This window comes from Giraffa tippelskirchi, chromosome Y, assembly GCF_054371585.1.
Source record: "Giraffa tippelskirchi isolate mGirTip1 chromosome Y, T2T-mGirTip1v1.2.pri, whole genome shotgun sequence".
Taxonomy (NCBI): domain Eukaryota; kingdom Metazoa; phylum Chordata; class Mammalia; order Artiodactyla; family Giraffidae; genus Giraffa; species Giraffa tippelskirchi.
In genome coordinates, this window is record NC_137290.1 from 6,612,850 (window position 1) to 6,901,207 (window position 288,358).

The 288,358-nt window shown below is 38.2% G+C and overlaps 2 protein-coding genes and 1 long non-coding RNA gene across 40 annotated transcripts; all 3 read left to right on the forward strand.

Moving 5' to 3' along the window:
* The first annotated feature begins 5,460 nt into the window (after positions 1-5,460).
* Positions 5,461-196,787, forward strand: LOC145537620 (lysine-specific demethylase 6A-like). 37 transcript variants are annotated; one of them, XM_081568325.1, is made up of 30 exons: positions 5,461-5,938; positions 6,132-6,195; positions 32,701-32,809; positions 53,056-53,105; positions 74,114-74,172; positions 79,103-79,223; positions 97,870-97,924; positions 100,556-100,590; positions 116,960-117,053; positions 118,705-118,831; positions 122,099-122,197; positions 122,322-122,541; positions 123,055-123,189; positions 123,648-123,801; positions 124,354-124,451; positions 125,385-125,480; positions 126,097-126,480; positions 136,079-136,839; positions 141,271-141,400; positions 143,099-143,204; positions 143,704-143,909; positions 151,114-151,178; positions 151,254-151,328; positions 152,075-152,223; positions 157,364-157,478; positions 158,851-159,038; positions 162,854-162,995; positions 180,003-180,129; positions 189,178-189,348; positions 190,352-196,787. In XM_081568325.1, the coding sequence occupies exons 1-30, from the start codon at positions 5,787-5,789 to the stop codon at positions 190,379-190,381; spliced, it is 4,317 nt and encodes a 1,438-aa protein (XP_081424451.1). In that variant the 5' UTR covers positions 5,461-5,786; the 3' UTR covers positions 190,382-196,787. The 37 variants fall into 37 exon arrangements, with proteins under 37 accessions (XP_081424451.1, XP_081424465.1, XP_081424459.1 ...); XM_081568339.1 differs by having other exon boundaries at positions 126,391-126,480; XM_081568333.1 differs by lacking the exon at positions 123,648-123,801 and adding an exon at positions 123,604-123,608 and having other exon boundaries at positions 124,361-124,451; positions 189,178-189,365; positions 190,352-191,164.
* LOC145537623 (uncharacterized) lies at positions 55,767-72,030 on the forward strand. Its single transcript, XR_014076403.1, has 2 exons — positions 55,767-62,867; positions 68,488-72,030. It is a non-coding gene; the product is annotated as an uncharacterized LOC145537623 (long non-coding RNA).
* A 32,022-nt stretch (positions 196,788-228,809) lies between the features above and the next one.
* LOC145537624 (U2 small nuclear ribonucleoprotein auxiliary factor 35 kDa subunit-related protein 1-like) lies at positions 228,810-265,686 on the forward strand. Of its 2 annotated transcripts, XM_081568364.1 has the most exons (11): positions 228,810-228,868; positions 229,204-229,283; positions 244,473-244,551; positions 247,243-247,351; positions 247,574-247,660; positions 251,510-251,548; positions 252,139-252,257; positions 258,247-258,460; positions 261,327-261,382; positions 262,072-262,181; positions 265,213-265,686. In XM_081568364.1, exons 1-11 carry the CDS (start codon positions 228,849-228,851, stop codon positions 265,638-265,640), a joined length of 1,341 nt encoding a protein of 446 aa, XP_081424490.1. In that variant the 5' UTR covers positions 228,810-228,848; the 3' UTR covers positions 265,641-265,686. The 2 variants fall into 2 exon arrangements, with proteins under 2 accessions (XP_081424490.1, XP_081424491.1); XM_081568365.1 differs by lacking the exons at positions 261,327-261,382; positions 262,072-262,181.
* Positions 265,687-288,358: the final 22,672 nt, after the last annotated feature.

The window sequence follows — 288,358 nt, forward strand, 5'->3', positions numbered from 1 at the left end:
GACCGTGACTCTGGGAAAGATTGAGGGCAGGAGGAGATGCGTATGACAGAGGATGAGATGGTTGGAGACATCATTAAGTTAATCGACATGGGTTTGAGCAAACTCTGAGAGATGTTGAAAGACTGGGAAGCCTGGCATACTTCAGTCCACAGGGTTGCAAAGAGTTGGACGTGACTGAGTGACTGAACAACAACTGCCTGCAACACATACCCAATCCCACATCTATTGCCTCTCCATTTCTGCTTTTGCCAAACCCTTCCCAGGTTCTTTTAGGCACCTAGGAAAGGTGCCACAGAGACCTCTTCTGCAAGCTCTGTATAAATTTCAATATATTCCATAGCAGTCATCACTGTGTATTGCAGAATTTACTTATACAGCTTCCCAAGGATGGGTCACATGCGGGCAGAGTGGTCTTTCAGTAAAAGTTCATTATATCATGGAATTAAATAGTAAATCTTTCTAAAGCACTTTTAAAATTATTATCCATTTATCCTTAACGTTTCCTCTTTTACTGCTTCTGTATATGGGGTGTGTGTGTCTGTGTGTGTGTGTGTGCCCAACTCTTTGCAACCCCATGGACTATAGCCCATCAGGTTCCTCTGTCCATGGGATTCTCTAGGCAAGAACATTGGAGTGTCCATAAACCCACACCTCAGAAGATTCTAGCTTAGAAGAAAAAGCAAATTGGTTTTACAACTGAAGATTTCAAGCTGAAAGTCTGCTCACTCTGGTTTCTTATCAATTGTCAATGACAAATCACTATTCAGTTCTCTCATCAATGCTTATTGATGCCAATTACACAATCTTCATGACACCAGTAGGAATGGGGAATAGTGATTAAAATTAAGTTTGCTGGTAAGAGGTTTTGGTGCTAATATAAGGAACAACCTTAAGATCTTCTTATACAACTAGATAAATCATGATTTTGTTATATAATTTTACATATCGGTATAAATTATGATCTATAAATTCTTTAATACCTATATTTCTGCTTATGGATGTTTGTACAAATAGCAAAAATTTCTCATTCTTAAGGGTCATCTTATTAATTCACTTTATGTTTATAAAATAATATATATACTTAATTTACTATAGGTATTTTATGTTTATAAAATAATATATATACCTAATTTACTCTAGGTATTTAATTGCACCTGCTAGTAAGGTTGTACTCAAAATCCTTCAAGCTAGGCTTCAGCAGTATGTCAACCGAGATTTTCCAGATGTACATCTTAGGGTTAGAGAAGGCAGAGGAACCAGAAATCAAATTGCCAACATCGTTGGATCATAGAGAAAGCAAGGGAATTCCAGAAAAACATATACTTCTGCTACATTTACTACACTAAAGCCTTTGACTGTTGTGAATCACAAGCAACAGTAGAAAATTCTTAAAACAGAGGGGAATACCAGACCAATTACCTGTCTCCTAAGAAATCTCTATGCAGGTCAAGAAAAAAACTAGAAGCTTATGTGGAACAAATGACTGGTTCAAAACTGGGAAAGGAGTATGTCAAGGCTGTATATTGTCACAGTGCTTATTTAACTTATATGCAGGGTTCAGTTCAGTTCAGTCGCTCAGTTGTGTCCGACTCTTTGCGACCCCATGAATTGCAGCACGCCAGGTCTCCCTGTCCATTACCAACTTCCGGAGTCCACCCAAACCCATGTCCATTGAGTCGGTGATGCCATCCAACCATCTCATCCTCTGTTGTCCCCTTCTCCTCCTGCCCTTAAACTTTCCCAGCATCAGAGTCTTCTCAAATGAGCCAGCTCTTCACATCAGGTGGCCAAAGTATTGGAGTTTCAGCTTCAACATCAGTCCTTCCAATGAACACACAGGACTGATTTCCTTTAGGATGGACTGGTTGGATCTCCTTTCAGTCCAAGGGACTCTCAAGAGTCTTCTCCAACACCACAGTTCAAAAGCATCAATTCTTCGGTGCTCAGCTTTCTTCACCATCCAACTCTCACATCCATACATGACCACTGGAAAAACCATAGCCTTGACTAGACGGACTTTTGTTGGCAAAGTAATATCTCTGCTTTTTAATATGCTGTCTAGGTTGGTCATAGCTTTCCTTCCAAGGAGTAAGCATCTTTTAATTTCATGGCTGCAATAACCATCTGAGGTTATTTTGGAGTCCCCTGAAATAAAGTCTGACACTGTTTCCATTGTTTCCCCATCTATTTGCCATGAACTGATGGGACCAGATGCCATGATAGTTTTCTGAATGTTGAGCTTTAACCCAACTTTTTCACTCTCCTCTTTCACTTTCATCAAGAGGTTCTTTAGTTCTTCTTCACTTTCTGCCATAAGGGTGGTGTCATCTGCATATATGAGGTTATTGACATTTCTCCCGGCAATGTTGATTCCAGCTTGGGCTTCCTCCACCCCAGCATTTCTCATGAGGTACTCTGCATAGAAGTTAAATAAGCAAGGTGAAAATATACAGCCTTGACAGACCCCTTTTCCTATTTGGAACCAGTCTGTTGTTCCATGTCCAGTTCTAACTGCTGCTTCCTGACCTACATACAGGTTTCTCAAGAGGCAGGTCAGGTGGTCTGGTATTCCCATTCTCTTTCAGAGTTTTCCACAGTTCATTGTGATCCACACAGTCAAAGGCTTTGGCATAGTCAGTAAAGCAGAAATAGATGTTTTTCTGGAACTCTTTTGCTTTTTTGGTGATCCAGTGGATGTTGGCAATTTGATCTCTGGTTCCTCTGGGTTTTCTAAAACCAGCTTGAATATCTGGAAGTTCATGGTTCACGTATTGCTAAAGCCTACATCATGTAAATACCTGGCTGGATGACTCACAAGCTGGACTCATGATTGCTGGGAAAAATATCAACAACCTCAGATTTGTAGATGATACCATTATACTGACAGAAATAAAGAGCAACTAAATAGTCTCTTGGGTGAAAGAGGAAAGTGAAAAAATTGGCTTAAAAGTCACCAGTCAAAAAATGAAGATCATGGCATCTAGTAGCATCACTTCATGTCAAGTAGAGGGGAAGAAATGGAAGCAGTTACAGATTTTCTTTCCTTGGGCTCAAAAATCACTGAAGATGGTGACTGCAGCCACAAAAATAAGACAGTGGATCCTTGGAAGGAAAGCTATGATAAACCTAGACAGGGTATTAAAAAGCAAAGGCATCACTTTCCCAAAAAAGGTCCATGTAGTCAAAGGTTTGTTCTTTTCAGTAGTTTTGAATGAATGTGAGAGTTGGACTATAAAGAACGCTGAATGCTGAAGAACTGATGCTTTTGAATTGTGGTATTGGAGAAGAATCTTGAGAGTCCTTTGGAGTGCAAGGCAATCAAACAAGTCCTAAAGGAAATCAACCCTGAGTATTTTCTGAAAGTACTGATGCTGAAGCTGAAACTCCAGTACTTTGGCCACCTGATGGGAAGAGCTGATTTATTGGAAGACCCTGATCCTGAGAAAGAATGAGGCAAAGGGAGAAGGGGGTGGCAGAGGATGAGATAGATAATGTCACTGACTCAATGAACATGAATCTGAACAAACTCTGGGAGATAGTGAAGGATAGGGAGCCTGGTGTGCTGCACTCCATGGCATTGCAGAGTCAGACATGACTTAGCAACAGAAGAACAACGATAAAGGTATGAAAATTTCTGAGGAATATATAATCATTCAAATAAAGCATAATAAGGGAAAATCAGTAGAAACATATCAGAGAAAACTAAACACCTACCGTAAACTATAGAATTAGTTAGTATAGTCAGTACTTGTCAAATAATACTTTGCATTATGTCCAAAACAGGTTTCCAGAGTTCCTCACTAAATGTGTTATAATGTATTAATTGGGCTACCTGTAAATTATCCTAAAATGTTAAGTCAAAATTTAAATGTTATCTACTTTATGATTTTTTAAAAAATTAATTCATTTTGGTTGTGCTGTGTCTTCATTGCTACATCATGCTTTCCTTAGTCACACTACTATTCTTCCTTGTGGTGCATGCACTTCTCATTGGGTAGCTTCTCTTGTTGCTGACTACAGGCTCTAGGTGCATAGGCTTCAGTAGTTGTGGCATGCCAGCTCAGTAGCTGTGCCTCATGAGCCCAAAAGCAGAGGCTCAATAGTTGTGACACATTGGCTTTAGCTGCTCAGAGGCCTGTGGAATCGTCCCCAACCAAGGATGCAACCACTGCCCCAGCATTGGCAGGCAGATTCATATTTTCCCATGTGCCACAAGAGAAATCCTAGCTTGTCTATTTTAGACCAAGGGATATTTATTACCCCAAACAAAGTCAGGTTTCTTAAATGGATGAAGTCGCTCAATCCTGTCCCCTCTTTGTGACCCCATGGGCTGTAGCCTGTCAGGCTCCTCTGGGATCTTCCCAACCCAGGGGTCGAACCCAGGTCTCCCACATTGCAGGCAGACGCTTTACCGTCTAAGCCACCAGGGAAGCCCCAGGTTTCTTAAGATGCTTGTTAAAAATCGGCATTTTTCTACCATTCATGAGTGGATTCATGTCCATTCATGAGTGTACAGCTGTCAAAAATCTGTCACATGAAATACTATGAAACTAGCCTTTTCAAAAAAGTAGTTTTATAAGTCGTTTTTCTTATAATTTCTCACTGATTTATTCACAACGAAGAGAAAATAAAAATAAAGTTCTGTTACATTTTGTTTTTAAAGGCTGACGTCATCTTGAAACTGTAATGACCTTAACAATTCCTTCGCCTAAGGTTGGTCATAAGCAGCTGTGATTACTGCTCCACTTTGAGATTCTTGGCAGCACATCAAGTATTTATGTGTAGAGCTCCCCCTGGTCGGCGAAGCAGACCGCGTGTAAGACTATTCACTCAGTCTGGGTTAGTGAGTGGGCTGAGGGTCTTACAGTCCTCATCTCTTTTTCTTAGCACGAGGCTGAGAGGCAACAGGGCAGGGAGAGTTCCGGGGGCAGGGAGAGTTCAGGGCGCAGAGTATGATTTTCCAGAAATCCTAAAAGTTTCTGAGTCTGCGAGTTCAGTGCCCTGTAGTTGTTACAGATAATGTCAACCAGCGAGGTCCGAGAATATAAAGCCTCGCGCTGCGGAGCAGGTAAAGAAGTTGTGTATACCCTTTAGGCGTACCGACCTCGTCCGCAGTATTTTCCTGATCTCACCTTTCCCCCCATTGCCTCCTTTGGTTATTATGTGTGCTCCCAAAGTAATGAGGCGCGCACCTTCCCTTTTGCTACAAGGGTGTATGTAATTCGCACAACCAAACTTTTTGCTGTATCTGGTGGCTACCGTTTCCCCGACTGACGAGTCTATTAACCAATTACTAGCGGGACTTTCCGCCCCTTCCTGTCCCTGGTTGGGGTCGGCCTCCGGTATTCAGCAAGTTCAGTGGAGCCGCAACTGACGTAAGTCAACAAAGGTCACGTGAGAAGAACAGTTCACTTCAATTGGCGGCGCGCGGCTTAGGGGGTACGGGCGTCACGGCCACTTGGGGTTCGCCCTGTGACACGATTACAACAACTTTGTGCTGGTGGCTGGTGAAGTTTGCGATTCTAAGAAATTCTTCCATTACAGCGAAGTTCCACCTTTTCTGTTGTCTCTGCAAACCGGTGATGTGATTCCGGTAGCTGAACTCCATATCCGCGTGTCCGCTGCTTTCAGTAACCTTGGGGTTTTTCGTCTCTGTGAGTAGAGTTGGAGAAGGCAGCGGCGATAAAGTTGGTTTGCCAGTTTCTCACATCTAGTGCGTCTTTTCCAGCGCTGGACTGGGAGTTGGTAGGTTTCAGCTTTGGGAGTTTTGCGTTGGTTGCATTTACATGAAATCCTGCGGAGTGTCGCTCGCAGCAGCCGCCCCTGCTTTCAGTGATGAGGAAAAGAAAATGGCGGCGGGAAAACCGAGCGGCAAGACTAAGGAAGGGACCTTAAGCTTGACAGCCGAAGAGAGGGAGGAGCTCAGCGGATTGGACAGGTAAGGACCGCCGTCATTCTCCCAACTGCCTCGTCACGGACTAGAGCCGGTCTTTGAGGACAACGGACTTCGGGGTGCCTGCGGTGGCGGCTCCCCGGAAGCAATGGCTGCTATTGAAGCCTCGGGATCTGGAACGGACAGACCGGGTAGCTTTACTCCAGCTTTAACAACTGTCCTGTATTTCTTCCCATAGCCGCCTTTTTGGGTTCCTGAACCTTCACGAAGATGGCGCCAAGACTGAGACCCTGTTGCTCAAGGTAAGGCAATCATGAGTGAACTTGACCGTCACTAGATCGATAATATGTACAGTTTTAAAATTTTCAGGTATATACCACTTGGACTTTTTTTTTTTTTGGCAGTTATTTCTCTGGCGTCTAATTTTAACTTCGTTTTAAGCTTCCTTATATCTAATTCTCGGAAACTGAGACTTGGGGGTACCTAGATAAAACTAGGTATTTCATCGGTATACAGATCCTTATGGATTTGAAGTTACGTTATTTACTTCTTTGGGTCTAGCCATTAAGAAATATTACCGTAAATGTCATTTTATGATCGTGTTGTTTCTGGAACTTAATTTCTTGTGTGAAGGTGACCAGGGAGCTTTGGCTGTTTGCGCGAAAAGTTGTTGGCACTGTCATTTAGTTAATGGCTGCCCCTGTCGGCCAAGATGGCGGGAAATGGTGCAGAAATCACTCTGCGAGCTTCGAGAGAGGCTGTAGATATAAACTGAGAAATACTAGCAAGGAGTATGCCTGTGTCTCAGCTCCTGTAGCTTGATAGTGCTGAACAAAAATTAAGCATTATTATCTAAAAGTATAGTTCTTTTATCGTTATCAAGCTTCACAGCAGCGTTCATAAACATGCTTATCAACCCTAACCACATTAAATGAACCTTATTCATCTAATTTTATGATTGTACAAAGGCCCTGTAGTTTTAAAGCCTGTCATTTTCTGTCTCCTGAGCAAAATCTGGTTAAAATATATTCTGTCTGGAAGCTGAACATTTTGGGCAAATCTTGCTTCCATTAGTTTCTTTTTTCAGATGAAATTGGTCATTGTGAATTTCTCTGTAATGCAGTTGAGAGGGAAATGTTATGTGATTTTTATTTTTAAAGTGTTTTTCCTGACGTGATTCTCATCTTTAGTTTGAGTTTGTGTAGTTGAGTTTCGAATCTCCCTTTTATCTTTGTCTCCTTGGCAGAGAGTGACCACCAACTGAACTGTAATAATTTTTTCACTAAGTCCAATTGACTTGCTAAAACTTAAACTTTTATCATGTATGTGAAAATTGCTGCATTAAAATTATCACTAGCAAATTAATAGTGACTAGAACTAATAAGATGTAAGCGACCATGATTGTTGTTCTTAGTTTAAAGAAATTGAATACTTTCAAAGTTATCCCAATAAAGTGAAAAACTTTTGACTTTAAGAGAATGTTATATTGTAGAGTTGATCTTTTAACTTGGGTCAGTGAGGTTGAGAATGTGCTGTGCTGTGATGAAGTTGAGCATAGTGATGGTAATTTGAAAAAGAATGAGCAAATCTATTACTCGAGTTATGATAATTAAAAAGATACTGTACTTGATTTTTCCATCTCTTATTTGTTCATAACTTTAAATATGCAAATACATGAATTCAGATAAATTCTCAGTTGATAGTATTCAGTGTTGGAGATTTGATATTAACTGTTTACAATATGATGCAGTATCGGGTTTAAATTTTAAGGAACTCTCTTCAGTTGTTAATTATGAAGGTGAGCTTGTCTCTCAAATTACAGTAATTTTCTAATAATGAGAAGGCTTGAATTTTTATAATGTAGAATTGTAGCTTTGTAGAACACAGAGTAATGTTATTCTGTTGACTGTTATAAATGTTTTCAGTGAAATGGGAATAAATTAACTTGATTAACATTTAGCTTTGAGACTTGTGAATTCCTCTCTCCTAGGTCAAGACTCATTAACCTTAATATTAAAGTCACTTAAGTGCAGTGAAATATTCTGGGTTGTGTTAGCAACCTCATGGATTCACCTCTCCCTACTTTTCCAAGCTTTATTGAATTATATTTGGCATAAAGTAAAACTGCTAGGATTTAACATGAACAAGTTGGACATCATATTTCCTTCAAGCCTATGTTTGAAGTCTCTTCTCATCAGGGGTGCTTTCTCTCAATGGTTAGTTTCTCTGTCTCTGAAAAAAAATTTTTTATGTATACTGTTGTTACGTGTCACGAATCTCTGTCCATAGTTCATCAGGCACTCTGTCTAACAGATCTAGTCCCTTAAATCTATTTGTCACTTCCACTGTATAATCATAAGGAATTTGATTTAGGTCATACCTGAATGGTCTGGTGGTTTTCCCTACTTTCTTCAATTTAAGTCTGAATTTGGCAATAAGGAATTTCATGCTCTGAGCCACAGTCTGCTCCCAGTCTTGTTTTTGCTGACTGTATAGAGCTTCTCCATCTTTGGCTGCAAAGAATATAATCAGTCTGATTTCGGTGTTGACCATCTGGTGATGTCCATGTGTAGAGTCTTCTCTTGTGTTGTTGGAAGAGGGTGTTTGCTATTACCAGTGTGTTCTCTTGGCAAAACGCTATTAGCCTTTGCCCCACTTCATTCTGTACTCCAAGGCCAAATTGGCCTGTTAGGCCAGGTGTTTCCTGACTTCCTACTTTTGCATTCCAGTCCCCTATAATGAAAAGGACATCTTTTTTGGGTGTTAGTTCTAATAGGTCTTGTAGGTCTTCATAGAACCGTTCAAGTTCAGCTTCTTCAGCGTTATTGGTCAGGGCATAGACTTGGATTACCATGATATTGAATGGTTTTCCTTGGAAACGAGCAGAGATCATTCTGTCGTTTTTGAGATTGCATCCAAGTACTGCATTTTGGACTCTTTTGTTGACCATGATGGCTACTCCATTTCTTCTAAGGGATTCCTGCCATAGATATAATGGTCATCTGAGTTAAATTCACCCATTCCAGTCCATTTTAGTTAGCTGATTCCTAGAATGTCTACGTTCACTCTAGCCATCTCCTGTTTGACCACTTCCAATTTGCCTTCATTCGTGAACCTAACATTCCAGATTCCTATGCAATATTGCTATTTACAACATCAGACTTTAATTCCATCACCAGTCACATCCACAGCTGGGTATTGTTTTTGCTTTGGCTCCATCCCATCATTCTTTCTAGAGTTATTTCTCCACTGATCCTCCAGTAGCATGTTGGGCACCTACCAACCTGGGGAGTTCATCTTTCAGTGTCCTATCTTTTTGCCTTTTCATACTGTTCATAGGGTTCTCAAAGCAAGAATACTGAAGTGGTTTGCCATGCCCTTCTCCAGTAGACCACATTCTGTCAGACCTCTCCACCATGACCCATCCGTCTTGGGTGGCCCCACACAGCATGGCTTAGTTTCATTGAGATAGACAAGGCTGTGGTCCATGTGACCAGATTAGCTAGATTTCTGTGATTATACTTTCAGTATGTCTGCCCTCTGATGCCCTCTTGCAACACATACCATCTTACTTGGGTTTCTCTTACCTTGGATGTGGGGTATCTCTTCACAGCTGCTCCAGCAAAGCGCAGCTGTTGCTCCTTACCTTGGACAAGGGGTATCTACGCACGACGGCCCCTCCTGAACTTGAATGTGGAGTAACTCCTCTCAGTCCTCCTGTGCCCACGCAGCTGCCGCTTCTTGGACCTGGGGTAACTCCTCTTGGCTGCTGCCCCCGGCCTCAGGCTGCGGGGTAGCTCCTCCCGCCGCTACCCCCTAAACCCCCAGCCACCGGCCCAGGCTAGCTCCTCTCGGCCACTGCCCCCGGCCTCGGCGGTGGGGTAGCTCCTCTCAGCCACGCTTCTGCGCAGACTGTTGCAGCCGCCACACTTCTGCTATTTCCCTTACAAATAGCTGGGAAAAAGAAGAGAAGCAAAACTCAAAGGAGAAAAGGAAAGATATTCCCATCTGATTGCAGAGTTCCAAAGAATAGCAAGGCGAGATAAGAAAGCCTTCCTCAGCGATCAATGCAAAGAAATAGAGGAAAACAACAGAATGGGAAGGACTAGAGATCTCTTCAAGAAAATTAGAGATACCAAGGGAACATTTCATGCAAAGATGGGCTCGATAAAGGACAGAAATGGTATGGACCTAACAGAAGCAGAAGATATTAAGAAGAGGTGGCAAGAATACACAGAAGAACTGTACAAGAAAGATCTTCACAACCCAGATAATCATGATGGTGTGATCACTCACCTAGAGCCAGACATCCTGGAATGTGAAGTCAAGTGGGCCTTAGAAAGCATCACTATGAACAAAGCTAGTGGAGGTGATGGAATTCCAGTTGAGCTATTTCAAATCCTCAAAGATGGTGCTGTGAAAGTACTGCACTCAATATGCACTCAATATACCAGCAAATCTGGAAAACTCAGCAGTGGCCACAGGACTCGAAAAGGTCAGTTTTCATTCCAATCCCAAACAAAGGCAATGCCAAAGAATGCTTGAACTGCCGCACAATTGCACTCATCTCACACGCTAGTAAAGTAATGCTCAAAATTCTCCAAGCCAGGCTTCAGCAATACATGAACCGTGAACTTCCAGATGTTCAAGCTTGTTTTAGAAAAGGCAGAGGAACCAGAGATCAAATTGCCAACATCTTCTGGATCATCGAAAAAGCAAGAGAGTTCCAGAAATAAATCTATTTCTGCTTTATTGACTATGCCAAAGCCTTTGACTGTGTGGATCACAATAAACTGTGGAAAATTCTGAAAGAGATGGGAATACAAGACCATCTGACCTGACTCTTGAGAAACCTGTATGCAGGTCAGGAAGCAACAGGTAGAACTGGACATGGAACAACAGACTGGTTCCAAATAGGGAAAGGAGTCCGTCAAGGCTGTATATTGTCACCCTGCTTATTTAACTTATATGCAGAGTACATCATGAGAAACGCTGGGCTGGAAGAAATACAAGCTGGAATCAAGATTGCTGGGAGAAATAATCAGTAACCTCAGATATGCAGATGACACCACCCTTATGGCAGAAAGTGAACAAGAACTAAAGGGCCTCTTGATGAAAGTGAAAGAGGAGAGTGAAAAAGTTGGCTTAAAGCTCAACATTCAGAAAACTAAGATCATGGCATCTGGTCCCATGACTTCATGGCAAATAGATGGGGAAACAGTGGAAACAATGTCAGACTTTATTTTTGGGGGCTCCAAAATCACTGCTGATGGTGTTGCAGCCATGAAATTAAAAGACACTTACTCCTTGGAAGGAAGGTTATGACCAACCTAGATAGCATATTTAAAAGCAGAGACATTACTTTGCCAACAAAGGTCCATCTAGTCAAGGCTATGGTTTTTCTGGTGGTCATGTATGGATGTGAGAGTTGGACGGTGAAGAAAGCTGAGTGCCAAAGAATTGATGTTTTTTAACTGTTGTGTTGGAGAAGACTCTTGAGAGTCCCTTGGACTGCAAGGAGATCCAACCGGTCCATCCTAAAGGAGATCAGTCCTGGGTGTTCATTGGAAGGACTGATGTTGAAACTGAAACTCCAGTACTTTGGCTACCTCATGCGAAGAGTTGACTCATCGGAAAAGACCCTAATGCTGGGAAGGATTGGGTGCAGGAGGAGAAGGGGACGACAGCGGTTGATATGGTTGGTTGTCATCACCGACTCAGTGAACATGGGTTTGGGTGGACTCCGAGAGTTGGTGATGGACAGGGAGGCCTAGCGTGCTGCGATTCATGGGGTCGCAAAGAGTTGGAGACGACTGAGCAACTGAACTGAACTGAACTGTTACATGGCATTTGAATTGTTATAGTTGTAGGCTCTTAAAACTGTCTAATAAAAGAACTTTTGAAGGATCGCCATATAATATACAGTGTTGGAAATTTTAAAGTGAAGTGAAGTTGCTCAGTCATGTCTGACTCTCTGCAACCCCATGGCCTGTAGCCCACCAGGCTCCTCTGTCCATGGAATTCTTCAGGCAAGAAAACTTGGAATGTGATGCCATTTCCTTCTCCAGAGGATCTTTCCATGTCAGGGATGAAACCTGGGTCTACAGCATTGATGGTACATCTGAGTTAGATCAAAAATAAGCTGTAAACAGTTAGTTGTTACCTAATCAGATTATTAAACTGTCTCATGACCTCAGCTTGGTTCATTTCAGTCGCTCAGTTGTGTCCGACTCTTTGCAACCCCATGAATTGCAGCTCGCCAGGCCTCTCTGGCCATCACCAACTCCCGGAGTCTACCCAAACCCATGTCCATCGAGTCGGTGATGCCATCCAACCATCTCATCCTCTGTCGTCCCCTCCTCCTCCCGCCCCCAATCCTACCCAGCATTAGGGTCTTTTCCAATGAGTCAACCCTTCACATGAGGTGGCCAAAGTATTGGAGTTTCAGCTTCAACATCTGACCTTCCAATGAACACTCAGGATTGATCTCTTTTAGGATGGATTGATTGGATCTCCTTGCAGTCCAAGGGACTCTCAACTTGGTTACCGGTTTTTAAAAAATAATTAATTCATTAGGCTGCTGTGAGTCTTAGTTGCTCTAGCTGATCTAGTTCACTGACAAGGGAGGGAACCCTGGCCCAGTGCCCTGTTGAGTTCTGGTATTAGCCACTGAATGACCAGAGAAGTCCCTCAACTTTTTTTTTAATTGGAGTGTATTTTAACTGATTAAGGAGGCCTTTTAACAGAAGTTATCAGCGGTGATTTTCCTTGCAGCTCAGAAAATGTTTTGGATTGGTTTTTTTTGTTAGGTAAGAATAGACTTGAAATAGAATTGGTCACTGAAATAAAAAGAACAGAACATGAGATCTGTGAGTTTCATGTTTGTTCAGGGAGTTACTGAAGACTGCAGCCTGGGGAACAGCCTCTCAGATTGTTCTGAGGAGCTCCTCTGCCTAGGTAAGAGGTAAGTCAGTGTATGAACTTGGTAGGTTTATTGCTATTAACCAGCATGCATGCATTCTGGATTGCTTCTGTCCTGTCTTGACTCCTTGCTACCCCATGGACTGTTGCCCACCAGACTTCTCTGTCCATGGGATTCTCCAGACAGGAGTACTGGAGTGGGTCGCCATTCCCTTTTTCAGGGAATGGTTATCTTAATGATTTTAGTGCTTTTTAAAGTATGGGAACACGCAGGAACTTGCATCTTTATAAAATGTTTTTCCCAAAAGTATGTTAACTGTCTGAAAACATGGTCAGTTAGTTATTCCTGAGCAGAGTACCTCTTTCTTTTTCTCCACCCTGAGCTCCTTTGAGGATGTGTTAAGGTCAATAGCTGCCATGGCTAGTGACTCCGTCTTTGTAGAGCCAGATGACAAGTGATATTTTTAGTTGATAGATTATAACTAATATGGTAGTTATAATCTTTAAAATAATGCTGGAGGTCTGGGAGTGTATTGCTACTGTTTATTTAGAGGTATCTTTGTAAATATTTAGTCTTATCTACAAAGTATTATCAAAATTTTGGGTTTTTGGGTGATTTTTGGGTAATTACCCGGGTCAAGAACATCCCCTGGAGAAGGAAATGGCAACCCACTCCAGTATTCTTGCTGGGAAATTCCATAGAGAGAGGAGCCTGGTAGGCTGTAGTCCATAGGGTCCCAAAGAGCTGGACACGATTTAACAACTGAACAACATCAATCATTAAACAGGTTAGGGAAGTTGTAGTTTGTCTACTGTTCAACGATGTGTACTTTTTGCCTTCAGGGATATTTTTAGAACAGTTATTATTTACATGTTTTTGAGAAATGAAAATAGTTTAGAATTGATTAAAACATACATTTTTCTAGATTTGATCTGCTTTTATGTAGTTGACGACAGACAGGGAGGCCTGGCCTGTTGCAGTCCATGGGGTCACAGAGAGTCGGGACATGACTGACTGAACGGAATTGATCTGGAGAAAAATTTATTAATATGATTTCAGAAATGGTGTTTTCGTACTGTAATCTTTCAGTGGTGATATTTAAAGTATCCTTATATAGATTTTCTATTTGCTGACATTTAAGCATATATTCATTTCCTTTTTTTTTTTTTTGGCTGAGCCTCATGGTTTGAGAAACCTTAGCTCCCTATGGGGATTGAATCCAGTTAGCACTCAGCTAACCACTGGACTGCCAGTGTCAATGTATTCATTTCCCATTTTAGAAAGGTGGTTGTTTGAGTTAAAAAAGTAACAGTAGAAATAATGTCATTTTCTGTTATTTAGAAATTGTGTTTAATCTGAGGCACTAGAAACTTTTCTTGTTAGGAAAATTGCCTTTTTTTTTTCTTTTTTAAGTTGCCTTTTAAACAATTATGGTTTGAGTTTTTACCTGTTAGAAAGTCTTAGGAAGGCTTTATGTAAGAATGTTAATAATAAAATTTTGGTATAACACCAGTCATAAAGCTTAGAAGAGATTACAGAAAGTATTTTCATATTGGTGCACAATTCAGAATTGCCAGCTTATAAATGGAAACTTTCTTAGATTTGAAAGACTTCCTTTTTAGAAAGTGAAATAGCTCTTTTAAAAATCTAATTAAGTGAGAAACATTTGATAGTCATTATTAAGTTATGAATAAAACTTCTGTTTGATAGGAATTGTGACTTGAGTGATAAAACTTAGGAGGCATCAGTCAGTAAATCAAAATGAAGTTTTAGCACTTGGCCAATTATGGAGTCTTTCCTATTTGGAACCAGTCTGTCGTTCCGTGTCTAGTTCTAACTGTTGCTTCCTGACCTGCATACAGATTTCTCAAGAGGCAGGTCAGGTGGTCTGGTATTCCCATCTCTTTCAGAATTTTCCACAGTTTATTGTGATCCACACAGTCAAAGGCTTTGGCGTAATCAGTAAAGCAGAAATAGATGTTTTTCTGGAACTCTCTTGTTTTTCTGATAATCCAGTGGATGTTGGCAATTTGATCTCTGGTTCCTCTGCCTCTTCTAAAACCAGCTTGAACATCTGGAAGTTCATGGTTCATGTATTGCTGAAGCCTGGCTTGGAGAATTTTGAGCAATATTTTACTAGTGTGTGATATGAGTGCAGTTGTGCAGTAGTTTGAGCATTCTTTGGCATTATCTTTCATAGGGATTGGAGTGAAAACTGACCTTTTCCAGTCCTGTGGCTACTGCTGAGTTTTTGAGGGGGCTTCAGAATCACTGCAGATGGTGACTGCCATCATGAAATTAAAAAACGCTTACTCTTGAAAGAAAAGTTATGACCAAGCTAGACAACATATTAAAAAGACTCTATGGGAGAGGGCAAGGGCAGGATGACTTGGGAGAATGGCATTGAAGCATGTAAATTATCATATGTGAAACGAATCACAAGTCCAGGTTCGATGCATGAGACAGGGTGCTTGGGGCTGGTGCACCGGGATGACCCAGAGGGATGGGATGGGGAGGGAGGTGGAAGTGAGGTTCTAGAAGGGGAACACATGTACACCCATGGTAGATTCATGTTAACGTATGGCAAAACCAATACAATATTGTAAAGTAAAAAAAAAAAAAAAGCTGAGACATTACTTTGCCAATAAAGGTCCATCTAGTCAAGGCTATAGTTTTCCCAGTAGTCATGTATGGATTTGAGAGTTGGACTATAAAGAAAGCTGAGCACCGAAGAATTGATGCTTTTGAACTGTGGTGTTGGTGAAGACTCTTGAGAAACCCTTGCATTGCAAGGGGATCCAACCAGTCCATCCTAAATGAAATCAGTCCTGGGTGTTCATTGGAAGGACTCATGTTGAAGCTGAAACTCCAGTACTTTGGCCACCTCATGTGAAGAGTTGATTCATTGGAAAAGACCCTGATGCTGGGAAGAATTGGGGGCAGGAGAAGAAGGGGATGACAGAGGATGAGGTGGTTGAATGGCATCACCGACTCGATGGACATGGGTTTGAGTAAGCTCCTGGAGTTGATGATGGACAGGGAGGCCTGGCGAGCTGTGGTCCATGGGGTTGCAAAGAGTTGGACACCATCAATGTAGACTTTTTTATTATGATTTTATTTTTTTAAATTTATTTTTGGCTGCACTGGGTCTCTGTTGCTGGTTAAGAGCTTTCTCTAGTTGCAGAAAGCAGAGGCTGCTCTCTAGTTGTGTTGCTCAGGCTTCTCACTGCAATGGCTTCTTGTTATGAAGCCCAGACTCTAGGCTCATAGGCTTTAGTAGTTGCAGCATATGGGCTAAGTAGTTGTGGTACAGGAGTTTAGTTGCTCTGCAGCAGGTGAATCTAATGGACCCATGTTCCCTGCACTGGCAGGGTGGATTCTTCTCCACAATACCACCAGGGAAGTCCCTGTTACATGATTTTTTATTTTTTTGCATTGCAGCTGATAATTCTTGGAGCTGTTTGAACTCATGCTAAAATGATCCTAATGTTTTTGAAATCAGATATCCAGAAAACGAATTTATGTTAAGAAAACCATTAACATTGAGTTGAAATTAACACCTATCTGCCCATGTTTTTAGATGGTGTCTTTGTTTTTTTGGACAATCCTCTGGGCTTTCAAGATCTCAGTTTCTCCGAACAGGGATTGAACTCAGGCAAGGTAGTTCTAACCACTGGACCACCAGGAAATTCCCTGTAGATTGTTGTTAGGGTAGGCTAATGATTGTTCTATTTGAATGTGCACTGAATTTTCAAAGGATTGGCTTATAAATTGAGATAATAAATCAGAGTGATAAAAACTTGACTGTGGTAAGTGCAAGATTTTTTTAATGTGTAGAAATGGCACAGATATTTCTGCCTGCTGTACAGGAGGAAAAATTCATTTCTGCTCTCCCCTTCTAGTTTTTTGGCTGAAACCCCTCTGCGATAAAATAAATTTACAGAAGAGAAACGGAATTTAATAACATGTATACCTGCTGTATCTGATCTTAGAGAGGCAACAGTGAGCGGTGGCGAGATTTTAATCCCCTGCCCAGGAATTGAACCTGGGTAGCTTGGAGAAGGCAGTGGCAACCCACTCCAGTACTCTTGCCTGGAAAATCCCATGGACAGAGGAGCCTGGTAGGCTGCAGTCCATGGGGTAGCGAAGAGTTGGACACGACTGAGTGACTTCACTTTCACTTTTCACTTTCATGCATTGGAGAAGGCAATGGCATACCACTCCAGTGTTCTTGCCTGGAGAATCCCAGGGACGGCGGAGCCTGGTGGGCTGCCATCTTTGGGGTTGCACAGAGTCGGGCACGACTGAAGCGACTTAGCAGCAGCAGCAGCAGCTTGGATAAAATCTAGAAATCCTGGTCACCAAGGGGCTAGAGGCTAGAAGCTAATTTTCCCCGTTCGCTGCTCCCAGTGAAAAGTGCATTTATCATGGAGGCAGAAACTGTAAATGTAGGTACAAAGTTTATTATTAGAGACATAGCACAACAACAAGTGGGAGATCACCTAAAGGAATTGTTTGGTTGAGAGCAAGACTGAGATGCACAACCTAAGGGAAAGGGTGTGGGCGTCCCCGTTAGTGAGGATGTGCACACTGAAGGGACAGTAAGTCATTTATATAAGGCAGTTGTGCTGGGTCTTTGTCTTCCGTCAGGCCAGTTACCTGGTTTCTTTTTCCACACCTGACTTACCGTGGGACCCTCCCCTGGGGTGTGCATGCATCCCTGAGCCAAGATGGATTTCCCAAGATGGGCTCTCCCAAGATGGGAGGAGCAAGACCCTTTATGGCATGGAGTTATCCATTGACTTTTGACTCCCAAGAACCCTTTCTGCGCATGTGTTAGTGTCTCCCTTATCTTGTACTTCAAAGGGCCTTTGCTTCTCTTTGGCTTTGCCATACTTTTGAAGTGTTCAAAAGAGACAAAGATTGCTATCTACCCTGTTTGTTTTGTTATTGCTATTTCCAAGAGAAAATGGGGGTCTGGTTGTAAATTTCTCAGTTGGCAACCTACCTGTCTCTTATCTCAGGAAATGCAAAGAGCAGGCTGGCTGATTATAAATGTGGAGTCTCTCTTATGTCCTGCCTCATAGCCATGAGACATAGCTTGGAAAGTTGAATAGCTCTTCAAAATGGGCCAAGCATAAATACCATTTACTGCTTAAGGCATATGAGATGTTGGGGGTGGGAGGCAAGTTAACAGTTAAAAGGCATAACTGAGGTTAAGGTTGTTATGCACATTTAATTCTGGGTTTCTCTCCATCTCTGATACCTTCTTGTGATTGAGAGCCCTCCATTTTTCTGATATCAAAAGGGAGATCTTCTAAGAAAGTTTTGCTTTGTAACTATCCCTTACATTTACAGCTGACAACTTATATCCCATTTACAGAAGTACTCTTGTCTATGGCTTCTCTAGAGTTTCATTTCTGAATAATCCTGTCTTTGCCAAAGTGCCATTTTCTGCTACCTTGGAGAAGGTAATGGCAACCCACTTCAGTATTCTTGCCAGGACAATCCTTTGGATGGAGTAGCCTGGCAGGTTGCAGTCCTTGGGGGTCGCAAAGAGTTGGATGTGACTGAGTGCACACATTCTGCATTTTGAGCTTGTCTCAGAGAGTCAGACACGACTAAGCGACTTCACTTTCACTTTTCACTTTCGTGCATTGGAGAAGGAAATGGCAACCCACTCCAGTGTTCTTGCCTGGAGAATCCCAGGGACGGGGGAGCCTAGTAGGCTGCCGTCTATGGGGTCGCGTAGAGTCGGACACGACTGAAGTGACTTAGCAGCAGCAGCAGCAGTAGCAGCAGCCAGAATGTCAGTGAAGAAGGAAACTAAAGTGCTTTTAAAGTTTACAGTAAAGATCAACTTAACAAATTAAAGTTTGAGTAGTTTTTTCTTAGTAAGATAGTGTTTCTGGGGGATTATTTTCTTGATTAGAGCATGGTGATGCAGTTTTTAATACTAATTTTAAAAGCATGATTTAAAATTAAGATTTTAGCTCTTAGAAACATAAGAGATAGTTTATTCTAGACTCTGGTCTAGACTCTTGGTCTTATTTTGTAGTAATATTTACCATAGTTTCTTAACTTGCATTTTTTAAATGAGCACTCATTGGTCAGTTTAAGAAATTCTCTGACAAAGAGTTTTGGAAAAGATACTCAGAAATATCTACTAATGGTCATCTTGGACTTATATTCCAGGGCTGTTTTTATGATTCTACATCTGCACCCCATTTTATTCTTGACGTGGGCATATATAACTTTAAAAATGCATATTTAAATACTGTGTTAGTGGGTTCACAGGAGTACAGATTTTATACCTAGAAATGGCTCTTCCGAGTTTTCTGAGTTTAAATCTTGAGGAATTATTTCCCGTCTCCTTCCCACCCTTACCGCCTTTTAAGATTGTTTAAAAAAAGTCACCTTTCAGTTCAGTTCAGTTCATTTCAGTTGCTCAGTCGTGTGGGACTCTTTGCGACCCCGTGAATCGCAGCACGCCAGGCCTCCTTGTCCATCACCAACTCCTGGAGTTTACCCAAACCCATGTCCATCGAATCAGTGATGCCATCCAACCATCTCATCCTCTGTCGTCCCCTTCTCCTCCTGCCCCCAATCCTTCCCAGCATTAGGGTCTTTTCCAGTGAGTCAGCTCTTCGCACGAGGTGACCAAAGTATTGGAGTTTCAGCTTCAACATGAGTCCTTCCAGTGAACACCCAGAATGGATCTCCTTTAGGATGGACTGGTTGGATCTCCTTGCAGTCCAAGGGACTCTCAAGAGTCTTCTCCAACACCACAATTCAAAAGCATCAATTCTTTGGCGCTCAGCTTTCTTCACCATCCAACTCTCACAGCTTTGGTCAAGTTTAATTCTTTATCATATCCTTAACAAGTTTTGGTGTATATTCTGTCAGTGAAATTGAAATTTTGGGATTTCTTGTTGTTTCTTACTGAGTTAAATTTTCCTTTGAGTTCTTTTAACTTTGCCATCACATATTTTAGGACTTGCGTATACATTCAGAACAGTTAGATTTTTGTGAGCATTGATCATTTTATCTTGAAAGCCACCTCTTTGTCTTTATATATATTTATTTTGCCTGGAATTAATATAGCCACTTGACTCTTGTATAGTTTCTGTTTGCATAGCTTTGTCCTTCACAACCATTTGCTTGGGTTCAACGTGTGTCTTTTAAAAGACAACCTGTAGTTGGCTCTTTAGCAAATCGAGCCTAGCACCTGTGACGTTTGTTTGGAATGTATGTACTGTTCACATTTACTCCCAACTTAAGAATGCCTACTCCTTTATTTGATTTCTGCATCTCATTTTTAATATTTATTCTTTGACTCACTTTTTGTATAAAGTCCTTATTACTTATTGTATGCTGTTTAATTCCTGTTGTTTTCTTTCTTTTCTTAGCTATAGCTTTTAAATATTATTGAGATAAAATTCACATACTATAAAATTTGCTGCTTTAATCTTTTAAAACTGCACAGTGCAGCGCTATTTGTACATTCAAAATGTGTGATTATACTAATATCTGATTTTTGGTATTTTCATCATCTCTAACCAAAAACACCCCAGGAATTGCTCCCTGGGACCATTTTCTGCGTATTGCTTAAAAAACATACAACGTGTGGTCTTTTGTATCTGATTTCTTTCAATGATAAGGTTTTCAAAGTTTATTCATGTCGTATCACCTATCAGTATTTTATTCCTGTCTGTGCCTGAGTCATTATTCTACTTCCTGTGAAAAGCCAAATGTGGGTATACTATATTTTGGTTATTCATTCATTCTTTGATGGATATTCAGTTATTTCCAGGTTTTTGCCTGATATAAATAATTGGTCTCCTTTATCCCTGGTTTTGCTTCTCTGGTCCCAGTTATCCCCCTCTCCCTATCATGTGATCCAGAAGAATTAACTGGGAAATATATAGAAATAAACAGTTAAGTTATGTGCTGTTTTGAGTAGCATGATGAAATCTCTCACCCTTCTTCTACTGCCTGCTGAGAACATGAACACCCTTGTCCAGCATGTCCATGCTGTATATTTCTGCCTGCCCCTTAGTCCTTGGTGATGTTCTCACCAGATTGACAGTCCTAATAATTTTGTTCCAATTACCCTTGTTTTACTAAATAATGGCCACAAAGTAGAAGAGTAGTGATGTCAGCAGTTTATAAGTCAGGCACACTAAGAAAATATCTAAACTGAAATGAATGTTTTGTACATATTGGAAAAAAAGTGAAACAACTAGATAAAGTGAAAGATAATCATATAGTCCTGTTATTTTTAAACATGACTGCTCATTAGAAACACATCTGGAGCTTTGGAGGAAAAAAAGCAATATCTGGACATTTGTATTTTTTGAAATATTCTAAAATAATTCTGATAGGCATCTGGATTTTGAAAAGGCATTATAGGCTTTTGATTACATGGACTCCTGTAATTTGAATGTTAGTGCATTTGATATTGTTCCGGAGGTCTCTGAGACCTTCCTTGATTCTTATCATTCTTTTTTCTTTATTCTGCTCCTTGACAGTTATTTCTGTCATTCTGTCTTCTAGCTCACTTATCCATTCTTCTGCCTCAGTTTTTCTGCTGTTGATTTTTTTGTGGAGTATTTTTAATTTCGCTGACTGTTTATTCGTTATTTCGTACACATCCTTGTTAAATGTATTAGATGTTTCTTATATTTTTTCCATTCAATTTTTGATCTATTGAAACTTCTTTATTACTATCATTCTAAATTCTTTTTCAAATACGTTGCCTATTGCCTCTTCTTTTATTTGGTCTTGTAAGTTTTTTGTCTTGCTCTTTTCATCTGTAACTTTATTTTTTTGGATAGATGGTACTGTGTTCCTGTCTTACCAGTTGTTTGGCCTGAGGTTCCCTGCAATGGAGTTTGTGGAGTTGGGTCTTGGTGTTGAAATGTATACCTCTGGGAGATGTCACTGATTAATATCCTTGGGGCCTGAGATTCTGTTACTCCAGCATTTCAGACTCAGCGCTCATGCCTCAGGGGCTCAGATCTGGTCTGTGAAGCTGGATTCTAACAGCTGTAGGGCGCAGAAAACGGGGGAAAAAAAGAAGAAAAGAAAAATAGATAGGAAAAAGAAAAAGCAGAATAACTTACAAAGAATAAAGGATAACAACTCCTGAAGGGTAAAGCCAGACTCAGTAGCAAGAGAGAGAAGAAAAAAAATAAAAAATATATAAATAAAAATGAGGGAGCAGAATAATAATGAACATTAAAAAATAATAGAATAATTCTAGAAAATTAACAAATATTAGAAAAAAAAAGAATATGCATGAAACAACTACTGGAAGGTAAAATTGAACTCCACTAGTAAATAGTAAAAACACTGAAAAAACCCAAAACACCAAAGGCAGATAAAACTTAGGCTGTGAAGAGAGGCTTGAGTGGGGAATGGCTTAGGTGGTACAGGTGTTTATGTGGGAGTGGGGTTCTGACCCAGTACCCAAGCCTTCAGAGAAGACCCTGGCTTGGGGTAGGGGCCCAGGCCCCACCTACCAAGAGGGCCTCTGCAGTGCCCTGGCTTTGGGGTATGAGAATAAGACCAGGCCCCCAGAAGGCTCCCCAGGCCCCGGATGGGGGAACACCAGTAGAATTCTTCTCTACAGCTGGAGGAACCCCTCCATGGGCAGCCTTGCTCTGTCTCCGTTCCCTTCTGCACCTGCAGGACCTCTGTGGATTGAAGGTGCCCTTGGAGATGACTCTGGGGGACAGAATGGGGGGGGGTGCTGAAGGGTGGAGGGGGTCCCTGGAAGGACGAGAGAACTGAAAGGTAGAGGGGGCTCCTGAATGGCAGAGAGCCAAGTCTAGAGATCAGACAGAGCCCATGGAAGGAGGCACATGTAGGATAGGGTCTTTGGAGTCAAGAGGAAATGAGAGAGTGGAGGGGGACCCTGGAGGGTAGGAGGGGGCTCCAGGATGGCAGAGGCCTCGACCTGGAGGGAGGAGTGGAGGGGTTCCCCTGGATAGGTTCCCCCTGGAGAGTTCCCTGGAGGGGGGCCTTGGAGGGTGAAGAGGGCCCAAAAGGTGGAAGTGGTCCTGAAGGTGAAGGGCAGAGGGCTTGGCCTAAGCACCTTAGGAGGTTCCCCAGGGCCAAGTGGGGATAGGAAGGGGACAGTAGGCAGTGCTTTGTTCCTAAAAGCCTGCAGGTGCCTTCCAAAGCCCAGCCATCCTTTTTCTTTTCCATCAGGAGCCTTCCTTCCCTCTCTCATTCACAGGATATACTCAGATAGTGGGATCCCTGAAGAGTGTAGAGTACCCCAGAGGGAAGAGGGCTCCATCAGAGGATGGAGAGGCCCCGGAGGGCAGAGGTCCAGGCCAGGATCAAGTGAAAGCAGAACCCCAGAGGGTTCCTCAGTGGATCTTTCTATATCCTCAGATATCCCTTCCCTTCCTGATGGAGCAAATACTGCTACTCTCAGCACAAAGGCTTTCAAACCGCTCTCCTCTTCCAGCAGAGCCTCAGGTGATGGTCCCCAGGCCTTGAGCTTTCTCCACACTCCTCTGTCGGGTACCTGGTTTTCTCTGGGACTCCTCCCATCATCCTGTCCTCAGGAGGTCCCTGACCAGCAACTGGAAGGCATCCTAGGCATGGGGAGACATGGACTCTATGTCTTCCTTCCGTATCATCTTGGCTATGCCCTCCAGCAATAATCTTCTGATGTTCAGACTACCTTCATCTTGCTGCAAACTTCTATATAAATTGCTTGCTCCCCTTGCTTCTTGGAAATAATAGTTCCCTCAGGGTTACTTGAGATGCTTTTTAAAAATTCCTACCAAATATAACTCAGCTTTTAGTTGTGACTGTTTTCTTTAGGTTGACAGTTTTGGCACCCATCATGAAGGGACCCAGAGGAAATTTCTCTCCTCTGCCTGAACTCTATGAGTAACCAGAGCCTTGGTACCAGTATATCCCCCTTGTGCCCATCCACCTCCTCAGGGAGTCCAAGTGGATTTGAGTGAGTCTTTCCTGGTTCTCAGATCTCCCATATTGGTAGATAATCCTAAATTTATTTGGTGGAGGGAAAATGTTACCTTGAAACTTGTTTCAAGAAGACGTTCGTAGATTGCCCACTTTTAATACTCAGTGGGTTAATCTCTGTCGAAGGACTGGCAACGTTCTGCTTGAGCAGCCCCTCAGTGTAAAGGCACTGGGAAGACTGAGTTTGGAAACTAGGTGGTTAGCCTCATATAGAGACTGGGAAGACTTTGCATACTAAAACAGTGAGTAAAATGATATTGAATTGTTAAGGGGATGCATTGGCTGTTGTTTTTCCTTGAATTGGATACGTTACTCAGTCCAGTTCAGTTCAGTTCAGTTGCTCAGTTGTGTTCGACTCTTTGAGACCCTGTGGACTGCAGCACACTAGACCTCCCTGTCCATCATCAACTCCCAAAGTTAACCCAAACTCATGTCCATTGAGTCAGTGATGCCATCCAACCATCTCATCCTCTGTTGTCCACTTCTCCTCTCGCCTTCAATCTTTCCCAGCATCAGGGTCCTTTCAAAAGAGTCATTCTTCACATCAGGTGGCCAAAGGATTAGAGTTTCAGCTTCAGCATCAGTCCTTCAGCTTCAGCATCAGTCCTTCACCTTCATCATCAGATAGTAAGCCTTAGTTATTTGAGCAAGCAACTTTAATATATTCCAACTGTTTGTAAACTAAGTTTATTTTGCAATACCTGGTTCGTATCTGATTTTTTAGTAAAGCCATAGGATCTCTAGTTTGCCTGGATATGTCTATGTGCACATTATACATCTGAGGTAACTCTACCTCTAAAAGAAAGGGTTGACTACACACTCCAGTATTCTTGGGCTTCCTTGGTAGCTCAGATGGTAAAGAATCTGCCCTGCAGTGCAGGAGACCTGGGTTTGATCCCTGGGTTGGGAAGATTGCCTGGGGAAGGGAAAGGCTACCCACTTCAGAATTCTGACCTGTGAAATTCAGAGTTGGACACGACTTAGTGACTTTCAGTTTCACTTTCTACTTCTAAAAAGTATTGTCTAAATTTATAAAGAGTTCTATTTAATGTTAGTAAAAAAGTACTTAACATTTAAAATAGACTGTTCAAGATGACTTTCAGGCTCACATTAACTGGGAAACAGTCAATATTAAGTTGATTCCTGGTACTAATCAGGAATTAATTTTGTTTAGTTTTGTATTTTTTAAAAGATTGTTGATCTGATTGATATAACATGTTAAGGTTAATGTATCCATGTTTAATTAATAAGACCTTCTAACTATCTTGCAAGAAAGATAACTCAATATGATGAAACTTTTAAGATGCAAATGAAATAAGAACTTAGATAAAATCTTTAAAGTAGTTATATTTTAGGAATGTCTACTTAAAATGATATTTCCAGATATTTGGTAACTTAAAGCTCTAGAGCTGCATTACTGTAAGTGATGGAAGGTTTATTAAATAGATGAAAGAGACTGAAACATCAGTTATCAATCCAAACACCTAGAAGTATTTGTGACTATTAATGAAAATGTTTGATGTTATCCTGAGATGATCTCTGTAAGAAATTAAATGATTTTATAGATAATCACTGGTGTTTATTTTCATCCGTCTATAGAATGCCAATGTAAAGATAGTTCATAATTCTTAGCTTTGCTAAAAATTAAGGTTTTAAGAATTGAGGATTCTAACTTAAATATTTAATAAAGCTATCAGGAATAATACAGTAATGTTGCAGCACACAGAAATAGAATGTGTGTTTTCAGTAAAGAAGGTATGAGAAATGAAATTACATTTTACTGGGGAAGAAAGAAAAAAGTGAGCTGGTTGATTTTATTTGAAAGGAAAATGGGAGGCAGGCTGGATACAGAAAGTGATAAGAAATTGTGGAAAGAAGCCCTGAGGAAAAGGTTTTTTGGATAGTCAGGATTAAATAAATTTAGATTCAAGTTAACTAAATGGATTTTGTAATGTGAGCTAGTGCATGACTGGAATTTGATTTCTCTCTGTTAGAAGTGCTCCTTTTTGATAACAAATTGTGTGTTTCTGCACCATTAAACGATGTATATTTGTTTTCTTTTTTTTTTTATGACTTTGGTTAAATAAGTGTTTCAGTTGCCTATGATCCTATTATGTTTTAAACTCTTTTGCTATTTCTAACAGACTTCTCCAATACCAGAATCTAACCAAAGCTAAGAACGATACTGCATAGGAACCTGGAATGTTAGGTCCATGAATCAAAGTAAATTGGAAATGGTCAAACAGGAGATGGCAAGAGTGAACATCAACATTTTAGTTATTAGTGAACTAAAATGGACTGGAATGGGCAAATTTAGTTCAGGTGACTGCCTATATCTACTACTGTAGGTAAGAACCCCTTAGTAGAAATGGAGTAGCCCTTGTAGTCAATAAGAGTCCAAAATGCAGTTCTTGGGTGCAGTCTCAAAAACAGCAGAATGATTTCTGTTCATTTCCAAGGCAAATCACTCAATATCACAGTAATCCAAGTCTATGTCCCGACCAGTAATGCTGAAGAAACTGAGTTGAACAGTTCTATAAAGACCTGCAAGACCTTCTAGAACTAACACCAAAACGGATGTCCTTTTCATCATAAGGGACTGGAATGCAAAAGTAGGAACTCAAGAGATACCTGGAGTAACAGGCAAGTTTGGCCTTGGGGTACAAAATGAAGCGGGTCAGAGGCTAACAGAGTTTTGCCAAAAGAATGCACTGGTCATAGCAAACACCCTCTATAATGCAAGAGATGACTCTACACATGGACATTACCAGATGGTCAATACCAAAATCAGACTGATTATATTCTTTACAGCCAAAGATGGAGAAGCTCTATACAGTCAGCAAAAAACAAGCCCAGGAGCAGACAGTGGTTCAGATCATGAATTCCTTATTGCCAAATACAGACTTAAATTCGAAAAAGTAGGGAAAACCACTAGACCATTCAGGTATGACCTAAATCAAACTCCTTATGATTATACAGTGGAAGTGACAGATAGATTCAAGGGATTAGATATGATAGAGTGCCTGAAGAACTATGGACCAAGGTTTGTGACATTGTACAGGAGGCAGTGATCAAGACCATCCCCAAGAAAAAGAAATGCAAAAAGGCAAAATGGTTGTCCGAGGAGGACTTACAAATAGCTGAGAAAAGAAGAGAAGCTAAAGGCAACGGAGAAAAAGAAAGATATATCCATTCGAATGCAGAGTTCCAAAGCCTAGCAAGGAGACATAAGAAAGCCTTAATTCAATGATCAAGGCAAAGAAATAGAGGAAAACAATAGAATAGGAAAGACTAGAGCAGAGATCTCTTCAAGAAAATCAGAGATACTAAGAGAACATTTCATGCAAAGATAGGCACAATGAAGGACAAAAACGGGATGGACCTCACAGAAGCAGAAGGTATTAAGAAGAGGTAGCAAGAATACACAGAAGAACTATACCAAAAGATCTTCATGACCCAGATAACCATGATGGTGTGATCATTCACCTAGAGCCAGACATCCTGAAATGTGAAGTCAAGTGGGCCTTAGGAAGCATCACTGCAAGCAAAGCTAGTGGAGATGATGGAATTCCAGTTGAGCTATTTCAAATCCTCAAAGATGATGCTGTGAAAGTGCTGCACTCAATATGCCAGAAAATTTGGAAAATTCAGCAGTGGCCACAGGACTGGGAAAGGTCAGTTTTCATTCCAATCCCAAAGAATGTTCAAAATACTGCACAATTGCACTCATCTCACATGCTAGCAAAGAAATGCTCAAAATTCTCCAAGCCAGGCTTCAATTCTCAACAGAACTCCAAGCCAGTTCTTCAGCTGAGAACTTGCAGATTTTCAAGCTGAATTTAGAAAAGACAGAAGAACCAGGGATCAAATTGCCAGCCTCCCCTGGATCATTGAAAAATGATCATTGAAAAAGCAAGAGCAAGAAAAAGCAAGGAAAACAGCTATTTCTGCTTTATTGACTATGCCAAAGCCTTTGACTGTGTGGATCACAACAAACTGTGGAAAATTCTTAAAGAGATGGGAATACCAGACTACCTGACCTGCCTCTTGAGAAATCTGTATGCAGATCAAGAAGCAACAGTTAGAACTGGACATGAAACAGAGCACTGGTTCAGAATTGGGAAAGGAGTATATTAAGGATGTATATTGATGTCCTCGTTGTATAACTTTTATGCAGAATACATCATGTGAAATTCCTGCCTAGATGAAGCCCAAGCTGGAATCAAGATTGCTGGGAGAAATGTCAATAATTTTAAATAGGCAGATGAGACCACCCTTATGGCAGAAAGCAAAGAAGAGCTCAAGAGCCTCTTGATGAAAGAGAAAGAGGAGAGTGAAAAAGTTGGCTTAAAATCAGCATTTAGAAAACTAAGATCATGGCATCTGGTCCCATCACTTCATGGCAAACCGATGGGGAAACAATGGAGACAGTGACAGGCTTTATTTTTTGGACTCCAGAATCACTGTAGGTGGTGACTGCAGCAATGAAATTAAAAGACACTTGCTCCTTGGAAGAAGTGTTATAACAAACCTAGACAGCATGTTAAAAAGTAGAGACATTGTGTTGCCAACAAAGGTCCATCTAGTCAAAGCTATGGTTTTTCCAGTAGTCATGTATGCATGTGAGAGTTGGACTATAAAGAAAGCTGCTGCTGCTGCTAAGTTGCTTCAGTTGTGTCCGACTCTGTGCGACCCCATAGACCGCAGCCCACCAGGCTCCCCCGTTCCTAGGATTCTCCAGACAAGAACACTGGAGTGGGTTGCCATTGTCTTCTCCAGTGTGTGAAAGTGAAAAGTGAAAGTGAAGTCACTCAGTCGTGTCCGACTCTTGGCGACCCCGCTGACTGCAGCCTACCAGGCTCTTCCGTCCATGGGATTTTCCAGGCCAGAGTACTACAGTGGGTTGCCATTGCCTTCTCCCAAAGCAAGTTGAGTGCCAAAGAATTGCTACTTTCAAAGTCGAGTGTTGGAGAAGACTGTTGACAGTCCCTTGGACTGCAAGGAGATCCAACCAGTCAGTGCTAAAGGAAATCAGTCCTGAATACTTTGGCCACCAGATGGAAAGAACTGACTCCTTTGAAAAGACCCTGATGCTGGGAAAGATTGAAGGCAGGAGGAGGAGGGGATGACAGAGAATGAGATGGTTGGATGGCATCACTGACTGGATGGACATGAGTTTGAGCAAACTGCAATAATTGGTGGTGGACAGGGAAGACTGGCATGCCACATTCCATGTGGTCCCAAAGAGTCTTAGACAACTGAGCAACTGAAATGAATTCTGGGATGGATGCTTCAAAGAAACATCTGTGAGACATCTTAGATATATTAAGCTATGTTTTTGGTATTTTAAGTTTGGAAACATTGTCAGGATTAGAGAGGTAAATTTTAGATTGTTTAGTAATACCGTTAATATATTAATAGATACCCCCAAATTTTACATGAAATCCGTACTATGTGATATATCATGAAATAATGTTATAAAGTTATCAGTCATAACTTTATCAAACTTTATCAATAATATCAATCATAATGTTATAAAGTTATCATAATTCAAGTTATCATGCTGAAATATTATGTTATAGAAATAATCAGTTTCCTAGTTGCATTGTCCTCAAATCTTTAGCCTATAATTTTAAGTTTTGTCCTTTATAGATTATTGTAATTTTACATTGCCTTTACAAAATGATTTTCAAAAAGACTATAAAAAGAATTTTTAAACGTGTGTTTCCAATAGCCTTTAGGTAATGCCACTGATCTCGGTAACAGTGACAATCTATTAATGAAAAATCCTGATTACTTCATGTGGGTCAATAGAAATCCATTACATGGTACTGAATTAACTGATAAATATGATGTAACTTTGACTTTTGAAAACCGACAGTTAAAGCTATTTTTCAGTTGTTTTTTCTGTTACGATATGACCTACAATAAGTTGATAAAATATGCCTTTGTAAACAAAAATGAAACATTTCCCTATTTTTCTGCTTCATCTTGCCAAAATTTGACTTATCCAGCCAACTTTCCTTTGGACTTGATGGTTTACTAGACTTGGATTCCGACTAGTTATACTAATTTTAACTTGTTTTACTAGTTTTTTTTTTGTAACTAGTTTATTTGTATACTAGTTTTAGCTTGACCTTTTTTCCAAATTGTTTTTGTCTTTTTCTCTCTGCTGCTCTATAACTTTGTCAGTGTTATGAGCTACTTCATCTTATAAGATTGTTGTCTCTTGTCTCTTAAGATTGTTGGAGGTGTAACCCCACCTCCAACAAATGTATTGGTGACCAGGTGACTTAAAGTTATTTATCAGAGATATGGTTCTGTATACAATTAATAATTATTTAGTTGATTCCATGTTTGATAAGAAGCAAAAATGAAAATATCTCCCGGATCTTAATAGGTTAGAAGATGCCGGATCCAGAGAATCTTTGATTACTTACAATGGGCCTAATCCAGAAATTAATACCTGGAGTGACATAGAAATAGAACTTTTTATTTGTCTGATCTGGGAAGAACCTCCCAGTGCCATGGAACAAAAACTGGTTATGAAATGTCTCCTAAATTGGCTGAATTTTTGATCACAGGGAGGGACTATGGTAAGTACAAATCAGTACACATGGATATCACAACCATTAGAGATTCTGATCCTCCAAATGTTAATTTCTAAGCCTAGGAAGAACAATGTGTGCTATTCAGCAGCCAGCCATGGGCTGCCGTCACTCCCTACATGAACAAGGAACTAAGGATGTAGATAATCAAATCGAAGGTTGCTAGTCAGTGATTGATTTTAGTAAGCCTAGACTCTTGCTTCTTCCCATACATAGAAAAGGGCTAAATTCTTTAACTTCGGACAGCTGGTTTTCCTTAGTTAAGGATAATCTTTTGATGTTCAGACTACCTGCCCCTTGTTGCAAACTTCTATTTAACCTGACTCCTCTCCCTGCCTCTTCAGAACAATTTTCTCAGGGTTTCTTGAGATGCTGTCTCCTGGACTTGAAGTCTTAAAATTCCCACAAAATAAAACAGAACTCTCAACATCTAGGTTTTGACAATTTTTTAAGTTGACAGAAGCTTGAAATTTTGTATTTTCACTTTATAGTGATTTCTGGGACCTAAGAAAAGATTCAGATTTTTAATTGTTTTAGTGATTTGAGGTCCTGAAAGCCAAGTGGTATGGCCAAAAAGAAAAAGGAAAAAAAGAAGATATAGGGTAGTCATTCTGGTTTATACAGTTTGGCCTAAACTTTATGTAAACTAAAATACAATAAGGGAATCTTGTCTTGCGAGTGTTACCATGAACACTATAGGAAGGGAGTTGTTTATTGCTATCTTTAAACTTGACGTTCTTTATGTTAATGATTAAAGCAGATGTGATATGTGTGTTTGATAGTCATAGGTCAAGTTGCTTAATTCCCAGCCAGGGATTGGCCCTGAGTAATGCCAGTGAAAGTGTGGAAACCTAACCTCTGGATCATTTTGGAACTCCCTCTCCATCCCCTGTATCTTAATATATGAATAAATTTTCCCACCATTCGTGACAACTCTGCAGAACATTGTTCTTTCTGCAGATACTCCAGAATACTGTTCTTTCTGATGTTTTAATAAAATATTAATTTCTTCTATCTGCTGACTTCTGAAAGTTTTTTTTTTAAGAGATTCTTTAAGTGTTATCTTTTTCTCTAATAAAAGCATGAGGGATGTCTGTGGTAGGGGATGGGGTAATATTTGAGTTAGTATGTTTGAAATACGTGAGGAGCTTTAGTAAGAAAATCTGTGATGTATTTGCCTGAAAAACTACACTAAGTTGTGTATGGTGCTCTAAAATGTAACATTTCTTTGCAAAAATAGCTGAATAGTAGCTACTGTTGAGCAGCTTTATCCAATAGAAATGTGGTAAAGCTGCTGCTGCTGCTGCTAAGTCGCTTCAGTCGTGTCCGACTCTGCGACCCCATAGACGGCAGCCCACCAGGCTCCCCCGTCCCTGGGATTCTCCAGGCAAGAACACTGGAGTGGGTTGAGAGAATTGTAATTCCTTGTATGATTTTTAAATTTAATAACTATTAACTAGTAAAGAGAAATATGAAATTGAATAATATATTTAACTTAATGGTCAACATAAAATTATTAGTAAATGTATCAGTCTTTTGTATGCAGTCTTTGTAATCTGTTGTATAGTTTACAGTTATAGCACATCTCAAGTTGGACTTGCCACATTTCAAATGTGGTTAATGGCTCCTGAAATTTCAGGGAAGTTCTTTCTGCTTGTGTTTATTTGGTAGTTCAGTTATGTGAACAAGGATTGAAGTTATAATTTGATTGGAAACTAACAGAGTCATTAAAGGAACTTCCAAATTATTTTATTTGGCAGGTCTTTTTCTCCTTTTTTTTTTATGGGAAAGCATAATTAAAACTTGAATCATAAGTGATATGACTGCTCTGCTAAGTAATTAGAAAGCTATTTCTTCTAATTTCTTGTTCTACACTATTATATATTTATTTGGCTGCATTGGGTCTTAGTTGTGGCATGCAGGAGCTTTTGTTGAGAAGCACATGCTTCTCTCTAGCTGTGGCACACAGACCAGTAGTTGCAGGGCATGGTGTTAGTTGCTCCATGGCATGTGGAATCTTAGTTTCCCTACTAGAGATTCAATCCTGTCTCCAAGAATTGGCAGGTGGATTTTTAACGACTGGGACCATCAGGAAAGGCACACTTTCTTCTAATTTCTGGAAATTTTGAATTCTGAGTCTTGATGGAAAAAACACTGACTGTTTGATTTCTTGAGTACTCTCATATAGTATATATCTATTTTCTCAGAAAGCATGCTGTTAGGATTTTGTCTTTTTCTTAATACTTATTATTATTATTTTTTATTTCTAGGCTGTTTGCTGCTATGAATCTCTAATCTTAAAAGCTGAAGGAAAAGTGGAGTCTGAATTCTTTTGTCAGTTAGGTCACTTCAACCTCTTATTGGAAGATTATCCAAAAGGTAATCTTTTTCATTTTTAAAATTTCTGCTTCATTTGCAACATAGAAAAATGGAATTGTTTTTACTTTTTATCAACATACTTTAAACTGTCTTAGTTTCTTCTGAGCTCATAAAGGGGCTTCCAAGGTGGTGCTAGTGCTAAACAACCTGCTTGCCAGTACACATCTCCTAGATGTTAGAGAGAGAGGCAAGTTTGATCCCTGGGTAGGAAATCAAACCTTGACCCCCCTGGTGAAGGAAATGGCAATCTACTCCTGTATTTTTTGCCTGGACAGTCCCGTGGACAGAGGAGCTTTGCAGGCTATAGTCCATAGGGTTTCAAGGAGTCAGACAAGACTAAAGTGACTTAGCTTGCACACATGCAAGCTCATAAACAAAACAAGCATTGAGAAAAAAAGTAGAGTAGATGGAAATGTCAAGATTTTATGTAATTTCATTTAAACATTCAATGAATTTGATCACTCTGCAAAACCCATAACATACATGTGCATTGCTGCTTTCCTTGCCCTTGTGAAAATGTGGTGTTTAAAACTTCATCACATTAGAAAAAGATGCTGTTTGATATTTTCATCTATACACAATGGGAAACTTAATGAAAGAGTTACTCTGAAGTGTTTTCCAACACTATCAAAAATTTTTCCAGTTCTCAGTATTGTCCTATAAATTTTACTCAAATTTTGACACTGTTTACTTAGAGATAGCATAGATCCCACAGGATAAAGATTTAGTCCCCTAAGACTGCCCCTCTTCAGAAATGAGTTGTGTTTAGGTTGTCATGTATCTTCCTGATCATCCAGCTATTAGACAGTTTCCCAAACCCCCTTCTTGAGTTTGATTAATTTTTAGAATGACTCACAAAGCTTGGGGAAATATTAATCAATTTAGTATAAGGAATGTTGTAAAGGATGCAAATGAAAAGGAAAATGAAGAGGTACAGAGATGAGCTCTGGTAGTTTTCTAAGCTCAGGAACTTCTGTCCCTAAGGAATTGTGTTGAAATAATCAACTCTCACTTTTCAGGAATTTATTGTAGCACTTTTTCTACATCCTTTCTCCTCCCTACCGAGCCTCATCCTGAGACTTCCTAGGGTTTCCTTATAGGTCCTTCTCATTAGCATTAAGTGAACCAAAGGGAGCACTTAAGAAAATAAAAACACTTCACTCAGGGCTTTCCAAGTATTTTTGGAGCTCTCTGTCACAAACAGACCTTACACGAAATATATTTATTATTTTACAAACAAAAAGAGCATTTCTCATTTTTGTTCTTGATTTTTAAAGTTTTCTGCTTAAGTTAGAAAATATTTGAAAATCTGACATTATCTATGACATTGTATGGTAATAATAGATCCCTTATCCCTGCGTAAGGGATAAAACCCACTCCAGTTTTCTTGGGCTTCCCTTGTGTCTCAGCTGGTAAGAACCTGCCTGCAATACAGGAGGATAATAATCTCTTAAGTTCTGACTGGTACTGAAAAAAAAGTACAACCTGAAAGTGTAGAGTTGTGTTTTATTTGGTGGACAAAACTGAGGACTGAGGCCCAGGACACAGCATGTCAGATAACTCTAAGGGATTGTTGCACAGAGATAAGGCAGGGCCAGGTTATATAGAAATTTTTACAACAAAGACCAGGTATTGAGAATATCAAAAGATTAATGGTATGATATTACCTTCTCTTTCTGATTTATTTTGTTCAATATGATGGTCTGTCAGTCCACGCATATTGCTGCAAATGACATTTCATTCTTTTTTATGGCTGGATAATATTCCATTCCACATATATATGTATATGCACATCTTTATGTGTTGATCTGTCAGTGGACAGTTAGGGTAATTCCGCATCCTGGCCTGGCTGTTGTAAATAGTGCTGCATTGAACATTGGGATACGTGTGTCTTTTTGGCCTGTAGTTTTTGTCTTCTCAGTATATATGCCTAGGATTGGTATTGCTGGATCATAAGATGACTCTAGTTTTCTAGGGAAACACCATACTGTTTTCTATAGTGGCTGCAACATCTTACATTCCCACCAACAGTGTAGAAGGCTTCCCTTTTCTCTATATCCTCTCCATCATTTATTGTTTGTAAACTTGATGAAGGCCACTCTGGCTGGTGTGAGGTGATATCTTACTGTCGTTTTGATTTCATTTCTGTGAAATGCTCATTAGTGATGATGAGCATCTTTTTATGTGTTTTTTGACTAAAATGATTACTGTTAATTAAAGAAATCCAAAAATTTCAAAGAATTCAATATTTTTCTGTTTGGAAAGATGCGAAATCTGGGCTCATTGAAATCATATGCAGTTTTCATATGCCCTTCCGCTATCTGGGGCTAGTTACAGTGCTTGTCATCATTAGTCCCCTCAGGATGCCCTCTGGGGAGAGGAGTGGCCACAGTAGTTGACTAGTTAAATCCTGCCTTATCCAAAGTTCTCTCAGGGCTGAGCATCAAAGCAGCTGTAATGTGATGACTTCATGATGTCAACATCCCTTGTGTGCTGCTTTGGTAGGTAGCATTTTTAGCTCACAGCACCTTAAGTAAAACATGGTTTGTAATGTTTCATAATGTTAAGTAAAACACTGGTTTGTAATATTTTTCTTCTCAGAAATAGGTGAAGATAAATAACCTGAGGGAATCTTTTTATGTTTAAGATGACTGCCATCTTCTAAGTTGTGTGCATACTTCCCTGTTGCTCAAGACAATTAGTCATTTAGTAAGTTAAAAGCACCTTCTTCAGCATTACTGGTCGGGACATAGACTTGGATTACCGTGATACTGAATGGTTTGCCTTGGAAACGAACAGAGATCATTCTATCGTTTTTGAGATTGCATCCGAGTAGCGCATTTCAGATTCTTTTGTTGACCATGATGGCTACTCCATTTCTTCTAAGGGATTCCTGCCCACAGTAGTAGATATAATGGTCATCTGAGTTAAATTCACCCATTCCAGTCCATGTTAGTTCGCTGATTCCTAGAATGTCGGCGTTCACTCTTGCCATCTCCTGTTTGACCACTTCCAATTTGCCTTGATTCATGGACCTAACATTCCAGGTTCCTATGCAGTGTTGCTCTTTACAGCATCAGACCTTGCTTCTATCACCAGTCACATCCACAACTGGGTGTTGTTTTTGCTTTGGCTCCATCCCTTCATTCTTTCTGGAGTTATTACTCCACTGATCTCCAGTAGCATATTGGGCACCTACTGACCTGGGGAGTTCATCGTTCAGTGTCCTATCTTTTTGCCTTTTCATACTGTTCATGGGATTCTCAAGGCAAGAATACTGAAGTGGTTTGTCATGCACTTCTCCCGTGGACCACATTCTGTCAGACCTTTCCACCACGACCCATCCATCTTGGGTGGCCCCACATAGCATGGCTTAGTGTCATTGAGTTAGACAAGCTGTGATCCGTGTGATTAGATTGACTAGTGGTCTGTGGTTATGGTTTCACTCTGTGCCCTCTGATGCCCTCTCTCAGTGCCTACTATCTTACTTGGGTTTCTAGAACTATACAAAAAATATCTTCATGACCCAGATAATCATGATGGTGTCATCACTCACCTAGAGCCAGACATCCTGGAATGTGAAGTCAAGTGCAACTTAGGAAGCATCACTACTGACAAAGCTAGTGGAAGTGATGGGATTCCAGTTGAGCTATTTCAAATCCTAAAAAATGATGCTGTGAAAGTGCTACACTCAATATGCCAGAAAATTTTGAAAACTCAGCAGTGGCCACAGGACTGGAAAAGGTCAGTTTTCATTCCAATCCCAAAGAAAGGTAATGCCAAAGAATGCTCAAACTACCACACAATTGCAATCATCTCACACACTAGTAAAGTAATGCTCAAAATTCTCCAAGCCAGGCTTCAGCAATACGTGAACTGTGAACTTCCAGATGTTCAAGCTGGTTTTAGAAGAAGCAGAGGAAGCAGAGATCAAATTGCCAACATCTTCTGGATCATCGAAAAAGCAAGAGAGTTCCAGAAAAACATCTATTTCTGCTTTATTGACTATGCCAAAGCCTTTGACTGTGTGGATCACAATAAACTGTGGAAAATTCTGAGAGGATGGGAATACCAGACCACCTGACATGCCTCTTGAGAAACCTGTATGCAGGTCAGGAACTAACAGTTAGAACTGGACATGGAACAACGGACTGGTTCCAAATAGGAAAAGGAGTATGTCATTGTATATTGTCACCCTGCTTATTTAACTTTTATGCAGAGTACATCATGAGAAACACTGCGCTGGAAGAAACACAAGTTGGAATCAAGATTGCCAGGAGAGATATCAATAACCTCAGATATGCAGATGACACCACCCTTATGGCAGAAAGTGAACAAGAACTAAAGAGCCTCTTGATGAAAGTGAAAGAGAAAAGTGAAAAAGTTGGCTTAAAACTCAATGTTCAGAAAACTAAGATCATGGCATCCGGTCCCATCACTTCATGGCAAATAGATGGGAAACAGTGGAAACAATGGCTGACTTTATTTTGGGGGGCTCCAAAGTCACCTCAGATGGTGTTTGCAGTCATGAAATTAAAAGACCCTTATTCCTTGGAAGCAAAGTTGTGACCAACCTAAACAGCATATTAAAAAGCAGAGACATTATTTTGTCAACAATGGTCCATCTAGTCAAGGTTATGTTTTTCCAGTGATCATTTATGGATGTGAGAGTTGGACTGTAAAGAAAGCTGAGTGCAGAAGAATTGATGCTTTTGAATTGTGGTGTTGGAGAAGACTCTTGAGAGTCCCTTGGACTGAAAGGAGATCCAACCAGTCCATCCTAAAGGAAATCAGTCCTGGGTGTTCATTGGAAGGACTGATGTTGAAGCTGAAACTCCACTATTTTGGCCACCTGGTGGGAAGAGCTGACTCATTTGAAAAGACCCTGATGTTTGGAAAGATTGAAGGGGAGAAGGAGACAACAGAGAATGAGATGGTTAGATGGCATCACCAACTCAATGGACATGAGTTTGAGTAAACTCTGGGAGCTGTGATGGACAGGGAGGCCTGGCATACTGCGGTTCATGGGGTCGGAAACAGAGACGACTGAGCAACTGAACTTAACTGAAAAGCACCTTGAAAAATGCTTTGCCCTTCCTAAAAGCAACAACAGCAAATGCGTGTACCAAATAAGAACTTTCTTACGCAAGAATATGTTAACCTTTTGATAGTCATAAACATTTTGATAGATAGACATTTTATGATTGTCAGCAAATGTGTTTAGTGGAAATAACAACTAGCAGAAGTTAAGCTGTTAGTAATATACATTTGTGCTTTCAGTTCAGTTCAGTTGCTCAGTCATGTCCGACTCCGTGCGACCCCATGGACTGCAGCACGCCAGGCTTCCCTGTCCATCACCATCTTCCAGAGCTTGCTCAAACTCATGTCCATCAAGTCGGTGATGCCATCCCACCATCTCATCCTCTAATGTCCCCTTCTCCTCCTCCCCTCAATATTTCCCAGCCTCGCGGTCTTTTCCAGTGAGTCAGTTCTTCCCATCAGGTGGCCAAAGTATTGGCGTTTCACCTTTAGCATCTGTCCTCCCAATAATTATTCAGGACTGATTTCCTTTATGATGGAGTGGTTGGATCTCCTTGCAATCTAAGGGACTCTCAAGAGTCCTCTCCAACACCACAGTTCAAATTGTCAATTCTTTGGCACTCAGCTTTCTTTATATTCAACTCTCACATCCATACATGACTACTGGGAAAAGCATAGCTTTGACTACATGGGCCTTTTTCAGCAAAGTAATGTGCCTGCTTTTTAATATACTGTCTAGGTTGGTCATAGCTTTTCTTCCAAGAAGCAAGTGTCTTTTAATTCCATTGCTGCAGTCACCACCTGCAGTGATTTTGGAATCTAAGAAAATAAAACCTGTCACTGTTCCCATTGTTTCCCATCTATTTGCCATGAAGTGATGGGACTGGATGCCATGATCATAGTTTTTTGAACGTTGAGTTGTAGCCAGCTTTTTCACTCTCCTCTTTCACATTCATTCAGTTCAGTTCAGTTCAGTCACTCAGTCGTGTCCGACTCTTTGTGACCCCATGAATTGCAGCATGCCAGGCCTCCCTGTCCATCACCAACTCCCGCAGTCCACCCAAACCCATGTCCATCGACTCAGTGATGCCATCCAACCATCTCATCCTCTGTCATCCCCTTCTCCTCCTGCCTCCAATCCTACCCAGCATTAGGGTGTTTTCCAGTGAGTCAACTCTTCGCATGAGGTGGCCATAGTATTGGAGTTTCAGCTTCAACATCAGTCCTTCCACTGAACACCCAGGATTGATCTTTAGGATGGACCGGTTGGATCTCCTTGCAGTCCAAGGGACTCTCAAGAGTCTTCTCCAACACCACAGTTCAACAGCATCAATTCTGCGGCACTCAGCTTTCTTCACCGTCCAACTCTCACAGCCACACATGATCACTGGAAAAACCATAGCCTTGAGTTGATGGACTTTTGTTGGCAAAGTAATGTCTCTGCTTTTAAATATTCTATCTAGGTTGGTCATAACCTTCCTTCCAAGGAGTAAGCGTGTTTTAATTTCATGGCTGCAGTCACCATCAGCAGTGATTTTGGAGCTGAAAAAATAAAGTCTGACACTGTTTCCACTGTTTCCCCATCTACTTGCCATGAACTGATGGGACCAGATGCCATGATCTTAGTTTTCTGAACATTGAGCTTTAAGCCAAGTTTTTCACTCTCCTCTTTCACTTTCATCAAGAGGCTCTTTAGTTCTTGTTCACTTTCTGCCATAAGGGTGGTGTCATCCGCATATCTGAGGTTATTGATATTTCTCCCGGCAATCTTGATTCCAGCTTGTGTTTCTTCCAGCCCAGTGTTTCTCATGATGCACTCTGTATAGAAGTTAAATAAGCAGGGTGACAATATACAGCCTTGACAGACTCCTTCTCCTATGTGGAACCAGTCTGTTGTTCCACGTCCAGTTCTAACTGTTGCTTCCTGACCTGCATACAGGTTTTTCAAGAGACAAGTCAGATGGTCTGGTATTCCCATCTCTTTCAGAATTTTCCACACTTCATTGTGATCCACACAGTCAAAGGCTTTGTCATTCATTAGAGGCCCTCTAGTCCTTCTTCGTTTTCTGCCATAAGTGGGGGTGTCATCTATGTCTTTAAGGTTATTGACATTTCTCCCAGCAATCTTGATTCCAGCTTGTGCTTCATCCAGCTGTGAATTTTGCATTATGTACTCTGCATAATAGTTAAATAAGCAGGGTAACAATATACATTCTTGACCTACTCCTTTCCTAGTTTCCAACCAGTCCATTGTCTGGTTCTAACTGTTGCTTCTGAGCTGTATACAGATTTCTCAGGAGGCAGGCCAGGTCGTCTGGTATTCCCACATCTTGAAGAATTTTTCATAGTTTGATGTGATCCACACAGTCAAAGGCCTTGGCATAGTCAATAAAGTAGAAATAGATATTTTCCTGGAACTCTCTTGCTTTTTCAATGATCCAGCGGAGGCTGGCAGTTTGATCCCTGGTTCCTCTGCCTTTTCTAAATCCAGCTTGAAAATCTGCAAGTTCTCAGCTGAAGAACTGGCTTGGAGTTCTGTTGAGAACTGTTGAAATCTGGCTTGGAGAATTTTGAGCATTTCTTTGCTGTCATGTGAGATGAGTGCAATTGTGTGGTAGTTTGAGCATTCTTTGGCATTGCCTTTGGGATTGCAATGAAAACTGACCTTTTCCAGTCCTGGGGCCGCTGCTAAGTTTTCCAAATTTGCTGGCATATTGAGTGCAGCACTTTCACAGCATCATCTTTGAGGATTTGAAATAGCTCAACTGGAATTCCATCACCTCCACTAGCTTTGTTCGTAGTGATGCTTCCTAAGGCCCACTTGACTTCACATTCCAGGATGTCTGGGTCTAGGTGAGTGGTCACACCATCGTGTTTATCTGGGTATGAAGATCTTTTTGGTATAGCTCTTCTGTATTCTTGCCATCTCTACTTAGTATCTTCTGCTTCTGTTATGTCCATATTGTTTGCATGGAATGTTCCATTAGTTTCTGTGATTTACTTGAAAAGGTCTCTAGTCTTTCCCATTCTACTGTTTTCCTCTATTTCTTTGCCTTGATCACTGAATTAGGCTTTCTTATATCTCCTTGCTGTTGTTTGGAACTCTGCATTTAGATGGGATAGCTTTCTTTTTCTCCTTTGCCTTTAGATTCTCTTCTTTTCTCAGCTATTTGTAAACCTCCTCAGACAACCGTTTTGTCTTTTTGCATTTCCTTTTCTTGGGGATAGTCTTGATCACTGCCTCCAGTACAATGTCACAAACCTTGGTCCATAGTTCCTCAGGCAGTCTGTCACATCTAATCCCTTGAATCTATTTGTCACTTCCACTGTATAATCGTAAGGGATCTGATTTAGGTCATACCTGAATGGCTTAGTGGTTATCCCTAATTTCTTCAATTTAAGTCTGAATTAGTCAATAAGTAGTTCATGATCTTATCCCTAGTCACCTTCCAGTCTTATTTTTGCTGACTGTGTAGAAATTCTCCATCTTTGGCTGCAAAGAATATAATCGATCTGATTTTGGTATTGACCATCTGTTGATATCCATGTGTAGAATCTTCTCTTGTGTTGTTGGAAGAGGGTGTTTGCTATGATCAGTGCATTCTCTTGGAAAACTCTGTTAAGCCTCTGCTCTGCTTCATTTTTTACTCCAAGACCAAACTTGCCTGTTACTCCAGGTATATCTTGTTTCCTACTTATGTATTCCAGTCCCCTGTGATAAAAAGGGCATCTTTTTTGGTGTTACTTCTAGAAGGTCTTGTAGCATAAAATTAATTTGTTTAGTCAATGCTTTACCCACAAATTTTAATTGTGTGCTATGCTTTTTGTCAAATGTAGGGAGGAAAAATATTTTCCCTTCTATCTGTGTGAGTTCCTGCTTCTGACCTCTCAGTAGAAGACAGAATAAGAGCAGAAGAATAAACAAAAGTTTTTAACCATGTGTTTTTCATATGTACATCAAAGGAACTAAGCCAACTGAATAACTCAGATATAGAGTAAGTCATGAGTGATGGAAGTGTAAGAAATCCACCTACCAGAGTAGGAGACATAAGAAATGCAAGTTTGAATCCTGGGTCAGGAAGAGTCCCTGGAGGAGAAGTGACAGCCCACTCCAGTATTCTTCCCTGGAAGTTCCAATGGAGTGAGAAATCTGGCAGGCCAGAGTCCACAAGTTCACAGAGTTGAACACAACTTTGTCACTAAACAAGAAGGAAGCTCCAGCTTCAGGGTCTCATACTTGTTGAACTGAGCTGTGAGAATCAAGTTAGGAATCCTCAAGGATTCATCTCTTCAGACCATGTGGCCCATCATCTTCCTTGAATCTTTGTTGTGAGATTGCATAAAACTGGCACAAATGGAATTTGATATACAGGATATGATTTCTGTACGTTTTAAAATTTTGATTTCTTGTGAACATCTGTTTACCATCTTTTTTTCTCTAGGAGCCTTTACAAGTTCTTCCCTAAAAATTTGCTCCGTTTTCCCCTCTCCCCTCACACTATCCATACAGTGTCAGAATGGCAGTTGGAGCATGCATTTCCAATCTCAGATCAGTTAATAGATGGAAGTAGATTTTGTGTTCACTGAAAGTGTAACTTTCAGCTTCTAGTATTTTCACAGCTCTTTTTCCAGCTTGTGTGCTGTTTCTAAGAAATAATCATGTAAAAATAATCCTTATGCCAAATAGACATATTTTGAGGTGGCATATTTTGTGTTTCATAAATTAAACCCACGTGCGGGCTAAGTTGCTTCAGTTGTGTCTGACTCCTTGCAACCCTATGGACTGTAGCTTCCAGGCTTCTCTATGGGATTTTCCAGGTAAAAATACTGGAGTTGTTTGCCATTGCTTCTTCCAGGGGAAATTCCTAACCCAGGCGTCAAACCCACATCTCTTATGTTTCCTGCATTGGCAGGAAGGTTCTTTACCAATGTCGCCACCTGGGAAGCCCCCAGATTAAGCCTCTATTTCACTAAAAGATCAGTTTTCATTCTGGTCCCAAAGAAGGGCAGTCCAAAGACTGTTCAAACTACAGTACATATGTGCGTGCTGTTGCTTCAGTCATGTCGAACTCTTTGCAGCCCTGTTGGCTGTAGCCTGCCAGACTCCTCTGTCCATGGGATTCTCCAGGAAGGAATAGTAGAGTGGGTTGCCATGCCCTTCTCCAACAAATTACTGTACAGTTTTCCTCATTTCACATGCTAGCCAGGTAATGCTCAAAAGCCTTCAAGCTAGGCCCAGCAGTGTGTGAACCAAAACATCCAAATATACAAGCTGTGTTTAGAAAAGGTAGAGAAACCAAAGATCAAATTGCAGCAGTCCTTGCATCAAAGAGAAATCAAGGGAGTTCCAGAGAAACATCTACTTCTGCTTCACTGACTACGCTAAATCCTTTAACTGTGTGGATCACAACAAACTATGGGAAATTCTTAGTTGGAATGCCAAATTACCTTACCTGTTTCCTGAGAAATTTGTATGGAGGACAAGAAGCAACAGAACTGGATGTGGAACAAAAGACTGGTTGGAATATTGGAAAAGAAATATATCGAGTCTATATATTGTCACTCTCAACTGCTATGCAGAGTATAAGATTTGATGCTTTTGAACTGTGGTGTTGGAGAAGACTCTTGAGAGTCCCTTGGACTGCAAGGAGCTTAACCAATTAATCCTAAAGGAAATCAGTCCTGAATATTTATTGGAAGGACTGATGCTGAAGCTGAAGCTCCAATACTTTGACTACCTGATATGAAGAGGTATCTCATTAGAAAGACCCTGATGCTGGGCAGGATTTGGGCAGGAGGAGAAAGGGACGACAGAGGATGAGATGGCTGGATGGCATCACTGACTCAACAGACATGGGTTTGAGCAGACTCCCAAGAGTTGGTGATGGACAGGGAAGCCTGGCATGCTGCAGTCCATGGGTTCGCAAAGAGTCGGACATGACTGAATGGCTAAACTGAACTGAACTGATGCAGAGTACATGTGAAATATTTGGCTTGATGAATCGCAAGTGGGATCAAGATTGCCAGGAGAAGTATCAACAAACTCAGCTATGCGGCCAGTGCCACTCTAATGGCGTGAATTGAAAGGGAACTAAAGAGCCTCTTGATAAAGGTTAAAGGGGAGAGTGAACTGCTACTGCTGCTAAGTCGCTTCAGTCGTGTCCGACTCTGTGCGACCCCACAGACGGCAGCCCACCAGGCTCCGCTGTCCCTGGGATTCTCCAGGCAGGAATACTGGAGTGGGTTGCCATTTCCTTCTTCAGGGGAGAGTGAAAAAGCTGGCTAAAAGCTCAACATTCAAAAAACGAAGATTATGGCATCTAGTCCCATCACTTCATAGCAAATAGAAGGGGAAAAAGTGGAAGTAGTGACAGATTTTACTTTCTTGGATTCCAAAATCACTGTGGGTGTTGTTTACAGCTGTGAAATTATTCTTATGTCTTGGAAGAAAAATTATGACATACCTAGACAGCAAATTAAAGCAGAAGCATCACCTTCCTCAAAAAGATTCATATAGTCAAAGCTATGGTTTTTCCAGGGTCATGTGATAGTTGGACTGTAAAGAAGACTGAGCATGGAAGAATTGATTCTTTCAAGTTGTACTGGAGAAGAGTCATCAGAGTCCCATGGATTGCAGGGAGATCATACCAGTCAATTCTAAATCAGGAAATCAACTCTGATAATTCACTGGAAGCATTGATGCTGAAGCTGAAGTTCCAGTACTTCGGTCACCTGATATGCAGAGCCGACAGATTGGAAAAGACCTTGCTTGGAAAGATTAAAGGCCAAAGGAGAAGCAGGCCACAGAGGATGAGATGGTTAGATAGCATCACTGACTCAATGGACAACAGTTTCAGCAAGCTCTGTGGGATGGTGGAGGACAAAGGAGCTTAATGTGCTGTAGCCCGTGGGGTTGCTAAGAGTTGGACACGACTTGGTCAACTTGAACAACACATCTGTAAGTGACTTTTCATGATTGCCTTCTTTCACTCAACTGTGTGTTTTCAAGAACCGTTTATGTTGCCCCATGAACTGGTACTTTATTCCTTCTGAGTTAATAATATTACATTGTACGCAGGTAGCAGTTTTGGTTTAGCTATTCAGGTGGGTGATTGGCTTGTTTCTACTTTTTGCTACTGTGAGTATATTGTGGACATTGGTATACAAACGTCTCTTTGAATCCCTGATTTTAATCCTGTTTGATGTATACCTTGGAGTAGAATTGCTGGACCATCTAATGATTGTATTTTTATTTCTTTGCGATGCCACCAAATTGTTTTTTACAGTGGTTCCAACGTTGTACTGTCTCACCAACAGTAGGTGAAGGTTAAAGATTTTGCGTGCTTTCACCAACACTCTCTCTTTACCCTGTTCCTATAGCCATCATGCTAGATGTGAAGTGGTGTCTCATGGTTTTAATTTTGGATTTCTTTGATGGCTGAATGTAAACATCTTCTCACAGATACAGTCCTTTTCTTCATATTTACAGAAATATCTTTTTAAGTCCTTTGTACATTTTTTCTTTTGCTCTTTGTATTTTGTATTGGAGTATAGCCAGTTAACAGTGTTGTGATAGTTTCAGGTGGGCAGCGAAGGGACTCAGTCATACATATACATGTATCCATTCTCCCCCAAACACCCCTCTTATCCACACTGCCTCATGACATTGAGCAGAATTCTGTCTTGCTGTACAGCACGTCCTTGTTGGTCATCCTTACAGTATCCTAAGTTAGTTGGTTATCCTCTTTAGCATTCTAGGTTAGCAGTTCTTTTCTTTCAACATGTAAAGTGTTTTATGCCTGTTCTGTCTATAATTTCAAATGGGAAATCATTTGTTTTCTTTTTTCATGGAAAATCGTTTCTTATTTGAATTTTTTTTTTTTTTTTGGCTGTGCTGTGCCCCACGCAGGATCTTAGTTCCCCGACCAGGGATGGAACCTGCTACCTTTGCTGTGGAAACGAGGAATCTTAACCACTGGACCACCAGGGAAGCCCCTTGAATTGTTTTTCCAATTTAGTAGATGTACTTTTTCTCTAGCATGTTTAAAGATCATCATTTTGTGTGTGTGTGTGTGTGTGTGTGTTTTTTAATTAGTTTATTTTCTATTTTTTAACTTTACAATATTATATTTGTTTTGCCATATATTGACATGAATCCACCATGGGTGTACATGTTTTCCCCTTCTAGAACCCCCCTTCCACCTCCCTCCCCATCCCATCCCTCCAGGTCATCCCAGTGCACCAGCCCCAAGCACCCTGTATCATGCATCGAATCTGGAGTGGCGATTTGTTTCACATATGACAATTTACATGCTTCCATGCCATTTTCCCATATCATCCCGCCCTCGCCCTCTCCCGTAGAGTCCATAATACTGTTCTGTTTATCTGTGTCTCTTTTGATGTCTCGCATACAGGATTATCTTTACCGATTGACTAAAGACCATATATATGTGTTAGTATACTGTATTGGTGTTTTTTTTTCTGGCTTACTTCACTGTGTATAATAGGCTCCAGTTTCATCCACCTCATTAGAACTGATTTGAATGTATTCTTTTTAATGGCTGAGTAATATTCTATTGTGTATATGTACCACAGCTTCCTTATCCATTCGTCTGCTGATGGACATTTAGGCTGCTTTCATGTCCTGTGTGTGTTTCATGATGAGACTTGAGAGTAATGTTTTATTTTTATTGTTTTGTGTATCTCGTTTGGTTTACTCACTTCCTTTAATTTGTAGATATGTCTGTTGACAAATTTATAGAAGTTTAAAACATTTTTTTGTTTGTTTCAGCTGTATCTCCATTCCTTTCAGGTGTAGAACACAAATTTTATATTCTTATTACTTACTGTAAGTCCTTAAGGATTTTTTTTACATTTTTATGTCTTTTTTTTCCCTCTGTTGTTTTGATTTGATAATTTCTCATGTTCTGTGCCTTAGTTGAGTGATTCTTAATTATACTTGTATTGTACCTTTGAAGACATCAGCTGAGTTCTTTACTTTGGTAATTGTGTATATCAGTTTTAGACTTTACATTTTGTTGTTGTGCTGTTGCTAAGTAGTGTCCACCGACTCTTTGTGACCCCGTGGACTGTAGCACACCAGTCTTCCCTGTCCTTCAATATATCCTGGAGTTTGTTCAAATTCATGACCATTAATGGTTAGATAGGTGATGCTATCCAACCATCTCATTGTCTGCTGCCCGCTTCTCCTACCCTCAGTCTTTCCCAGCGTCAGAATTTTTCCCAACAGGTCAGTTCTTCACATCAGGTGGCCAAAGTATATTGGTGCTTCAGTTTGAGCATAAGTCCTTCCAGTGAATATTCGGGGTTGATTTCCTTTAGGATGGACTAGTTTGATCTCTTTGCTCTGCAATGGACTCTACAGAATCTTCTCCAGCACCACAGTTCAAAGGCATCAATTTTTCAGTGCTCAGTCTTCTCTGTGGTCCAGTCGTGAACATCTGTACATGACTACTGGAAAAACCATAGCTTCGACTAGACGGACCTCTGTTGGTAGGGTGTGATGTCTCTGCTGTTTAATATGCTGTCTAGATTTGTCATAGCTGTTATTCCAAGGAGCAAGCGTCTTTTAGTTTCTAGGCTGCTGTCAGTATCTGCAGTGGTTTTGGAGCCCAACAAAATAAAATCTATCTTGCTTACCCTTTTCCCTCTTGTACTTGTCATGAAGTGATGGGACCATGATCTTAGTTTTTTTAATGTTGAATTTCAAGCCAACTTTTTCAGAGTTATTCTTTCACCCTCATTAAGAGGCTGTTTTGCTTTTCTTTGCTTTCTGCCATTAGACTAGTATTGTCGGCATAGGTGAGGTTACTGATATTTCTCCCTGCAGTCTTGATTGCAATTTGGGATTCATCCATCCCATTTGAGGAGATTTGTACTTTCCCTTCACTGTTTCTGTAAGGGTTATTTAAGGTAACACTTTTTCTTTGGAGTTTCACTGCAGTTCAGCAGTTTTTATGTAAATGCTTTCTGTCTTGCTTCTTTCCTTTTTATCTGAGTCCTTTATTTAGGGGAGAATGTCCTTTGGGAGTGCTTATCAAGTGGTAAAGAATCCACCTGCAATGCCAGAGACCCGGATTCAGTCCCTGCATTGGGAAGATCCCCTGGAGAAGGAAATGGCAATCTACTGCAGCTTTCTTTCCTGGGAAATCCCATGGACAGAGGAGCCTTGAGGGCTAACAGTCCATTGACTGTTTAAGTCCACAAAGGGTTGAACATGACTGAGCTACTGCAGGAGTGGGTGTGTGTGTTTGTGTGTGTGTTCTTCCCTGCCTATTGGATTTCCCATGTTGCTGCCTTCTTTTGCTCTAAATCTGGGCTATAAGAAGTAAAGAGAATACACTAAACACACTGCAGCATTCCTCAGGCTTCTATGCCTTTGTCTGTTGTTTTCTTCTTATATTGTATGTATATTTATTCTGCTACTGCTAAGTCACTTTAGTCATGTGTGACTTTTTGAGATGTCATGGAATGTATCCCACCCGGCTCTTCTGTCCATGGCATTCTCCAGGCAAGAAAACCAGAGTGGATTGACATTTCCTTCTCCAGAGGATCTTTCCAACACAGGGATTGAGCTCACGTCTCTTACCTCTCCTGCACTGGCAGGCAGATTCTTTATCACTTGCACCACCTGCAAAGCCTCTGAACCCACAAAGCTATCTACAAAAGCAGGCTCCTGCTCAGGACACTCTTGACTACAGAACCAGACAGACATCCAGGCATGCCAGCTCTGCCTACATCTCCAAGGCCATACGTGTGCCGGTGCATGATCCCAGTTCTGTGGGGTACTGGCCTGACCAGCCCTCATGGGCAGACCTGGAGAACATTTTAAGAGGGGTTTCTCCTAGGGAGAGAGCATAGATCTTGGCTCCCAGAGCTGCCTCCCCGAAGCTGGGAGTCCCTCTGAGTGCCCCATCTGCTATGTCCACCTGCTCCCTCAGCAGACACCAGACCTGGGTCTCCAACAAGTCTTGATACAAACAGCCACTTAGGATGATGAGATGGGAACCCTCCTGTAGTTGGGCATGCACACTTGTGTACTTAATAGTATGCCACATTTCTTTTATGCTCTACTTATTTTTCTTTCTTTTCTTCGTCATTTTGATGATATCATTTCTTATGCCTTTTTTACTTTTGTCAGTTCAGATCTGCTGTTGCAGTGTGTTTCTCCCTCCATGTTGTTTTTTTGATACTAAAATTTTCTTCTCTTTTCAAAATTCTTCCCTTGCAAAATTAATGATCAGACATTGTGTTCTTAATTTTTTTCCCTTTGAAACGATGATTTCCTTCTTATTTTGGATATTATCTGTTTTCAAATCCTTTGTTTGTCACTCCATTTTCTCTCCATGCCAGTTTCCATTTTTTGGTTTTGGATTTCCACTTTTGTTTTGTCTTCCATTTTATGAGAGACAGTTTCCCATGGAAATCTGTACACGTTCAGTTCACTTCAGTCACTCAGTTGTGTCCAACTCTTTGCAACCCCATGAACTGTAGCCTACCAGATTCCTCTGTCCATGGAATTCTCCAGGCACGAATATTGGGAAGAGATGCCATGTCCTCCATTAGGGGATCTTCCCAACTTTGGGACTAAACCTGCATCTCCTTCATTGGCAGGTGGGTTCTTTTTTTTTTTTAATTAATTAATTTTAATTGGAGGCTAATGACTTTATAGTATTGTGGTGAATTTTGGCATACATCAACATGAATCTGCCATGGGTGCACATGGCATCCTGAACCCCCTCTCCCACCTCCCTCCCCATCCCATCCTTCTGGGTTGTCCCAGAGCACCAGCTTTGAGTGCCCTGCTTCACGCATCAGACTTGCACTGGTGAATTATTTCACATATGGTAATATACATGTTTCAATGCTATTCTCTTAAATCATCCCACCCTCACCTTCTCTCACTGAGTCCAGAAGTCTCTTCTTTACATCTGTGTCTGTTTTGGGCAGGTGGTTTCTTTACCATCTGACTCACGAGGAAAGCAAGGCCAACCTGGACCTCACTCAATACTTGTCAGCCGTCAGTTGATATTTAATCATGAAAGATTAAAATTGTCTTAAAAAGGGGTTGGATATCAGTTATCAGAGCACTATGATTTCAAGGATCCTTTCAGTATTAGAGTTAGATTTCTCTGTCATAAATTTTCCAATATCATCAAAAACCTCATCAACAGTTTTTGAAGCATCTTGTTTTCTTGACTTTTCCCTTTTCTTTATATGCATCAATAATTGTCTCTGGTGACTGAAGATAGGTTTGAATTATGTTTTCCAAATTCTTTCTGTTGTCATCATTCCTGTTGCTACTCTTTCCCCTCTCAAGAGATCAGTCAATACAGATACTGTTATTACAGTAAAAGATCAGATCAAAAGATATAACAGCCTTCTTATCCATGGTTTTTTTATCTTAAAGCTTTCATTTTCTGCAGTTTGAAAATAATATATGTCAATGTTGTTTTTTGCTGTGGACATTTTACATGCTTGATATTCTTTATGCTTCCTGGATCTATGGCCTATTGCCTTATATTAATTTGGGGGAGATTCTCATTCATTTTCCAAATAATTCCTGTGCTCTTTTTATCATTTGATAATATCATATTTCTTTATCTTTTGTTAGTAACACAGTTACACCTTTTCTAATTGTCCCACAGCCCTGTGTATTTCTTTCTTTTTTCTCCCCATTGTTCCCTGTTTTTTGTTTTTTGATAAGTCCTCTATGTCAGATATTGTTTCCTCAGCAGTATACAACCACCTACTAATCTCATAATCTTTTTCACAGTGTTTCTGATATTTAACATTTCTGCTTGAAAGTGTTGTCCTTCCTGTTCTCTACTTAGATTGTTTCAGCATTCTACTACATTGTCCACTTGATATATTCTTTAGATTTCCTCGCATATTAGTTATAATTGCTTTAAATTCCCTGATCTGATCATTTCAGCATCATTGCCACATCTGGTTCTGACCTTTGCTGTGCCTCTTCCTGCTCCTCCTCCCTCTCCTTCCTTCTCTTCCGCTTTGGTGTGGGTTGTGTGTGCCTTGTAATATTTTCTTGATATCTGAACTTGGTATACCAGGTATAAAGAAGCTCTGTAAGTAGGCCTTAACTAATGGTGTACGGAATGTTGGCATAGAGGGAAGTGTCTTCAGTCTCAGTCTTTTTAGTTACTCTATGCTTTTGCAAAGTGAACTACATAAAAATTTCTTGGTTGTTTTCTTTCCTCTAGAATAGATAGGATGATTGGAGTGGGCTGGAGTTGAATATCTACTTTAAATTTCCCAGTTATTAAGAACAGAATGCTCTTGGATATTTAAAAATTGTTCCTTTTTCATAATCAGCAAGGACCTATGATATAGTGCAGGGAATTAACTCTGCACAGTGAACTCTGCTCAATACTCTAATAACCTTATGGTTCCCAGGGGGGAAGGATGGGGGAAGGGATAGTTAGGGAGTTTGGGATGGACATGGACACACTGCCGTATTTAGCATAGAGAACCAACAAGGACCTGCTGGTGAGCACAGGGAACTCGGCTCAATGTCATATGGCATCCTGAATGGAAGGAGAGATTGGGGGAGAATGGATACCTATGTATGATGGTGAGTCCCTTCACTGTTCACCTGAAAGGAACACATCATTTTTGTAAATCTGCTATCAGTTCAGTTCAGTTCAGTCACTCAGTCGTGTCTGACTCTTTGTGAACCCATGAACAGCAGCACGCCAGACCTCCCTGTCCATCACCAACTCCCGGAGTCCACCCAAACCGATGTCCTTCGAGTCAATGATGCCATCCAGCCATCTCATCCTCTGTCGTCCCCTTCTCATCCTGCCCCCAGTCCTTCCCAGCATCAAGGTCTTTTCTAATGAGTCAGCTCTTCACATCAGGTGGCCCCTAGTACAAAATAAAAAGTTTTAAAAAACTGATCCTTTTTCCATTATTTTCTCAGAAGCTTGTGGAGATTTTTCTCAGACAAACATTATGGGAATCTGATTGGGCCCCTATAAGAGAGTCTCACAGTGTTGTGTGGCACAATGTTGTGGGGCTACTCTGGGAGCCCAGGAATATTTTAAATTTCAAGCATACTACAGTGAAGTTTTGTAACCTGACCCTTGTTTCTAGGGTAATTTTTGTCAGTGAATGACTGCTCTTGGACCCTGTGTTCGCTTTACTCTTAAATTCTTGTTGTAAAAACAAATATTTTAAGTAATTTTGTTCTTAGACTTAAAATGGAAGTGTAGTGTATGAGATGATTGTCATAAATAGTAGTGTCTTTTAAACATATATTTGGTTATTTTGAAATTCCAATTATTGTAACTTTATGATAGTATTTGAAAAAGCAAGTTTCCTTCATTAGGTTTTTTCCCCGTAAGTCTATGTAGTTATTTTCATGAAAGGATACTCAATAATGTTTCTGAGACTGGAAGGAAGATAACTGAAGTTCATAAAAATGTTTATCCAAAATATGAAAATTCTCAGTGGTACAGTACCCATATAAAATCTGTTTTTCTTTTTGTTACTTCAGTATTCTCATTTTACTTTGACTTTAATGCAGTTTTCATTCCTAAGTGTATTTTATTCTAGACGTTCTCCCTTTGGAACTTAAATAAATCAAAGACATTTTTATTTCCCTGGAGTGATATGGAGTTTCCTATTTTTAGTTTTAAAAAATTGTCCCCACTAACTCTAATATGCTTATGTGACTTCATATTGACCTTTTTACCTGCTATAAGGCCTTTTTTAGGCAGACGTAAGAGCCTTTTTTATGTCATTCCAGCCGTTTAATGCCTTTAGATGATTTAAAGAGCATGGGAATAGCCATCTTGGAATGCAATTGAAGCTAGTAGCTCAAGACAATGTTGATTCTTGGAAGGGAAGTACCAGAAACAAGAGTTTGTTAGAGCTGTGGGTTTATTTTTTTAAAGAGGTGGAGCTTCAAAACGTAGATTTTTACATTTAAGTGCAAGGATCTGGTTTGATGATTGTTTATATACCTGATCTCCTGTAAGTTATTTTTTCTATTATAATTTATTTCCATAGATGATTAATTTGGTAGGGCATAAACTTGAAAGATGTACTGTGTTTAATAATCCCTGTTTTGCTGAGAGGCAGGACTGATGGGGAGTTTATATTAAAATATTAACACATTTTTGAATAGGATGTAATTTGACTAATACCTCTTTTTCCTTTTTCAGCATTATCTGCATATCAGAGATACTACAGTTTGCAATCTGACTACTGGAAGGTTTGTACACATTTGAATGCCAACTGTATTTTCTTATTTTGGGGCAAATTATTAACTACACTAATTTTAAGTAGGAAATGTGGTAAGAGATAAAAGTATTATTTTGTGCCAGCTTTTTTGTGTGAAGGTAGTGTTCTTAGTACATTTTTGACTAATTAAAAAGACATTCTACCTGATACTTTAATAAACAAAACTTAAAGTATCAAGCTTAAAAAAAGAAACCTTTTTAAGTTTGTAACTGGAAATAATTGAAGGGTTGATGGTGGTGATTCTAAAAATTGCTGAATCAGGCTGTGAAAGCGAAGAATAATTTGCTTGTATAGTTTCTCTATGATTAGATCTCTGAGCGGAATTAAAACCATCCATTTTAGAAAATCTAAGTGAGAATTGTGTGTAAGAATGAAATATCCATTATGTTATCTTAAACAGTAAAGTCAAACTAGTTAGCAGATTAATCTTTGAATGCATGTGTACTTTCCAAAGTGACACTGATAGCTGATAGATTGCTCTTCAGCAATATGTGTCATTATTCTGTGTCACAAAGCAAATATATCTTGTAATAGGTTATAACCTATAATATCAGTTCTGGATATAATTACAATGGGGATTAAGTAGTGTTTTCTTGCCTGGAAAGGAAATTTTAGATTACCCAAAGATTTTGAAAACTCATGTCCTAAGTGTAAGTAAAAGTGTTGCTGGCTTTTAGGAAGTACTTGCAGTAGAAAGAAACAGTTAAATATGAAGGTTTATTTAATCTGAAAACATTTATATAAGTTTATTTAGATTCACTATTATTCTATTTTTGGTAATAGTATTAAAGAAGTAGGATTCATCTACTGTAAAACACCTGTGTGAAGGGTACAATTTAATGATTTTTAATATATACACAAAGTTTGTGTATCCTTTACCACAATGAATTTTAAAATGTTTAAAATATTTTTAGCATACAAAAATGAGACCATTTATTCTCTCTCCCAAACCCCATGATCCTTGTCCAAAGAAATTGTTCATTTACTTTGTATTCTATATGTTCGTCTAGTCTGGAATGACTTTAAAAAAAAGATGTTTTCAAGGTTTACCTCTGTGGTTGCACGTGTCATTAGTATTTCATTCCTTTTTAGGACTATGACTTAAAGTTTATTGATGCTCATTTTGTTTATTCCATTATCTGTTGATGGCCATCGGCTATCTTTCCTCCTAGGTTATAATGAATCACACTGCTGTGAACATTAATATCCATTTCTTTGTTTGAAGACATATTTTCATCTTTTGGAGATATACCTCAGAATTGAATTAGCTGTGCTTTTAACTTTTTGTTGATATGTTGACTTAAGAGTGATTATACCATGTTACATTCTGACAGTCAGTGTAGAAAGAACTCATTTTCTTCTTATTCTTGCCAGTACTTGTTCTGTCTTTTCTAAATTCCACCATCCTAACGCAATTCTGGAAAACTCAGCAGTGGCCGCAGGGCTGGAAAAGGTCAGTTTTCATTCCAATCTCAAAGAAAAGCAATGCCAAAGAATGCTCAAACTACCGCACAATCGCATTCATCTCTCACGCTAGTAAAGTAATGCTCAAAATTCTCCAAGCCAGGCTTTAGCAATACGTGAACCGTGAAATTCCAGATGTTCAGGCTTGTTTTAGAAAAGCCAGAGGAACCAGAGATCAAACTGCCAACATCCGCTGGGTCATCGATAAAGCAAGAGAGTTCCAGAAAAGCATCTATTTCTGCTTTATTGACTGTGCCAAAGCCTTTGACTGTGTGGATCGCAATAAACTGTGGAAAATTCTGAAAGAGATGGGACTACCAGACCATCTGACCTGTCTCTTGAGAAACCTGTATGCAGGTCAGGAAGCAACAGTTAGAACTGGACATGGAACAACAGACTGGTTCCAAATAGGAAAAGGAGTACGTCAAGGCTGTATATTGTCACCCTGCTTATTTAACTTATATGCAGAGTACATCATGAGAAATGCTGGGCTGGAGGAAGCACAAGCTGGAATCAAGATTGCCGGGAGAAATATCAATAACCTCAGATATGCGGATGACACCACCCTTATGGCAGAAAGTGAAGAAGAACTAAAGAGCCTCTTGATGAAAGTGAAAGTAGAGAGTGAAAAAGTTGGCTTAAAGCTCAACGTTCAGAAAACTAAGATCATGGCATCTGGTCCGATCACTTCATGGGAAATAGATGGGGAAACAATGGAAACAGTGTCAGACTTTATTTTTTTGAGCTCCAAAATCACTGCTGATGGTGACTGCAGCCATGAAATTAAAAGACGCTTACTCCTTGGAAGGAAGGTTATGACTAACCTAGATAGCATATTTAAAAACAGAGACATTACTTTGCCAACAAAGGTCCATCTAGTCAAGGCTATGGTTTTTCCAGTCATGTATGGATGTGAGAGTTGGACGGTGAAGAAAGCTGAGCACCACAGAATTGATGCTTTTGAACTGTGGTGTTGGAATAGACTCTTGAGAGTCCCTTGGACTGCAAGGAGATCCAATCAATCCATCCTAAAGGAGATCAGTCCTGGGTGTTCATTGGAAGAACTGATGTTGAAGCTGCAACTCCAATAGTTTGGCCACCTGATGCGAAGAGTTGACTCATTGGAAAAGACCGTAATGCTGGGAAGAATTAGGGGCAGGAGGAGAAGGGGACGACAGAGGATGAGATGGTTGGATGGCATCACCTACTCGATGGACATGGGTTTGGGTGGACTCCAGGAGCTGGTGATGGACAGGGAGGCCTGCCGTGCTGTGATTCATGGGGTAGCAAAGAGTTGAACACGACTGAGCGACTGAACTGAACTGAACTGATGTATATGTATAGTGTGATGATAACCAAAATAAATTTGGTTAACATTCATTACCTCATATAGCTACAGTTTTTTCTATAAGAAAATTAAAAATATAATTTCTCAGTGATACTCAAGTATATGGCACAGTATTGATTACAGGCATTACATCCCTATGATTTACTTATTACTAGAATTTTTAACTTCTTGTTTACCTTCATTCAATTTCCTTCACTCTCCTCTTGCAAACACCAATTTGTTCTGTGAGTTTGCTTTTTTAAGGATTCCACATGTAAGTGAGATAACATATTATGTGTCTATTTCTGAATTGTTTCGCTTACCATAATACCCTCAAGATCATTCATGTTGTAGCAAATTGGAGAGTTTTCTTCTTTTCTCTAGCCAAGTAGTATTATGTTTAGCTGTGTGTATGTACCACATTATGTTCATCCATCCATGGGTGCTTAGGTTGTTTCCATGCCTTAGGTATTATAAATAATGGTATGTAATGAAATCTTGTGAGGAAGATATTTTCTCAGCTAATGACTTTGGTTTTTATTTAACTATATACCCAAAACTGAAATGCTGGTCATGTAGTAGTTGTATTTTTAATTTTTTTCAGGATCTTCCATGCTATTTACCATAATGATAATACAAATTTATATCCTCAGTAACTGTACAGCTCAGTTCAGTTCAGTCGTTCAGTCATGTCCGACTCTTTGTGTTGTAACCCCATGGACTGCCGCACGCACTGCCTCCCTGTCCATCACCAACTCCCGGATCTTACTCAAACTCACATCCATTGAGTTGGTGATGCCATCCAACCATCTCATCCTCTTGTCATCCCTTTCTGCCAACTTCAATCATTCCCAGCATCAGGCTCTTTTCAAATGAGTCAGCTCTTTGCAACAGTTGGCCAAAGTATTGGAGTTTCAGCTTCAACATCAGTCCTTCCAATGAATATTCAGGACTCATTTCCTTTAGGATGGACTGGTTGGATCTCCGTGCAGTCCAAGGGACTCTCAAGAGTCTTCTCCAACACCACAGTTCAAAAGCATCAATTCTTTGGCACTCAGCTGTCTTTATAGTCGGAGAAGGCAATAGCACCGCACTGCAGTACTCTTGCCTAGAAAATCCCATGAACGGAGGAGCCCGGTAGGCTGCAGTCCATGTGGTCTCACATCCATACATGACTCCTGGAAAAACCATAGCTTTAACTGAATGGACTTTTGTTGGTAAAGGAAATTCTCTCCATTTTAATATGCCATCTAGGTTGGTCATAGCTTTTTTTCTAAGGAGCAGGCGTCTTTTAATTTCATGACTGCAGACACCATCTGCAGTGCTTTTGGAGCCCCCAAAGATAAAGTCTGTCACTGCTTCCATTGTTTCCCCATCTGTTTGCCATGAAATAATGGAACCAGATGCCATGATCTTAGTTTTCTGAATGTTGAGTTTTAAGCCAACTTTTTCACTCTTCTCTTTATTGCTGTTTCACCCAGCAATCTTGATTCCAGCTTGCCCTTCATCCACCTGGGAATTTCACATGATGTACTCTGCATGTAAGGTAAATAAACAAGGTAACTATATACAGCCTTGATGGACTCCTTTGCAGATTTGGAACCAATCATTTTTCCATGTCCAGTTCTAACTGTTGCTTCTTGACCTGCATACAGATTTCTCAGGAGGTAGATCAGGTGGTCTGGTATTCCCATCTCTTGAAGAATTTTCCACAGTTTGTTGTGACCCATACAGTCAAAGGTTTTGGCGTAGTCAATAAAAAAGAAGTAGATGTTTTTCTGGAACTCGCTTGCTTTTTCTATGATCCAGCAGAGGTTGACAATTTGATCCCTGATTCCTCTGCCTTTTCTAAATCCAGCTTGAATATCTGGAAGTTCATGGTTGATGTATTGCTGAAGCCTGGTTTGGACAATTTTGAGCATTGTGTGAAATGAGTGCAGTTGTGTGGTGGATTGAACATTCTTTGGCTTTGTCTTTCTTTGGGATTGGAATGAAAACTGACCTTTTCCAGTCCTGTGGCCACTGCTGAGTTTTCCATATTTTCTGGCATATTGAGTGCAGCACTTTAACAGTGTCATCTTTCAGGATTTCAAATAGCTCAACTGGAGTTCTGTCACCTCCACTAGCTTTGTTCGTAGTGATGCTTCCTAAGGCCCACTTGATTTCACATTCCAGGATGTCTGGCTCTAGGTGAGTGATCACACCATCGTGATTATCTGGGTCATGAGGATCTTTTTCATACAGTGCTTCTGTGTATTGCTACCTTTTCTTAATATCTTCTGCTTCTGTTAGGTCCATACCGTTTCTGTCCTTTATTGTGCCCATCTTTTCATGAAATGTTCGCTGGTATCACTAATTTTCTTGAAGAGATTGCTAGTCTTTCCCATTCTATTGTTTTCCTCTATTTCTTTGCATTGATCGCTGCTGAGGAAGGCTTTCTTATCTCTCCTTGCTATTCTTTGAAACTCTGTATTCAAATGGTCATACCTGCTCTTTTCTCCTTTGCCTTTTGCTTCTTTTCACAGCTACTTGTAAGGCCTCCTCAGACAACCATTTTACCTTTTTGCATTTGTTTTTTGGGGGAAGGTCTTGATCTCTGTCTCCTGTACAATGTCATGAACTTCCATCCATAATTTATCAGGCACTCTATCAGATCTAGTCCCTTAAATCTATTTCTCACTTCCACTGTATAACCATAAGAGGTTTGATTTAGGTCATACCTGAATGACCTAGTGGTTTTCCCTACTTTCTTCAATTTAAGTCTGAATTTGGCAATAAGGAGTTCATGATCTGAGCCACAGTCACCTCCAGGTCTTGTTTTTGCTGACTGTATAGAGCTTCTTCTGCATCTTTGGCTGCAAAGAATATAATTAGTCTGATTTTGGTATTGACCTGCTGATGTCAATGTGTCGAGTCTTCTCTCATGTTGTTGGAAGAAGTTGTTTGGTCTGACCAGTGTGTTCTCTTGGCAAAACTGTTAGCTTCTGCCCTGCTTTGTTTTGTACTCCAAGGCTAAACTTGCCACTTACTCCAAATTCCAGTCACCTGTAATGAAAAGGACAATTTTTTTGGTGTTAGTTCTAGAAGATCTTGTAGGTCTTCATAGAATCGTTCAATTTCAGCTTCTTCTGCATTACTGGTTGGGGCATAGACTTGGATCATTGTGATATTGAATGATTTGCCTTGGAAACTAACAGAGATGATTCTGTCATTTTGGGATTGCATCCAAGTACTGTCTTTCGGATTCTTGTTGACTATGAGGGCTACTCCATTTCTTCTAAAGGGTTCTTGCCCACAGTGATAGATACAATGGTCATCTGAATTAAATTCACCCATTCCATTCCATTTTAGTTCACTGATTCCTAAAATGTCAATGTTCACTCTTGCCATGTCCCGTTTGACCACTTGCCTTGGTTCATGGGCCTAACATTCCAGATTTCTATGCAATATTACTCTTTACAGCATTGGTCTTTACTTCCATCACCAGTCACATCCACAACTGGGTTCAAGAGTTCCTTTTTATCCATGTGTTTGCCAGTACTTAAGTCTTTTGTTTTTTTATAATAGTCATTGCTCCAGGTTAGAAGTGTTATCTCAAGTCCTCTCAATTGGAAGATGGATTCTTAAACTGCTAGACCAACAGGAAAATTCTTGGGAGTAGTATATTTGGTTTTCTTTCAGTGTTTATATTATCCCTTTCTTTTCTTATCTGCCAAGGTTTTGATGCTTATAGTCTTGTGTAAGATGCGTCACTTTTCTCATGGTGCTTTCAAAATTCTTGTTATATTTGACTTTAACAATTATAACATGTTGGTGTGATTCTTTTGAGGTAACCTAATTAAAGTACTTTATCCCTGTCGGTCAGTTTTGTCTGTCTCTTTGTGACCACATGAACTGTAGTCCTCCAGGCTCCTGTGTCCATGAAATTCTCCAGGTAAGAATTCGGGAGTTGGTAGCCATTGTTTTCTCTAGCATATCTTCTCAAACCAGGGTCTCCTGCATTGTAGGTGGTTTCTTTATCATCTAACCCCCCAGGGAAGCCTTTTGGGACTTAGCAATTCATTTCTTTCCCAAGATATGGAAGGTCTTCAGCCATTTTTCTTTTACATGTACTTTTCTCTTCCTTTGTCTTCCATTTCTGGGATTCACAAAAAGTATGTATAGTTTCCTTTTGATGATGTCTATTAAGTCCTATTGGTTTTATTTTGTTTACCTTTTTTTTTTTGCTCCTGTAGCCTAATAATTTCAAATGACTCTCTTCTGGTTAACTGATTCTCTGTTCTGCTTGGTTGTGTCTGATCTTGAAATTCTCTATTTAATTCTTTATTTCATTCATTGACTTCTTCACTAAAAGAAGTCTTCTCACCCTTAAAATAATTTGTACTTTTTTTGAAGAATTATACATTTATTGTATAAATTGTGAAGAATATTTTATGTCATCTGAAACTAATCAAAGTGGATTGTTAAGGGAAAAAAGAGTGATTAAACAATATGTTAATTACACTCTGTTTTGAATTTTCAAATTACCTATGAAAGCTTGAAATTAATTTTTTCTGTGCTCATATGATCCTTTATTATTATTTTCAAAAATTGATGTTTTCAAGTAGAGTATAATTGCTTTACAGTATTGCGTTGGTTTCTGCCATTGCTCAACATGACTCAGCTATAGGTGTACATATGTCTGTTTCTTTGTTGAGTTTTTCATTTTGTTCTTTATTGTTTTCTGTGTTTCATTTAGTTGTCTTCCTGTGTGTTTCAGTTTAATAAAAGTTTCTTCTATAAGAAACTTCTAATCTTTGTCATACAGTTGACAGTCTGTTTTTCTGTGGTCAATTATTGAAGTTTAAATAGTCTTCTTTGGTGATGTGTGTTTTATCTGATTTTTCATAGTCGCTCTACCTTGCTAGTGATATTTGCATATTTAAATGGTGATCTCCTTTTTCAGACTTCTCAGGTTTTCTTGGGCAGAGACAGCCCTTCACGTATTACCTCAACTTGGGTTTAATATGGGTCAGTTTATAGTCTTCTTGGGCAAGTGAGACTTGCCATGAGTCAGTGAGGGTTGGTTTTTTTCTTCCTGTTGAGCTGTTATGTACCTCTGAGACCAGGAGGTCAGTCACTGTCTGAATAGGAATTAGTTAGGAGTGCTCACTTGGTTTTCTGTATATGATTGGCTTTAGAGTTTGCACCTTAGTTCCATTGATTCTCTTGCAGGCTTACTAATAGCATGGAACATGTTCCTATACTCAGTTTTTGGTTGGGCCTGGAATTTGCTTCCTTGCCTGATCAGGGTTTTAGAATGGTTTTCTTGGTTGTTGGGTCTTGATGCTTGGGCACTCTAACATGACAGAGTTGCTTACCAATTTCTTGGTCAGATAGGACTGCTGTGTTGGTTACCTCATGGCCTTGCTGGGGGCTCTGTGCTTAGGTGCCATTGTAAGTGGGCCTGTAGGACCCTAGATATTGTGTTCAGACTTCCTGATTAGATGAAACTAGAGTTGTACAGAAGAGTATGTGGTGCTTATGAGTCTACTTACTTGCTCAAACTGCACTTGTATGCCTCGCTGGCAAAGGACTTAAATGTGATGGAACTTTGCACTAAGTTCCCTGGTCAGTTGGGGCCAACAGCTGCCCTTTCTAGTATTGCTCAGTCAGTCTTTGCACAAGTGCTGTTGTAAGTACTGTTGTTGGATGGACTGTGGAGCTTCCCAGATTCTGTGGTTGGGTTTGCTGATTGGTTTGTGCTACAGGATGGAGAAGCCATTCAGTGAACTAACCATGGGTTGCCAGTATAGAAAATAAAAAGGCTTCAAAGCTGATAAGGGTAATTGTTTGGGGTCCAGTATCAGGCAGAACTGTGCACTGAGTTCATTCTTCAGATGTGGCCATTGCAGTGGCTCTGCAGAATCACAGAGTCACTGTCTGAGCTCTCTACTTGCCACCTCTGCAAGGGAAACTTGGTCTACCATAATGGGAGCGCTAGTAGACCCTACCCCTCAGTTACATTATAATCCCAGTGGTTAAGCAGTGCGTCTTCTTTCTGCAGTCCCCATAGAACTTCACTGGGTTGCTGTGAGTGTCGCTGAAAAGGCTGGGGAAGCTGGATATCCATTTTGGACTCTCCTTTGCCCACTATAGAAACCGTAGACCCAGTAGATCCTTCTTGGTATGTTGGTGTGCTTGCTTGGGAGATGGACAGTATAATCTGAATAAAAGCGTCCCTCTTAGCCTTCTTACGCATTCTCTTATGTTTCAGTTCCAAGAATGCTCTTCAGTCTTAGCCCCACATTCTGGGATTTTTACAGGGTTGTCTTGTCTAGGTTATTTGCTAGCTGGGACTGAAGTTGAGAAAAACTTGTGTTGACATCATGCTAATATCTCCTCAGCACCATTTACTATTATTCTGAGTGACCTGCTACCAGTTTTAGCTTCCTTTCCCCATGACTTTATGCTTTCCTTGGAAAGAGATGAGGTGTTAGTTTCAGAAGGAGGATTGCTTTCACTCATAGACACATCATCAGTGATTACATTAAACTGAAAGTTGAGTGCTTCCTTGTAATTTGGACACATGATATACATCACAGTGAATCAGCAGACAAAGGAGTTTCTCTTCTGGCTTTGCTGATTCATTCTGACAAGCAGGAAGGGGAAATTGAAATACTATTTCATAATGGCCACAAAGTAGAGGATGGCATAATGTCCATACAAGAAATTCTGGCGATATCTCTTAGTACAACTGTGCCTTGTAATTTTAGGACACTGAAACACTGAAACAACCCAGTCCAGACAAAAGTATACTAGTAATGGGCCAGATCCTTAAGGAGTGAAGGTTTGTATCACTATGTAAAGAAATATGACCAGTTGAAGTACTCACTGATCAGTTAGTTTACAATCCCTCACCCTAACCCTACTGAGAAAGACTGAAGGCAAAAAGAGAAGGAGGTGGCACAGGATGAGATGGTTGGATGGCCTCACTGACTCGATGGACAAAAATTTGAGGAGGTAGGGACAGGGAAGCCTGTGGTGCCACAGTCCATGGGGTTGCAAAGAATGACGCCTGAGTGACTAAACAGCGACCTCCACCTGCTACCCCTGGAGTTCTGCTTAGTCCTCGCACATACTGTATGAGGTTCTGCTTTTCTGGATATCCTTTAACTGTAACATTATGTTACCCTTGCAAATGAAGTGTGCAAATCTTATTCCAATATATATTATTTTAGTCTTTTAAAAGAATGTATTTTCATTGTAACTACATTTCAGCAGATATTTGATAAGATTCACTTGTCACCATTATATGTATTTGAAAGAATTGAAGTTCAAGAGTTGTTGATTATGGAGTTTGGCCAACGTTTCTACTGGACCTGATAATAAATTTTAACTTTAATTAGCTATACTTGTTTCTGCCATGGACTTTTTTTTTTATAAATAAGTTTGTAAAACTATAAAACTATTGTTAGCCCTGCAACCATATATACAAAAACTCCAACTATGATTACAAAGTACAGTTTGAATACTGCAGCATCCAGTATATCTATTCACAAGTGCATGATTGTTTTTCCTTTTCTTTGAGAAGTTAACAAATAACCATGGCATTGTTCTCTTTTTCCTTAAGAAATATGCTGCTTGATCTTTTATTTTTTTACATTTAATTTAATATTGAGTATAGTCGATTAACAATGTTGTGATGGTTTTAGATGTAAAACAAAATAATATACCTTTATCAATTCTTTTTCAGATTTTTTTCCCATTTAGGTTATTATTAAATATTGAGCAGTGTTATGTGTGCTGTACAGTAGGAACTTGTTGGTTATTCCTTTTATTTTTTCTTTTACCAACTAAAAAAGTAGTTTTTTCAGTTCAGTTCACTTTAGTCACTCAGTCGTGTCTGACTCTTTGCAACCCCAGGAACCACAACACGCCAGGCCTCCCTGTCCATCACCAACTGCCAGAGTCCATCCAAACCCATGTCCATTGAGTTGGTGATGCCATCCAACATCAGGGTCTTGCCAGTGAGTCAGCTCTTCCCATCAGGTGGCCAAAGTACTGGAGTTTCAGTTTCAACATCAGTCCTTCCTGTGAATACCCAGGACTGATCTCCTTTAGGATGGACTGATTGGATCTCCTTGCTGTCCAAGGGACTCTCAAGAGTCTTCTCTAACACCACAGTTCAAAAGCATCAATTCTTCAGTGCTCAGCTTTCTTTACCATCCAACTCGCACATCCATACATGACCACTGGAAAAACCATAGCCTTGACTAGACAGACTTTTGTTGACAAAGTGATGTCTCTGCTTTTTAATATGCTGTCTAGGTTGGTCATAACGTTCCTTCCAAGATGTAAACGTCTTTTATTTCATGGCTGCAATCACCATCTGAGGTCATTTTGGAGCCCAGAAAAATAAAGTCAGCCACTATTTCCACCGTTTCCCCATTTGTTTGCCATGAAGTGATGGGACCAGATGCCATGATCTTAGTTTTCTGAATGTTGAGTTTTAAGCCAATTTTTTCATTCTCCTCTTTCACTTTCATCAAGAGGCTCTTTAGTTCTTCACTTTCTGCCATAAGGGTGGTGTCATCTGCATATCTGAGGTTATTGATATTTCACCTGGCAATCTTGATTCCAGCTTGGGCTTCCTCCACCCCAGCGTTTCTCATGATGTACTCTGCATATAAGTTAAATAAGCAGGGTGACAATATACAGCCTTGACGTACTCCTTTTCCTATTTGGACCCAGTCTGTTGTTCCATGTCCAGTTCTAACTGTTGCCTCCTGGCCTGCATAACAGGTTTCTCAAGAGGCAGGTCAGGTAGTCTGGTATTCCCATCTCTTTCAGAATTTTGCACAGTTTATTGTGATCCACACAGTCAAAGGCTTCGGCATAGTCAGTAAACAGAAATAGATATTTTTCTGGAACTCTTTTGCTTTTTCTATGATCCAGTGAATGTTGGCAATTTGATTTCTGCTTCCTCTGGCTTTTCTAAAACCAGCTTGAATATCTGGAAGTCGTGGTTCATGTATTGCTGAAGCCTGGCTTGGAGAATTTTGAGCATTACTTTACTAGCGTGTGAAAAGAGTGCAATTGTGTGGTAGTTAGAGCACTCTTTGGCATTGCCTTTCTTTAGGATTGGAATGAAAACTGACCTTTTCCAGTACTGTGGCCACTGCTGAGTTTTCCAAATTTGCTGACTTATTGAGTGTAGCACTTTCACAGCATCATCTTTCAGGATTTGAAATAGCTCAACTGGAATTCCATCACCTCCCCTAGCTTTGTTCGTAGTGATGCTTCCTAAGGCCCACTTGACTTCACATTCTAGGATGTCTGACTCTAGGTGAGTGACCACACCATCATGATTATCTGGGTCGTGAAGATTTTTCTGTATGATAATTCCGTGTATTCTTGCCACCTCTTCTTAATATCTTCTGCTTCTGTTAAGTCCCTACCATTTCTGTTCTTTATTGAGCCCATCTTTGCATGAAATGTTCCCTTGGTATCTCTGATTTTCTCAAAGAGATCTCTAGTCTTTCCCATTCTGTTGTTTTCCTTATTTCTTTGCATTGATCGCTGAGGAAGGCTTTCTTATCTCTCCTTGCTATTCTTTGGAACTCTGGATTCACGTGGGTATATCTTTCCTTTTCTCCTTTGCTTTTCGCTTCTCTTCTCTTCCCAGCTATCTGTAAGGCCTCCTCAGACAACCATTTGCCTTTTTGCATTTCTTTTTTTTGGGGATGGTGTTGATTCCTGTCTCCTGTACAATGTCACGAACCTCTGTCCATAGTTCATCAGGCACTTTATCAGATCTAGTCCCTTAAATCTATTTCTCACTTCTGCTGTGTAGTCATAAGGAATTTGATTTAGGTCATACTTGAATGGTCTAGTGGTTTTCCCCACTTTCTTCAATTTAAGTCTGAATTTGGCAATAAAAAGTTAATGATGTGAGCCACAGTCAGCTCCTGGTCTTGTTTTTGCTGACTGTATAGAGCTTCTCCATCTTTGGCTGCAAAGAATATGATCAGTCTGATTTCGGTGTTGACCATCTGGTGATGTCCACATGTAGAGTCTTCTCTTGTGTTGTTGGAAGAGGGTGTTTGCTGTTACCAGTTTGTTCTCTTGGCAAAACTCTATTAGCCTTTGTGCTGCTTCATTGTGTACTCCAAGTAACTAGCTTTATTGATTCACTCATTTTTAATTTATTAATTAAGTAGGCTTATTGTGTCTTTGTTGGGGTATGTGGAATCATTCTTACATTGTTTAGATTTATCACGGTGGCATGTGGGCCTAGTCGCAAGTGGTGCTCAGGTTTAAATGCTGTCCATTTTAAATACAGCAGTGTGTCCATATCAGTTCCAAACACCCCATCCTTCCCTCATGATAAGCATAAGTTCCTTCTCTGTGAGACTGTGTCTTGTAAATAAGTTCATTTGTATCATTCCCTTCCCCACCCCATCCCCTGAATTCCCCACATAAGCCATATTTATGGTATTTCTTTTTCTGTCTGAGTGTTCTGTTTGACTTACTTCACTCAGTATGACACTCACTAGGTCCATCTATGTTGCTGCAAATGGTATTATTGCATTCTTTTTTATGGCTGATATTTATGCCACATCTTATTTATACATTCCTCTGTTGGTGGATGTTTAGGTTGTTTCCATTGTTTGACTATTGTGAACAGTGTTGCAGTCAACATTGGGGTGTATGTATCCTTTGGACCATGTTTTGCTCTGGATAAACTCCTAGGAGTTGAATTGCAGGGTCATATGGTGGCTCTAGTTTTAGTTTTTTAAGGAACTGCCATACTGTTCCCCATAGGCTTTACCAGTTGCCATTCCTACCAGTAGTGTAGAAGGATTCTGTTTTTTCCACACACTCTCCACCATTTGTTATTTTTGATGCTGTCCATTTGACAAATGTGAAGTGGTATTTCCTTGTACTTTTAATTTGCATTTTTCTAATGACAGAAATGGCAAGGACCTAACAGAAGCAGAAGAAATTAAGAAGATGTGGCAAAAATATGCAGAAGTGTACCAAAAGGTCTTAATGATCTGGATAACCATGATGTAGTACTCACTCATCTAGAGCCAGACATCCTGGAGTGTGCAGTCACTTGGGCCTTAGAAAGTCAAGTGGGCCTTAGGAGGAAAACGGGGCAACAGAGGGTGAGATGGTTGGGTGGCATCACTGCCTCAGTGGACCTGAGGTTGAGCAAACTCCGGGAAATGGTGAAAGACAGAGAATCCTGGCATGGTGCAGTTCATGGGGTCACAAAGAGTTGGACATAACTTAGCAACTCAATGACAACAACAACATAGTTAGTGATTGGGTTTTTATGTGTTTCTTAGTCTTCCATGTGCCTTCTTTGGAGAACATCTGTTTAGATCTTCCCATATTTTGATTGAGTTGCTTGTTTTGATGATATGCTTTTCAATTTTGGAGATCAGTCCCTTGTTGGTCAGAAGTGTTTTTACAAATATTTTCTCCTGTGGGTTATGTTTTCATTTTGTTTTTTCCTGTACAAAAGCATTTAATTTGATTCCATTTGCTTGTTTTTGTTTTAAATTCCATTACTCTGGGAGACAGATTGAAAAGGGTTTGCTGTGATTTTTGTCAGCATTCTGCCTGTGTTTTTCTGTAAGAATTTTGTAATATCCAGTTTCACATTTAGGTCTTTAATCTGTTTTGAGTTGTTTTTGTGAATGGTGTTAAAGAGTGTTCTAATTTCATTTTCATTTTAATCTAAAGGGAAGTCCTGGATTTTTGTGCTTTCGTTTTCAGTTATCCTCAGGTAGTTTTTAAGTTTTTTAGTAATCCATTTGTTGTTTAGTATCATATGGTGTTTTGTTGTTGTTGTTTTAAGATTTTTTTCCCTATAGTTTATTTCTAATGTTAAAGAGTTGTGGTTGAAAAAGATGTTTGATATGAATTGGGGTTTCTTAAGTTTATAAAAGATTGCTTTGTGTCCCAGTATGTGGTCAATCCTGGAGAATGTGCCATGTGCACTTGAAAAGACTGTTGGATTTTGGATGGAATGCTGTATAAGTGACAATCACGTCCATCTATCTAATGGGTCTTTTCAGGATTGTATTTCCTTACTTATTTTCTGTCTCAGTGATCTGTTGATTGTCACTTTTTTTCCTTTTTGTCTTTTAACATTTAGCTTGTATATTGAGGTGCTTCTATGCTGACTGCATATATGTTTACAGTGGTTCTATATTCTTCTTGGATTGAGAAGATCCCTTGATAATTATGTAATGTCCTTTTTTGTCTCCTGTAACAGTCTTTACGTTCTTTTTTGTCTGATATGAGAATTGCTGCTCCTGCTTTCTTTTGATTTCATTTGCATAGACTACTTTCTCCCACCATCTCATTTTCAGTCTGTATTTGTCCTTAAGTCTGTAGTGGATCTCTTTAAGGCAGCATAGTCCATCCTAAAGGAGATCAGTCCTGGGTGTTCACTGGAAGGATTGATGTTGAAGCTGAAACTCCAATACTTTGGCCACCTCATGCGAAGAGTTGACTCATTGGAAAAGACCCTAATGCTGGGAAGAATTGGGAGCAGGAGGAGAAGGGGATGACAGAGGATGAGATTGTTGGATGGCATTACTGACTTGATGGACATGGGTTTGTATAAACTCCGGGAGTTGGTGGTGGACAAGGAGGCCTGGTGAGCTGCGATTCATGGGGTTGCAAAGAGTTGGACACAACTGAGCTACTGAACTGAACTGATATATAGATTTTGTTTCTGCAGCCATTCAGGTAGTGTTTGTGTTTTGAATGGAGGATTTAATACATCACATTTAAGATAATTATTGACATGTATGTTCCTACGACCATTTTCTGACTTGCTTTGTTTTTGTTGGTCTTTTTCTTGCTTTCCTCTTTTGTCTCTTACCTTTTCATGGTTTTTTTTGTGTGTTTGCATTGCTCTTGCTGTGTATGTGTATGTAAATATGGTAGTTTTGGGGTTTGCTGTTTGTTTCCATAAGGTTTTGGTAAAGTCATATGTATATGTATATGGTTGTTTTAAGTTGCTGCTCTCTTTCGCCTACAGGAGTTTTTTTTAACGTTTGTTTCAAGGCTGGTCTGGTAGTGCTATATTCTCATAGCTTGTCTGTGAAGCTTTTATTTTTTCCATCAGATCTGGATGAGAGTCTTGTTCGATACGATATCCTTGGTTGTAGGTTCTTCATTTTCATCACTTAAAATATATTGTGCCATTCCCTTTTGGGCTGAGAAGTCAACTGATAACCTGTGGGAGTTCCCTGGTATGTTATTTGTTGTTTTTCCCTTGTTAATTTTAATATTTTTTCCTTTGTCTTTAAGCATTGGTAATTTGATTACTGTGTGTCTTGGTGTGTTTATCCTTAGGTTTATCCTGCCTGGGACTTTGCACTTCCTGAACTTTGTTCACTGTTTCCTTTCTCTTCTTCTGGAACCCATATCATGTGAATGTTAGTGCTTCATATGTTGTTTTAGAAGTTTCTTAGAATATTATTATTTATTTCCATTCTTTTTTCTTTATTCTGTTCCATGGCAGAGATTTCAACTATTGTCTTCCAGGTCACTTTTGTGTTCTACCTAAGTTATTCTGCTTCTGACTCCTGCTCCTGTTTTTTTCATTTCTTAAAATATTTCTTAAATCTTCTCAACCCTTGCCTCAAGGCTTTTTCTGAGATCTTGTTATTACTCTGAATTCACTCTGGTAATAGAGCTGTGCTCAGTGTAACTTTAATCCATTTATCTGCTGATAGGTGGGGCTGGGACTCTGTCCCCTCCTCCTTGGTTATTTGGCTTGAAGTGATCCAGCACTGGATCCTACAGATTATTTGGTGAGGTAATGGAGGCCTTTAGGAGGACTCTTGTCAATGAGTGCTTCCCAGAAGTGCTGCTGCTAAGTGTCTTTGTTCTCTAGTGAGACATAGCATATCATCTTTGAGGATTTGAAATAGCTCAACTGGAATTCATCACCTCTGCTAGCTTCCTTCATAGTTATTCTTCCTAAAGCCCACTTGACTTCATACTCCAAGATATCTGGCTCTAGGTGACTGATCACACCATCGTGGTATTCTTGCCACCTCTTAATATCTTCTGCTTCTGTTTGGTCCGTACTCTTTCTGTCCTTTATTGAGCCCATCTTTGCATGAAGTGTTCCCTTGGTATCTCCAATTTTCTGGAAGAGATCTCTAGTCTTTCCCATTCTGTTGTTTTCCTCTATCTTTTTGCATTGACCACTGAGGAAGGCATCTTCTCTCTCCTTGCTCTTCTTTGGAACTCTGCATTAGACAGATTTATCTGCCCTTTTCTCCTTTGCCTTTCATTTCTCTTCTTTAGTCAGCTATTTGTAAGGGCTCTTCAGACAACCATTTTGCCGTTTTGCATTTCTTTTTCTTGAGAATGGTTTTGATCATTGCTTCCTCTGTCTGTAGTTCTTCAGGCACTCTGTCTATCATATCTAATCCCTTGAATCTATTTGTCACTTTCACTGTGTAATCATAAGGGATTTGATTTAGGTCATACCTGAGTGGACTGGTGGTTTTCACAACTTTTTTTCAAGTCTGAATTTTGCAATAAGGAGTTCATGATCTGAGCCACAGTCAGCTCCTGTTTTTTTTCCTGACTGTATAGAACTTTTCCATCTTTGGCTGCAAAGAATATAATCAAACTGATTTCGGTATTGACCATCTGGTGATGTCATGTGTAGAGTCGACTTTTGTGTTGTTGAAAGAGGGTCTTTGCTATGACTGTGTTCTCTTGGCAAAACTCTGTTAGCTTTTTCCCTGCTTCATTTTGTACTCCTAGCTCAAACTTGCCTGTTACTCCAAGTGTCTCTTGAGTTCCTGCTTCTGCATCCAGTCTCCTGTGATGATAAGGACATCTTTTTTTGGTGTTAGTTCTAGAAGGTCTTATAGGTCTTTATAGAACTGTTCAACTTCAGCTTCTTTGACAACAATGGTTGGGCAATGACTTAGATTACTGTGATATTGATGGTTTGTCTTGCAAGTGAACTGAGAGCATTCTGTCATCTTTAAGATTGCACCCAAGTACTGCATTTCGGACTCTTGTTTACTATGAAGGCTGCTCCATTTCTTACAACCGGTTGTTGCTCACAGGAGTAAACATAATGGTTATCTGAATTAAATTCACCCATTCCAGTCCTTTTTAATTCACCGATTCCTAAAATGTTTATGTTCACTCTTGCCATCTCCTGTTTAACAACTTCCAGTTTACCTTGATTCATGGACCTAATATTCCAGGTTCGTATGCAATATTGTTTTTTACAGCATCGGGCTTTACTTTCACCACTAGGCACATACACAACTGGCCATTGTTTTTGCTTTGGCTCAGTCTCTTCTTTCCTTCTGAAGCTATTTCTCAACTCTTCTCCAGGAGTATATTGGGCACCTACCTACCTGGAAAGTTCATCTTTCAGTGTCCTATCTTTTTGCCATTTCATACTGATTCTGAAGTTCACAAGACAAGAATGCTGAAGTGGTTTGCCATTCCCTTCTCCAGTGGACCATGTTTTGTTAGATCTCTCCGCTGTGACTCATCCATCGTGGATGGCCCTACACGGCATGACTCAGTTTTGTTGCGTTACACAAGGCTATTATCCAAGTAATGAGTTTGGTTAGTTTTCTGTGATTCTGGTTTTCATTTTGTCTGCCGTCTCATGGATGAGGATAAAAACCAGACCACTACAGTCAATCAAATATTGCAGTAAAGTGAGTGATACTAGTTTTTTTAAATTTTTAGTGCTTAAAAAATGTTATATTTACACTGTGCTATAGTTTTATTAAGTGTGCAGTAACATGTCTTGAAAAAAAAAATGTACAAGGATGTCCCTGGAGGTCCAGTGATTAAAAGTCTGCCTACCAACGCAGGGAACATGAGTTTGATCCCTAGTCCAGGAAGATCCCACATGTAGAGGGTCAGCTAAGCTTGTGTGCCACAACTATTGGGCCCCTGCTCTCTGGAGCCCATGTTCTGCAGCAAGAGTAGCCACAGCAATGAGAAGCCCTTCCACTGCACCTGGAGTAGCCCTGACTGGGCATAACTGGAGAAAGCCCATGTAGCAAGAGACTTAGTACAGTCAAAAATAAATTAAGAAAAAGTACATATCTTTATTTAAAAATACTAATATTGTAAATCAAGTATACTTCAATAAAATTCTTAGAAACAAGTAAATTCTACAACACAGCAAAAAATAAAACTCAAGTCAGTTCAGTTCAGTCGCTCAATCGTGTCCGACTCTTTGCGACCCCATGGACTACAGCATGCTAGGCCTCCCTGTCCATCACCAACTCCTGGAGTTTACCCAAACTCATGTCCATTGAGTTGGTGATACCATCCAACCATCTCATCCTCTGTCATCCCCTTCTCCTCCTGCCTTCAATCTTTCCCAACATCAGGGTCTTTTGAAATGAGTCAGCTGTTCGCATGAGGTGCCCAAAATATTGGAGCTTCAGCTTCAACATCAGTCCTCCCAATGAACACCCAGGATTGATCTCCTTTAGGATGGACTACTTGGATCTCCTTGCAGTCCAGGGGACTCTCAGGAGTCTTCTTCAACACCACAGTTCAAAAGCATCAAGTAAAAGTTAAAAAAATTAGTAAAGATATTTAGTTGCTAAAAAATGTTATATTTTGAGCCTTCAGTGACTGATAATCTTTTTGTTGGTGGAACGTGTTTTCCTGATATTGATGTCTCCTAACTCATCAGTATGAAGGTTACTGAAGATTAGGATTGGTGTGGCTGTTTCTTAATTCCACAGTGAAGTTTGCAGCATTGATTGACTCATTTCACAAATAGTTTTTCAGTAGTATGAATGGTGTTTGATAGCATTGTCTTACCCACACTAGAAATTTCAAAATTTTAGTCAGTTTGCTACTCAAACTGACTCTGCTTCTGCTTTATCTATTAGCTATATCTTTATATCTTTATCTATAGGTATATCTTTATCTGTTAGAATATCTGTAGTATTCTAAATCCTTTTTTATTATTTCAGTAGTCTTAAGAGCATTTTCATCAGGAGTATATTCCATCTCAAAAAAGAGCTTCCTCTGTTCATCTGTAAAGAGCAACTTCTCATCTGTTAAAGTTTTATCATAAATTACAATGATTCAGTACCTCTTCAGCCTCCACTTCTATTTCTTTTGCTATTTCCATCTCATTGGCTGTTGTTTCCTGAACTTCTCAAAGTCATCTGTAACGGTTGACATCAGTTTCTTGTAATGTTTATATTTTAAGCTCTTTCCATGAATCTTGAATGTTACAACATTTCAAAAATTTCTTCCATTCTGTAGACTTTATGTTTTTAATTGTTTCTTTTGGTAGAAGTTTTCATGTTAGTTTTTTATTTTGCTCTTGTGCTATGTACAAGAATTTGATTAGACCCAAGTTGGGGAACTTCTTTGTTATATTTTCTTCAAGGAAGGTTTATGGTATAAGCCTTTGTGTGTTAAGTCTTAATCCATTTTGAGTTACTTTTTTGTGAGTAGTTTTTGTTAGCCTCTCAGCTATGTCCAACTCTTTGCAATGCCACAGACTGTAGCCCACCAGGGTCCTCTGTCCATGGAATTCTACAGCAAGAATATTGGAGTGTATTCCCTTCTCTTAAGTATAAGAAAAGAGTTCACTTTTAGTAGTTTGCATGGGTTCATCCATTTTTCCTAACATCATTTTTAAAGAGATAAAGAGTCTATCCCTTTGCAGTTAGGTATTCTTTGCTTCCGTGTGAAAATTAGTTGACCATAATGTGTGGATTTCATTCTGTGTTCTTTATTTTGTTCTTTCAGTCTTTGTGCTATTATTTTTATAGCACCTATTACCATACTGTTGTTAATTAGTACAGCATCATAGTGTAGTTTGAAATCAGGAAATGTGATTCCTTCAGCTTTGCCTTCATTCTCTGGATTGCTGTGACTATTTGGAACAAATTTCTGGTTTCACAGGTGTTTTTAGGAGTTGAAAAAATTGTTTTCACTGTGAGCTTAGTGAAAAGAAACAAAATGCTTCTTCAAGTTTTTTGGTTTCTGCATTACCTGTTGGTTCATGAATTCATTGTTTTTTTCTCATTATTCTGTAATATAGGATAGAATTTTTAGAACTGATGAGAATCTTATGTTCTGTATTTCTTTTTAATAACATGAACAGTAAACATAAAAGCTTTTAAATGAATTTTTTTTTTTAACAGAATGCTGAGTTTTTATATGGCCTTGGTTTGGTTTACTTCTATTACAACGCATTTCACTGGTAAGTTGACTTACATCAGATCTTTTCCCTCTGTGTGTATATGTATGCACGTATAAATGATGAGCACATTAAATATTTTACTGTCAGTAAACTCTCATCTCATTAGTATCATATTTTCCTTTGTAGATTCAAATCAAGTTTAGCCATCATTCCCTTCAGTCGGCGTATTTGCTAACTTGATTATAAATTATCCATGTTCCTCAGTAGGAATAATGATACCTCTTCAGTGTTGAGGATTAACTGTGATAGTAATATGTAAAATTTTATAACTGCAAACAATAGGAAGCTTTTTTGGTTTTGTCCTTTTTGAATTTTTGTTTAAGTGCTATAAGAACTTCCTGTATATGAGTATACAACTAGTGTTTGCAACCATGTCCTGTAGGTCATTCTGAATATTTAATAGAGTTGTTAAATATACATTAAGCAGTATTTGATATGGTTTCACAAAGGTGAAGAAACATTCAGCTTTTAGTTGTATGACTTGTTTACATAATACTTTGCTTCTTTGCTTCTTTGGTGAATTAATTTTTTCATGTTCTGATGTTTGCTGCATAAACTTCTGGATAATATGTAGATGTTACAGCACTTTTTAAAATGAACTATATTTCTTACCTAAGAATATGTCTCTTAAAAAAGATCTCTTAAGACGGATGTTAAATATAATTCACTTATCTTTTATTTTGAATCCTATTTGAAGTTAACTGTGAATTGGGACAATTTTAAGGTCTGTAAATTGCCTGAAAATCCTTTTCACACAACTTAAAAATCTAAACTTTAGAAGTAGAAAAGATCTTAGAGATCATTTAAATTTTAAAATTTGATTGACGAGGGAAATAAAATGTGTTCATTTTTATTTAGGTTTTCTTAATCGTTTATTTAGTATTGGAAGGAGGCTTCATGTTCAAAACTATAATAGTTTAAAACATATTCCATACTTAAGCAAAAACAAAAAGGTTTTCTTTTGTCCCCTCCCTCTTTTCTTCCTTCCTTTCTGCCTCCCTCCCTTTCTTCCTTTCTTTTAACAAAACTGTTACTGGCATTGGATTCATGAACTTATGGTCAGTTACAAATGGGGAGAGGATAGATGGTTATGGAAGTTAGCAGTAAGACTTACAAGGTTTTTAGTAAGATGTGTTTAGAAATAAGTTACACCAGATGGAATAATTTACTGTACTTATGAAGATGGAAAAATGGATATTTTAAAATCATCCTTTGCAGTTGTGCTGCTGCTGCTAAGTCACTTCAGTCGTGTCCGACTCTGTGCGACCCCATAGACGGCAGCCCACCAGGCTACACCGTCCCTGGGATTTTCCAGGCAAGAATACTGGAGTGGGTTGCCATTTCCTTCTCCAGTGCATGAAAGTGAAAAGGGAAAGTGAAGTCGCTCAGTCGTGTCTGACTCTTAGCGACCCCACGGACTGTGGCCTACCAGGCTCCTCCATCCATGGGATTTTCCAGGCAAGAGTACTGGAGTGGGGTGCCATTGCCTTCTCCTGCAGTTGTGCACATATAGTCATTTTAGCTAGTCAGAACAAATGTAGGTGAAATCCAGTATAAGACTTAGAAGAAAGAACTGTAAGTGTTCAAAATAGAGAAGTGTGACTCACAGTGAATAATTTTCAAGTACCTATGATAACTCATGAACTCTGTTAGATTGAAGATAAGAATGTAAAATCAGGAGAGATAAATCTGTAGATTCAAAATGCTCATTACTTGATATGTGTGTGACAGGGTTAAGTCAGTGTGAAAGATGATTATGGATTATAACAACTCATTTTTATATGATGTCTGTATATTTCCCAGAGAAAATCTTCTTTTTGAAATACTTGTTTTTGCAGTAAATGTATATATACCACAGAATTTGAGAAGTGGGATTTTGACTGTAACAAAACTTACTGAAGACATGTGGTAAATTGCTTAATCCTAAACTGTGATATGACTGCTATAGACTTTTTTTGTATAATATACAGAGGACTGACTTTGGAAACATTTACAATCCTAATAGTGACTTTAGAGGTTTTGAGAGAATAGAATAATTGAGATTCAAAATAGGCTCTTTGTGTCTCCTGTCATACTCATTTTTGGAGAAATAATAATTCACATATTCCAGGTACTTATAAAAACATTTCCAACATATCTAGATTTTCTGCATTAATAATAAAGACCTGTTAAAATGACAACGTAGTCAAGGCAGAATAGAAATAGAGCACGATAGACAAAAGAAGATTGAAGTGGATTACAGAAGTTAGAAACAGTTTCATAAACATGGATCCTTGACTTATGATAGTGGTAGCACTCCATTGCTGTGAGGGCAAGAGTATTTTTTCCATAGATCATTTGGTACAGTAGGAATCCCATATTGCAAAAAAAAATACTAGTCCCTTTCTGAGTCATACTGTATTTAAACTAGGTTCCAAGCAGAATGTTAAGTGTGATAGGTAAAAAGGTAAGCCTTCTAAATCAAATCAAATCCAAAATCATATCCTTGACGATTATACAGTGGAAGTGAGAAATAGATTCAAGGGATTAGATATGATAGACAGAGTACCTGAAGAACTATGGACAGAGGTTTTGGACATTGTACAGATGGTACTAATCAAGACCATTCCCAAGAAAAAGAAATGCAAAAAGGCAAAATGGTTGTCTGAGGAGGACTTATTTTATACACACACACACACACACACACACACACACACAAACACACACAATATATATAGCAGAGAAACGAAGAGAAGCAAAAGGCAAAGGAGAAAATGAAGGATATACCCATTTGAACGTACAGTTCCCAAGAGTAGCAAGGAGAGATTCAGTGATCAATGCAAAGAAATAGAAGAAAACAATAGAACGGGAAAGACTAGAAATCTCTTCAAGAATATTAGAGATACCAAGGGGAACATTTCATGCAAAGATGGGCACAATAAAGGACAGAAATGATATGGACCAAACAGAAGCAGAAGATACTAAGGAGAGGTGGCAAGAATACCCAGAAGCACTATACAAAAAAACATCTTCACGACCCAGATAATCACGATGGTGTGATCACTCACCTACAATGTGAATCCAGGATCACTCATCCTGGAATATGAAGTCAAGTGAACCTTAGCAAGTATCACTACGAACAAAGCCAGTGGAGATGATAGAATTCCAGTTGAGCTATTTCAAATCCTGAAAGATGATGCTGTGAAAGTGCTGCACTCAATAAGTCAGCAAATTTGGAAAACTCAGCAGTGGCCACAGGACTGGAAAAGGTCAGTTTTCATTCCAGTTTCAAGGAGGGGCAATGCCAAAGAATGTTCAAACTGCTACACAACTGCACTCATTTCACACGATAACAAAGTAATGCTCAAAGTTCTCCTAACCAGGCTTCAACAGTACATGAACCGAGAACTTCCAGATGTTCAAGCTGGTTTTAGAAAAGGCAGAGGAACCAGAGATCAAATTGCTAACATCCATTGGATCATAGAAAAAGCAAGTTCAGTTCATTTCAGCCACTCAGTCATGTCCAAATCTTTGCGACCCCATGAATTGCAGCATGCCAGGCCTCCCTGTCTATCACCACCTCCCGGAGTCTACCCAAACCTGTGTCCATCGAGTCGATGATGCCAAGTTCCAGAAAAACACCTACTTCTTTTTTATTGACTATACCAAAAGCCTTTGACTGGGTGGATCACAACAGTCTATGGAAAATTCTTAAAGAGATGGGAACTGTATGTTGTCACCCTGCTTGTTGAACTTATATGGAGACTACATCATGAGAATCCCTGGGCTGGATGAAGCACAAGCTGGAATCAGAATTGCTGGAAGAAATATCAATCACCTCAGATATGCAGATGACACCACCCTTATAGCAGAAAGTAAAGAACTAAAGAGCCTCTTGATGAAAATGAAAGAGGAGAATGAAAAGGATGGCTTAAATCTCAGCATTCAGAAAACTTAAGATCATGGCATCCGGTCCCATCACTTCATGGCAAATCAGTGGGGAAACAGTGGGGAAACAGTGGAAATAGTGACAGACTATTTTTTTGGGCTCCAAAATTGCTGCAGATGGTGACTGCAGCCATGAAATTAAAAGACCCTTGTTCCTTGGAAGAAAAGTTATGATCAACCTAGATAGAATGTTAAAAAAGCAGAGACAACACTTTGCCAACAAAGGTCCATCTAGTCAAAGCTGTGGTTTTTCCAGTAGTCAGGTATGGATATGAGAGTTGGACTATAAAGACAGCTGAGCACTGAAGAATTAATGCTTTTGGACTGTTGTGTTGGAGAAGACTCTTGAGAGTCCCTTAGACAGCAAGGAGATCCAACCAGTACATCCTAAAGGAAATCAGTCTCAAATATTCATTGGAAGAACTGATGCTGAAGCTGAACCTGTAGTACTTTGGCCACCTGATTCAAAGAACTGACTCATTGGAAAAAACCTTTATGCTGGGAAAGATTGAAGGCAGGAGGAGAAGGGGACAACAGAGGATGAGATAGTTGGAATGCATCACCAACTCAATGGACATGAGTTTGAGTAAACTCCAGAAGTTGGTGATGGACAGTGAGGCCTGCTGTGCTTCATTCCATGGAGTTGCACAGCCGGACATGACTGAGCGACTGAACTGAACTGAAGCCTTCTAAAAGTAGACTTACATGGATCAGTACAGAACAAATTAATCTTCTTACCTTCATGTCATTCTCATATTGTCTTCTCTGAGTTGTTTCAGAGAATTTTAACTGGTTATTTACACAGAAAAGTTAATAAATCTATTTTGCAATTTAGCCAAATGATGTGAGGAGTTTGAGGAGTTTTCTAATATTGTACTATTCGTTCACAGTGTTTTAAAGTTGGCATTTCTTTTAAAATTGTATAATCATTGTATTTTCTGTACTCCTAAGGCAAATATACTTAATAATAATCCCATACTTTCTTCCATTTGTATTCTTCAAGGGCAATTAAAGCATTTCAAGAGGTGCTTTATGTTGAGCCCAGCTTTTGTCGAGCAAAGGAGATTCATTTACGACTTGGGCTTATGTTCAAAGTGAACACAGACTATGAATCTAGTTTAAAGGTAGGTGGTTGGGGCTTTTCCTAGATATGCACTGCTTCCTAATATTTATGTGTGTGTGTGTGTGTTTTTAAACGTTAAAAAATGTTGAGAAATGTTAGAATTTATATTCTGCTATTAGAAAATGAGTGAATTTAGAATATGAACTTGAAGGGGAAAAAGAGTTGGATTTCAAGGTACAAAGTAGACAAAGTGCTAATATTTACAGGAACACTTTTTAGTGCTTTAACCTTTTGTATACTTTAACAAAAGATGACCTTTATTTCATCTGAGTATATGTAAAACAGTTTCCAGTATATGACTAGCCACTATAGAGATGAAGAGTTGGCTAGCGATGCTGTCTTGGGATTGAATTATTGACTGTTATTTTATGTATCTGATTAGAAATCTGCCTGATTAGAAATCTGCCTGTTTTTCATAGCATGACATGTGTCATCACGAAAGTATTTAATAGATGTGTTTATCTGTTAACATTTGTGGACTGCTACTTGGTAAATATGAACATCATTTGAAAAAAAGTATGTAATTGTTAAATGTTTTTTATTTTAATAGAAATTTTTCACTACTTAATGTTTTTTTTGGAATTTCTGGGTTTGTGCTGTCATTTTATGCTTTCCAAGGTTTTAATGGGAATGAGATTTACCTGTGTGTCAGCATTGCTCTTTGAAAGAATTCAGGTTTCTACAAAAAGCATGTAGTTTTGAGAATTTATGATTTTCTAGAATGTTTGGTTCCCCCCATTAAGATGTATTCCAGACTATCCTAATTACAGAGCTGGTGTGCATATGTTCATCTGACTTAGAGCCGACCTCAGTAACAAGGAAAATGTGAAATAAAGGCTACCTAATGACTAACATGATTGAAGGTCTCCCTTTCTACTAACCTCAAGGTTAGTGGTTTGGCAGAAGTGGGTGACTCAGAAAACAGTTCATGGTTATGGTTTATTAGAGTGAAAATACAGATGAAAAATTTCAAAGGAAAAAGATGACAAAGACAGTCAAGAGTGCCAAAGTCCACTGTCCTATCATGTGGATAGCACTTTATTCCCCCTGAAATGATGTTTAGTTTCATAGAAGGAGTATTGCCAGCCGGAGAAGTTCACCAAGCATTTCCAGGGTTTAGATCTTTTCCATGCAGTGTATATATGTGTAGAATATTGAACTTTGGTATAGATAGAGCCATCTGACTGGCCTTAGTTTTAGTGACTCAACCAGCTGTTTCAGGCATTGAACTGACATTAGGTCTCCATAATGTATAATATTGCTAAAATAAGCTATCTTGATCACTCAAGGCCCTTTGTATTCAAAAGTATACTTGTAAGGCAGGATATTCTAAAGGCTTAAGAGACTCTCAGAAGTTTCTTAACGCTAGAGCTTTCTTTTGTATATGCAAGTGCAGACCAGCTGAGTAAATTCCTTACTGCACTCCATACTCATTTAATTCCTTATTTCCTTCAGGTTTTAAAATACTAATTCCTCAGCGTGTGTTGGCAGTTTATGGGTTTATATAGGAGTGATTCTGAGGGCATACAGAAATTCAGCCAAGAACATTGCAAGTAGACTGGAAAGAATTTAGGTCAAACACAGGGCAGATACAAATGTAGCTGAGGAATAAGCCCAGGATTAAACACACTTGGTTCAGAGAATGGGATTGGGTTTACCAGTAATTTTCTATTAAGATTAGAATACAGTTATTAAACTGTATGCTATAGGGAGTCAGTACTCTTGCCTGGAAAATCCCATGGATGGAGGAGCCTGGTAGGCTGCAGTCCATGGGGTTGCTGAGAGTCGGACAGGACTGAGCGACTTCACTTTCACTTTTCATTTTCATGCATTGGAGAAGGAAATGGCAACCCACTCCAGTACTCTTGCCTGGAGAATTCCAGGGATGGCGGAGCCTGCTGGGCTGCCAGCTATGGGGTCGCACAGAGTTGGACACGACTGAGGTGACTTAGCAGTAGCAGTATAGGGAGTCAGTGGATTTAAAATGTAAAGTAACTACAGCTATCGCACCTTCTATACTTTAATGAGTCCTTTTATTTATATACTCAAAGTGTTTACATTAACCTATCAAAAATGCTTACATGTTGCACAGAAGAAAATAAGTTAAATACTGTGTAAGTTTTTCATAACATATTTGTTATCATACAGCATTTTATGTGTTTTCTGAAAATATATTGGAGAGCAAAAGAAAATTGGCACTATGTAAACTGTCCTTTACTTGGGCAGAGCAACGTTAGATAGTGTTCACTGCCTAAAGTGTTTTTTGCTTTCTCATGTATAGCAGAACTAGCTTTATATGCCCTTTTGTTTGTTATGTCCAATTCTGCAATGCCGTTGACTCCTCTGTCTGTGGCAAGAATACTGGAGTGCTTGCCATTCCTGTCTCCAGTGGGTGTTTCCGACCCAGGGATATGACCTGGGTCTTCTGAACTGCGGGTGGATTCTTTTACTGTCTGAGCCACTAGGAAAGGTCATTTAGGTAAAGAGTAACGGACCTTCAAAGGATGCTGATTTTAGCAAAAAAAATTGGGAGGTATGCAATTTTTCCTTCCTGTGCCAATTTTTCCCTATTTTAAACTTCTAACAACTTCCTAATTTCATTTGTATGAAAACAGAATGTTAGGATACTTTCAGTAGTTTTAGGTGTATACTACAGTGTTACAGCATTTTTATAGGTTATACTCCATTAAAAGTTATTGGAAGATAATGGCTATAAATGTATCCTTGTTGCTTATCTCTTGAAAGCATCCCTCTGATGTGCTCAAATCCACCTACTCCTCTCCCCTTTGGTAACCACTGGTTTGTTTCCTGTAAAAATGAGCCTTCTTCCGTTTTACTGTATATTTGCTTATGAAAAGTGAAAGTGAAGTTGCTCAGTCGTGTCTTGTCACCGTCTTCTTAGACCGGGACCTGGGGACTGGAGTTGACGAGAAGAAGGATGCAGGGGACCCGAGTCTTGAGTGAAACAAGGGTACTTTATTTCCAGAAACGCATGCTTATATATCTTCAGTAAAATGATTACTCAGCCATTAAAAAGAACGAAATTCCACCAGTGGCAACAAAAGGGATAGTCCTAAAAGGTCACTGCAGGGAAACCAAGCAGATGCTCTTTCCCACGATCTCAGTCCTGAGAACTGTGTGCAGCTCCGCTCGTTCCTGTTTTCCAGGAACTGATAAGGAACAGAGAGTCCTCGAGAAACGACAGACAAAGGGAGAAAACAACATATTGGATCCCTTAAAGTGGAACGTCCCCTAACATCCCCCCCTTTTTTATTTTTTCATAATTGGAAGTGATACTTTTGTGAAAAAGGCGCTGACCAACTGAGTTTGTTTAGTTTGAACAATTTTAGTTGAAAGGCGGAGAAGGCAATGGCCCCCCACTCCAGTACTCTTGCCTGGAAAATCCTACGGACGGAGGAGCCTGGTGGGCTGCGGTCCATGGGATCGCTGAGAGTCGGACACAACTGAGCGACTTCACTTTCCCCTTTCACTTTCATGCACTGGAGAAGGAAATGGCAACCCACTCCAGTGTTCTTGCCTGGAGAATCCCAGGGATGGGGGAGCCTGGTGGGCTTCCGTCTATGGGGTCGCACAGAGTCGGCCACAACTGAAGCGACTTAGCAGCAGGAGTGGCAGCAGCTGCAGTTGAAAGGCATCGGTATACTACAAATATAATCACCAGAATAATTATCAGCGTTATAGTTCCAGATCCAATACTGTGTGTAATGTTTTGAAACCATCCTTGAGGTTCTGCTCCAGATAATTGATCAACTAGCTGTTCAGTTAAGGTTTCCAAATTGTTGGAAGAGGGTAGACTCTTAGAGAAGGCTTCAAAGATTTCCTTTTGCAACAATTGTACATTTAAGGGAGTCTTGCAAATGAAATTTGATTTGTTCCCATTTGTAAGCACTATGGTTGAACCAGAGTGATACAAAATTGAGTAGAATTCCAATCACAATTTAATAATACTTGTTTTTGTAAATCTATTAATTGATCTCCAACCTATTGGATGGCTGTTTTTAATTCCTGAATTTTATCCTGAACTTTTTCATCTATCTGAACCTGAGTGACCCATACAGTATGAGCATCTTTAGTCTAATTTTGAATAAAGTTTTGTGTTTGAATTGAAGTTTATAAAGCAGTGCCTGTGACAGCAGCAGTGGTGCAAATGGCTGTTAACCCCAAAATGCCAAGAATCAACCATCCAGTGAATCGCTTAGATCATTGAAGTAATTCAGTGAGTAACTGGGAGGCAAGTCCTGCCATGGGACCCTCTTTCCAGGGTCATTGGAGATCTGCTGGCAACCACAGACTATGTCAAGATCGAAGAATCAAAAAGGATTTGTTTTTTAGAGAACTAGAGGAATTAAGACAAGTATACAAATTGCAATCTATACAAGTCACAGAACATAAAGTCTTATTAAATTTTAAGTTTCCTAAGGCTATAACAAAAGTAAGGGGAACACAAGCTTGTGGAAAATATGAATGATTATAATGGAAGGAATAGTTACTATGACTATGACTGGTCACTGTGAAATATCCAGTCCCAATTCCAAGTTTTTCAGTACTTGAAGCAAGTTTCCAGATGTCCCATTGTTTAGGCCCAGTCCGTTTATTGGGGACAGTTTGAGGGCAAGGAGGTGCCATTCTGCCATCAAGCCAGCCAAGGAGTCCTTTATCATGGAAGTGTTCCATTGAACTGTTGGTAATCTTCCTTGTTACTTGAGTAACATAATCATACATAGTACTGTTAATGCCGTCTGAGCAGTTAGATAGCCACATACTGTGGGGTCCCCAATCAGCAATGGTGGAATTGGCCACAAACATTAATTTCCCTGATTTAGCTTGACATCTATACCAATAAACAGGAGTATATTTAAAGTCCTTATAAGTAAATCCATTACATTCCAGTTTTTGTCCTTTTCCTAGAGTTTTGGTAATATTGACATGGTTCTCATAAAAGGACAGCGCAATAAACAGTCCAGGCGGTGTGCGGAAGTTCTTTTTTGGAGGCAAGACGAAAGCCCATGTTTGTCGACTAGCATTAACACATAATTCTGCTGGGCCCATGCATAAAGGAAGGATTTTATAGCCTAGAGAAATGTTAATTAGTCTTCCTTCTTCCTCAGGATGAGAGGGCCCCTCCAAGCTCCAAGGAGGAGGCATATGTACTGAGTCATTAGTGGATACGATTGTTCTTACATCTGCAATAAATGGCTGTTAGGTATGTAAGCCCAATAAGTATGATTAATCACGTCACCCTGAGCAGGGGAAGCAAAAGCAAGCAAAGCAAGCATAGTGACAAAAATATTTTCAGGATTCCGAGGCATTCCCTGTTGAGAAACCAAATTTTCAGCTTGATTAGTAAGGGTTTTTATCTGTCCCCAAGTAGGGAGATCATAAGGTTGATGATGTTGAGTGCGGCATTTCTTGGAAACTTTTAAAGCCACTATGGCTTGTACTAAAATGTCCTCCTCCTGGAGATTTCACCATTTCTTCTCTATCTTGAACTCTGGTGGCTCCCCTGGGATGGATCTTCCAAAGAGGGAGCCAGCTGATTTCATTGGATCCATCTGGAGAAATACAAGCATACCCCTTTCCCTGTAATATTAATTTTCCAGATTTCCATTGTTTATACCGTCTTGATACCAAATGGGCAGAGGAAGGGAGGTATCCTTCAATGCCTGGAAATGTTTTTCTGCTTTTGTCAAAATATCTCCTTGCGGTAAGTTTAAAAAATTTAAAACAAATAAAGCTATATTAACAATAGTTATAGGATTAAAGAATATATTGCAGTGGAATCTAGTAAAGTCTGCTCTGGATATGGAAGATAGAAGTGTTCCTGTGTATTGTCCCTTTTTAAATTTTTATATTTGTAGTTTCAGTGTGTGATATGCTCGTTCAACTATGTCCTATGCTTGTGGATTATAAGGAATGCCTGTAGTACATTTAATAGAGAATGAGTGTAAAAATTTTTTTTACACTAGAAAATACAGGCAGGGCCATTGTCTGTTTTTATAGAACTGTGTGTCCCATTACTGCAAAGCAAACTGACAGGTGGGTTATAACGTGTTGTGTAGTTTCACCTTGGAGAGGTGTGGCCCATATAAAAGAAGAATTTTTATCGATTGAGACATGTAAGAAGGAAGAAGGAGAAAGTTCAGGGCAATGAATTACATCCACTTGCCATAGTTCATTGAGTTGTAATCCTCGAGGACTGATACCTTGTGCACTGTGTCAAAGATATAGGGGCCTACAAGTAGAGCAATTATTAATGATTTCCTTAACATATCGGTATGGAATTTTCCAAATTTGATGTAATGAGCCAGCATTATTGTGTCATAGAGCATGTTGCTCTTCAAGAGTAGCAAAAGAGACAAGTTTATCAGCTTGTTCATTGCTATGAGCCATAGGGCCAGGAAGACAAGAATGTGCTCGAATATGGGTAATATAAATGGGAGAAGTGCGGTTCCTAACAATAGATTGTAGTTCAAGAAATAGTTGTTGGATAATAGATTGATTAGAATTTATGGTAGATTTCTTACTACAAAAAATAAATATAAGGAGTCAAACTATATTAATAGGATAAGAATGTAGGTGAATAACCTGAATGAGAGCATATAATTCATTTTGTTGAGCAGAGTGAAATTTAGTGTAAAAGACTTTATATTTGAGAGACCAGAATGAGGCTTTGGTGTTTTTAGTCCCATCTATATAGAAAACATCAGCTTGAGGTATATAGGTTGTGATGTGACAATGTGAGAGATAATAAATTCAGTATTTTTAAGAAATTCCGAAGTTTGTTAGGATAATGAAATGAGATTTCTCCAAAATATTCCAGAAAGGCTATTTAGAAATTGGTAGAAGTTTGTAATGTGTTCTCGAATTGAGATTTATTAATAGGTACTACAATTTTATCAGGATTGGAGCCAATTAGAGTCCTAGCTCTATTTCTCTTATTGATAATGATTAGAGCGATCAAATCAAGATAGAGTGTAAGTGACCTTGTCCCTCTAAAATGGGTATAGATCCATTCTATTGGGTATTCTTGTTGGGTAAGAAGTCCTGTGGGAGAATGGAAAGAGGGGAATATAAATAACTCTAGAGGTAAGTCAGGTCTGATACGAGCAAGGAAACTGCTTTTGCAATTTATTTTGTACTAAACAGAGTTCTTCTCATGCCTCTTGTGAAAGTGAACGAGGGTTATTTAAATCGGGATCTCTTTTTAAAGTGTTAAATAAATTAGTTAGTTGATAATTTGCAATGTCTAAAGAGGGTCTAATCCAATTTATATTGCCTAAAAGTTTTTGAAAATCATTCAAGGTTGATAATTTATTAACAAGAATCTGTGTTAGTTGGGGAGTAATATGTTGTCTATTAACAACAAATCCTAAGTAATAGTAAGGTGTAGATGTTTGAATCTCTTCAGGGGCAATGATTAATCCAGAAGCTTTTAAGCATTGTTGAGCTATGTCAGACATCTGTTGAGTTTCTAAAACAGATGGAGCTGAAAACAATATATCATCCATATAATGAATAACAAGAAAATTAGGAAATTGTTTTCTCATAGGTTCAAGGGCTTTGGCTACATAATATTGACACATTTTTTGAGGCAACACAGTCCATTGATACCGTTTATGAGGCCCAATATGATTAGGATAAGGAAAAGAGAAAGCAAATTCTCTCGGTCTAAAGCATGTAAATGTATAGTAAAAAAGCAATCTTGTAAATCTATCATAATAATAATATGTCATTTTTGAGGAATAGTGGTAGGGGATGGAATTTCTGGTTGTAATGTACCCGTAGGTTTCATAGATGAATTAACTTTTTGAAGATCTGTTAAGAGACACCATTTGCCAGATTTCTTTTTTATTACAAAAACAGGAGAATTCCAAGAGGAACAAGATTTCTCAATATGTTTTAATTTCAATTGTGTATTTATAAGTTCTTAGTAGCCTCTGATTTCTCTTTTGTAAGGGGCCACTTCTCTGTCTAAATAGGCTCGTCATTTTTCCAAGTTATTTTAATAATTGAATTGTTTATTAAATGAGCAGTGGCCCCTAGGAAAAATGTCGAATGTATATTTGAGTTTGTCATTGTATAAGTAAATCTATAAGGATTGCTTTTGATCTGTGTTACCAAATCCACCTGTCTGTATATCATTAGAGGAGTTAACAGAAATGTAAGGTAAAAGAAGTAACTGGGCAATTTTGTCCCTCTTTTTGAATTGCCACAGTATCTGAGACAATAATAGTTTGAATTTTTTCAGTTATTTGAATTACTTCAATTATTTCGATAATTTGAATTTTTTCCTTATAATCTGAATCAGTTATTTCAGAATGAACAGTAATTTCTTTAGAAGTCAGAGTAGATCAGCGAAGTATAAGGTCGAAGGTTTGTGAGGGTAGGGGTCCATAAAGTCCGGTAGGTATGCTAGAAGGGACTGCTTGAGGAAAAAGAAGAAAATCATCTAGGGATGGTGTATCGACAGTAGTATTGTCGGATGTTGAGGGTTTGAGGGAAAAGATGGAGTTTGTCCCCGGTTTTTGTTGGTGGGGACCTGGGGAGTCTCCATCTTTGAGTTTTCCGAAATAGGATTTTCTTCAGTATCACATTTTTTAGCCCAGTGTATCCCCTTACAACAACGAGGGCAGACTCCTGGAGATTTTTTAATAGTTTTAATTTTTTGTGTGTGTTTTAGGGCAATCCTTTTTTAAATGGCTCTTATTCCCATAAACAAAATATCTTTCATTTCCCTTTTTAAAAATAGCAGCCATTGCTTCAGCTAACATTTGCATTTTCTGAGTTTTTGATCCTAAGTTGCGACAAGTCTTTAAATAATAGCATTTCCGGTCTCACGAATGGGAGCGATGGCTCTCTGACATTCCTGATTGGCATTTTCATGTGTAAGCAGTTTTTCTAATTGCACTCTGGCTTCCTCTCCAACATTACTGGAGATAGCAACTCCCAGTCTAGCTAAAAAATCAGCATCGGCTTCATTAGGCCTTGTAATATCTTTATGTAGCCATCTTTCGGTTCTCCTTGAGGAGTAATTCGATCCCAAGCTTCAAGGGCAGCTTCTTTCAATTGCTCATGCAACAAAGGAGGGCATTGTATCCGAGCTTCCACCGAATCAAATTGCCCCGAACTGGTTAACATTTTAAAAGTAATTTGGTTTGGGGGAGTGCCAGCTTGAGCATTAAAATTGGCACAATCTTGGGCCATATCATGAAACTGTATTATCTACTGAAGATATTTTCCTGGTTTAAGAAGAGCTTTTATCAAAATTTGCCAATCATAAGGAATAAAATTTTTAATAGAAGATGTTATAGCGTTTAGTTCTTTAGTAAAAGGCAAATGAGGGCCGTACATAGTTATAGCCTTTTTCATTTGTTGCATGTGAGAAAAATCAGTGTCTTCGTATTGAGGGATTAGCTGTCCTTGAGCATTAACATTTCTTAACACAGGAAAGGCAAAAAGGTCGACTTGTAAAGGCAGTAAATCAGAAAGCCTTTGTTGTGAAGGAGAATGAGTGGATCATCTGTTTTCATAAATACGAGTGCGTGTTAGGGGCTTATCATTGTCATCAAAAAAGGTATTGTTGGCTTTAGTGTCAAAGAGAATATCGGAAGAATCATCATCAGATTCATCTTGTCCTAGAATCAAGTGGACCTTCGGTTTTGTGCCTGTTACAAGAGTAGGAGAAGCGCTTGGGACAGCTGGAGCAGGGATGGTGGGAAAGTTCTGAGACATTCTATGTCTCAGGCTCTAATTGGGCCTTTTGTAAAGTCTCATCATCTAATTAATATTTGTATAATGAGCATTCCGCTTGTTGACGAATATCGGGGGGCTACAATTGCCTTGAAATGGCAAGATCACGGCTTTAATGAGGGCCCACAGGGGCCAGAAATCTACTGAAATGTTTTCTCCCCGTCCTGTGGCTTGTTCAACATTTTTTTTTTAAGCTGGTTCCAAATTTTTAAATCAAAACTGTCTTCATCAGGGATCCAGGGATTATATTCAGCCACTGTTTGTAGAGAAGCCTCTATCCGTTGACGCAAAATCGAAAGTCCTTGAACCTTAAGTAAATGATGAGGTAAAGTAGAAAAGTGATGGGGCTTTCCAGCCATTTGTCCCATAACCCAACACTTTCTAAGCAGTTACTAAATATACTTTTCTTTAGTAATATATATGTATTTTTAAATAGGTTTATCTTGCCTCTGGTAGCACAGTAAGGATATGTATTTAGTTTTTCAGAATGGATGAAAATGAAAGCAGAATTCAAAGTGTTAAATATTGGATATTCCTGAGTAAAAAATGTTTTTCCTGTTTTGGATTTTATTTTTAACTTAAAAATTTCAGATGATAGTAAATTATCATACAATTAAAAAAATACAAGTAAGGTCACAGAAGTAGATGACAAACCAATGGTTTCAGGCACGGGGTGGGAATTTACATTGGGAGGTTGGGGTTGACATTTACACGCTACTATGTATAAAATGTGCTATATGAAGCACAAACTGGAATCAAGATTGCTGGTCGAAATATCAATAACCTCAGATGTGCAGATGACACCACCCTTATGGCAGAAAGTGAAGAAGAACTAAAGAGCCTCTTGATGAAAGTGAAAGAGGAGAGTGAAGCTTTGGCTTAAAGCTCAACATTCAGAAAACTAAGATCATGGCATCTCGTCCTATCACTTCATGGCAAATAGATGGGGAAACAGTGACAGGCTTTATTTTTGGGGGCTCCAAAATCATTGCAGGTGGTGATTGAAGCCATGAAATTGAAAGACATGTACTCCTTGGAAGAAAAGTTATGACCAACAGCGTATTTAAAAAGCAGAGACATTACTTTGCCAACAACAGTCCGTCTAATCAAGGCTGTGGTTTTTCCAGTAGCCATGTATGCATGTGAGAGTTGGACTATAAACAAAGCTGGGCGCCAAAGAATGGATGCTTTTGAACTGTGGTGTTGGAGAAGACTCTTGAGAGTCCCTTGGACTGCAAGATGATCCAACCGGTCCATCCTAAAGGAGATCAGTCCTGGGTGTTCATTGGAATGACTAATGGTGAAACTCCAATACTTTGGCCACCTGATGCAAAGAGCTGACTGTTTGGAAAGACCCTGATGCTGGGAAAGATTGGGGGCGGGAGGAGAAGGGGGTGATGGGATGAGATGATTGGACGGCATCATTGAGTCAATGGACATGAGTTTGAGTAAACTGGGGAGCTGGTGATGGACAAGGAGGCCTGGCGTGCTGCAGTCCATGGGGTTGCAAAGAGTTGGACATGACTGAATGACTGAACTGAACTGATATATAAAATAGGAAATTAACAAGGACCTACTAAGTAGCAAAGGAAACTGTGCTGAATAGTTTCTAATGACATATAGAAGAAAAGAATCTAAAAAAGAATGAATGTGTGTATAGGTATAACTGAGTCACTTTGCTACACATTTAAAACTAACACAATATTGTAAAGCAGCTACCATAAAAATATTTGAATTTAAAAAATGGTACAGAGAGTTGACATATACCCATCAAATGATTTTATTGAGAGGTAATATCTTACATAACTATATCTTATCACAGCCAAGATTGGGCATTGATTAAGGTCAAAACTTTTGTTTCTTGTAGTGTTGTATCCTCTGCATTGTTCTGTACACTTGACTATGTTTATAGAAGAAATATGGAGAGGGAAATGAAAGCCCACTGCAGTATTCCTGCCTGAAGAGTCCCACAGACAGATGAGCCTGGCAGGCTACAGTCCATTGGGTCACAAAGAGTCGGACACAATTGAGCAACTGAGCTTAGAAGAAATAATACAATTACTATATAAGGGCCACATGCATCTTAATAAATTAATCCATTTCAGAATATGTTTTAAATAACTTTTAAAAATATACTACATACAAGCTAGCCTTAATTTTTTTCTAGTATTGTTTTTAAATTATTTTATTGTGCTAAAATATTTTATGTGTTTAACAACACATTGAACGATCTCATTTTATTATTTTACTTTTGGCTGTGCTGGGTCTTCGTTGGTACATAGGCATTTCTCTGGTTACATTGAGCAGTGGCCACTCTATGGTTGCTGCACAAGGTTTTCACTGTGGCAGCTTGTCTTGTGGAAATCGGGCTATAGGGGACACAAGCTTTAGTAGTTGCAGTTCCTGGGCTATAGAGCAAAGGCTCAGTAGCTGTGATGCATGACTTTAGTTGCTTCACTGCATATGCAGTCGTCCACAGATGGAACCAGCATCTCCTACACTGGCACACAGGTGCTTTACCTGACAAGCCATCAACTTCATTTCAAACGTACAATTTAGTGAGAGTAACCTATGTTTACAGTGTTGTATAACCTTCAGTTCAGTTCGGTCGCTCAGTCGTGTCCGACTCTTTGTGAACCCATGAATTGCAGCGTGCCAGGCCTCTCTGGCCATCACCAACTCCCGGAGTCTACCCAAACCCAAGTCCATTGAGTCGGTGATGCCATCCAACCATCTCATCCTCTGTCATCCTCTTCTCCTCCCGCCCCCAATCCTACCCAGCATTAGGGTCTTTTCCAATGAGTCAACCTTTCGCATGAAGTGGCCAAAGTATTGGAGTTTCAGCTTCAACATCAGATCTTCCAATGAACAACCAGGATTGATCTCTTTTAGGATGGATTGACTGGATCTTCTTGCAGTCCAAGGGACTCTCAAGAATCTTCTCCAACACCATAGTACAAAAGCATCAATTCCGCAGCGCTCAGCTTTCTTCACCGTCTGACTCTCACATCCATACATGATGCCTGGAAAAACCATACCTTGACTAGACGGACTTTTGCTGGCAAAGTAATGTCTCTGCTTTTAAATATGCTATCTAGGTTGGCCATAACCTTCCTTCCAAGGAGTAAGCATCTTTTAATTTCATGGCTGCAGTCACCATCAGCAGTGATTCTGGAGCCCCAAAAAATAAAGTCTGACACTGTTTCCACTGTTTCCCCATCTATTTCCGATGAAGTGATGGGACCAGATGCCATGATCTTAGTTTTCTGAACGTTGAGCTTTAAGCCAACTTTTTCACTCTCCTCTTTCACTTTCATCAAGAGGCTCTTTAGTTCTTCTTCACTTTCTGCCATAAGGGTGGTGTCATCTGCATATCTGAGATTATTGGTATTTCTCCCAGCAATTTTGATTCTACCTTGTGTTTCTTCCAGCCCAGCATTTCTCATGATGAACTCTGCATAAAAGTTAAATAAGCAGGGTGGCAGTATACAGCCTTGACGTACTCCTATTCCTATTTGGAACCAGTCTGTTCTTCCATGTCCAGTTCTACTTGTTGCTTCCTGACCTACATACAGGTTCCTCAAGAGTCAGGTCAGATGGTCTGGTATTCCATCTCTTTCAGAATTTTCCACAGTTTATTGTGATCCACACAGTCAAAGGCTTTGGCATAGTCAATAAAGCAGAAATAGATGTTTTTCTGGAACTCTTGCTTTTTCGATGATCCAGCAGATATTGGCAATTTGATCTCTGGTTCCTCTGCCTTTTCTAAAACCAGCTTGAACATCTGGAAGTTCACGGTTCATGTATCGCTGAAGCCTGGCTTGGAGAATTTTGAGCATTACTTTACTAGCATGTGAGGTGAGTGCAATGGTGCGATACTTTGAGCATTCTTTGGCATCGCCTTTCTTTGGGATTGGAACGAAAACTGACCTTTTCCAGTCCTGTGGCCACTGCTGAGTTTTCCAAATTCGCTGGCATATCGAGTGCAGCACTTTCATAGCATCATCATTCAGGATTTGAACTAGCTCAACTGGAATTCCATCACCTCCACTAGCTTTGTTCGTAGTGATGCTTTCTAAGGCCCACTTGACTTCACATTCCAGGATGTCTGGCTCTAGGTGAGTGATCACACCATCGTGATTATCTGGGTCGTGAAGATCTTTTTTGTACAGTTCTTCTGTGTATTCTTGCCACCTCTTCTTAATACCTTCTGCTTCTGTTAGGTCCATACCATGTCTCTCCTTTATCGAGCCCATCTTTGCATGAAATGTTCCCTTGGTATCTCTAATTTTCTTGAAGAGATCTCTAGTCTTTCCCAATCTGTTGTTTTCCTCTATTTCTTTGCACTGATCGCTGAGGAAGGCTTTCTTACCTCTCCTTGCTATTCTTTGGAACTCTGCATTCAGATGGGAATATCTTTCCTTTTCTCCTTTGCTTTTCGCTTCTCTTCTCTTCCCAGCTATCTGTTAGGCCTCCTCAGACAGCCATTTTGCTTTTTTGCATTTCTTTTCCATGGGGATTTTCTTGATCCCTGTCTCCTGTACAATGTCACGAACCTCTGTCCATAGTTCATCAGGCACTCTGTCTATCAGGTCTAGTCCCTTAAATCTATTTGTCACTTCTACTGTATACTCCTAAGGGATTTGATCTAGGTCATACCTGAAAGGACTAGTGGTTTTCCCTACTTTCTTCAATTTAAGTCTGAATTTGGCAATAAGCAGTTCATGATCTGAGCCACAGTCTGCTCTCGGTCTTGTTTTTGCTGAGTATATAGAGCTTCTCCATCTTTGGCTGCAAAGAATATAATCAGTCTGATTTCGGTGTTGACCATCTGGTGATGTCCACATGTAGAGTCTTCTCTTGTGTTGTTGGAATAGGGTGTTTGCTATTACCAGTGCGTTCTCGCGGCAAAACTCTATTAGCCATTGCCCTTCTTCATTCTGTACTCCAAGGCCAAATTTGCCTGTTACGCCAGGTGTTTCTTGACTTCCGACTTTTGCATTCCAGTCCCCTATAATGAAAAGGGCATCTCTTTTGGATGTTAGTTCTAAAAGGTCTTGTAGGTCTTCATAGAACTGTTCAAGTTCAGCTTCTTCAGCGTTACTGGTCAGGGCATAGACTTGGATTACCGTGATATTGAATGGTTTTCCTTGGAAATGAACAGAGATCATTCTGTCGTTTTTGAGATTGCATCCAAGTACTGCATTTCAGACTCTTTTGTTGACCATGATGGCTACTCCATTTCTTCTAAGGGATTCCTGCCGTAGATATTATGGTCATCTGAGTTAAATTCACCCGTTCCAGTCCATTTTAGTTTGCTGATTTCTAGAATGTCAACATTCACTCTTGCCATCTCCTGTTTGACCACTTCCAATTTGCCTTGATTCATGGACCTAACATTCCAGGTTCCTATGCAATATTGCTCTTTACAGCATTGGACTTTGCATCTATCACCAGTCACCTCCACAGCTGGGTATCGTTTTAGCTTTGGCTTCATCCCATCATGCTTTCTGGAGTTATTTCCCCACTGATCTCCAGTAGCATATTGGGCACCTACTGACCTGGGGAGTTCATCTTTCAGTTTCCTATCTTTTTGCCTTTTCATACTGTTCATGGGGTTCTCAAGGCAAGAATAGTGAAGTGGTTTGCCATGCCCTTCTCCAGTGGACCACATTCTGTCAGACCTCTTCACCATGACCCATCCGTCTTGGGTGGCCCCACACAGCATGGCTTAGTTTTACTGAGATAGACACGGCTGTGGTCCGTGCAAGTAGATTAGCTAGTTTTCTGTAATTTTAGTTTCAGTGTGTCTGCCCTCTGGTGCCCTCTTGCAACACTTACCGTGTTACTTGGGTTTCTATTACCTTAGACGTGGGGTATTTCTTCTCGGCTGCTCCAGCAAAGTGCAGCCGTTGCTCCTTACTTTGGACAAGGGGTATCTACTCATGACAGCCCCTCCTGACCTTGAATGTGGAGTAACTCCTCTCCGCCCTCCTGTGCCCACGCAGCCCCTGCTCCTTTGGCCTTGGGTAACTCCTCTCGCCACTGCCCCCTGCCCGCGCCCAGCCTAGGCCCTGTCGTCCGCCGCCCTGGCATTTCCCAAAATTCTTAGTGTCCCTTCTAGAAACTTCTATACATGTTAAATAATAATTTCCTTTCCCCTCAGCTTCTGATTCTCTTCTAGTCTGCTTTCTAACTCTATGAACTTTAAGTTTTGGTTACCTGATATAAGTGGAATCAGACGGTATTATGTCTGGCTCATTTCAGTAAGCTTAATGTTGCTAGGGTTCATTCATGTTCTTGAATGTATAGAACGTCTTTTTTATGGCAAGTAGTGTTCTGTTTCATGTGTGTATCACAGGGTTTTCATCCATTCATCTGTTGATGGCCCTTTCGGTTTTTCCATTTTTTGGAAAGTTGTGAATAATGTTACTGTGAATTTTTGCGCAAAAGTGTGTTTGACTCTTTTTTCAGTTCTTTTAAAAAGGGCTCTAATTAGGAGTCTAATTTCTCAATTGTGTATTTAACTTTGTGAGGATTTTTATACTTTTCACACTGACTGCACATTTTACATTCTCATCAGCTGTGCACTGGGGTCGTAGAATCTCTCTACATCTTGCTCAAGCCTCTTTTCCATTATTTATAAAGATAATAGCCATCCTCGTGGAAATGAATTAATCTTATCTTTGGTTTTTCTAATTTGGATCTTTCCTTCTGCAATTGACCATTTGCCTTCTTTTGAGAAATGTACACCAAAGTCCTTTGCCCAGGTTTGAATTGCATTCTTTGATTTTTCTTGTTGAGTTGGTGTCTTTATGTAATCTGGTGTCTTTATGTAATCTGGGTATTAATCCCTTATAAAAGCTATGATTTCAGATGTTTTCTCCCAGTAATAGTTTTCTTTGATGTACAAAAGTTTTTAATTTTTAAGAATCCTAGTCTGTTTTTCTTGTTGCCTGTGCCTTTGGGATTCACTAGAACCATTTTCACGCTTCTCAGAGCTTTATAGTTTTAGTTCTTCATGTTTACCTATATCACTCTGCTTTCATTCTTTTCCATGTAACAATTTCAAAACTACCATTTGTTGAAAAAGTTGTGCTATTAAAGGTGTATGAGCATAACAGGCTGCTTGTACCACCTACAGTGTTCTTTTTATAACCAATCTTCTGACAGTATCAGGTAACAAACAATTTTGTTGTTAATTATAGCTTGCTGAGGAAGCTTAGCTATGTACTTTTTGATGATTCCACCTTGATACTCCAAAGAAATGTGATTCTTAAAACTTACTGAAGAAGAAGCATTTTCACAAACAAGATGCTCTTAGATTACATGTTCATTTTGGTGTTTAAAACTTTAGTATGCCTATCACAGTTTTAGATGTACAAATTATATAAAGGAAAGGCATTTATGTAGTTGACTTTTTTTTTAATAAATTTATTTATTTTAGTTGGGGGTTAATTACTTTACAATATTGTAGTGGTTTTTGCCATACATTGACATGAATCAGCCATGGGTTTACATGTGTTCCCCATCCTGAACCCCCCTCCCATCTCCCTCCCCATCCCATCCCTCTGGGTCATCCCATTGCCCCAGCCCTGAGCATTTGTCTCATGCATCGAACCTGGAATGGTGTTCTGTTTCACATATAATATACATGTTTCAATGCTGTTCTCTCAGAACGTCCCACCCCCACCTTCTCCTTCAGAGTCCATAAGACTGTTCTGTGCATCTGTGTCTCTTATTCTGTCTCACATATATATAGTTGACTTTTTAAATAATTTATCCTTTGGTTACTTAATTTTATTACAGTTGATTATTGAAAAATTAATGAAGGCTCTGAAAATTGTGCATTTCTGAGAATATTTTGTAGAATGGTTGATAGAGGTCTAGTCTTTCTCGTTTAATTTAAAAAAAGTTCAATTGCCTATAGTATTTTAAGTATTTGACATTTATATTGATAATTAATAGAGGTGATTAGTTACTCTGTGTTTTAATCACAGCTAGTATTTTCATGTTTTAATGTTATCTGTGTTTTAAGCCATAACTCTGTAGAAAAATACATGTGAATTGTATATATGTATTTGACATATAAAATATTATATATTATGTTTTGCATTTACTATCATATTAATTAATTAGTACTAGTTAGTAATTATTTTTTTGTAATGTTTCTTTTATGTACCTGTTCTGCTTTAAACATATTAATATACATCTTAATATGACTCTCTATAGATATTATTTGTTTGCACTGTACATAGACTTTTGATAAGAAGTAGAGTGTTTTAATGTTTCATGAATGATCCCATATGCTTTACACTGCTTACATACCTTTTTAAAGGACAACTGTATTTTCCAGATGAATTTCAGTGTGGATTATAGTTTTCTAATGTCTTGAAATACAGTGATAGTGAAGAGTGAATAAAAGCCTGTATGATTTATTCTTTAAGAGATTTCTAATAGTATTTTTTCATTTCTAAAGTCCACATTTCATTTTAAGGTAATCATTGATATTTTAAAAGGTACTGATGGATTTCATAGTTTTTTAGTATAGTAACCTGAAGCAAATATCATTTAAATATTTCTGTAACTGAATTTTTGTCATTACTTTATACTGAAATTTCTTTGTTTTGTATAATAAAAATAGATACAAGATACATTGGTAAAGACACTTTTCCCCCAGAAGAACTTCCCATAGAAATAACTTGAAAACACTTTGTTTCCCCAATAGATTTTGAGAAATAGTTTTTGTTCGCTATTATATTTTAATTATATAACATGATTTCACGCTACATGTCACAATGATAAAGCCTAAATATAAATGTTGACTTTATGCATCTCTAAATTTAGTTCACTAATATCTTCACTTTTTCTTACAGCATTTTCAGTTAGCTTTGATTGACTCTAATCCCTGTACTTTATCAAGTGTTGAAAGTAAGTATTTCCACGTATATTAGTTTTTTTGTCTTTTTGAGGAACAGAATATCCATGAGACATTTCATATTATATGAATTTGAATACCTTTTCAAATATTCTTTGTTTCTTTTGGTTATTGAGAACAAGAATGGGAGAGCACAAACCTGATTCAGATACTTTAAGATAGTTGATCAGCATAATTTTTGATAAGTATAAAAATGTTCTGTGAGTATAAAAACAGTCACTGTTCTATTTTCATACTCAGAGACGACTAATACTCACAGAACAGTAATATACAGTGAGTACTTACTTCGTGCTCAGTATAATGGCTGATATTATTTAAATGCTTAGTATAACAAGGCATTATTATCTTATAGTGTCTGTTTTTAAGCCATAAATTATTTGTCTTTTCTTTTAATGTCTTTGAGACTTCATGTATTCCACAGGCCATTACTATTCTTTGACGCTTTTAGCCTGTGCTTATGCAATTAGAATGATCAGAGCATTCAGAGTAAAGTTTTAAAAAACAAACTAGCAGTTGTGTTTTTGTTCATGAATAAAGTACAGATGTATAATTTCATTAACATTAATACATACTGTGTTTCAAGCTGGAAAGATGCATGTATCCAGTTAATATTTTTGAGAACAATTAGGTGATATAAAACTTTCATTAGATTATTATCATTCAGGGTAATATATATTCTTAATATTTTGAAAATAATTCTTGTAATAAAGTTTAAATTTTAAGACTTTTTGGCAATGTTGTCAGTGTTTTAGTGTATGTATTAGAAAATTTCCATGTAGTGTATTTTCCTGGTTAAGTATTTATACTGCTCTTCCAAATTATGTTTAAGAATGAAGTGAGAGATTTTTCCCTTGTTGTAAGATGACACTAGCACCTTATGGGATTATGAGGCCAGATACATAGGACCTGAGACTCAATTGGTAGGATGTTCATAAGGGTTTACTGTTGCAGTTAGAAGATCTTTTCTTTTTTGTTATCTTATTCGATAGATATGAAGATGAGGAAAATGGGATATAGATTCCCTATCTCTCCTTACTTTTACCTATAAACTACTTTCCCTCAAATAATGGAGTGAGATGAAATTTTTATTAACTGGATTTGACCTTACGTTGGGAAATGACAGTGAGAACAAAGAAAGTTACTTAACCTATTAAGTAAATAAAGGTTATTTTTCTATGTGAGACTTCTAAAATTTTGTAAATTGTATTTTGTTGTTTATTTAGTTATTGTGATAGTATTTTCTTCTCTAAACATATTTTCATTCTTTCTTATGGATGTTTTGTTACCTTAGAATAACGTGTAACCACTTACGTAGATCAGTGACTTTGTATTCATAAGTTACTTGATTTTAGAGTTAATTAGAATATTTTAAGATAATTTTTCTGTTCTATATAGGAAATTATGGATATTGAATGTAGTATTCAATAATCTGGATGTGGAAAAGTTTTTTGAAAGCTAGGGAATTTATTAAGGATTAAGACAGTTTTCCAAGCCTTCATACGTCAGTCTCACTGAATCAGAATTTTCAAGTGCTGAAGTTAAGAATTGGTGAGGTTTTTTTAATGTTTCCTAAATTGGTGAGGTTTTTTTTAATGTTTCCTAAAGAGAATATAATCTTCCTGCTGTTGACTGAGAGAAAGTGATAGAGAAAGTTGGGTTGGGAAGAGAAGGGAAGAAGGGAAGAAACATTTTGATACTTAATGAGAGTTTCATGAATGCTGGAAGCTTTTTCTTGAAAGCAATCCATATTTATGTTCTCTATAAAATTGTGAAAGTTTCTTCTACTTACAGCATAGCAAGAAAGATTTGTTACTGACAAATAAACCTGGTAAAATTCAAATAGCTGGAATTTAGCTGTAATTCTAATTTTGTTTTTGTTGATACTTTTGGTCTTCATTGAATCTGTTATGTTCTGATAATTGCAAATGGAGCATCAGAAACAGCTTAAAGCAGATGTGTTCTATCATTATAAAATTTTTTCAGACATACATACTTTATAAATTTGCTTTTTAGGTGGTAAGGCTTTTTTTTTTCTTCTTTAAATAAAAACTCATCTAATTCTGAAGATTTCACAAAAAAGGAATTTCTTGTATGTTTCTGTCTACTAATACTGTTGTAATCTTTGGCTTAAAAAAAAAGGTTTAAATAGATTATAAAGAAAGAAAACTATAAAGGAAAAAACTATGAAGAAAAACTATAAAGGAAGAAAAACTTGAGTAGTTAAAAAAGTGTTAAGTAATTACTGTGTTTTTAATGTGAACATTTTTTAATATGTTTTAGGATATATATATTTTTAAAGGTTATATTTTTTGAAAAACTTATATCTACTTATTATTGCTGATTTAATTTTAGTATACTTATTAACTGTTGATGGTCTTTGCATATTTGATACATTTTCATAGAATTAAAAATAAATTGATTAATAATTTTTTATTTAATGACTTTTAATTATATTTTCTTAGCATGCTCATGATTTTTTGCATATTAAAAACAAAACTTACACTTCCAAGTTGCAATCTATTTTTTTAACATTTTTAATATTTCAAATCTTATAATATCTGTTTTCTTTCATTACTGTAAATTCAGTTGTATTGTAATTAATCCTTTTCCATGATCCTTTGTAGTTCAGTTTCATATTGCCCACTTGTATGAAACCCAGGTAAGTGTTTTAATTTATCAAAAACAAAAACAAAATCCTAATCTATGCTTTAAGTGACATGAGTTATATAAAAGAATTTTGTATTTTACGTTTTCTTCTTTAAATGAAATAAATGGCAGTTAATTTAATTCAGTTTTGGGTATATGCTCCTGAATATATTTAATATTTTAAATATATTCATGCTGCTGCTGCTAAGTCACTTCAGTCATGTCTGACTCTTTGCGACCCCATGCACTGCAGCCTACCAGGCTCCTCCATCCATGGAATTTTCCAGGCAAGAGTACTGGAGTGGAGTGCCATTGCCTTCTCTGAATATATTCATACATATATTCATATACTCATTAAATGTGTTTGAAATTTTGCTTAGTGATAAAACCAAACAAGAAGCATGAAGGAATTAAAGGTTTGTATTCAATATGTTTCTAGGTTTTGTAACAACTTTCAACTCACTGTGATTTAAGAATTTGCAAAACATTCTTTTGCTTTCACTGCAAACTGTCATTTAATGTGATTTGCCACTAAACTTCAGTCATCTGCATAATTTGAAATGACTTAAGAAGTGGACTGCTATCGTAATGTTAATATGTTTATTTTTCTAGAATATTTTTGAATGTTTGAAATAAGTTTTTGTCTTAGAATAATTGCTTCTGTTTTTCTGTAGTACTGAAGTGTCTTTGAAACATTGTACTTTTTAACAGGAAGTATGAAAAAAATGAAAGTGTTAGTTATTTAGTTGTGTCCAACTGTTTGTGACTCTGTGGACTGTCACCTGCCAGGCTCCCCTGTCCATGGGGTTCTCTAGGCAAGAATCTTGGAATGCATGGTCATTTCCTTCTCCAGGGGATCTTCCCCACCCAGGGGTCGATCCCAGGTCTATTCATTGCAGGCAGATTCTTTACCACTGAGCCACTGGGGAAGCCCAATACAAAGTATAGTCACCCTTTAATGTTAGTATCATTTCTTCACTATAGGCTTTAAAAATTGTTTCAGGTTAACTTTATAATATTTTGTATGTGACATATTTTGTTAGCTTGTTCAGTTAATAACAATAGTACCATATAAATTTATAGTCTGTGATCTGAAAGCAGAAAGTTACTAGGAGACTACTACTCAATAGTATATGTAGTAAAACATTTTAGATTTGATTTCAGGTGTGAATTTCAGTATAAAGTTTTAACAGCTATTCTGGGAGGGAAAACACTTGATATACTGTGAACATTTGTGAGGTTCTTTTGTTTCTAGTTCAAATGTAAAATAATGGGGTGAGAGTAGGTACTGTACAAATTTATACCAATCAAGGAAAGCTGCTTACATCTTTTTTTAATGCATATTGTAAATGAATGTAGTAAGATAATTTCACATCATTTAAGTGTCATGTTCCTAAACCCTGCTTATGTAGTAGCCATTATGGAATCTTTAAAAAGCTGGCATCAGATTACCCCATACATATTACTTCAGCCCTTAAAAGCATACCCTAAGTTTCCATATTTTCTGAATTAGAATTGATAAACCCTCAAGGTTGAATACCCTTCTAATCTGATAACTTCTATTTTATAATACACATATTAAGGAACAGAGCCTTCTTTTATCTGTTTCAGATAAACCTTCCAATCTAAGTATTTGTTTACTTTATAGCTTTTGTTATTATTATTACTTTTTTCTCCCTTAATTCTTTGATGTAGGGGAAGTGATTTTAGTTAAATTCAATCTATGGTTGACCCAACAAATCTACAAGTTTCTTACCACAAGACCTGAGGATGCTCATGGCCAACTCTACTAGACTATTTTATATAAGGTATCTTGAGCATCTGTGCATTTTGGTGTCTTCCACAAAACCATAGTATTACGACTGTTGGGCACTACTAGATATTAAATTTATCTTAGTTGCATTGCAGTTTTCGGTGAAGGGAGAGGTACAAATTTTAAGCCCCAGTGATCACTGTATTTGTTAAACTCCCCATTTGAGTCTTTTTTTAAAGTTTAATTAGTCAGAATTAATTAAATGGAAGGTTAAAATTAGTCAGTTTTCCTTGTTTCATCTGAAGACTATTGGCTTAAATTGGCCTGTAATATTTCCTTACAAACTGTCAAGATCTGTAGTGAACACCTGCTGTTTTTTATTGATTGGTCTTGGCAAGGTCTGTCAAATATAATTATCCTTTATATGCATTTATTATATGATTGCTTTATGTTTTGTTAATTACTGTTCCTGTTCCTTTCTTTGGATTTAATTTAGTCAGTGTTATCTTTTATTAACTTTTTTTTAAATTAACTTTTAACATACATTTGATTTCTAGTTTGAAAAACAATGTGACTTATTTTTTTTTCTCCAGACATGATTTGATGTTTTCCTAGAAGTTTACAGTGTTATTCACTTGTTATTTCAGAATATTTTCTAATTTCATTTGTGATTTGTTGATTTCTTTGACATATGGTTACATAATATGTTGACTAATGTATACAAGAGTGAATTTTCAAATTATACTTTGTATGTTGATCTCCATCTTAAATTTGTTCTTTCAGTTCAGTTCAGTCGCTCAGTCGTGTCCAACTGTTTGCAACCCCATGAATTGCAGCACGCCAGGCCTCTCTGTCCATCACCAACTCCCGGAGTCTACCCAAATCCATGTCCATCGAGTTGGTGATGCCATCCAACCATCTCATCCTCTGCCGTCCCCTTCTCCTCCCACCCCCAGTCCTACCCAGCAGTAGGGTCTTTTCCAATGAGTCAACCCTTCGCATGAGGTGGCCAAAGTATTGCAGTTTCACCTTCAACATCAGTCCCTCCAATGAACACCCAGGATTGATCTCTTTTAGGATGGATTGATTGGATCTCTGCAGTCCAAGGGACTCTCAAGAGTCTTGTCCAACACCACAGTTCAAAAGCATCAATTCTGCAGTGCTCAGCTTTCTTCACCGTCCAACTCTCACATCCATACATGACGACTGGAAAAACCATACCTTGACTAGACGGACTTTTGTTGGCAAAGTAATGTCTCTGCTTTTAAATATGCTATCTAGGTTAGCCATAACCTTCCTTCCAAGGAGTAAGCGTCTTTTAATTTCATGCCTTCAGTCACCATCAGCAGTGATTCTGGAGCCCCAAAAAATAAAGTCTGACACTATTTCCACTCTTTGCCCATCTATTTTCCATGAAGTGATGGGACCAGATGCCATGATCTTAGTTTTCTGAATATTGAGCTTTAAGCCAACCTTTTCACTCTCCTCTTTCACCTTCATCAAGAGGCTCTTTAGTTCTTCTTCACTTTCTGCCATAAGGGTGGTGTCATCCGCATATCTGAGGTTATTGATATTTCTCCCGGCAATCTTGATTCCAGCTTTTGTTTCTTCCAGCCCAGTGTTTCTCATGATGTACTCTGCATATGTTAAATAAGCAGGGTGACAACATACAGCCTTGACGTACTCCTTTTCCTATTTGGAACCAGTCTGTTGTTCCATGTCCAGTTCTAACTGTTGCTTCCTGACCTGCATACAGGTTTCTCAAGAGACGGGTCAGATGGTCTGGTATTCCCATCTCTCTCAGAATTTTCCACAGTTTATTGTGATCCACACGGTCAAAGGCTTTGGCATAGTCAATAAAGCAGAAATAGATGTTTTTCTGGAACTCTCTTGCTTTTTCGATGATCCAGCAGATATTGGCAATTTGATCTCTGGTTCCTCTGCCTTTTCTAAAACCAGCTTGAACATCTGGAAGTTCACGGTTTCACGTATTGCTGAAGCCTGGCTTGGAGAATTTTGAGCATTACTTTACTAGCATGTGAGATGAGTGCAATTGTGCAGTAGTTTGAGCATTCTTTGGCATTGCCTTTCTTTGGGATTGGAACAAAAACTGACCTTTTCCAGTCCTGTGGCCACTGCTGAGTTTTCCAGATTTGCTGGCATATCGAGTGCAGCACTTTCACAGCATCACCTTTGAGGATTTGAAATAGCTCAACTGGAATTCCATCACCTCCACTAGCTTTGTTCGTAGTGATGCTTTCTAAGGCCCACTTGACTTCACATTCCAGGATGTCTGGCTGTAGGTGAATGATCACACCATCGTGATTATCTGGGCCGTGAAGATCTTTTTTGTACAGTTCTTCTGTGTATTCTTGCCACCTCTTCTTTACACCTTTATTATTTATTTCAGTTGGAATTTTTTAAATTAGCTTTTATACTATCATATCATCAGTCTTAGTTAATGATCCATGTTTTTGTTAGAAATGTGTTTTTTGTTCTTGGGCATACTGTGATTAAGTTATGAAGACTTGGTTACTTTAGATTTTCCTATATTTCTTTTAAAATTTTAATTTAAATTTATTTTAATTTAAAAAGTTCATTAAACCAGTTCTTAAAGAAGTATGAGTAACAGTACTAGATGTGATTTTGTATGTTTGTGTGCCTGATTTTCAATGATGAATCTTTTTTATTTATCTTTTGATGAATGTTTTCAATGAGTATAGAATTGATTTTTTTTCCCACTTTGAAATTTATGTTCCATTGTTGTCAGCATTTATTTTTTCTTCAGGTTGCATGATTACATTGTTGATTCTTAAAAGATTATATGCACCTTTACCTTGGTTTTTAGTTGTTGCTTTTTTCCTCTTTTTTTTTTTTTTTTGCTGAGTACTTTAAAATTTTGTTTCCTGCAATTTTGGTACCATGATCATCTACTGCCTTATCACTAGGTGAAAATTATCATTTTCTGTTTGTGAATTTTTATATTTCTTGAATCTGTACTTTGTTGTCCTTTAATGTTATACTTGGAGATCACTTCTAAAAATACTTTTATTCAGTTGTCTTTCATCCTTTAAGCACCTAGTATTCACATTGTAAATTTGAAAACTTGGAAAACAGCAAATTTGGAAAACTCAGCAGTGGCCACAGGACTGGAAAAGGTCAGTTTTTGTTCCAATCCCAAAGAAAGGCAATGCCAAAGAATGCTCAAACTACTGCACAATTGCACTCATCTCACATACTAGTAAAGTAATGCTCAAAATTCTCCAAGCCAGGCTTCAGCAATACGTGAAACCGTGAACTTCAGATGTTCAAGCTGGTTTTAGAAAAGGCAGAGGAACCAGAGATCAAATTGCCAATATCCACGGGATCATCGAAAAAGCAAGAGAGTTCCAGAAAAACATCTATTTCTGCTTCATTGACTATGCCAAAGCCTTTGACTGTGTGGATCACAATAAACTGTGGAAAATTCTGAGAGAGATGGGAATACCAGACCATCTGACCCGTCTCTTGAGAAACCTGTATGCAGGTCAGGAAGCAACAGTTAGAACTGGACATGGAACAACAGACTGGTTCCAAATAGGAAAAGGAGTACGTCAAGGCTGTATGTTGTCACCCTGCTTATTTAACATATGCAGAGTACATCATGAGAAACGCTGGGCTGGAAGAAACAAAAGCTGGAATCAAGATTGCCGGGAGAAATATCAATAACCTCAGATATGCGGATGACACCACCCTTATGGCAGAAAGTGAAGAAGAACTAAAGAGCCTCTTGATGAAGGTGAAAGAGGAGAGTGAAAAAGTTGGCTTAAAGCTCAATATTCAGAAAACTAAGATCATGGCATCTGGTCCCATCACTTCATGGGAAATAGATGGGGAAACAGTGGAAACAGTGTCAGACTTTATATTTTGGGGCTCCAGAATCACTGCTGATGGTGACTGCAGGCATGAAATTAAAAGACGCTTACTCCTTGGAAGGAAGGTTATGGCCAACCTAGATAGCATATTTAAAAGCAGAGACATTACTTTGCCAACAAAAGTCCGTCTAGTCAAGGTATGGTTTTTCCGGTCGTCATGTATGGATGTGAGAGTTGGATGGTGAAGAAAGCTGAGCTCCACGGAATTGATGCTTTTGAACTGTGGTGTTGGAGAAGACTCTTGAGAGTCCCTTGGACTGCAGAGATCCAATCAATCCATCCTAAAAGAGATCAATCCTGGGTGTTCATTGGAGGGACTGATGTTGAAGGTGAAACTGCAATACTTTGGCCACCTCATGCGAAGGGTTGACTCATTGGAAAAGACCCTAATGCTGGGTAGGATTGGAGGCAGGAGGAGAAGGGGACGACAGAGGATGAGATGGTTGGATGGCATCACTCACTCGATGGACATGGATTTGGGTAGACTCCGGGAGTTGGTGATGGACAGAGAGGCCTGGTGTGCTGCAACTCATGGGGTCACAGAGAGTCAGACACAACTGAGCGACTGAACTGAACTGGTTCACATTGTATGAATTATCATTGCCTTTTCTGTTTTTCTCTGTATTTTCTACCGTTTTGTCCTCTCCCATGTTTTTTCCTGATTTATTTTTCAGACCATTAATCTTCTCATTATGTGTATCAGATCTGTAGTTAAACTACCACTGAGTTCTTAACTTTTATTATCCCCCTTTTTTCTTTAAATTTCTGACGAATTTTCGCATGGTTACTGATTGTGGGCTAAAGTTATCCATCATTTATTTTCATGAACATATTAAATCCTAGTTATGTACAAGTCAGTGTTTGGTACTTCTGATATCTGAAATTTATGTTGCTTTTGTTTTTGCTTAATTTTTCTCTCCTTTATTTTTACTTAATTCTTTCCAATTTGCTTTGAATTATTTACTGAATGCCAGGTTACATGTATGAAAACTTACAGAGATCATTTTAACTTGGGCGCTTATTTCAGTTTCTTATCGCTGGCACATTCTTAGATTGAGAACAGATAATCATAAATGAGGCAGTGGTGATCTATAGGCTTCCCTAGTAGTTCAACTGTGAAAGAATCTGCCTGCAATGTAGGCGAACCCAGAGAGAGGATAGGCTACCTACTCCAGTATTCAGGCTTCCCTGGTGGCTTAGATGGAAAAGAATCCACATGCAATGCAGAAGACCTGGGTTCAGTTTCTGTGTTGGGAGGATCTTCTGGAGTGAGGGCACAGCTATCGACTCCTGAGGAATCACCATGGACAGAGGCATCTGGCAGGTTATACAGTCCATGATGTTGAAAAGAGTCGGACATGACTGTGCACACACGGCCTTGTTTGATTTTGTTGTTGTTTAGTCGCTAAGTTGTGTCCTGCTCTTTAAGATACCCTGTAGTCCACCAGGCTCCTCTGGCCATGGGATTATTTCCCAGGCAAGAAGGCTGGAGTGGGTTGCCATTTCCTTCTCCAGGGGGTCTTCCCCACCCACGGATTGAACCTGCATCTCCTACATTCACAGGTGACTTCTTTACCACCTGGGAGCCACCTGGGAAGCCCAGTTCACCCTTTATCAAGATTATAGTAATTTTTGTGATTTACCCACATACTTGAGATGTATTTGATGGAATATCTATTTCTATGACAGTAGCAATGTTGTGTTTCACCAGTGCACAAAAGGGAAAGGTGGGTACTTTGTTATACTCTTCTTTGTTGGGTTTCTCTCTCCCTTTGTTGAATAAGTAGCCTTGGAAGGAAGTTGGAGTACATTTCCTTAAATTTATGGTTACATTTTGGGGTATATTAGTATTTTTAAAAGGGGTAAATTTTTTAAATTCCTGTTTTATGTTCTTAACTGTGTATTCATTAATTTATCTAATTTGTCACTTTTGATATATGTCAGTAGTTCTAGGCCAGCTATAAAAATAGAAACATATTTTCTTGTGGGAAAGGTGACAATAAGCATGCAATGTGATGTATATTATGCAGAAAATAAAACAAGTCAATGAGATCAAGTACTTAGAGATATCAAAATAACTCAGGTGTCTAGCACCTAGAAAGAAGTTGAACAAAATACGGTACATTTTGTACTATCTAGTGCAATCCATTTGTATGTTAATGGAATGAAAAGTATTTATTTCTGTGTATTCTTTGGGAAAATATCATACATACTCTTAAGTGAATAGAGGAAGAGGAAGCAACATAGAATATGCTGTAATTTAGTTGAGTATATGTCTGTTCTCAGATGAAAAAGCTCAAAGAAATCATTAGACATCTTAACAAATGTTTATTCACATGAAGATGATGGAAGTAGTATGTTTAAATAGAAATTAATACAGTTTGCCTCTCTAAACTTAGAATCTGTTACATGCTGGACTGAGTCTTATCAGTAACAACTCTTGTGGTTGGACTTACCTTCTTGTACTTACTATGATCACAGATTTCTCTTAAAGGCACACAGTGAGACCATAAGAAGATAGAAAAAACCTGAGCAGTTTACTTCTATTGGAATTAATGAAAAATTTCAAGAATTCATTTTGTATTGGTACATTTTAATTGTATCACCACAAAATTAAAGCTCAGGAAGAGAAAAACAAGTGACCCAAAAGATAAATTGTCTAAATCAACTATAATCTCTACTACAGTAGTTGGGTGTAGGACATGTCATACTGTCTCGCTCTGTATTTACTCATACAGTTGGCAAGGTATTTATTCAGATTAGCTAGCAATACTGTGGCTATTTCACACTAGCTGACGCTCACATCAGGCACATGTATTATAAAAAAGGAAAACCAGCTGTAAGGTCTTATAGTTGTGTAGGTTTTAGAACCCATGGTTCTAAAGGAAATTTTTAAAAATGTTAACGTTAGTAGTAAAGTTACAGAAACACCATTTGTGGTTATTTCATGTGAAAAAGAAAACTGAAGTCCACTGTTTTCTTCTGTGAACTGGTTTAAGAAGAGGGAACAATGGAGAAATCTTCAAATGCATAAAGGACAGGATTAAAAACTTAGATTGTTCAGTAGTTTATTAAGACTTTAAGTGGGAGTGGGGGGTTGAAGGGAAACAAAGGCAATTCTGTAAATTAGAAGATATTTAAGGGACACAATCAGTTTCAATGGTTAGATATTGTTTGGCTCCTGAATTAAGTCATCCATAAAATGCAGCTTGCAGAAAGTTGTGTGAATTTTGATATATAGTGGAAATTTAATAGTAAGTAATTATTGTAATTTTTATAGGGTAATATATTCTGGTTTTAGAAAACAGTTATGTAAATTATGAGATACTATACTATATATATATATAAGAATGTATAGTATAACAATGTATATAACAATGTATAACAATGGTAGTATCTAAGATTTGCTTCAAAATGATCTAATGTGGGGGGTTGAAATGATTTGATACTTTTAAGGAGGTGGTGGTATGTAGAACTTTATTATAATGTTTTCTCTTTGGTATATGTTTAAAGTACAGTATTAAAGTATTTACAATACTAAAGTAATGGAGTACATGGACATCTTTTTGTTCAGTAAGGTTAGTTATGGGTTCCCTAAACAATAGTGGTTTGAGTTATGGTTAGAATGAAGATATGGAGCAGTTGGGAGGATGGAGTGTATTTCAGTGTGTGTGAGTATGTGGGTATAGTTGTGTTCGCAAATAAAACCACTTTTGATATGATACATAGCTTGAAACTTCAAAGATTAAAAGAAAGCCAAGATAGATACAATGTTGGACAGCCTTCTCCCCAATTTTGTGAAATTTATTTCCTATTAATGGTTATTAGTCTTGCTAACAAATTTGTTTGTTATTTGTAAAATTGACTCTTAAGGATATATACAGTCATACCTCCTAATAATGATAATATTTTTCTTGCCTACTTAAGATTCACATCAATGTCTTTTTCATTATGTTAGTGATGTAAGCAGAATTTTTGGTATTACCTCTTTTGGTTTTTCCAATGAGTCAACTCTTTGCATGAGGTGGCCAAAGTATTGGAGTTTTGGCAGGCGGAGAAGGGGACGAGGAGAAGAGGATGAGATGGCTGGATGGCATCACCGACTCAATGGACATGGGTTTGGGTAAACTCCGGGAGTTGGTGATGGACAGGGAGGCCTGGCGTGCTGCGGTTCATGGGGTCGCAGAGTCAGACATGACTGAGCGACTGAACTGAACTGAACTTTTGGTTTTGATTACATTGTCTCTTATAAGTGAGAAGATCTCATTATTCCTGTTTCGCTCAGTCCTATTATGTTTTTCTTTTTATGTGCTACCATTAATGAGCTTGATAATTCTTTAATTATAGGCTAATGAAACAAAACCCTGATTTTTCAAAAAATTAAATTTCTTTGTGGTCCAGTGGTCTACTTTGGCTGCAGAGGTCACAGTTTTGATGGCCTGGGCAAGTAAATAAGATACCACAGCCATGTAGTGCTGCCAAAAAATTGGAAAAATTATTGAATTTTTTCATATGCATATTTAAAGAGGGAGAAGTGCAAAAGTGTACAAAAGTAGGATAATGGATATACTGTTCAAAAAGTATTTTAGCAAAAGAAATGGTTGCATAAAATTATACCAAAGAAGTTTGAAGATACAGATGAAATAATTCCCTTTCAAACTATAAATTACCCTTGTTTTATTCAAACAGTTAACACTTGACGAAGTGAGTTACTATCCCAGTATTGCTCATGGAGAAAACTTAAGAAATACAAAACATTTTATGAAAGCCACATGGATTAGAAGGTCACATTACTGGATAATTCTAAGTAGTCTCTAAAGACTTTAAAAAACATAAAAATTTTTGAATTTTTTACGTTTCTACGATAGCTTGTTTTTGATTAGTTTTACTATAGAAGAAAAAGACATGAAAGTGTACTCTGTAAAGTTCCTTTCTTGTGTCCTAAGCTACCAGTTCCTCTTACAGTCACATACCAGTGCATATAATTCTGCGTGTTCTTGCAAGAGAATACTTTTCAGCTGTTGTTATTGACAGCAGTTGCTGTCATGTCAGACTCTTCATGGCCTCATGGACTTAGCACACCAGACTCCCCTGTCCTTCACCATCTCTTGGAGCTTGCTCAGACTTGGCGTCCATTGAGTCAGTGATACTAGCCATACAGCCATCTCATCCTCTGTGGTCCCCTTCTCCTGCATTCAATATCTGCCAGCATCAGGGTCTTGTATCTGTACCTAGGCTGTGTCTTTTCTGAACAGTGTACTGGAATTGGCTATTCTGCATTTTGCCAACTGATGTTGATTGCACAATTAATATATTTAAGGTAATTACTCTGATAATGAACTACTTACCTCTATCCTTTTGTTGTTTTTTTCTCATATTATATAGAGCAGTATTTCCTAACCTTTTTGACACCAGAAATTTCATGGAAGACAAATTTTCCACAGACAGATGGCTTGCGGGTGTGGTGGGGTTTCATGATGATTCAAATGTGTTCTGTGTGTGGAGTTCTTCAAGCAGGAGGCAGATGGGAGTGATGGAAAACAGCTGGAATTATAGTGGGAGCTTAGCTTACTTGCCCACTACTCAACCTGGATCTTAACAGATGGTGAACCAAAGTGATACATGGCCTGGGTGTTGAGGACACTTGTCTTTGAGTTCTTATTTTCCTCGTTTCCTTAGGCTTTATTTAACATGCTAAATTTTTAGCAGTCTAGTTAGAGTTGACAAAAACATGGCTTCAGTAGCATACAAATATTTTTCTTCTCAATTGATTTGTTCTCTACGTCTGTCACTGTCATTTTTGTTACTGTCACAAATAACGTCTTTAGACTCTATACCTATGAAGACCCAGCACAGAGAAAAAACAACAAACAAAACATAAAGGAGACCTGATTTCTTTTAAAGGGGGCTTCCAACTTGCACTATTGGTCAAGAACCTGCTCGCTAATGCAGGAGACAAAAGAGATGTGGGTTCGATCCCTGGGTCGGGAAGATCCCCTGGAGGAGGATCTTCAGTACTCTTCACTCCAGTACTCTTGCCTGGAGAATACCATGGACAGAGGAGCCTAGTGGGCTACAGTCCATGGGGTCACAGAGAGTTGCCACAATGGAGGTGGCTTAACGTGCATGCACCATGCATGCACACACCCATTGACAAACATGTATACTTATTTTGTTGGTACTTTACTTGATGTAGAAACCAGAAGATTACTTGTAAATCAAAAATACACTAGTACTAACTCTTTTAAATGTACCTGGAAGGTTAATTATATCAGTTTGTTCTATTTCTTGATATGACTTCTGATTACTGTCTTTTTCTTTTAGTCTGAATGACTCCTTTTATCAATTTATTATAGGGTAGATCTTTCAGTGAATATTTTCTTGAGTAATTGTGCTTATTTTTCTTCATAGTATCATTTTCAGTAAGCTTACAGGTTTTGAAGTAGACTACTGAAAACAAAAGTCTTCCTAGTCAGACTTACCTTTTAGTTCTGAAGCCAGTAACCCCAAAAGAACACTCATATTAACATCCGTGAATCTTTTAAAAATTCCTTGATTTGCATGTTGAAGATAATATATTCATACTTAAAACTTGTCTCTGGAAAGAATCATGCTATATTAGCTATAAGTCTTGGTGAAATATTCATACTTCTGAAGTTTACTTTTTAAGTGTAGAGTTCACTGTATTTGCACTCTTGTATAATTCAGTGTTGCATTATTCAGAATCTTTCATCACTCCAGGTGGAAAATGTTTCACCATTAAGCAGTAGCCTCTCAGTCTCCTCTAACCCAATCTCTGGTAGCCTCTGTTCTGCTTTCTGTCTCTGTATATGTGTCCTGTGGATACTTCATATGAATAGGCTCGTATAGCTTTGTCTTTTTGTCTTACTTATTTCACTTAGCATAGTATCATCTAGGTTCTTCCATGTTGTAACATGTATCAGAAGTTTATTTTAAAGCTGATTAATCTTGCCCTGTTTATGCAGTCAGCCCTCAGTGTTTGTGTGTTCTGCATATTTGCATTTAGCCAACCTCAGATCAAAAATACCTTAGAAAAATAATTTCAGAAAGTTTGAAAAAGCAAAACTTGAACTCATTACATTCTTGGTACTATTTATGAGCATTGAACTAAGTATTATGTATTATGAGTAATTTAGAGATGAATAAAACAAGTGGGAGGATGTGCATAGGTTATATGCAAATAATAGCTCCATTTTATATAAGGGATTTGGGCATCCAGAAGGGGTCTTGGAACTAATTCCTACAGATACCAGAAATAAGTATTATACTAATTATATGTATTATATTAATATATGTATGCCACATTTTGTTTCTGTTATTTGTGAGAAAATATTTGAATTATTTCTGAAATTTTGTAATGATGAATGAAAATATAAAGATATAGTCTGTGATGAAAAAAACTATAGCTTTTAATCCAAGATATATTAAGTTATTATATTTTTGTTTATTTTTACTTCCCTAATTGTTCGAGGCCTTTTGAAATTCCATCCATATGAACTTTAGGGTGATTTTTTAAATTTCTGCAAATTACAGCAGGGTTTTGATAGGGATTATATTGAATCCTTAAATTTCTTCAGGAAGTGTTGTTATCTTAGTATAGTAACACCTTAGAAATGTCGTTTCAATTTCAGACCAGTGCAAACAAGCAAATATTGCACCAAAGCAAGTTGCATGGATTTTTTGGTTTCCCAGTGCATATGAAGGTTATGTTTACCCTATATTATCATATATTAAAAGTGCATTATGTCTTTAAAAATGTTTATACTTTAGATAAGACATATCTACATGCTGTTATCAAAAAACATAAGAAAACAAGTGTGGTTAAGAATATGAAGTTACTTCCCATACTATTGGTGGGAAGGCAGAATGGTACAGCAGGTACAAAAAAACAATACGAAGAGTCCTCAATAATTAAAAATAGTATCATAGAATCCAATATTTGAAAAAAAGTATCATAGGATCCTGTATGCATACTTCTGAGTGTTTGTTAAAAACAAGTTTGAGTTCAAGATTTCAAAGAGATATTAGTGTTCCTGTGTTCATTGCACCAGTACTAACAATAGCTAGTATGTGAAAACAATCATAACAGATGAATGGATAAAGAAAATGAAATCTTTTACATATTTGGCCAGTTTTAAGTTGATTTTCTTCTTTGTGGTACAGTAAGTTCACTTGTTACCTTAATTTCCTTTTTGAATTATTGTCTGTTAATATATCAAAATACAGTTGCTTTTTTTCTCCAGTATTATTTATATATAATTGGCTTATAACATTGTACTAGTTTAAGGTATACAACATAATTAGTATATATTGTAGAATCATTGCCATGTGTAATTTAGTTAGCATCATAGTTTGTTAAACTGTTTTTTCTGCATATTAGTTAATATTTCAAAAATACATTAGAAACATTTTTATTACATACATCAAAAAACTTATTCAGGCACTCACTAAAGTCTTTCTCAAAATTGTTACTATTTTTCGATTGGCACAGATTAATGTGTCCGTGTGTAACAGTAACATCAAATAAAACTATTATTGCAAGACTGGAACTTTTTTAAAAACTTTTTAATTGATAAATTAAATGATTTTTATTGAAGTAAAAGATGAATGTCCTAGTAAGTTTATTTGGAGAGGGAAATGGCAGCCCACTCCAGTATTCATGCCTGGAGAATCCCCATGGATAGAGGAGCCTGGCAGGCTACACTCCTTGGAGTCACAAGAGTCAGATATGACTTAGTGACTAAACCACCACCACCACATATTAAGTTTCAGAATCAGAAAAATCAGTGTTTGTGATATTTGTGAGTGAAAGATCTACTACAGGTGTATATGTTTGTGTTGCATTGGTAACAACAATTCTTACATATTGTTATACTTCCATTTCCATAGGAAGTATACATTGCTTTTCCTGCTGTGTATTAATGCTTTTATGTTCTGCTATAATTACACCCTGTCCAAGGCTAACATACACGATCCCTAATGTCCTTCTCTGATTGCTGTCAGCTTGGTTCAACTGATTTTTGCTTAAAAATTTTGTATCCTGCTTAATTTATTAACTGTATGTTTGTACTTGGCAACTATGTATCCTTGTTAGTGGGCTGCTTTCTGAATGTTGGTTTGCTGTCTGTGTTAAAATTATGGCATTCTTGTGTGTATGTGTGTATATGAGAGATAAAAAGTGTAGGTAAGGTTTTCTTTTTTTCCTTCTTTCCTTGTTTCATTTGGTTATAGTAAAAACTGCTTTTAGCTCCAATTTATACATTTATTTTAATTGTTCTGTTTACTTAATACAGTGTCCTTGGGACTTCCTTGATGGTCTAGTGATTAAGAATCCACCTTGCAATGAAAGGGACGCCTGTGTTGCAAGGGACACATTTGGTCAGGGAACAGGAGACTGAGGTTCCCTAAGTGAACATGCCATGGAGCAACCAAGTCTTTGTGCCACAACTAATGAGTCCCATGGACAACAAAAGATCTTGTATGATATAACAAAGATCCCATGTGCCACAGCTAATATCTGGCACAGTCAAATAAATGAAACACTTGAAAAACGGAAATGTTATTTAATAAAATATGTCTTTGAAATGACTTCACCATTTTTTTTTTTTTTCAGACTTTAAAAATGTCTATTGGGCTTTTCCATGTATGTTTTAAGGACACCATACTTTGGATTTTTTTTTATTACTGTTTTCTGTTGTTTTGGAAGGGTTGAGTTAAGCATCACAGTGGCAATGAAAGATTTTAGTCTTACAGTAATTTTTGAAGGAGAACTGGGCAGTGGTCTCATTTGTAAATTTGCTTATACCTTCAATATGAGTATTGTTTATCATATCAATGGGAAGTTATGTTTTGAATACCTCATCATTTATAAATATTTTCCAAGGATATTTTCTGTTAAAGCAGCGTATTTTAAAATGCAAATTAGATTAACTACTTTTCCTCTTAGACTTTGTAAAGGATAGTAATAGCACTTCTTGTATTTGCTTAATAAAATGTGCATATCTTTGAAAGTCTTTCCAGGTTAATTACTCATCTGCTTGTAGGATACTTCTACAGCTTTGTGAATGTTATTAAGTAATGTTTAAAGGTGAATTTTTTTATTTTTCTGTAAATTGTGGGAAACAGCAAATGTTATAATTGCCATATTTTATTGATACTGTATTAAATTGAAGTGTAGTTTTACTAGCTGTTATTTTGAAAGTTGGTGTACTGTTAAATATTCAGTTAATGAATTAGAACTCTTATTTTCATAATGGAAACTTTAAAAATAGCATTATTGTCTGAATCATATACTGCTAAATTTTATGATGTATATAACATATATGAGTGTTGATTCCAGTTTATTAGTTGAAACATTAATTCTATGTTTTTTAAAGGCTTTTTTAGGGGAAGTATAGTTGATGTTATATATGGTTCAGTTGTGCAACATAGATATTCCAATTTTTAAAGATTTCATTGCATTTGTAATTTATTGTAAAATATCAACTAAATTCCCTGTCTGCACAATACATCCTTGTACTTATCTCTTTTATGCATAATAGTTTGTCCCTCCTAACCCCTTTAATTCATCTATTTTGCCCCTCCTCCATTCCCTCTCCCAAGAAGTAACCACTAGTTTGTTTTCTATATCTGTGTTTCCTTTTTCTTGTTGCAGTAATTATGTGTCTTTTTTTCTGAATATCTTTGCTCTTTAGAGAATGTATCATTCTGCGAAGGAAGCTTATGAACAGCTTTTACAGACAGAAAACCTACCTGCACAAGTAAAAGCAACTGTTTTACAACAGTTAGGTACATAAAAGTTTACGTTTTATTACATAATGCATTATTATTAAAATTTTGTTGGGAGTGGGTAGGACCAGTTTTAATTCTTCTGCTTAAAAATAACTTTTCACTGAACTCTTGTGTTTTAGAATTAATTGTGATGTGTATTATTTTGAGATTATATTTTAAGTGAGTATTTTATATTATAAATATTCCTATTGTAAATGTACTTCTCTCTTCTTTTTTTTGGTCTAGAGTTAATGTTCTTATTCCTTATTTGCTTGTTTTAATCATTCAGTTGTGTCTGACTCTGTGACCCCATAGATTGTAGTTGTAGCCTGCCAGACTTCTCTGTCCATGGGATTTCCCAGGCAAAATTCTGGAGTGGGTCGCGATTTCCTCCATGGGATCTTCCTGACCCATCTAGCGTATTTCATCTCATAATTTAGATTCAGTGGTCCAGTCCACTCCTTTTAAGTTCTCAACATTCTTCTTTAGTAATTGGCCTCTAGAAGAGGTTTGAACATTTCCATGTGCTTATTATAAGCACTCTGAAGTTAAATGAATTAAAATAATTCAAATGGTAGTTAACTGCTGGAAGCTTGTTTTCATAGGGTATTTATTATATGAGTTAATGGAACTGTGTCACCTAAAAATTAAATATTTATTTTCTGTAGCTACTTGTTACATTCTTATGTTTAAAAAGCAAAAGTTTGGTGCTGAGAAATAATGTAATATATTACTATTACTTTCATGATAGTAAGAATACTCTGCAATAATTCATTTTGTTAGTTATTTATCATGTATATATTTGATGTATAGATTTGGTTTTTGTTTCAGTATTTGGTTTTGAGCAAATAGTTTCTAAATTTTAATGAACTTGAGATAATGTATGTTTGTAATGGCAGTATTTTGGCTAAAATGTCAAAAGCAATTACTCATACGAAATTTCTCTAGGTTATACTTTTGCAAATATAATTTTATAACATGAATTGACTGACAGTTGAAGCACTATATTTCCATTCGTCTTAAGTGTTTAACATTTTTTTCGTGGTCCAGTCTTTCCATTGTCTTTGCTGCTACAACTGTTCTGCTTCTTCATTATTCATATGCTGTATTGGTTTTATCTGTTTTGGAACCAATTTTTAAATTACATATTCATACAGCCTTAGAAATATTTTTTGTTTTTGATCATATGTTTAGGATTCTTTGAAAATAATTAATGTAAGTAAAATGTAGGATCTTTGGTAAGTTTCTTTGTAATAATTTATCTTTGAATATTTTTAGTTTCATTTATTCCTTAGAGATGAACATGGACTTATTAGATTGTTTTTAAAATATTTCAACCTTTGAAGAATAAGTAAATTAACCCTCTTTATACTTTTTGGTTTATAAATCAAAAATTTATTTTCCAAATTAAATTCAGAAAAGGAGTATCTGTCTGTGACTTCTGTGTAGTATCCTAGATGTTTTAAGTTTTCCTCTGTTGATTGTATCCCTTTTATTTTAGTAAAGTGGATTTTCCTGTAGCTACCTTTGATAGTTCTAAATTGAGGAAAGTTTGATTTAAGATAAGTAAATAAAGATACAAGAAGGGTATTTGTGTGCTTCATGATTTTCTTGAGGCTAGAAGAGTGGTTGAATCATGAGTAAATGGCTTCAACTTGATTAATTATAGGATGGATGCATCATAACGTGGATCTATTAGGAGACCAAGCCACCAAGGAAAGCTGTGCTATTCAGTATCTCCAAAAGTCACTGGAGGCAGATCCTAATTCTGGCCAGTCTTGGTATTTCCTTGGCAGGTGAGACCAGACTCTTGGGTTGTGCTATCTAGGGGTGGTTTATAACCTAAAATGTTGGTGTTAATGTATAATATCCTTTGTGGCAGTTTATTTTAAAAACATTGTAACAAAGATTTTGGGGAGGTAAATTTGATCATTTCAGATCATTCTGAATTAGGTGTTTTTACTGAAGAATTCTTATTCTGCTTATTAGATTTCATTTCACATTGTCTTGTGACTTGAATTATTACTAGTTTTTACGGAGAAGGCAGTGGCACCCCACTCCAGTACTCTTGCCTGGAAAATCCCATGGACAGAGGAGCCTGGTAGGCTACAGTCCATGGGGTCGCTAAGAGTCGGACACGACTGAGCGACTTCACTTTCACTTTTCCCTTTTCATGCACTGGAGGAAGAAATGGCAACCCTCTCCAGTATTCTTGCCTGGAGAATCCTAGGGACGGCGGAGCCTGGTGAGCTGCCGTCTATGGGGTCGCACAGAGTCGGACACGACTGAAGCGACTTAGCATAGCATTTCACATAGTTTTAAAGAATTTTGTCACATGCTAATTGGGATATTGCTTTTCTGTTCAGTATTTAAATTGTGTTCTCTCTATCATTTTTAAAAATGTGTTTATTTAACAGAATTCATTTTTATTCTATCTGATGATCATGTATAGCATATTGAAAAGTCTAAACCATTTGAGGTTGGAATTTTCCACCGATTAATGAATGGATTGGATTAGATATATCAGTTACCTTTTTTCAATGTTATAAATTTAACTTTAATTGTCTTACTTGGTTTGACTGTAAATTTTGCCCTTTCCTTATTGACACTGAGTTTATTTATGTGAAGTCTAATTCACATTTAGATTTTGGGTTAATATTAGTTTTTAGTGACTTATTCTGTTAAAAAGGAAGTATACTTATATTTGAGATTATTATTAAAATAATTCCTTTTTAAAAAATACCATTTTTGATTAATTTTGTATAATAATGAAAGTTAGCTACTTTCAGTATAGTGTTTTCTCCTCTGCTAGAGACCCTACGGGATAAGCTGAATCTTATCTTCCATTTCCATTTGCAGTTATCAGTCAAGCATTTAGTAAATGAAATAAATGAACTAAGTAGTTTTTGCATTTGGAGCTAATATAATTTTTACCTTTGTGCAATATTTATCTTAATGGGGTGATTTTAAAAGAAGTTTATCTTTAGAAAGAGGAGAGTGTGACACATAATATTAGGTTTTTTATTAGCACTCCTGCTAATTTAGATTTTTAAAATATGACCCAGGATATTTTTTTCCTTTTGATCCAAGATAAAAATCTATAGCACAATGTCATTTACGTTGTATGTGACTCTTTAGTATAAGGGATCATTTTGTTGTTTCTGTTTAATCACAGCCATGTACCATACATGTAATGAAATATGTTTAAAATATTCATTTTAGTAAGGATACACTTTCACATCTCTTTGAGAACCGCAGTATTCTACAGAGGGCTTAATTGATGTTATCTGAATTTAAAACAACAATATATGTTGTGTTTTTTAATATTTTTTCTACCACAATGGACCGCAGTCTAGATTTCTCAATTCCATGATACTTCTTTTGGGCCAAAGATGATCATTTTATACAGCATTTATTATTTTTTAAAGAATATTTATTTATTTGGCTCTCCAGGATCTTAGTTGCAGCATGTGGGATCTATTTCCCTGATTAGGAGCCAAACTCAGGCCCCCTGCATTGGCAGCACAGGGTGTTGTTAGCCACTGAACCACCAGGGAAGTCCCTAGACAGTATTTATTTTTAATGTTAGTTTTTTCCCATCATTTTGTTTCTTTTCTCTGCTGCCTTTTGATATGTTGCTTCTAATTGACTTTACTAATAGAAAACAGAATCACATTTCTGACAAATGATATGTTAAAGCTTATTGAAGGACTTCCTGGTCCTCCAGTAGGAATCTGCTTGCCAGTACAGGGGACATAGTTTTGATTCCTGGTCTGGGATGATCTCACATGCCATGGAGCAACTAAACTAAGCCTATACACTGCAACTAGTGAGCTTACTCACCCTGGAGCCCAGATACCACAACTAGAGAGTGACCATAGGCAGCAACAAAGACCCAGTACAACCATGGTTAGTTAGATGAAAAAAGGTTATTGAATCTCTGAATGAGTATCTCAGTGTCGGTAAAATTTACACAGATTTGATGATTCTAGTATTTCAGAAACTATGTGTTACCTCTATGTCCAAGGCTTTATTTCATATTATTGCTGTTTCTTGATTGGGATGTGTCTGTTAAATTGAGACAGGGATGTTGCAATACAGTAGTAACACTGGTAATGAAAATGTTAAATAGTCTGCCACAGACTATTTAAGAAAACTTAAAAAATTAGGAATCATCAGACAGCAACTTATATTACCCTTTCAAGTTGCAAGTAGGGGACATGAATTCAAGGAAGTGGTTTTCTCAACGTAACTTAACAATTCATGTAGCAGGAAGAGCTAAAACCCAGCTTTACTTAGTGCTTCAGTTCTCTTAACATTAAGTAGGGCAGGGGATACAGCATGTGTCTGATCATTAAAAATACTCTTCTGTTAAAAAATTTTTTTCTCTGTTAATATTCACATGGTCTCTAATGTCTGTCCCTGTTTGCCTTATTGTTGCCTATTTAATTCTGCCTCAAGATTCTAAGGTTGTATGTATTCTTTGAAATTGCTGTCTTGGCCTCTTTTACTGGCCTTTCTGATGTTTGTCAGCCCATAAATTAGCCATTCTTTAGGCTTATTTGCACTCTTTTTTTGTGTGTATTTTAATGTTAACTATATCGCAGTTCTATGTTTTTCATGAATTAAGAAATGTTTGTCATTGTATCTTTAAATTCAGAAAGGAAAATTTGGGTGTGCCAGTGAGGTCATTATCAACATTTAATTTCTCTTTGTTACTTAGCTCTTATATTCTTGGAATGTAAGAAGCTTGAGTTTAAAGTATGTGTAAAAGAGCTCTGTGTATTTAAGTTTCTTCTAGCAGTGAACAAATTCTGGCTGTAATGGTTTGAAAAGAATACATTATATAACATTTGCTAGCAGTCATAAGACAGAAAGTTAATTTAATAGCTGTTATAATGTACATTAAAATCACTATGTATAAGCACATATCTTGATTAATATCAAGTATTTTCCCTTTCCATATACATCATTTTGACAAGCTAATGCAGTTATTTAAGCATTTGTGGAAACATACGTTTAAACTATATATCCATATCTACCTTGTTCCTTCCCTCTTTCAGGTGCTATTCAAGTATTGGAAAGGTTCAGGATGCCTTTATATCTTATAGGCAGTCTATTGATAAATCAGAAGCAAGTGCAGATACCTGGTGTTCAATAGGGTAAGGCTTGTGTGTGTTAAGTTTATAATGCTTTAATTGATATACATATTTATTGAACTTCATCTATATGTGTATATTAATGTTACACAGAGTCAGTTTTAGTAAACTGTATTTCTCTTTCCAGTGTGCTCTATCAGCAGCAAAATCAGCCTATGGATGCATTGCAGGCCTATATTTGTGCTGTACAATTGGACCATGGACATGCAGCAGCATGGATGGACCTAGGCACTCTCTATGAATCCTGTAACCAACCTCAGGATGCCATTAAATGCTACTTAAATGCAACTAGAAGCAAAAGTTGCAGTAATACCTCTATGCTCACAGGAAGAATTAAAGTTTTGCAGGTAAATTCTTGAAGTAGCATATTTTAAGACATTTCCATAAGTACCTGGCAGAGGAGGGTGGCTGGAAAGTTTGTCTAATTTTATTTTGATGTCAACAATTTATTTCCATAGTTTTGATATTTATGATGATACTACTTTTCACTTTAAGATAATACTATATTGAAAATGTTTTTTGCTTCTTTACTTTTTCTGATTCATGTTAATTTGCATGATTTTGTGTGCTATCTACATTTTTAAGTTATAACATTTTAGAGTAAAGAACACAGACATTGTTTTTCACTCTTGCATGAAATTTCACAAGAAGGTATCCAAGAGAATTCTGAAAAACAGAACTTAGTTTTGTTCCTATTCTTGAAAGTATGTTTTAGTTAATCCTCTTTAGCATATATCTGAAACCCCAGATTTATAATCTGCTTTCTTTAAAAAATACCTATAAATTGAGGAAGTTTTAGTGGACTTGCTCTTACTCAAGTAGTCCTGTGTTAAATTTGCTTTTTACATAATTTTTCCTAGGCTCAGTTGTGTAACCTTCCACAAGGTAGTCTACAGAATAAAACTAAATTGCTTCCTAGTATTGAGGAGGCATGGAGCCTACCAATACCCGCAGAGCTTACCTCCAGGCAGGGTGCCATGAACACAGCACAGCAGGTGAGAAGTTGGGTTATCTTCTGTAGGTGCCCAGCTTTAAGGGTTCTGTCCAATCTGAAGTGATCAGATCTAAATTACTAAGTGCAGAATTGGCTTTTTAAAAAAAAAATAAAATCCTTTCAATTTTACTGCTAAGGGATTTTAGATCAAAATAAAACTTCCTCTGATATGGGAAGATTCTTGGGGTACTAGTTTAAAACTTTTGTATAGTTTTATGATTTCAAAAGGGATTTCTTAAGGGACTTTCATATAGTGTTTTATTTAATTTTTTAAAAGTAAGTTTTTAAAAATAAGGTACACATTCTCCATTGATTAAATACTTGACTTTGATTTTCAATTGCAATCCATGATGTCTACATAGTTTTGGAAAGTAAGCAGTTCATAAGGTTTTATAATTTGAAGGCATGAATTAAGAATGTGTAGAACCATATTTTTTTTTTTACCTCTGTGATCCTTAGGCTTACAAAACTCATCATCCAAATACTGAACCTGTATTAGGCCTCAGTGAAACACCAATTTCACAACAGCCCTTGCCAGTACATATGATTACCTATAGTCAAGTAGATGACCTGTCCAGTCCTGCCAAGAGGAAAAGAATATCCAGTCCAGCAAAGGTATATATAAATTTTTCAGAGAAATGGAAGATTCCAATTAGAAATGAAATTCTAAGTCTTCTGAAGTTGTGCCTGTCTTATATTTTAATCTATTTGTTCCTCAGAGAGTGAAAAGGGTTTTTTTTTTTTTAAGCTGTTATAAGCAGTATTTTCTATCCTGAAATTGTAGCATCATTTAAATATAGAAAGTAGGGATAACTTTATGTTCTTGAAAGCATTTTATCCATTTCCCTGCTTTTCTGAATTTAACATATATTTTTACCACCACTTTGTATGGACATTAAAATAGAGGGTTGAATATAATAGTCTGTTAGATCTTTGAGTCATGGTTCAGATGAACATACCTTTTAAGGAGGAGTTAAAGAATAAAGGACTTTTCAGATTTATAATTTTCCAAATGGCTTATGCATTAATTTTTTTAATGCTTTTGAAACATAAGCCTTGTTTATCTGTAAATATCCCAATTGCTAGTCATTTAGTATCTCATGAGTTTTAACTATTGGTGTATGAATTTAGTCAAATATTTTTTAATTTAAAATAAATTTTCCTGAAAATAGTTCTGAGAACTGGCATAGTGGTCAAACTGTATCATATACTTTAGTAGAGGAACAAGTTGATTCATGGTGTTTGACACCACAGAAATTACAGGTATTAAATACTCTTGACAGTTTTAATCATGTATTTTAACATAGTGGAGGTAGTAAGCTTTAAGCTTTTGTTGTATTAATTCTTAAAATTGAATGGCAGTAAATGAAGTTAATATGTACATAAGTGTAATGAGCCTTCATTTTCCAAAGGAATAGAGATCATAATACATTTTTGTTTTCTACTTTTTTAAAAAGAAGTAATATATTCATATATTTCAAATTTAAGAATTATTAGGGGATAATAGTGTTCAGGTTTTAAAAGGTCCTTGAAGTTCCTGCCTCCAGCTACTTCATTTCTCTTTCCAACAAATAATCAGTATTAATAGTTTCTTTGTTGTTTTTTTTTTTCCTTTTGTTTCTAGAGCTACATATATATGTACAAGAAAATGTGCTGATTTCCCTTTTTTTTTATACCTTATACTAATATAGTTTGTTGACTGCTGTATCTTTTCTCCCTGCTCACCTTCCTCAAAGATCTATCTTTGAGATATTTTCGTGTATTTCATGGCTTCTTTGTTCTTTATGGCTACATGATGCTACATTTTAAAATTTCTTGGAAGCCACATGTTTAACTAGACTTCTGTTGTTAGACTTTTAAATAATTTCCGCCTATTATAATCAAGGCTGCCCTTAAGCATTGTTGTTTATAACACATTTTATAGTTAAACAACTTTCTCTTTGAATTGTAATTTCCTTTCCATGTAATGTATTTAACTCAAAACACAAAAGTTATTTTCATCAAGTGAATTCTTATTTTTTAAAATCTTTCTTAGCTTTTTGTAAGAACTTCATTTTGGTGTTGATTACGTTTGATTAGGAATCACTGTATGTCAACACAAAATTGCTTGGTTTGTAGACTTTTCATGTACAGATTGCTTGCTCATGACTTATTTGTTTCTTTGATTTACCTCTGTGTACTTTTAAATTTTTCTAGTACTTGGAACAGCTACGCACAGATAGAGATAATTTAAATCCGACACAGAAACTCATGCTGCAACAGTTGGAAAGTCAATTTGTCTTAATGCAACAAGTATGTATCCCATTTTCATTATAAATATTTATCGTTTATGTTAAGTATTTTTCTTGACTACAATACTGCTTAAGAATTTATTAATCCTTATTTCTACTTTTTATGTGTAGTCATTAGAATTTATGTATCTGAGCTTTAAATACCGCTGGTGGACAGTTCTGTTTTTTTTAATAGCTATAAATTAATTTGGAAAACAACAGGAAATATATTTTATGTTTTTTGCATATTTCAGGTGTTTTCTATAGGCTTACTTTTTATTACTTTACAATTAAAGAAAATATACTGAAGTGGAGAAATTTTAAGGATTATTTTCAAGGATTTTGCATAAATGGAATGGCCATCTGAAATCCCTTACTTCATGATGAGAAATAAAGCCTGTAAATGACTGACTCACTGTTTTCAATTGCTTTCTTTTGCCCTCATACCCCTAATAAGCAAAGACTTCTTTTAACTATATAGTGAAAAAGATTTTGCTTTACCTATATAAACATAGCATTTCATTTCTAAAATGTATGTTTTTTAACCTGGAGAGCGTAAGTGTTATGATAAAGTTAGGGATGTATTGATAACACATTTTCAAAGTCACACAAGCAGGTTTTCTTTTTTGTTTTTGAAGATGAGACAAACAGGACAAACTACTGGAATTCCTAATGGGCCAGTAACTGATTCATCACTGCCTACAAACTCTCTCTCTAGCCAGCAACCACATTCTGCTCTACCCAGAGTACCTAGTGTCTCTCAGCCTGAAGTACACTCTGCTTGTTCTGAAAATCCTTTGTCCAGTGGACCTTTTCCTGCATGCTATATTCTTTCTGGCACCTCAGAACCACTAGGATGTACAGACACTAATTTGGTAGGCAATAATTACTTAACACGAAGTGGAAATAATGGAAATGTGCCTTATCTGCAGCAAAACACATTCACTCTACCTCATAACTGCACAAACCTGACCAGCAGCACAGAAGAGCCATGGAGAAAACAACTATCTAACTCCACTCAGGTAAAAGAAAGATTAGCTGCTTTACTTGTTACATAGTAACTTTTCTTTGACTTGTATACTTTTAGAGGAGAAGAAATTACAATTTAAGAAATACTATCTTTTTTTAAACAATTCACAATTATTTCAGAATTTTGTTTCAGTATTAACACTATGTTGTAAAGTCATCTGTGCACGTGGTATTTACATACCTAGTATAAATTAATATATATATGACTTATGCTAGACAGTCTGAAGGTAAAGAAAAAAGCACATACAGTTCTTTCAGATTCCATTGCTTAACGAGTGAAAGCATCATAGCTGTGATTTTCAATTGCAGTTATTTAATATATGCAGATATATCCTGCATACAGTCAATACTTTGCTACCTGTGAAGCACTTATTTTAGAGTGGTAAAAAGCCTACTGAAAAAAGCACAATAAAATCTGTTTTCCACTGTGGAGAAAGTAGCTTAGGAGGGAACTAAGAAGTTACAGTCTCAGAGAACTGAATTTAGAAGAGCAACTGTCAAGTCATATCAAATGTGGCTACAGTGTAGTTTATGAAGAGGAAATACAAAGCATCAGGTTTAATTTGCGAAGGGCTTGATGACTCCTAAGAGGAAATGAGAGACATTCAGAATTTTGATGCAGAGATTGGGATTTCTTGAACAGTCAGCTCCTTAAAATTTATAAACGACATTTTATATCACTTTAAATGGTTTTAAAAAATAGGGCAGAAATTATGAAAAGTCCCTAAAACTACTTCGCCCCCCACCATTTCCACTAACCTAAACATCTTATACTAGAATGTGATAGAGCCCCATAATTTACATTCTGATTATTCTTTCTGTTGTACATTATATTGATTTTGACAGGTGTGTATGATAAGCATCCATCTTCAGTACAGAATAGATTCACTGTCCTAAACATACTCTGTGCACTGTTTATTCCTCCAACATTGTTTCAATATGTGGAAACAATAGATCTTGTTACTGTCTATATGGTTGCTTTCTAGAATGTCATATAATTTAAAGCATGCAGGATGTTGCCTGTTTAGAATGACTTTCTCTTACCAATATACATTTAATTTTCTTTGTGTGTTTCCTTGAGATGATAACTATATTTACTTTAGATCACTTAGTAGTGTTCTGTTGTTTGCCTTAACTGCACTTTGTTTATCCAGTCACTTTGTGTTTATATAGTTATATGTAAAGCCATTATAAACATTCTTGTGCAGATTTGTGTGGACTTAGTTTTTAACTCGTTTAGGTAAAAACTGAAGAGCATGATGAGTGGATCATACTGTCATACTGTAAGAGTGCTAATTACTTTTCTAAGAAACGGACAGCTATCTTCTAAAAAGACTTATGTTCATTGCCTCCCTCAGTGGGTGAGGCTTCTGTTTGCACTAGCTTCTCCCACCAACTGAGAGTTGCTGAGTTTTAGGCAGACTCAAAGTACCACAGAGTGAGTGCTTTATAACAGCAGACTTTTATCATACTCCTAGAGAGAGAGAAATCCAAGATCAAGTCATTAGCAGATTTTGATGTCTTTTGAGAGCTCTCTTTCTTATTCATAGTTAATTCTCTTCTCATTGTGCTTATAGATCGCAAAAGGAATGTCTGTGGTTTCTTTTATGTATTTGTTTGTTTTGGGCTGTGCTGGGTTTTTAGCGCTGCACAGGATTTTCTCTACTGTGAGGGGGGGCTACTCTCTAGTTGCAATGCTCAGACTTCTCATTGAGGTAGTTTCTCTTGTTGCAGAGCACAGGCTCAGTAGTCATGGCACACAGGCTTAGTTGCTCCCACAGTATGTGTGGTCTCCCTGGACACAGAAATCAAACCCATGTTTCCTGCATTGACAGGCAGATTCCTTAGCGCTGAGCAATCAGGGATGCCCCTTGATGATTTCTTTTATAAGGCACACAAATTCCTTTCTTAAAAGCCCCAGATTTTTTAACCTAATCACCTTTGAAGGCCTTGCTTCCACATACAGTGAAGACTTAACTTCAGTGTAGCATTTCGGGGGATACATTCAGTTGATAATGCTAGTGTTTTGGATTTTACTGATTCCAATAGGGAGGTAGTAATGTCTCATTATTATTTTTTTTAATCTACTATAACTGATGATTTTCGGAGCATGTTTCAGTTCCTTTCAGTCACTAAGTTGTGTCCGACTCTTTGCGACACCATGGACTGCAGCGTTCTAGGCTTCCCTGTCTGTTACCAGCTCATGGAACTTACTCAAACTAGTGTCCATTGAGTCAATGATGCCATCCAACCATCTCATGCTCTCTCATCCCCTTCTCCTCCTGCCTTCAGTCTTTCCCAGCTCTTTTCTAATGAGTCAGTTCTTCACATCAGGTGGCTAAAGTGTTGCAGCTTTAGCTTCAGCATCAGTCCTTCTAGCATCATCAAATCTATAGACATAGAGTTTGAGCAAACCCCAGAAGATAGTGATGGACAGGGAAGCCTGGTGTGCTGCAGTCCACTAGGTTGCAAAGAGTCAGAAATGACTGAAGGACTCAACAGCAATGCCTTTTGTAAATATATTTTTCCAGTCTTCATTTATCTTCTCATTCTCTTACAGTATCTTTCACAGAACAGAAGGTTTAAATTTTTATGAACTCCAGCTTATCAATTCTTTCTTTTATGACAGTGCCTTAGAAAGTAAATTTAAAAAGTTAGCACCATGCTACATATTTTCGTCTATATTATATTCTAGGAGTTCCATACTTCTGCATTTTAAATTTCAGTCTAAGGCTCACTTGGCGTTAATTTTTATGAATGGTGTACCATGTAAAAATTTTCCTTTTTTCTTCTACTAAATAATTTTAAAATGTTTATGTATGTATGTATTTTCGAGTGTGCTTTGTCTTTATTTCTTTGTGCAGACTTTCTTTAGTTGAAGAGAACAGAGGCTACTCTCTAGTTGTGTTGTACAGGTTTCTCCTTGTGGTGGCTTCCCTTGTTGTGGAGCACAGGCTCTAGTGCACTGGCTTGGTAGTTGTAGCACACAAGCTCAATAATTGTGGCTTGCAGGATCCAGAGCACACAGATTTCAGTAGTTGCGGTGCATAGGCTTAGTTACTTCACGGCATGTGAGATCTTCCTGGGCCAGGGATCATTCCTGTGTCCCCTGATCAGCAGGGGAATTCTTAACTGCTGGACCACAAGAGAAGTCCCAAAGATTCTTTATTTCAATATGAATTCTCAGATGTTCCACACCATTCCTTGAAAAGACTCTCTTCTGCTTCATTTTATTGCCTGTGCTCTGTTGTCAGAGATTAGCTGACTATATTTCTGTAGATTTATTTATCTGCTATGTATTTTGTTCTGTTGATCATTTATCTGTTTCTTTTGTCAGTACCATGCTGCCTTGATTGATTTAGCTTTATATTAAAATCATTAAATAAACCTGTGTCGGTTCTCCAGTGTTGTACTTCAGTATCATGTTGGACTTTTGGGGTCTTTTGTCTCTCCTTATTATGTGAGAATCACTTTGTTAAAAATTTATAAAAATAACATTGTATTTTTATTTGCTTGCATTGAATCTGTGAATCAAGTGTGTAAGAACTGACATCTTAAATAATACTAAGTTTTACTTTTGAAGAACATGGAAGCTCTCTCCTGTTACTTATTTTTTAATCAATGCTTTGTGCTTTTTTCATATAGGTATTAGATACTTATTTCATTAAATTTTTCCTACATATTTCATTTTAGGGCAAGTGCTAATGTAGTCGTTGTTGGTTAGTCTAAACTGTGTCCAACTCTTGGGACCCCATGGACTGTAGACCACCAGGTTCCTCTGATCATGGAATTCTCCAGGGAAGAATACTGAAGTGGGTTGCTATTTCCTTCTCCAGGGCATCTTCCCGACTCAGGGATCAAACCCATGTCTCCTACATTAGCAGGCAGATTCCTTCGAAATTACACTTGTTCATTACTAGCATAGAAATGTGATTAACTTTTGTATATTAACTGTATGTCTTGCAACGTTTCTATATTCTTACTAACCTTTCTTATTAGCTTTCTTGATTCTTTAATTTCTTCATGGGCAATTATGTCACTTTGAACAAAGAGAGCTTCATTTTTTCCTTTTTAATTTTAATCTGTATCCATTTTACATCGTTTTCTTGTTTTGTTATATCAGTTTACTTTAGTGTGGTAGATGAAAGAGTGGTGAGGGGAACATCCTTGCCTTGTTTTGTATGCTATTGGGGAATGCATTGAGCCCAGCTTAACAAACGATGTTAGCTAAAGGTTTTCTAAGCTGCTGCTGTTGCTGCTAAGTCGCTTCAGTCGTGTCTGACTCTGTGTGACCCCATAGATGGCAGCCCACCAGGCTCCCCCATCCCTGGGATTCTCCAGGCAAGAACACTGGAGTGGGTTGCCGTTTCCTTCTCCAATGCATGAAAGGGAAAAGTGAAAGTGAAGTCGCTCAGTCGCGTCCAACTCTTAGCGACCCCACGGACTGTGGCCCACCAGGCTCTCCCATCCCTGGGATTCTCCAGGCAAGAACACTGGAGTGGGGTGCCATTTCCTTCTCCAATGCATGAAATTGAAGAGTGAAAGTGAAGTCACTCAGTCGTGTTCCAACTTTTAGCAACCCCATGGACTGCAGCCTACCAGGCTCCTCCGTCCATGGGATTTCCCAGACAAGAGTACTGGAGTGGGTTGCCACTGCCTTCTCCAAGGTTTTCTATAGATAATCTTATTAAGTGGAGGAAGTTCCTGTCTATTCCTAGTTCAGTGACAGTAATTTTATCATGCACAAGTGTTCAGTTTTGTCAGTTCTTTTGCTACATCTGTTGTCTTGATCGTGTGGTTTTTCTTTTTTAACCAGTGGATGTGTGATGTATTATAGTGATTGATTTTTGTAATGTTGAATGAACCTTGCATGCATTGGATAAATCCCATTTGGCTATAGTGTACAAATGTGTTTCTGCATAGTTGGACATGATCTGCTGATACTTTGTTGAGGAGTTTTCTTTGATCTGTAGTTTTCTCTCAGTGTTTTTAGTGTTAGGGTAGTCATTGTCCTTGACCTTGTCATATAGTTGAAAGATTCCATCTGCTCCTGTTTTCTGGAACAGGTTGTTGAGCACTGGCATAATTTCTTCCTGAGATTTTGGTGGAACTCTTTTCAGTGACTTCATCTGGGCACTGTGGTGCTTTTTGTTCTGCAAAGTTACAAAATGATTAATTCAGTTTAGTTATATGCTTACAGATGATCTCTTTTTCCCAGTGTTGCATTTGATAGATTGTGTCTTTCAAGGAATTGGCTCATTTTATCTAGGTTATCAAATTTGTGGCTGAGTATTATGAGCTAGGAATAAATATATAGTTTTATGAGTTTTGAGTATTAGGCAGACCATTTTAGTTTTAAATGTGATTATAAAGATACTGAGTTTCACTTTTTGTGATTGGGAAAACTGTATGAGGGCTTTGAATGGATGAATTATCCATTTATTTTTCTCTAGTAGTCTGTTGAGGTACAGTTTAACAAACCTATTCAAATGGTAGACACCCAACAAGCTATATTTTTTTAATTGTTTTTGTTGTGTGTCTGTTGCAGTGATCCTGTTTTTGTGTACTTCTAAAAGATTTTTTATGTTATGTTGCAATCAGTTTGCACTTCTTTTCCTCCTCCTGAACCACAAATTTGCTTTTGCTTTTGTTTAAAAATTAACTAATTTTTAAATTGAAGGATAATTGCTTTATAGAATTGTGTTGGTTTCTGCCAAACATCAACATAAATCAGCCATAGATAAGCACTAAAATGAATGGAATCTTGCTCTTTTGTGTCTGTGGTCCTATTTTTATTTCATTAAATGAACATGTCTTTTATATAATCTATATACTAGCTTCAAAGTATTCATCTTTTCTAGCTTTAAAAGTTAGCAGTGCCACTGTGAACTTTTAAAAGTCTGTGAATGTTTTCCTTTATATATTTAGTACTCTATATGAGTGAGATTGCCGAGTTATGTGATAATTGTGTATCTTTTTTAAGGATTTTTCTGAATTCTGTGCAAAGTGACTGAACCATTTTACATTCCTGACTGCAGTGATATGAACTTACAGTTGTTCTGTGTACTTGTCAGGACCTGATAGTTTTTTATTCTAGCTTTTTATATCCTTGCCATTTAATGATTCTTTGTAAGGTTTCATTTATAGTAACTAATATTTTCCATGTGCTTATTTTCTGTTTTTGTATTTAGATCTTTTTTACTGATAATTTTTTAAAAATAATTTTATTTATTCATTTTGACAGTGCTGGGTCTTTGTTGCTGTGTCACCTGCTCTCTGGTTGTGGTGCAAGGGCTTCTCATTGCAGTGGTTTATTCTGTTGTAGAGCATAGGTCACATAGGCTTCAGTAGTTGCAGCTCCTGAGCTCTAGAGCACAGGCTCAGTAGTTGCGGTGCACAGGCTTATGTGCTCAGAGGCATGTGGGATCTTCTTGGATCAGGAAAGGAAACCATGTCTCCTGCAGTGGCAGGTGGGTTTTTTTTTACCACTGAGCCACCAGGGAATTCCAGTGATGGTAATTTTAATATAAATTTCTTTCTGTATTATGAGTAAAAATTTGATTTTAGTCATAGGTTTTGCCAGCATACTTCTCATCTTTGATTGCATTTTCACTTTATTACCATTGTTTTTTGAAATGGAAATACTTAATTTCACTGAAAGTCTTTTTTCAAAAATTTTAGAATTTAGTATTTTTGCTATTACATAAGAATTCTTTCTTTGCAAATACCAAGGTTTAAAGATGTTCTACTATAGTTTCTGATAGAAACATTACAGTTCTGTATCACAATTTGTCCTATCTTTTTGAGTTAATATTTGTGTATTTTATGTGTGAATGTCCGATTATTTCAGCAGTATTCGTTAAAAATTGTAATCTTTCCACCATGCCAACATAAGGAAAAATTAACTTACCAAGTTTATTTTCCACTCTTTTGTCTTGCTGATCAATATAGTTTTTATTAATACTTCTTCATTGTATTGATCACTGCAACTTCAGAATATGTTCTGAGATTTAGATAATACTTGTATAACATTTTGTTTACTTTTATAGTTGATTTGATTCTGCTGTCTCTTTTTTTTATCTTCATTAATTTTAGGGTCATTATGTCAGTTGGTACCAAAAGTATCCACTGGCACTTAATAGAAATTGTGTTCTATGTGTAAGTCAAATTACTAATTCTTCAGAACCATTTTCTCTCGACTTATTTAGTTCTCTTTTATCTTCTCTCAGTCTTTTTCAGTTGTTATGAATAGAGTTATATTGTTGATATATTTTTGAAGTATTGCCTTAAGTTATTTTGTAATTTCTGTTGTGATATCCTAATTTCAAATATTCAGAGTTCTGTTGAATATTTTTCAAAGTTTTGATATTTCTCAGATTATATTTTTGATACTTGATATTATTCTGTTTTGTTCAGGGAATATATATATTTTTTATGATTTTAATTCTGTTATTGAGACTTGTATTTCTCCTAGTCTGTCATATGAACTCTAAAAGAAAACCTATTCTGTCCATATTAAGTATCGAGTATTGTTGAATACAGAAAGAGGAAGGACCTCAGAAACAGAAGAGATTAAGAAGTGGCTAGAATACACAGAAGAATTATACAAGAAAGGCCTTTACTACTGGGATAACCACAATGATGTGATCACTCACATAGACCCAGACATCCTGGAGTGTGAAGTCAGGTGGGCCTTAGGAAGCCTCACTATGAACAGTGCTAGTGGAGGTGATGGAATTCCAGTGAGCTATTTCAAATCCTAGCAGATGATGTTCTTAAAGTTCAGCACTCAATATATCAGCAAATTTGGAAAACACATCTGTAGCCACAGGATTGAAAAAGGTTAGTTTTCATTCCATTCCCAAACAAGGGCAATGCCAAAGAATGTTCAAACTACCATACAGTTGCACTCATTTCACATGCTAGTAAGGTAATGCTCAAAATCCATCAAACTAAACTTCAACAGTACATGAAGTGAGAACTTCCAGATGTACAAGCTGGATTAGAAAAGGCAGAGGAACCAGAGATCAAGTTGTCAACATCCATTGGATCATAGAGGAGTAAGGGAGTACCAGAAAAACATCTACTTCTCCTTGACTGACAACTCGAAAGCCTTTCATGGTGAATCATAAGAAACTATGGGAAATTCTTAAAGAGATGGAAATACCAGACCACCTGTCTTCTGAGTAACGTGTATGCAGCTCAAGAAGCAACAAGTGGTACCAGGCATGAAACAAGGGACTGGTTCAGAATTGGGAAAGGAGTACATCAAGGCTGTATATTGTCACCCTGCTTATTTAACTTACATGCAGAGTACATCATGAGAAATACTGGACTGGATGAAGCATAAACTGGAATCAAGATTGCTGGGAGAAACATCAATAACCTCAGATATGCAGATGACACCACCCTTATGGCAGAAAGTGAAGAAGAACTGAAGAGTCTCTTGATGAAAGTGAAAGAGGAGAGTGAAAAGTTGGCTTAAAGCTCAACATTCAGGAAACTAAGAACATGGCATCTGGTCCCATCACTTCCTGGCAAACAGATGGGGAAACAATGGAAATAGTGAGAGACTATTTTTAGGGGCTTGAAAATCACTGCAGATGATGACTGCAGCTATGAAATTAAAAGATGCTTGCTCCTTGGAAAAAAAGCTGTGACCAACCTAGACAGTATATTAAAAAGTAGAGACATCACTTTACTGACTAAGGTAAAGTGACTTTACTGTCTAGTCAAAGCTATGGTTTTTCCAGTAGTCATGTATGGATGTGAGAGTTGGACTGTAAAGAAAGGTGAGTGCCAACGAATTGATGCTTTCTAACTGTGGTGCTTTAGAAAACTCTTGAGAGTCCTTTGGACTGCAAGGAGTACAAACCATTCAATTTTAAAGGAAAGCAGTCCTGAATATTCATTGGAAGGACTGATGCTGAAGCTGCAGCTCCAATAGGTTGGCCACCTGATGTGAAGAGCTGACTCATTAGAAAAGACCTTGATTGATGCTGGGAAAAATTAAAGTTATTCCTTGGAAAAAATTAATAGATTTTATATACTTTCTTTGAGGCTAGCTGTTACTTTTCTATTATAGATTCAATATTAATTTTAAAGGATTAATATGTATACTGTTCCCATATTAAATGTAATACATTATTATGATTGGTGATCTGGTTTATTTAGGATGTGTTTATAGCTTTAATCAGTAATGACTATATGTATATTTTTCCATATCTAAATTTATCGAGTCATTTCTCTTTTAACGAAAATGTGTATATCTGAATTGGACACTAAAAAGTTTCAAAGACTTCCATGAAGAATTATGTTGCCATACTGGTAAATGAAATCAGTTATGTAGCCCAGAAATACAATTTTCCCTCACAGTTACTAACCACTTCAATCATAAGATTATGAAAATTTTAAAAATGATTTTTATGATTTTGTTTATATTATGTTACACATTTAGTTTAATTTAGTTGTTTAGCTTTTATTTAACATTTTTAATCCTCAATGTTCTTTGTATGCATTAGGTGTTTGTTTAATATTCGACTGGAACTTACAATATTGGATTTTAAAAGTCTGTTTTTCTCTTTTTTTTAGGGGTTTAACAAAGGTCAGAATTCACATTTGCCAGGATCTAATGATGAACAGCCTTCATTTTCCACTGATCCTGCCCTGTATCTCCAGGCGGCTAGCACTAATATTCAGACTTCATATAGGATGCTGCCTAGTAGTTCAATAACACAGGGAACTGCATTCAATCACCTCTCTCATATTGCTACCTCAGGTGACCAACAAGGCATTTGTTGTACCAAAGAGAGCACACCTTCAGGAAATAGATCTTTTGTGCCTGGAATAAGCAGTCATACTGAAAACACACCTAATGGCTGTGCTGGTGTCAAGGGACTTTCTAATCATGTTCAGCAGTTGAGGGCAGAACCTATTTGCATTCCAAACAGTGGAGATTCTACATCACCAAATTTAATTTTGGATAGTCCTCAGATCTCTTCCTTGTTGATTGGAAAAGCCAATGACAGTATGATGACTGGAGCATATGACAAAGTCAATAGTATTCACCCAGAAAGTCATACAAAGACTAATAATTCTGTTGCCTCTTTACACTCTTCAGTCATTTCTATGACTGCTTCAAAATCTGCTGACCAGACCACCACCCTTGGTGTTACCAGCATTAGCAGTCCTCACATTAGGTTACAAACAATTAATGGAAAAGGGCTAGAGAACTCACAGAGCTCTAAAAATACAAGCCTGCCTATGGTTAGCCGCAAACCTGATTCTCATATCATACCATCAGTGTCTGTGTCCATATACTCAAATTCTACAGAAGTTCTAAAGGCATGCAGGTTAGTATGGGAAAGTTTATCACAAATTGAAAATAGTTCACTTCTGACTTGATCAGAAAACTGAAATAATTGTATTTTATAAGAAATAGAAATTATATAAAAGGTAATTACGTAGTCACTTGTCTAAAATAACTATTTCAAAAGTAACTTTGTTTTTTCCTCAGATTTATGCATAAACTGTATCAGTGTATTACATATGAAAAGCTTTTTTCTACAACATGCTGTGAGAAGCACATCTCTAGTACTACTGACTTCTGTTGATTGCCAGAGTTGTCATGTTCTCTATGATTGGGGATTGAAACCAGTGAATGGATTAAATTATATTTGATTGATAGTCTGTAAAACCTTATTGATTGTTTTCTTTCTGGCAACATTTTCTGTGATTCAGGAACAGGTTTTAAAAAGGCTGGAGCAACAAGAGAAAGGAGCAAAGATTTGAGAAATGTCAATAGTCCACCAGTCACCTTGGGAAGTCAAGCTATATTCTATTATTCTTAGAAGAATGGGCCTCAAAAATTTATTTCTTAAATGGATTTCATTGCCTTAAAACAAAAAATAAGACGCAAAAGATGAGAAACACTTCCTTTGATGTTGTGAAATTGTATAAATTTCCACGTTCTGCAGTCTAATTCATTCACATTTTTTGAAAACACCTTTATTAAGATATAATTGGCATCCTTTACAATGTATCCCTTTAAAATATACAGTACAATGGTTTTTAATATATTTCCATATAATGCACCAGCACAATTTTTCAGCAATTTTATCATCTCAGAAAGAAAACTGTTGTACACATTTTAAACTAGTGTTTTTATTCTGTTTGTTTAAAATCTAGTCTAAATTAATTATCTTATTTCACATACTTACATGCTATATAGAAGAGTAAAACTTGGTAGAAGAGTAAAACTTGTGTGATAGTTAAAATACCAGGGGTAATGCTTCTGTGTAATTTTCTAAAACATAACATTTGAAATTTGAATAATAATTGATATTGTAATGAAAAAATATAAGATATATACCATTAAATATAAATTTGAAGATTAATTTTTAAATACTTGGACTATTTTAATTCAGGTTTTGAATTTCAAAGGTAAAAAAGAATTATTGCTTAATTACTGTAGGTCTTCTGAAACTGGGAGTCTTTACCTCTCTTCTCTATTGCTGAAACTAAAACATGTTTAAATTTTTCATACACTTAGATTATCTTATTAGAAACCGTCACTGATCAACCATTGAATATGCATTACAAAATTTTAAGCTGAAACAAGTCGTAAATGTTTATATAATTTGTACTTGCAGTTACTGAGGATGGAATAATAGAGAAATGGAAATAATTGATATTTTAAAAAATATATGAGTAAATAAAATTAAGAAATTTATGTCTTTCAGAGTGGATTAAATTTTAATTTTCCCATCTTATTTTACAAATATATGTAAGCATTAACTTGGGGTACCTTTTTAGTTTTAATTTTAAGCTCAAAACCACTAAAAGGACTTTTGTTTTATTACTAAAAATGTGTAAATTTGTAAGTTGCAAATAACTGACATAACGCATGCGTGGTTTTTCCAGTAAATTTGGCTGGCAATTTACTAGTGAAAGGATACCGTCATCATCTTCAACAGTTGTAAAGAGAAAAAATAAAGAATAGGAGAAAGGAAGGAGGAAAGAACATGAATGTCAGGTCTTGAATTGAGGATAAAATTACTCCAGTTTAACACAGCCAAATAGATAGCAAATAATAACTGTCTTGTGGGGACAGTTCCTGTTACCTGATGCTGATGTGTTCTTTACTGGACTGAATTCTGATTAGTTCAAAGAATCATCAGTTGAGAGGGTTTAATCCCTCTGTGTAAGAAACTTACTAAGGAAAAACAATCTGTATATTAGTTTAGAGCACCTTCCATTTTTTTGTATTTAAATGTGTTCAAAAGTAAGTCCACAGTAAGATCTTTTTAAGTGTGGTATTTTTAAAGTAATTTTTCAGTAATAATACATTTTTGCAACAGTGAGATATCCTTGGTCTTTCCCACCTCCACTTTTTTCCCCAACTTCGTTTCTCTCCCATTTTGGATTTTTATGGTAACTTTCTCTTAGAACAGCAGTGAAGTCATACCTGTTTAGAAATTCATGTGTTTCTGTTGTTCAAACTGTTCTTATGCTTTAGGGTTGATAGGTATTTTACAAATGAAAAAAAGTATGGTTCCTTTACTTTCAAAAACATTGGTTCTTTTGGAAATTAACTTTAGATTCTAATTTGATTAATTCATAGGGACATACTAATGGATCTTTTTATTTCATTGTACTTTTTGAGCAGAGTGTTCTCTTTTGTTATATTTCTTAGAAAATTTTTAAGGGTTTTTAAAATTTTAAACTGCCAATGTTTGGTTTCATTTACAGCATTTTTGGTTCTGTTAAAATTTTAAAATGTAATTTCAGTATTTAAGTAATTGGGCTAGTTTTGGTTTCCTTGCTCTTGCCTCATTTTATTTTTTTTTTCCCTGTTTTCATATATATTTTTGCTTTGAATTGCTTGAGTTTTCTATGTACCCTTAATTTACTTTGTTATTAGGCTATAAAAATCCTACAAGCAGAATTACACTTTCTGTCACTCATTTTCATATACAGGATGGTAAATAAGCTTATAAAATTTTTTTTCTAGTACAGTTAAATCCTTGGTCTGTATGTTAGGGTATTCTAAAATGTTTATTGTGGTATATCTCTCACTAGGAAACAAGTCTTTTATAATCATACTTAAATCATTTTGTGGAAAGTATATAGTGACAGACATAATTAAGCATTGAAACCAATTCCTCTTATTTTATAGAGATTATAATTGACACTTAATGCATGTTCTAAGGAGGATATTTTTTTTTTCTGTATTAGCTTCTGACGTGTGTTTTGGTTGTAAAATCAGTTCTGTGGAGTTTATAAATTAGAATCATATTTTAAATTTAGAAGCTTAAGATACAGGCAACTTGAAACATACAAGTAACTATGCTTTGTGGATGGATAATGAAACCTAGATACTGATTTAAACTTAATTGCTAGTTCATTGTAAAATTTTAGTGTAATATACATTTGTAAATGGCTTAAAAATAGAAAAGTCTGCATTTTAAACTTAATTTGTAACTGTATAAACCCTATCACAGGGAATTCTCTGATGGTTCAGTGGTTAGGACTGTGCACTTTCATTGCCAAAATCCCCCTTTGATCCCTAGCCAGGGATTAATTCCTGAGGCCAAAATAGACTGTATGTACTATGAGTTGTTTTTTATGGCATTTCAAAGTTGACAACTACTCCATCTGAAACTTCAGTTTTCATTAGTTCTACCAAAAAGTCCTAAGTTTCAGGCTCTTCTTCCCTTTAGCAGAAGTAAAGCTAAACAAGGAATGGTGATTTTAGTTCAACTTGTGTAGTTGTATAATTTGAAAATTTAAATATAATTTGTAATTTGTTCTCCGAAAATACAAGTTTTTGTTCTGAAGAAACAGTGTATATTATATTACTTTACAAAGTAGAGCTTTTATATTCTTATCTTTAATTTTAATGTTTTAAGAGCTATTTCCTTATGTATTTGAATTCATTGATTATATTACACTTTTAGTGATTGAATGTTAGAAACTTAAACTTAAAACTATCAAGTTTTAAGTTTTCTGTATTTGATAGTTTTCTGTATTTGTTTCCTGAGTTTAAAATTTTAAGGATTTAAAAATATCCCTTTAATGGTCTTATACTAAAAAGAGATTTTGAGTTTGGAAGTAGCAGTTACATTTTAAAAATTTGTAACTTAACAAATGTGATATATTTTTCCAAATGAAAAAATTGAAATCAAGTAAAAATTAAATACAATGTGAGAATGTTTACCAACTATTCACATTACTTTAAAAATTATTATTGTCTGGAGTCTTGCTTAATTTTGGGGAGCTGCGAGAAAATCAGTTTTGACAATAAAAAACAAATGGTCTTTCTCAATTTGAAAGCTGTCATGAAGATAATCTGGAAATATGATATAGGAAAAGAGAAAAATCTTACTGTGAAATTATATAAAGGTTATATAAACCTTTTTTTGGTTCATTTTCTTGTTTTAACATTACACAAAGAAAATATAAAGGTGAAATATGACCAAAAATTTGGAGTTCATATTCTTTTGGTGAGGAAATAAATTGGAAAACTATGAGGAGAAAAGATACTTCATGAATAATTCATGTTATATGTTTAGATAGTATATTTAGTTTTTCTTACGGTATAGGAAATCAAAGTGACTATCTGTTAAAATTAACTCTTCTGTTTTGCTGAATTGATAGGAATATTTTATAGTGATTTTATTATAAACTTCATCTACCTGTAACTAAAGATTTTTCTCTTTGTTTTAATCTCCTGTTTTTACAATCATTGCATAACCGATATATTTCTTCTGATTGTTTTCTAGAAACTTAGATAAAAATGGCTTGTCTAATAGTCACAATTTGTTAGATAAATGTCCGCCTCCAAGACCACCAACTTCTCCATACCCACCTTTGCCAAAGGACAAGTTGAATCCACCCACACCTAGTATTTATGTAAGTCTTCTTGCTAATTAGTAATATGCCAGGTATCTGAACTTCTCTACCTTTAGATATATTTTTTTAATCAATGCAAATCTTTTTAGGGAAAATTAAATTTTTCTCTAAAGTTGAAAGCTTTGGAAAACCATCTTTGTTTCTTGCTGCTAAGTTGCTTCAGTTGTGTCCGACTCTGTGCGACCCCATAGATGGCAGCCCATCAGGTTCCGCCATCCCTGGGATTCTCCAGGCAAGAACACTGGAGTGGGTTGCCATTTCCTTCTCCCGTGTATGAAAGGGAAAAGTGAAAGTGAAGTCGCTCAGTCGTGTCCAACTCGTAGCGACTCCATGGACTGTAGCCTACCAGGCTCCTCTGTCCATGGGATTTACCAGGCAAGAGTACTGGAGTGGGGTGCCATTGCCTTCTAGGATAACAAACAGCATCTCTCAGACTAAATATGGTCCACTACCTCTTTTTGTAAACAAAATTCTGTTGTTACCTAGTCATAGTCATAGTTGTTTATTCATATGTTATCTAAATGCTTTGCACTCGATTAGCAGCCTTACTAGTTGCAAAACAGAATAGTTCATAAAACAAAAAATACTTAACTATTTGTCCTTTCTTAGAAAAAGTTTTGCCACTGGTGTACTCAAGAAACATTTTTTGAAGAGATTATTTAAATTTAAAGTGTCACTTATGGACTGAGATTCTCTGAGAGTAGCAATAGGTAGTTGTTTTTATCTTAGTTTTTTGTTTACATGATTCTAAATCTGCATTCTGCCATCTTACGGACCTTAATTTTATGCTTCAAATTAAAGCAAAAATTTTTGTAAGTGAAAAAGTGTTTAAGAATATATAAATTACGATTAATAAAAAATTAAAAACTTTCAATTTGAAACAGTGTTTTTACTTTTTGGGAATTCAGGCCTTTGGTAAAGAAAATTGACGTAAGTTAAATCAAAACAGTTTCTGTGATTTTTTTCGTTTTTCAAAGGGTTGCTGCTGTCCATCCTTACACTATCCTGTTCTAAGACAAAAGAAAAATTTCCAAGCTAAAATTTGAAGAGTGAATATTTAGAATGATGTTATGTAAGAGAGCATTTTGGAAATCTGGCCCCCTTTCAAACTGGATGCTATATAAAACCAAATTTTACTCTTAAATTACCACATTAGATTACCCTGACTTACTGTGAAAGGAAGGTCTAGTTATAAAAATAAAGCTGAACCCCTGAAACTGAACTTTTGGGGATTAAATACAAACTGGAAATTTATCTTTTTTGGGTGTTATTGAATCATTTTTTATTTTGATAATAGTTTTTAAAACACTTTCAGTGTTTAAGTTTACATTTTACTTTTTGTATACCTCTTATAAGAGTTCTGGAAATATACTTGGTAAGTACACTTGGGAAATACTTTTGAACTGCTAACCTTTTTCAGTCTTTTTGTGAATATTGTGATCTAAGAAGTTAATAACACCATTTCAGAATTTATTAAATTTAAAGTGTATCTCTTTTAAAGATAAACTTATGTAGTGATTTTTTCTTAGTAGAATTTTCCTGAAAGGACTAATGCTAAAACAGTGTAGTATGCAGCACTCAGTGTTAATGGGTAAAGTATATTGTTGATGTAAAAATGCCCGGACAAAAAATGAAAACATGTTTCAGGATAGTACTTAGTCATTTTCTGAAATCTAACAGAATGTTTCAATTTTACAGTTGGAAAGTAAACGTGATGCTTTCTTTCCTCCATTACATCAATTTTGTATAAATCCCAAAAACCCCGTTACAGTAATACGTGGCCTTGCTGGAGCTCTTAAATTGGGTAAGTTTAAAAAAAAAATTGAACCATTTCTCTTACTATCTGTCATTTTTTAAAAAATTGCCAGAAACACACTTTTTCCTAGATGTTTCCCTCAGTTTTTAATGGTAGGAAACCACTAAACCATTTTAATGGTAGGAAACCACCTTCTTTATCTGTCACTTTAGCACATGTTTAACACAATGCCTATATTAGCCATTGACAAATTTTTGGTTTTTCTTTTTAATTTGGTATTATTAGGCATCATGAATGACTTGGGTTAATGGAAGATGTTTCGCAATGTAAGATATAGGTAAAATTAGATCCAGAGCCTGCTTATGTCCCTTAGTCCCTTGTCACAGTGGTTAAGTCTAATGATTTATGGGACTGCTGTGAAACTTTGGCTCTCATATGGCAGTCTTTAGAGAAACGGATGGAACGTGATAAAGAATTTTTTTAAACAACTTTTAAACATTCACTGTACCAAAAACAGTTTTTTATTAAAATTTATTTATTCATGTAGATCTAGGGCTTTTCTCTACTAAAACTTTGGTAGAAGCTAACAATGAACACACAGTAGAAGTGAGAACACAGTTGTTGCAACCAGCAGATGAAAACTGGGATCCCACTGGAACAAAGAAAATCTGGCGTTGTGAAAGTAATCGATCTCATACTACGATTGCTAAGTATGCGCAGTACCAGGCCTCCTCTTTCCAGGAGTCATTGAGAGTAAGTGTTTTTTCCTGGAGATTTTTTTCTAAATTAAATGCAGTTGCTTCTCTAACAGTGTATTCAATTAATATAATTAGGTTTTGTAAGTATTACAATAAACATAAGATTAAACTATTGAATCTTTAAATGAGGTTATATTAGCAGAAGTACATATTGTTAATAGAGAAAATACTGTTTTATAGCATATCCTTATTTTTGAAATGTTTCTACTTAAAATTATTAAGTAAATAGGTTTACATAGTAGTTGCAGGCTGATTTTACTGTGAAGAATATTACCTGGGCAGTGCTCTTATTTTTAATTGGTTTGTAAAAAGGCATTTCCATTTCATGTTATCTGAAAGATACTCTATAAAGAAGGGTTAGTATTCTTTCTGTGTCATTAATAGTCTCTAAATAAAACTGCAAAAGAAGCAGAAATTTACAAAAGCACCTAAAAATATTCTTTGCCTTATTCAGTATACTGTTGGGTAATGCTTTGAGCCTAACTTCACGTATGATGAAATAAAAGACGCTTACTACTTGGGAAAAAATTATGACCAACCTAGACAGCATATTAAAAAGCAGAGACATTACTTTGCCAACAAAAGTCCGTTTAGTCAAGGCTATGGTTTTTCTAGTAGTCATGTATGGATATGAGAGTTGGACTATAAACTAAGCTGAGCACTGAAGAATTGATGCTTTTGAACTGTGGGTTTGGAGAAGATGAGCACTAAAGAATTGATGCTTTTGAACTGTGGGTTTGGAGAAGACTCTTGAGAGTCCCTTGGACTGCAGGGAGATCCAGCTAGTCCATCCTAGAGGAAACCAGCCCTGAATGTTCATTGGAGGGATTGATGCTGAAACTGAAACTCCACTACATTGGCCACCCAATGTGAAGAGCTGACTCATTTGAAAAGACCCTGATGCTGGGAAAGATTGAAGGCAGGAGGAAAAGGGGACGACAGAGGATGAGATGGTTGGATGGCATCACCGACTCAATGGACATGAGTTTGAGTAAATTCCAGGAGTTGGTGATGGACAAGGAGACCTGGTGTGCTGCAGTCCATGGGGTCGCAAAGAGGCGAACCCAGCTAAGCGACTGAACTGAACTGAACAGTTTTCTATAGATAATCTTATTAAGTGGAGGAAGTTCCTGTTTATTCCTAGTTCAGTGACAGTAATTTTATCATGCACAAGTGTTCAGTTTTGTCAGTTCTTTTGCTGCATCTGTTGTCTTGATCGTGTGGTTTTTCTTTTTTAACCGGTGGATGTGTGATGTATTATAGTGATTGATTTTTGTAATGTTGAATGAACCTTGCATGCATTGGATAAATCCCATTTGGCTATAGTGTACAAATGTGTTTCTGCATAGTTGGACATAATCTGCTGATACTTTGTTGAGGAGTTTTCTTTGGTCTGTAGTTTTCTCTAGGTGTTTTTAGTATTAGGGTAGTCATTGTCCTTGACCTCGTCGTATAGTTGAAAGATTCTGTCTGCTCCTGTTTTCTGGAACAGGTTGTGGAACACTGGCATAATTTCTTCCTGAGTTTTTGGTGGAACTCTTTTCAGTGACTTCATCTGGGCACTGTGGTGCTTTTTGTTCTGCAAATTTACTAAATGATTGATTCAGTTTAAATAATTATATGCTTACAGATTATCTCTTTTTCCCAGTGTTGCATTTGATAGATTGTGTCTTTCAAGGAATTGGATAGATTGTTTCTTTCAAGGAATTGGATAGATTGTGTCTTTCAAGGAATTGGTTCATTTTATCTAGGTTATCATATTTCTGGGTGGAGTGATTTATAGCATTCTTTTATTAATGTTACATCTTTTACTAATGTTGTTAGTAATTGCTGTCTCTTAGATGGCATCACTGACTCAAGGGACATGAGTTTGAGCAAGCTCCAGGAGTTGGTGATGGACAGGGAAGCCTGGTGTGCTGTAGTTCATAGGGTTGCAAAGAGTTGGACATGACTGAGCAACTGACCTGAGTTGAACTGTCTTGTATATTTATTTTCCAGCCTAGGTTTATCAATTTTATTGGTCTTTTCAAAGGGCCAAATTTTGGTTTCATTGATTTTTCTCTTTTGGCTTTGTATTTTCAGTTTTGCTAACTTTAATTATTCTTCATATTTCTTTTCTTATGCCCTTCTATTGGATTTATTTGCTCTTGCTTTCCATTTAATTTTCTTGTAGAGTAGATACTTAAATGATTGATTTTAGATCTTTTCTTTTTTTAGTATGTATATTAATCGCTCTGAATTTCCTGCAATCACTGGTTTTGGTGCATCTCCAAATTTACTAATGTTTCTATTTTCATTATAACTCAGTTCAAAATAATTCTTAGGTTTTTTTTGAGGGTGTTTTTGACAATATATTGTTTAGTATCAGTATGTTTTTGGATTTTCTATCTTTGTTTTACTGATTTCTAGTTTATTTCCATTGTTATCTGATAGGAGTTATTGTATTATGTCTTTACTTTTGAATTTGCAAAGGTGTGGGTAGTGACCTGGAATGTGGTCTTACTGAACATTCTGTGTGAACTTCAGAGAAATATGCAGTTTTTGATGTAAGAACCCTGAAAAAGGCATAAACAAAATCTTCTTAGCATCGGGACCCAGGGGAAAGGGGCAGTTGACCACACGAGAGACTGAGCCAGACCTGCCAGTGACCCCATAAGAGATTGAGACAGACCTGCCTATGGGTCTCCTGTGTAGATGCTGGTTGACAGTGGCCTGCCTCAGAGTCAGGAGCACTGAGGGCAGCAGTCTTTGGAGGTGCAGCATGTTAATATACGTCCTCTTAGAGGAGGTCACCATTAGCTTTACCATAGAACCTGAAGTCCTACTATAGGGGCTGCAGACTTCCAGCACTGGGCTGCCTCAGGCCAAATCAACAGGGAGGGAGCACATCCCTACCTATCAGCTGAAAATTTGATTACAGGTTTACTAAACATCACCCTGCCCACCAAGGCAACACTTGGTTTTCCTCACAGCCAGTCTGTTCCATTAGGAAGCTTGGCACAAGCCTGTTTATTCATCAATCAGAGAGCAGACAGAAGAAGCAAGAAGTGCAGTTCCATGGACTCCAGAACAAAAACCACAATCACAGAAAGCTAACCAAATGATGGATCACAGCCTTGTGTAACTCATTAAAACTATGAACCATGACATGGAGGGCTACCCAATATGGATGGGTCACTGAGATGAGTTCTGGCAAAACTAGGTCCACTAGAGGAGGAAATGGGAAGCCACTTGAGTTTTCTTGCCTAGAGAACCCCATAAACAGGCAAATTTTTGCCCCATGAAAAGGCAAAAATATATGACACTAGAGGATGAGCCCCCCAGGTCAGTAGGTGTCACTCTTCTGCTACTGGAGAAGAGTGGAGAAATAACTCCATAAACAATGAAGCGACTGAGCTAAAGTGGAAATGATGCTTAGGTGTGGATGTGTCTTGTGGTGAAAGTAACATCCGGTGGTGTAAAGAACAATACTGCACACGAACCTGGAATGTTAGGTCTGTGAATCCAGGTAAATGGGACGTGGTCAGTCAGGGGAAGGCAAGAGTGAACATCAATGTCTTAGGAATCAGTGAACTAAAATGAATGGGAATGGGTGAATGGAATTTAGATGACGATTATATATACTACTGTGGACAAGAATCCCTTAGAAGAAATGGAGTAGCCACCACAGTCAAAGAGACAGTTCAAAATATAGTACTTGGGTACAGTCTCAAAAATGACAGAATGATCTCAGTTTATTTCCAAGACAATTCAGTACAGCAGTCGTCCAAGTCTATGCCTCAACCACTGATTCTGAAGAAGATGAATTTGAATGGTTCAGTGAAGAACAGGGAAACCTTCTAGAACTAACACCAAAAAAATGTCTTTTTAATATTAGGGAATTGGAATGCAAACATAGGAAGTCAAATACCTTGAGTAACAGATTTGACCATGGAGTACAAAATGGAGGGGCAAAGTACAAAATGAAGCTGGGCAAAACCTAACCAAGTTTTTCTAAGAGAATGCAGGTCATAGCAAACACGGTTTTCAAACAACCTAAGAGGTGATTCTACACATAGATATCACCAGATGGTCAGTACTGAAATCAGATTGATAATATTCTTTGCAGCCAAGAATGGAGAAGCTCTGTAGTCAGCAAAGAGAAGACCTTCAGCTGATTGTGGCTCACATCCAACCTCCATATTGCAAAATTCAGTTTTAAATTGAAGAAAGTGGGGAAAATCACTAGACCATTCATGTATGACCTACATAAATTACCTTATGATTTTATAGCAGAAGTGACAAATAGAATCAAGGGATTATTGGTCTGGTAGACTGAGTGCCAAATTACAAGGAGATTGATATTGTTGGAGAGGACGAAGTAACCAAAGTAATCCTAAAAGAAAAGAAATTCAAGAAGGCAAAAATTCCCTGGAGAAAGGAATGGCACTCCAGTTCATATTCGTACTGGAGAATTCCTTGGATAGAGGAGTCTGGTGGGCTACAATCCATGGAGTCACAAAGCATTGGACACAATTCAGCAAATAAATACACACACACAAACATGGTATAATGTTACATGCTATTTATATCCCAATTATAAAAAAGAAGAAAAATTTTTTTCACTTGTTCTTTTCTTTTAATGCTTTTATTTTATATATTAGGAATTCTGACCTGTATTATTTTTCTTCTTTAAAAAACTAAATTTTCTTCCAAGCCAAAGCAGTTTTTTTCTAGCAAGTTTCTCCAAATTTTTGTCCATCAGAAAAATCTTGATTTCTCTTTCACTCTTGAAGAATATCTGAGGGTATAAAATTCTAGTGTGATTTTGTTTTTATTTCCATTTCACTGTCTTCTTGCTTACATTTTGAAGAAGATGTGGATGTTATGTTTAGATGAGCATAAATGAGATATTTGTTTTTTCTGTGGCTCCATTCCATATTTTCCCTTATCTTTGATTTTCTGTAGTATGTATTATATGCCTAACTTTAGGATTGGCACATTTATCCTTCTTGATTTTACTCAGAAACTCTATGTTCATGTTTTGATACCTCTGTTTCATTGGTAGGGGGTGTTTACTTATTTCTAGTTTGTTTATTGGTTTTTATTTTATTTCTTTTTGCATACTATGAGGAATTTGGGGTCTATGTTACCTGATCAGGGATTGAATCCTGGGCCCCAACAGTGAGAGTGCTGAGTTCTAAACATTGGACTACCAGGGAATTTCCTCTTGGTTCATTTATTTCTTCTCTTTCAGCATTGCCGGTTTGATACATCTGTTTAACTTTCGCTGTAATTCTTGCTTATTCTGGTTTGGTTTTCTGTGAACTTTTTTGTCTGTTTTTTCCTCTTTTTCAGATTTAGAAATTTCTTTTCAGATACCCCGGTATCAAATTACTTCTTTTTAGAATTCTTTGCATACTAAACTATAGAACTTTTTTTCTTAGAATTCTATCATTTGTGTTATGTCAGAGACTGTTCTTGGTTCTTGGTATGAGTCTTTAAGCTGTGCATCTGACTTTTCACATACCTGGATGTACTGGATAAAAGGAACTGCTGTAAATAGCCTTTTAGTCATGTATTGGTAAAAGTATTGAGGTACGGGATATTCTGTTATCTTATGATTTGGTCTTAGTCCTTATAAAGCATGTGCCTCTCTATTGTGAACTTCATTAGTGCTTCATGTTTGTTTTTTTCCCCCATTCTTTCAATAGAACTGAATGTGTAGAGTGGGTATTTCTTTCTTCTCTGGAGATGTTTTTGTTGTTTAATTGCTCAGTCACGTCCAACTCTTGAAACCCCACAGACTGTAGCCCACCAGGCTTCTCTGTCCATGGAATTCTCCAGGGAAGAATACTAGAGTGGGTTACCATTTCCTTCTCCAGGGGATCTTCCTGGCCCACAGACCATACCCATGTCTCCTGCACTGGCTGGCAGATTCTTTACCATTGAGCTACCAGGGAAGCCTCTCTGGACATGTAGATCCTAATGAAAATTACAGAAAATCAGCCTGTGATTAAGAAGCTTCTTCTGAGTGCAGATTTTGCTGTCAAGAAAAGAATCCTATGGCATATTTTAGAAAGGGATTTTTTTCTGATATTGTCCATGGTTTTTCTTTGCCCAGCAGAGTATCCATAGAGTTTTCTGCTCCCATTAATTTTAGTTGCTATTTTTCACTGCTTTTTCCAAAAAAAGCTTTTGGACACAACAGTTTCACCTATGTTCTTTTACTAACGTGAGACTGCTTAATTGTTTTTAAGGTTGAAGTGGCTACTTCCAGATTTCTTAGATGTTTTACAGAATCATTAGTAAAGTATTTAATTTGCAGATATTTTCCCTATTCTGTAAGTTGTGTTTTCACTTTTTCTTGATTGTGTCCTTTGAAGCATGAAAGTTTTAATTTGGGTGAAAATTTTGTTTTAACTGCTTTACTTTTGGTGTCATAGCTAAGAAAGCTTTGCCTGGTGGTCATGCAGACTTACTCTTTGTTTTGTTGTAAGAGTTTCATAGTTGTATGTCTTACTTTTGGTCACTGACCCTTCTTGAGTTAATTTTTCTCTTTAGTAAAAGATTGGTGTCTAACATTTATTCTTTTCAACATGGGTTTCTAGTTGTTTGAGTACCATTTCTTCATTGAATTATTTTGGCATCTTTTTCAAGAGAGCAACACATTTTTATTTAGATTTGATTTCCTTCCTACTGCTAAGTGTTTTATTTATATAGAATGTATTTTGTCAGATATTTAGATTATTAAGAGCTGTATGTTCTCTTAATTGTATTACTGTACTCCACATAGGCAGGGTTAGGATAAAAAAATTTTATATTAGAAATAGAAAACCTTAAATCTTTATTCACCTATACATGTCATAGCTGTTGTTTTTGTAGGTGCACACACTTCTGCCAATTTAAAATGTGTGCTTTAGCTTGGTTGGCATTTATAAGTAATGCTGATAGCAAGACCATAGTACTTTGCTTTCATTTTCTTTTATTATCACTTTAACTTGTGTCAAGTAGAAGAATAGGCACATTTCATTCTTATTTAAGAGTTCACATAGGAAAAACAAACTCCTGTCTTTTGGTGCAATGTGCCTATAGCAAACTACTTTTAAAATCATAATCAGTAGCACTCATGTAGATATGATTATTTTATTCAGTTGTGTAATGGGAACTGTAGTCTATAGCAGGATACTAAAACATGAATGTTTTTGCTTAATCTGTAGGAAGAAAATGAGAAAAGAATGCAACATAGAGAATATTCAGATAATGAATCCACTTCTTCAGATAAGTAAGCAAATTTTAGTATGCACTCAGTGTTCCTGTCCAAAAGGCATGAATTTACTTTTGTTGTTTTCTTTTTAAGTACTGGAAGGAGAAGGAAAGGACCTTTTAAAACTATAAAATTTGGAACCAACATTGACCTCTCTGATGACAAAAAGTAAGACCTGTTCTATTTCCATTAAGTGCAAACAGAAGTATAGAACTGAAAGTTGCCTACTTTTATGTCTTCTTTAATCCAGTAGTTATCCTGTTTTTGTGTGTTGACAGAGAAGTTTTTGCTAGCATTCTGAAATTATTTTTATTAGATTTTGAAATCATATTTTTGTTATCAGTATCAAAACAGTTTTACAGATATGCAAATAAAAGTATAAGATTATCACACTTTTTTTAGTTTTTTTTTAATATTTCATTTATTTATTGTCTTTTGACTGTGCTGGGTCTTTGTTGGAGCATATGGGCTTTCTCTAATTGCCACAAGCAGAGTTTACTCTCTACTTATGCTGTGCGCACTTCTCACTGTGGTGGCCTCTTTTATTGCAGAGCACAGGCTCTAGGAGCATGGGCTTCAATAGTTGCAGCACATGGGCTCAGTAGTTGTGGCTCACCAGCTCAATTGCTCTGTGACATGTGGAATCCAAATTTTCCGACCAGGATTTAACCTGTCTCCCCTGCATTTGCAGGTGAATTCTTAACCGCTGGAACCAGGGAAGTCCCATAAATTTTTTAAGTTATCTGTTTGTTTTAGGACTTCTTTGAAAAAGAAGTTAAAGATTAGTTCTTTTGACCTTAAACATTTAAAACTTACAGATGTAATTGTTTTCTATTTGGATTGCAAGGTTGTGGGGTTAGTTCTCATTAATATTTTCAACAATATTACACTTTCAATATATCATTTTATTTCAGGTGGAAGTTGCAGCTACATGAACTGAGTAAACTTCCTGCTTTTGTGCGTGTTGTATCAGCAGGAAATCTTCTAAGCCATCTTGGTCATACCATACTGGGCATGAATACAGTTCAGTTATACATGAAAGTTCCAGGGAGTCGGACACCAGGTTATTTTTATGAAATAACGTACTTTGTATAGTTTAATGTGGTAGATGCACCTGTACTCTTTCCCATTTGTAACTAATGAAGTCAATAGAATTTAAAACTTCTTTCTAGGGTCGCTAAGAGTCGGACACGACTGAGCGACTTCACTTTCACTTTTCACTTTTCATGCGTTGGAGAAGGAAATGGCAACCCACTCCAGTGTTCTTGCCTGGAGAACCCCAGGGACAGGGGAGGCTGGTGGGCTGCCGTCTGTGGGGTCGCATAGAGTCAGACACGACCGAAGCAACTTAGCAGCAGCAGCTAGTAGATAAAAATACTGTAAGTGTTCTTATAATTAAAGATGAGAATATCAATTTGTTCTTTCAATATGACTTTTATACTTTTTATATGTAACCATCAGAAAAATCAGAAAAATTTTAACCTAGCGAGGGGGTTTTAACGCAGGCAGTGAAAGTCCATCTTGAGCGCATTGAGTGCAAATTCTCAGTTTTCTGCATTTTTTCATCACAGTTACAGTTCTTACTAATAATGAACTAATATGCATCCTATATGGTATAAAGCTTAACTGAAAATACTTAAAATATATGATGCACTGTATTTCTTAAAACTATGTCATTATGTTATATTAAGTACAATACAGACTAATACAGAAGTCAGGTGACTTTCCAAGCTAAACAGTTAAGTAATTCATGTTTTGTTAGCCGAGACTTTAAGTTGAGGATATTATGAAGATACATATGTAAAAACAGGAAAAAATTGATTTCCTTGCGTCTTCATTGATGAAAGTCAAAATACCTAATAGTTGAAAAACACAGACAAATAATTGACAAAATGCAAACATTCTTAATGGGGGAAATGACATTTTACCTTATTGGGATTCCAAGTCAGAATTCCCTTTTGTCAGGATAGCTAGAAATGTACATCTCTTAAAGCTATTCTGTGGAAAAATTTTATGTTTCATCTTTTTCTGTTTTTTTTTCTTACAAGTCCCAGCTGGGCAGTCCTCCCCATGTATCTCCCCCATCCTGTATGTTTCATCTTTAAAATTGTTTTTCTGCAACTAGATACTGCCAAACACTCTTTGTCGATCTATGTATTTACTTTACTTAGCTTATTTAGTCGGTTAGAAGGCATTTACAGAATTCTCTTAGAGTTTGTTTCTGTTTTTTGGGTTTTTTTTACTTTTACATTGTCTCTTTGCTCTTAGTTGCATTTCAGATGCAGTTTTTTCAGTTGAAGATCAGATACTGGAAGGCTTTTACAGTATAAAAATGTTTTCTGCACTTGCTTTAGCATTTGAAAATGGTACAACAGTTATAGCTTGAACTTATAAAATATATGCTGCAAATGTTTAAAGGAATGTATAGGAAGCATTTTATTTAGTTTTTAATACCATAGGAGTGTATAAATACCTTGATATTATAACAGTGGCTGTTGATTGGCCTCATTCAAAAATTCTTAGTCTCTAAAGATTAGAGTATCAACACTGCAAAGCCACAGGGAATATCAGGATTGTCAGCTTCTATTTCTGTCATAAATTCACAGATTTTATATATGTTAGCAGATTCCAACTCAGGAGAACTTAATTTAATATATATGGAACTTTGAAAATATTCTTACCTAACACTTAATCCTGTGAAGACCACTTGTAGAAGCAAAACCTTCAGTCACTTCATATTGGGCATTGACTTCTCATGTAAACAATACCAGTTAGGTAGTGCTAATAGTATTTGTTGACTTGCTATGGGCCAAGAAGAAATGCTTGAAATTATTTTGTTTTTTCACTGATTATTGCTGTTGCCTCCAAAATTATTTACTTTTTAAAGCTGATTACTGATACTTTTCCGGTATCTTCATTTAGTAACTGTTCTCAACAAAAGGCTAATCATGTAGAAACATTTTACTTTCTCTAGAAATAATTTTTACAATATATCGAACATGATTTAATTAATTTGTTACCTTTAAACAGCTTTACTTGCCTGCGCATAGACAAACCTTGGTTCAGCCTCAGTTTTGTTGGTTTTTTTGGGAAAATTTCTGCTATTATCATATAACATATTTTAAGTTTTCTTATTTTGTTTTTATATAAGACATAATGTCATGAGAATCTGATTTGGTAGTTTCAAAGAATCATGCTATTTTACAACAGAAAGAACATCATAACATAGTAAGTACAGCACCTTTCCAATCAAGTGGAGTAAGTCATCCACACACTCCCATTAAGACTGTTATATTTGACATTTGTTATTTTCCTCTTAACATTATGGATGAGCACTTGTAACTTAAAAAAAGAAATGAAAGGGTAAAGTATGATATGCTTTCCAATTAAAATGCTATTCAGTTTTGACTGTTAATGAAAGTTGTAGTTTGTCAAGCAGCAATATGAAGTTATAAGTGCATAAGATCTCTGTTACAACTGCTTAATTTGTATGTTGTAGCATGAAAACATACATGGATAGAGCATAAACTGATGCCATATCTGAGTCCCAAGGATTTTAATTACAAGAATGGATATTTGATCAGTGGACCATAGGGTGCTATCCCCTGGTTTAAATCATAAAGTTTCATTCAATACAAATATAAAATCATTCTCTTTGCATTGACATAGCTTATATCATAGGTGACAGTTGAAGTACTTAATAATTTTCAAGTTCCAGTCTCTGGACAGCTAAGTCAGATGGTAGCAGAAAAAACCAGCTCAGCTATATGGTGATGTGTACAGACTACAGGTCATTTTTGTTTGTTTGTTTTTCTGACTTCTTCTTCAGTACATTCTCACTGTAGAATGACCAACTGATTTTTAAAAGCAGAATATTTATTGCTTATTTTATGAGTTTGGGTTCCCAACTTTGATAATTGGAATCTGCTGAAAAGCTTTCAGAAGAAATAACGAATCATTTTGAGGATGAGATATCATTATTTAAAAGATCCTCAGGGATATTGATGTACAACCAGGAATTAAACCCAGTTGTTGGAATGTTTATTCCCAGGGTTATTAGAAATTTAAATAGATAGTACTGTTTTGTCAGTATATGGGTCAAGTGGAAAGAAATATGAATAATTTTAATAGTTGAAAAAGTATTTAATGTTTTGGCCTTCTTTGTCATTAATAACGTCTTAGTACTGGGCAAGAATCTTACTTTTCAAGATTTTTAATGTATATGGTATTAGACTAGATCCATTAAGATTTATTTGTATTTGAAAATTATTTCATTTGATTTAGAATACTTTATGAAAATAAGTATGTGGAAGTGAAATGAATCACAGAAAATGAAAAAAATACATATTTTTTTTTTACTTTAGAATCTAGGGGGCTGAAGCCAAATTTAATATATTACTGTTTGTCATTTATACCCAGAAGTGTTGGGATGTTTCATTTGTTCATCATTAACATCAACAATATCCTGTGGAACTCAAAAGGAGTTCCTTAGAGAAAATGTGTCATGTGTTTTAGTCAGCTCCTGTAATTCAAGAAAAAAAGTTCTAAGTGTCTTTTTAGTTGGTAAACATTTTGTCTGTTGTTACATGAAAGAAATGATACTTTCTATAACAGACTTTACCTACTGACATGAGCTTTTAAACTGTGTTCTTAAAAATTTAGAGGCCATATTCTGAGGCTGTATTGTAAGAGATTACCATCCCTATCTGTGGTGGAAAAGGTATAAGCATTTACAGTATGTATCAATGTCAGATTGAAAGGTTTATAGGACTTCAGTTCAGTTGTTCAGTCATGTCCAACTCTTTGTGACCCCATGAACTTCAGCACGCCAGGCCTCCCTGTCTATCACCAATTCCCGGAGTCCACCCAAACCCATGTCCATTGAGTCGGTGATGCCATCCAACCATTTCATCCTCTGTCATCCCCTTCTCCCCCTGCCCTCAATCTTTCCCAGCATCAGGGTCTTTTCAAATGAGTCAGCTCTTCACATCAGGTGACCAAAGTATTGTAGTTTTAGCTTCAAAAGGTTACTAACTCACCAGTTACATTTTGAAAATCATATCTCATTCATTAATTTCTTTCTTTTAACTTTTTATGTTGTATTGAAGTATATAGCTGATTAACAGTGTTTAAGATGGACAGCAAGGTACTCCACCCATACATACACATGTGCATCAATATTTCCCCAGACTCTCCTCCCTTCCAGGCTGCCACATTGAGTAGAATTCCCTGTGCTGGGCAGCAGGTCCTTGTTGGTTCTCCATGTTAAACATGGCAGTGTGCCCATGTCCATCCCAAACTCCCTAACTATCCCTTCCCCTCCATTCTCCTCATGGTAACCATAAGTTTATTACAGAGTATTGAGCAGAGTTCCCTTCCTTTGCTGTACAGCAGGTCCTTGTTTTAGTTATCTAGCACTGTGTACATGTCCATCTCAAACTCGCTAAATATCCTTTGCCCCTATCCTTCCTCCCTGATAACCATAAGGTTATTACAGAGTACTGAGCAGAGTTCCCTGTGCTGTCCAGCAGGTCCTTGTTGGTTCTCCATGTTAAACACAGCAGTGTGTCCATGTCCATCCCAAACTCCCTAACTGTCCCTTCCCCCATCCTTCCCCCTGGGAACCATAAGGTAATTACAGAGTATTGAGCTGAGTTCCCTGTGCTGTCCAGCAGGTCCTTGTTGGTTCTTCCTGTTAAATACAGCAGTGTGTCCATGTCCATCCCAAACTCCCTGACTATCCCTTCCCCCATCCTTCCCGCTGGGAACCATTAGGATATTACAGAGTATTGAACAGAGTTCCCTGTGCTGTCCAGCAGGTCCTTGTTGGTTCTCCGTGTTAAATACAGCAGTTTGTCCATGTCCATCCCAAGCTCCCTGACTGTTCCTTCCCCATACCCTTCCTTTCAGCAACCATGGCTTTGTTCTCTGTGTCCTCATTTGTTAATTTTTGATACTGTGTGAGTTGGGGTAGTTTACAGAGAAGAAAGTAGTAATACTGATAATAGCTAATATTTATTACTTATTCATATGGCATTCATTAATCTGTAAGCGCTTAGTTGTCACTCAGTCCTCAAAACAGTGCAGTAATTTGATGGCACATTTCTTTAATTGAGTTTAGGTTGGACAGGTACACACTGCTACATGTACACACTGTTCATTGCATTTATAGTCGTCATGATGTTTTTCCTTTTACATTTTAGGTCACCAAGAAAACAACAACTTCTGTTCTGTTAACATAAATATTGGTCCAGGTGATTGTGAATGGTTTGTTGTTCCGGAAGGTTATTGGGGTGTTCTAAATGACTTCTGTGAAAAGTAGGTTTCTAAACTAAATTTTCTTTGAAAATAATTATAAGAAAGTTATTATAAAGGGCAATTATCTGCTGTTGTTTCAGAGTTGGTAATGAAAAGGTTATAGTAAAAACATGATTAAGAATTGAATGTAATTCTCATACTTATATCATGTATGATTATTTTTAAATTGATACACGTATTTCATATACTAAATTCTTTAACATTTTAGAGGCTAGTTACTCATAGTTTCTTTACTAAAAAGTATGTCAGAGTGGTTATAAAAACAGTACTCCAAAGTTCTCTCAATTACTGGTAATGTATGATCAGGTTTTTTTGTCCTACGTATAAGGTTTACTTTTGTTATAATGAATTTTTTAAATAGAATTTATTTGTTTAAGTTATATCATATGGTAATTTTTACACATACATTACATTACAGTGATTCTTTTTAGTAGGAAACTAACTTTTTTTATGGAGAAGGAAATGGCAACCCACTCCCAATATTCTTGCCTAGAGAATTCCATGGACAAAGGAACCTGGCAGGACACGGTCCATGGGGTTGCAAAGAGTCGAACATGTCTGAGCAACTAACACACAACTATTTTTAGGGTTTAATTTTTTTCTATTTCAAATATCTTAGGTCAAATGTACTTGGAAAAGACAGGTGATATCCCCAAAGTTTAAACTGCAGAGTAATAAAAAAATAATGTTAGAATAGTTTATCTTAAATTGTAGAAATGACATGTTTTATAATTTTATTTTGTAGAAGGATACTGCTTCTAAAGTTTATAATTTCAATAGTTTATTTTATGGTTGCAGATAACATGTTATCTTAAAATCAACTGCTGTTTTGAATTTTTGAAGGTGTTTGATCTGTGTGCCATCTTTGGCATCCTTTTTTTTTTAAATGGAAATTTTTCCAGTTTCATATTGGTAATGTTGGGTGAAATAGTGCTGAAGTTTATACTGTGCTTGACAAGAATTGAACAATTGCCCCTGAGCGCATCGGGCCCCAGAGTACCTGATTGTAATGGTACTTACCTGTTTGTCAACACTCATTAATAGGTGGATTTTATTGTACATGAATTATACCTAAGTAAAATCTACATTAAACTAAAAACCTAATTTATTTTCAGTCTAATTTGAAAATCTAACATTTGTACTTTTGAAAAGTAAGTTTAGACATATAATACCTCAGTAAGTAAATAAGTGTACCTATTCTCTCTGTTGTTACTTTTCTATTCTATTCTAGAGCCCTGTTTTGAAATACACAGTTGTGACAGTACTATTAAGTTTTATTAAGTTAGAGCATATTAATCTATTAAAAGTATCTTCTCATCTTTGATGAGACATTAAAAAACCTTTATCCAGTAACATTATTCATTTTTTTCAGAAATAATTTGAATTTTTTGATGAGTTCTTGGTGGCCCAATCTTGAAGATCTTTATGAAGCAAATGTGCCTGTATATAGGTTTATTCAAAGACCTGGAGATTTGGTCTGGATAAATGCAGGCACTGTGCACTGGGTTCAGGCTGTTGGCTGGTGCAACAATATTGCTTGGAATGTTGGCCCACTTACAGGTATTGTAAAGAATACAATAACAGTAATAAATGTAATAGTACATTTTAAAAATTCTCTCTAATGATGAGTTAGAAAATAACTCACTAAAAGTTCAACAAATTTGTCCTAGGAGAAATACAGTTGTTACTATACAGAGAGTGAATTCTAGCTAAGACAGGTACATAGAAGAGTAAATTTTACCAAATAACAGAAGTATGCTTTTCCAGATATAGACAATATACTTTTGATATTTTAGAGCATTGAATATTGTTTTTATAAAAGAAAACTTGGGGGAAAGCATAACAGAATAATTATTTTTTAGACTGTTTTTTTTTTCTAATATACCACATGAGATGTTTTGTCAAACTCTGTTTAATATATGCAAGATGAAAAAGTCTGGCATTTTGGGCCAGAAAGATCTGAATGAATCCTAGCTTGTTTATGTTTGTTAATTTTGCGACTTTGGATAAGTGTTTTGAAATATTAGAGCCTCATTCTTTTAATCTGGAAAGTGAGAAATTCTTTTAGTCCAAAAAAGTGAGGGCTTCAGAGATGTGAAAAAGGCAAGCCTAATACCAGGCACATGGTGGAGAGTTCTGACAAACTGTGGTCCACTGGAGAAGGGAATGCGAAACCACTTCCCCATTCTTGCCTTGAGAACCAAATGGACAGTATGAAAAGTCAAAAAGATACGATACTAGAAGATTAGCCCCCACATAATAGATGCCCAACTTACTCCTGAGAAAAGGGTCTAGAGAAATGAAGAGGCTGAGCCGAAGTGGAAACAGTGTGCAGTTGTGGATGTGTCTGGTGGGGAAAGTAAAGTCTGATGATGTAAAAAAATATATATTGCGTAGCCTATTTCATGTGCATTCATGTTCATAATTCATTCATAGTTCCACAAATTAACACATAATTTGTAGAATGTTAGTTTCTTGAATCTAGATAAATTGGATGTGACCAAGCAGAAGATAGCAAGAGTGAACATTGACTCTTAGGAATCAGTGAAGTAAAAGGAATGAGAATGGACAAATTTAATTCAGATGACCATTACATCTACTATTTTGGACAAGAATCCCATGGAAGAAATGGCGTAGGTCTCATAGTCAACAAAGCATTATGTGGATATAATCTCAAAAATGACAGAATGATCTGTTTTGTTTCCAAGGTAAACCATTCAACATCACAGTAACCCAAGTCTCTGGCCCAGTCAGCAGTGCCAAGAAGCTGAAGTCGAACAGTTCTATGAAGAACTACAAGATCTTCTAGAACTAACACCAAAAAAAGTGTCCTTTTTATCATAAGGGACTGGAGTGTGAAAGTAGGAGGTTAAGAGATACCTGACCGTGGAATATAAAATGAAGCAGGGCAAAGGCTAACAGAGTTTTGTCAAGAGCACGTACAGGTCATAGCAAAAACTCACTTCCAACAACACAAGGGATGACTCTACACGTGAACGTCTTCAGATGGTCAATACCAAGATAAGATTGATTACATTCTTTGTAGCCAAAGATGGAGACACTCTATACAGTAGCAGCAACAGGACCTGGAGCTGACTGTGGTTCAGATAATGAGCTTTGTAAAGCAAAGTTAAGGCTTAATTTAAAGAAAGTAGGGAAAACCACTAGACCATTCAGATATCACCAAAATTAAATCCCTTATTATTATGCAGTGGATGTTACAAATAGATACAAGGGATTTTTAGCCTGATAGAGTGCCTAAAGATCTATGGATAGAGGTTTGTAACATTGTACAGGAAGCAGTGACCAAAACCATCCCAAGAAAAAGTAATGCTAGAAGGCAAAGTGGTTGTCTGAGAGCACCTTCCATATAGCTAAGAAAAGGAGAAAAGTGAAAGGCTAAGGGGAAAGATAAACCCAACTGAATGCAGAGCTCCAGAGGACAGCAGGGAGAGATAAGAAACCCTTCTTAAGTAAACAATGCAGAAAAAAATGAAAAATAGAGGAAAATAGTAGAATGGGACAGAGTGGTGATCTCTCCAAAAAAATTAGAGATACCAAGGGAACATTTCATATAATGATGGGGACAATAATAAACAAAAACAGTATGGACCTAACAGAAGCAAAAGAGATTTAAGAAGAGGTGGCAAGAAAACACAGAAGAACTGTACAAAAAAGGTCTTAATGATCCTGATAAACACATCTTGTGGTCACTCACCTAGAGCTGGACATCCTGGATTGTGAAGTTAAGTGGGACTTAGGAAGGCTTTCACAAACAAAGCTAGTGGAGGCGATGGAATTCCAGTTGAGCTATTTCAAAAGCTAAAAGATGATGCTGTTAAAACTGCTGCCCTGAATATGCCAGCAAATATGGAAAACTGAGCAATGGCCACAGGACTGGAAAGGGTCAGTTTTCATTCCAATCCTGAAGAAAAGCAGTGCCAAAGAATGTTCAAACTACTGTACATTCTCACTTATTTCACATCCTAGCAAGGTAATACTCAAAATACTTCAGGTTTGGCTTTAACAGTTTGTGAACCGAGAACTTCCAGATGTCCAAGCTGGATTTAGAAGAGGAACCACAGAGATCAAATTGCCAACATCTCTTGGGCTACAGAGAAACAAGAGAATTCCAGAAAAACCTCTACTTACTACTATAAAGCCTTTAACAGTGTAGATCACAAGAAACTGGAAAATTCTTAAAGAGATGAGAATACCATACCACCTTAACTTGTCTTCTGAGAAACCTACTTGTAAGGAGAAGCAAGAATTAGAACTAGACATGGAACAGCAGAATGGTTCATAATTTGGAAAGGAATACATCTGGGCTTTATATTGTTTCCCTGCTTATTTAACTTCTGTGCATAGTACATCATGAGAAATGGGAGATTGGTGGGATCACAAGCTAGAATCAAGATGGTGGTAGAAATATCAGTGACCTCAGATAGGAAGATGATACCACCCTAATGGCGGAAAGAAGAGGAACTAAAGAGCCTCTCGATGAGGGTGAGAGAAAAGAGTGAAAAAACTGACTTAAAACTCAGCATTCCAAAAACTAAAGTCATGGCATCCTGTTCCATCACTCCATTGCAAATAGATGAGTAAAAATTGGAATCAGTGGTAGATTTTATTTTCTTGGGCTCCAGAATCACTGTGGACAGTGAGCATAGCCACAGGATTAAAAGAGGCTTGCTATTTGGAGTAAAAGCTATCACAGACCCAGACAGCATATTAAAAAGTGGAGACATCACTTTGACAACAAAGGTCTTTATAGTCAAAACTCTGGTTTTTCTAGTAGTCATGTCCGAATATGAGAGTTGGATCATAAAGAAGGCTGAGCACAGAAGAATTAATGCTTTCAAATTGTGTTGCTGGAGAAGACTCTTGTGAATCCCTTCCACTGCAAGGAGGTCAGACCAATCAGTCCAGAAGTAAATCAGCCCCTGAATATTCATTGGAAGGACTGATGCTGAAGCTGAAACTCCAGTGCTTTGGTCACCTGATATAAACAGCTGACTCTTGGAAAAGACCCTGACGCTGGGAAAGATTGAGGGCAGGAGGAGAGTGGGGTGATGGAGGTTGAAATGGTAGTATAGCATCAACAACCCAGTGGACATGAATGTGAGCAAACTGTGGGAGATTGTGAAGACTCTGGCATGTGGCAGTTTGTGGGGTTGCAAAGAGTTGGACACAACTAGCAATTGAAGAAGTGTTCTTTAATGACAATTTTTCACTATAATTTTTATGACAACCATATTTTAGTGTTTTTAGTTTTTCAGAATTACTGTTAAAATGATCACCTGAGTGGTGACAATGATTCTGTTCATATATTTTGTTACTTTCATTTTTAACTTAAATTTTTTTTCCCATCCTAGCCAGCCAGTATAAATTGGCAGTGGAACGGTATGAGTGGAACAAATTGCAAAGTGTAAAGTCAGTAGTACCCATGGTTCATCTCTCCTGGAATATGGCACGAAACATCAAAGTTTCAGATCCCAAGCTTTTTGAAATGATTAAGTAAGTCTTTTCCAAAGTTTCTGTAGTTCTTCTTTTGGATGCTTATGGTCGGGAGAAAATGGAGGATGGGGAATATGGTAAAGAATGTTACCTAATGAATGTTTTTCTCCCAAAGATTTATATCAGTTGATATCAGATGGTAAAGTAGCCCTGAAATATTTAATAGGAGTAGTCACATGTTAAAAAATACTTTGTTTCTTTTAAAATAGACTGATTATTGTGGCATAGAGAATAATGAAGGCGTACATGGTTCTTTACTAGGTAACTCATATATGTGTCCTTTTTCTTAACTTTTGACCAAATTGATGTCCTAGGACCCCTTTAGTTTTAATATTGGAAGTCTGTCTGAAGCATAGGGAGTGAGAATATTATAAATATCTCATAAAGAAATTAGCATTTTAAACAGTCTTAACTATTTAAATTTTCTACTGTAATCATATTATCCCCTTTCTTCTTGATCCATTCATAAATTTAATAGGTTAACAGTTTAAATATATATGTATGTATATATAGTCTAGTAATTGCTCATTTGTTACCTTAGGTTTCTGTTCCATTTCTTTTGTAGGTGTATTTAGAATAAGACATGCATCATCTTATTGCTGTTTACCTGACTGCACTTTGCAGATTCTGTGTGTTTTACAAATTGATGTGTGGCAACCCAGTATTGAACAAGTGTCAGCACCATTTCTTTCCTGCTCACTTTCTTTCCTGCCCCAATGTCTCATTTTGGTAATTCTCACAGTAATTCAGATTTTTCTTGATTGTTACATTTCTGGTAGTGATCGGCGATTAGGGATCCTTTATGTTACTGTTGCAAGAAGCTTTTGACTTGCTGAAAGTTGAGGTGATGGTTTGTAATTTTTTTTTGCAATAGGTCACTTTTAATTAATGTATGTACATTGTTTTTTTAGACATAATGCTTTTGCCCATTTAGTGAAAGTGAAGTCGCTCAGTTGTGTCCAACTCTTTGCGACCCCATGGACTGTAGCCTACCACGCTCCTCCACCCATGGGATTTTCCAGGCAAGAGTACTGGAGTGGGGTGCCATTTCCCTTTCCAGAGGATCTTCCCAACTAGGGATCGGACCTGGGTCTCCCGCATTGCAGGCAGACGCTTTACCGCCTGAGCCACCAGCCCACTTAAAAGACTAGTATATATTGTAAACCTAAGTTTACAAAATCAGAGATTGACTTGCACAACAAAAAAGTTACAAAAGCAGAAAATTTACCTGGTTTATTATTGTGTTGGTGTAGAATGGAACCATGATGTTTTTGGAGTCTGTTGGTACATTTTTTCAGGAAGAACCACTTACCAGTGTTTCTCCAAACTTCAGTTTATATGTTTTTCTTTCACATCTTCTCCCCTCATGCCATCATCAAATGAATATTGGAAATTACAGGCTAAATATTTAAGTTACTATTTTTTGCTGTTGTTTTTAAGTCCTTTTACCACTTCTGTGTTTGTGAATTTTGTGAATGGTAGACAAAGATTTAGTCTACCGTTAGACTAGCTAGTCTAGTTAGTCTCACGAACTACTATCTTAAAAAATAGTGCTAATTTTGAATTTATTTTCAAAATTTTCTTCTAACAAATATATCCAAACAAAAATTGCACTATTTTACTTATTGACTCATTCCGTTTTCTTTAAATGTTTGAGATTTAAAATTAGAAAAGTTTGAAAAGGCATCCATCACTCAAACTCTGAACTAAGGCAGTAATTCATATTATAGATCCCCAATTTATGAGTGGTCATTTGATAATTTCAATATGACCATCGTCTCTAATTCATGCAGATAATTATAGGGTGATCCAAATGTTCCATCTGTCTCTTTTTGACGTATGTTTTCTTTAGGTTTTATGCACAGTTAATCACATTCATCAAATATTTGAGAACCACAAACTGTATTATTCTTGACAATGTTCCTGGCAATAAGATAGATACTGTGGAATGTAAAAAACAATCTCTTTCTTTGTGTGATTTAATCTAGTAGAGCTAGTTAAACAAATAAGATTATGATTATAATCAAGATTATAAATGAGTTGTGATTAAGTAATATTTGTAAAGTATATTTTTACAAATTTGTTTTTTGGTTAAGTTCATGGAGAATGCTCCTTTTGTGCAAGTGGTTTATGAGAGCGTGGTTTCTATAATGGACCAGAATCATAAAAAAGAAAACTAGCAGAAGAGCTAGGAGTAAAAGCATTTCAGATCCTGAAAACAAGTGAAAGCCTTAGATAAGAACAAGTTTCATGTGTTTATGGGACAGAAATGGCTGTAGCAATACAAAGGAAAGGAATATCTGTGGTAATAAATTCAGGAAAATGATAAGGTATGGAATTATAGATGTACTTGCTTGTTGTTATATAGTTGCTTAGTCACGTCTGATTCTTTGCCACCCCCTGGACTTTAGCCCACCAAGCTCCTCTGTCCATGAGATTCTCCAGGCAAGAATACTGGAATGGATTACTGTTTCCATCTCCAGGAGATCTTCCAGACCCAGGTATTAAACCTGTGTCTCCTGCACTGACAGGAAGCTTCTTTGTTGCTGAGTCACTGGGGAAGCCCACAATGGTTCTTGTAGGCAGTGTTACGTAGTTTAGGTAGTAATTCTATGTGTTATAGAAGAAGGGAAAGATTTTTGATTTACAGTTTTAAAGTGTGAATCTGTTAATTACTTTGTGGATAAAGACTGGAAAATGGAAGATAAAAATAAAAGAAAACAGTTATAAGGCAATTGAAGAAATACAGACTAGCTAAACTTGGATTGTGATTATAGCAATGGAAGTAGAGAAAGATTATATAACATACTGTTGTGAAGATTGAACTCAAGAGTTTACATACGAATTGAATAGTGAGATGAGAGAGGAAAAGTGATGAAGAAAAGCTGGTTATCATCTTGTAGTTTTCTTACTTCTTGGTCATAAACTTAAAACATCTCTCACTTTTAACATTTTCATTCTCTACCTTCATTATTCTCAATACCATCTAGACCCCTCCAGTTTGTCAGGGTTTCTCTCAGTATTTGCAATGCAACCCCACAACTTTTCTTCCATGAAACAGGAATATTCTCATTTTTCTCTTCTGGTACTTTAAGTTAATTATCTCTGTTGTAGCAGTTATGTTAACTTTGGATTTCAGAATGCACATTTGTGTTTTGTTCTATTTACTAGAAACAGATTTGGTCTCTATTTTCCTTACCCATTTTTAATAGCTTTAATACCCTATGTGAATGTGTTTTTATAAATGCTGTTTCTCCTATAGAGTTTTTTATTTTAAAATACTTCCTTATAAAATGTGGAATCATTCTGAATATTGACTACATTTATTAATACAATTTCAGAATTCTACTCCCAAATATTATTGTCTCATGAATAATTAGCCACTCTTTTTGTCATCACTCTGAATAAAAATGTTAAACAGAATCATTCAGCCAGCTTCCAAAATGTACATTGTCATCCACAATGCTTATTTTTAATGTCTTTCATTTACTAGATATTTGAGTACTAGCTAAATAGATAGAACTGAGCTGAGTCCTAGAAACTTACGAATACCTTTCTCTCTTCACTTGACTGTGCACTAGAGGAACATGGAGAGACATTGGACGTAGGAGGTTAAAAGTTTGAGCATACAAATACATGAATTTAGAGTTGTATATTTTAAAATGTAGCAATTACAACTCAATAAAAAATAATACCCTGATTTTTAAAACTGTTAATGATATATCTTGGGTCCTGCAGAATCAGGGAAGTTTGGGAGAACTGGTTTTTGGGAAAGCAGGGTAGTTCATGTGAAGCACAGAGGTGTACAAAGAGGAATGAATGAAATACCCCTTTGGGTTTTTAATATCAAACAGGTGTATAAGCTATACTACTGTATTACACAAAGTGAATGTATTATCATCAATTTGGGTAGATTTTTCACCTAAGAATACCATTTAAGTTTTTGCCATGTTTATTATCTGTCCATGAATATACATATATACATATGTTTACATAAACATACTTTTTTTACTGAACTATTTTGAAACTAAACTGCAGATAGAATGCTAGTGAATCCTGCTTAATTTAGTCTGTATCCTTGAAAAATAAGAGCATTGTTCTTTATAGCCATAGTAACTTTGTCATGTCTAAGATCTTGAAAATCTGAATATCATATTATCTGCAGTTAAAATTTATTATCTCTCCAAAAAGTTCTTTAAGAGCTCTTGAGCATCTTTTCAGTCCACTCTTGTTCCCAGTCTAGAGCCATTCAAGGTTCACACTGAAATTAGTACTTTGCTATCGTTTTTTTGTCTCTTTTAAGCATGTTGCATGTTTTTGGTTAGTTTTAAGGACTTCTTATTGACCTTCTCTCTTATTTGAATAGACCAGGGCAGTTGTGTTTTAGAACGATTCACATTTTGGATTTGTCTGGTTGTTTCTTTTTTTTAATTTATTTTTGTTTCTCAGGAATATGTTGATTTTTTTTTTAATTTATTTATTTTAGTTGGGGGCTAATTACTTTTCAATATTGTAGTAGTTTTTGCCATACATTGACATGAATCAGCCATGGGTTTACATGTGTTCCCATCCTGAATCCCCTTCCCACCTCCCTCCCATCCCATCCCTCTGGGTCATCCCATTGTCCCAGTCCTGAGCATTTGTCTCATGCATAGAACCTGGGATGGTGTTCTGTTTCACATATGATAATATACACGTTTCAATGCTATTCTCTCAGAATGTCCCACCCTCACCTTCTCCCTCAGAGTCCATAAGACTGTTCTATGCATCTGTGTCTCTTATTCTGTCTCCCATATTGGGTTATCATTACCGTCTTTCAAATTCCATATATATGCATTAGTACACTGTATTGTTGTTTTTCTTTCTGGCTTACTTCACTCTGTATAATGGACTCCAGTTTCATCCATCTCAATAGACTGATTCAAATGTATTCTTTTTAATGGCTGAGTAATATTCCATTGTGTATATGTACCACAGCTTCCTTATCCATTCGTCTGATGATGGACATCTAGGTTGCTTCCATCTCCTGGCTATTACAAACAGTGCTGTGATGAACATTGGGGTACACGTATTTCAATTCTGGTTTCCTCGCTGTGTATGCCGAGCAGTGGGATTGCTGGGTCATATGGCAGTTCTGTTCCCAGTTTTTTAAGGAATCTCCACACTGTTCTCCATAGTGGCTGTACTAGTTTGCATTCCCACCAACAGTGTAAGAGGGTTCGCTTTTCTCCACACCTCTCCAGCATTGATTGCTTGTAGACTTTTGGATAGCAGCCATTCTGACTGTGGAGAAGGCAATGGCACCCCACTCCAGTACTCTTGCCTGGAGAATCCCAGGGACGGCGGAGCCTGGTGGGCTGCTGTCTATGGAGTCGCACAGAGTCGGACACGACTGAAGCGACTTAGCAGCAGCAGCAGCAGCAGCAGCAGCATTTTGACTGGTGTGAAATGGTACCTCATTGTGGTTTGATTTGCATTTCTCTAATAATGAGTGATGTGGAACATCTTTTCATGTGTTTGTTAGCCATCTGTATGTCTTCTTTGGAGAAATATCTGTTTAGTTCTTTGACCCATTTTTTGATTGGGTCGTTTATTTTTCTGAAATTGAGCTGCAGGAGTTGCTTATATATTTTTGAGATTAATTCTTTGTCCGTTGCTTCATTTGCTATTATTTTCTCCCATTCTGAAGGCTGTCTTTTCACCATGCTTATAGTTTCCTTTTTTGTGCAAAAGCTTTTAATTTTAATTAGGTCCCATTTGTTTATTTTTGCTTTTATTTCCAATATTCTGGGAGGTGGGTCATAGAGGGTCCTGCTGTGATTTATGTTGGAGAGTGTTTTACCTATGTTTTCTCTAGGAGTTTTATACTTTCTGGTCTTATGTTTAGATCTTTAATCTATTTTGAGTTTATTTTTGTGTATGGTGTTAGAAAGTGTTCTGGTTTCATTCTTTTACAAGTGGTTGACCAGTTTTCCCAGCACCGCTTGTTAAAGAGATTGTCTTTTCTCCATTGTACATTCTTGCCTCCTTTGTCAAAGATAAGTTGTCCATAGGGGCGTGGATTTATCTCTGGGCTTTCTATTTTGTTGATCTGTATTTCTGTCCTTGTGCCAGCACCATTCTGTCTTGATGACTGTGGCTTTGTAGTAGAGCCTGAAGTCAGGCAGGTTGATTCCTCCAATTCCATTCTTCTTTCTCAAGATTGCTTTGACTATTCGAGGTTTTTTGTATTTCCATACAAATTGTGAAGTTATTTGTTCTAGTTCTATGAAACATTGGTAGCTTGATAGGGATTACATTGAATCTATAGATTGCTTTGGGTAGTATACTTATTTTCACTATATTAATTCTTCCAATCCATGAACACGGTATATTTCTCCATCTGTTTGTGTCCTCTTTGGTTTCTTTCATCAGTGTTTTATAGTTTTCTACATAGAAGTATTTTGTTTCTTTAGGTAGATATATTCCTAAGTATTTTATTCTTTTTGTTGCAGTGGTGAATGGTATTGTTTCCTTAATTTCTCTTTCTGTTTTCTCATTGTTAGTGTATTGGAATGCAAGGGATTTCTGTGTGTTAATTTTATATCCTGCAACTTTACTACATTCATTGATTAGCTCTAGTAATTTTCTGGTAGAATCTTTAGGGTTTTCTATGTAGAGGATCATGTCATCTGCAAACAGTGAGAGTTTTACTTCTTTTCCTATCTGGATTCCTTTTATTTCTTTTTCTGCTCTGTTTGCTGTGGCCAAAACTTCCAAAACTATGTTGAATAGTAGTGGTGAGAGTGGGCACCCTTGACATTACCTTGTTCCTGACATTAGGGGAAATGCTTCCAATTTTTCACCATTGAGGATAATGTTTGCTGTGGGTTTGTCATATATAGGTTTTATTATGTTGAGGTATGTTCCTTCTATTCCTGCTTTCTGTAGGGTTTTTATCATAAATGGATGTTGAATTTTGTCAAAGGCTTTTTCTGCATCTATTGAGATAATCATATGGTTTTCATCTTTCAATTTGTTAATGTGATATATTACATTGATTGATTTGCAGATATTGAAGAATCCTTGAATCCCTGGAATAAAGCCCACTTGGTCATGATGTATGATCTTTTTAATATGTTGTTGGATTCTGTTTGCTAGAATTTTATTAAGGATTTTTGCGTCTATGTTCATTAGTGATATTGGCCTATAGTTTTCTTTTTTTGTGGGATCTTTGTCTGGTTTTGGAATTAGGGTGATGGTGGCCTCATGGAATGAATTTGGAAGTTTACCTTCTTCTGCAATTTTCTGGAAGAGTTTGAGTAAGATAGGTGTTAGCTCTTCTCTAAATTTTTGGTAGAATTCAGCTGTGAAGCTATCTGGTCCTGGGCTTTTGTTTGCTGGAAGGTTTGTGATTACAGTTTCAATTTCTGTGCTTGTGATGGGTCTGTTAATATGTTCTATTTCTTCCTGGTTCAGTTTTGGAAAGTTATACTTTTCTAAGAATTTGTCCATCTCTTCCAAGTTGTCTGTTTTATTAGCATATAGCTGTTGGTAGTAGTCTCTTATGATCCTTTGTATTTCTGTGGAGTCTGTTGTGATCTCTATTTTCATCTCTAATTTTGTTGATTTGATTCTTCTCCCTTTGTTTCTTGATGAGTCTTGCTAATGATTGGTCAGTTTTGTTTATCTTCTTCAAAAACCAGCTTTTAGTATTGTTGATTTTTCCTATGGTCTTTTTTGTTTCTTTTGCATTTATTTCTCCCCTAATTTTTAAGATTTCTTTCCTGCTACTAACCCTGGGGTTCTTCATTTCTTCCTTCTCTAGTTGCTTTAGGTGTAGAGTTAGGTTATTTATTTGATTTTTTTCCTTGTTTCTTCAGGTATGCCTGTATTGCTATGAACCTTCCCCTTAGCACTGTTTTTATGTTGTCCCGGAGGTTTTGGGTTGTTGTGTTTTCATTTTCATTCGTTTCTGGGCATATTTTGATTTCTTTTTTGATTTCTTCTGTGATTTGTTGGTTATTCAGAAGGGTGTTGTTTAGCCTCCATATTTGGAATTTTTGATAGTTTTTTTTCCTGTAATTGAGGTCTAATCTTACTGCATTGTGGTAAGAGAAGATGATTGGGATGATTTCAATTTTTTTGAATTTACCAAGGCTAGATTTATGGCCCAGTATGTGATCTATCCTGGAGAAGATTCCGTTTGCACTTGAGAAAAGGGTGAAATTGATTGCTTTGGGGTGGAATGTCCTGTAAATATCAATTAAATCTAGCTGGTCTATTGTATCATTTAAAGTTTGTGTTTCCTTGTTAGTTTTCTGTTTAGTTGATCTATCCATAGGTGTGAGTGGGGCATTAAAGTCTCCCACTATTATTGTGTTATTGTTAATTTCCCTTTTCATACTTGTTAGCATTTGCCTTACACATTGTGGTGCTCCTATGTTGGGTGCATATACATTTATAATTGTTACTGTTATATCTTCTTCTTGGGTTGATCCTTTGATCATTATGTAGTGTCCATCTTTGTCTCTTTTCACAGCCTTTATTTTAAAGTCTATTTTATCTGAAATGAGTATTGCGACCCCTGCTTTCTTTTGGTCTCCATTTGCATGAAATATCTTTTTCCAGCCCTTCACTTTCAGTCTGAATGTGTCCCTTGTTTTGAGGTGGGTCTCTTGTAGACAGCATATATAGGGGTCTTGTTTTTGTATCCATTCAGCCAGTCTTTGTCTTTTGTTTGGGGTATTCAACCCTTTTACATTTAAGGTAATATTGGTAAGTATGGTCCCGTTGCCATTTACTTTGTTGTTTTGAGTTCGTGTTTATACACCCTTCCTGTGTTTCCTGTCTAGAGAAGATCTTTTAACGTTTGTTGAAGAGCTGGTTTGGTGGTGCTGAATTCTCTGAGCTTTTGCTTGTCTGTAAAGCTTTTGAATTCTCCTTCATATCTGAATGAGATCCTTGCTGAGTACAGTAATCTGGGTTGTAGGTTATTCTCTTTCATTACTTTAAGTAGGTCCTGCCATTCCCTTCTAGCCTGAAGAGTTTCTATTGAAAGATCAGCTGTTATCCATATGGGAATCCCCTTATGTGTTATTTGTTGTTTTTCCTTTGCTGCTTTTAATATTTGTTCTTTGTGTTTGATCTTTGTTAATTTGATTAATATGTGTCTTGGGGTGTTTCGCCTTGGGTTTATCCTGTTTGGGACTCTCTGGGTTTCTTGGACTTCTGTGACTATTTCCTTCCCCATTTTAGGGGAATTTTCAACTATTATCTCCTCGAGTATTTTTTCATGGCCTTTCCTTTTGTCTTCTTCTTCTGGGACTCCTATGGTTCGAATGTTGGGGTGTTTCATATTGTCCCAGAGGTCCCTGAGGTTTTCCTCATTTCTTTTCATTGTTTTTTCTTTTTTCCTCTCTGCCTCCTTTATTTCCACGATTCTATCTTGTATCTCACTTATCCTATCTTCTGCCTCCGTTATTCTACTGTTGGTTCCCTCTAGAGTGTCTTTTATCTCCTTTATTTCATTATTCATTATATATTGACTCTTTTTTATTTCTTCTAGGTCCTTGTTAAACCTTTCTTACATCGTCTCAATCCTTGTCTCCAGGCTATTCATCTGTAACTCCATTTTGTTCTCAAGATTTTGGATCATTTTTATTATCATTATTCTAAATTCTCTTTCAAATAGATTCCCTATCTCCTCCTCTTTTGTTTGGTTTGGTGGGCATTTATCATTTTCCTTTATTTGCTGAGTATTTCTCTGCCTTTTCATCTTGTTTAGATTGCTGTGTTTGGGGTGGCCTTTCTATACTCTGGTAGTTTGAAGTTCCTCTTTATTGTGGAGGTTCCTCCCTCCACAATAAAGTGGGTGGGGTTGGATGATTGGTTTGTCAAGGTTTCCTGGTTGAGGAAGCTTGCATTGGTGTTCTGGTGGGTGGAGCTGGATTTCTTCTCTCTGGAGTGCAATGAAGTGTCCAGTAGTGAGTTTTGAGATGTCTGTGGGTTTGGTGTGACTTCGGGCAGCCTGTATATTGATGCTCAGGGCTATGTTCCTTCGTTGCTGGAGAATTTGCATGGTATGTCTTGCTCTGGAACTTATTGGCTCTTGGGTGGAATTTGGTTTCAGTGTATGTATGGAGGCTTTTGGATGATCTCTTATTAATTAATGTTTCCTGGAGTCAGGAGTTCTCCTGGTGTTCCCATTTTTTGGGCTTAAGCCTCCTGCTTCTGGTTTTCAGTCTTATTCTTGCAGTAGCCTCAAGACTTCTCCATCCATACAGCACTGATAATAAAACTTTTAGGTTAATGGTGAAAAGATTCTCCACAGTGAGAGATACCTAGAGAGGTTCACCGAGTTACATGGAGAGGTTAAGAGGGAGGAGGGAGATAGAGGTCACCAGGAGGAAAAGAGGGGCACTCAAACGTGGAGAGAACAATCTAGCCAGTAAGCACTTCCCTATGTGCTCTCCACAGTGTGGAACCCTCAGAGAGGTTTATGGAGTTACATAGAGAGGAGGGAGGAGGGAGATAGAGATGAGGGTGAGTAGAAAGGGGGGAATCAAGAGGAGAGAGAGCGATCTGGGCAGTACTCTGTTCCCTACGTGTTCTCCAGTGCTCAGAACACCCACAGAGATTCACAGAATTGGGTTGGTGGGGGGAGGGGGTGGTGAAGATAGAGGTGCCCGGGGATAAAAGAAGAGAGTCAGTAGGGAGAGAGAGTAATCAAGCCAGAAATCACACTCCTGAGTAAAAATGAGTACTAAAGATTGGGTTCTTAAATGTACAAAATTGATATCAAATACTATAAAACAGATTAAAAATCTAGCATAGAGGTTAGACTCTTAAAAAAAAACAATATTAAAAATACCAAAATCACAAAAAGTATAAGATATATATATGCAGTTTGCTTTAAAAATAGGTTCTTTTTTTTTCAAGGTAATAGTGAGTTATAAAAATAAAAATTAAAGGTGTAATAGAGGTCTTAAAGAAAAAAGAAAAAAAAATTTTTTAATTAAAAAAAAATAGTAAAAATATATCCAGGACTTCCTCTGGAGGTGTTGTGAGCAGTGTGGGGTCAGTTCAGTTTCAGATAGTTCCTTGTTCCTGCTTATACTTTTCAAGATCTATACACCCCTTTCAATGTAGTCGGTGTTAACTACAGGGATTTTAATCTGTTGCACCTGTCACTTACAAAGTGGTTTCCTCTGTTTATTTGGCTTCACTTTGCAGGTCTCTTCAGTGTCTAATTTCCACCCTGACACAGTGGGGCGGAGGTGGTCTCTTTAGGTTCCCTTGTTCAGTCGTGCTGTGGGGAGGGAGGATCACTGCAAACCAATATGACTGGCATGTGTGTGGAGAGCTTGCAGTGTCTGGGCCGCACTGGGTTTCCCCCACTCACGGAGTGTGTGCTTTCCCAGTCTGCCCTGCTCAGGCTGCAGATTACTCTGCCAGGGAGCAGGCCCTGAGATGTGTGCACTTCCCATGTCTAAGCCGCTCAGTTTCAGGTTCCCAGGTACTCCACAAAGGCGCAGACTCAGTTGGGCCCGCGCTTTGTGCTGATCCCCGGTCGGAGCAGCTCAGGCAGCCAGGTGTTTGGCAAGCACACTGTTGGGGCAGTGCCACTTATCACCTCCCTGCTGCCAGCCTCAGTTTCTGGGCGCAGCCGGCTCCGGTGTGCCTTGTGTCAGTTCTGGGTAGCTGGCCTCCGTCTGCGACCCTCCCAGCGGATGTCAACCATCCACAATCTCAAGTCTTTGCTCTTTGGGGCTGAGTTTGCCCCTTTCCAGCTCCGGCTGGCCCCGCCTGCCCGGTGCATCTGTTGGGGGGATGGGGCGGTCCACAGCCGGCTAGCTCTTCTCTGGTATTGCTCAGTCCTTTGTTCTGTGAGCGGGCAGTGCCTTAGATTTGGGCTTCCTGCAAAATAGTTCTCTCTCTCTCTCTGGCTATCCCACAGTTTAGGTTGCTGTCTCACATTAGCTCCCTCAGGTTGCCCTGAGGGCACTCGGGCCTGGTCCTTACCCTAAGCAGTACCGCCCGCTCCTCTCTGTTCAGCCCCCACTTGCTGGTGGCAGATGCGAGCGTCTAGGGTACTTCTCTGCTGGGAGTTGCCTTTAGGCACATAATCTGTGGGTTTTATTTATTTATTTTTCCTCCCGGTTATGTTGCCCTCCAAGATTCAAAAGCTTCCCCCAAACCCGCCGGTGAGAGGGTTTCCTGGTGTTTGGAAACTTCTCCTCTTCTACAACTCCCTCCCCAGTAGGAGTCTCCATCCCTAACTCTTTTGTCTCTCTTTTTATCTTTTATATTTTGTCCTACCTCCTTTCGAAGACAATAGGCTGTTTTCCTGGATGCCTGATGTCCTCTGCCAGTGTTCAGAAGTTGTTTTGTGAAGTTTGCTCAGCGTTCCCATGTTCTTTGGATGAATTTGTGGGGAGAGAATGGTCTCCCCGTCCTATTCCTCCGTCATCTTAGCCCCCTCCCCCTCTTCTGGCTGTTTCTTGATGTAGATTCAGGTTAAACACTTTTGAAAAGAGATGATGTGTTTTTCTGCTTGTACCATGTTAGGAGAAATATAAGGCTTCCCTGGTGGCTCAGATGGTAAAGAATCCACCTGCAGTGTGAGAGACATGGGCTGGGTCTCCGGTTTGGGAAGGTCCTCCGGAGAAGGGCATGGCAACTCACTCCAGTATTCTTGCCTCGAGAATCCCCATGCACAGAGGAACCTGGTAGGTACCAGTCCATGGGGTTGCAAAGAGTTGGACCCACAACTGAGTGACTAAGCAACAGAGAGGGGATATATAATATTTCTTATCACTATTTAAGATTGGAGTTAAATTGAATGGATTTCTTTTCTTAACTCAAAATAATTTCCTTCAATTCAGTTCAGTTTGGTTCAGTTTCTCAGTTGTGTCCACCTCTTTGCGACCCCGTGGACTGCAGCACACCAGGTGTCCCTGTCCATCACCAACTCTCAGAATTTACTCAAACTCATGTCCATCGAGTCAAAGATGCCATCCAACCATCTCATCCTATGTCATCCCCTTCTCCCCACTTCAATCTTTCCTGGCATCAGGATCTTTTCAAATGAGTCAGCTCCTTGCATCAGGTGGCTAAAGTATTGGAGTTTCAGCTTCAAGATCAGCCCTTCCAATGTATATTCAGGAATGAATTCCTTTAGGATTGATTGGTTGGATCTACTTGCAGTCCAAGGGACTCTCAAGAGTCTTCTCCAACTGCTGCTGCTAAGTCACTTCAGTCGTGTCCGACTCTGTGCGACCCCATAGACAGCAGCCCACCAGGCTCCGCCGTCCCTGGGATTCTCCAGGCAAGAATACTGGAGTGGGTTGCCATTTCCTTCTCCAGTGCATGAAAGGGAAAAGTGAAAGTGAAGTTGCTCAGTCGTGTCCTACTCTTAGCAACCCCATGGACTGTAGCCTACCAGGCTCCTCCATCCATGGAATTTTCCAGGCAAGAGTACTGGACTAGGGTGCCATTGCCTTCTCCATCTTCTCCAACACCACAGTTCAAAAGCATCAATTCTTCAGTGCTCAGCTTTCTTCATAGTCCAGCTCTCACATCCATACATGACTACTGGAAAAACCATAGCCTTGAATAAACAGACCTTTGTTGACAAAGTAATGTCTCTGCTTTTTAATGTGCTGTCTAGGTTGGTCATAACTTTTCTCCCAAAAAGTAAGTATCCTTTAATTTCATGGCTGCAATCACCATCTGAAGTGCTTTTGGAGCCCCCAAAAATAAAGTCTCTATTTCCACAGTTTCCCCATCTATTTGCCATGAAGTGATGGGACCGGATGCCATAATCTTTGTTTTCTGAATGTTAAGGTATAAGCCAACTCTTTCAATCTCTTCTTTCACCTTCATCAAGAGGCTCCTTAGTTCTTCTTCACTTTCTGCCGTAAGGGTGGTGTCACCTGCATATCTGAGGTTATTGATATTTCACCCAAAATCTTGATTCCAGCTTGTGCTTCATCCAGCCCAGCATTTATCATGATATACTCTGCATATAAGTTAAATAAGCAGGGTGACAATATACAGCCTTGACGGACTCCTTTTCCTATTTGGAACCAGTCTGTTGTTCCATGTCCAGTTCTAACTGTTGCTTCCTGACCTGCATACAGTTTCTCAAGAGGCATGTCAGGTGGTCTGGTGTTCCCATCTGTTTCAGAATTTTCCACAGTTTATTGTGATCCACACAGTCAAAGGCTTTGGCATAGTCAATAAAGCAGAAATAGATGTTTTTCTGGAACTCTCTTGGTTTTTTGATGATCCTGCGGATGTTGGCAGTTTGATCTCTGGTTCCTCTGCCTTTTCTAAAACCAGCTTGAACATCTGGAAGTTCACGGTTCACGTATTGCTGAAGCCTGGCTTGGAGAATTTTGAGCATTACTTTACTAGAGTGTGAGATGAGTGCAATTGTGAGGTAGTTTGAGCATTCTTTGGCATTGCCTTTCTTTGGGATTGGGTTGAAAACTGACCTTTTCCAGTCCTGTGGCCATTGCTGAGTTTTCCCAAATTTGCTGGCATATTGAGTGCAGCACTTTCATAGCATCATGTTTTAGGATTTGAAATAACTCAACTGGAATTCCATCACCTCCACTAGCTTTGTTCACAATGATGCTTCCTAAGGCCCACTTGACTTCACATTCCAGGATGTCTGGCTCTAGGTGAGTGATCACACCGTCATGATTGTCTGGGTCGTGAACAACTTTTTGGTACAGTTCTTCTTGGTATTCTTGCCCCCTCTTCTTAACCTCTGCTGCTTCTGTTAGGTCCCTTCCATTTCTGCCCTTTATTGTGCCCATCTTTGCATGAAATGTTCCCTTGATATCTCTAATTTTCTTGAAGAGATCTCTAGTCTTTCCCATTCTGTTGTTTTCCTCTATTTCTTTGCACTGATCACCTGAGAAGGCTTTCTTATCTCTCCTTGCTATTCTTTGGAACTCTGCATTCAAATGGGTATATCTTTCCTTTTCTCCTTTGCCTTTCTCCTTTGCCTTTCTCCTCTCTTTTTACAGCTATTTGTAAGGCCTCCTCAGACAGCCATTTTGCTTTTTTGCATTTCTTTTTCTTGGGGATGGTCTTGATCCCTGTCTCCTTTACAATGTCATGAACCTCGTCCATAGTTTATCAGCCACTCTGTCTATCAGATCTAGTCCCTTAAATCTATTGGTCACTTCCAATGTATAGTCATAGGGATTTGATTTAGGTCATACTTGAATGGTCTGGTGGTTTTCCCTACTTTCTTCATAGGTCTGAATTTGGTAGTAAGGAGTTCATGATCTGAGCCACAGTCAGCTTATAGTCTTGTGTTTGCTGACTGTATATAGCTTCTCCATCTTTGGCTGCAAAGAATATAATCAGTCTGATTTCGGTGTTGACCATCTGGTGATGTCCATATGTAGAGTCTTCTCTTGTGTTGTTGGAAGAGGGTGTTTGCTATGACCAGAGTGTACTCTTGGCAAAACTCTATTAGCTTTTGCCTTGTTTCATTCTGTACTCCAAAGCCAAATTTACCTGTTACTCCAGGTGTTTCTTGAGTTCGTACTTTTGCATTCCAGTGCTCTCTAATGAAAAGGACATCTTTTTTGGTTGTTAGTTCTGAAAGGTCTTGTAGGTCTTCGTAGAACTGTTCAGCTTCTTCGGCATTACTATTTCCTTCCTTTCTTCTAATTTTTTTCATTGATGTATCATGAGAAGATAATAAATTCGCACATTTCAGCTTAAAGCAGAGCTTTCTCTATTTTTCACAATAAGCTTTCTTATTTTTGTTTTTAATTTAAAAATAATTTGATTAGTTTAAGTGAAAACTTCACTCTTCAGTTCCTAATTAACATTTTGGAGATACTTGAAATTATGTTTATTATAGTGGTTTGACTATTTTCATCCATCTCATATGGTCATTAATATTAGAACATTCCTTTTAATAAAATCCTTAAAAGAAATTAAATGATAATGTAGTTAGAGTCATCTTTGTAATATAAATACAATGTGTTCTTTGAATAGTAAACAAAGCCAGCTACAAACACTTGGATGTCCATGGTGTTATCACCCTGTTAGGCTCAGTTTTGTGTGTAGCTCTGTCATTAAGATAATCTGGGAAAGGTAAGTCATCTCCTACTTAGGAATCAAGTATTTATTATATGCTTATTATATGCCAGGTACATTCTTACTGAAGGTAACCAGGAAATAAAGCCTTTGCTATCAGTAACTCTACATTTTAATATGAAATAAAGACTAAAAGCAGTGAAGATAAGGAGGATGGTTTTCGATACATTTAATGTTTTATCTTTTCTTTCAAATAATAGTTTATATAATAATATGATAATGTCTTCCAGATTCTGATTCCATACCAGTTCAGTATATCAGAGAGCTATAAACTAGTTTGATACTGATCAAACTAATACTGTTGGGGGTTGTAGCGTTCACAAACATGATTGTGACACCACTTTTGCTAAACCAGTTTTGTGCTTTTTAGAGTTAAATTATCCTTCCCAGATTATATCATCCACTTCTGCCTTCAGAGGAGAGCTTTGAGACACATTTGTGGATGCTGTAGGAGACAAATTTGAGTAGTAACAGCAAATTATGGAAAAATTAGCACAAAGTTGTGAAAATTCACTATATTAATATCAGAAGTATGCATGTATGGAAAATACACATTACCAAAGTGTTTAATATAAATTAAAGATACAATTAGATTACCTTCAAATTAAAATTTGAAAGAATAATTTTAGTACTTTATTCTTAAGTACTATAATTAAACTAATTGTAAAATATAACCCACAAGTAATTTTTTACAGTATCCAGAATTTTAAAGTCAGTCATATATAAATGATTATTTTGACTATCTAAGAGTAAATATGTACTTTATTACTTTATTATAATCAAAAGAATTAAGCCTGCAATTTAGACTTGCAAACAAACTCGAAGTTATTTTTGTTTGATTATCCTTTGTGCCAAGAGTACTCAGTGTTCAGTTGTCACAATAATTCTCTACAATAGGTATTGTCTTATGAAAATTCTGAAGCAATGTCTGACACTGAGGGAAGCTCTTACTACAGCAGGAAAAGAGGTTATTTGGCATGGACGGACAAATGATGAACCAGCACATTACTGTAGCATTTGTGAGGTAACTGTTCTTATTGACAGTTTTGTTGTGGTTTTTCTAGGGTTTGGTTTCTTTTTTTTTTTAATTATAAACATATATACATTTCATGTGATGCATTTTGTTAAAATTGAATATCATAGCTATTAAATTTTCATTTGATGGTATAATATTTTTTTAAGCTTTTTATTTTGTATTGGAGCATGACTGATTAACAATGTTGTGACAGTTTTAGGTGGACAAAAAAAGGACTCAGCTACACATACACATGTATACATTCTCCCTCAAGCTCCCCTCCTGATGGTATAATATTCTGTTAACTCTGTGTTTACTCAGAAGTATCTCCTAACAGTGGCAGTTATGTAGTACTTTTTTATCAGATGATTATAATCTCATATTTTGAAGTAGGAACTATTTATCATAAGTACACAGTTGCCAACAATCAATTTCGATATATGTATATTCAGTTCAGTTCAGTTCAGTCGCTCAGTCATGTCCGACTCTTTGCGACCCCATGAATTGCAGCACACCAGGCCTCTCTGTCCATCACCAGCTCCCAGAGTCTACCCACACCCATGTCCATCGAGTTGGTGATGCCATCCAACCATCTCATCCTCTGTCGTCCCCTTCTCCTCCCTCCCCCAATCCTACCCAGCATTAGGGTCTTTTCCGATGAGTCAACCCTTCGCATGAGGTGGCCAAAGTATTGGAGCTTCAGCTTCAACATCAGACCTTCCAATGAACACCCAGGATTGATCTCTTTTAGGATGGATTGATTGGATCTCCTTCCAATCCAAGGGACTCTCAAGAGTCTTCTGCAACACCACAGTTCAAAAGCATCAATTCTTTGGTGCTCAGCTTTCTTCACCGTCCAACTCTCACATCCATATATGACGACTGGAAAAACCATAGCTTTGACTAGACGGACTTTTGTTGGCAAAGTAATGTCTCTGCTTTTAAATATGCTATCTAGGTTGGCCATAACCTTCCTTCCAAGGAGTAAGCGTCTGTTAATTTCATGGCTGCAGCCACCATCTGCAGTGATTCTGGAGCCCAAAAGAATAAAGTCTGACACTGTTTCCCCATCTATTTCCCATGAAGTGATGGGACCAGATGCCATGATCTTAGTTTCTGAACGTTGAGCTTTAAGCCAACCTTTTCACTCTCCTCCTTCACCTTCATCAAGAGGCTCTTTAGTTCTTCTTCACTTTCTGCCATAAGGGTGGTGTCATCTGCATATCTGAGGTTATTGATATTTCTCCTGGCAATATATGCGAAGCACTACTAAGTCCTTTCTGCCTAATTTCATAAACATTTGTTAATTTTTTCTGTTCTGTCAAAGATTTAAAAGTGAAGACATAAAAACGTGGTAAGCTATTCTACATCAGATTATATTCTACTTAGAGAATACAAATTATAAACAACTAAATGTAATATAGGATCATCGAAAAACCAAGAGAGTTCCGAAAAACATCTGTTTCTGCTTTATTGACTATACCAAACCCTTTGACTGTGTGAATCACAATAAACTGTGGAAAATTCTGAAAGAGATGGAATACCAGACCATCTGACCTGTCTTGAAAAACCTGTGTACAGGTCAGGAAGCAACGGTTAGAACTGGACATGGAACAACGGACTGGTTCCAAATCAGAAAAGGAGTACATCAAGGCTGTATATTGTCACCCTGCTTATTTAACTTCTATGCAGAGTACATCATGAGAAATGCTGGGCTGGAGGAAACACAAGCTGGAATCAAGATTGCCGGGTGAAATATCAATAACCTCAGATAATGCAGATGACATCACCCTTATGGCAGAAAGTGAAGAAGAACTAAAAGCCTCTTGATGAAAGTGAAAGAGGAGAGTGAAAAAGTTGCCTTAAAGCTCAACATTCAGAAAACTAAGATCATGGCATCTGGTCCCATCACTTCATGGGAAGTAGATGGGGAAACAGTGGAAACAGTGTCAGACTTTATTTTTTTGGGCTCCAAAATCACTGCTGATGGTGATTGCAGCCATGAAATTAAAAGACGCTTACTCCTTGGAAGGAAGATTATGGCCAACCTAGATAGCATATTCAAAAGCAGAGGTATTACTTTGCCCACAAAAGTCCATCTAGTCAAGGCTATGGTTTAAGTCTAGTCAAGGCTGTGGTTTTTCCAGTGGTCATGTATGGACGTGAAAGTTGGACGGTGAAGAAAGCTGAGCGCCGAAGAATTGATGCTTTTGAACTGTGGTGTTGGAGAAAACTCTTGAGAGTCCCTTGGACTGCAAGGAGATCCAATCACTCCATCCTAAAGGAGATCAATCCTGGGTGTTCATTGGAAGGACTGATGCTGAAGCTGAAACTCCAATACTTTGGCCACCTCATGCGAAGAGTTGACTCATTGGAAAAGACTCTAACGCTGGGTAGGATTTGAGGCAGGAGGAGAAGGGGACGACAGAGGATGACATGGTTGGATGGCATCACTGACTCAATGGACATGGGTTTGGGTAAACTCCGGGAGTTGGTGATGGACAGGGAGGCCTGGCGTGCTGTGATTCATGGGGTCGCAAAGAGTCGGACACGACTGATCTGAACTGAACTGAAATGTAATATGCGTGAAGCTATAATGCCTGTGGGCACATATACAGATTATTATTCAATGACTTAGGAAATAGTAGGGTTACAAGAGAAAAATCAGTACACAGAAATTGCTTGGATTCCTCTATACTCACAATGAAAAATCAGAAAGAGAAATTAAGGAATTAATCCCTTTACCATTGCCCCCCAAAATTAAAATATCTAGGAATAAACCTGTCTAAGGAGACAAAAAGTCTATATACAGAAAATTAAAGACACTGGTTAAAGATATCAAAGATGACATAAACAGATGGAGGGATATTCTGTGCATCTCGGTTGGAGGAATCAATATTGTGAAAATGACAGTACTACCAAAAACAGTCTACAGGTTCAGTGTAATCCCTATTGAATTACTAATGGCATTTTCCACCGAACTAGAACAAAAAGTTTTCACAATTTGTATGGAAACATAAAAGATCCCTAAAAGCCAGAGCAATCTTAAGAAGATTGAAGCTGGAGGAATGAAGTTACCTGATTTCAGACTATACTACAAAGCTACAGTCATCAAAACAATATGGTACAGAACCAAAAAAGTATAGACCAGTGGAATAAGATAGAAAGCCTAGAGATAAACCCACACACAAATGGGCACCTTATATTTGACAAAGGAGACAAGAATATACAATGGGAAAAAGATCATCTCTTCAATAAGTGGTGCTGGAAGAACTGGACAATTACATGCAAAAAAATGAAATTAGAACATTTCCTAACACCATACACAAAGATAAGCTCAAAATGAATTAAAAACCTAAATGTACGACTGGAAACTATCAAACTCCTAGAATAAAACAGGCAAAACACTGTATGACAAATCTAGCAAGATCCTCTATGACCTAAACCCTAGAATAATGGACATAAAAACAAAAATAAGTGGGACCTAATTAAACTGAAAAGTGTTTGCACAGCAAAGGAAGTTGTAAACAAGTTGAAAAGACAAGCTTTAGAATGGGAGAAAATAATAGCAAATTAAACAACTGACAGGATTAATTTTCAAAGTATACGAGTAGCTCATACAACTCAATACCAGGAAAACAAACAACCCCCAGTCAAAAAGTTGGCAAAAGACCTAAACAGACATTTCTCCAAAGAAAACATACAAGTGGCTCATAAACACATGAAAAGATGCTCAACATTACACATTATTAGAGAAATGCAAATCAAAATAACCTCATACCAGAGAGAATGGCCATAATCAAAAAATCCACAAACAGTAAGTGCTGGAGAGGGTGTGGAGAAAAGGAAACCCTCCTACACTGCTGGAGAGAATGTAAATTGATACAGCCAATATTGAAGATGATATGGAGATTCCTTAAAAAACTAGGAATGAAACCACCATATGACCTAGCAATCCCATTCCCAGGCATATATGCTGAGGAAACCCAAATTGAAAAAGACACATGTATCTCAGTGTTCATTGCAGCACTGTTTACAATAGCTAAGAAATGGAAGCAACCTAGGTGTCCATTGACAGGAGAATGTATAAAGAAGCTGTGGTATACAGAGGAATACTGCTCAGCTGTAAAAAGAAGGCATTTGAGTCAGTTCTAATGAAGTGGTTGAATCTAGAGCCTATGATACAGAGTTAAGTAAGTCAAAAAGAAAAAAAGAAATATTATATATTAATGCCTGTATTTGGAATCTAGAAGGATGGTACTGATGACTCTGTTCACAGAATAGCAGTGTAGATGCAGACATAGAGAACAGATTTATGGACAAGGGTGGAGGAGAAGAGGGAGGGAGAGGGTGATATGAATGGAGAGAATACCACTGATGTATATACACTAACATGTATAAATAGTCAATGGAAACTTCCTTTATGACTCAGGGAACTCAAACTGGGGCTCTGTAATAACCTAGGGAGTGGGAAAGGGCAGGAGGTGGGAGGGAGATTCAAGAGCAAGGCAAAATATGTATGCATCATGTTGGTCAACATGAAGTCAACTCATGTTGGTGTATGACAAATTAAACCAATATTGTAAAGCAACCATCAATCCATTAAAAAGAAAGAGTTTTTTAAAAGACTTAGGAAAAATTTTCTAGTAGGGCCCCTTCAAAGGTGAATTTTTTTTTATTTCAGCAGGGAAAAAATGGCTTGATCAGAGAATAAAAACATAATTATGTTTTATGGAGGGCAAAACAACTGTTAGTTGGTGCAAGAGTTATTTCAGGTTTGTATTGGTGAATGTTGCCATTTAATACTGGAATACATTCTTAAATGTGGTGCTGTTATACACCATTTTAATGTGCATATCTTGTTTTATTTTTATTTTTTTTTGCCAATGAATTACTACTGGCTATTTATTTATATGTATTTTAGACTATGGAAATGATTTAAGTTCAAAATGGGTCATAAAGTGGTGTATACAACTCTGAACACAAGCAATGCATTTGGCTCAGGAACTGCCTGTGAACATACAATGCAGTGGTTATTCAAGAAATTTTGCAGTGGAGACTAGAGCCCTGAAGATGAGGAGCCCAGCCATCAGAACTTGACAACAACTAACTTGAGAATATCATCGAAGCTGATCCTCTTAGAACTACAGGAGAAGTTGCCCAAGAACTCAGCTTCATTCATTCTGTGTTCATTTAGCATTTGAAGCAAATTGGAAAGGTGAAAACCTGTGGGTGCCTCATGAGCTGACCACAAATCAAAAAAAATAGTCATTCTGAAGTGTTGTCATCTTTTATTCTGTACAACAATACAAACTATTTCTCAATCGGATTGTTATATCTGGTGAGAATTGGATTTTATTCACTGTGACGATCAGCTCTGCGTTTGGACGGAGAAGCCCAAAGCACTTCCCAAAGCCAAACTTGCATGTATAAAAGGTCATGGTCACTGTAGGTGTCTACTGCTGGTCTGATCCACTCAGCTTTCTGAATCCCGACATAACCGTTACATCTGAGAAGTATACTCAACAAATTGATGAGATGCACTGGAAACTGGGATGCCTGCAGTCAACATTAGTCAACAGAAAAGGCCCATTTATTTGCAACAATGACCAGTGCTTCAAAAGTTGAACAAATTGGGCCACAAAATTTTGCCTCATCTGCCATATTTATCTGACCTCTTGCCAACCAACTACCGTTTCTTCAAGCATCTTGACAACTTTTTGCAGGGAAAATGCTTCCTCACTCAGCAGAAAATCCTTCCCAAGAATTCACTGAATGCTGAAGCATGGATTTTTATGCTACAGCAATAAACAGACTTATTTCTTGTTGGCAAAATGGGTTGACTAAATTGGTCCCCATTTTTGTTAATAAAGAGCCTAGCTGTAATGATTTAAAATTCAGGGTCCGAAGGCATAGTTGCTTTTGCACCAATCTAATAGTACAGTAATAAAGGGCCTAATAGTTTAGTGTGGCTAGAAAATGTATTGAGTATTTTCAAAAATCTGTAAGAATTGGTATGTAGCTATAAGCATCTTGAATTTAAGGAATCTGATGTTTATTCTAAGGTAATTAAAAGTTCTAGAGCAAGGGACTCAAGTCAAGGTATGTTTTTCATCAGGTGGTAGTTGATAATTAAAGAAAATGAAGAAAGTAAAGAGACTAGTTTTGAGCATTTTTGTTTGTCACTTGGGGTCTTGGGTGTGTGCACAATGCATAGGATGTGAGATATTAGTTCCCATATCTGTTTTGATCCCAAGCCCCCTACAGGGCAAGCTTGAGTCTCAATCACTGAACTGCTAGTGATTAAGTCCATAGAATGGTGTTGTAAAAAAGTACTAAGGACTGAGAGTCATTAGTAGTGTTAGGGATGTTAAAAAAAAAAAAAAGCTTAAAAGTCTTTAGAAAGTAAAATCAATATGATAGCAATATGATAGTTGATGAAATAGGGAATGATAACAAGCTGAAGAACCAAGATGTTTTAACTGGGGTCACTAAACTATGTTACTGCCTATACTAGAGTAAAGGAAAACCTTATGAACTCTGATATTTTACTAGTATAGTTCAAAGATGACTTAAAAGTGATGAGTTTCTGATCACTGAAGTCAAACAAAAGTCAGAAGATCACTTGCCTAAGAAATTGTATATCCAAAGGAAATCTTAGAATTATATTTTAATTCTGAGATATACTGATTAAATCTTTTGCCTGTTTTAACATAGCATAACCTCATTTAAGTATATTTTTATAAGACCAAACAGACTCTGGTTAGCTTTTATATCCAGATGGATAATGATTTTTCTGTATATGAAAACAAATATTCTAGGTATTATCCATTTTCCAGGTTGAGGCATTACAACTCAAGATTCTTTCATAAAAGAAGTACACTGTCTTTTGGTATGGTACAGTTCATAAATACACCCTGTACTTATTTTCCTTAATGTAATAGGCTAAGAAATAAACACCCTTTATTAGTCATCAATGAGTTACTTGCTCTTGAAAATCAACTAATCACAATGGTACCTGGCAGTCCAGAAAGGAGTAGAATAGGTTAGTCAAACGTTTGTGGCCTCTTCATGGATCATAGCCTTCTCGTGGCAGACAGACATGGCTAACTCAGTGAAACTTATGAGCCATGTCGAGCAGAGCTGTCCAAGAGAGACAGGTTATAGGGAAGCGTTCTAACAAAACATGGTCCAGTGGAAGAAAAAATACCCACTCAAGTATTCTTCCTGCGAGAACTCTTGGAAAGTGTGAAAGGCCAAAAGCTGTGACACCAGAAAATGAGCCCTCAGGTCAGAAGGTATCAAATATGCTACTGGGAAAGGGTGGAGGGCAACTACTAATAAGCTCCAGAAAGAAGTAGCTGAGCCAAAGTGGAAATGACACCCAGTTATGATAGTGTCTGGTGGTGGAAGTAAAGTCCCATGCTGTAAAGAACAATATTGCATAGGAACCTGGAATGTTTGGGCCATGATCAAGGTAAATTGGATATGGTGAAATAGGAGATGGCAAGAATGAACACAGATATTTTAGAAATCATTGATCTAAAGTGATGGGAATGACTGTCCAAGAAGCAACAGTTAGAACCAGACATAAAACAACTGATTGGTTCAGAATTGGAAAAGGAGTACAACAAAGTTTTACATTGTCACCCTACTTACTTAACTTATATGCAGAATACATCATGCCAAATGCCAGGCTGGATGAATCACAAGCTGGAATGAAGAGAAATAGCAGCCTCAGATATGGAGTTGATACCACTCTGATGGCAGAAAGTCAAAAGGAGCTAAAGCACCTCTTGAGAGTGAAAGAGGAGAGTGAAAAAGCTGACTTAAAACTCAACATTCAGATAACTTAGATCATGGCATCCTGTCTCATCACTTCATGGCAAATAGATGGGGAAACAATGGAAACAGAGGCAAATTTTATTTTCTTGGTTTCAAAATCACTGCAGGTGGTGACTGCAAGCATGAAATTAAAAGACGCTTGCTCCTTGAAAGGAAATCTATGACAGCCCTAGCCCTAGAGTTAGAAAGCAGGGACATCACTTAGCTGACAAAGATGCATATAGACAAAATCGTGGTTTTTCCTGTAGTCATGTACAGATGTGAGAGTTGGACCATATAGAAGGTTAAGCACCGAATAATTGGTACTCTAAAATTATGGGAGTGGAGAAGACTCTTGAGAGCTTCTTGGACTTCAGGGAGATCAAACCAGTCAATCCTAAAGGAAATCAACCCTGAATATTCTTTGGAAAGACTGATGCTGAAGCTCCAGTAGATATGAGCCTCTGGACTCCAGTAGATGTGTCCACCTGCTGTGACGAGTGAGCTCACTGGAAAAGAGCCAGCTCAAGGGAAATCTTTCCCTTGAAGATTAAAGGCAAAAGGAGAAGCAAGTGTCAGAGAATTAGATATTTACGTAGCATCACCAACTATGATGTATGAGCAGACTGCAGGAGATAGTGAAAGAGAGGGGAGCCTGGCATGCTGGGGTTCACTGGACCACAAAGAGTTGTGACTATATTTGTGGAGGTCAGACAAATGTGTCTTTCCTTCCCTGTAGGGAAAGACAACTAAAACCAGAACATTATCAATACTATTTTTGTACTGATACTGTGTTTAAAATTGAAACATGCTGGTCCATGATTGTAATGATGATTTCATTAGGTTATTCTCAAAATACATAACACTATCCTTGCCTTTGAATGTCGTAGAAAATAAACCTGGGATCTCAAACATACTACTATGTGGCCTAGGTGTTTTTTAAGGTTATTACTGTATTTTTTATTTACTCATTTATTCTTTTAGCCACTCAGCATGCAAGAGATCTTAGCTCCCCAATGAAAAATTGATCCCATGCCCCTTGCTGGGGAAGAGATGAGTTTAACCAGTGGCCCACCAGCGAATTCCCCCATAGAGCCTTTTATTAGAATCCCGGCATTTAGTCCAAAAAGGCCATCCACATTTTCATGTAAAGTAGAATTGCCTAGTTTTATAATAGTGGTACAGATAATTTCAGCTATGTCTGCTCAATGCTTTTTCTCTTGTATAAAATAGGTGGAAGTTTTTGATCTTCTTTTTGTCACTAATGAAAGCAATTCTCAAAAGACATACATAGTACATTGCCAAGACTGTGCAAGAAAAGCAAGTGGAAATCTGGACAATTTCGTGGTGCTAGAAGAGTACAAAATGGAGGACCTGATGCAAGTATATGACCAGTTTACATTAGTAAGTGAATTCATTATGTTAGTACATATTTAGCTGTGCTGTGAAGCATCAGTGTTTGTTTTCACTACCTAATTTATAAGAATTAATAAGACATACACATTTTCTATTGGTTCAGTAATAGTGCATAGGAAAAATATTCCTCTTTTTTATACTGGGAAAACCTTTTATCTTTATCAAATCATTGCATATTACTGTTATTCCTTTTCAGTTAGAATGGCATAAATAACATTAATTACATTAAAAATCTTTGTGTACTTTGAGAATATTATCATAATGTTATGCTACTTAATTGACAAAGCCAAATATTGGTTACTTAATTCTGTAGGTATGATCCCCCCAAAAATCAGTATGTTTTTAATACTCCTCTGTTGTCATATGTTAATTATGTTTATTTAAAATATACTTCTTGTTACAAATGTTAAACTCATGGACGTGTTTGATAGTGTTTTACTAATGGTATATAACATGCATGAAACCAAATTCACAATTTTGTACGCTCTGCAACTTTTCGTTTCAAAGACAAGTGCATTTTCTTCTGACTAGAAATGGCTTTGGTTGGGAACACTTATTCATGGCTTGTTAGTATTGTTTAAACGTCTTTTGTTTTAAATGTAGAATTTAATTGAATGGTGCATCCGATTGTTTAAAAGAGAAAAAAAATTTGAGAAATAGGTGCTCTAGCTGAGAAGAGTTCACAGACCATTCACTAGTGAAATTTTAATTGAATTTTTTACAATTTTTTCCACAGTTTTTTTTTTTAGTTTAATATGTCCTATAAATTCTTGTGGTTAAATGATGAAGTACAAAAAAATGAGGGTAATAATTTACAGCTCTTAAGAAATACGGCCCTAAAGGTCACAATAGCATGTTATTGAACTTTAAGACTTTCTTTCTAATTTACTTGGTAAGTACGCTGTAGATTGTTTATAGCCATGAGATAGAGAATAGTTTTGAGGAGTAATAAGATACTGAAACAATTAACATACCTTACTTTTAATTTTAGGCTCCTTCAGTATCATCCTCCTCTTCTTGATACTGGTCCATGAATATTAAATGACACCTTTTCTCATCTTCAGGAAACTTCTGCACCACTGGTTTTATAGCTGCTTAGTAAGAGTGCTGACTGAAAGCTATGTCTATGCAACCTTCCAAGAATATTGTCAATCAACTGGATATAGGAGAGCACTTCTCTGCTCCATGATAGATCTGGCTTTTCTTAATTATCATATGTTTTATGTTTATCTGACAAAACTGACAGTGCCCATTAGACTACTGCTTTGAAGATATCTTTTTTTTTTTTTAATGTTTGTGAACTTACAAATTAGCTTGCATCTGTATTTTATCCTTTCAAAATTTTCTTTGGGAAGATACACTGCCCTCACTGATCATAGTTTTGCTAAGACAGTTAAATTTAAATCTTTGCTCAAGTGTTTTAATGTGAAAAATTAGAGGAGAAAGGTTACTTTTTCTTGTTACTTTTTTTTTTATCACTTTTAAGTTTTTCTGTATTGTTTTGTGCCCATAATGGTTCCAAATTGAAAGTTTTAAAATGTATAATAGCCTAATAGTGAAGATGCAAAGATAATAGGTTGCACATAGACTAAGGAATAAACTTCAGTTTTGTGGTTTTTGTTTCTAATCTTGATACAGATTTACACTATTTATGAATACATATTTATTGCTTGAAAATATTTGTGAATGGTATGTTATTTTTTTCAAGATTTACCTGCCATTAAATATAAGGAGTTCTGTAATTTTAAGCATTACTCCTTTTACATTTCATATGTGTAAATAAAACTTTAAAATTGTACAGAAATTTTACTAAAGTTGTTTCATGTTTAAAGCATTTTCCACTGTTTTAGAGTTTCTGTAAAAACCCAGATTTTGTTTGTTTTCAAATCTTATATATATATTTTATATGTACATATATGTCCACACACATATAACATATATGTATTTATAATACAGTATATAATTATTAAAAGATAAAACAAATTTTTAATTTTTCATCTCTAAAGTAGTTTCAGAGATGCCTTCTATAAAGCGTTGCTTACAAAAGTATGTGTATTTTTAAAGTAAATGTCTTTTATTCTGGTTTGTGAGGTTGCAGTTATTGCAATGATTGCCAATAAATAAGTGCTGGAAAAATATATAGTAGAAAATGAATACTGAAGTTACAATTTTAAAGGAAACATGTAAGTTTGACAAATCTTATTTATTGTGTGAAAGAGATTCAGAATGATGGCCTCTACTATAATAACAAATATATTAAATGACATTTTCTGGAGTTAGGTGACCTAAAATTCCATGATTTTCTGCTAGTACAACATGGTTCAGTGAAGGGAGAGGGAGAATATATTCAAATCCTTTATCACTAGTAAATTTTAACAAGCTCTGTGAAATTTATTTCATGTAAACTACTCTTAATTTTTAACCATTTTATAAACAAAGTACTCTTAATCTTTAACCACTTTATAACAGTTACTGGTTTTCTGCCTATATCTTACTGAAGCATTTGGCCTTTATTCTCATTTTATCACATTTTCTAGGAGATTTTCAGAGAACTTTGGTAAAAGTTCTGTAATGAAGTGAGAATATATAATCCTATCTGATGAAATACCTTCATGTATTTTTTTTTCAAATAACTTTATAAAAATAATTTAAAGATGAAAGTTGTATATATGTTACTACATTTAGGTAATAGTTTTTCAACAATTGAAATCTTAACAGTATCATTTTATATATATAGATATAGATACACATATATATAATTTCAAAAGAAAATACCTATTTTAGTGAAGAAAAAAAGTCCAAGTCATTATTTTAACTGCTGCATATTGTGATTCTCTTGTAAATGTTTTTATGCAAAGGTCATTGGTAATAAAATCAAAACAAACTTTTTTTCAAACAAAGATTAAAATTTAGTCATCAGGACACTTACAAAGTTAATATATTTATATTATAATGTATTTGTGCTCTGAGTTTTTCTTAACTTTGTATTTCTTACAAGGGATCTTATTGTTTCATCTCTTTTTGAGATGGTTTATTGCCAGGGTTCATATAAATTGAATTTACTGAGTTTACCTACACATAAAAAAAATGACTTAGTTTTATTTGGATCATCTGTCAAGAATTTTAAACAGGTATAGAAGTGAAATCACATGTACCAACATCACTTAGAAGTATTCATTTAGATTAAAAAGATCCTCCATTACCTATTTTCTTTCATAAATTTTGTACTGTCCTTTTAAATTGGATTTTGGGACTTCTCTGGTATCTCAGTGGTTAAGAATACACCTGCCAGTGCAGAGGAGATGGTTTAATCCTGGTCAGTGGGATCCCACATGCCTCAGGGCAAGTAAGGCTGTGTGCCAGAACTGAGTCCATGCTCTAGAGCCCAGATACTGCTGCTGAAGCCTGTTTACTGTAAAGCTCATGCTCCACAGCAAGGGAAGTCACTGCACTGAGAAGCCTGAACACTGCAACTGGAGAATAGACCTGACTCGCCACAACTAGGAAAAGCACTCAAAGCAACAAAGAAACAGCACAGCCAAAATATATATATATTTTTAATTTGGAGGTTGTTTTTGTTTTACTGCAGGAGGTAGAATATATATAGAATATATATAAACTCTACCCAGGTAGTTTTTTTTTTTAATTCAGTAAAAACTTGACATACAAAATTAGGTAACTTTCAAGTGTTCAGCGTAGCAATTTACAATTTAAAGGTTATATTCCATTAATAGTTACTGTAAAACATTGGCTATGCCTTTTAGTTGTAAGAACTCAATGTATTTTGTGTGTTAATCCCTTATGATTTGCAAATATTTTCTCCCACTTGTTAGGTTGTCTTGTCATTTTATTGATGGTTATCTTTGTTTTATAAATGTCTTTCTTTTAAATTAGGTTTATATAATGGCTTTTTGCTTTTATTTGTTTTATGTTAGGAGACAAATCCAAAATACTGTGTGATTTATGTCAAGAGTGTTCCACCTAGGTTTTCTTATAGGAGTTTTATGGTTTCCAGCTTGTTTTGTGGTCTAGCATGTGATGTATTCTGGAGAATGTTCCCTGTGCAGTTAAAAGAAAGAATATATAAGTAGGTAAAGAATCTCCTGCAATACAGGACACACAGGAGATGCAGGTTCAATCCATGGGTTGGGAAGATCCATTCTATTTAGGAGGAAAACGGCAACTCACTCCAGTATTCTTTTCTGAAAACTCCCAAGGACGGAGGAGCCTGGCACTCTACAGTCCGAGGATCAAAAAGCATCTGACACAACTGAGTGACTATGCACATATGATAAAAAAAAAAAAATATATATATATATGTATATATAGGTGCACATGGCTTTTGAGTACCCTGGAGTTTATATGTAACTATACACATACACATATATGCATGTACATGATTGAAGTTCCTCTTCTCTTAATTTCAAACTTATTATTAACAATCCTTCATTTTCAGTTCCTTTCCTTCATGTTACTGTATCTGCATCATATTTTACATTTATTTATTTTGTATACCCCTTAACTGTTCAATACGGATATTGAGAAGTTTACTACTTAAAACTCTAATCTTCTAACTTTCTTGTTAGCTTTGTGCATGAATGATTCCGTCCTTTATTATATTTTTGTCTTTGATGATGAGGTTTTTCTTTTCATGATTTTCATTGTTCTTTGCTTTTTCACTTAGAGGAGTTCCTTTAACATTTCCTGTGAGGTTGGTTTGGTAATTCTGAACTTATTTTAGCTTTTGCTTGTGCACAAAATTTTTGATTTCTCCATCAAATCTGAGCAATAGCATGATAGAGTATTCTTGATCAGCTGTAGCCATATGGTAATTCCCTTGAATGTTATTTGTTAATTTTCTTTCACTTTTTATTAATGATGTTCTTAAATTTTTGTCCTTTCCCCCCCCCCCCCACAAGTGTTCCTCTTTGATTTAATCCTGTTTGGGCTCTGCTTCCTGGCTGACTCTTTCACCTCACAGGTTAGGGAAATTTTTAACTGTATTTTTTCAATATGTTCTCAGCCCATTTCTCTTTCTCCCGTATTTGGTACTTCTATAATAGAAAATATTAGTGAACTTGATGTTGTTCCAAGGTCTCTTAAGATGTCCTCATTTCTTTATGTTCAGCATAAGTGATTTTCAGTACTGTGTTTTCCTGTTATCTGATCTGTTCCTCTGTATCTGGTAGGTTTATGTATGTCATTATAGAGGTGCTGTTTTTTAAGAATCACCATGTGTACCCTAGTAGCACATTGCTCACCAGAACAGTATGCTCTAGTGGTGCCTCATAAGAGGGCTAACTTGATCTTTGTGTTGTCAGTCACTGACTGTGGGTGTTCTGGTAAGCTTGGTTGGCTGGATCAAGTTTGTTTTCAGGTACTACCTCATGCAGAAAGCAGGGCTATGGTTTACTCACATCTGGTGTCTGCCCTCTGGTGGGTAGAGCTTGTTCCCAGGGTCTCTGGCTAGACCACCATGGGGTGCTTGAGCCTTGCACCTTTGCACTGTATATGGGTCCTCAGTCCTGGACAGCACTGTGTCCAGAGTTGGTTTCTAGGTTCTGGGGTCTTGACAGGTACAACTCTACCTATGCCCATTTAGTTGCTTGATCTGAGGCACCACAGTACTGGTGCCTACTGGCTAATGGGCTGGTGCAGGATTGTATCCTGTGACTGATAAGCTGGGATGGGGCAGTGATTCCAAAATTATTCCCAACACCATTATCATCATGGTACAAAAAGCTCCATAATTGTCTGCCTCCAGTGACTTATTTCCCAGGCTGGGTTCCATTTACCTCCTGCCTCTCTGGGAGAGTCCCAGATAGCAGGTTCATCTGACCCAGGCTGTTATCAAATGAATGTTTCTATCCTGGATCACAGAGTTTGTGAGTTTTGTATGCATATCATTCTAGGCCTTCTCTGCAGTTAATGAGTTTTTGAGAGGTTTTGCATGAGAATGTTAAATTTGCAATGTTCTTTCTTCTGACATGTTCCGTTTGTTCTTTACACTTTTCCTTGAGGGATATTTCTGAGAAGATCAGGAAAGAAATGCTTTCAGCGTGAACTCAAAGAGTTCAAATGAAAATGCAAATTAAAGGCAAAAGTTTGGGAAGAATGTTGGGGAATCAAGATTGCCAGGAGAAATATAAATAACCTCAGATATGCAGGTGACACCACCCTTATGGCAGAAAGTGAAGAAGAACTAAAGAGCCTCTTGATGAAAGTGAAAGAGGAGAGTGAAAAAGTTGACTTAAAGCTCAACATTCAGAAAACTAAGATCATAGCATCCAGTCCCATCACTTCATGGCAGATGGATGGGGAAACAGTGGCTGACTTTATTTTGGGGGGCTCCAAAATCACTGCAGATGGTAACTGCAGCCATGAAATTAAAAGACATTTACTCCTTGGAAGGAAAGTTATGACCAACCTAAACAGCATATTGAAAAGCAGAGACATTCTTTGTCAACAAAGGTCCGTCTAGTCAAGGCTATGTGAGAGTTGGACTGTGAAGAAAGCTGAGTGCCACAAAATTGATGCTTTTGAACTGTGGTGTTGGAGAAGACTCTTGAGAGTCCCTTGGACTGCAAGGAGATCCAATCAATCCATCCTAAAGGAGATCAGTCCTGGGTGTTCATTGGAAGGACTGATGTTGAAGCTGAAACTCCAATACTTTGTCCACTTGATGGGAAGAGTTGACTCATTGGAAAAGACCCTGATGCTCGGAAGGATTGAGGGCAGGAAGAGAAGGGGACGACAGAGGATGAGATGGTTGGATGGCATCACCAACTCGACATAGGTGGACTCCAGGAATTGGTGATGGACAGGGAAGCCTGGCGTGCTGCGGTTCATGGAGTCACAAAGCGTTGGACATGACTGAGCAACCGAACTGAACTGAGGAATGGGACAAAATGATCAAGAAATGCCTCCCAAAATATGGTCAAATTTATAACCATGAGAGGACCCTGTCAGGTACAAATTGGCACTTGCCCTGGGAGCATGCCATCTGCCTCTACAAGGATTAGATCATGTGCTGGTGTAGCTGCTGACCCTTCAACACCAGCTCAGGGTGGAGAGCAGAAATGAGCCATCTGTGCTCTGGGAAAACTGGAAGAAGAGGTTTCATATAGTTAGATATTCTCAGGAGTGATTCTATGAGTGCAATTCTTGGTATCTTCTTATATCTAGAGAAACACGAAAATCTTTCATGGTGATAACTGTCTCTCATGACTAGCAAAACCCACAATACTATTAGAAACCTTTTTGAAAAATATGTACTTGATTGCATATAGTCCCCATTCATCAAAATCACATATATACTGACCTTCCACCTGCCTCTTTGGAGCAGTCTCTCAGAGGTATCTGAGGTGCTGTCTCCTGAGCTTCAGTCCTCATTTTGCCCCCAAATAAAACTTAGATTGTAAGTCTCACATTGTGCCTTTTTTTTTAAGTCAGTACTAAGTATTTAAAGAGAACTTTTAGTTAAAATACAAGTAACAGAAGAAAATACATTTAATATCTGTAATTGACAGAAGGTTTATATCCAGAATATATAAAGAGCTCTCACTAATCATTCGGAAAAGCCCACAAGGGAAAAAACCACTAAGTAAAGCCAATAACACCTCTAAATTTTAATCAGTTGAATTAAAAAAACAACAACAACAAACTAGGAATCCAGCTATCTGGGGTAAGAAAACCCAGTGGATAAAATGAAGACTTGACAGAAATAAACACACCCAAATTGTATTAAGTCGCTGATAAGACTGATTTTGAAAGCACCAGAAACTAGATAAGGTTTCAATCATGGCCTTGCCACAATATAGTTCTCGCTACCATCCTCAAAATAATTTCTTTTCTTTTCCTTTTATTATTTTTTTTGTGGGGGTGGATGGCTCTGGTTTGTGGGAAGTCAAAATCTATCTTAGTCCCTTGCATAACTTTCAACCCTATTTTTTAAAATTTTAAACACATTTCTTCCTGTGAGGGAGGTGGCTGGCTCCCAAAAGGTGGCACTGAGAAGCAGGGTAGAGAAGTTCAGTGGGAACAACGCAGCTGGGTTCCCCACCCCCTGCACACCAGGGTGTGTCACAAGTGACTGCAGTGGCTTCCAGTTTAGCCTCTTTCTCTGGCCACAAAAAGAGCCCTTCTGCTTTCTTCTCTCTTTATCATCATTCATATCTCAAATAAGAGGCTCAAAAAGACTCCAAGGGGAACTGTGCCTCAAATTCACATGTTTCTCCCCTCCACACAATAGAGGATCTTAAGCTGCTTTTTTTTTCAAGTGGGGGAGAGAGAAGCAGGGGAAAAGCCAGGCTGATCTTAGCAACAGCATGTGAATGTAATGATGTACTTCCCTCAATGTTTTTCCATTGTCTTAAAGCAACCCTCCTCTCAAAACTCATTAGAAAATAATGCATTATTAGATAATCAAGTAAATTTCTTGACTAAAGTAATTACTGTAGATGAAAATTTTCATCTGCTACATCAGTAAACAAGGGATGTTGCAGCTATCAAGCCAGCAGCCACTGCAGCTACCCTCCAACTGTGCATCCTGAGGGTACTCAGGATGGAGAAAAACAGGATACTGGCCCAAGATAGCTGAAGGGCACATTAAAGGAATGATACCAATGATCCTTGACTTTTGCATCTTCTCATACATAGCTGCTGCCGCTGCTGGTAAGTCACTTCAGTCGTGTCCGACTCTGTGCAACCCCAGAGACGGCAGCCCACCAGGCTGCACCATCCCTGGGATTCTCCAGGCAAGAACACTGGAGTGGGTTGCCATTTCCTTCTCCAACGCATGAAAGTGGAAAGTGAAAAGTGAAAGTGAAGTCGCTCAGTCGTGTCTGACTCTCAGTGACCCCATGGACTGCAGCCTACCAGTCTCCTCTGTCCATGGGATTTTCCAGGCAAGAGAAAGTTCTCAATTCATTAGCCAGAACTGTATGATTTTCATTAATTAATAGTAATTTTTGATATTCTGACTACCATGATTTTGTTCCTATATATCCTGGCTCTACTCTGACCTCTGTAGCAGTCCCCCAGGGATACGTTTTCACTTTTATGTCAACAGATTCCTGTTAAGGTAGCCAACTGGAGGAAGAGTGTCGGGTCAGCCTCCTACCAAACTGCTTAACCTACACCACTCAGTATTTTTTAAGTGAGCAAATTCCAGTGTTGAGATAACAGTGAAAATTTATCCACAACACATTAAACGTTAAAATGGGAAATAGATTCCCCTCAAACAGAAAAAAGGGGTGTCAGAAACCCAACCCCTAACCAACATGCCAATCAGATTCATGTATGTAAATGAGAGCTGTACAAAAGAACTTATACTTGCAAGTACTTACATAATTTGGAATTAAAGGAAATACTGTACTAGCAGAGGCCTATTGTGCCCATCTACTTCCTCAAGAGAGTCTAGACAAATTTGAGTCAGTCTCTCCTGGTTCTCAGATCACCTGGTTATTCGCTCATAATTGTAGTTTTATTTTGTAATGTCTAGCAGGTATCTGGCTTCCCGGTTGAAAGGCATAGGGAAGTGACCCCCTAGTTGAAAAATGGAAGTTACACTGAAATACCAGACCAACAATTAGCTGGGTTAATAGTTAGGCCAATTAATCAAGTTAAAAGATTTACAAAAGAGCCTGAGTCCCTTAGCTCAACCCCTCACTGTAGGCCCAAGAAACTTTCTTACAAAAGTGGTCAGAGGATAAAAGTATGGAAAGCTCAGGATTTCTTGCAAAACCAAGGCTTGTGTCCTAACAGAAACTAAAACATAAAGAATTGAAGCCTTATAAAAATTGGTGTATTTAAATAAGTTATATATAAGATTATAATATCATTTTTGCTTTATTATATTTTAGAATAACATGTCCCACCATAGAATGCTTTCTGTGCTTAGTATTTAAAGATGGGGCATAAGGAGCTTGCCCCTCAGTAAATATGAGTTAAATTTTCTGAGACTGAACAATATGAAGTAAAAGTGGGGAGAACTATTCAGGGACTAATAAAAATGAATTACTATAGAGATTTTGCTCAGGGTCTAAGCCTGTGCCCTCAGAAAAATAATCCTTGTTGAATGACTTGTACAAATTTTAGAAGGTATGAAAAACAAACCTAAAATTCTAGAACACAGAACTCGAATTTCAGTTTAGTTGGAATTCTTCTCACTGGTTTAGAAAACAAAATGAAAGAAAATACAATTTAGCAAATCAATCTTTTAATATAATTTAGGCTGCAAGCCAGTTATTTGGAAAGTTAAAAGCAAAAGCAACTCTCGTTTCCTTACAAATGTCTACAAATCAAAAATGTAAATACAATCCACAATAACCTGAGACTGAAGCTTAATAGATCAATCAGGTGGAACATGAAACCAAAGGTGGAGAAAAAGAGAAAAGATGACCTTTTTAATTTCAAACTGCTGGAAAAGCTCCCTCATTCAAAATCTAATTCATTCTCTACTTAAGGGATTATCAGAGACACATACAAATCTAAAAGTGTTTTCCAAAAGTAGTAAATGCTTACATTGTCTGAGCAAGGACATTTAATACATTCCAGGTGTTATTTATAAATTAATAAATTTATATAGTTATAACTTCATAACTAAGTTTTAGAAGTGAAGCTGTGAGGTCTGTAATGATGTTACAATCTTATATAAACCCCATTTAAATATGACAATTATTTATAAGGTTTCATTTCAATTCTTTATCTTTTAGTTTCTATTAGGGCCCAAGCCTTGTCTTTGCAAGAAATCCTTTAGCTTTCCTTACTTTTATCCTCTAGTTTTGTCTGTTTATATGTTGTATGAGTACATAACACATGAGACAGCAGATTTATAAAAGAGCTCTATTTTAGCAAGCACTTATAGTCCTGGGTTTTGTCAGAAGGTGCAAGCTGTCAGTGGTGCCACCATCCCCTGCCATATATTCATTCCCCACATCCTCCAGCTCCAGTTATTTCCCTCTTGGACTGCTCAGCAGCTCCAGCACATTTCTGGCATGGAATCCAGGTCCATACAGAACCCAAACCTGGATTGGTGTTTCTTCCCTCCATTGTTACTAAACTGCCTCAGCCTCTGAAAGAAGGGTGGTGTGACTCCTAACCCTGAATCCCACCTGAACTCATGGCTGCACCAATGCTGCCTATCAGTGGAGCCTGCCAGCCAATGCTCCATCTGCCCTCTGGGTCACATGCAAGAAGGGAAGACAAAATGGAAAAATGGAAGACACTGAGGTCACTATTCCCATGAACACACCAAAATCACAAAAATTTCTGAACAGCAATAAGTAAAAGGGGCTGGAAAGTGAACCAAAAAAAGATTTTCTAAATCCAAACACAGAAAAAAAATCACAAGATGGGAGAAGGGAAAACTCACACCAGAGGTGAAGATACAAATACCCAAAATGAAAAAAAAAAAAAAAAAAAACAAATACCCAAAATGAAAAATATACTAGAAGAAAATAAATCATAAAGATCAGGGTAGAAATATATGAAACAGAAACAAAAAACCAAAACACAAAGTAGGAGAAAAGATCAGTGAAACTAAAAGCTTACTCTTTGAAAAGATAAACAAAATTGGTAAACATTTAGTCAGACTCCTCAAGAAAAAAGAAAAAAAAAGAGAAGACTCAATTAAATTAGAAATGAGAAAAAGTTTATAACCAACATCACAGAAATACAAAGGATCATACAAGACAAACAGCGATATACCAACAAAACAGACAGCTTAGAAATGGACACCTTCTTAGAAAAGTACAGCTGAGGTGGGAGATAGATGCGCTCCAGATTAGAAATTCACAATTAGCCTTCTCTTTGCATTTCCTGAGGCAAGAGATAGGTGGGCTCCAGTTGAGGACTTTACAACCAGCCCGATGTTTACTCTTGGAAATAGAAGTAACAATAGAAACAGGGCAAATAGCCACTCTTTGTATCCTGTAAATATCTCAAGGGAGTGATCATGGTAATTACAAAGATGCTTCCGAGTAAAAGATAAGGTGGAGGTGATGGAGTTTCAGTTGAGCTATTTCAAATATTGAAAGATGATGCTGTGAAAGTGCTGCACACACCCTCCTCCAGGGCATCTTCCTGATCCAGGGATGGAACTCACAGCTCCTGCAGTGCAGCAGAATCTTTGTCACTGAGCCACCAAGGGAACTCATAGAAAAGTCCTACTTAAACATAATAAAAACTATACATGACAAACCCAGAACTAACACCACACTCAGTGGTGAAAATTTTAAAGACTTTATGCTAAAAATTGGTTCCTAAGTGGCACTAGTGGTAAAGAACCTGCATGCCATGGGTTCAATCCCTAGGTCAAGAAGATCTCCTAAAGAAAGAAACGGAAACCCACCTCATGTGTTTCCTGGAAAATCCCACAGATAGAGGAGCCTAACAAGCTACAGTCCATGGGATCACAAAAAATCAGACACAACTGAAACAACTTAGTAAGAGTGCTAAGAAAGGAAACAAAACAAGAAGATCCACTCTCACCACTTATATTCAACATAGTGTTAGAAGCCCTAGCCACAATAAATTATAAAAGAAATAAAAGGAATAAATGTTGGAAAAGAAAAAAATTAAACTATCATTGTTTGAGATGAAAAGACATCCTAAAGATACTATCAGAAAACTACTAAAGCTCATCAATAAATTTGGTAAGTTAGAATACAAAATTAACACACAGAAATTCATTGCATATCTATACACTAACAATGACAGATCAAAATGAGAAATTAAGAAAATCTCATTTGCCATTGAATCAAAAAGAATTAGATACCTACCCTATGTAAGTGTTAACCTACCCTCCTATACTTTGAAAATTATAACACGCTGTTGAAAGAAATTGAAGCCAACACAAATAAATGAAAAATATGCCTTGATCTTGGATTTGGAGACTCAATACTGTGAAAATTAATTTACTACCAAAGACAATCTACAAATTCAATGCATTTTTGAATTTTATCAAATTACCAATTGCATTTTTCACAGACTGAGAACAAAAAATTCAAATTTTTGTTTAAATTAGACGCTCAGCAGCCAAAACAATCTTAAGAAAGAAAAACAGAGCTGAAAGAATAGTCATTAAGACAGTATAGTGTTGGCATTAAAACAGACATATAGACCAAAGGAACATTATAGAAAGCACACAGATAAACTGTCACACTGCAACTCATCTTTGACAAAGGAGGCAAGAATATATAATGGAGAAAAGACAATCTCTTCAATAAGTGGTGTTTATTGAAGGGGAAAGTGGACAGCTACATGTAAGAGAATGAAGTTAGAATACTCCCTTAACATCATACATAAAAATAAACTCAAACTGGATTAAAGAACTGAATGTGAGCCCAGAAACTATAAAACTCTTAGAGGTAAATATAGGAAGCACATTCTTTGATATAAATTGCAGAAAAGTCCTCTTTGAGTCATCTGAAAAAATGGTAATAAAAACAAGGATAAATAGATGGATCCTAGTTAAATTTAACAAGTTTTTGAAGAGGAAAAGAAACCATACACACAAAAAGAGTGACAGCCTACAGAATGAGAGAAAATATTTGCAAATGATGTCACTGACATTTGGAGATCCGTTCTCCAAATTATACAAATAGCTCAATATTAAAAGATGTAAACAACCAAAACAACCAAAGCAAAAAATGGGCAGAAGACCTAAACAGACATTTCTCCAAGAAGATACACAAATGACCAAACATACATGAAAATATGCTCAACGTCGCTCATTACTAGAGCAATGTAAGTCAAAACTGCAATGTGTTTTGTAACATACCATCTTACACATTTAGGATGGCCATGACCAAAAACTCACTCCAGTACTCCTGCCTCGAAAATCCTGTGGACGGAGGAGCCTGGTAGGCTGCAGTCCATGGAGTCGCAAAGAGTCGGACACGACTGAGCGACTTCACTTTCACTTTTCACTTTCATGCACTGGAGAAGGAAATGGCAACCCACTCCAGTATTCTTGCCTAGAATGCCAGGGACGGCGGAGCCTGGTGGGCTGCCATCTATGGCTCAAGTGACTTAGCAGCAGCAGCAGTCACCAAAAAGTCTATAAATAACAAATGCTGGAGAAGGTGTGGAGAAAAGGAACCCTCCAACACAGTTGGTGAGAATGTAAATTGCAACAACACTATGGAGAACAGTTTGGAGGTCCCATAAAAAACTAAAAATATAGCTACAGTATGATCCAGAATCCCTATTCCTGGGCATATATCCAAAGGACATGTTGTAGTGTGAATTATTAATTTCTTTCTTTTCACTGCCATTATCATTTTATAATCTCAGGAGCAATGTTCAGGGCTTCCAGTCCAGTTCAATTGCTCAGTCATTTCTTACTCTTTGCAACTCCATGAACTGCAGCACACCAGGCCTGTCTGTCCATCACCAACTCCCAGAGTTTACCCAAACTCATGTCCATTGAGCCGGTGAGGCCATCCAGCCATCTATCTCATCTTCTGCCATCCCCTTCTCCTACCCTCAATCTTTCCCAGCATCAGAATCTTTCCCAGCATCAGGGTCTTTTCAGATGAGTCAGCTTTTTGCATCAGGTGGCCAAAGTATTGGAGTTTCAGCTTTAGCATAAGTCCTTCCACTGAATATTCAGAACTGATCTGCTTTAAGATAGACTAGTTGGATTTCCTTGCAGTCCAAGCGACTCTCAAGAGTCTTCTCCAACACCACAGTTCAAAAGCATCAATTCTTCAGTGCTCAGCTTTCTTTATAGTCCAACTCTCCATACATGACCACTGGAAAAACCATAGCCTTGACTAGATGGACCTTTGTTGACAAATAATGTCTCTGCTTTTTAATACGCTGTCTAGGCTGGTCATAACTTTCCTTCCAAGGAGTAAGTATCTTTTAATTTCATGGCTGCAGTCACCATCTGCAGTGATATTGGAGCCCCAGAAAATAAAGTTAGCCACTGTTTCTAAGGTTTTCCCGTCCATTTGCCATGAAGTGATGGGACTGGATGCCATGATCTTAGTTTTCTGAATGTTGAGCTTTAAGTCAACTTTTTCACTCTCCTCTTTCACTTTCATCAAGAAGCTCTTTAGTTCTTCTTTACTTTCTGCCATAAGGTTGGTGTCATCTGCATATCTGAGGCTATTGATAGTTCACCCAGCAATCTTGATTCCAGCTTGTGCTTCTTCCAGCCCAGCATTTCTCATGATGTACTTGCATAGAAGTTAAATAAGCAGGGTGACAATATACAGCCTTGACATACTCCTTTTCCTATTTGGAACCAGTCTGTTGTTCCATGTCTAATTCTAACTGTTGTCTCCTGACCTGCATACAGATTTCTTAGGAGGCAGGTCAGGTGGTCTGGTATTCCCATTTCTTTCAGAATTTCCCACAGTTTATTGTGATCCACACAGTGAAGGCTTTGGCATAGTCAATAAAGCAGAAATAGATGTTTTTCTGGAACTCTCTTGCTTTTTCGATGATCCAGTGGATGTTGGCAATTTGATCTCTGGTTCCTCTGCCTTTTCGAAAACCAGCTTGAACATCTGGAAGTTCACGGTTCACGTATTGCTGAAGCCTGGCTTGGAGAATTTTGAGCATTACTTTACTAGCATGTGAGATGAGTGCAATTGTACAGTAGTTTGAACATTCTTTGGCGTTGACTTTCTTTGGGATTGGAATGAAAACTGACCTTTTCTAGTCCTGTGGCCATTGCTGAGTTTTCCAAATTTGCTGGCATATTGAGTGAAGCACTTTCACAGCGTCATCATTCAGGATTTGAAATAGCTCAACTGGATTTCCATCACCTCCACTAGGTTTGTTCCTAGTGATGCTTCCTAAGGCCCATTTGACTTCACCTTCCAGGATGTCTGGCTCTAGGTGAGTGATCACACCATCGTGATTATCTGGGTCATGAATAACTTTTTTGTACAGTCCTTCTGTGTATTCTTGCCACCTCTTCTTAATATCTTCTGCTTCTGTTAGGTCCATACCATTTCTGTCCTTTATTGAGCCCATCTTTGCATGAAATGTTCCCTTGTTGTCACTCAGTTTCTTGAAGAGATCTCTAGTCTTTCCCTTTCTATTATTTTCCTCTATTTCTTTGCACTGATCACTGAAGAAGGCTTTCTTATCTCTCCTTGCTATTCTTTGGAACTGCATTCAGATGGGAATACCTTTCCTTTTCTCCTTTGCTCTTTGCTTCTCCTCTTTTCATAGCTATTTGTAAGGCCTCCTTAGACAGCCATTTTACTTTATTTGCATTTCTTTTTCTTGGGCATGGTCTTGCTCCCTGTCTCCTGTACAATGTCACGAACCTCCATCCATAGTTCAACAGGCATTCTGTCTATCAGATCTAGTCCCTTAAATCTATTTGTCACTTCCACTATATAATCATAAGGGATTTGACTTAGGTCATACCTGAATGGTCTAGTGCTTTCCCTACTTTCTTCAATTTAAGTCTGAATTTGGCAATAAGCAGTTCATGATCTGAGCCACAGTCCGCTCCCGGTCTTGTTTTTGCTGACTGTATAGAGCTTCTCCATCTTTGGCTGCAAAGAGTATAATCAATCTGATTTCGGTGTTGATCATCTGATGATGTCCATGTGTAGAGTCTTCTCTTGTGTTGTTGGAAGAGGGCGTTTGCTATGACCGGTGTGTTCTCTTGGCAGAACTCTATTAGCCTTTGCCCTCCCTCATTCTGTACTCCAAGGCCAAGTTTGCCTGTTAGGCCTGGTGTTTCCTGACTTCCTACTTTTGCATTCCTGTCCCCTATAATGAAAAGGACATCTCTTTTGGATAAATTTGTTATTTTCCACATTTGAAAACATAGTCATCCTAGTAAGGTGTGTAGATGTTGTTGTTGTTGTTCAATAACTTAGTCATGTGACTTAGACTCTTTGTGATCCTATTGACTGCAGCATGCCAGGCCTTCCTGTCCATCACCATCTCCTAGAGCTTGCTCAAACTCATGTCCATTGAATTGGTGATGCCATCCAATCATTTCATCATCTGTCACCCCTTTTACTCCTGCCTTAAACCTTTCCCAGCATCAGGGTCTTTTCCAATAAGTCGACTCTTTTCATCAGGTAGTAAGCAGATAGTGATATTTATTGGAATTTTAATGTGAATTTCTCTAAAGCTAAGATTGCTTAAAATCCTTTAAAATACTTATGAGTGATTTGTATATCTTCTCCAGAGAAATGCTTACAAATCTTCTGACCATTTTTCAATTGAATTGTTCATCTTTTTTGTTCAGTTTCAGTAATCTTTTATGTATATTTAGAGCATCACACTCAAATTAGATATGATTCCCAAACATATTCTTCCGTTCTGTAAATTAACTTTTTACTTCCCTGATGATGACTTTTGAAGCACAAGAGTTTTTAATTTTAATTAAGTAAAATTCGTCTATTTTTCCTTTTGTTCTCATGATTTTAATGTCATAGCTATAATCCATTCCCAAATTCAATGGCTGAAAATTTACCTCATGTTTTCTTATTAAAGTTTTGTGGTATGGTTTCTTTTATTTAAAGTTTATTTATTTATTTTAATTGGAGATTTGTACTGGTTTTTGCCGTAAATTGTGGTGGTTTTTGCCATACATTGACATGACTTAGCCACGAGTGTACATGCGACCCCATCCCTAACCCCCCCTCTCAACTCCTTTCCCATCCCATCCCTCAAGGTCATCCCAGTGCATCAAATTTGGCTGCCCTGTTTCATGCATCGAACATGGATTAGTCATATATTTCACTTATGGTAATATACATATTTCAGTGCTATTCTCTCAAATCAGCCCACCCTCACCTTCTCCCACAGAGTCTAAAAGTCTGTTCTTTATATCTGTGTCTCTTTTGGTATCTTGCATATAGGATCATCATTCAGTTCAATTCAGTCACTCAGTCGTGTCTGACTCTTTGCAATCCCATGAATTGCAGCACGCCAGGCCTCTCTGTCCATCACCAACTCCTGGAGTCTACCCAAACCCATGTCCATCATGTCGGTGATGCCATCCAACCATCTCATCCTCTGTCGTCCCCTTCTCCTCCCGCCCCCAATCCTACCCAGCATTAGGGTCTTTTCCGATGAATCAACCCTTCGCATGAGGTGGCCAAAGTATTGGAGTTTCAGCTTCAACATCAGACCTTCCAATGAACACCCAGGATTGATCTCTTTTAGGATGGATTGATTGGATCTCCTGCAGTCCAAGGGACTCTCAAGAGTCTTCTCCAACACCACAGTTCAAAAGCATCAATTCTGCGGCGCTCAGCTTTCTTCACCGTCCAACTCTCACATCCATACATGACCACTGGAAAAACCATAGCCTTGACTAGACGGACTTTTGTTGGCAAAGTAATGTCTCTGCTTTTAAATATGCTATCTAGGTTGGCCATAACCTTCCTTCCAAGGAGTAAGCGTCTTTTAATTTCATGGCTGCAATCACCATCAGCAGTGATTTTGGAGCCCAAAAAAATAAAGTCTGACACTGTTTCCACTGTTTCCCCATCTATTTCCCATGAAGTGATGGGTTAGAATTCAGTCTCAGGGGCAAGGTATTGATGCCGTCCAGACCAAATCATAGCCCTCTGTTCCTAGCTGACACCTTGGAAAGTCTCACATATCCAGCCTTTTAGAGACTTAAAAGCAGGATAGGAACAATCTGATGGAAAGTTTTAGGGTTACATAAGAAAGATAAAATGCTCCCTGTCTCCGGATCATCATTACCATCTTTCTAAATTCTATATATATGGACTAATATACTATATTGGTGTTTTTCTTTCTGATTTACTTCATTCACTTTGTATAATAGGCTGCAGTTTGATCCACCTCGTTAGAACTGATTCAAATGTATTCTTTCTAATGGCTGAGTATTATTCCACTTTGTATATGTACCACAGCTTTCTTATCCATTCTTCTGCCGAAGAACATCTAAGTTGCTTCCATGTCCTGGCTACTGTAAACAGTGCTGTGATGAACACTGGGGTACACATGTCTCTTTCAGTTCTTGTTTCCTCGGTGTGTGTGCCCAGCAGTGGGATTGCTGGGTCATATGGCAGTTCTATTTCCAGTTTTTTAAAGAATAACCACACTGTTCTCCATAGGGGCTGTTCTAGTTTGCATTCCCACCAACAGTGTAAGAGGGTTCCCTTTTCTCCACACCCTCTCCAGCATTTATTGTTTGTAGACATTTTAACAGCAGCCATTCTGACTGACATGTGATGGTACCTCATGGTTGTTTTGATTTGCATTTCTCTGATAATGAGTGTTGTTGAGCATCTTTTCATGTGTTTGTTAGCCTTCTGTATGTCTTCTTTTGAGAAATGTCTGTTTAGTTCTTTGGCCTATTTTTTGATTGGGTCATTTATTTATATATTTTGGAGATTAATTCTTTGTCAGTTGCTTCATTTGCTATTAATTTCTCCCATTCTGAAGGCTGTCTTTTCACCTTGCTCACAGTTCCCTTCATTGTGCAAAAGCTTTTAGTTTAGTTAGGTCCCATTTATTTATTTTTGCTTTTATTTCCATTTCTCTGGGAGGTGTGTCATAGAGGATCTTGGTGTGATTTATGTCAGAGAGTGTTTTGCCTATGTTTTCTTCTAAGAGTTTTATAGTTTCTGGTCTTACATTTAGATCTTCAATCCATTTTGAGTTTATTTTTTGTGTATGATGTTAGAAAGTGTTCTAGTTTCATTCTTTTACAAGTGGTTGACCCATTTTCCCAGCACCTCTTGTTAAAAAGATCATCTTTTCTCCATTGTATATTATTGCCTCCTTTGTCAAAGATAAGGTGTCTGTAGGTTCGTGGATTTATCTCTGGGCTTTCTATTTTGTTCCATTGATCTATATTTCCATCTTTGTGCCAGTACCATACTGTCTTGATGGCTATAACTTTGTAGTATAGCCTAAAGTCAGGCAGGTTGATTCCTGCAGTTCCATTCTTCTTTCTCAAGATTGTTTGGCTATTTGAGGTGTTTTGTATTTCCATACAAACTGTGAAATTATTTGTTCTAGTTCTGTGAAAAATACCGTTGGTAGCTTGATAGGGATTGCATTGAATCTATAGATTGCTTTGGGTAGTATACTCATTTTCACTATCTTGAGTCTTCTGATCCATGAACATGATATTTTCTCCATCTATTTGTGTCATCTTTGATTTCTTCATCAGTGTTTTAACGTTTTCTATATGTAGGCCTTTTGTTTCTTTATATAGATTTATTCCCAAGTATTTTATCCTTTTTGCCACAATGGTGAATGGGATTTTTCCTTAATTTCTCTTTCTGTTTTCTCATTGTTAGTGTATAGAAATGCAAATGATTTCTGTGTATTAATTTTTTATCCTTCAACTTTACTATATTCATTGATTAGCTCTAGTAATTTTCTGGTGACATCTTTTAGGGCTCTCTATGTAGAGGATCATGTCATCTGTAGTGTAGTTTCTTATATTTAGGTCATGATCCACCTACTGTTAAATCTGCATGAGGTAAGGCTCCAGTTCTATTCATTTTCATGTATATACCATTGTTCAAATATCACTTGTTGTTTCCTTGTTGAATGGAATTCACTTGCTTGCCACTGTATGAGTTTATTATTAGATTCTTAATTTTATTCCATTGATCTATTTGATTACTGTTGCTTTGGGTCTTCTTGGTTTTATTTTTAATTTATCTTTTGTCTTACACTGGAATACAGTTAATGAATGGTTGCTGTTACTTTGTCTTAAGATTTGAAATTATTTAGAGTCCTCCAAATTTATTCCTTTTCAAGATTAATTTTGCTTTATTAGGCTCCATAGAATTCTATCTGAAATTGAATATGAGTTTTTCTAATTTTCCAAAACATATGTTGAAATTTTAAAGAGATGGCATTGATTAGGCAGAAAATTTGGGTTTCCATCTTAATATTGTAACTTCCAATGCAATAACATGTGATGTCATTCCATTTATTTAGATCTGATTTAATTTCTTGTGACAATATTTTCTGTTTTACAGTGCAAGCATCTTTGTCCTCTTTAGTTAGTTTATCCTGATGGCTTTTCTTTTTTTGAATAGTAATGTAAATAGAATTGCTTTCTTACCTTCCTTGTCAGTTTTCCATGTGAGTACAACAGATTTTGCATATTGAGTCTTTTCCTGTAATGAAGCTGAGTTCTTTATCAATTAACTGTTTAGGGAGAAATTCTTTGGTATCTTCCGTATAAATGAACAGTCATCTAAAAATAAGGATAGTTTATTTCTTCCTTTCCTATTTGAATGTCTTTTTTACACCTAATTTTCCTGGATATAAAATCCAATACATTTGAATCGGTTCTACTGAGATGGATGAAACTGGAGCCCATTATACAGAGTGAAGTAAGCCAGAAAGAAAAACAACAATACAGTATACCAATGCATATATATGGAATTTGAAAGATGGTAACGATAACCCTTTATGCGAGACAGAATAAGAGACACAGATGCATAGAACAATTTTATGGACTCTGAGGGAGAAGGTGAGGGTGGGACGTTCTGGGAGAATAGCATTGAAACATGTATATTATCATATGTGAAACAGAACACCATTCCATGTTCGATGCATGAGACAAGGGCTCAGGGCCAGGGCAATGGGATGACCCAGAGGGATGGGATGGGGAGGGAGGTGGGTGGGGGGTCCAGGAAGGGGAACTCATGTAAACCCATGGCTGATTCATGTCAATGTATGGCAAAAACTATTACAATATTGTAAAGTAATTAGCCCCCAACTAAAAAATAATGATAATAATAATAATAAATAAATCCAATGCAAAATTTAGTAGAAGTGCCTATTGTTGCTCAGTCACTAAGTCATGTCTGACTCTGCCACCCCATCAACTACAGCACACCAGACTTTCCTGTACTTCACTACCTCCTGGACTTTGCTCAAATTCATGTCCAGTGAAAACTGACCTTTTCCAGTCCTGTGGCCACTGCTGAGTTTTCCAAATTTGCTGACTTACTGAGTGCAGCACTTTAATATAGCTTTAAAATTAGATAAGGAAAGCTTTAACATTAAGCAAAATAAATTAATTTAATGTACCTTTAATATTGGATGTAGCATTCAATGAAAAATTTAGTAGAATGGGCTAATGTGTTAGGTGTTACACCATTGAGTATGATGTTAGCTATAGGTTTTTCATAAAACCTTGAAACAGAGTGAGGAAATGCACCTGTATTTCTGGTTAGTTAAGTATTTTTATCATGAAAAGATTAGGTGGATTTTTTGAAAAGTCTATAATGGGTCAAATGAGATGATCATACTGTGTTTTCCCCTCCATTATATTATGACAGTATTGATTTTGTATGTTAAAACACTCTTTCATTACTGGTATAAATCCACTTTGTCATGATAAATAATCCTGTTAGTATTGGATTTGATTTGCTAGTGTTTTATTAAGGAATTTTCATCTATATTCATAAGAGATATTAGCGTGTACTTGTGTGTGTGGTATCTCGCTTGGAAATGAACACAAAAATAAAGGCCATGAAAAAATACTCAAGGAGATAATAGTTGAAAACTTCCTTAAAATGCGGAAGGAAATAATCACCCAAGTCCAAGAAACCCAGAGAGTCCAAAACAGGATAAACCCAAGGCAAAACACCCCAAGACACATATTAATCAAATTAACAAAGATCAAACACAAATAACAAATATTAAAAGCAGCAAGGAAAAAACAGCAAATAACACACAAGGGGATTTCCATAAGGATAACAGCTGATCTTTCAATAGAAACTCTTCAGGCCATAAGGGAATGGCAGGACATAAAGTGATGAAAGAAAATAATCTACAGCCCAGATTACTGTATCCAGCAAGGATCTCATTCAAATATGAAGGAGAAATCAACAGCCTTACAGACAAGCAAAAGCTCAGAGAATTCAGCACCACCAAACCAGCTCTCCGACAAATTCTAAAGGGTCTTCTCTAGACAGAAAACATAGAAAAAGTGTATAATCTCGAACCCACAACAACAAAGTAAATGGCAACAGGATCATATTGATAATTACTATCAATAATTACCTTAAATGTAAATGGATTGAATGACCCAACCAAAAGACAAAGACTGGCTGAATGGATACAAAACCAAGACCCCTATATATGCTGTCTATAAGAAATAGAACTGCCATATAACCCAGCAATCCCACTATTGTGCATACACACCGAGGAAACCAGAATTGAAACAGCTTGTGTACCCCAGTGTTCACTGCAGCACTGTTTACAATAGCTAGGACACTGAAGCAATCTAGATGTCCATCGGCAGATGAATGGATAAGAAAGCTGTGGTACATATACACAATGGAATACTACTCAGCTATTGAAAAGAATGCATTTGAATCAGTTCTAATGAGGTGGATGAAACTGGAGCCTATACTACAGAGTGAAGTAAGTCAGAGAGAAAAACATCAATATAGTATATTAACGCATATATATGGATTTTAGAAGGATGGTAACAATGACCCTATATGTGAGGCAGCAAAAGAGACACAGGCATAAATGACAGACTTTTGGACTCTGTGGGAGAAGGCGAGGGTGGGATGATTTGAGAGAATAGCATTGAAACGTGTATATTAACATATATGAAATAGATCGCCAGTCCAGGTCTGATGCATGAGACAGGGTGCTCAGGGCTGGTGCACTGGGATGGCCCTGAGGGATGGGATGGGGAGGGAGGTAGGAGGGGTGTTCAGAATGGGGAATACATGTAAACCCATGGCTGATTCATGGCAATGTACGGCAAAAACCACTACAATATTGTAAAGTAATTAGTCTCCAATTATAGTCAATAAATTAATTAAAAAAAGAATTTGTCATATGTTAATATATCCAGGTGCTCACAACAACAACAACTAAAATTAGATTTTTAAAAAACGGATAAGTTTGCTCATTTATAATCAGTAGGAAACACTTTCGAGAGACAGCTCTGTGACTAGAGTCTGTAACACTTATTAATAATAACTGAGTTCTGTACCCTAGTTTTATGTTAAGCTATTGGATCTTCTTGATAAAAATTAACCTACCTACAGTTCTCTTAATAAAATTTCTGGATCCTGAGCTCCCTGTACCATCTGAAGAAAATACTGCAGTCAAAACCATGAAGTAATGATAAAAGCCACTGGTAGTGATAAAAGTTGTCCTAAAAAAAAAAAGAAGGACACAAAGTAACGTATTTACAAAACAGAAACAGACTCAACAGACACAGAGAACAAATTTGTGGTTGTCAATGGGAAAGAGGGCAGGGATAAATTGTGACATTGGGATTGACATATAAATAGTACAGATAACTAGTAAGAACCTACTGTATACCGCAGGGAACTATACTCTGTAATAACCTACAGGGGAAAATAATATGAAAAAGAATTGGTATACATATATGTTCGGTTGACTTCCTTGGTGGCTCAGACGGTAAACATCTGCCTAAAATGCAGGAGACCAGGGTTCAATCCCTGTGTTGGGAAGATCCCCTGGAGAAGAAAATAGCACCCCACTCCAGTACTCTTGCCTGGGAAATCCCATGGATGGAGGAGCCTGGTAGGCTACAGTCCATGGGGTCGCTAAGAGTCAGACATGACTGAGTGACTTCACTTCTTCTTCTATAGTCAGTTATCTATAACTGAATCACTTTGCTATACACTTGAAAGTAACACAACATTGTAAATCAAATATATTTTTTTAAAAATTTAAAGTGATATATGTATTTTGTACATGCTGCTGCTGCTGCTGCTGCTGCTAAGTCACTTCAGTCGTGTCCGACTCTGTGCGACCCCATAGATGGCAGCCCACTAGGCTCCTCTGTCCCTGGGATTCTCCAGGCAAGAATACTGTTGTGGATTGTCATTACATGAGGAAAAATCTTTTATCTTCTTATGTATCTAAATCCTGAGTAATAATTTAAAGAGAACAAAACAATATGTATTTCAACTATTCTGAAATATTGTGCTAATTATTATGTCACATTACATAAATATAAAGTTATTATCTAAAGTAACAAGTAAAATATGCATACTGAAATTGTTTATTTAAATATGTCAATCTAATTCTGACTTAAATTATGAATGATCAAATTTCATTCAAAAAACTGTTGTTTCTATTTTAAAATAATTAGTGAAAGAAGCTATTTAATTAAGATGCTAGTTTAAAAATGCAGCAGTTTTATCTTATAAAATGTTTCTATGTTTAGCTGTTAAAATTTTTTCTTTTAATGTGTCAGGGCCCTGAAATGTCTTCAAAAACTGTGTGAAGTAACATTACATTTTAAAGTGTTTCAGTTTTGTGTAGATTTACATACTATATGTTAGTACTAAGTTCCTGTTTGTGATGAAGGAAAAGATCAATCAGGGTCTAAACTGAAAAGCACCATTGCACCTTGTACTTACTGTTTTATTTAAAGTCTAATTTACATGTTTCTACAAAATATAAAACTTTTAAAGCCATCATACAGGGATTGAAAGAGCAATATATGTTTTCTTTCCATGAGTTTTCTTATTTACTATTTAGAGCAGTACATTGATATTTTTTATTTCAAGAAATTGCTTTTGAATTGTGCTATGGACTACATAAAATATGGGAAAAAACAGCCTGGACTTCTCCAATGATTCATTCGTAAAGAATCTGCCTAACAATACAGACGAAACAGGTTCAATCCCTGGTCTGGGAAGATCACACGTGCTTCGGAGCAACTAATCCTGTGTGCCACACCCACTGACTGAAGGCAGTGTTCCCTAGAGCCAATTCTCTGCAAGCAAAGAAGCCACCACAATCAGAAGCCCCCACACTGAAACTAGACAGTAGAACCCGTTCTCTAAAACTAGAGAAAGGCTATGCAGCAATATAGCCCTAGCATAGCCAAAAATTATAAATAAATCTTTAAGAAAGAAATGAGGAGAAAGAAAAAGACAGGCTGAAACCTGGGATCTGCGATCCTTTGCTGCACAGCTGCACCTCCTCAAGGAACAAGAAACTGTAGGGGAATAAAAATAATTGCATCCATGCTCACTATGAACAAAGATACAAAAAGACCTGAATGCAATTGCTACTTCCAAAGAGCCTGGAGAAAAAGTGGAGTTCCTGCACACACACCTTGCACTTAACACCACCTAAGAGTGTGGGTAAACCACCTAAGCCACCCCTCTGGCCTGACCCTTGAACACCCCTACAGTCACCCCACATAAAGAACCGGAGGAAGAGCTTCTGTTACTTATTATCACTCCTTCCTTCTGCAGCAGAGACCTCAATGAAGCCTTGCATAAATTTCTGTCTGGCATCTAGTCAGTTGCTATTGACTGGGGAAGGCAAGAACCCTGTCAGTAACATATCTTGTGGTTCCTGGGAAGAGGACCTGGGTACTTCCAGAATCACTAAATGCAACTTCCCAGGGGTGATAAGGGCCGCCTAAACCTCTTGTGTCAGCATCACCAAGTTTTTAGTACTCTGCCTTCCTGGCCCCTGGGGGCATCAGCACTTCCATTCAGGCAATGCTTCCTTGCCTCCTTTGTTCTTCACCTTCACCATTTCCCTTTTCCCCTTTGCCCTTTTCCCTCTTCTGAAGCTGCTCTACTTTTCTCTCAGCCCTCTCCTCTCTCTGTCCTCTTATTTCTACCCTCTCCTTCCAAGAGAGTGGATATGGGGCAGCTATAGCATCATTTCCTCAATCTGTGAGACCTGCTGTCTCTCATCAACAACAGCTCACCTTGGCAGAAAGAGGCGGAGAGACCTGCCTCACACCAAGCAAACCTTGGTCCAGTGGGCTCTCTCTGGTCTGGGAAGATTTGATTGATTGGATCAGGCTGACTGCTGAGAGAGCAAGGGAAGCAGAAGAGGTATTACCATTGAAAGACTTGGCAGGTAAGGCCTTTTTCACCCCAGTTATAGCTGAGGTAAAGTGGTAGTTGTCTTGCTCCTTTGAGTGGAGACTGGTGGCTGGGATACAAAACCCCGGCAAAGGACTGACAAAATAGAAGTTGGACTTGCCGTAAGCTAAGGAAAGTAAAAGCAGGATGGGTGGTGGAGAATCCAAGCCAACCATTCTTAAATGTATGATTAAAAACTTCAGAAAGAGCTTTGGAGGAGACTATGGCACAAAGTTAACCCCAAACAAGCTTAGGACTTTTTGCAAGATAGACTGGCCATCCTTTGGGGCAGGATGGCCATCAGAGGGAACCCTAGAACTGAACAAAGTTTGGACTGTGTACTCTGTGGTAACCGGGCAGCCAGATCAGTTACCGTACATCGACTCATGGCTATTGATTGTGCAAAACCCACTCCCTTGGGCCAGGGTATATTATCTTAGAAGAGAGGAAAGCAAGATTTTGCTGGCTCAGGCAGAGCCCCGGCAATAAAAGCCAAAGAAAATATATCATGATCCAGAAGAACTCTTGCCCCCTTCCCCATATTGGAGAATATGGCAGAGGCCCTCAGAACAGGGAGAGGGAATAGGAGACGAAGATGATTTTCCTCCCCTACCTCCCTCAGTGGAGGAGGCTCCCCTCCCTCCTACTGCACCACAGGGACAATAGGAGCGACTGTGCTGACATTATATCCTCCCCTCCTAGTCTAGAGGAAGAAAAGAACAGGGAATCAAGTGTTCGGAAACTACTGAGGTCCACAAAAGAGTTACAGGAAAAAGAGGTTTTGCAAATGCCTCTCAGTGAGGTCCAGGCGGTGCCACAGATGGTGCCAAATGGGCACATCCATCCTGGCCCCACTGCTCTTTACTATCAGCCATTCTCTACCACAGATCTCTTAAACCGGCAGAGGCATACTATTCCCTAATGGAGACTATTTTTAGGACCCACAGGCTGGTGTGGGATGATATAGCCCAACTTCTCCTCACCCTTTTCAATACAGAAGAAATACACAAGTTCCTTCAGTTCAGTTCAGTTCAGCCGCTCAGTCGTGTCCGAGTCTTTGCAACCCCATGAATTGCAGCACGCCAGGCCTCCTTGTCCATCACCAACTCCCGGAGTTTAACCAAACCCATGTCCATCGAGTCGGTGATGCCATCCAGCCATCTCATCCTCTGTTGTCCCCTTCTCCTCCCGCCCCCAATCCTACCCAGCATTAGGGTCTTTTCCAATGAGTCGACCCTTCGCATGAGGTGGCCAAAGTATTGGAGTTTCAGCTTCAACATCAGTCCTTCCAATGAACACTCAGGATTGATCTCTTTTAGGATGGATTGATTGGATCTCCTGCAGTCCAAGGGACTCTCAAGAGTCTTCTCCAACACCACAGTTCAAAAGCAGCAATTCTGCGGTGCTCAGCTTTTTTCACCGTCCAACTCTCACATCCATCCATGACCACTGGAAAAACCATAGCCTTGACTAGACGGACTTTTGTCGGCAAAGTGATGTCTCTGCTTTTAATTACGCTATCTACGTTGGCCATCACCTTCCTTCCAAGGAGTAAGCGTCTTAATTTCATGGCTGCAGTCACCATCAGCAGTGATTCTGGAGCCCCAAAAAATAAAGTCTAACACTGTTTCCACTGTTTCCCCATCTATTTCCCATGAAGTGATGGGACCAGATGCCATGATCTTAGTTTTCTGAACGTTGAGCTTTAAGCCAACTTTTTCACTCTCCTCTTTCACCTTCATCAAGAGGCTCTTTAGTTCTTCTTCACTTTCTGCCATAAGGGTGGTGTCATCCGCATATCTGAGGTTATTGGTATTTCTCCGGGCAATCTTGATTCCAGCTTGTGTAAGATCCTTACAGAAACACAAAAATGGTGCTGAGCAAATGCACCAGAGAGCCAACTTGATCCTGTAAATTGGGCCCAGGAAGCCACTCCTGGTAGAAGACCAGATTGAGACTTCAACACTGACCAAGGTAAGCAGTCCTTGGAAAAATATAAGATGGCTTTTATACAAGGCCTCAAGAGGGGGGCTCGCAAGCCTACTAACAGAAGACTAACACCATGATCCAAAAAGCAGATGAGACTCCAACAGAGTTCTATGAGAGACTGTGTGAGGCATTCTGACAGTACATCCCCTTTGATCCAGAGGCCTCTGGGAACCAAAGGCTTATAACTGCTGCCTTTGTGGCCCAGTTATACCCCAACATTAGGAGAAAACTCAAAAAAATGGAGAGATTCTCAGCTCTTACCAGCACTCAGCTGATAGAAATTGCTGACAAGGTTTTTGTCAATCAGGACCAGGAGGCTATAAAGGAGGGTGAGAAAAAACAAAAGGAAAATGACAAAAGGTCTCATCAAAAGATATCTCTCCTGGCTGCTATGCTGGGCTGTCCAGATCCCAGTAAACCACCCCACCCCAGTGAAACCCTAAGAAACCAGGCCTCTGAATGTCCCTCCAGCAAGACCAGTGCACCAGATGTCGTGGATTTGGGCACTGGAAAAATGAGTGCCCCTTAAACAAGACTAAACCAATGGCCCCTGAGCTGGCAGGTGCCCTGAATGGGATGGCCGGCATAGACTCTGAATAGGGCAGCTGAGGTTCCAGTGAACAAGGTCCATAGGAGCCTATGGTGACATTAGAAGTGGGGGACTGTTACATAGAATTTATGGTGGACACAGGAGCTGAGTTTTTGGTGGTAACAACTCAAGTGGCTCCCTTGACTAATAAATCTATAAATCTTGCTGGGGCAACTGGAGGGAAGATACTGCAGGTCTTCTATAGTCCAAGATTATGCCAGTTAGGGCAGCACCAAGTTGTGCATGAATTTTTGTACGTTCCTGAATGTCCAGTCCCATTATTGGGAAGAGACTTGTTGACTAAACTGGGAGCTCAAATATCGTTTTCACAAAAAGAGCCAAAATTACAGATGGGAACAGAAACTTTCCTTCTGTCTGTGACAATACCGAGGGAAGATGAATGGAAGGTGTATCAGTCACCCAGAAGTCCTAACAAAGCTGCTTCCTGAAGAATGGGATGAAAAGAACCCCCTGGAGTTGCAAAAGACCACCCTCTGGTGGTAACAGACTTAAAGGCAGGGGACCAGCCCATAAAAAAAAAAAAATTATATCCTATATGCTGGCTGCCAGGGAGGGAATCAAGCTTCACATTGATAGGCTGAAGGAGGCAGGCATACTGGTCGAATGGTGCTCTCCATGGAACACCCATATCCTCCCAGTAAAGAAGGATGAGGGAAAAGATTATTGGCTAGTTCAGGACTCAAGGTTAGCAAATGAGGTGATGGTGACCTTACATCCAACTGTCCCTAATCCCAATACCTTGCTAAGCCTAATGCCTCCTAATGCCCAGTATTTTACTTGTTTGGACTTGAAAGATGCTTTCTTTTGTATAAGAGTGGCTCCAATTGGCTAATTGGAGGATTTTTGTTTTTGAATGGGAGGACCCTGGAATGGGTTGAAAGACCCAGATGATGTGGAATCAGCTACCACAAGGATTTAAAAATTTCCCTACTATATTTGGGGAAGCTCTAGCAACAGACCTCTTCTCCTTCCCATCAGATGCTACCAAGTGTCAAATCCTGCAATATGTGAATGACATACTCCTCATGGCAGAGACTCGTATTCAGTGCTGGGAAGGAACTAAGACTTTCCTGGGCCTGTTGGAATAGTTCAGATATAAAGTATCAAGAAAAAAGGCCCAAATCTGCCAGACTGAGGTAAAATACTTAGGATTTGTTATAAAGGAGAGGAAGCATGCCCTGGGCTTAAAACAAAAACAAGTAATCAATCAGATAAGCCAGCCTACTACCAAAAGCAAGTGAGAAAATTTGGGGGAGCTATGGGTTTCTGCCAGATTTGGATACCTGGGGTTTTTGCAAATAGCTAAACCCTTATATGCTGCCACTATGGGCCCCAGAAATGACTCTCTAACTTGGAGACCAGAACAGAATCATGCTTTTGAACAATTAGAGAGCCATGACAGAAGCCCCTGCATTAGGCCTCCCTGATTTGACCAAACCTTTCACTCTGTATGTCCATGAGAAAGAGCAAGTAGCACTGGGGGTGCTGGCACAAAGAGTAGGCTCATGGCAGTGACCTGTGGCACATTACTCAAGTGGCTGGATCCTGTAGCCTCTGGATGGCCTCCATGTCTGAGTAGTGGCAGCTGTCACCATTTTAGCAGAGAGGCTGACAAATTGACTATGGGACAGACTATTATAGTAAAAATACCATATGCCATCATTACTCTCCTAACGGGGCCTGGGGCAAATTGGCTTTCCACTTCTCAGATGTTACATTATCAAGGACTTTAATGTGAAAATCCCTGAATAAAGGTGGAATCCTCTCAGGCTCTAAACCCAGTGACTTCTTTGCCGTGAACCAAGGCCCTCCCAGCCATGACTCTGAGGAGATGCTAGAGGCATTCTACTCTAGTCAACTGGACCTTAGAGATGTCTCCTTAAGTCAACCAGATGACACTTACTACACAGATGGGACCAGCTACTTGGAACAGAAAAACTGGATATGCGGTAACCATAACAGATACAACACTGAAGGCAGGACAGCTCCCCACACACTGGTCAGATCAACAAGCAGAGCTCTGGGCACTTACACAAGCCCTAAAACTGGCTAATGGTAAGAGGGTAAGACTTATGGTACGTCTTATGGTAACTGGTAACTTATGGTAACTGGCTAATGGTAAGAGGGTAAGACTTACTTAATGGTAAGACTCACGGTATGCCTTTGTTACCTTACATGTACATGGGACCATATATAAAGAAAGGGGGCTATTATCTACAATTGGCAAAGAAATAAAAAATAAAGAGGAAGTTCTGCTGCTATTGGAGGCAGTATGGGAACCTGTTGCAGTGGCAGTAAATGCACTGTAGGGGCCACCAGAGGATGGACACACTTCAGGTGAAAGGGAACTGTCTGGCTGACCAAGCAGCTGCCCAACACAATATAGCAACCAAAATTATGGTAATACCTGTGGTGTCTAGCCTACTAACCACCCAAGTGGCCCCAGTCTATGACAAGGAAGAAACCACCTGGGCACGAACTGAGCAAGGAACATTGTGGGAGGATGGTTGATTTAAACTCTCACATGGGAGACTCTTTGTTCCCTCTAGGTTGGCATTTCAACTGCTTACATATTTCCATCAATCCATCCATTTACAGAAAAAAAGTCTTGTGAGATTTTAGCCCAGTATTTTGTCACACAGGTCTAACAACCTTGTGTGCAGATGCAAGCCACCAATGTGTAACGTGTGCCAAGAATAACCAAGCCCCAAAGGAGACAGTGCCTCCTGTAACACAATTTAAGGGGACTGCTCCATTTGAACATCTAGAAGTGGACTTCACTGAGGTAAAGCCATGCTGAGGATACAAATATTTGCTGGTGATGGAATGTACTTTTACAGGATAGAAGGTACCCCTGTACTTTTACAGGGGTAGAAGCTTACCCCACCAAGACTGAAAAAATGAAGGAAGTGGCCCGATACTTGCTGAGAGACATTATTCATAAGTTTGGGCTCCCTCTGAGTGTAACATCAGATAATGGGCCCACATTTGTGGCTGAATTACTCCAACTGGTCTGCAAAGCAATAAATATTAAATGTAAACTACATACAGTGTATAGGCCACAAAGTTCAGGGATGGATGAGATAATGAACAAGACCATCAAGGTGACTTTGGCAAATGGGTGCAAGAAACTGGCACCCCCTGGATGGACATGCTGCCATTAGTGTTAATGAGGATTAGAATGACCACCTCCCACCCCCTCTACCCCACCCCTGGTTGCATGGGTATTCTCCCTCCCTATAAGATAATGTTTGGGAGGCCTCCTGCAGTTATTCAGGAAGTAAAGGTAAATTTATTACAAAAAGGAGGGAAGGAGGTGCTGTGGCAGCTGAAACAGTTGGGGAAGGTAATCCATGATATCACCACTTATGTTCAAGAATTCCCTTTTCTCTAGGTACTACTATACACCCATCGGAGAAGGCAATGGTATACTCTTGCCTGGAAAATTCCATGGATGGAGGAGCCTGGTAGGCTACAGTCCATGGGGTCTCTAAGAGTCGGACATGACTGAGCGACTTCACTTTCCCTTTTCCCTTTCATGCACTGGAGAAGGAAATGGCAACCCACTCCAGTATTATTGCCTGGAGAATCCCAGGGATGGAGGAACCTGGTGGGCTGCCGTCTATGGGGTCACACAGGGTCGGACACGACTGAAGCGACTTAGCAGCAGCATACACCCATACGTCCCCAGAAGATTTAGTATGAATAAAGGATTGGAAACAGCAGACATTACCCCCACTTGGAAAGGGCCATACACTATTGTACTAACCACTCCCACTGTCTTGAGTGTCCTCCGAGGTGTGTTTTGTGACTCCGGATTTCACAACGGTAGCAGTGCCACATGAGGGAGTACTTTGTTTAAAGAATTAATTTCAATCAGAGATGTCTGGTTAAAAATCAACAGGAGAGTAGAGGATGCTTAAAACCCCATTATGATCAAAGAAAATTTGGAGGATGCCTTGGACTCCTTTATGTTAAAGTCTCGTAGGAAACATCTCTGGAATGTCAAATACCATTTCTGGGAGAACTATTTTATTCTCAGCTGCAGGTTGGTCAACATGGGAGACTCCTCTTCTAAGCCAGAAAAAAACAGAAAAACAAAAAACCTCTGAAGTATATACTTAAAAACAGGAAATTTGAAAAAAATATAGATGGCCTGAAAAAGGAAGACGTTAAATTTTATTGTAACATGGTCTGGCTGTTATATAACTTGGTGGTGGGATAAAGAAAATGGCCTGAAAATGGATCACTCTGACCAATCCCAAACTCCACTTCCCTGTGTCCATTTGTACCCTCTGATATGCAACAAAAGGCAGAGGGTACAAGTACATCATAGTGGAACTTCCTATTACCTAGAATCAGGAAAAATGTGCCCTGTTAGGGAAGTGCCAAATGGTAAACGGACAATCACAGTACATGTGCCCTTCACTTAAAACAGTTTAGCCCAATGGAAATAGAGACTGGGCTTCCTTGGTGGCTCGGTGGCAAAAAATCTGTCAGCCAATGTGGGAAACGTGGATTCAATCCCTGGGTCAGGAAGATACCCTGGAAAAGGGAGTGGCAACCCACTCCAGTATTCTTGCCTGAGAAATCCCATGGACGGAGGAACCTGGGAGGCTACAGTCCACAGGGTCTCAAAAGGTCAGATATAACTGAACAACAGAACAGGCACGCACTCAGCTGAAAAACAGGACTTGCATAAAAGCTAGGAAATGTTCCTTATCCTACAGGCTGTTTTCCACTACTAGATTCTGGGACTCACAAGTCATCTTCCTGCCTCCAGGCAGTAGCTGCCACAGCTTTATTGGTAGAAGTTAACAAGCTTACCTTTGGGCAGCCACTGGAATTTCATACCCCTCATCAAGTATGAGAGATTCTGGAGATGAAAGGCCACCATTGGATAGCTAGTGATATCCTCCTAAGTACCAGGCTTTGATCTTTGACTCCCCAGAACTTTCCATATCCTCAAAACTTGCCATATCCTCAACTTGCTGCTGATACTGCTGCTGCTAAGTCGCTTCAGTCGTGTCCGACTCTGTGCGACCCCATAGACGGCAGCCCACCAGGCTCCCCCGTCCCTGGGATTCTCCAGGCAAGAACACTGGAGTGGGTTGCCATTGCCTTCTCCAGTGCACGAAAGTGAAAAGGGAAAGTGAAGTCACTCAGTCGTGTCTGACTCTTAGCGACCCCATGGACTGTAGCCTACCAGGCTCCTCTGTCCGTGGGATTTTCCAGGCAAGAGTACTGGAGTGGGTTGCCATTGCCCTCTCCATATCCTCAACTTGGCTATACTTTATTTGTAGTTCACTTTCTCAGTCCTGTCTGAGGCTTTGCTACCCTGTAAACCGCAGCACTCCAGGCTTTCCTGTCCTCCACAACACTAAAGCTTCCTTTAAAATCTTCCAAAATTTCACTGCCTACAGAACTTAATTAAAGCATCTTCTTGTGACTTGAGAGTCTCTCCTCTGAAACCCAGTGCAGGCTACATCTATTATTATGTTACCTCACATTCTGGAATAATATTTTAATGTGATGGCCAAAATCTGTGTGCTCAGTCCCACCCGACGGGGCCCATGCTTCCTCTGCCCATCACCAGCCTCCTCTGTCCAAGGGATTTCACAGGCAAGAATATTAGTGTGGGTTGCTACTTCCTACGCCAGGGAATTGTCCCGACTCAGGGATGGAACCCTCGTCTCTCGAACGTACTGCATTGGCAGGTGGGTTCCTTACCTCTATGTCACCTGGGAAAGTTATATTCTACATATTTCAGCATGCAGTGTCTTGGCTTATGTTGATCTGCAACTATCAACCTTCTCTACCTGTGTCTTGCGAAACATCTCCACCGCCGCCACCTTACCCAAGCCCCCCATCTGCACCACTGGGCCGAGAGGCGGGCCTAACGGCGGAAACGACCATGCACAAGCGCAGGCAAAAACGGAAGACTGAAGCCTTTTTCTTATTTAACTTATATGCAGAGTACATCATGAGAAACGCTGGACTGGAAGAAACACAAGCTGGAATCAAGATTGCCCGGAGAAATATCAATAACCTCAGATATGAGAATGACACCACCCTTATGGCAGAAAGTGAAGAAGAACTAAAGAGCCTCTTGATGAAGGTGAAGGAGGAGAGTGAAAAAGTTGGCTTAAAGCTCAATGTTCAGAAAACTAAGATCATGGCATCTGATCCCATCACTCCGTGGGAAATAGATGGGGAAACAGTGGAAACAGTGTCAGACTTTACTTTTTTGGGCTCCAGAATCACTGCGATGGTGACTGCAGCCATGAAATTAAAAGACACTTACTCCTTGGAAGGAAGGTTATGGCCAACCTAGATAGCATGTTTAAAAGCAGAGACATTACTTTGCCAACAAAAGTCCGTCTAGTCAAGGCTATGGTTTTTCCAGTGGTCATGTATGGATGTGAGAGTTGGACGGTGAAGAAAGCTGAGCGCCGCAGAATTGATGCTTTTGAACTGTGGTGTTGGAGAAGACTCTTGAGAGTCCCTTGGACTGCAAGGAGATCCAATCAATCCATCCTAAAAGAGATCAATCCTGAGTGTTCATTGGAAGGTCTGATGTTGAAGCTGAAGCTCCAATACTTTGGCCACCTCATGCGAAGGGTCAACTCATTGGAAAAGACCCTGATGCTGGGTAGGATTGGGGGCGGGAGGAGAAGGGGACAACAGAGGATGAGATGGTTGGATGGCACCACCGACTCGATGAACATGGGTTTGGGTAGACTCAGGGAGTTGGTGATGGACAGAGAGGCCTGGCGTGCTGCAGTTCATGGGGTCGCAGAGAGTCGGACACGACTGAGCGACTGAACTGAACTGAACTGAAGCCTTTTTCCCTCAGTTCACTCTCTGGAGAACTATTGAACATGTCCTTGCAGCAATTTACTTTGCGGCTGTTTCCACACTCTGGAGTTAATATGTCTCTACTAAGCACTTCACTGGTGATTTGTTCTGATGCTATCGTGGGTATCTTGTGGCCAACACGGGAAAATGATCAGTTATGTGTCGGTTCACTCTTAGCACCAGTACTACTTGCTCAGCCTCTGTTTCTTGAGCCTCAATCCCTTCCGCAGCTCCACCTATCAGCACCTCATATAAAGCTTCAGATTCCGTCCCTTTCGCTTCAGTTCAGTTCAGTCGCTCAGTCATGTCCAACTCTTTGCGACCCCATGATTTGCAGCACGCCAGGCCTCTCTGTCCATCACCAACTCCCAGAGTCTACCCAAACCCATGTCCTTCGAGTTGGTGATGCCATCCAACCATATCATCCTCTGTCGTCCCCTTCTCCTCCCGCCCCCAATCCTACCCAGCATTAGGGTCTTTTCCAATGAGTCAACTCTTCGCATGAGGTGGCCAAAGGATTGGAGTTTCAGCTTCAACATCAGTCCTTCCAATGAACACCCAGGATTGATCTTTTAGGATGGATTGATTGGATCTCCTTGCAGTCCAAGGGACTCTCAAGAGTCTTCTCCAACATCACAGTTCAAAAGCATCAATTCTGCGGCGCTCAGCTTTCTTCACCGTCCAACTCTCACATCCATACATGACCACTGAAAAAACGATAATCTTGACTAGATGGACTTGTGTTGGCAAAGTAATGTCTCTGCTTTTAAATATGCTATCTAGGTTGACCATAACCTTCCTTCCAAGGAGTAAGCGCCTTTTAATTTCATAGCTGCAATCACCATCAGCAGTAATTTTGGAGCCCCAAAAAATAAAGTCTGACACTGTTTCCACTGTTTCCCCATCTATTTCCCATGAAGTGATGGGACCAGATGCCATGATCCTGCTTTTCTGAACGTTGAGCTTTAAGCCAACTTTTTCACTCTCCTCTTTCACCTTCATCAAGAGGCTCCTTAGTTCTTCTTCACTTTCTGCCATAAGGGTGGTGTCATCTGCATATCTGAGGTTATTGATATTTCTCCGGGCAATCTTGATTCCAGCTTGTGTTTCTTCCAGTCCAGCGTTTCTCATGATGTGCTCTGCATATAAGTTAAATAAGCAGGGTGACAATATACAGCTTTGACGGACGCCTTTTCCTATTTGGAACCAGTCTGTTGTTCCGTGTCCAGTTCTAACTGTCGCTTCCTGACCTGCATACAGGTTTCTCAAGAGACAGGTCAGATGGTCTGGTATTCCCATCTCTTTCAGAATTTCCCACAGTTTATTGTGATCCACACAGTCAAAGGCTTTGGCATAGTCAATAAAGCAGAAATAGATGTTTTTCTGGAACTCCCTTGCTTTTTCGATGATCCAGCGGATATTGGTAATTTGATCTCTGGTTCCTCTGCCTTTTCGAAAACCAGCTTGAACATCTGGACGTTCACGGTTCACGTATTGCTGAAGCCTGGCTTGGAGAATTTTGAGCATTACTTGACTAGCATGTGAGATGAGTGCAATGGTGCGGTAGTTTGAGCATTCTTTGGCATTGCCTTTCTTTGGGATTGGAATGAAAACTGACCTTTTCCAGTCCTGTGGCCACTGCTGAGTTTTCCAAATTTGCTGGCATATCAAGTGCAGCACTTTCACAGCATCACGTTTGAGGATTTGAAATAGCTCAAGTGGAATTCCATCACCTCCACTAGCTTTGTTCGTAGTAATGCTTTCTAAGGCCCACTTGACTTCACATTCCAGGATGTCTGGCTCTAGGTGAGTGACCACACCATCGTGATTATCTGGGTCGTGAAGATCTTTTTTGTTCAGTTCTTCTGTGTATTCTTGCCACCTGTTCTTAGTATCTTCTGCTTCTGTTAGATCCATACCATTTCTGTCCTTTCTCGAGCCTATCTTTGCATGAAATGTTCCTTTGGTATCTCTATAATTTTCTTGAAGAGATCTCTAGTGTTTCCCATTCTGTTGTTTTACTCTATTTCTTCGCATTGATTGCTGAGGAAGGCTTTCTTATCTCTCCTTGCTCGTCTTTGGAACTCTGCATTCAGATGGGAATATCTTTCCTTTTCTCCTTTGCTTTTCGCTTCTCTTCTCTTCCCAGCTATCTTTAAGGCCTCCTCAGACAGCCATTTTGCTTTTTTGCATTTCTTTTCCCTTCCCTTCAACCCAGTACAAAAGGAACCTAATTCTTCTGGCAGGAAACGCAAACTCGGCTTGCTTGCGGTTGTGTTTATGGCCTCAGAATGAAAGATATGTATGTAATGTTATAAGCTATTCATACATACAAAAATGTTTAGGTAGTATGATTGTCTCTACTTAAGTAGAACACTTTTTCATCTGAGAAAATAAAGAGAAAATAACAAAAATAGAAATAAAGATTAAAAAAAATTTTTTAAAATAACTTTGACGTCTAACATGTAAAATTAAGCCGTGCAACATTTTACTAAATTACGTATTCTGAAATGATTGCAGTTGTAGCAACAATTATCACCTCTTCGTATACGTAATTCGTTCTAATTAAATTGTTCTTTAGGAACTTTGATGATTGCCAATACAAAATCGTCTATATTCATTTGACTGTAAACTAGATTTCTAGGAGTTTTTTATTTGTTACTTGTTGAAAGTTAGTGCCTTTAAAAAATCTCCTAGTTGAGTTTTGGAGAAAAAGAAGGCCATAAACAAAACCGCAAGCCGAGCTTGCGTTTCCTGCCCGAAGAATTAGGTTCCTTTTGTAACGGGTTGATGCGAAGGGGACGGAATCTGAAGCTTTATTTGAGGCGCTGATAGGTGGAGCTGCGGAAGGGATTGAGGCTCAAGCAACAGAGGCTGAACAAGTAGTACTGGTACTAAGAGTGAACCGACACATGACTGATCATTTTCCCGTGTTGACCACAAGATACCCACGATAGCATCAGAACAAATCACCAGTGAAGTGCTTAGTAGAGACATATTAACTCCAGAGTGTGGAAACAGCCGCAAAGTAAATTGCTGCAAGGACATGTTCAATAGTTCTCCAGAGAGTGAACTGAGGGGAAAAGGCTTCAGTCTTCCGCTTTTGCCTGCGCTTGCGCATGGTCGTTTCCGCCGTTAGGCCCGCCTCTCGGCCCAGTGGTGCGGACGGGGGGTTGGGTAAGGTGGTGGCGTTGGAGATGTTTCGCAAGACACAGAGGTAAGCTGACTGGGAGAAGTGATTGATAAGAAAAAATAAAAACAAAAACAAAACCAGGAAGAGCCTAGGCTGCGTACGCAGCCTGAGACAAACAAGGCGGCGCATTCCTGGCACTGTCACTGGCGTACGTGGGCTCAGGAAGAGAATCAAAACTGCGGGAATGGAGACTTAATGGCTGAGGGTAGAAAGGCGAGACGGTTTTATAACCAAAATATAAAAACCAAGATTTCATTACCTAGTACTAGAGAGACTTTCCTGCACTTGACGTAGTGGAAAGGGGCCCTCAGACAGTCTTGCAGGTGTGACCAATGATGGTGTACGTTTCGGCTTCACAGCCACAAAAAATACAGAGCCGCCTTGAAGAAGGAAAAACGAAAGAAACGTCGCCGGGAACTGGCTAGACTGAGAGACTCAGGTAATGGACTCATCTTGTTTTCTTTGTATAAACTTGTTGCCTATACTGTGGCCCAAAATTGAGGCCAGTATCAAAAGAGACGTGTGCATCTGATGAAGTGCACGGTCTGGTTCTTGCGAAATTAAGTTTTATTATAACCATGTTAGGAAAAATACTAACTTTTTAAATAAGACAGAGAAAGGTATGATGAGTCGCTACTATTTGTAAATATTCGAAAAAAACTTGATGTCACGGGTGTAAGAATTGTGAATTTCAGCAGCTGCTACCTGTTAACGACTCAGTCGATGTTTTACCATGTAGTGGTCGAGTATATTAATTAGACATTGTTCAAGTTTTTCTCAAGCTGGAATACAGTAAGGAACCTATATTGAGTCAAATGATAACTGAAACTATAGTTTTTCTTTAACCATTTACAAGCATAAAACTGGTCGTGGAACTTACTTGACTGTAAACATATGTACTTAAAGAAAAGAAAACCAAATAAAATCACACAAACCATTCACATCTACATAAATGGAATACCAGGGATATATGGAACAAAGTCTTAAAAAATATTTGTACTGATAACTGTTACTGGATTATGTGATGTTTATTGTGCTTAATGATTGTTGTCTTATAGTTGTTAAACACATTTTTTCTGTTGGGAAAAATAGTGGAACCTTAATTTGTCCAATCATAATACCTATTTGGCTTAAAAATGGCAGAACCTAACATTTTCCTATAAACTTGTTTGTGTAATGTGGTAAACTTAGTACTGCTTAACCAACAAATGTTTATAAATTCGGATGGATGCACTGGTATCACACAATAGTATCGACTTTTAACGTTTGTCATCCGCATTTTCCAGAACTTGCTTATTAAGTTGTCCAAGACAGTTCTTGGACTGTAGAGACTGTTGCCTCAAGTAAACAGGATTTTTGGACTTGGGAAATAAATGGCCATAGAGCTTTTGTTTACCATTGATGTTCCCAGGCAATGATTCTAGTAGCAATATGTGGCATATTTGGTATGGAAAAATCATTGTATTCACACACAATAGGTAATGACTTGTCCATATTATTAACTGCAAATTAGTCCATTAGAGGCAGGAGAAAATGTCAGGAAAAGTAGGTAGGATAGGTTGGAGTTACTTATTCCTTTTCACTTTACAAAATAAGCTCACAGAAAATCTTGATAGGTAGTCATTGGAAATCTTCCTTGGTAAATTTAGTATGTTTATAGGTGGGTCACTGCTTTGCTTTTTATTATATGCTGCTGCTGCTAAGTCGCTTCAGTCATGTCCAACTCTGTGCAACCCCATAGACAGCAGCCCACCAGGCTCTGCCATCCCTGGGATTCTCCAGGCAAGAATACTGGAGTGGGTTGCCATTTCCTTCTCCAGTGTTTTATTATATAGCTAGTGCCATATCCAAAACTAAGCAGTTGTCTGTCAGTTATCAGCTTTGCTCCTAGTTCTGCATATTCTGACTCACAGTTCTTTATCTAGAGAGACTTAATGAATGTATAGAATAAAAACTATTTCTGTTCATTTGTTGTGGTGCACATTGAATGAGCAAACATATTTTCTAAAATATAGAAAGTATTACTATAAGAGTAAATTGGCTAATGATTTGTAGAAATTTCTTGAACATTGATCTTGCAGTTGTAGGTAATCTTTTCGGCATCTAGTTTAATCTTGGATAGCATGAAATAAACTGTCTTGTCACAAATTAAGGTAAAATGTAAAAGCAAGTTACAAAACTCCAGTATGATTCTGTTTTTGTTTGAAGGAATTACACGTATAATACAACTAAATACTTACTACTTTAATGTGTGCTGGCAAATATTTGATTATACTTGTAGAGAAAATATCTCACTTGAATTGTTTACAATTTTTTTTTTGGACTTTGTGAACTTGGTTTTGGAGGGGTTAGAGGTTTAAGTGAGTCAGCAGATATTTTTGAGTATTAGCAAGTGCAAGTAATGTCTACTTAGTAGAAGTACCTCTGTAAGTAATTCAGAATCATATCCTCTGCCAGGTAAGTCATTTATTTATCTGATAATTGTATCAGAAGTTACCACCCTTTGGTGTGCATATGTGGCCTATTTTCTTTTAATTTAAAATACTGGGGACTTCCCTGGTGGTCCAGGGGTTAAGAATCTGCCTTGCAATGCAGGGGACATGGGTTCAATCCCTGGTCAGGGAAGTAAGATCCCACATGCCGCAGAGCAAACAAGTCTGCGAGCCACAACTAGAGGGTCCGTACCTCACAACAAAAGATCTTGCATGAGGCAGCGGAGATCCCGTGAGCCACAACTAAGACCTAACACAGTCAAATAAATAAATAACTTCTTTAAAAAAATAAAATAAAATACTGAAATAATAAAGTTTACTTGGTTAGAAGGGCAATTTTAATATAGGACTGGGTAAGCCTTTGTTTAGGCTTACGATACATATGTGACTGTTAAAAATCTTTTTTTCTTTTACTTTGAATGTTGGAAAGCTTCTGTTCCATTTCCTTAAGTGGCCTCAGTTTTCTCTGTGTTCCCATCTCTTGTTGCATTTTTCTCTCAAATTTAAATTTTAAATTGAAGAGAATATAGTTTTTATTATAGGAAAAATTATATTCTCATTTTTTATTTTGAAAAGTATTCCAATATACAGAAAATTGGAAAAAAATAGTACAGTAAACATCTATGAACTCAGTATCTAATGAACGTTTCTGTCTCCTCTCTCTTTTCTCTCTCTATATGTATATTTCTATGTATATTAATATGTGAATATATATGTATGGAGAAGGAAATGGCAGCCCACTCCAGTACTTTTACTTGGAGAATCCCATGGACAAAGGAGCCTGGTAGGCTACAGTCCCTGGGGTCGCGAAGAGTTGGACATGACTGAGCGACTTCACTTTCACTTTCATGCATTGGAGAAGGAAATGGCAACCCACTCCATTATTATTGCCTGGAGAATCCCAGGGATGGAGAAGCCTGGTGGGCTGCCATCTCTGGGGTCATACAGAGTCAGACAGGACTGAAGCAACTTAGCAGCAGCATATATATATGTACACAGATAGATACACATTCGTGTATAGAATTTTTTTTACCCTGATAATTGACATATAAGTTGCAGGTATATGGTGCTTCACACCTAAATAATTCAGTTTGCATCTCTAAAGTATAGGACATTTTTCTACAGAACATACCAATTTTGTTCTTACGTAAATGAAAGGAATTCAGTTTTACGATACACAAATAACTGTACATATTATTCAGGATTGATCTTTGTATATAACCAGATGTACATGTTAAATATATATCATATATATATATACTACAGCTAGTATGATTGTTTTTTAAAAAATGAGATCTTGTGGAATGTTTTAAATACTTTGCCTTATGGATTTGTTAGTCTCATGTTAGTCTGTTTATTGCAAAATACTAGAAAGAAGATATTGTATGTTCTTACTACACACATCAGGGGATCTGTAGCGTCAGGTTGCCGCACTCTTCATCACATAAGTGTGCTTAGAGTTGCTGTGATCGGAATGTTTGATTGATTCCAGTTTGTACTTTATCCAGCCCAGCATTTTGCATGATGTGCTCTGCATGTAAGTTAAGTAAACAGGGTGACCGTATACAGCTTGATGTACTCTTTTCCCAACTTTGAACCAGTTTGTTGTTCTAAATGTTGCTTCTTGACCTGCATACAGGTTTCTCAGGAAACAGGTAAGGTGGCCTGGTATTCCCATCTCGTTTAAGAGTTTTCCACAGTTTGTTGTGATCCACACAGTCAAAGATTTTAGTGTGGGCATTAAGGTCCATTTGTATGAGATCTCAGATGGAAATGAAGGATATGTTATTTTACAGTAGATGAAGGGCAGTCTTTGTTAAAAAATGTTTAAAGGCTTCTCTGTTGTGTTTAGGTTCTAGTGTTTTCTTGTAGGTAGAATGTCTGAGCCATAAATTTGAATGTTTGACTGAAGAAATAGCTAAACAAAATATTGAAGTAGGTCTAATTTTTCCTAAATAGTGATGTCATTGTCAGTGAAAAGTCAATTAATAGCCAACCTAAGGAGAAAAAAATTTTATTCAAACCAAAATTAGCATATAACCAAGGAGACATATTCTCAAAGGCTTTGAGGGTTGTCCCACCTGTTAGAAGATGAAGACACAGTGATATTTTCCTGATGGAAGACTGTACATCAAAATGACATACTGACGTTTTACACAAAATTAACCAAGGATGCATAGTCCAAGTAAGCACATCCAAAGCAAGAAGTCACCATGATTGCTACAGAGTTGAGGAAGAATACTATTTAAGAATTTCATTGCTGATGTCACAGAAAAGAAAATAAGTATGATTTTTGTGATGAAGCAAGCATTTCCATGTATAATGCAGATGCATAGTGTACATTCTGGGGGAAGGGGGTGCTAAGTGGACAAAGATTTTCATGTTTATGTTTCCTTTAAATTTTTTTTTTAATTGGAAGAAATTTGCTTTACAGTATTGATTTCTGCCATACAATAACAGAAATCAGCTATAAAATCAGCTATACATATATCCCCTCCCTGTTGAACATCCCTCACCTTCTGCTGCCCTACCTAACTTCCTGTGCCATATAGCAGCTTCCTCTAGCTGTTTTACACAGAGTAGTAGATATATGTTGATGTTATTAATGATTTCTCTGTTCATACCACTTTCTCCTTCCCCCACTGTGTCCGCAAGTCCATTCTCATTTCTCTACGTCAGCACAGAGACGTCAGCATATTTCCTTCCCTGCAAATAGGTTCATCAGTACCGTTTTCCTAGATTCCACATATATGTGTTAGTATACAATTATTTTTTTCAGACTTACTTCACTCTGTGTAAGAAGCTCTAGGTTCATCTCCTCACTGGAACTGACTGAAATTCATTCTTTTTTTTTTGAAATTCATTCTTTATGACTGAGTAATGGTCCCATCACTTCATGGAAAATAGATGGGGAAACAGTGGAAACAGTGTCAGACTTTATTTTTTTGGGCTCCAAGATCACTGCTGATGGTGATTGCAACCATGAAATTAAAAAACGCTTACTCCTTGGAAGGAAGGTTATGGCCAATCTAGATAGCATATTTAAAAGCAGAGACATCACTTTGCCAACAAAAGTCCATCTAGTCAAGGCTATGGTTTTTCCAGTGGTCATGTATGGATGTGAGAGTTGGACGGTGAAGAAAGCTGAGCACCGCAGAATTGATGCTTTTGAACTGTGGTGTTGGAGAAGACTCTTGAGAGTCCCTTGGACTGCAAGGAGATCCAATCAATCCATCCTAAAAGAGATCAATCCTGAGTGTTCATTGGAAGGTCTGATGTTGAAGCTGAAGCTCCAATACTTTGGCCACCTCATGCGAAGAGCTGACTCATTGGAAAAGACCCTAATGCTGGGTAGGATTGGGGGCAGGAGGAGAAGGGGACGACAGAGGATGATATGGTTGGATGGCATCACCAACTCGATGGACATGGATTTGGGTAGACTCTGGGAGTTGGTGATGGACAGAGAGGCCTGGCATGCTGCAATTCATGGGGTTGCAAAGAGTCGGACACAACTGAGCGACTGAACTGAACTGAAGTTCCATTGTATATATGAACCACATCTTACTTATTCATTCCTCTGCTGATGGATGTCTAGGCGGCTTCCATGTCTTGTTTGTTGTGAATAGTGCTGCAGTGAACATTGAGGTAGTGGAACCTGGTGGGCTGCCATCTATGGGGTCGCACAGATTTGGACACAACTGAAGCAACTTAGCAGCAGCAGCAGCAGCAGGATATATGCCTAGTAGTGAGATTGCTGGGTCATGTGGCAGTTTTATTCCTAGTTTTTGAAGGAATCTCCATTCTGACTATATCAGTTTACATTCCCACCAACAGTGCAAGAGAGTTCCCCTTTCTCCATGTCCTCTCCAGCATTTATTTGTAGACTTTTTGATGATGGTCATTCTGACTGGTGTGAGGTGATACCTCATTGTAGTTTTGATTTGCATTTTGCTAATCATTGGTGATGTTGAGCATTCATGTGTTTATTGGCCATCTCTGTTTTCTTTGCAGAAATGTCTGCTTAGGTCTTTTGACCACTTTTTGACTAGGTTGTCTTGTTTTCCTGATATTGAGCTGCATGAGCTTCTTGTGTATTTTGGAGATTAATCCTTTGTTAGTTGATTCATTTTCAGTTATTCTCTCTCATTCTCACAGTTGTCTTTTCATGTTGTTTATAGTATCCTCTGCTGTGCAAAGCTTTAAGTTTGATTAGATCCTACTTGGTTTTTTTTGTTGTTGTTATTGTTTTTATTTCCTTTACACTAGGAAGTGGGTCATAGAGGATCTTGCTATAATTTATGTGAGGGAGTGTGCTGCCTATGTTTTCTTCTGAGTGTTTTATAGTGTCTGGCCTTAGATTTAGTTCTTTAATCCATTTTGAGTTTATTTTTGTGTATGGTATTAGAAAGTTTAGTTTCATTCTTTTACATGTAGTGTCCAGTTTTCCCAGTAACACTTATTGAAAAGGCTGTCTTCTCTCCATTGTATATTCTTGCCTCCCTTGTTAAAGATAAGGTGCTCATAGATGTGTGGGTTTAACTCTGAACTCTCTATCAAGTTGCATTAGTCTGTATTTCTGTTTTTATGACAGTACCAGACTGTCTTGGAAACTCTAGCTTTATAGCCTGAAGTCTGATAAGTTGATTCCTCCAGCTCCATTCTTCTTTCTCAACATATCTTTGGGTTTTGGGGATTTTTTGTTTTTCCATACAGATTGTGAAATTTTTTTGTTCTAAACTACCAGTGGTAGCTTGATAGGGATTGTGTTGAATCTGTAGGTTGCCTTGGGTAGTAGAGTCGTTTTCATAATACTGATTCTTCCAATCCAAGAACATGGTATATCTGTCTCTCTGTTTATATTGTTTTTGATTTCTTTCATCAGTGTCTTACAGTTTTCTGCATATGGGTTTTTTGGCTCTTTAATCGATTTATTCCTAGGTATTGTATTCTTTTTGTTGCAGTGTTGAATGAGGTGATTTCCTTAATTTCTCTTTCCAGTTTTCATTGTTAGTGTATTGGAAGGCAAGGCATTTCTTTGTGTTTTATATTGTGCGAATTTACTGTATTCATTGATTAGCTCTAGTAATTTTCTGATGGCATCTTTAGGCTTTTCTATGTATAGTATCATGTCACCTGCAAACAGTGAAAGTTTTGCTTCTTTTTTCTTTTTCTTCTGATTGCCGTGACTAGGACTTTCAAAACTATGTTGAATAGTACTGGTGAGATTGGGCACCCTTGGCTTTTTCTTGATAGATTTTTATCTTGCTCCTTCATCTATAACTTATTTTTTTGTTATTTCTTGTTTTTTAGATGGGAGGGACTATGTTCCTGTCTTACTAGTTGTTTGGCCTGAGGTTTTCAGCAGTGGAGTTTGTAGACTGTTGGTTAGAGCTGGGTCTTGGTGTTGAAACGTGGACCTCTGGGAGACCTCAGTTCAGTTAATATTCAATTAATATTGGGGTCTGAGGTTTTTTGTTATTCCAGCATTTCAGACTCAGCACTCACACTCAGGAGCTTAGGCCTTACCTAAGGCATATGAAGCCACATCCTACAAGCCATGGGATGCAAAAAAAGAAAGGGAGAAAAATGAAGAGATAGGAAAAAGAAAAAGCAGAACAACTACAATGAATAAAAGATAAGAACCCTTGAAGGGTAAAACCAGACTTAATAGCAAAGAGAGAGAAAAAGAAAAAAACATATAAATTAAAAATAAAAATGAGTGAAAGTTGCTCAGTTGTATCTGACCCTTTGTGACCCCATGGACTGTACAGTCCATGGAATTCTCCAGGTCGGAACACTGGAGTGGGTATTCTCCAGGGTATCTTCCCAACCCAGGGATTGAACCCAGGTCTCCTGAATTGAAGGTGGATTCTTTACCAGCTGAGCCACCAAAGAATCCCAGGAATATTGGAGTGGGTAGCCTATGCTTTATCCAGGGATCTTCCCAACCCAAGGATCGAACCTGGGTCTCCTGCATTGCAGGTGGATTCTTTACCAGGTGAGCTATGAGGATGCAGAATAATAGGGAAGATTTAAAAATAGCAATAATTTTAGAAAACTAACAAAAAATAAGAATATGTATGAAACAACTCCTGGAGGGAAAATGGAACTCCACTAGCTGTAAAAACTCTGAAAGAAACCCAAAACACCAAAAGTCAGAAAAAACTTAGGCTATGAAGGGCAGGGTTTAGGTGGGGAATGACTTAGGTGGTAGGAGTGTTTAGGTAGTGGTGGATTTCTGACCCAGGACCCAAGCCTTCAGAGAGGGCTCTGGATGGGGTTGGGGGCAAGCAAGGCTCCACTCAGCTAAGAGGGTCTCTGCAGTGCCTCTGGCTTTGGGGTATGAGGATAAGGCCAGGCCCCCAGGAGGCTCCCCTGGGCCCTGTGTGGAAGAACACCAGAAGGATTCCCCACTCCTCCACACCTGGACAGCCCTGCTCTGTTTCCCCTCTCTCCTGCATGCGCAGGACCTACCTGGGCTGAGGGTGCCCTTGGAGGTGGCTCTGCAGGACCGAGGAGGGCAGGGGGAGTTGTTGGAGGGTAGAGGGGGCCCCTGGAAGGAGGAGAGAAGGTAGAGGGGGCCCCTGAATCCCAGAGAGCCAGATCCAGAGGTCAGAGCCCATGGAGGCATGAGGGGGCATGTATAGGACATGGACCCTGGAGGGAGGAGGAAACAAGAGAGTGGAGGAGAACCCTGGTGGTAGGCACTCCTAAGCCCGAAGCAATACACACATATATGATTTCATCCCAGAAGACATAAGATAGCAAATCCAAGAGCTTTGGTAAGAGCTGTACCAGGCAAAGTCATGGAGATAGGGCCACCAAGAGCCATGTGCCTTCACTATGAGGAACATGGGACTGAGAAATTTTCGGTTTGTTCCAGAGTTGTTAAGAAGTGGAGTAGCCCTCATAGTCAACAAAAGAGTCTGAAATGCAGTACTTGCGTGCAGTCTCAAGGCAAACCATTCGGTATCACAGTAACCCAAGTCTATGCCCTAACCACTAATGCCAAAGAAGCTGAACGATTCTATGATGACCTGCAAGACTTTCTAGAACTAACACACAAAAAAGATGTCCTTTTCATGATAGGGGACTGAAATGCAAAAGTAGGAAGTCAAGAGGTACCTGGAGTAACAGGCAAGTTTGGCCTTGGAGTACAAGATGAAGCAAGACAAAGGCTAACAGAGTTTTGCCAAGAGAAAGCACTGGTCATAGCAGACACCCTTTTCCAACAAAAACAGACGACCCTAAACATGAATGTCCCCAGATGGTCAAAATCAGATTGATTATATTCTTTGCAGCTGAAAGTGGAGAAGCACTATACAGTTAGCAAAAACAAGACTGGAAGCTGACTGTGGCTCAGATCATGAACTCCTTATTGAAGAATTCAGACTTAAATTGAAAAAGTAGGGAAAACCACTAGACCATTCAGGTATGACCTAAATCAAATCCCTTACAATTATCCAATGGAAGCAACAAATAAATTCAAGGGGTTAGATCTGATAGAGTGCCTCAAGAACTATGGACAGAGGTTCATGACATTGCAGAGGAGGCAGTAATCAAGTCCATCCCCAAGAAAAAAGAAATGCAGAAAGGCAAAATGATTGTTGAGGAGGGCTTACGAATAGCTGAGAAAAGAAAAGGCAAAGGAGAAAAGGAAGGATATACCCATGTGAATGCAGAGTTCTGGAGAAGAGCAGGGAGAGATAAGAAAGCCTTCCTCAGTGGTCTACACAAAGAAATAGAGGAAAACAATAGAATGGGAAAGACTAGAGATCTTTTCAAGAAAATGAGAGATACCAAGAGAATATTTCATGCAGAGATGGGCACAATTAAGGGCACAAATAGTATGGACCTAACAGAAGCAGAAGATATTAAGAATAGGTGGCAAGAATACCCAGAAGAACTATACAGAAAAGATCTTCATAACCCAGATAATCACAATGGTGTGATCACTCACCTAGAGCCAGACATCCTGAAATGTGAAGTCAAGGGGGCCTTAGGAAGCATCACTACAAACAAAGCTAGTGGAGGTGATAGAATTCAAGCTGAACTGTTTCAAGTCCTAAAAGATGGTGCTGTTAAAGTGCTTCACTCAATATGCCAGCAAATTTGGAAAACTCAGCAGTGGCCACAGGACTGGAAGAGGTCAGTTTTTGTTCCAAAGGAGAAAGGCAGTGCCAACGATGTTCAAACTACCACCCAGTTGCACTCATCTTACATGCTAGCGAAGTAAGCTCAAAATTCTCCAAGCCAGGCTTCAACAGTTTGTGAACCAAGAACTTCCAGATGTTCGAGCTGGATTTAGAAAAGGCAGAGGAACCAGAGATCAATTGCCAGCATCAATTAGATCATAGAAAAAGCAAGAGAGTTCCAGAAAACCATCTACTTCTGCCTTATTGACTATGCCAAAGCCTTTGACTTTGTGCATCACAAAAGACTGTGCAAAATTGTTAAAGACATGGGGATGGCAGACCACCTTAACTGCCTCGTGAGAAATCTGTATGCAGGTCAAGATACAACAGTTAGAACTGGACATGGAACAATGGACTGGTTCAAAATTGGGAAAGGAATATGTCAAGGCTGTATATTGTCACCCTGCTTATTTAGCTTAACATGCAAAATACATCATGAGAAACCTGGGCTGGATGAAGCACAAACTGGAATCAAGGTTGCCAGGAGAAATATCAGTAACCTCAGACATGCAGATGACACCACCCGTGTGGCAGAAAGTGAAGAAGAACTAAAGAGCCTCTTGATGAAAGTGAAAGAGGAGAGTGAAAAAGTTGGCTTAAAGCTCAACATTCAGAAAACTAAGATCATGGCATCTGGTCCCATCGCTTCATGGCAAATAGATGAGGAAACAGTGGAAACAGTGTCAGACTTTATTTTGGGGGGCTCGAAATTCACTGCAGAGGGTGATTGCAGCCATGAAATTAAAAGACATTTACTCCTTGGAAGAAAAGCTATGATCAACTTAGACAGCATATGAAAAAGCAGAGACATTACTTTGCTGACAATAGTCCGTCTCTTTGCAGTAGTCGTGTATGGATATGAGAGTTGGACCATAAAGAAAGCTGAGCACTGAAGAAGTGATGCTTTTGAACTGTGGTGTTGGAGAAGACTCTTGAGAGTTCCTTGGACTGCAGGGAGGTCAAACCAGTCAATCCTAAAGGATATCAGTCCTGCATATTCATGGAAAGACTGATGCTGAAGCTGAAACTCCAATACTTTGGCTGTCTGACGTGAACTGACTCACTGGGAAAGACCCTGATGCTGGGCAACATTCAAGGCAGGAGAAGGGGATGACAGAGGATGAGATGGTTGGACGGCACCACCATCTCAATATACTTCAGTTTGAGCAGAGTCTGGGAGTTGATGATAGACAGGGAAGCCTTTTGTGATGCAATCCATGGGACTGCAGAGTCGGAGATGACTGAGCAACTGAACTGGACTGCACTGAACTGAACTGTTACCTCTAACTTGCCTTTTGTAACAGGAATGTGGATCTTGTACCTGTCCCACCATTGTATTTCAGAAGTACATGACTTGTTTGGTATCATAGGTTTATAACTGGAGGGTAATATGCATTAAATGAATCATACCTTGTGCCTTAGCCATAACTAACTTAGATATGTCAACTGAAGAAAGCATATGACCTAAAAGTTTACAGTCAAGTTTTATCAGAGGACGTTACTGAGGATTGTAACCTGGAATACAGTATCTTAGATCTCTTTGAGTAAAGTGAGTTAAGGAAGAATACAGGATATGTAGAGTTTTCTGTGGGAAGAAAGAAAAATACAGTTAAAATTCAAAAGGTTCTTTCTAATTACAGAAACTCTTTCTTGGTAGCTTAGCTGGTAAAGAATTTGTCTGCAATACAGGAGACCCCAGTTCGATCCCTGGGTTGGGAAGATCCACTGGAGAAGGGATAGGTTAGCACTCCAGTATTCTTGGGCTTCCCTGGTGGCTCAGCTGGTAAAGAATCCGCCTTCACTTTGGCAGACCTGGATTTGATCCCTGGGTTGGGAAGATTACCCTGGAGAAGGGAATGGTTACCCACTCCAGTATTCTGGCCTGGAGAATTCCATGGACTGTGTAGTCCACAGGGTTGCAAAGAAGCAGATGTCTAAATTACAAAAATTTATGAAAGCAGATGTCTAAAGTTAATCATTTTAGTGCTTTTATGTGTTTGGGAATATACATGAATTTAGCCTTTCAACTGGGGAAAGAAAGACAGTAGGAGAGCCATGAGTTGAGTTTTATTTGGGGCAAATAAGTACTGTACTCTGGGAGACACCCTCTCAGATGATCCCTCCAATGAACTGCTCCACAGAGGGAGGGTATATGACTTTAGTGAAGGGGACATCCATCTTGATAGAAGTTTACAACTGGTCATGAGGAGCGGATACTCATTAGATATTGTTGTAGATAAAAATTTGAGGGTGGGTCAGTCATGTTTGACTCTTTGCGACCCAATGGACTATACCATGGAATTCTCCAGGTCAGAATACTGGAGTATTCCCCTCTCCAGGGGATCTTCCCAACCCAGGGATCGAACTGGGATCTCCTGCATTGAAGGCGGATTCTTTACCAGCTGAGCTATCAGGGAAGCCCTGATATTGTAGAAACCAGTAATCAAGAAACCAAGCCCCACATTGGGAGAGTTGAAGAGCTCGGGTTTATTATGCTGGCGGGCCAAGAGGAGTTAACACTCTAAGCTCTGAGCCCTGAACAAAGGTGTTACAGAGTTTTTATAGAGAGACTATAGTGGGCAACACTAGCTGTTAATAAGCTAGTTTAAACTAAGGGGTTTCGCACACATGGAAACAGCAGTCAAGATGGGGAGGGGGATGCCTAGACTGGACAGGCATGATTAAGCAAATTTGCAGGAGCTGGGCAATTGCAAAGAGCAGGACAAGAGTGAGTGAGATAAGCTCCAGTTCCTAGTATTCCCTATAAAGTCCCCACTTTCTGAGACTACATGACCTACATGATCCAGACTTTGCAAGGAGCAAGCTGAGTTATAGAGGCAGAACGAGCAGGAGGTTATGTAAAAATTTAACTTTGCTTCTTCAGTATGACAAGGTGCAAGAAACTGTGTTCAGGTTGTGCTGTTGCTTTAGCAGAATCCTTTCCCTGAAGAGCCTCTTTGATACAGTTAAATCCTTCTGGCCTAACACATTGGGTTTGTGATGAAAGGGCAGCTCCCATAATTTATAAAATGCTCTCAGGATCATTTTTCCACTGTTTGGAAATATTTCTTGGCTTCACTCTCAACTTAATCTGTAGAATAGTGCTAAGATTCTTGAGATACTGGATACATAATAGTCTCCTTAAAAGATTAGGCCACATCCTTTGTGTTCTTTCCATTGGACCGTGAAAAGTGAAAATGTTAGACTCAGTCATGTTTGACTCTTTATTACCCCATGGGCTGTAGCCCTCCAGGCTCTGCTGTCTGTGGAATTCTCCAGGAAAGGATACTGGAGTGGGTTTCCATTTCCTTCTTCAGTGGAACTTCCTGACCCAGAGATAGAACCTGGGTCTCCTGCATCACAGGCAGATTCTTTACTATCTGAACTACCAGGGAAGCCCCAGATCCTGGTCTTTAGAAATGAGAAGATAGAAGAATTGGGCTCATAAAATATTCTCCTGAAAACATCTAGCCATCTGAAGATTTGTTCCCTCACCCTTGCCCCCGCAGCATTTGTTTTGTTCAGTCAGTAAGTTGTGTCTGACTGTTTGTGACCCCATGACATACTAGGCTTCCCTGTCCTTTGCTGTCTCCCAGGTTTTGCTGAAACTCATGTCCATAAAATTGGTGTTGCCATCCAACCATTTCTTCCTTTTCCACCCCTTTCTCCTTTTACCTTCAGTCTTTTCCTAGCATCAGGGTCTTTTCCGGTGAGTCAGCCCTTTCCCATCTGGTGGCCAAAGTATTGGAGATTCATCTTCAGCACCAATCCTTCTGATGGATATTCTCAGTTGATTTCCTTTAACACTGACTGGTTTGACCTCCTTGCAGTGCAAGGAACTCTGAAGAGTCTAATCCAGCTTCGCAGTTCAAAAGTATCTGTTCTTCATTGCTCAGCTTTTTTGTGATCCAACTCTCACATCCTTATGTGACTACCAGAAAAACCATAGCTGTCATTTCTGCTTTGCATCCTAAAGTCTTTTCTATGGGTGTTGAAAGTCAGTCATTGCAATGGGTAGTGATGCAGTCCTTGTAGAAGCAGGTGGCCAGCGATATTCTTCAGTTGTCAACTAAAATATTGTTGACTTTTTTCACTGCATGAGCTTTGCATAAGTGACAGTTTTTAGTTAGCAGGGCTCATTGAAATTATCCCTTAGATATGGACCTTAATTACCCAGGGTACACAGTGGGGTGCACCGTGGGGGCAGCTGCACTAGCCACTGATTAGATGGTGAGCAACATTCATTGTTTACTGGAATGGCATGCAACATTCTGAAATTTTCAGATACACGAGACTCTGGACTTAAGACTTTTTAGTTGCTGTGTGAGGGAGACATTAATGAGCAAGCAGAAGAGGGGAGCCACAGATGAAATGCTGTGGTCTAAATATTTATGTCTCTTTGTAAATTCATATATAACACAAAGGTGTTGCTTGTTAGATTGCTCCAATGTAACAGTACATTTTTCCCGTTTAAATTACATACTTGTCCCTAGGATGATACAGGATTGTATTAGGATGGTATAAACATTCTGTGCCTATATAACTTATTCCAGTTAACTTCTTCCAAAAGCAATAACTGCTTTTGGTTCTTTATCTAAATAAGTTTTTGTAGTGAGTGTTTAAAAAATGATTTTGTATATTTTAGTTGTCTTTCATTTGTGAATGTCTGTGTTCCATCCCATTCCCCCAATACCTTTTTGAGTATTCTGAACTATGGATTTAAAAAAAAAAGTACAGTGTGTTAGCCATTATTTACATTAAATTTCTGATGATTCAGTTGTCCAAAACTTTGCTCTCTAAAGCCTTTATTATTAGCAGGTTTAGAAAGACTGATGTGTGCCATTATTGTAAACATTGACAATTTCACGTTTTAAGATTTTCCTGCATCATTGACTGAAGTATTATTTGTATTCAGTTTAATAAACATTTAAATTCCCTCAGGACTGTCACAAAAAGAAGAGGAGGATCCTGCTGTTATTGAAAAACAGTTAGAAGAAGAGAAGCTTTTGGAGATAGAGAGGTCAGCACTGATTTAAAAACATGAAGTGTATTCAGTTTTTTTACTTGAAATGATAAAGACTTTATTAATACAGATTTTTCTTTATAAAACTCTGTACAGCTCTGATAGGATGATATGCATTTATGGAGTAAAGGCTGTGTGGGAGGGAATTCTGTATTTTCCCCTTAATTTTGCTATAAATTTAAGACTTCTCCACAAAAAATGTCTGGAGTTCTAGTTTTCAGGGAAGGGAAGGTATCCCACATAATTTTTTCAAAAACATAAATATAAGGGCAAGCCAAGAGAAATCATTTTTAAAGATGTTTCAATTGTCAGTGTGACATAGGTTGTGAAGTCTAATGCAGAGTCCTACAGGTGATTCTTTGCATTTATTTATGTGTTGGATTTAATCTTTTTGGTACACTTTCCTCATCTGTTAAATGAAAGAATTAATACATAATTTGTTCCTGTAAATGTTTTTAATGTGTTTATTGCTTAAATTACTAACATGGAACATATTTATTTTCTCCCAATGGGGTTTTCTTATTTAGTGATAAATTAATAATAATCATGCCTTTCTGTTTAATGTATATGGTATCTTTAAAGAATATATTTGGTATTTTTAAAACCTGTATAAAATGCTTTTTTATACTTTTTTAATTAATTTATTTTTTATTGAAGGATAATTGCTTTACAGAATTTTGCTGTTTTCTGTCAAACCTCAACATGAATCAGCCATAGGTATACATATATCCCTCCCTTTTGAAACTGTATAAAATATTTTTCCCATGAAACCTGTATAAAATATTTTTAACCAAAGTATTTTTCACTGCTTTTATTGGTTCATTGTCTATGCAAAAGAACAACTAATTCAAACAGGAAGATGAAAAGTGAAACAGCATCAATAAATACCTCATACTCATAGAGAGCCTTTGTTACAGAAAGTTGAATGCAAATGTCTGAGTGCAAATGTGTGGTATAAATGTGTGTATTGGGCTGATAGTTACACATATCTTTAAATAAATTTGTTGCTTGTTATGTAATACATATCTTTCAATATCAATACAGAAGTCTAATCCACCCATTTTAAAAACAACGTGCTATTCATTGTATAGATCTAGCATACTTCACCTGTGTATTGTCTGCTGATGTACATTAAGACCATAGTACCTTAAAAAAAATAAGATTACCCTTTTATTGTTATACAGAACTTTAAGTTAGCATCTATGCTTATATAATTTTCATAATTTCTCTATTATTTCCTAGGAAAATGCCTAGAAATGAAATTACTGTGATCAAAGAATATGTATACATAACTGGAGAAAAAGGGCCTCTGGGTTTGTAGTTGCTCCAGCAGTGAACAAAAGTGCCCATTTTTCCCATACAAATGTAAACAGTTCAGTTCAGTTCAGTGCAGTTGCTCAGTCATGTCCAACTCTTTGCGCCTCCATGGACTGCAGCACGCCAGGCCTCCCTGTGCATCACCAACTCCTGGCGTTTGCTGAAACTCATGTTCATTGAGTCGGTGATGCCATCCAACCATCTCATCCTCTGTCGTCCCCTTCTCCTCCTGCCTTCAATCTTTCCCAGCATCGGGGTCTTTTCAAATGAGTCAACTCTTTGTATGAGGTGGCCAAAGTATTGGAGTTTCAGCTTCAACATCAGTCCTTCCAATGAACACCCAGGAGTGATCTCCTTTAGGATGGATTGATTGGATCTCCTTGCAGTCCAAGGGACTCTCAAGAGTCTTCTCCAACACCACAGTTCAAAAGCATCAATTCTGTGGCTCTTTCTTTATAGTCCAACTCTCAAATCCATACATGACTACTGGAAAAACCATGGCCTTGACTAGACGGACCTTTGTTGGCAAAGTAATGTCTCTGCTTTTTAATATGCTGTCTAGGTTGGTCATAAGTTTCCTTCCAAGGAGTAAGTGTCTTTTAATTTCATGGCTGCAATCACCATCTGCAGTGAATTTCAAGCCCCCCAAAATAAAGTCAGCCACTTTCCACTGTTTCTCTATTTGCCATGAAGTGATTGGACCAGATGCCCAGATCTTAGTTTTCTGAATGTTGATCTTTAAACCAACTTTTTCGCTCTCCTCTTAATCACTTTCATCAAGAGGCTCTTTAGTTCTTCACTTTCTGCCATAAGGGTGGTGTCATCCGCATATCTGAGGTTATTGATATTTCTCCCGGCAATCTTGATTCCAGCTTGTATTTCTTCCAGCCCAGCATTTCTCATGATGTACGCTACATGTAAGTTAAATAAGCAGGGTGACAACATACAGCCTTGACGTACTCCTTTTCCTATTTGGAACCAGTCTGTTGTTCCATGTCCAGTTCTAACTGTTGCTTCCTGACCTGCATACAGGTTTCTCAAGAGACAGGTCAGATGGTCTGGTATTCCCATCTCTTTCAGAATCCATAAGTTTATGGGAAATATCAGGTTTACTAGTTCTGCAGTCCTCCAGTTGCCACTCAAAATGCATAGTAATTGAAGGGTTATACTTTCTCAATGTGAAAGCCTAAATTTTACTTTGAATCTTGCTATTTTCTTTATTGGCACTTGCTGAAGTTTTATAAAAAATTAATCTTTCATGACATTTTAATCATTCCCCAAATGTTTTATTTGCTATAATATATGCAGTGTAAATGTGTATGTATTTGTAGAATGATGCCAATTCTTTTTATTACATAATTATATCAATAGGCAAAACTTACATGATGAATGGTTATTAAGGGAGCAGAAGGCACAAGAGGAATTCAGAATAAAGAAAGAAAAGGAAGAGACAGCTAGGAAACAGGAGGAAGAACAAGAGGTATGCTTTTAGTCAAATTAATCAGCTAGCTAAACAGTTAAAGTAACTTCTAATTAAAGACTTTTTCACATGAAAAAATACATGTCTTGAACAAGAACAACAACCACAAAAACCTTTAAAAAGCTGGATTCTTTGTGTGACCAATATATACTTAATTTTTTAAATTTACTTTTCCTGTGTGGTAAAGGTTTTGAAAATTAAGTCTTTCTTTCCTCTTTAAAGACAAAGTTAAAGGAAAAATGGGAAGAACATGAGAGAAGAAAGAGAGAAGAGGAGGAGCAGAAACAACAGGGGAAAAGAGAAAAAGAGGTGATTCCTATCAGTAGGGGATAATTACATGGAAGATCCCCTGGAGAAGGAAATGGCACCCCACTCCAGTATTCTTGCCTGCAGAATCCCATGGACAGAGGAGCCTGGCAAGCTATAGTTCATAGGGCTGCAAAGAGTTAGACACGACTGAAGCAAGTTAACATAAATGGGGTATACAATGGATTTGAAGCTGTAAGCCATGTGAGGGCTTGTAGTTTTTCGTTTGTTTTTATTTATTTTTTGTTTTGTTTACTTATTTTTGGCTACGCTGGGTCTTCATTACTGATCTTGTGCTCTGTCTAGTGGTGGTGTGGGGGGGCTATTCTTCATTGTCTTCTCGAATTGTGGAGCCCCATCTGCAGGGCACAAAAGCTCAGTAGCTGTGATAGTGGTCAGTCTTTTTCTGTAGCACACAGGCTTCAGCAGTTGCTATGTGAGGCCTGTGCTCATAGTTAGGCTTGCAGGCTTAGTTGCCCTTGGCATGTGGGATCTTTCTGGACCAGGGATGGAACCCATGTTCCCTGCATTGGGAGAGCAGATTCCTAACAACTGGACCACCAGGGAAGATCTGGTTTGCTGTTTAAATGTCATATTTTTTTTTGTACAGACACACACTAGAGAGTTTCCTAAAAATGTTTTTCTTTATGTTCATGTGATAGCAGTTAAGACTCTCTTAATTTAATGTTTTTTTCTTTAGTTTTACCCAGTGTGAAACACACTTTATAATGGGCAGAAAATTTTTCTTTAGAAGAGAAGTAGTAAATGTTTCAGTGTCTGCAGCCCATTACATGTGTTACAAAGCAGCCATGGCAGAATGTAAACATATAACTGTGACTGTGTTCTAGTAAAATTTTACATAGAAGCAGACAGCCTTTGTACCCCTCTAGTGAATGATGCGACTCTCAGGTTGTGTTGTGTCTGTTGACTCATTTTAAAGACATTTTATATATATTTGTCATGTTTCCTTATGACCTGCCACCAAGAAGTATTTAATTTCAAGAAAGAAATTGAATATTTAAGAGTTAGTAGATTTTTTTGTTACTATTATTAAATCTTGACTTGATTAATGTGTAGCTTAAACAACTGACTTGATACATTTGACTTCCTGTCCTTAATGGTGTGATTATTTCAAAAATTCACAGCCCATCTTTGCTTGAATGACTTCATTAGATTTTTTTTTTGTAGTGTTTCTAATCCTGAATTACATAAAATTGAGTTTTAACCACCATGTAGTGGGAAAAGTTGATTTGCTTGTGTCTTGGTCATAATGGGGTAGAAGTAGTCTTCCCAACCTTTGTTTTTTGTATCTCAGGCCATTAATTCCAGTGCAAATTTTAGGCATTTTTATTTGAGTACTACTTTTGGGAGCAGATAATGAGCTGTAACACACTGGACTTTCAGGGGACAAGATGTTTGGAGCTTTTTAATTTGTTTATAGGGAGGAATCTATTCTCATTTTAACTATAGAGTGTTTTTCACTTGAGCTGTCCAGGGTTCAGACAAAAGTTATGGCTTTTTTAAATGAGATTTTTTTTTTAAGAAAATATAGAAGACAGAAAGCATATAGTATAGTCATCCCTGATACTTCAAATTATCTTTAGATTTTTATAATGCCCAGTATATTATAAAGGGTACAAAAATAGCTGCTAGTACATGGCAAAATCAGGCTTTGCTTGTTGGAAATTTGTAGGGTTTTTCCAAAGTATTTTGAACTGTGCAACCTGGAGATACAGAGGACTAACTATAGATTTTATGAAGATTTAAGAAATACATTCTGCTGCATGCTGGACAGTTGTCTTGTTGACAGTTGTATTGTTGATAGTGACAGTAATGTGAAAAAATAAAGTGAAAGGAAAAGGGTAAAGTGAAATGAAAAGGATAAAGTGAAAGGAAAAGCAAAGTGAAAAAGATAAAGTCCCTGCTCTTAATGTTACTTTGCTAGATAGGGGAGCTGTATGATAAGTCACTGTGAAAGATAATTTGAAGTGAGGTTAAGTGCTGCAAAGAAATAAAACAAGATGATGTGATAAAAGTGTTGGGATTAATGGTATACTTCCGTAGATAAATCATGGAAAATTTCTCTTGAGAAGCCAGTGTTTTCAGCTGTTTCCTGGGTGCAGAGATCTCGGGGGGGAAGGTTTTGGGCAGAGAAGGACTCTTGAATGTGGATCTGAATGGAGGTAATTGTCTTTAAATCCCAGACACCAAAGGACAGAGTGGCAGAGGAAGGCAGCAGGTCAGAGGGCTAGACAGGGTCAGATCATTTAAAGCCTCCTGGATTGGAAGGAGTTTGGACTTCATGTTAGTATAAAGGAAATCCGTTGTCTTAACCTTTAATAAATCATCACTTTTATTTAAATAATTGGGGATAGGTAACAGTGACCAAAAAGAGTAGAGTCAAGATAAGGCTGCTGTTTCAAGTAGGATATGATGTATTTGTGATTTGTATAAGGATCTTCCCTGTGGCTCAGTGACAAAGAACCACGCTGCCAATGTGGGAGACATAGGCATTGATCCCTGGGCAGGAAGATCCCCTGGAGGAGGATCTGGCAACCCACTCCAGTATTCTTGCCTGGGAAATCACATGGACAGGAGGAATCTGGCATGCTACAGTCCATGGGGTCCCACAGAGTCTGATATGATTGAGCACACATGCCCAATATGAGGATTGTGCTTTACAAAGATAAGTACACAGATCTGGGATATCTAATGGTTAACTGAGGGGAGTTGTGTGGAAGGCAAAGGGAGAGTCCAAGTCATGCTCTCAGGAGTTTAATTTGAATGAGTAAGCAAAGAAAATGGCAACATCAGTTAGTGAGTTTGGATATTTAGAGGGTCAACAATGAGGGAACAAAGGTTCTGTAGAGCATGAAGTGAAGAAGTGAAGTAAAGTCGCTTAGCTGTGTCTGATTTTTTGCGACCCCTTGGACTGTAGCCTACCAGGCTGCTCTGTCCATGAGATTCTCTAGGCAAGAATACTGGAGTGGGTTGCCATTTCCTTCTCCAGGGGATCTTCCTGACCCAGGGATCAAACCTGTGTCTCCCACTTTGCAGGCAGATGCTTTACCCTCTGAGCCACCAGGGAAGCCCAAATGAAAGTGAAAGTCATTCACTCATGTCCACCTCTTTGTGACCCCATGGACTATACTCTCCAGGCCAGAATACTAGAATGGGTAGCCTTTCCCTTCTCCAGTGGATCTTCTCAACCCAGGGATTGAACCCAGGTCTCCCACATTGCAGGCAGATTCTTTACCAGCTGAGCCACAATTTCCTGTCAAGCATAGAGGAGTCTTAAATGCCATCTAGATTTATCAAGTCTTTTATGTAATTATTTTGCATAATTCTTGTATGTAATTAGAGAAGTCTAATGTGATTAAAACATATTCAAATAGTACTTAGAAATGTATTGAAGTTTTGGAGAACTTACTTTCCCTTATCAGAAAGTTTGAAGTCTCTCATACATCTGCAATGCTACTTTTCATGTAATAGTTTTAGCTTTTATCAAATGTTATCATGTGTCTAGTGTTGTATTTTATAATACTCATTGATACCTCATACTGAAAACTAGTATGTGGTATGTATGAGTAAACATACTAACTACTGTTTCTGAAATTTGTAAGGGTATTTTAAAAGTACTTTTACAATGTTTTATTCCTTTTTCTATTTAAATAAAAATTTTCACCTATATTCTTTTGAAAGCTTTTCAGAAGGTCTGTGCTGTAGAAGGCAAATAACAACCTGAAGCCTTACATGTATAGGGTTTTTTAAATCTTAAATTGAGGTTCTTAACCACAAAAACTGTATTTTCAGATTTTTAGATTTTTATTCATGCTATTTTTGCATTTTTAGGAAGCTGTGCAGAAGATGCTGAAACAGGCTGAAAATGAGGTATTGTTTTTAAACTTTCATTAAAATTTTGTGACCAATGAACACTTTTTTAAAAACAATACTGCCAGAAATGTTAATTTTGTGGTTAAGTTTCTTAGATCCTGTCTGAATGTGGGATTCACATCTGAGGCTCTGTGATTTATACAACAACAACAAAAATGAATTCATGAATAAAAGCAAAAATCACCCCTGTGGACTGGACTTGTTTATAGTCCTTAAAGTATATGTAGCCAGCCTCATACATTTTTACACCCAGATGGATGCTTTAATTTGGATCAGAGTAAATCAAAGGGGTGGTTCCCTAACAAGTCCTTAGACCCTTTTCAGAATGGATGGACAGAAGGGGAATCTAGGTGACAGCTCCTGGTAGCCACGGCAGTGCCTGATGATGGACAGTGCCAAGGAGCCAGGCGAGACACATAGCCCCTGTCTGACGACAGTTTGTAGAGTGTCAGTTGTGTGCTACAACTTAAGTGTATATTCTTACAGGAATCTTTTTATTTTTAAACAAAATATTTTAGATACACTTTAAATCTTTCATTCTGATAGATTTTTAAAACCACCAATAAAGTCATGGTTATTTTCAACAGTTGGAAAGTGGTGCCACATGGCAAAACCCAGAACCACCCATGGAATTAAGAATAATGAAGAAAGATCGAGCTAATTGTCCATTCTACAGTAAAACGGGAGCTTGCAGATTTGGAGATAGGTAAATAAATTTGTTTTATTGTGTCAAAATTAAAGAGAGTGAAAACATTGAGGTTCTTAAGTTCTCTTTTGGGAGAGACACAATCTTTAGTTTAAATTATAAATCATATGACGTCTATTGCTTTCTTGGTGCTTTTCCAGTTCACGGTATGCTACTGTTTGTTAGTTAGACTTAACCTACTTCTCAGGTGGTGCTTCCTTTACCTTCCTCCCGTCCCTTAAAAAGGTCTTTTTGTTTGTTTTCTACCCTGTGCTTCAGTTGGTCCATATGGACAGATAAACGGCAAAATAGAACATTTGTGCTCTTTCAAGAAACTGTAGAACCCTGGCTTTGTTTTTCCAGTGGAAATCACTTCTACAAAGTGAGCTTTTAAAATCTGCTTTGCTTTCAATGAGTGTGCAGAACAAAAATCAGAGTAAATAGAGATAAAGTAGACTCATTAACAACTCTCATTATAATCAGCCTCAGTAATAGAGCACTGGGTTCAAAAACTAGCTTCAGTGGTTGTCATTTTGGGGAAATTAAGCTTTCTGTACCTTAGTTTCCTTATCTATAAAATAGAGATTAAAAATAGTATCACCTTTATAAGGGAGTTGGGAGGCTGATGTGAGTGAATACATGGAAAGCACAAAGAACAGCGCAGGCACAGGTCAAGCAGTCAGTGTCTGGTTATATTTTCATTATGATTAATGTTCCCTTTGTTATCTGAGCCATTCTTGTTCCATATTTCTTTGGGGTCAGTGTTTCTGAGACAAAGGATATGGAAATCTAAGTGTTGATCTCTTCACCCATTTAACAAATATTTGAACATTTGTATTCCATGCCCTTTTGATTTTTATGAATTGACTCATGTATCAATAAACAGTCCAAAGTAGATACAGTAATTCACCCCTGTCCATAGGGAATATGTTTCAAGTACCCTCCATGCCTGAGCCACAGGTAGTACCAAACTCACTGTATACCATTTTTTCCTATACATACATATCTATAACAAAGATTATTTTTAAAATAGACACAGTAAGAGTATTATTACTAACTTAGTAACCATACTTATTAATATTAGTAATATTACTAATTGGGCTTCCCTGCTGGGAAGCTAATAATACTTAAATAATAGAGTAGTATTAATAATATGAAACAGTTATAACATGAGGAGAAGAAGTGAGGTGAATGTCTTACGCTTCAGTTAGCCTTCTTATGATGTTATCGTAAAGAAGATCGTCTGCTTTGGTGATCTTTAAACTGTGATGGTGGTTTGATGTTGATATTGACATCAGGTTGACGTCATTCAATGGAGCTCTTGACAGGATAGCACAAGACAGCATAGTATTTAATCACATTGCTCAGAACAGCACACAATGTAAAACTTACGAATTGTTATTACTAGAATTTTCCACTTACTGCTTTAAGACCCTGGTTGACCAAGAGTAATTGAAACAACAGGTAAGGGGAGATTAATAGAATAATACATATATTTGTAGTAAATAATTCAGTAGATTAACTATTCCAGTTTATATACTGAGGAGTATAATTGTTACAATATGTGTTGTAATATTATATAGTATACTAAGGAGAGGACTCCCTGGTGGCTCAGATGGTAAAGAGTCTGCCTGCAATGCAGAAGACCCAAGTTTGATCCCTGGGTCAGGAATATCCCCTAGAGAAGGAAATGGCAACCCACTCCAGTACTCCTCTTGCCTGGAAAATTCCATGGACAGAGGAGACCAGGGGGCTACAGTCCATGGGGTTGCAAAGAGTCAGACATGACTGAGTGACTTCACTTTCATGAGGAGAAGGTCTCATCGTGATCTTTGTTGTTTTTAGTTTAATCACCAAGTTGTATCTGGTTTGTGACCCCGTGGACCATAGCCCATCAGGCTCTTCTTTCCATGGGATTGTCAGGAAGAAGACTAAAGTGGTTTGGCATGCCCTACTCCAGGGGATCTTCTTGACCCAAGGATCGAACCCTCATCTGCTGCACTGGCAGTTCTTTACCACTAGTGCCACCTCATAGCATTCTATTAATCCCCAAAACAGAAATGAATAGACAAATCCATGAAACGCACATTCTTTTATATATTTATTCATAATATTATCCTTGCTGTTAGCTTTTTCCTTCAAAAAAGATTTTTCTTTTTTTTTTCCAGCCTAAACTTGTCTTCACCTTTTTACGTTTCTAAAAATAATAATGCTGAATGGTGAATTACATCAGGACCATCTGAAAAACTTTTTTTTTGTTTGAATTTTTATTTTTGTGTGCAATAGGTCTTTTATTCATTGCTGCTCACAGGCTTTCTGTAGTTACTGTGAGCGGGGGCTACTCTTGCTTGTGGCACATAGACTTATTGCCACATGGCATTGAAAAACTTTTTAAAAACATGTTCTTCAGGCTCATCTCAAATTATGTGTCTCAGATAAAATGTCTGGGACTGAGAACCATTCATATAGAATATTTAACTACTTTTATATTCTATATTTGGGATTATATTTGCTGATAGTATTAATGAAGGTATTCATAAAGTCTGGTAAGCAGTGAAAGAGTCCCTTTGAGGAATCAGAAACAAAGACAAAGGATTTTACTCCTTTTTGTAACCTTAAGATTCCAATTTTACATTTAATCTCATAAAAAACAGTAATTCATAGGTTTAATACACTAACCTTCAAAAAAATATTTAGTGGATTAGTTTTGAAAGACAACTGGGACACATTTGTGTGGAAAGTTGAAGTTCCCTTTCAAGTTTTTAGCTGCCTCACCCCTTGTTTTTATTCTATCACTAATATTTCCTTGGTTGTTTAAGGTTATCCTTGAGGGCTTCCCTGGTGGTCCAGTGGTTAAGAATCTACCTTGCAGTGCAGGGGACAGCAGTATGAACCCTGGTCTAGGAAGATCCCACATTCTGCAGGGAAACTAAACATGGGCACTCTAGAGCCCATGCTCTACAACAAGACAAGCCAACAATCAGAAGCCAGTGGACCACAACTAGTGGCTCCTGTAGTAACTAGAGAAAAGCTCATGTAGCAACCAGAGATACAATGCAGCCAACAATACATAAGTTTTTAAAATTGAAATTATTCTTGGGACTCCACCGATGGTTCACTTGTTAGGACAGTGTGCTTTTACTGCCAAGGACCCAAGTTCAGTTCCTGATCAGGAAACTCAGGATCCTACAAGGTTTGAGACACAGGAAAAAAGAAAAAGATTATCCTTTTATTGGGTTCATGTGAAAAAAGGAGAGATTCACGCAGTCACACATGACAGTTGTTCCACAGAGATATCCATAGTGGTCAGATTAGTTTGTGCTTTGCCTAGTCACTCAGTTATGTCAACTCTTTGTGACCCCATGGACCAAATGTAGTATGCCAAGCTCCTCTGTTGGTGGGATTTTCCAGGCAAGAATACTGGAGTGGGTTTCCATGCCCTTTTGCAGGGAGTCTTCCCAGCCCACTGATCGAACCCAGGTCTCCCTTACTGCAGGTGGATTCTTGACCATCTGAGCCACCAGGGAAGCCCTGGTGAAAGTGAATTTAAAATGCTACACACTGTCATTAAGAACTGATTATTTGTGTCAATTCATAATACTCGCACAGACATATGAAGTTTGCATTAAAAATGTCCAAGCAGTGTTGTGTGTATGTGAGAGTGAGTCAGGAATTTTCATTTGTGAGATTATCGGAGAGATATGCCAATAACCTAAGTATTTCTTTGGTTGCTTGTTTTTATAAATAGTAAGTTTGAATCTTTCTGAAATTAACATTTGTTGAAGTCACAGCTTTGAGAATTCTCTCTACCACCTCTCCAAAGAAAGATAACTACTAGTGAAGAGATGCAATATCTGTCATGACTTTTTTTATACCTTACCTACTTCTGAAAGTGAATTTAAAAGGCTACACACTAAGTTAAATAAAGCAAAAATAGGAACCAAGATGGAAAGAAGGAAACAAATTGTTATGAATATGCAGTAGGTTTGAAGCTGGATTTTAATGCCTTCCAGTTCTTTTAAAGTGCTTCTGGGAATCACAGAGGTTCTATCCCTTTTGGCTGCCTTTTCTTAGCTAACTTCATTTTTTAATACAGTCAAGGTTGTATGGATGCTTTCCTGTCCAGTGGGAATTTTCCCTAAACCCAGTGACTTGACTGGGTTCCAACATACATAGATGCGTATTTGACATCCTGGGAACTAGAGCTGAGTTACAGTCTGTGACAGAATTTTAAATTTGTTAATTAAGGTCCTTATTTACTGCTATATTTATTTTCACCAATAATATTTCAGTTTAGAGTTAACAATGCCAGCTGAGGTAAATCCTTTGAATTCTGTTAGTAGCTGCTTCGGAATGTATATCAGACTTCAAGCTGAATAATCTAGGAGGTCATTTGGAGAGTAACATTCAGCATTTCAGAGGTACGCATGATAAGTATGGGCATTCTGTATGCATTGTATTGGTAGGTACATAAAAAGTCTACAGACTTTTTCATCTTACAATACTGAATCCATGAAGCAACTTGCTATTGTCTCTCCTTGAACTGCTGGCACCTACAGCTGACCAGTTTTTAACTAGAATATATTAATTTTTAATTAGTTGGAACCTTGAGCTAAAAAAAATTTTCCTCATTTTATCTTAGGACATGAAAGCAGATTATATAATAAAGATCGTATTTTATGGATTATTGAAGTATAATTGAGTCATTCAGCCTTGATCCAGTGTAAATCGCAGAAAGTATCCTTGTATGTGTGTGTATGTATGTATATGTATATATTATGCCATATAACAAACACATACTAGACTATAAGGTAGATCAGATCTACTTGATCATCTCTCAGCTGAGCTTAGAGTAGGTGTGAGGTCATTTCTTTACAAAGTGAGGGAAATACAGATGTGATTGTCCTAGTGTGTTACAAGGATTAGATAAAAAAATAAATGCTATGAAAACTAGGAAGCTTTTTGCATACAATAAGATTGAAATATATCATCATGGGGAAACTTAACAAGATGGTGCAAGACAAGCATACTTACCCACACTTCCACTCCTTTTCACCCCATGTACTGTAAATAGTGACTTTGCACAAGCATGTAACAGCTGAGCTCATTTGTAGCACTGTGCATGGGTGTCAGGAAGCTTATGTAACAGTTGAGGTCACTTGTAGCACTGTACATTTGCGTCACGAGATAGTCTCTGGTTACTTTGTGCAGTATGCCCCTCTGAGCTTCACGGTGAAAGCCCTTGCTCCTGCTGCATCAAGGCTACATTGGAAGAACATTATGGCTATGTTTTATGAGGTTATGTTATGGGTAGATTATGGCTACTATGTTAAACAGGAGAGAGGTTCTGTTATGGTTGCTTGAGTCTCTTTCTACCCTCTCAGTCACACTTTGCCTGTGTTGGGTTCAGCTGGTAGTGTGAACAGCAAGACAGTTAGCATCATGAATGTTATCAGCAATATACAGCTGTTAACTGGAAACTTGTTTCTGGTTATGCAACATATAGGGTCTTAGGTCCCCAGCCAGGGATCAAAACTGCTCCACTCAGAATCCTAGTCACTGGACTAGGCTATTCCCTGAAAACTCTTAAATTACACTATTATGTAAGCATTGGGTTAATCGAAGATTGTATGAAACCATCCTCACCTTTCTCCTGAGTGTCTCATATGGTACATTTGTGTCATGCTGTCACAGTGACCTGTCATGCAAGCAGACTATCTTTTTCTGTATGCTTTTAGATAACAGGCTTCCTGAACTTCAGTAAAAAGCAAGGGAATGGCATTTAAACTTGGAAATAATTCCCACCTTTACATTTCAATGAGGTTCAGTATATTGGTCAGTGTTTAATAGTTTTGCTGTGTTGAAATTTAAAAGTTTGAGTGAGGTGTGTCATCTTACAGTTCAGTTGAAACAGCTAAGTTGCTTGAGCCTTTAATTCATAGTTTAAATGAAGTTTCTCCATGTGTAATTTCTCACCACTGGACTACTGAACTTTTTCCTTAATGTGCAGGTGTTCACGTAAACACAGTTTCCCGACATCAAGTCCCACACTGCTTATTAAAAGCATGTTTACAACGTTTGGGATGGAGCAGTGCAGAAGAGATGACTATGACCCTGACGCAAGCCTAGAGTACAGTGAAGAAGAAACCTACCAGCAGTTCCTGGACTTTTATAATGATGTGCTCCCTGAGTTCAAGAACGTGGGAAAAGTGATCCAGTTTAAGGTGGGCATGAGCAGTATGTCTAGAGGAGGAACTGGTCTGCCTCCCTCTGAAATACCAGCTGGGATGGGAAAGCGAGAGTACAGGCTTTTGACATGGCTGAGATGTGTACCATGCTGCAGGGCCTGGCCTCACGTTGCAAGGAAATGTTAATTCCTGCTCACTCTCTCTCCACCGAGCTTTGTTTCCAATAAAGTAGAGGTACTACATGCAATTGTAAATAAGTACTGGCATGATGCTAGGTTTTAAGGTTTTGATGAAAAGAGATCTTTTCATCCATTCACTACCTTTATGGGCCAACTCTTTTCCAGCCTTTGAGTTCTCTGCATAAGTTCCTCTGCAGATAGCTGTCTAAGAGTTTGCTTATGGACTACATATAATGGGGAATGCACGTCCGTACTTGTAATACAGCTTTCTGGTTGTTGTATTATAGTGACGGTTCCAGCTTGCAATTTCTTCCCAAGTATACATTATAGCATGCTTTTTTGGAACTACCAAAGGCTGTAAGATGACTTTTTCAGGGACAGGGAAAGCTATGCTGGTCTTCATTACTATGTTCAGGCTTTTCTGTAATTGTGGTAACCAGGGACTACTCTACAGTTGCAGTGTGTGGGCTTCTCATTGTAGGGGCTTCTCCTTTTTATCATGGGCTCCATAGTTGCAACTTATTATCTCAGTAGTTGTGGCACACAGGCGTAGTTGCCCCGAGGCATGTGGGATCTTCCTGGATCAGGGATAGGGAACTTCCTGGATCAGTGCCTGGATCTAGGCAACTAGATACTTATCCACTGAGCCACCATGGAGGTCCAGACTTTCACTTTTCTTTTGTTGTTGAGTCATTCAGTCGTATCCGACTCATTGCCACCACATGGACTACAGCATTCCAGGCTTCCCTGTCCATCACCATCTCCTGAAGCTTGCTCAGACTCATGTCCATTGAGCTGGTGATGCATTCAACCATCTCATCCTCTGTCATCCCCTTCTCCTCCCACCTTCAGTCTTTCTCAGCATCAGTGTCTTTTCAAATGAGTCAGCTCTCCTCCTCAGGTGGCCAAAGTATTAGAGCTTCAGCTTCAGTATCAGTCCTTCCAGTTATTCAGGGTTGATTTCCTTTCGGGTGGACTGGCTGGATCTCTTTGCAGTCCAAGGGACTCTCAAGAGTCTACCCCAACACCACAGTTCAAAAGCTTCAATTCTTCAGCCCTCAGCCTTCTTTAGGATCCAACTCTTGAATCCATACATGAATACTGGAAAAACCTAGCTTTGACTATACATACCTTTAGAACCCACATCTCCTGCATTACAGGCAGGTTCTTTACCACTGAGTCACCACAGAAGCCCTGACTACTTTACCCACACACTTCTACTGCAATTCATAGATAAAACTGAGGTTTTTGTTGAAATTGAAGGTAAATAGCAGTTCTATATTGAGCAGATCTATTGGCATCATTTTTGCAGCTGCATTTTTGTAGTTCTTGGCAGAATTTCAAACTTTTTCATTTATTGTATTTCTTATCATATCGCTGATCAGTGACCTTTGATGTTACTAATCCAAAAAGATTTTGACTCTCTGAAAGTGCAGATGATAGTTAGCATTTTTTTAGCAATGAAATATTTTAAGATATGTACTTTTTTTTTTTTTTTAGATATAATGCTTTTACACCCACCCTTAATAAACCAGTATAATGTAAACATTATTATTATATGCTTTGAGAAACCAAAAATTTGGGTAACACATTTAATTGTGATATTTTACCGCAGTTGTCTAGAATCAAACTGAGATATGTCTTGCTGCTGCTAAGTTGCTTCACTCGTGTCCAACTCTGTGCGACCCCAAAGACGGCAGCCTACCAGGCTCCTCCGTCCATGGCATTTTCCAGGCAAGAGTACTGTAGTGGGTTGCCATTTCCTTATGTCTTGAGATATGTGCATGTTATTTGCCAAGCTTATACTTATCAGGCTGGTAGTTCATAAATGGAAAGCAATTAGTAAGTTTTTAGTGTGGAAGATTTTTAAACATTTGTTACAGAGATTTTAAAAAGATTTTTGGTATTCCTGGTTTAATTACCTTTATGTTTCCTTGATCAGTGTTTTAAGGCCTTTCACTCTTCTGTAGGAGTACTAGTATATATACTGTAATTCATTACTGATGTTGCCCCCCACCCTCCCTTTTGGGGAGGGGTGTGCTCTGATAAACTCTAACAAATTGGGTAAGTTTAAAAATTATTTTGGGAAAAAAAAATCTAAACTGTACTATGAATGTTTGAAGGTTTTTCTACTGTTAAATAAATATGTGTACATATGCATCTGTGTCTGGAATTCCAAGATGTGAGCAAGAGAGAAAAGAATAGAAAGAAATGGCTTCAACATTTCAACAAAGTAAAACTAACATTGTACATATTTTACAGTGTTAGTCAAAATGAAAATTTGAATTTTATGGCTTTATGTTATAACTGATTTACCTTTCCGATAGTCTCATGCGTATGGAAACATTTTATATTTATTGAATTCTGAATCTAATCTACAGAGATCTAATAATGGAGACCTGCAGTGCAGCTGCATGATGAAGATGCCTTTGGGACATCCTGATGTTTGGGTGGTTAACACTCTGAGTTTCCATTGCAGGAGGCAGAAGTTCTGTCCCTGGTTGGGGAAGTTTCATATGTTTGAATGATGCAGCAAAAAATTAATTTTTAAGAAGGGCTTTAATAAAACTGAGTATTATCTCAGTTTAGGAATGTTTTGTTGATAACCACATTGGGTAATACTAATGTATTTGTGTATTTGTTAGATGTTAGACAAAGTGTATTTGATAGCTGAATTTTTTTTCCGTAAGTTATTTTCTATAATAGACTTCATTGCTCCTTAGGTCAGTTGCAACCTGGAACCTCATCTGAGGGGCAATGTTTATGTTCAGTATCAATCGTAAGTATTCTAAATATAAATATGTACATATTTCCTGGCACATCTGTTTTGTTTATGTTGACTTCTGCGATTATCCCACTAAATATATCTCTTTTATATACATTTAAAATGTGTATATCAATAGCTGATACAGGAAATGTGTTATATTCTTTGTATATTTATATGGTTTTAAAAAATTTTCAATAGCTTTATTATTATTTATTAATTTAGTAATTCAAATACAAAACTTGGAAACAAGGATAACTAGAATGGAGAACTTAGAAGTATAAATTGAAATTAAAGCCAATACAGATCTTAAGTATATTTTACCAGCTAAGAAAAAGTTAATGTATCATTGTTTTGTCTTGATATTTGCTTCAGCCATTACATATCTAACTGGTTACCTGGACCGTTGTAGAGCAATAGAAATTCTAGCTGAAAAAGAACATTCTCTAACAATGGAAACACTTTGCATTTTCAGTAGTCAGCTCTATCTATTAAGACCTGGTTTGCATCATTCAGAACATTTTGGAGGGATAGTAAAAAGGATTCCTAGTAAATGTTGAGTTTTAGAAGCTCTAATAAAGACTCTGTCAGTAGTAACTTTAGGCGGTCCTATAGTAAGTTAACAAAAGGATTTTTTAATAGATAATAGAGCTATACGTATATATTAGAGCATTAAGGTACATCTGTTAATTTGTGGTTTAAAGGGAAGAAGAATGCCAAGCAGCCATTTCTCTGTTTAATGGACGATGGTATGCAGGACGGCAGCTTCAGTGTGAATTATGCCCAGTGACCCAGTGGAAAATGGCAATTTGTGGTAAAATATAACATGATGATTTTCTTTCCCCTTGATTGTTCCAGTTATATAAAAGGAGATTCTTAGTAGGGGAAAAAACAAGCTTTAAAGAGAGTTTTTAAAAACCTGAATCACAATTTCCACACTTTTTATCTTTCCACACATGAGAATTATATAAAGGACATAACATTTTACTGTAATAGGCCATGTGGGTCATGTTTTGGCATGAAAAAGGAGTTCATAGTGCATTGGTGGCAGAGTCAGGTTATCTCATCATTGATTCTGCATTTTATGTACAACGTTAAGAAGTCGCATTTTACTTATTACAGTTTTAGAAGTGTTTTCTGGTCTTTGGTTCTTCTCACTTGAGTGGTTTTTTTCTCTCCTTCTTTTATCCTTAATGAATCTTCTGTTGTTTTCTGTCATGTAATCCTGTCATATTTTCTGCCTTCCATGAAACACAGTTTTGTAAATTAGAGATTGATAATAACTGTGTGGAGTCTGTTAAGGGTCCAGTCAGACTAATTCATGGACACTTGAGACTAATTCATGGATTCCTGGACTTTGCTGAGACTATGTAACAGTTCTTTGGCCTTGTTATTTTTAAATTTCCTTCTCTCAGATGGGCTTAGCCAAAATGCAAGTGCCTCAGGATGAAAAAAGATGCTATTAATACCTTTGGGGAACACTTCTCTTTCCCATTACTCTTCCTTGTTTGCTTTGAATTCACTTCTTAAAATCTCTTATTTAAAAAATAACTTAAAAATTCTGAATCATAATAGGGGTTTATCAGCTTGCTCTGCGTTGATGCTGCTAGTTTTAAAGAATATGAAAATAGGGTAGAGGTAGTTTTTAACAGGAAAACTAAAAGACCAGATTCAGCATAAGTTTTAAGACTTGTAACATGAAAGAGTAAAAATTGTTTTCTCTCTATAAAGTTCAGTAGTTTTCTCAGTTCCTGGATACTTCATTTGAGTTCCCGCAAAATAAGAGGCTATTCTGCTTTTTAAAAAAATAACAGCAGTGTAGAGGCAAACAAAAAACTTATCAAAACGTACCCTTTTAAAGTGCACAGTTCAGTGTCTTTTTATCATGTTTACAACTTTGTGATGATCATCTCTAATTTTGGAACATTTTCTTCACTTTCAAAGAAATCTGACATCTGTTAACAGTATCTTCTCTACAGATTTGCGTATTCTGGACATTTCACATAAATGAAATCCTATAACATTGATCTTTTGTGTCTAACTTCTTTGGCTTAGCACATTTGCAAGTTACATCTCTATTGTATCAATAGCATGTATGAGAACTTTGTCCTTTTTGTATATGAATTATACTGCTTTCTATGGTATACTGTTGATTTGTTGTTCTTGTTCAGTTGCCAACTTGTGTACTCTGTTGCCCCCTTTCCTCCTTCCTTCAGTTTTTCCCAGCATCAGGTCTTTTCAGTGGGTTAGCTCTGCACATCAGGTGGGCAGAGTCTTGAAGCTTCAACTGTAACATCAGTCCTTCCAGTGAACATTCAGGATTGATTTTCTTTAAAATTGACTGGTTTTATCTCTTTTCTTTCCAACAGACTGTCAAGAGTTTTCTCCAGTACCGCAGTTCAGAGGCAATAGTGTTCATAACATTTTATTTATTCGTTAGTTGATAGACTCTTAGCTTGTTTCCACCTTTTGGCTATTATATATAATGCTACTGTGAAAGTTCACCCACAGATTTTTATGTATGTTTCTCTTGTACACTTGATTCATAGCATAATTGCAAGATCTATCGTAATTCTTACAGAGAAGGAAATGGCAACCCACTCAACTACTCTTGCCTGGAAAATCCCATGGATGAAGGAGCCTGGTAGGCTGCAGTCCATGGGGTCGCTGAGAGTCAGACATTACTCCACTTTCACTTTCACTTTCATGATAATTCTATGTTTAATATTTTGAAAAACTGCTTAACAGTTTTCTAAATCAACTGAATTATTTTATAATTACACCAGCAGTATATGATTACTGGTTTTCCATATACCCATAATACAGTTAATTTGCTTTATATTTTACCCGTTCTGTCAACTGTGACATAGTATCTCACTGTGTTTTTCATTTGCATTTTTGTAATGGTCAGTTATGTTGAACCATCTTTTTATGAACTTATTGGTCATATTTATAATCTTCTGAAGGAATGAGAAGTCAATTGGCTGTTTTTTACTGGGTTGCTTGTTGTATTATTGAGTTGTAAGTGTTCTTTAGATAATGTAGATAGAGGCCCTGTATTACACATCTGCAAATAAATTTTATAGTACACTTTTTTTGCTGGTATACTTGAAGACACAGTTCTTAATTTTGATGAAATTTACTTCATCTGTTTTTTAAGGAATTTTATAGTTTAATCTCTTAAAGTCTAGGGTCTGTCTTAAGTTAGCTTTTGTATATAGTGTCCAGAAGAATGGTATCTGTTTCACTTTTAATATTTTACATATTTGAGGAATTTACTGCTGTTTTACTAAGTTCAAAAGCCCCTGTGGAATTATGAAAATAGATTTCAGTTTGAAAAGAATGTTTCATATTAAGAAACCTTGGTAAATTTGAAACTAGTATGCTAATATTTATCATCTTATTTTAAAATACAAGGAAAATATATTTTCTTGTACCTACAGAGAGTGCTGCCTTTTCACTAGTCTTCCTACCACTCTGCTCTCAAATCATACTGCCACTTAGACTCCAAGGAGTGTGTTCTTCACTATTAACTTGGGATCTTCACTGTCACTACGGGGGATGGTGAAACCCTACAAAAGTGTGGTCACAATTTGGTTGTGTAATCTAGTGGGGAAATGGGATGTCCTTACTAAGTTGTGAAACTTTACCTTTTGTAATGCCAGTTTGTTAGAACATTTAAATGTTTTTGAAATCTGTGAGCCTGAACTGTGAAATTAGTTTGCACAAGCCATTTTAAATATGTGGGAGAAAATAGTCTTATCACACTGGTACACCAGCACTGTATCTTGTGAAAAGGATGAAGTGCCAGCAGTAAATGCCGTTTCCTCACTGTGCCATTGCAGGTTTATTTGAAATACAGCAGTGTCCCAGAGGGAAACACTGCAACTTTCTTCACGTGTTCAGAAATCCGAACAATGAGTTTTGGGAAGCGAATCGAGACATCTGCCTGTCTCCAGTTTGGACTCGCTCCTCCTTTGGGAAGAGCTCAGAGAGGAGGGCGAGGCTGGACCACCTCGATGACAACTATAACTCGCAAAGGAGGGGGAGGAGCCCTGTGCAGGTCCACTCCTACAAGAGGAAAGAGGAGGCCGCCCGAAAGAGGAGGAGTAGTCATGAGGGCGAGAAGTCTCACAAATTCAGGTCTAGAAGCCGGGGAATGCACAGTTTCCAAAGCAGCGGAAGAAAAAGGGACCACAGCAGCAGGAGCGACAGCCAGAGCTCCTCCAGGTCCATGAGCTGTGGTGGGAGGAGGTTGGGGAGCAGAGACTGAACTTTTCAGAGCCCCAAATCCAAATAAACTTCCTTTATCACTTTAACTTGCTCTGTCACTGTGTTGTTCATTGATTTTATACCTTATTATGTTTTTCAGTTGCTCAGTCATGTGTGACTCTTTGTGACCCCCTGGATTGCAGCACTCCAGGCTTCCCTGTGTGTCCTTCAGTGTCTCCCAGAGTTTACTCAAACTCATGTCCATTGAGTCGGTGATGCCATCCAACCATCTCGTTCTCTGTTCTCATCTCCTGCCTTCAATTCCCAGCATCAGGGTCTTTTTCAGTGAGTCAGTTCTTCACATCAGGTGGCCAAAGTATTGCAGTTTCAGCTTCAGTAGCAGTCCTTCCAATGAATATTCAGGACAGATTTCCTTTAAGATTGACTGGTTTGATCTCCTTGGTGTCCAAGGGACTCCTAAGAGTTTTCTCCAGCACTGCAGTTTGAAAACATCAATTCTTTGTTGCTCAGCCTTCTTTTTGTTTTTAATTAAAAAAATTTTTTTTCTCAGCCTTCTTTATGGTCTAGCTCTTTCATCCGTACTGGAAAAAACCATAGCTACTGGGAAAACCATAGCTTTGACTATACAGATCTTTGTTGGCAAAGTGACATCTGTGCTTATTAATACACTGTCTAGGTTTGTTCTAGCTTTCCTTCCTGGGAGCAAATGTCTACTGCTCTAGTGAACTCTAGTCTTCTTTCATTCTGCATCCTTTCCAGTGGAGATTTTTTTTCCAACCCACACACAGCCCACAACAGGGAGCCTACAGGTGCTTCTTCCCCTCCCCTCCACTCTCTTCTGTAATTTCTTTTTCCTTGAACTACGGTGAACAAGTAAATGGCTGTGGAAGCAGTTGAACATCTCTAGCCAAGGTTACTCCCTGCTGTGTTCCAAAGGCCCCATAGTCCACTGTACTCTAGTAGCTGCCACCCAAGCTGATGAGGCCTGTCCTTTCCTCTTTTTCCTCTTCTCCCTTAAGCTGGGGATCAGGCCACTTAAAATTGTGTGAGCACAGCTCAGGCACTTAAAAAGCCACTAAGGCACCTGCCTCTTGAGGAATCCCATGAAAGGATAAGCAGATCGCAAAACAGACCACCCTCCTAGAGCATTGACACCCAGCAAGACAGTTTCCTGTTATGTGAGGCACATATTGGTTCAAACAAAACACTGAGCCCACTCCTCCATGGCCTCTGCCTTCCAGCAGATTCCTTGACTTGTCTTCTCTGCTACTTTTCATCTTTCTTCTCTCAGTCTAGATTGATTTACAGGAGCCTAGGAATTACTTCTGAGCCATGCAGGGAATTGTCAAAAGATGAGTCACTGGTTGGCTGCAGGAATCTCTTTTCCTGTCTCCCTGCACAGGCCTCATGGTGCCTTAGTCATAGGCTATCTTAATTACAGTGCATACCCTCAAATATAGGTGTTTAAAGGGCAATCAGTGCTCTTGAGGAAGTGTACTTGGAAGGAGCTATATTTAAAAGACTAAGTGGGCACGTTATTTTGAAAATGTTCATTGTAAATTACCTCACTTATAATAACCATTTATAAGTTAGAAATTCCATTTGCAAATGGCCCTAATGACTGTTTTCAATGAACAGTTCATAGGCTCTGTAATGTTACAATTTTCAGTGGGATTTAACAATATAATGATATTTCTTCCTTACATATCTCAGTATGCAATATTTTGTATTTGTAGTACCTGTACTAATAGGTATTATGAATACCCAGGTTTTGGTTTTATGCAAATGAGGCAGTGATTTTTGCAAATACAGTTCATTTAAGTGATTGTGCTAGCACTTAAACTAGAAAAAAATTGCAGAAGGTGGAAAAGTGGGTGGGAGGAATCAAGATATATATATATATATGTTTAATATTCAATGTTTTAATTTTTTTTTAGCAATATACATACCTCCCACCCCCTTCCTTTAAGTTAGGGTTGACAACTTTGCATAATAAACTACTTAAAGAGAAGCTTTTGTCAAGAATGGAATGAAATTGCAAAACAAAACAATCCCCCAAACAAAACCCAAATCACTGCTGCTTTTAAAAAACCAACATTTTCCCCAATTATATTCAAACAAAATACACAATGAGGTTTGTGCCATGTGCATCTTCAGTGCTTCCAGGCTCTGTTTCCCCTCCTCATGCCAGTGGCGGAGTTGCTGTGGCACAGCCTGTCCATGCTGATGCTGGGTTTGGAGGCTCCCTCAGCTTCACATTATCCAAAGACCCTGGATGGAAGACTCTGAAGTCTAGAAATCTCAAATGATCATGACTCTGTTGATGCCCGTAGTGCAAAATTTGCCACAATCTGCCTTGTCCACCTCATAAATAGACAAATATTTGAGTAATGCTGTTCTGGTACAGCATCTTCAGGGCCGTGTTGTGGTCCTCAGTAGTGACCTGCTTGTTCATGTTGTGGAAGCACTCCATGGGCGACATGTTGCGCTAGATGCCCTGGGGATGTCCAGCTTGGAGACAAAGGCCAAGCAGCCACATCGTAGTTAAAGAGCACGGGGCAGCATTTGTGACCGGCAGCCACAACGTTGTTCTCTGGCCCCCATTCTTCTTATAGATGTGGACTTCATGATTACTGGGGCTAAGGGTGATCTGGGTACAATCCCTGTTCCAGGCATGACAGGAGATTGTCTCCAGTAAAAACTAATGCAGGGATATTATTGTTAGTGTTTTCAAAGGACAGAAAGCTGGGATCGGGCCGTCCAGACTGACTCAAAGCATTGAATTTGCAGACTCTGGTCAGTCGACGGGAACAGGCTTCCGTGAGGGTGCACAGAGGACCCTCAAGTATATTTTTTAATACCTGTAATCTTAATTGTTCACTAGAAAATATTCAAGACTCATCTGCAGCAAAGTTGAGTGGCATTTATTGAAAATAGATAAAAGTCTTGAGTAACACAGGATCCACTTTTTTTTAACAAAGTATATAAAAGCTAAATATTGTCTGTGCTTACAACAAACAACTACATTTAACAGAAAATGAATATTTAACAATTTACTGAAAAATGGAAAAATTTTCAGCAGTTCTCCCTAGTTTGACCAAACTTTTAGAAAGAGATAAAAACACTACATTTGTAGGGTAAGGGAGTTAGAGAAGACAAGATTTGGAAAAAGAACGAGATGGGCACTTTACAGGAACAGGTCACCTTTAATGAGGCGAGAAGGGGCAGCAGTCAGATGAGTGAGCTGCTGCACTAACCCAAGAAAGGAATAAGTACATATAGGCATATATGTGGAAAGCTACTGTTTTAAGGGGACCTGTTCTCCAAGATGGTTTGGAGTAGTTATGTCTTAAATGGCCAGGGCAAGGAATTCTGGAGATCGGCCAGAGGCTGGGACTGGCTGGGAGCTGGGCGTAATCAACTTTAATGTCCATTTTTCCTTTGGGTGAGAAAGTTGTTTTGTGTAAAGTGGTGGGGAGGTCTTGGAGGGGAGTTTCAACTCCAGACTGTTTTGAGCCTTGTAACTTTCCTTCATTCCAGACCCTAAAGAATATATATAAAAAGAGAAACAGGTGGACATTCTTAATGCTCAGGGCTTCTTCATGCTGATAAATGAGGGTCAGGGGTTTGTGGCCTGGGAGGAAGGAAGTCTAAGGCCCATAGTGTTGATTTTCTATTCTAGCTGTCAGGGTCTCAAGCAAAAGAACAGTCTTGACTTGGTCTCAGGAAATGGCTCAGATTCAATCTTGGAGGAATCCCTGCAAAGTATTAAACAAGGACCAAAGGTGAGTAGGAGGATGATAAAACTGAATGGTCCAAGAAGGGGTAAACCCCAAGGCATCCAGTCCCAATCTGTAAACCATGACTGCCAGAAGTTGCTTAATCTCTGGTGGAGTCATGAGGCTCGATCTGTAAAGTTTTTTTGCAGCTCCTTGGACAATACCAGACTGGTTGGAATAGAAGCAGCAGGATTCATCTAGAAAAAGGCACAGACCTCTCTTCTCTGCAGTGAGTAGATCTAATCCCCTTCTATTTTGTAATACTATAGCTGCCAAGGAATCAAGTTGATTTTGGACAGTTATTAGGCCTTGAGCTATTTCCTGGAGGCTGATAGGTGTTTAGATAGTGTCTGGTAGTTTTGGATGGAGATGGTTAAGCCAATGTTTCCTCTTCCAATTCTAGCCGCTATTCCTAGTCTTACTAAGAGGGGAATCAAATAAATGGCTCGTTTTATTCCCTTGTGGATGAGAGGAACAGGCAAGGATTGATCATTGGGGGCTATTAAAATGCTTGGACTGGAGTATATGGGGGTGCAGGTTCTGGTCCAATTAGTAGGTAGATAGAGGTATGTAGATGTCCCACACAGGAAAAATAGGCCAGGTGTCATAATACAACAGTTGAAGTAATGGCGAAGAGGAGTCGAGGTGGGGGTGGTTTGATCGTTCTTTCAAGGAAGCTCAGAGACCCTGCTAAGGTGGCCCCAAGGATGGGAGAGATGGAGGAATATATTGAGTGAAACCGCCCTGTATAGGTTAAAGAGTGTCTTGCAGGACCAGAAACATTATATATAGCCTTTCCCATGGCAAAGAATAACATGGAGGTGTGGTTGCACATGGAGTTAGGGATTGTGCCTATGGGTTGGTCATATGAACTGTTTCAGGAATTTCTGGATATGCAAAAAGGAGCTGGTTGTAACAGTGTTCCTCTGGGCAATACGGCCTCCTATTGGAGGTTTTGCATTGAAGGAGGGAAGTTTGGTGAGTAAAGACTTTAAGAGTATGTCTGAATTTCTGATTTGGTCATTAGTGTGAAGATATCTAAGATATGAGATGAATAAAGGATCTCCACGGTATGAGTGGTGTAAGGGACATGTTACCTGTGGTCCAGTCGAGGGTGGATGTGGAGAGGACTGAATCTCCCAGAGGAGTTACAGATAAACATATCTAGCAGTCGTTAGCCAGTTGTGGGTTAGAAGCATTGAGAAGGGTAGGGGTTAAATTAAGGGTCTAGAATAGATAGTTGAGGTTAGGATTTTGAAGGCGTTTGTGGGTCAGAGGAAGAAGGGAGGATAAGAAGAAGATGTTAAACAGCATTTGGGGATGTGAGTAAAAGATAGATTACTATGGAAAAGAATTGAATTTCAAAGGGGTAAAAGTTATAAAAGGTTCCCTGTAGTCACAGGATGGAGATGTAATCTTTTAATGTATTTAAGCGTGGATCCTTGAGGACTCTAAGACCCAGATATCTGCCAGAAGTTGTTCCAGGAATAATTGCAGCCATGAAACCAACAGGCTCATCCGTCCCCAGTTGGGGCTGGCGAAAGGCATGAGAACTTTAGAGTTGTAGGGCCTGTGTGAGAAACTTGGTAAGTATTAGTCTGGAAGCATTTTCATCATTGTGCTGCATAACTTTTTTTAACCAGGTGATGTGTACCCAAGGGGTGATTTCTTTTAATTTTGCAGCGGTAGGGGTCAGCAGAATTACCATGTGGGGTGTTTGCCATTTGGGGGTTAGACCTGAGTGGGACTGAACTGTCATGTAGACTTTGTCTCCTATTTGAAGTGACGGGTATGGAAAATTGGGGTGTGGTCGAGGGAGTAAGTTATCCATATGTTGCCAGAGGGCATCTTGTATCTGGGCAAGTAAAGGAAAAGGAAGATGGGAAGGTGGTTTGGGACCGTCCTGGGATGGGGGGGAGACCCAAAGGTATTATGGGCCTCCCATACTTGGCCTTGAATGGGCTGATATTTAAGGGCTTTTTTGGTAAGGCCCAAACCTTTAAGAGGGCTGAAGGGAGGAGTTTAGTCCAGTCTTGATGAAGTTCGATCGTTAATTTGGTCCGAGTTTCTTTTAAGACTTGGTTGGCTCTCTCAACCTTACCAGAAGACTGGGGATGATAAGGAATGTGAAACCTCCAAGGAACTAGAAGGGCTCGTGCGATATTTTGGGTGACTTGGAATGTGAACTCGGGCCCGTTGTCAGACTGGAGGGAGGAAGGCATTCCAAACCTGGGAAGAATTTCAGTAAGAATAAGATGAGCCATGGTAGGGGCTCATTTGTCAGTAGTCAGGAAAGCTTCAATCCATCCAGAAAATTTATCTACGAAGCCTAGGAGAAATTTAACCCTTTTTACAGGTGGCATGTAGGTAAAATCTACCTGCCAGTCTTGTGCATGAAGATGCCTGCGAATTTGGTGGGTGGGGAAAGGAGGCGGGCGAATGTTAGAATTAGGATTTTTCTGCTGACAAATTGTACAAGTTTGGGTCAGATTGTTTAAATAAGTCACAGTGTCCCTAGTTAACTCAATAAAGTTCTGAAGGAAAGTCTTAAGTACTTTTGCAAAGGGGTGGAAAAGGGAATGTAAATATGAAAGTAATGTGCGGATGGTAGGCTCATCAATTTGTGCTATAGTAAAGACAGTACTAACAGAGGCAGCCTGCCATTTTGCTTTGTGATCTGTTATATTGTTATAAAAGGAAATAGTCTATGTCGCTGATGTCCCCGGCAGTGTATTACAGCAGCTTGTTTTGGGAGCTGAGCTGCATGGAAGAGTTCAGAGATAAAAGAAGCAGTGAGAATAGGTGTGCCCTTCTGAGTGAGGAATCCCCTCTCCCTCCAGATTATAAGGTTAGAATGTAATATATTATAGACATATTTGGAGTCAGTGTAAATGTTTATCTTTTGCTCTTTGGCTAGGGTCAAAGCTTGTGTAAGAACTATCAGTTCAGCCTGCTGTGAGGATGTGTGAGCTGGGAGTGTGGCTGACTTGATGAGGTGAGGGGGGCTAATTTTGTCAGGCTGTCCCTGAACTATAGCGTACTGAGCCCCAAATGGGGCTTGTTTCTGGGCACTGCCATCTATGAACCAGGATGGGATTTTGGGACCAGTAAGGGGTTGATTGGTTATATGTTCAAAGGGATTAAGTGTCATATCTAAATTCTGAACACAGTCATGGGATAGGTGTTCTGCTTCTGGATCCGGTGTAGGGAGTAAGCTAGCAGGATTAAGAGGTTTACAAGATATAAAAGAAAGGGATGGGTCGAGGAGGTGTGCATGGAGGATTTGTAATAGAGCAGGGGGCAGAGAAAGGAAAGCTCAATGAGAGAGTAAATCTTTGAAGGAATGAGGTGAGCATTTCGGGTTAGTTTTTGGGCTTCAGGTATTAAGAGAGTGGTTGCAGCTAAGGCCTGGAGACAAGGTAACCATCCGAGCGTGACAAGGTCGATTTGTTTAGATAAGTAAACTAGAGGGCCCCGTGCATGTCCTTCTTCAGAATGCACAAAAAGGAAAAAAAGGCTTGGAGTAATTAGGTAAGTGGAGAAGGCAATGGCGACCCACTCCAGTACTCTTGCCTGGAAAATCCCATGGATGGAGGAGCCTGGTGGGCTGCAGTCCATGGGGTTGCTAAGGGTCGGACACGACTGAGCGACTTCACTTTCACTTTTCACTTTCATGCACTGGAGAAGGAAATGGCAACCCACTCCAGTGTTCTTGCCTGGAGAATCCCAGGGATGGCGGAGCCTGGTGGGCTGCCGTCTATGAGGTCACACAGAGTTGGACATGACTGAAGCGACTTAGCAGTAGCAGCAGCAATCAGGTAAGTAAAGAGAAGGGGCCTGTAGTAAATGTTTACTAAGAGTCTGTATCGGGGTGTGGAGAGAGGTGGGGGCCAATAAGGGTTCATCTAAGTTTTTTCGAGGAGCTTGGTAGAGCGGTTTTGCATGGAGGGCAAAATTTAGAATCCATATTCGAAAGAAATTTAATAGACCTAATAGACAAAGAAGTTCCCTCTTGGTTTGGGGCCTGGAGGTCTGTGTCAAGGCTCAAAGTCTCTGAGCTGGGATTATTTTGGATGTGGGAGTGAGAAGTAATCCCCTGTAACTGACAGTGGTGGAAGCAATTTGCGCTTTGGAGAGCGAGACTCTAGGCGCAGTTGCCTAGGGCATTTAATGCCATCGCAGTGTGGACTAGGCAGTTATGGCTAGAGGAACTACATAACAAAACATTGTCTACATATTGGAGTAAGGTAGTAGAGCCTAGGTCTAAAGTTTGTAGGTCTCTTTGAAGGGCTTGACAAAAAAAATGAGAGCTATCTCTAAACCCTTGTGGTAAAACGGTCCAAGTTAATTGTTGAGATTGATCTGTGTCTGGATGTATCCAGGTGAAGGCAAGTAGGGGCTGTGAGGAGTGGTGTAGAAGTATAGTAAAGAAAGCATCTTTGAGGTCTAATACCATGAAATAGAGTGTTTTGGGGGAATATGTGAGAGAAGGATGTAGGGATTAGTGACTACGGGGTGTACGGGTTTTATGGCCTCATTGATCTTGCGAAGATTTTGGACTAGACGCCAGGAGTGGGGTCCCTTTTTGACTGACAGCATAGGAGTATTATGAGGAGAACAGATATGCTGCAAAAGGCCGGCTTTGAGCAGTCGGGAGATTATTGGTTTAAGTCCTTGTCTGGATTCTGTGGTCAGGGTATACTGAGTTTGGGTTATTACTTGAGAGGGATTTTTAAGAAAGACCTGTATGGGGAAATGGTGTCTGGCTACCGACGGGGCTTTGGTGTCCCAGATCTGACGATCTATCAGGGGAAGGTCAGGGGGCAGGTTTTGGGAGTGAGGGCTGGCCAAGTGTTCAGGTGCCATTTGGATGCAAAGAATTGATATGGGATCTAAGAATGGGAGGTTTTAGAATTTTGTAGCTTAACCAGAAGATCACGTCTCATCAATGCCTTTGGGCATTGAGGAACTACTATAAAAGAATGTGTTAGTGTTATTTTGCCAAAGGAACAAAGGAGAAGAGGGGTTATTTTGGGATAAAAAGGGACACCTGAGACCCCTTCGATGGCCACTTCTGAAGATTGGAGAGGGCCCTTAAAGGAAGTTAAAAATGAAAAAGCCACTCCGGTGTCTATTAGGAATGAGACTTTGTGTCTGGCCTCTGTGCCAGTTACCTGAAGCTCCGAGTCCATCTATATGGGTCAGACTTAGGGTCTGGAGCTTGGGCTCTGTCACTGGAATAACTCAGGCACAATTGGATCATCTCTTACCTCATCCGAGGAACCATGGTGTGGGGTACCAGGGCCTCTCTGAATCTGGTTCCTGGACCATTGTTGTTGGGCCTGGGGTGGACCCTGAGATTTGGTAGGTAGTGTCTGAGGACAATCCATTTTCCAGTGGCCCCATTGTTTGCAGGTGGGGCAGAGTTTGGTGGGTGGCCAGGGATTTGGGCAGGACTTAGCCCAGTGTTCTGTTTTGTTACATCTGAAGCAGGGGCCTGGAGGGCTAGGTCCCATATGGGTGGGCCAAGGTTGATGGGCCAGAGGGGTTGAATTTTTTTCTTTGGATAGCTGTAGCGAATAAAGCATATTTTGCTTTTCTTTTCTTTTTTCGCTTCTTCCTCCCTATTGTTGAAAACTTTAAAGGCTCTTTCTAGATCTTGCTGAGGGTTTTAGAGGCCCTTCTCTAACTGGCGTAGTTTTTGGCAAATATCAGGGGCTGACTGGCTTATGAACTGGACGTGTAGGTACAGAAGTCCAGCGGGGATGGAAACATCTAGATTAGTGTATTTTTGCACTGCCTCAGTAAAGTGTGAAAGAAAAAGGGCAGGATTTTCATCTTTTTCTTGAGTCACTTCCCTAATCTTATCATAGTTAACATGAATGTGAGAGCTTTTTAGCATTCCTTCTAGTAAACAGGTGATCATATGATGCAGGTACCGGATGCCGGCATTGGCTGATTCATATGTCCACCATGGCTGGACAAGACTTTGTGTCTGGCCACCATGCCTATTACCTGAAGCTCCAAGTCCATCTGTATGAGGCATGGACATGCAGTTAAAGGAACTGCAACATCAGCCATGGGATTAGCCCTATCTTGGTTATGGAGCTGATCAGCATGATCAGCTGCCTGCTGGGCTGCCTGCCACATCCGTTCCTTTTCATCAGGGGTTAAAGTGGCATTTAGGATGTAATAAAGATCATCTCAGGTTAAATGATATGCTTATGTAAGGTGGAGGAATTCTTTTCTGAATCTGGTAGGATTTTCTGAAAAGGATCCCAATTTTCCTTCTGGCCCTGCTACGTCTCTGAGAGAAAACAGGGTCCTAGCCAGTGGGGGTGGGGGGGGTGGGGCTGGAAATCTCTTTTGGGGTTTCAGAATCATCACTTCCTATTTTGGAGGAAGCAGAGCTAGAGGATGGGGTCTCTGGAAGCTTTCTCTACGGGGCGGTAGGGAGGTGGCTCATCTGCCATGTCAAAATCGGGAGCTAAAGGTTTAGGGGGCCTTTTAGGGACTTTAGATTTGGATTCTTTGGTAATGGAGGAGGAGAGAGAGCAGAAGAGGATTTGACAGGTAGAACAGTCCTTGCAGAGAGAAGGGTGGCTTCTAAGGTCTCAGAAGGCTTGAATACTAGGGGACCTCCAACCATTTGCCATTCCGTTTGAGGAAGTTTGTGAGATCTGATAAAATATTGAAATTGAAAGTCCCAAACTCAGACCAGCGGTTTTGGCTATCCAGTTTGTATTGAGGCCAAATTTGAGTGCAAAGTGACTTGAGTTTATGAACCTTGAGATCAGTTAAGAGGTTTGAGGTTTTGTTTGATGCAGGCCAAGGTAGAGTCCTGTGGGACGGGTTGGCCCCATAGCAAATGGCTAGCGACTATCTGGTTGGGAGAAAAGGTTGTCCATCACCTAATCTTTTGAACGGGCAAAGACAGAGAGACTCTGAAGGAGGGAGGGGCGTCCCCCAAATACCCCCCCAGAGGGCCTTTTGGCAAGAGGGTTCCATGGGAACCCAGAAAGGATGATAGTCTGTGGTGCCCTGGAATACCATCTGAGCTTACTTGGGCTACTGGATCAGGCGAGAATTTGTGGTAGATGGAGGGATGGTGAATGGCAAAAGGCCTCTGTCCTGGAGTTGGTCGGTCTCGCGGAAAAGAAAGAAAAGAGGAAGAGAGAGAGAGGGAGAGACCAATATTCCTCAGGATACGTGGAAAGCCAATAAAGCCCTTACCCAGGACTTGTACTGGTCACGAAGGCACAGGGCATCCTCTCAAGGAGGTCTTGAAAGCCCGGGCGGGAAGGTGAGCTTCGCAGTCTTCCATGCTCCGAAGAGCTGGCCCTGGAGAACAAGGAGGAACCTCAACCTCCTGGGTTTTGCCACCAAAAACTGTGGGGTAAGGGAATTAGAGAAGGCGAGGTTCAGAAAAAGAACGAGACCAGCCCTTTACAGGAACAGATCACCTTTATTGAGGCGAGAAGGGGCAGCAGTCAGATTAGTGAGCTGCTGCACTAACCCAAGAAAAGAGGAAGTATATATAGGCATATATGTGAAAATCTACTGTCTTAAGGGGGCCTGTTCTCCTCCAAGGTTTTTTGGAGTAGTTATCTCTCAAATGGCTGGGGCAAGGAATTCTGGAGATTGGTCAGAAGCGGGACCAGCTGGAAGCTGAGAGTAATCCACTTTAATGTCCATTTTTTCTCTGGATGAGAGAGTTCTTTGTTTTGCATAGAATGGTGGGGAAGACCTGGAGGGGAGTTTTAACTCTAGGCTATTTTGAGCTGTGTAACTTTCCTTCAACATTGGTATGCAACTGTATATTGTAACTATGGCCTGAATATTTTAATAATCACAACAAAGCTTAAATCCAGCCTAGCATATGGAGTATTAAGAGACCAAATGATTATAACTACAAAGATACCTCAGTGAATGTGTCTTTGCCTTCAAAAGAAAATGTGAAGATTTTTTTTTTTTTTGATATATGAAACAATCTCAGGTTTAGACTGCCTTAGTAATAATATTTAGTATAAAATAATCATTGGTCCAACAAAGTCATGTAGTCATTTATGTTTAAAAAATTCGTAGCTTCAAGTAGGGTCTCTGGTATGTGTGTGTGTGTATGTGTATCTTAAGCTTCAGCACACCCTTAAATTTCCATTAATTTGACAGTGCAGTATATTGACCAGTGTATACTGAAATGCTACATAGCTTGTGGTTTTATAAAACCAGGTTTCACAATAATTTCAGTTTCTTTTGCCAAATACAGTAATATAGTAAATACATATTGCCTGATTTTAGAATTACGTACTAAAGTATCACTTTAAGAGAACTCTCAGACTAAAATATCCATAAAATGTCTTTAAGTCCCTTGGTTAAGTCATTTGGTTAACCAAAGTTTGAAGTGACAATATTAAACAGTAATAATGACATCACTTAACACCTACTAGTGAACGTGGTAACATAGTAAGCAGTGACCATCTACAGTGTGTAAAATGCCACAAGAAGTCATCAAGAGGGGAGGAGAGTTATGTAAGCCTAATTTCTTCCAGAACTTGATATGGTGTTTCAGCTTCCTGTGGAGGGAAAATGTAACACTCTGGTAAGCACATGGAGAGGCTAGAGAATGTGAAATTGACACGGAAGGTTATGTGTTTTAGGCAAAGAAAAAACCTGTTTAAAGAGAAAATTTGAATATTATCAGAGCATTCTACTAGTGATACCAAGTGGTTATTTAGAGTTTGGAGCCTAAGACATCTGAGATAAGACAAGTACTAGTTTCAGCATTCACTTCCACTGTTGCTAAAACACAAAAATCAGATCCACTGCAAATTTACTGGCCATTTATGAAATCACTGTTACTAGTTTACATGTAGGAAAGATACACTGTTAAAAATTCAAATCCTCTGTCACAAATACAAAGCAGAACAATTAAAGTTCCCATGTCCAAAATTCTTCAACTGCTATTGCTCATGCTCCTTGCTAGACACACACTTGAAAGTATCTATCCTTATTACTTTTTTTCCTCTGTTAAACTATCCACAGAAGGAATCCTTTGGAAACAGTCATCAGCCCCAGCCTCCAAAGTGAAACTTACAGGCAACATTCAGAGAGAATGCCCTAGGACAGAAAACCCTGTGTAGTACTGATAGTTATTCTTAAAATTCAAAGGAGACAAAACAGCAGAAACATCCTAAAAAAACAACAACACTTTTAAAAAACTTTCTACAGTAGCATACTCTATTTTAATGGAAAGATATTAATAAATATCTAGTAAATAAATAAAAACTAATAAATAAGTAAAAACTTACTTTGCCTCCTAATCATGATACAGCATAAAAAAGGGAAAATAAAAGTTACAGTACATGCATCCATGTGTGTGCTCAGTCATGTCCAACTTTTTGTGACCCCATGGACTATAGCCCACTGGGTTCCTTTGTCCATGGGATTCTCCAAGCAAGAACAGTGGAGTGGGTAGCCATTCCCTTCTCCAGGGCATCTTCCTGATCCAGGAATTGAACCCAAGTCACCTGAGTCTCCTGCATTGCTGCCAGACTCAGGTGGTAACCTGAGCCACCCGGGAAGCCCCCAAATCACAACAAACTATTAATTTTTAGAACTTTATATTTAACTGTGTATGGAGATTACAGTCTTTAACTAAAATAAATGCTTTAGCTTTATAGTCTGTTTTCATTCTTCAAAAAAAGAGATAATTCTTACCTCATGCTGGTATCTAAGATAAAACAATCCTAAATTTCTCACTTGATAGCCCTATTCAAATGCTTCATTAAAATGAGAACAGTAAAAAGGGAAATAGTTCAGTTCAGTTCAGTTGCTCAATCATGTCTGACTCTTTGCGACCCCATGAATCGCAGCATGCCAGGCCTCCCTGTCCATCACCAACTCCCACAGTTTACTCAAACCCATGTTCATTGAGTCAGTGATGCCATCCAACCATCTCATCCTCTGTCGTCCCCTTTTCTCCTGCCCCCAGTCCTTCCCAGCATTAGGGTCTTTTCCAATGAGTCAACACTTTGCATCAGGTGGCCAAAGTATTGGAGTTTCAGCTTCAACATCAGTCCTTCCAATGAATACCCAGGACTGATCTCCTAAAGGATGGGTGGTTGGATCTCCTTGCAGTCCAGGGGACTCTCAAGAGTCTTCTCCAATACCACAGTTCAAAAGCATCAATTCTTCAGCACTCAGCTTTCTTCACCATCCAACTATCACATCCATACACGACCACCAGAAAAACCATAGCCTTGACTAGACAGACATTTGTTGGCAAAGTAATGTCTCTGCTTTTAAATATGCTATCTATGTTGGCCATAACCTTCCTTCCAAGGAGTAGGCGTCTTTAAATTTCATGGCTGCAATCACCATCAGCAGTGATTTTGGAGCCCAAAAATATAAAGTCTGATACTGTTTCCCCATCTATTTGCCATGAAGTGATGGGACCAGATGCCATGATCTTAGTTTTCTGAACGTTGAGCTTTAAGCCAACTTTTTCACTCTCTTCTTTCACTTTCATCAAGAGGCTGTTTTGTTCTTCTTCACTGCCATAAGGGTGGTGTCATCGGCATATCTGAGGTTATTGATATTTCTGCTGGCAGTCTTGATTCCAGCTTGTGTTTCTCCCAGCCCAGTGTTTCTCATGATGTACTCTGCATATAAGTTAAATAAGCAGGTTGACAATATACAGCCTTAACATACTCCTTTTCCTATTTGGAACCAGTCTGTTGTTCCATGTCCAATTCTAACTGTTGCTTCCTGACCTACGTACAGGTTTCTCAAGAGACAAGTCAGATGGTCTGGTATTCCCATCTCTTTCAGAATATTCCACAGTTTATTGTGATCCACACAGTCAAAGGCTTTGGCATAGTCAATAAAGCAGAAATAGATGTTTTTCTGGAACTCTCTTGCTTTTTCGATGATCCAGCGGATGTTGGCAATTTGATCTCTGGCTCCTCTGCCTTTTCTAAAACCAGCTCGAACATCTAGAAGTTCACGGTTCACGTATTGCTGAAGCCTGGCTTGAAGAATTTTGAGCATTACTAGAGTGTGAGATGAGTGCAATTGTGCGGTAGTTTGAGTATTATTTGGCATTGCCTTTCTTTGGGATTGGAATGAAAACTGACCTTTTCCAGTCCTGTGGCCACTGCTGAGTTTTCCAAATTTGCTGGCATATCAAGTGCAGCACTTTCACAGCATCATCTTTGAGGATTTGAAACAGTTCAAGTGGAATTCCATCACCTCCACTAGCTTTGTTCATAGTGATGCTTTCTAAGGCCCACTTGACTTCACATTCCAGGATTTCTGGCTCTAGGTGAGTGATCACTCTTCATAACATTGGGATTGGACACTGGACATATTTTGGCAGTAAACTAGTTTGAGCATCTTTGAATTTTCTGTTTTATGTTAATTTTTTGAAGTCAGACTTAAGTTTAAAGTGTAGACATAAACATGGATTATATAGTACTTTTCCATTCATAATAAAATATGATTCATGGTTCATTATAAAGTACATATACAATTTTTGGACTTTCCTGGTGGTCCAGTGGATAAGACTCTGCCTGCTGATGCAGGAGACAGGTTCGATCCCTGATCTGAGATGATCCCACACGCCTCAGGGCAGCTAAGCCTGTGTGCCCCAGCTACTGAGCCCCTATGACAAATCCACTGAAAGCCTGTGAGCCCTAGAGATGGAGCTCTACAACAAGAAAAGCCACCACAATAGAAGCCTGTGTACTGCACTGAAGAGTAGCCTCTGCTTGCTGCAACTAGAGAAAGCCCATGTACAGTAACCAAGAATCAGCACAGGAAAAAGTAAATGCTGAAAAAAAATTTTTAAGTATATACTTTAAAAAGCTTCAATATTTTATAAAACCAAAATTTAGCAAAGTATAAAATACAATAAACTGAAATATACTGAAAGCATATTATCAAACCATAACTAAGAAAAATATTTATGTTTAAACCAATGAAGTTTTTTAATATTTAAAATGAGCACTAACACCTCTAAAGGGTTACATACTAATCAACAAATAATGTACGAAGTACTTTTCTCACATAGCTGTCACATCTTAAAGAGACATTGATACTAGATATATAGCACAAACATGACTCAATAACAGACATTCATAATTCTTTAATTCCTTAACTGTTCAACCTTAAAGGTTACATAATGGCACAAATTAATTTCATATATATATTATTTCCACATACACTTTAGTGACAAAAGTAGGCTATTCATTACAACACATACACTCATACAGAACATAATCATACTAGGTTTTAATTTTCTTGAATGTATCAACATTTGTAGACAAAACCACTTGGCTGATAATAACACTGCTTCAGCTAAGGCCTTTTTGCAGCTTTATTTTCATTAGTAAATATTTTAACAACTGCAGGTTTTATGCTTAATAAGATTAATCACACTTCATTGATGATAAAATTAATGCTGCTGCTTCTTAAAAGATACATGTACTTAAGATAGGTCTAATTTTTTTTAAGTGGGAAGATTAAGCTGTATCATTATGTGTAGGACTCCCTTGATGGTCAACTGCAGGAAAGCGGATTCCATCTTTGCTCTGGGAAATTTGTCATGCCACAGGGGTGGCCAAAATTAAATCACACACAGAACAAAAATTGTTTAATGGGATTAAAGCTGCAGACTGGAAAATAAACAACTGTAAGATTTCTGGTTTTTCACCAAGCTGAGGTTTTTTGTGTTGTTTTTTTTTTTATAAATGTATCAGCTCTTTATTTTTTCTGTTATATGAGTTTCATAGTACTCAAGGATATTGAAGTATTCATAACATGGAAATAATATAAACTGATACAAAGATTTCTACAACATTTTGTTCACAGTGAAACAAAAACTTAAATTTTCAGGTTTCTTATAAGATTAAATATTGCTTACATTTAAAAGAATGCCCAGGAGATGAGACTCACCTTTTATAATTCTACTTTATTATATGTAATGGTAACAATCATTATTCTAAATGATAATTCTACATCCTATAAAATCCTAAAGGACTGTATTTAGTAATACTCTGAAAGATTTTCAGTATAAATTATCTGGTGAATACTGAGTTTAACAGAAACTTAAATGGAATAGTCCATGCTGCCCATTCATAAAGATTAAACTCATGACAATCTTATTACAAAAATTAAAGAAATTCAGTCCCTTCATGAAAATTATTATAGCCTAAAGTAAATTAAGATCTTCCATTTACAGATCACAGAGGAAATCTCTCCAAAGAAAAAGCAGAAAGATAAATGCCCCCCACAAAAAGGAAAGACTGGAAAAAGAAAAAAAAATTTAAAAAGTAGGAAAAAAATGCCAAAGAATGTCATTTGGCATTTTATATAGATAAGAAATTTTGAATTATTTGTTGTTGCTGTTCAGACAGTAAGTTGTGTCTAACTCTGTGACACCATGGACTGCAGACACTAGGCTTTCCTGTCCTTCGCTGTCTCCTGGACTTTACTCAAACTCACATCCTTTGAGTCAGTGATGCTATCCAATCATCTCACCTTCTGTCAATCCCTTCACCTCCTCCCTTCAGTCTTTCACAGCATCAGGGTCTTTTCTAATGAGTTGTCTCTTCATATCAGGTGGCCAAAATGATTGGCACTTCAACTTCACCGTCTGCCCTTCCAATCAGTAAAAACTAAACTAAAGTCTCTCGTGGCCAACTCTTTATGACCCACGGACTGTAGTCTACCAGGCTCCTCTGTCCATGGGATTTCCTAGGCAAGAATATTGGAGTAGGTTGCCATATCCTTCGCCAGGCTATCTTCCCAATCCAGGGATCGAACCCAAGTCTCCCACATCACAGGCAGATGGTTTACCATCTGAGCCACCAGGGAAGCCCTCAGTATTCAAATATTCAGTATTCCAAACATTATGTTGGGTTAGATTAATTTCCTTTAGGACGGACTGGTTGGATCTCTTTGCAGTCCAAAGGACTTCAAGAGTCTTCTCCAACATCTCAGATCAAAAGCATCAGTTCTTCTGCACTCAGCCTTTATGGTCCAAATCTAACATCTATACATGACTACTGGAAAAACCGTAGTTTTGAATATATGGACATTTGTTGCTGAAGTGATGTCTCTGCTTTTTAATATGCTGTCTAGGTTTGTCATAGCTTTTCTCTCAAGGAGCAAGCGTCTTTTAATTTCAGGACTGCATTCACCATCCACAGTGATTTTGGAGCCCAAGCCTATAAAATCTGTCACTGTTTCACTTTTTTCTCATGTATTTGCCATGAATTGGTAGGGCTGGATGCGATGATCTAAATTTTTAAAATATTGAGCTTGAAGCCAACTTTTTCACTGTCCTCTTTCACCTTCACCAAGAGGCTCTTTGATTCCTCTTTCTTTCTGCCATTATGGTGGTGCCATCTGCATATCTGAGGTTTTTGGTATTCTCCCAGCAATCTAGATCTCAGCGCAATTCATCCACCCTGACATTTCCCACAATATACTCTACATATAAGTTAAATAAGCAGGGTAACAATACACAGCCTTGATGTACTCCTTTTCCAATTCTGAACCAGTCTCTTGTTCCATGTCCAGTTTTAAGTGTTGCTTCTTGACCTGGATACAGGTTTCTCAGGAGGCAAATTAGATATCTGGTATTCCCTTCTCTTTAAGAATTTCCTATAGTTTGTTGTGATTCACACAATCAAATGCTTTAGTGTATTCAATGAAGCAGATATTTTTCTAGAATTCCCTTGCTTTTTTTTAATTAAACAATGGATGTTGAAAATTTGATCTCTGGTTCTTCTGCCTTTTCTAATTTCAACTTGTACATCTGGAAGTTATAAGTTCACATACTATCAAAGCATAGCTTGAAGGATTTTGAGCAATACCTTGCTAACATAAAAATGAAAACAACTGTACAGTAGTTAGAGCATTCTTTCAGTTCAGTCACTCAGTCATGTTTGCCTCTTTGTGACCCCATAGACTGCAGCATGCCAGGCCTCCCTGTCCATCACAAACTCCCAGAGTTTACTCAAAGTCATGTCCATGGAGTCAGGGATGCCATCAAAACATCTCATCCTCTGTTGTTCCCTTCTCCCACCTTCAATCTTTCCCAGCATCAGCATGTTCTCCAATGAGTCAGCTCTTCCCATCAGGTGGCCAAAGTATTGGCGTTTCAGCTTCAACATCAGCCCTTCCAATGAACACCCAGGACTGATCTCCTTCAGGATGGACTGGTTGGATCTCCTTGCAGTCCCAGGGACTCTCAAGAGTCTTCTCCAACACCACAGTTCAAAAGCATCAATTCTTTGGCACTCAGCTTTCTTCACCGTCCAACTGTCACATCCATACATGACCACTGGAAAAACCATAGCCTTGACTAGACGGACTTTTGTTGGCAAAGTAATGCCTGTGCTTTTTAATATGCTGTCTAGGTTGGTCATAGCTTTCCTTCCAAGGAGTAAGCGTCTTTTAATTTCATGGCTGCAGTCACCATCTGCAGTGATTTTGGAGCCCCCCAGAATAAAGTCAGCCACTGTTCCCACTGTTTCCCCATCTATTTGCCATGAAGTGATGGGACCAGATGCCATCATCTTAGTTTTCTGAAAGTTGAGCTTTAAGCCAACTCTTTCACTCTCCTCTTTCACTTTCATCAAGAGGCTCTTTTGTTCTTCTTCACTTTCTGCCATAAGGGTGGTGTCATCTGCATATCTGAAGTTATTGTTATTTCTCCCGGCAATCTTGATTCCAGCTTGTGCTTCCTCCAGCCCAGCATTTCTCATGATGTACTCTGCATGTAAGTTAAATAAGCAGGGTGACAATATACAGCCTTGATGTACTTCTTTTCCTGTTTGGAACCAGTCTGTTCCATGTCCAGTTGTAACTGTTGCTTCCTGACCTGCATACAGGTTTCTCAAGAGGCAGGTCAGGTGGTCTGGTATTCCCATCTTTTTCAGAATTTTCCATAGTTTATTGTGATCCACACAGTCAAAGGCTTTGGCATAGTCAATAAAGCAGAAATAGATGTTTTTCTGGAACTCTCTCGCTTTTTTTGATGATCCAGCAGATGTTGGCAATTTGATCTCTGGTTCCTCTGCCTTTTCTAAAACCACTTGAACATATGTATGTTCACAGTTCATGTATTGCTGAAGCCTGGCTTGGAGAATTTTGAGCATGATTTTACTAGCATGTGAGATGAGTGCAGTTGTGCATTAGTTTGAACATTCTTTGGGATTCCCTTTCTTTGGAATTGGAATGAAAATGCATGTTTTCCAGTCTGGCCACTGCTGAATTTTCCAAATTTGCTAGTATGTTGAGTTCAGTACACTAACAGCAGCATATTTTAGGATTTGAAATAGCTTTGTTCATAGTAGTGCTTCCTAAGGCCCACATGACCTCTCACTCCAGAATGTCTGGCTCGGGAAGTGACACACCATACTTTACTTGTATAGTTATTCTGTTTATTCTTGCCACCTCTAGGAATCTCCTGCTTCTTTTAGGTCCTTATTTCTGTACTTTATTTTGCTCATCTTTGCATGAAGTATACCCTTGCTATCTCTAAAGTTTCTTCAATAGACTTCTAGTCTTTCCTATTCCATGGTGTTCATCTATTAGTGTTCATTCAAAAAAGATTTTCTTATCTCTCCTTGTTATTTTCTGCAACTCTGCAATCAGTTATGTATATCTTTCCCTTTCTTCCTTGCCTTTTGATTCTCTTCTTTCCTCAGGTATTTCCTCCTCAGACAACCACATTGCCTTCTTGCATTTTTTTTTTTCCCTTTGGCATGGTTTTGTTCACTGCCTTTTGTACAATGTTTTGAACCTGGAAGAGGTTTCCATAATTTTTCAGGCACTCTGTTTACCAGATCTAATACTTCAAATGTATAATCATATGGGATTTGATTTAGTTCATACCTGAAGCGCCAGGTCTTGTTTTTGTACATCTTTGGCTGCCAGGAATATAATCAATCTGATTTCGGTTTTAATTTTAGGCAAGGGTTTATATCCAGTAATCTATCTTATTGTATTTAAACAAGAAATTGTCATTAATCAGTTCTGAATATCATTCTTAGAGAAAATCCCTTGTCCTATCTTTGTGACCCCATGGACCTGCAGCACTCCAGGCTTCTCTATTCCTCACCATCTCATGTTCACTGAAACAGTGATGCCATCCAACCATCTCATCCTCTGTCACACTCTACTGCTTCTACCTTCAATCTCTCCCAGCATCAGGGTCTTTTCCAGTGAGTCAGCTGTTTGCATCAGATGGCCAGAGTATTGGAGCTTCAGCTTTAGCATTAGTCCTTCCAAAGAGTATTCTGGGTTTATTTCCTTTAAGATGACTGGTTTGATGTCCTTGCTATGCAAGGGACTTTTAAGAGTCTTTTCCAACACCACAGTTTGAAAGCATCACTGCTTTGGTGCTCTGCCTTCTTTATTTTCCAGCTGTCAAATCTGCTGGAAAGATGATAGCCTTGACTATGTGCACTGTTGCTGATATCTTTGCTTTTTAACACACTGTCTAGGTTTGTCGTAGCTTTTGTTTCAAGAAGCAGTTGTCTTCTAATGCCATTGCTGCAGTCTCAGTCTTATTGGTATTAGAGCCTGAGAAGAGGAAATCTATCACAACTTCCACTTTTTCCCCTTCTATTTGCCATGAAGTGATGGGACTGGATACTGGATATCATGATCTTAGTTTTCTGAATGTTGAGTTTTAAGCCAGCTTTTTTACTTTCCCCCTTCACCCTCATCAAGAGACTGTTTAGTTCATCTTTGCTTTCTATCATTAGAGTGGTTTCATCTTCGTATCTGAAGCTGTTGATATTTCTCCCAACAATCTTGATTCTAGTTTACAACTCATCCAGCCCCACATTTCACATGATGTACTCTGCATATAATTTAAATAAACAGGGTGACAATAAAGAGCCTTCTTGTAGTAATTTGTCAATTAGAAACCAGTCTGTTATGCCTTGTTAGGTTTGAATCTTTGCTTCTTGACCCACATACAGCTTTCTCAGGAGACAGGTAAGATGGTCTGGTATTTCTATCTCTTTAAGAATTTTGCACTGTTTGTTATGACCCACACAGTCAAAGGCTTTAGCACAGTCAATGAAACAGAGATAGATATTTTTCTGTAATTCCCTTGCTTTCTCTATGATCCAGAAAATGTTGGAAATTTGATCTCTGGTTCCTCTGCCTTTTCTATACCCAGCTTGTACATCTGGATGTTCTCAGTTAACATAATGCTAAGGCCTAACTTGGATGATTTTGAGCATTGTCTTACTAGCATAGGAAATGAGTGCAATTGTCCTGTGGTTTGAACATTCTTTAGTACTGCTCTTTTTGGGAATTGGGATGAGAACTGATCTTTTCCATTCCTGTGGCCACTGCCAGGTCTTCTAGATTTGGTGACATATTGCATGCAGCACTTTAATAGTATCATCTTTTAGGATTTGAAATAGCTCTGCTGGATTCTGTTGCCTCCACTAGATTTATTGGCAGGGGTGCTTTCTAAGGCCCACTTAAGTTCACACTCCAGAATGTCTGGCTCTGAGTGAGACTATGCCATCATGGTTATCCAAGTCATTAAGATCTTTTTTGTAGAGTTCTTCTGTGTATTCTTGCCATCTCTTCTTGATCTGTTCTGCTTGTTCTAACATTCTAATGTTTTCCTCTGTTTCTTTGCATTGTTCACTTAGGAAAGCTTTCTTATCTCTCCTTGCTATTCTTTGGAACTCTGCATTCAGATGAGTATATCTTTCCTTTCCTCCTTTGCCTTTCACTTTTCTTCTTTTCTCAGCTATTTGTAATGCCACCTCAGACAACCATTTTGCCTTTTTGCATTTCTTTTTCTTGGGGATGCTTTTGATCACCGCCTCCTGCACAATGTCATGAACCTCCGTCCGTAGTTCTTCAGGCACTCTGTCAGATCTAATCCCTTGAATCTGTTTGCCACTCCCTGTATAATCATAAGGGATTTAATTTAGGT

Bases quoted from the DNA above. Each gene is read 5' to 3' on its own strand.
- LOC145537620 (XM_081568324.1), top strand. From the start codon at position 5,787: ATGAAATCCTGCGGAGTGTCGCTCGCAGCAGCCGCCCCTGCTTTCAGT. The intron at 143,910-151,113 runs GTAAGTGTTTTT...CTTAATCTGTAG, and splicing joins CTTTCCAGGAGTCATTGAGA to GAAGAAAATGAGAAAAGAAT. The intron at 152,224-157,363 runs GTTATTTTTATG...TTTACATTTTAG, and splicing joins TCCAGGGAGTCGGACACCAG to GTCACCAAGAAAACAACAAC.
- LOC145537624 (XM_081568364.1), top strand. From the start codon at position 228,849: ATGTTTCGCAAGACACAGAG. The intron at 247,352-247,573 runs GTATGCTTTTAG...TCCTCTTTAAAG, and splicing joins AACAGGAGGAAGAACAAGAG to ACAAAGTTAAAGGAAAAATG. The intron at 252,258-258,246 runs GTAAATAAATTT...CTTAATGTGCAG, and splicing joins GCTTGCAGATTTGGAGATAG to GTGTTCACGTAAACACAGTT.